General features: G+C 34.4%; 1 protein-coding gene across 3 annotated transcripts; it reads left to right on the top strand.

Annotated features, from left to right (window-relative positions):
* The first annotated feature begins 1,204 nt into the window (after window positions 1-1,204).
* Window positions 1,205-168,819, top strand: STXBP5 (syntaxin binding protein 5). 3 transcript variants are annotated; one of them, XM_081032573.1, is made up of 28 exons: window positions 1,205-1,507; window positions 2,787-2,884; window positions 29,606-29,687; window positions 32,750-32,850; window positions 51,125-51,259; window positions 52,781-52,844; window positions 57,932-58,015; window positions 67,059-67,182; window positions 82,216-82,294; window positions 96,734-96,888; window positions 98,078-98,150; window positions 100,715-100,862; window positions 101,077-101,144; window positions 101,400-101,440; window positions 102,336-102,556; window positions 103,060-103,238; window positions 113,209-113,334; window positions 115,442-115,593; window positions 122,564-122,629; window positions 127,316-127,375; window positions 127,478-127,525; window positions 138,200-138,250; window positions 145,943-146,182; window positions 149,385-149,754; window positions 150,043-150,208; window positions 158,658-158,769; window positions 166,273-166,493; window positions 168,193-168,819. In XM_081032573.1, the coding sequence occupies exons 1-28, from the start codon at window positions 1,355-1,357 to the stop codon at window positions 168,232-168,234; spliced, it is 3,459 nt and encodes a 1,152-aa protein (XP_080888699.1). In that variant the 5' UTR covers window positions 1,205-1,354; the 3' UTR covers window positions 168,235-168,819. The 3 variants fall into 3 exon arrangements, with proteins under 3 accessions (XP_080888699.1, XP_080888700.1, XP_080888701.1); XM_081032574.1 differs by lacking the exons at window positions 127,316-127,375; window positions 127,478-127,525; XM_081032575.1 differs by lacking the exons at window positions 127,316-127,375; window positions 127,478-127,525; window positions 138,200-138,250.
* The last annotated feature ends 39,876 nt before the right edge of the window (window positions 168,820-208,695 follow it).

Raw genomic sequence — 208,695 nt, 5'->3', positions numbered from 1 at the left:
GCAGACTGAATCCAGGAGTGGCGTGTCACTAGTCGGGGCAGACACCCAGCCCTGAAGCGGTTCCCCTTTGGCTGCCTATTCAATTCTAGCACCTGCCTGCCATGGCCACGCTTCAGTCCTACGTACCAACAGTTGCAGGAATGAATTCATTTTCCCCCCCTCTAAGTTCATCTCATTTCACCCAGTACCTTTCTAGGTCTGCTATCCTCTTGCCACAGGCATACTCGTTGTCTAGACGCTTTTTTCAAAAATCCAAATCCAAATCTATCAAAAACAAAGCACACCAATAAAGCAACAACAATAATATCGCAGCCAGCAGGCGGGAATGTGTTCCTCATTAAAGGGTAGGAAATAACCCCCCGCTGTAAAGACCGAATTTGAAAGGTTTCCTGCTGCTTGTCGGTCGTCAACATTTTTTACTATCCCAGCTGCACGAGAAGCAGCTGCACGCTCTAGTAGGGTGATTGGGGTGGGAGAGATTTAGCCATGGTCTGGGATTTTCGCAGGAGATAATTTAAAACCCAGCTCCACTCGGGCGAAGGAGGGGGGTGCGGTGCGCGTGCGCATGCTCAGCAGCCCCGCTCCGCGGAGGCCCAGATGCCGCCACCGCCGCGGCCGGCGCTGTAACCGCGGCTGTCGCTGCTGCTCCGGGCGGGCGTTGGTGCCGTGTGCCGAGGCGCCGTCAGGAGAGAGGGAGCGGCCGGGCGGGACCGCGGGCGGCGCCGGCGCCTCGGGAAGGCAGCGGGGCCTCTGAAGAAGCGAGGGCGGGCCGACCCACCGGCTGACGAGCGAGGCGGAGAGCGCGGGGACCCACCCCGGGCGCCCTGCGTGCGATGCCGGCCGGGCAGCGGCGCTGAGCGGCGGAGAAGCCGAGCGGCGGCGGCGGACGGAGAGCCCGCGACCCCGGAGAAGAGGAGCGGGAGGAAGCGCCGGGGGACTGCGGGGCCGGGGCGGGCGAGGAGCGGCGGGGCCGCGGGCCATGTCCGCGGCGGCAGCGGGGGCGAGCCGGGGCGGCGGCGCGGCGCACAGTCAGCCCGCGGCCAGGTGAGGCTGGGCAGAGCGGGCTCGGAGCGCCGCCGCCACTGCTGTGCCGCCGGGCCGCGGAGCGAGGCGGCGGCGGCGGCCTCGGAGGAAGAGGGGTCCCCGCCCGAGCTGCCGGTGGCCGCCGCTCTCCCGTCGTCGCAGTGTTTCCTGTGTGGATTATCTTCTGCTTCTCCCCGGCCGCCTCCTTGCCCTCATCCTCCCACTCGCTCCCGCTCCTCGGTGGACGCTGCCCTCGGCCCGGGCTCGTTCCCCCCGCCCGGGGACGCCGCCTGCCGCCCCTCCCGGGCTGCGGGGGAGCCCCGCCGAGACCATGAGGAAATTCAACATCAGGAAGGTGCTGGACGGCCTGACCGCGGGCTCGTCCTCGGCCTCGCAGCAGCAGCCGCCGCAGCAGCACCCGTGTGGGAACCGGGAGTCGGAGATCCAGGAGACGCTCCAGTCCGAGCACTTCCAGCTCTGCAAGGTGAGCGGAGCGCGCAGCCCGCGAAAACGGGGGTCATTGCAGGGGGCAGCTCGGGCTTGGCGGGGGCGTACGAGGGGAGAGCGCGCCAGTGATGAGCATCCCGCGACTAAAGGGCTCGCTCCTCCTCTAGCAAACATTGCTTGGTGGGTTATTTTGGAGATTGACATCATCTTACTCCTTTTCGTTGATTTTCTTTTTCCCTCCCCTTCGCATGCAGCTAGCCTTCCGGGTTGCTTCCAACGTATTACACTGCTCTTTAATTCGTCTGCTTAATAATCTTCACAGCTTTTATAGGAACGCGTTTTAATGTAATTCACCAACTTGGAAGTTTCCCTGGGAAAGTGTCTAATGAATATTGTTTATCAAAAAAGCCAGACCTGTTCAACTAGCTCTTGGCTCATCCCCTTTTCCTTAGGATGTGGTCGGAGGCTTGAAATATGAAATCACAGGGTCCTCTTATTATGTTTGCTTAAAAAAGTTAGTCCTGTGATTTTTTTTTTTTGCCTATTAATGGCGTGACAATTGCCATAGCGGTCTGTAATTCAGAAAGAATGATGCAGCGAATTAATTCACCAGCTGCTCAATGAGAAATGCAAACTTGTCTTGGTTATTAAAAACGACCTGCCTCATACATACCGTGCGTTCACAGGTTAGAGTTACTGAAAAGTGTGTACGTACACTTTGTTGTCCTAATGCCCTAAGCTCATTAAGGATTTGAAAGCAAAATGCAAAAATATATGCTGCACTCAATCTGTTACAATTGCAAAATATTGCGATAGATGTTTGAGAATTGCTTTGCCGAATCCTTGACTAGTTTATATGACAGCATGTCCTTAGACGTGCTTGCATTAGCATCCAAATAAAGTAATGGAAGTTATCACACTTGAAATAAAGCATGAATTGCATTTTTAAGTGAATTTACAGAATTTTTGACCACTGTGAACATAGTCATTTATTCTTAGACATGCTGGTCTAGCTAGAATATTGATAAGGAATTTTGTTTTATAGAATGCCAGTCTTATGGAAAAGCTGAATTTAAAGTGTAACAGTGGGATAGGTTTTGTTTTGTTTTGTTTTAGGTTCTATGTGACTAAGTTCTGTTAATAATGTAGATTTCATAGTTTTGTTGTTTGTTTGTTTGTTTTTAGGCAGTAAGTACATGTATATGTGTTTTGCATCAGTTATAATTGGTTCCAGATGCTAATGCCTTTATTGACTTTTCTGTTTTTAAATTTCGCTTGCTGCCTTGGTTGGTGTGATGTCACTTGCCCATCCCTAGACTGTTCGCCATGGATTTCCTTACCAACCCTCAGCCCTGGCCTTTGATCCTGTGCAGAAGATCCTGGCAGTGGGAACTCAGACTGGTGCTTTACGGCTGTATCCTTTCATTTAATTAATTATTTTTTTTAACCTTTGACTGTATTTCCTTAGTCCTGTGTTGCTGATTAGTTGCTCTTGTTTTAATTCCAAAAAAAATGGATGACCCGATAGATATGTGAAATCATGTGGTGTTGGCTTTTGTCTTGAGTATACATATGTTCATGTTATATATGGCTGTGATGTTTCTCAGATCTCAGTTTATAGTAGCTAAACATGTATCCACATAGAGTTGTAAAGTTTTGCTGTATGTAATAACTAATGTTTGCAAGGAGCTAGAAGTTTCTTAGGGAAATATATCTGCTTATACTAGTAGTCTATTGCGTGGAATATATCAAGGATGAGGTTTAAAGACAGTTGCATAGGGCACATTTTAATTGCTATTAAAAAATACTGTGCATGATTAATGTTGAACATATGACCTGTTTATTATTCTAATGAATTAGAGGTTGAATTTGAATTTGGCTGTGTCTGACTTGTCCGGCTAGAAAAATCATTAGAAGACAAGTGTCTTAATTTTATATAAGTAGTTATGAAAGGTTGCTATTTGTAGAAGTTTTAGAGCATTTTCTTAGCATAATGTAAGTGGATAAGTGTACTCTTCTTGATGTTTTCCCTTTTGTAGTCTGCGTTTGTTATGTACATTTAAAAACGGTTAGGTTAGCTGTACTCCGAAATATTAGTAGAGAATTATTCCTGGTTATGCATGAAGTATAGAAGTTTTGTCATAGCATATTTTTCAAATACCTACTCAGTCTTCAAGATAATTTTTTTTAGTGCGAACAATGCAGAATACTTCTCATTTACTCTTTTAAACTATTTAACTTAAAATTGTGTTTGTTTTTACTATGACATTTAATCATCTTAACCTAAACCCTTAATTTTAAACTTAAACGTAAGGTTTTTAAAATAAAATGCTTTATTTCGTTATCTGTAGGATATCTGCTTCCTGTATTATTGAAGTAATGTGTTCATAATAAATAGAAAAAAAATGACTAGATGATCATAATAGACATAACTATTGTAAAAAATAAATAAATATAAAACGGAGCAGGTGGGAATTTTAACCCTCACATTTTATATTTATCTGGCTTCTATCTGAGGGGAACCTGCATTTGAGTTAAACATGTGCCTTCCAAAATTTTTCCTTATGCTCTTTAAAAATCTTCATTCAAAGAAGGACTATATATAGTATCAAGATATGCCTCATTTCAGTTGATACTAGTGTGCAAGCTTCAAAATGATCATAAAAGTTTTTTCAGATGGGCCATTGAACTATGTTTCTAGGTGAAGTCTATCATTCAATAGTAAATAACAGTAGTGCACTCATACCTGTTAAAATGGTAAAAACTGACCAGCCTAGATCTGGGTCTGTGAATTTCTAAATTGTTTGTCTAAACGGCTCTTGCCCAAATAACTGGATAGTTGAGAATAGAATATTTTTGGCTGCAATTGTTTAGATATTTTTATTCCTAAACCTAATGATCAATACCTTCTAGTTTAGGGTTCCTATTTTAATCTTGTGAAGATAGGAATAAAGTTAATTTCTGTCAGTGTGGGTACTTAAGTGTTCAGTAAAACTCTGTAGTGACCAATGAATAGTATGTATTGTTAGGTCTAGATGGACTGTTTGGAACTGAAAGCAGATTTGTTGTTGTTCCCAACAAAAGAATTCATCACTAGACTAAAAGAAAAAAGAAGTTAATCAATCAGTTATTTTTAGATTATTTTGATTTTTTTTTTTAAATAGGTTGAATTTTTACTATTTTCCCAATGTAGTCTCAATTTTCTTATGGTAAGTAACTTTTATTTTTATTTTGATAGTCAATCTGCCTCTTTTATAATTTAATGTAATTATAAGTAAGTACCACTAGCAAGCCTGACTTTATGAAAAAACAAATATTTTTCTTAGACAAGACTTTTGCCCTTAATGTATTTGAGCAATTAGCAAGTTGACATAAAGGGAGGAGTAAAAATGTTAAGCCTGATGCTACTTGCCAAATAAAAGCAAGGATCAAGTGTCCAAAATTTTCACATGTATATGATTTTTGCTTATACATATTTAATAGTTAAATACTATATGAATGTAAGTAAATCTGTAACTATAGTTTGCAGTTATACTGTATTTTTTGTTTTGTTTTTTAGGACCTGTCTTACTGTGTTTAGAATGAAGTCAGGAAAACTATTTACCAAATATATTTCTACTTTTCCTTTTTTTGAGATTTATATGAACATTCCAGAGTGATGAATTGGTTTACCTACCAGTAATACCACTTAGTCATTCCTACTGTTAGGTTTAAGGAGCAGATCAGCTTGTGAGCTTTCATTATTATGGCTTTGATTTATAGAAAGTGCCTAAGACCTTTTTATTTTTATCAAATTTCCACATATGTGATGTAAGATGAATGTTTTTCTGTTCTTTATTTTCAAAGCTGGACAACTAAAATTACAGTTTCTAATTTTACAGTTCCATATTGATATAACATGCAGACTGTATTCCAAGTCAGTTCTGTTGCCCTTGCTATTTTAGATGTTTCATTATTGCAATTGTTTTGTTTTAGTCCTTTTTAAAAATTTTCTTCTCATGTTATACTCTGGTAGCCTATAGTACATTTGTCCTAAAAGGTTCCTTTAAAGCAGAAATATACTTCTAGATAAAGTCTTTTCTTTCTTTTAATTGTGGAGCAGAAAGTAGGAGATGTATTCAAAAGTAGAATTGGGCAATTGAAATTTGAAATGCATATCTGACTTGAATAATAGAAGGTCTTCCTAAATGTTGGAAGACTAAATTATATTAATCTACTCTGAGGTTAAAAAAAAAAAAGAAAACTAGATGAAGAGTTACATCTGATAGCTCTTATTTGTAGATACTAATTGGTGAAATTCTGAATCCTTAAGTAATATCTAATAATGAGACAAGATAATTTTAATGCATTTGCTGCATTAATATTATATATAGCATATGACTGATGATATCATTATAAACATGTTTTATGTTCAACCTTCTTGGCTTCTGGAGAGAATATGAGATTGGAATGTACTTATTGATAAGTAGGAAAGCATATTTTATATAACAGTCATATAGTAGCGATGTGATTTAATTATTCTCTTTTTGCCATGTAGAAGTAGTTTCAGTTTGATTCTCATGACTAATCTAGAGATCAAAACTATTGGGGTAATAGGTAATATTGTCAATAATATTGTAATAACTATATATGGGGTCAGGTTGGTACTAGATTTATCAGGTGATCACTTTGTAAGTAATATAAATGTCTAATCACTATGTTGTGCACCTCAAACTAATATAACACTGTATGTCAACTATAATTTAAATCTTTTGTTTTTAATTTAAGAAAACTATTGGGATAAATATTCTAGTTATTCCCATATGGATAAGTAAGCGGGGGAGAGTTTTAACTGAAGAATGAAGGCATTTCTAGTAATGCTGCCGTTGTCCTTATCTAGAATTCTGGTTCACTAGTATAATTCGAATTGCTTCCTACTCTTGTAACCAGGGGCTTACCCTGATCATCTTTTAAACGTATTTATGTCTAAACACAACGAGGTCATTTTATGTGTGACTTGTTCAAGGACTAAGCAGAAAAATAGAATTTCAAATTTACTGAATTTCTGTAAAAAATTATTAATTTTTTATAATTATCAAAATTATTATCAAAGAACCTGATTTATTGTCTTCTTGACCTGTAGAAAATACATTGTAGTAGTCAATCTCTATTTTGATAAGGCACAGACTATCTTTTAAAGTGTGGTGTAATGTTGCTGCATGCAGGCTTACAAAGCAATTTTGTACCTTGGAGTTCATTTAACAAGCATTTAGTAAGTGTTAATATTAGATTATAAATTGTGGCCTGAATTCTGGTTCTTGTCTTGCCACTAACGAATTATGTGTCCTCGAGTCAGTTTTTTTCTTTTAAAATGAAAGTGCTGTATTAGATGATTTCTCTCAAGAAACAATTCTGTGATTCCGAGTAGCTATACTATCTTGTTCTATGTGAGTATTCAAAAGAAATGAAAATATGATTTTTACCTTCAAAAAATGTCCAGTCCTACCTACAGAACTAGAACTAGATAAACATAATTGAAATTAAAGAAGTATTTAGGGGTCTACTGACATTGCACAGATTACAGGTAAATTCATTGCATTTGATGACATTTCTACACATTAGTAGATAAGGATTCTGAACGGCAGAGAAGAGGTGGGCAAATTATTCTAGGCCAACAATGTGGGCAAAAGTAGAGAAAAGGGAATCGTCATGGTAATTCAGAGTAATACTAAAGAGACTCCTAGGAATAGTGATGCTAATAGAGTTGGGTGGAGAAATAAGGACCCAGGTGGTAGAGAACCAAGAATGTTGGTCTGCATTATTTGGGATATTGTTCAGTGAGGAATCATTGTAGTTATATAAGGAGATGCTGACAGGAAGAGACTATGATTTTAGGATGATTAATGGGGCATTGGTATCATGGATGAAAAGAACAGTGAAACTTCAAATGTAAGTATTAATCCATGTAGGTAGTAAAGTGTGTCTAAAACTGGTATAGGAGAAGAATGGAGGGGTATAGAAGTAGAATGGGACTAGGAGAAGAACTTGATGACTCTTGTATAACATCTTAGAAGGAGTAACTAAAGACAATAGTTTTGCAAATATTGCACTGAGGCAATTACAAGACAGGAATGGAAAACTTGGTAAAAAAGTGGCAGGGTAATTTTGGGTTTGGAATTATGTCATCTTTTACTTTTGTCGTATTGCCATTTGAGAAGGTAGTCTAGAATACTTAGACTAGCATAAGAGTTTGATCCGCTTTTACACTTGATTTCCTTTTGAGTGGTCATTGGTTATTTCCTGGATTTTGTTACTGAATTGAACTACTTTAAAGTCACTGTTAGCTGCTTGGCTGTGTCCGTTTATCCTCAGTCAGCATCTCTCAATAATGATAGCATTTTGGGCTGGATAATTCTGTGGGTTTGTCCAGCACACTGAAGGCTATTTAATGTCACTGGCTCCCACCTGCTAAATGTCATGGTTGCCTCTGCTGTCAGTGTGGTGACCCCAATTCCCCAAAGTCTTCCAGGAGCTCCTGGTTGACAACCACTGCACTTAGCCCAAGTTCTTCATCATTATTCCTTAAAAAGGAATAATAAGCCTACCTAGCTCATGAAGTTAGCGTCAGGATTAAATGCAATAATGTGTGTGTATAGTTTTTAAGACCATGTAGGGGCTGTTTTGGTGAATATTTAATATATAGTATTATTACTAATAGGAACTTTTTCTGTGGTTTTAATTTTTAGGTCCTTCATTCGTTTCAGCAAATAATTAGTATTTAGACTAATCTTGGATAAGCCAACTAAAATCTCTGGGCATTAGTTGTAAAACGAGGAAATTGGGATGAGTGATTTCCAAGAGTTCTTCCAGCTCTAAGATCTTAGGATTTCTTTCTTTGTGAAGGACTTGGGAATACTTGGAACATCTCTGTCTACAGTGGTCTTCTGATTGGTTGTTCTGAGTACTTATTAAAGAGGATGAAGTACCATGTTTCCCCCAAAATAAGACCTAGCTGGACAATCAGCTCTAATGTGTCTTTTGGAGCAAAAATTAATATAAGACCCGGTCTTATTTTACTATAAGACCCGGTCTTCTATAATATATAATATAATGTAATATAATATAATATAATAATATAATATAATATAGGCTATGTTTTATATTAATTTTTGCTCCAAAAGACTCATTAGAGCTGATGGGTCTGGCTAGGTCTTATTTTCGGTGAAACAGTTATTGGTCTCCTTCCCACTGTGGGTCCCTCTACTCTGTATTCCTTGACTGCATTCATAATCCAAATCAGTAGATGCACAAATATAAACCTTTGTTTACAAAAGGGAACAGGAGAAAGCATGTGAAAAACACCTTTTCCGTTATTGAAACAGCTCACATTGAGTACTAAGGTGGTGGGTTGTTGTATTTTCTTAGTACAGTAGTCCACCCTTATCTCTGGGGAATACGTTCCAAGACTCCCAGTGGATGCCTGAAACCGCAGACCTTGTATATACTATGTTTTTTCCTATCCATACATACCTTTGATAATGTTTAATTTATAAATTAGATGCAGTAAGAGATTAACACTAATAACTAATAATAAAATAGAATAATTATAAAAATATGCTTTAATGTAAGATATGTGAATGTGGTCGCTCTCAAAATATCTGATTGTACTGTACTCACCCTTCTTGTGATGATGTGTGATGCTACAGTGCCTACATGATGGGATGAAGTGAGGAGAGTGATGTAGGCATGTGACCTAGCATTAGGTACCAGATTTTATCATGCACCTCAGAATAGTGCACTATTTAAAATTTATGAATTATTTCTAGAATTTTCCATTTAATATTGTCAGAGCACAATTCACCATGGGTAATTGAAACTGCGCTAAATGAAGCCATGGATCAGGGGGTACTACTATATAATAGGTGAGGTCTCATTATGACAGGAAACTTAAGACATTTTAAAATACTATGAAGTTTACTTTCCTTTCTTGGGGATTAATGGTCAGGATGTTAATTTAAAATAAAATTACTTAAAAACAATACGGGGTTCCTAATCACATGATTTTACTAATTTTTATGTAAGAGATTTAGTATAGAGACTGTCTTCCTTGAATTGCTGGTATGTAATTTGATTGCTAAATTTGGTAATTGTATAGTAACTTGGAATAGTAATAACTACTAATGTACATGTAAATAATTGGACTGTAAGAGTAATCACTAAATAAAAGATAAAGACAACCAAAGCTTAACCTCAAGATTTGGAAGTGACATGTTATTTACAAGAAGAGAATTAGTAATCAGAGTGTCAGTATTGATTTGTTTTGTAATGTTTACATGAGAATTTCCTGTCCTGATGTGGCGTATCATGAGAAGGTATACTCAGTATTTTTAGGGTTGGAGATTAATGAAATGTTTTTGGTTTGACCTAAACAGATGTACATCTGTTTAAGAATATAACACAATGATAAAGAGAAAAGAGCATTTTCTGTGTTCTACCTTTTATTAAAATAGGTTTTAAACATAATCTGGTACTTCAAAACTTCTTTGGAAGCAAAGCAAAGTGATTGTTGACTTGATTTTTATGAAATAAAGAGTTTATAAAACTATAATCATAAAGACTATTAAAAGGTACTTGATACATCTCTCTTCCCTTAATCACATGTGAAGTAAATCATTCTAAGTAGAAGAAATAGTAAGTACCTTCCAATTTATTTACTCAGACTTCTTTCTATAAAGATGTTCAGGCCTCTGTATAATTACTTGTATGTTAATTTGACCCCATTTTAAATATTTATTTGCAGCAATAAAGAAGAAAGTTAGTGACTTTCCATGTATCAATATTATTTTAACATTTTTGCAGAATTTTAATACCTAGCAGTCATCTATTTTCAGATTAGCAATCTCAATTGCTTTAACCTCTCATTTTCTTGTGTTTCATTTTAAAGAAATTTTGGACACTAGCTCTTCACTTTGTAACTTTTTTAAAATTTCTTTTTGTTTTGGGGCTGCGGATGGGAGGTAGACTGAGGCAGGAGGTAGGGCAAAGACTTGTTGACACAGTTTACTTCTCACTACTTGGCCATGTGTTTAGCAATTCCTTCCGTGTAGAATACTTTTTTCCCTGTTAAAATAATTCTTAATCTTTAAAGCCCAGTGCCTTTGTCTTTGATGCATTTTTATTTTAATTCCATCCCCACTTCTACCCACATAGCTATCTTTTCCTAGTTCAGCATTTAAAAATCTGCATTTCTACATTACCATTCTTTATAAGTAATATCATGTAGACATTAAATGTGGAAAATTAAACCTTTTAGAAATTGTAACTATAATATTGATTGGTATTTTAAGATAAACTATCAGTATACAACAAACATTACAGCATATGAGAAGATGCAGTAGGGTCCATAGCAGTGCAAATCAGAATCATCCAGTACTCTCTACCTTACCAAGAGCCATAAATTGGACTATAGTCAGTATACAATTAGAAAATAAAAACCGAAGGAGCATACAGATTCTTAAATGATCAACTCAGTATGCTCTCTACTAAAGATCATATAGAAGGGTGAGTGTTAGCATACATTTAAGGTAATGATCTAAATCTTTAGTGGGCAGCAACTTTTTTTGTAAAGGGCCAGATAGTAAACATTTTGGCTTTATGTTCTGACACAACTATGCCAATGTACCACAAAGGTAGCCATTGACTGCTTTTGTGAAGAAAGACATGTAGATGTTTCAACAAAACTTTATTTATAAAATCAGGCAGTGGGCTGGATTTGGCCCACAAACAAAAGTTTGCCAATCCCTGCTGTAGTTTCTCAGCCTGCCTAGTTTTTCAATTGTGTGTGGGAAGGAATACTCAGAAAGTAATTACTACTGATATTTTTATAGTTATTCCATAAATTACACTTACATAACAGTTTAACATTTAGTGATAAATAGAATATTTTAAGAAAGAATCAGTAATTCTTGATACACAGTACCACTGTACTAAGTTGTTATTTTCATAGGAATTTTTCGATCCTGTGAAAGGAATTTTTCTGGTGAATTGTAAAGATAATAAAGTTGCTTAACTAAGTATTCTTTGGGGACAGTTCAGTTATCAATTCTATTGAAATATTCAGCTTGTTTGAGACCTTTACATCCTAATTTTAATTAAAAATATATTTATATTTGTAGCTTCCCCCAATATTTTATTACTATTACATAGAGATATGTTGATACAGTCAGAAGCATTCCCTTTTTAAAAGTAAGCATTTTACTACAAATATTATGATTTCTTAGATGTCTGCAAATGGTGATAAAAATCATTTTTATTTGTGGAATAAAACAACCTGAAATAAAAAAATAATAATATAATAATAATAATCCACTCATAAAGCTCCTACAAGCAAATTCGGGTGCATGGTTACCTTCTTTAGGGTCAGATATATTGCATGCCACCTTTTGGAAAGAATGTACATGGCAGTTTAATTGCAAACTGAAATTATATCCACTATTTGAAAACAATTTATAGTTACTCATTGCATCATTTTCCAGTAGCAGTAAATATGGATATAATTGTATTCAGTAAATCAGGCTAATTTCTGCTTGATTCCATTTCGCTAACTGGAGTTAATCCTTTTGGAAGTTGTTATATAAGACAAATAAATGAAAGGTGACACGCTGAGCATGTCTCTTTATGTTTATTGTTATGATCTAAAAATAAGCATTGATTTACCAATAACTTAGATTCCCTTTAAATGGAAAGTAATGTAAAGATTTTTAACTAAAAATAGGTGATATTTTGTTTTCATAATCATCTTGACAACTAAGGTTTGCTTAACACGTTATTTGCAAAATATATAGTCTCAAATTATATTGTAGTTATTGTTAAATAAGGTTTTGTTTTTTAAATTTGAGATATTTTTATAATAGTTTTTGCTCGTGTTTTCCTTTCAGTAAGTGCTGTCTAGAACTTTGATGCTTTTCCTGGTGAGGTTGCCTGTTGAAGAGTGATTAATCCTACCCTGTCTTGAAAGTACATAATCTTTTCTTGTAATAGCAGTACCCCTGATTTTTCACAGCAGTACTCTGTGAAACGTGACTATAAATCTAGTGGCATCAGCTATTGCAGTACTTTCTGCTAAATTGCTTTCCTTTTGCGTACTTTTCCTTTTTATTTTTTGAAATGGAGAAAAAGTGTTGAAACAAATTTTTGCAAATATTCTATCTTTGTACTATATTTTTCATGAAGCGTTGTATTTTTCTTTTAAAATTCACTTTTTCATACTTGAGTGAAGAGCTTAGCCATTAAGCATCTGAGTAGGGATCCTAGGATAAAAAATTATTTTTTCGTGACACGTGAGAATGTATGTTTCGTCTTGTATCTTTAACCCAGACCACTGTTATTTATGACTATATTTCATAGTAGCTGAGCAGCTGGTTCATTTGAAAGTATATTTATATATCAAAAGCCAATCTAAAGAAATGCCTGCGATAATAAATATAATTCATTTTGATCCCTTTAGAGACAGTCCTAACTTCAAAACAGTAAATAATAATGGATATTTTTCAGTCACTCTAATTTGTTTATAAATAATAAAAAATTCTTATTCAAAATAATAGTGGAAGTAACTACAAGCTTATTTCAACCCAGTTAATATTATATATTAGTGTAAATGCTGCAGTTTTTTTGTTTTGATGTTCTTTTCATTGACATGAAAAGAAAGCAGTTGACTGTCATAATTTTTTAAATACCATTGAACATTTATTGTAAAATATTACAGTTGTGTTGAGAAAGTATTAAATGTTGACCTATGCATTCTTCAGAGTTAATTTTAACATTTTGTTAAATTTTTATTGCAGAAAAAGTGCAAGTTGTAGTTTTGCTTAAATAGCAAACTAGCAGAATGTTAGAATTGTGAGTCAGCAGTAAAAATTAAATATGTCCACCCTTATAATCATGAGGATGTGGCTAACTTTATTTCTTAATATATTAGTTTTTAATGGACTTTATTTTTTAGAGCAGTTTTGGGTTCATAGGAAAATTGAGTGGAAGCTACAGAAATTTCCTTTGTACCTCTGTCCCCATTTGGCACAGCATGCCCCCTCATCACCATCCCCACCAGAATGGTACATTTGTTATAATTGATGAACCTACAGTGCCCATCATAAGCATTTAAATCCCATAGTTTACATTAGGGCTCACTATTGGTGTACATTCTGTGGATTTTGACAAATGTATAATGACGTGTATCCACCATTGTAGTAGTATCATACAGAATACTTTCGCTGCTATTAAAATAACCTCTGTGTTCCACCTGTTTATTTGTTTCTCCTTCCTAACTGGTAGTAACCAGTGATCTTTTTACTGTCTCTATAATTTTGTCTTTTCTACCGTGTAATATAGTTGGAATGATAATAGGATATAGCCTTTCCAGATTGGTTTCTTTCACTTACATGTATTTAAGTTTCCTCTGTTTTTTCATGGCTGATAGCACATTTCTTTTTAGTGCTAAATAATATCCCATTGTTTGGATGTACTACCTACAGTTTTTTATCCACTCACCTGCTGAAGGACATCTGAGTTGCTTCCAAGTTTTGACAATTATGAAACATGCGGCTGTAACCATCCACACGTATGTTCCTGTGTAGATACGAGTTTTCATCTCCTTTGGGTAAATACAAGGAGTGTGATTACTAGCTCATATGGTGAGAGTATGTTTAGTTTTGTAAGAAACTGCTGAACTGTCTGCTAGAGTAACCGTATCATTTTGCATTCCCACCCGCAATGAATAGGAGTTTCTGTTGCCCCACAGATTCATGAGCATTTGGTGTTGCCAGTGTTCTGGATTTTGACTCTTCTAATAGGTTTGTACTGGTATCTCCTTGTTTTAATTTATGTTTTCCCAGTGCCATAGGATGTAGAGCATGTCTTCATGTGCGTATTTGACATCTGTACAGCTTCTTTGGTGAGGTGTCTGTTAAAGTCTGTGACCCATTTCTTTAACTGGGTTGCTCGTTTTCTTATTCAGTATTAAGAGTTCTTTGTACGAATACATTTTGGATAGCATTTGTTTATTAGGTGTGTCTTTTGCAAATATTTTCTCAAAGTCTGTGGCTTGTGTTCTCTTGACATTGTGTTTTGCAGAGCAGAAGTTTTTAACTTGAATGAAGTCCAGCTTATAAATTATTTCTTTCATGGATGGAGTGCCTTTGGTGTTTTAAAAGTCATTGCCATACACAAGGTCATCTAGATTTTCTTCTGCTATCTTCTAGTAGTTCTGTAGATTTGTGTTTTAAATTTAGTTCTATGAATCAATTTTGATTGAATTTTTTTCAAGGGTGTAAGGTCTGTGTCCAGATTAATTTTTGGTGTTAAGGTTTGGGGGGAGGGGAAGCATTCTGAAGTTTTGTGATTAGGTCTTATTCTTTTCACGAGCCTGTGCTAGAGTGGGTTGGAAGTGAGTATTTCCTTTCCCCCAGGTCAGTTAGGCTCTGATAAACCACCAGCAATTTAGGCTTTGGTTGGTTTCTCTAGAGGGCAGTCCGTGTTAAGCAGGCATTGATCCAGTGTATTTAAAAATGGTTCCTTTTCCCTTCCCTTTGATGGAAGCAGGAGGGAATTTTTCCCAGCTGTTCACTGAGAACCTGGAGATAAAACTCACGTAAGTGTGGGGGACCTCTTCCCCCATTACTGGGTCCATCTGGAGTTCCTAACTCTCAGACTTGTCTGTTTTAAGCCTATAGGGGCTCATCAATGTACGGTTTAGATTTTCCTACCCTGGCACTGATTCCTGTGGAGGTGTCTGCTGGCTGGTTTGTTTTGGTAAATTGTGATTCTCTGTATTGGCCTGCCTCTGCAGTTTTGGTGGGCAACGATTTGTCCTGTGACCTCACTTGTTATGGATCTAAGATGAGTTGTTGGTTTTTAGTTTATTCAGCTTTTTACTTATTGTTGGAACGGAATGACAACTTCCAAGTTTCTTATGTGCTGGTCCAGAAAGTTGAAGTCTATATTTTTATAGGTGAAAAAAATCTTCAGAAAGATCTTCAAAAACAGAATTTCAAATTAAAAAAAATAAAATATAATGACTAGTCCTCTGGAAAGAAAAAGAGATTTTAAAATTGATGATTGTCAAATAGGTGAAATGATAGAACAGGGGTACTCAGTGTAAATAATTGTTATTTGATAGAGGCTTTGCATTGCAAATACACTCATAGGTCATAAAATAAAAATGAAATGTTCTTCCCTATATTAAACTTTGGTAAAGACTTATTAAGTTATTGTTTTTAGCATATTTCTCTCAAGTTGATTAGAAACTAGTTCAGATAGAAGTAGCAGATTATTAGAAGTTTGAAAAATAAGATATAATGAGATATTAAGGAGATTAATGATTCCATTTGAAGAAAGGAAGTCTGAGAAATTATTTAATGAATCATTCATATATACATAAATTTTATGGAAGATAATGCTTAATTATTCTTATGCCACAAGGTTTTTCTGTTTTTAACAACTATGGCTATATGTTAGAATAATTCAGGGAGCTGGAAAAAAACACCAAATGAACAAACAGTGCCCAAACATATGCTTGGATTTCTTCTCTAGATATTCTGATTCAGTGAGTCTGGAATGGGGCTTGACATCTGTAGTTTCTTTTTTTTTCTTTTTTCTTTTTTTTTTTTTATCTTAAATCTCCATGGATACTTAATAATGTAAAACCAGAATTGAGAAATACTGGTTAAATGTTTGACAGGCAGGGTAGCAGTGTTCTTAGTGTGGCAGATGGTAGATAATAAACATGTTCAATACAGCGTCTATAGAGAGGATACTGTTCTAAGGTAATCAAAACATCTTGAGATTTGTGGTATAAGCATGAGGAAATAAACTGACACTTGGCTCTACCATTAAATTTGGGGTCAGGGCCGTGAAACTGTGATGTATGAAATGTACATGAAGATGGAAAAGAACTGGAGTTCAGGTTTGAGTTATGGTGTTTCCCCTTCCTAGCAGTGTGTGTACCACTGCACACGAGAACCAGCAGTAGAAAATGCCCTGTTGTAGTTGGTCTAATTATGAGGCTGAAAAGTTTAGTCTAAAACTTGCAGGTGATCTTCACAATGATCAGCTAGCTGACAGAGGCAGGCGAAGCATTTCACAGGTGATAAAACTATAGCACACGTCGTTACCCTAGTTATGACAGATATTTTACATATTTCTATTTTTGCCTGGTAATCTGCTACTTTACAGTTTTTTGTAACAGTTTGTGTTATCTTGAGTGGGATAAATGAATTGGTCTGATGCTAAATTTCATCCTCTATTCATTGTAACAATGCTTTCAATAGTATTCTTCTTTTTCCCATTACCTTTTTTAAAAAATTTAAGTGTAGTTTATATACAGTATTAGTTATATTAGTTTCAGGTGTACAGTATAGTGATTTGATATTTTTATGCCTTACATGCCATCACCCCACTAATTTGAAAAGACATACGCACCCCTATGTTTATTACAGCATTATTTGCAATAGCCAAGATGTGGGAGCAATGGAGATGTCCACTGATCCATGAGTGGGTAAGTTTGCATGGTGACACGTCAGTATTCTTTGACCACATTATGATACCATTTAGATTTTAACCTTGTTATTGCAAAAAAATCATCTTATGGTTAAATCTCTTCAAGACTTACACCATTAAAAATGAAAATCATCCAGTGACCTTTTATTCACAAGGCCGTAAGTCAGTTCAGCTTTGCAACACCTTGAAAACTAATTAGAATACTTAAAGAGATGTGTATTACCCTGTTTGCTGAAAGTATAAGACTGTACTGAAAGAAATGGTGACAAGAGTCTCAGGGTTTCTGGTGAATTAAAATTATGCTCTCTTGAGTTTGCTTGTTTTTTTTTTAATGCAGCAGGAAGGAACACTTTACTCTTAAAAGTTTTTTCTTGGTTTGTCATCAGAGTATCTGTTCAAAGAAAGTTACATTCATAGAATGTTACATAATTAAATGTATAATACTGTCAGATACTTTATTAGTCACTTAGCCCTATTCCCATCTTTAAACTTTGAAGGATATAAAAGTATTTTCAGAAATTGCACAGGATATCAACAAAGTTCTCTAGTTGTTTTCCATTATGTATTTACTCTATTTTTCCATTCCTAGGTTGGGAAATTTAATATGTAACTTCTGTAGAGATTGGAATAGTGTCAGTATTTTGCCTTTTTCCTCATTGACAGAAACTGATGAACAGTTTCTCTGAGAAGATATATAATCTTTAAAAATCTTAATTACTAAGTATCTACCAATCTTGATATTATCACATTCTTCATGAAAGTGGGATTGTCAAAATATGTGTGTAATATACAGTGGTAGTGACAGCAGTGAAAACGTGCCTGGGAGCTATACTTTCAGAACTTATTCCTGGCTAGGGTCCCATTGCCTGCTTCTTTTACTAATTTTTTTAATTCTACTTTGCTGACAATACAGTAGAAATCCCAGAAGAAAGAATAAGCAATAAGAGGAACTATTGCTATGATTGTAATACAGACCTAACACATGATTGGAAGGTAGAATGAACAGGCTGGAAATGTAGATTCATGGAATTTTAAGAGATGTACTGGATACTAGAGACACTCTAGACCCTTCCCCTTATCAAGACAGAACTAGGGCATCTTTCTACATCTTTCTACTACTTTTTATTGGCTTTCTGAAAATTGCACTAATTTTACCTAAGAAGATATGACTGGACATAAACATGTTTCTTAGATTTTAAAGTTCATTCGTTCATTGTTTCTCATTCATGAGTATTTATCGAGTGCCTATTCTGTGCCAAACAATGTACCAAGCTCTGACGGTGAAGAGAGAAGATTCCCTTCATCCTATTACCTGAGTCTAGGTAGCCTGTATGGAAAGCTTTCAAAAGGAATCACGAAATTCAGTAGCACATGATCCCTGTTGAAGGAAACGAGTATCTACAGAATCCAATATGACCATGTAATAAGGAATACAAAAGAACAGCATGACATAGAATAGGGTAAGACAGGCCAAAGCCCAAATGAACTGTGAAAATATGACGACTGTGAAAATAATTGGAAAGCTTTTTCTTTTCAAGCTAAGTTCTTACCTACAAAATGAACACTGTTTGGGGGTATCAGTGTACCTACCTGCTATATTGCTTTTATATTTCTATTTTTAGACTTGAAGACTTTTGAGGATTCAGACTGATTTATATCCCCAATGTCCATTCAAGTTCTCAACAATTAAATGAATGGGTTAAGCAAACAAGGTTGAGAAATAGTCTTTTGCTTGCTCTTTTTACCTTTTAGGAGCTACACGTTGGGAAAACACGGAGATAAAGTAGGATCTTTAGTAGAAGAAGCTCTGCTTTTTCTCCCCTTAATTTGCCCATTATTATTGCCACCCAAATCTGTAAAATAGTGAATGAACGAAGGTATAGTTGGAAAGAACCCGTGGTTATGGAAAAGCGAGATATATTCTGGGACGATAAACCACTTGCCTAATCTGAAAACAGGTTTCACCTACCTATGGTGTGGATCTAGCAAGAGGCTGTTGATTCAGTGTTTCTAGTAGTACTGAGACGTAAGTCAGTTAGATGAATATAGTAACAAGAAGTAAACCTGATGACAGTTTTCTAGTGGTCTGTCTAATTCTGTGCTGATACTCTTCTCTGCTTTAAAAATTCATTAAAAGTAACTAAATTTGTAAAGATACTTCCATGGTTTAAAGGTTAAATAGTCCAGAGAGGGTTATGATAAAAGTAACAGTATGTGCACTGCTGTGTCCTCCTTGCCTACCCTGCTCCCCAGAGGGAACCATTTAACTCTTTCTGGTCATGTTGCTGACTCTATAAATAACATGTTTCTTAATTTATCAACTTTAGAAATTATCTGTTGATTTCCTGTCTTGATAAATGAGTTTGTGATTCATATCTTTCCTCCCAATATAGTCATGTCACTATTTTGACTTTCTCTCTTGCTTGCCTTTGTAACTTTCACTAATTATTACAGTTAATTCCTTATTTCTTGCTCCATAAATTAACTATACATACTAGCTCTTGGCTCTCCACTTTGTAAAATAAAAATATTAACCCATCACTCTTCTTTCCTCCGTTCCTTTCCCTCCAGCTGTCGTCTCCATTAATAGAAACTTTTTGTTTGATTCTAAAATTTGAAAATGTATTAGGACATACTTCTTTTTTTCTATTATGACTCTTTCATTCCATAGCCAAGGATTATCCTATTTTGAGTACATTTCCTGTCTTGTACATCTGGCTTCCTCTGTCCACCTCTTCCCACCCGGACACATTGGCTGCTTTCATCCCCTGCTGAAATTCCTCAGGCTTCTCTAGGAGAGACACACATCTCTGAAGCCCTCTTGCTCTCATGTACCTGTCCTTCCTTGCATCCCCCGCTGTGCTTTTCCATTCTGGACCAGTGCTGTGTAGCTCCTTACATCAACCACATCCCTATTCTGGACTTTTTATTTCATCTCCTTTGGGTTGAATTCATTATTTCCTAGATCCCATGTCGTTGCTTTTTGTTTGTTTGTTTCCTCCTTTCATTTATTGGAGCACAGTCTTAATTGGCCTCCTAAGGAAGTGATAAGATGTCTGAGGCCTTGCAAATCTAAAGGTCCTTCTTCTATTAAACTCTGTTAGTGGTTTGATTGAATGTAGATTTCTAAGCTGAAAACTGCTGTGCTCCAGCTCTGAAGGCCTTGGTCGCTTCCTTGTCTTGTAGCTACTGGTGTTAGAAGTTTATCGGTTTGATTGTCTTTACTTTGCAAGTGACTTCTTGTTTGTTTTTTTCCTGATAGTCTGTAGCATTTTTTTTTGAAGTGTTCATTTGGTGAGATTTTAGAGTGGTATATTTAGGTGTGGGTCTTACTTCATTTTATCATTCTGGGTACTTCATCTGAAGACTCAGAGTCTTCAGAAACTAAGTAAAATACATGTTCTCTTATTTCTTTGATAACTTTTCTTATTTTTTCTCTTGTTAAATGTCAGCCTCTAAAACAATCCTTCATATGGTGTATTTTTTTTTTTTAATCTTTCGGCTGTATTTTTTAAAATAGGTCCTTGGAACAGAGTGACAGCAAACATACTTGTTCAGCTTACTGTCTGGAATCAAAACCTCTTTTCCCTCCTTTTCAATTGTTATAATTTGAAACGGGAATTTCCTGAATTTTCATCAGTATACTTTAAGGATTAATGTGTATTTTAAATTATTGGATGGAAATACAAATTTCTAAAAAAACCTGTATTTTCTTGAGATTTTTATGTATTTCTAAATTTTAAAAAAGCTATATTTTTCTTGAGATTTATGTATTTCTAAAACAATACTTTTTTAATATTATTGGTCTTATTTGTTTAATAGCGTACTGCATTTTCTTTGTTGTTTCTCATCTGTTAAATACTTTTGTGTTTAAATCTTGAATAAAGTAAAAATCTCTAAAAATTGAATACAGGGCAAAAGGAAATAAGGAACTTAATTGTGAAACTGCTCTACTGTAGTCTTATTCTTTTAGTATCTGTGTTTCATTTAGGATGCTAATTAAATTCATTCATTGCTTATGAAAAATATTCTAAAATCCCAGATAAAAGGGAGTAACTTAAGAATATAGCATGTTTAACTTGTTTCATTAATAATTGCCATCATTTTTTGCCTTAAATTCCGTCTTTTTATTTTTGCCTATTTATATGTTATTATTTATCGTTCATACAATCTGATTCTTTGTTTTTTACATGACAGCTTTACTGAGATGTTTACATACCATTAAATTTACTCTTTCAAAGTGTACAATTTGCTGCTTTTCATTAAGGTCAGAGTTATGCAATCATCGCCACTTTTTAATTTCAGAACTTTTTCATTATCTCAGTAAGAAATCCCATACTCCCTAGCAGTCACCCTCTCCACCCATCATAACCACTTAACTACTTTCTATTTCTATGGATTTGTCTATTCTGGACATTTCATATAAATGTAGTCACGTAATATGTGGCCTTTTATGACGATTTTTACGTAGCATGATGTTTTGAAGGTTCATCCATATCTTAGCATGTACTAGTAGTTTATTTTTATGGCCGAATACTCCACTGTATAAATACACTGCATAGTATTTATTCAGTCATCACTTGATTGATTTGGACTTTCCTCTTTTTTGGATATTATGCATAATGCTGCTATGAACATTTGCTGTTTTGTGTGTATATGTTATCATTCCTCTCCTTAATTCCTAGGAGTGGAATTGCTAAGTCATATGGTAACTCTCTTTACTAAAGAGAAATTGCCAATCTACTTTCCAAAGTCGTGGCACCATTTTACAGTTCTACCAACAATAATTGAGGGTTCTAATTTCTCTATATTGTCACCAACTGTTGTTATTGTCTGTCTTTTTTGTTACAGCTATACTAGAGGGTGTGAAGTGGTGTTTCATTGTGGTTTTGATTTGCATTTCTCTGATAGTAATGGTGTTGAGCATCTTTTCATTGATTTTTTTTTCTATTTGCATATCTTCTTTTGAGAAATGTCTATTCATACATACTTTCCCCATTTTTAAAATGGATTGTCTTTTTGTTTAGCTGTAAAAGCCCTTTACATATACTAAATATCAAATTTGTATCAGGTATATGATTCACAAGTATTTTCTCCCATTCCATGGATTGTCTTCACTTCCTTGATGATGGTATCCTTTGAAGCGCAAATGTTTTTAATTTTGATGAAGTCTAATTTATCTATTTTTTTCTTTTGTTGCTTATGCTTGTGGCATTTTATCTAAGAAACCATGGCCTTATCTGAGGTCAGGAAGACTTACTCTTATGTTTACTTCTAAGAGTTTTATAGTTTTAGCTCTTAGGTCTCTGCTACATTTTGAGCTAATATTTGTATAGAATGTGAGAAAGGGGTCTACATTTGTTCTTTTTCATGTGGATATCCAGTTGTTCCAGCACCATTTGTTGAAAAGACTATTCTTTCTCCATTGAATGGTCTTGGTAGCATTGTCAAAGTCAACTGATCATAAATGTTTACTTCTGACCTCTCAGTTCATTCCATTGATCTATATATGTCTATATAGATCAATACCACACTGTCTTGATTAAATTTTGAAATTGAGGAAGTTTGAGTCCTCCAACTTTGTTCTTGTTTGTCGACATTATTTTAGTTATTTTGGGTCACTTGCATTTCCATATGAATTTCAGCATCATTTTGTCAGTTTCTACAAACAGCTGGGATTCTGATAGAGATTACATTAATTTTATAGCTCAGTTTGGTGAATATTGCCACTCTTCACAATATTAAGTCTTATGTTTCATGAACATGGGATGTCTTTCCATTTACTTAGGTCTTCTTTCAACAGTGTTTTGTAGTTTTCAGTGTACAAGTCTTGCATTTCTTTGGATACATTTATCCTTAAGTATTTTATTTTTTGTGATGCTATTGTAAATTAAGTTGTTTTCTTAATTTCACTTTTCAGATTGTTTATTGCCAAGTAAAGAAGTACAATTGATTTTTATGTACTGATCTTGTGTTGTACAAACCTTGCTAAATTCATTTACTCATTCTAACAGTTTTTAAGTGGATTCCTTAGAATTTTCCATATATAAGATCATGTCATCTATGCATAGACGTAGTTTTGCTTCTTCCTTCTCAATCTGGACTCTTAGTATTTCCTTTTCTTGCCTGGTTTCCCTGGCTAGAACATCCTGTATAATGTTGAATAGAAATGGAGATAGTGTGTATCCTTTGTTTTTCCTGAGCTTGGCAGGAAAGCATTCAGTCTTTCAGCATTAAGTACTGTGTTTCCCCGAAAAAAGACCTAACCAGAAAATAAGCCCTAGCATGTTTTTTCAGGATGACATCCCCTGAACATAAGCCCTAATGCGTCTTTTGGAGCAAAAATTAATATAAGACCTGGTCTTATTTTCAGGGAAAGACGGTATGATGTTAGCTGTGGGTTTTCATAGATGCCCTTTGTAAGATTGAAGAAGTTCCCTTCTTGTTGAGTATTTATCATGAAAAGGTGTTAGATTTTTGTCAAAGACTGTTTTCTATGTCCATTGAGATGATCATATGGTTTTTATCCTTTATTCTAATGATATAGTATTTGATTCTGTGAGTTTTTAGAGGATAGGGTTATTTACTCATTTTAATAGATTATTTAACCTTGTTAAGAACTGTTCCTCTCCAATAGTGGTAGTCTCTAAAATGTTTATTGGCTGATTGTTTTACATATGGAGACATTTGTAATGATGCCATCTCAAAATTTCAACTAGAATTAGAATGCTTATGCTGCTAGGCCAAGGTGCTTCATTATTAAAATTAATAGGTATGTATTATCATGAACTAACATGAAAAATGAGTCTGGAAGAAAATTTTTTCCTTGGCATATTGTTTACGCCTAATTGGTTTCATGGTGTTTACTTGCTACTAAAGGTTACATTTGTCTAGTTTTATAATGTTAGACTAGTCTGACTTTATTATGTACTCAGGTGCAAAATATTGATTATAAATGTTTCCTCTATGTTCATTCTCCAGTTTTGAAATGACTTAAAATAAGTTAGGAAGTAACATTTACATGTGAAAATAGGCTTTTTCTCATTTTGTGTGTGTAGTAAGGCTTAGTGATACATGTTTTGGAGTTGGGCTGCCTGGGTTCGAACCTCATCTTCCTTTCTAATTAGCTGTACAACCTTGGGTAAGTTATTTAACCTCATTGTACCTGAGTTTCCTCATTTGTAAAAACAGAGTTTATAATAGAGGTACTCTTGTGATGTAATACATATATAGTGCTTGACACATATTATGTATTCAATAAATTTTAACTGCTATGATACACTTAAAGGCCACCTCATTCCTTCTTTTTCCCTCGCTTTCTAGCCCTCCTTTCCCCCCTCCCCCCCCAAAAAAAAAAGATAACTATAAGTGTACCTGTGCAGGAAGTACCTGGTAGGTGCCATGGGTCAGATAAATTAATTAGTTTGCTCCAGAGACAAAGATGACTAGTAGGATTAGGTAGGTATCATAGCTTTTGATAGGTAAGCAGTAGAAGAATTCAGAGTCAAGGTATCTACAATAGGAAGATCGCACCATTTTTGAAAAAATGTACTGGAGTTCAGAATTGGAAGATAAGATATACGGACATCAAGAAATATTCAGTGTACCCTTACAATTTTAGCTTTGCCTTATAATTGATTAATGTATGTATAAAAGCAGACACCAGAATAATAAATGAATATTTTTGCATTTAACAAAATTTTGGCAGAATTGTTCAATATGTAATCTTTTCTTTTGGGTTTTCTTCACTTTATTTTCAGATGTTTTGTTTTCTCATTTAATTGTGAAATAGCCACAATAAATGGGAAAAACTTACAAAGAAGATGTTTGTTATAGTGTTTGTTTATTGTCTAATAAAACGGTTGACTTAGTAATGACAATATTAGGAAGAACCATGTCTGCAAGAAGCAATAATCATTATAGGCATGAAAAGATATTAATATTTGCATCTGTGACAATCTGTTTTGTGAACTAATATATTCAAAATTGATTTTTCTTACATTATGATATATCCATTGTAAGGTAATTTTAGTTTTTGTTCAAGTAATGAATACATTGTGTTAAATAATGATAATACTCATCGTTGTTTAACGATAAATCCTTTGGTGAGTACACTATGTGATTTTAATTCTCACCACAGTTCTGCAAGCTAAACTAGATAGGTATCTGCATTTTATAAAGAAGAAAGTTGAGAGGTGTAATAATTCTCCCCAGGTCATAGTAAATAATGGCGGAGCTGACATATGAACTGACTGGAAAGTAGAGGTCTTAATTCTCTCTGCGCCTCAGATGTTCCTGTAGCACTTAAACAACAATAGCAAAATAAAAGATACCTACTCAGGCTTCTTCTCAGGTAATTTGGGCTTAGTAAATTTGCACTAGAACTGGAATTCTCATACACTGCCAGGATTGAGAACTACTTGCTCTGCAATTAGTGTTCTTTCCACACTAATATCTCTTGATTATAGATAAACAATATTCGTTCTTTAAAATTTAATTTTAAACTTTTTTTTATTGTGAAGTAATGATTTATTATGAAATGATTTTTTTCCCAATCCGTAGAGCTTCTTTAGTACTAAGACCGTTCAGGGCTGCTTACAGCATGTACTACCCTGTTCAAAGGAAAAGGGAAACAAATCAGTACTAACCTTGAAAATAATCACTTCTTTGAGCATCAGAATTATTACCTGTAAAATAAGGATGATAACTACTTTTCAGAATTACCTTGAGGATTAAGTCCAATTATGTATTTAAGACGCAGTGAATGAAACTTAGTAGATACTCAGTAAGTAGTTTTTACTCTTTTATTAAGAAAACATTTATCGTCTTAGCTGGAAATAAACTATTAATATTAATGTCATAAGAAAACTACAGATTGGTCTGGAATAATGCCATACATAGAGTAAGAATAAAACCTTTCTTGACCTCCACGTAACTGATTTCCTGGATTTACAGACACTTTTCATTTTATATGAATAAAATATTGATTGATGTCCACTGCATACTGAAGTTTCTAGACCAACAGGCTATTTCCCAAGAGGCCCAAATTAGGAGACCTGTCTGCTGATTCTTTTTTTAGCAAGAATCAGTTTAGTGTTTTCCAAAATCTGTTTGTGTCTGTTATATTTGATATTATAATCAAGGAATTCACTTTAATATTATATCAACTGATGAAATATAAATGCGTAAAGAAAGGTATTTTAATATGTAAAAATCTACGATGAATACTTTGGAAAAACTTCATGAAGGTTCATCACCTAAAATTTCCTATCTGATGCTATGTGGATAAGAGTAGACAATTGGAAAAAAAATAATAAGACTATATTGATGCTGCACTTAGACTTCTTGCCAGTATCTTTGACGTTCCATTTAAAAAATTAAAATCTCGTACCTGGGTAGTTATGGTTATGTTTTCAAGAGAAACTATCCTGAACCCTAGTTAATAGAGGCACATTTAAAGAAAATGTCTTTGGCTAATATCACAAGATTAGCAAAATTATGTTTTATGTAAAAATAATATGTAAGGTAGGTAAATTTTTTATAATTATTCACAATAGATCACATTTTTTATTAACTTAGTTATCAATCCTGATCTGGTCATATAAGAGAAGTTTTTACTCCGTTCATATAAAATGGGAACTGTAGAATATGATAATTGGTATCAGAAAGAATAATATATCTGGGAAATTTTGAATTAACTTACTTTTCCAGTTAACAGGGCAAGGTATTTGCTGTCATCTGAGAAAAGAAATGGATGAACAGAGATGTACACATTTCTTTCCTTGGCCGACCCTGTGTGAGTTGGCACAACCAAGTGCCAGTAGTACCAGTTTGAAATCTAGTGTCCTAAAGTTGCATTTGGGCAATTGGTGTAGCAAAAATACTACTGATGATAATAATAATGATAATAATAATAACAATAATAAAAAATTCAAGTTGTTTGAAGAGGAGAGTACTAACGGCTAAAAATTAGTCTTACTGTATAAAATAATAGAAGAGTTAATTGTTAGTAATAAAATGAAAAATATCTTGAATATAAATATCACCTAGAAATACTTCTACAAATCAAAAGGAAAAAGTGGACAGAAAATAGAAATTTAACCTTTGGTGCAATTATTTTTAATTAAGAGAAACCCTAGCACATGTGTTAATAGAATGTAGAAATAGTTTTTATACCTGAATGTGAATTTGTATACAAAGTGCTATAGTTTTATTAAATCCTATGAAATTTTACTTTTAGATTTTGCTTTGTATTTTCTATTACTGTTTATTAAGTAGTGAAGCATGTAGCTTAGTATAGCAGTGTGTTAAAATGTCTAACTTCTCATTTCAAGTTTAAGAAGGTAAAAGGCATATAACAGTGCCTGACATTAAGTTCTGTAAGTATTTGGGTTTTTTTCGTTTTGTTTTGTTTGTTCTTTACTCAGTATACTTTATTAATTAAGAGTAAACTCTGGAGCCAGAATATTTATTCAGATTTCATTCCTGCTACTTTCTAATTGTGTGACTTGGGGCAAGTTACTTAATTTATCTATGCTACAGTTTTCTTATTCTTTGTAGGTTATGAGGATTAAATGAGTAATATATAAAACATGTTTAAGGCCTAGCACAGAAAAATGCCATGTGTTTGCTGTGTAATTATATGCAAAATCATAGAAATTTGCATTCTAATCTGTATTTAAGCCTATTGTAAAAGATGGATACATTCATTAGTGACATAACATCATTCCACAATTAGAACCATAGTTATGTAGCTCTTCAATATATATGTTTTTTATTTCGGTATGTAAGAATAGTTGGTATACAGCCTTATACTGGTTATATTAGTTTAAGGTGTACAATCTAGCGATTTAGCATTTTTATACCTTACAATGTGGTCGGTCACCTCACTAATTCTAGTAATTACCTGTCACCATGCAAACTTAGCACAATATTATTGACTATATTGCCCGTCTCCTTTTCACCCATCTCCCTACCCCCTACCCTTTGATCTGTATCTGTGAGTCTGTTTTTTTTTGTTGTTTTGTCTTTAGATTCCATATACAAGTGAAACTATATGGTATTTGTCTTTCTTTGCCTGATTTATTTCACTTAGCATGCATAATACTGTCTAAATCCATCCGTGTTGTCACAAATGGCAAGCTTTTATTCTTTTTATTGCTGCATAATATTCCATTGTGTATGTGTATCTATGTGTATATATATGACACATATATACACACATGAATATACACACACGTGAATATATATCATCTTTATTCATTCATCTGTCAGTGGATACACAGGTTGCTTCCATATCTTGGCTATTGTTAATACTGCAGTGAACATACGGATACATCTATCTTTTCAAATTAGTGTTTTTGTTTTCTTTGGATAAATAATAATGGAGTAATGACTGTATCTTCAAGTGGTGTTGGGAAAACTGCATAGATACATGCAAAAAAAGTAAAGCATGGTGTTATACCATGTACCAAAGTAAACTCAAAATGGACTAAATGTAAGGCCTGGAACTGTAAAACTCCTAGAAGGAAACCATAGGAAGTGAACTATCTGATATATCTTTTTGGACATACTCCCTTGAGCAGGAGAAACAAAAGCAAAGATGAACACATGGAACCACATCAAACTAAAAAGCTTCTGCGCAGCAAAGGAAACCATTAACAAAACAAAAAGGCAACCCACTGAATGGAAGAATATATTTGTAAATGATGCATCCGAGATGGGGTTCACATCCAAAATATATAAGAAACACATACAACTCAATAACAAAAAAATAAATAAACAATCTGATTGAAAAATAGTCGGAGGACATGAAAAGACATTTCTCCAAAGAACACATGTCAGATATATGAAAAGATGCTCACCATCACTAACAATCAGGGAAATGCAGATCAAAACCACAGTGAGATAACCACTTCGTGAAACCTATCAGAATGGCTGTTACCAAAAAGTCAACAACATGTTGACAGGGATATGGAAAAAAGGGAACCCTTAGGCACTGTTGGTGGAATTGCGAATTGGTGCAGCTCCTATGGAAAATAATATGGAGGTTCCTCAAAAAACTAAAAATGGTTATACCATACAACTCAGCAGTTCTTCTTCATTATATATTCTTAGCCTAAACTGATTTAAAAATGAGACTACTGGAATGAAAAATGCCAGTAAAAAGATTATTGTTTCTAAAAGCAGTATTCAAAAATGGCATTTTTCTAGTTTTCACATTTGTTTGCCGACTTGGGCAAAATTGGATGCTCTGCCTTTTTTCCGTTTTTTATTTTAAGTGAAAGAAAAAAAACTTGGCCAGAGTAAAGTATATTAAATATATATTATCTTGATTATGAATATTGCTGTTTTTAATACTTTTTTTCCCTTAAAAGGAACAGTTTTCTTATTTCTTTTAGACCTCTAATCATTCAGTGTTCCAATTTTCAACAGAAACCAGCTGATTAGCTTGATGTCTAATAAACCTACCGAAATCTCGACCTCAAATAGTGTGTACTGAATATTATTAGGTCATTGGAATATTTATTAGTCTATTATATAATTTACAATTTCTATCAATAGCCTACACATACCATAAACTCCTTAATGAAATTAATGACAGCTTTGGTCGTCCAGGAGTAGAATGTTATTGCCAGCACGACAGTGGAGCTGCGATAATTCAGCTCCAGTTCCTGATTAACGAGGTTAGTGGATTGCTTTAATCTCTCAGACTTACGTACGAAATAGGGCCAAATCTTGTCTTTCAGATTTCTTTGATGCATTCACATTTAAATGTTTGAACAAAAACGAATTTCTTACAGATCAGCTATTATAGTAATTCACTTTAAGGCATCATCATGGACAGCTGCGTAAATAATGTAAGCTGTTTCTCAGAACGGTGTTGCAAATACAGGGGTGTAAGGTAAATATTTTTGGTACAGGGTGCTCTATGCTCTATTTAAATTTTATTTCAGGGATCTTCAAAGTTATTAACATATAAAAATTTATATTAAGATATTTTTTAAAGAGGAAACTTATAAATTATAAAATGTACTTTGATGAGTTTTGAAATACAACCAGGAAACCAAAATCCATTAGAAACTGGTTATTGTCCAAAGTTCTTGTTGTATCATTTATTTGTTGAAGTAATTGATGATGCCTTTCTTTTTGGAAAGAGCTCGAGAAGCCCCATTTTATCAGCACAATACACCGTGTGTTTGCGGGTTTTAAAAAAGTACAAGCAGCTCTGAGAATAGGTGTTTACTGCAAGTAGTGACAGGCAGGAAAAGCTGGTCATAGAAGGAAAAAAGAAGTCACTCCAGAAAAGGCTCTGCTGTCCTTAGATGTGAGGCTAGTTTGTGGACATTCTTTTTGCCCTTAAGCCCTTGGGTTCCATGGAGTAGATTCTTAAATGTGTGTGAGAGAAAAAAATGACTCAGTACCTCTGGCTTTTGATAAATGTTTTGTTCATGTCAGATTTAAGAGAGGCATCATGGGTGTAAAGAGCTAAAGATGATAATGGAAAACATTCAGCAAAAGTATGATCCCAATAATACATAATTATGTAGGTTTTTCAGGGTCAAAGGGAACATTTAAAAAAAAAAAAACTTCAGTGTTCTCTGTAGAACTGTTTAACAGGCATGTTTAAAAAATCAAAATATAGAAAGTTGTTGAACCCATATATGAGGACTCAAGATTATTTTTACCATTTTAATTTTTTTTTTAATTATGAAATAATTAGACTGGCAGTTAGTTTCAAAATAAAGAAGTCCTGGGTACCCATCCCTCCTCTTCCCCTGTAGTAACATTTTATGTAACAATAGTACAATGTCATACCAGGAGAATGACATAAGTACAGTACTATTAATTAGACTGCATACCTTATTTAGATTTCACCACCTGTTTCTACATTCATTCATTGTGCGTGTGCGTGTGTGTGTGTGTGTGTGTGTGTGTGTGTGTGTGTAGTTTCCTGCAATTTTATCACATGTATAGATTCATGTAGTGACCACCACTAACAAGATGCAGCTCAGTTACACCACTGGAAATGAATGTCCTCAGGCTACCCCTTTATAATTACACTCCCTGCTCTCAGTCCCTAATCCTTGGCAACCTCTAATCTAGTCTCTGTCTTTATTCTTGTGTTAAGATTATTTTTTAAAGGAGTACATGAGGCAGGGTAAATAACATTGCAAATTGATTACCTATATACCTAAATTTAGAAATCTTGTAGTTTATGCTGTCGTTATTCATATTATAGGACTCTTTTCTCATCAATAGGATTCATCACAGAGTTCTTTGAAATGACTATTTTACATGCTTGAGTCTTACATTTAAGTACTTAAAAATAATATTACTGTTTGAAAAAATTCTTAGTAAAATATGAATATTAAATGGGACAGCTATGGAAATCTGACAGTTGGAGGTAGCTGTTTGTGTTCAGTTTGGGAAATCTACGTATATATAGCTGAAGGCACCACCAGAGGAGGTCAGCAGTTACTGCCATTTTGGCTCTCCATCTTCTCTTCCTTGAGACTTTAAGATGAGGCAAACATCTTGAGAAAGAAGATGACGTGATTTGAAACTACAGTGGAAATAAGAATGAAGAGTACAAATCTTTGATAATCTAAATCCTTTGACTTTCTCTGCTTCAAAGTGATATAGATAAGAGTATGCTTTCTAGTGAACTTCACGTATTTCTGCTTTCATTAGTCACTTTGTAGGAATGAGAGTTATACAGCAGAGTAGACATCAGAATTTTGAAGGCAGAAAGGACTTGGAGAGATCATTTAATGTAAATTTTGCCTTCAGAGCAGTTTTAATTTTCTTGGATAAATGAAAAGCTCTCTTATTTTAAGAGGGAGATTTTAAGATTTCTTATAATAACCTAAACTGAAATTAATATAAATTCTCATATTGCATCTTTTGTCTTGTTCTCTCAGGGTAGAAGAATATCTCACTCTTTTGGGAAAAAACATTCATGTGTCTTAATAAGTTAACCTTAGTCTAGAGATTTTTAATTCTGTTCGCATATAAGAATTGCTTCTGGAAATTTTTAGAAATACACCTGCATAGGTTCTCGCTCTGAAAATTCTGATTTGTCAAGTTAGGGGTGTAGCTGAGCCCCCTGCATGAGTCTCACATACTGCTAGAGATTATCTTCTCCATACTTAATCGTATTTAATAATATCCGATGTTTTAACTTTGTAAATTAATCATATTAATCAACCCTTTGGACATTGAAGTTATAGTGTGCTGAATGCTGTCTTTATTTTCCATATATTCTAGTAGTAGAATTTTGATCTGGGCATAGTACACTCACAAGCATTTGTCTTAAGCCAAATAAAATGGGAAGGTTACTTCGTATCATATTTTGCTCTTTTAGTGCAAGTGAAGGAAGTACGTACAGTGTACAGTATGTACATGTACTATGTACGTGACCAAGTAACTTACAGTCTGACCTCTAATTTTACATTACAGTAATCAACCATAATATCCAACTGACCCTAGTATACTTTCAGTTTATAAGGTAATAAGTTATACTTTAAATTACTAAGAATTCAAAACATTTTTTTATACATGCATATGCATACAATACACTTTGATATCTACTGTTTAGAATTTGGGTTTGGTAAATGTTTCTCAGAACTAAATCTATTGGCATAAAGTTTCAAAATTTAGGAAGGACATTTTTTGGCAGGTCCTTACCAGCTTTAATGTTTGTAAACTATGTTCCGTATAAAATATATGACACTTTATTTTTAAGGGAGCTCTTGTGAGTGCCTTGGCTGATGACACCTTACATTTATGGAATTTACGTCAGAAGAGACCTGCCATACTACATTCACTTAAATTTTGCAGAGAAAGGTAAGAATCTCTTATTTATCATATGTGTGTGTGTGTATATATATGTGTATACATATATATATATATATGATATTTGCTATTCTGTTTTGAAATATTTTCTTTGAATTTTATTCTTTGATTTTATTTTTTTTTTGTAATGGACTTTATGCACAATCTAAAAAATAATTAAAAGGTTAAAGGATATCCAGTGAAAAACAAATTTCCTTCCTTTCCAGACATATCTTCAATTCCTTAGGCAACCACATAAATTTCTTTTGTGTCCTTTGAGTAATCCTTGCAGTCTGTGTACACAAGCAAAAATCTCCATATAGTTCCTTTTTTGTATTAAAGGGAAGGCATTGTATATTCTTTGTGTTGTTTAAATGGCTTTGGTTGAATCACAATTCTAGGAGAGGGGCAAAGGTGAAGAGGAGTTAATGGAAGGAGGGAGAGGTGAAAAAGGGGAGGAATAGGAAGCCAAAAGTCAAGGTTCAGTTATTTTCTACCTGCTGGGAATAGGGCCAGCCTCTCAACTTGCTGGGAGAGTTCCTCAGTGTACTTGCCAGTAGGATCTCAGGGGAAGCCCTGCATCAGCCTCAAATGCAAGTAGAGCAGGTGGAGATGGTGATGGGCATCTGAGGACCTGGACACATCCTCTTGTTGTCAGTCTCACACGCCTGCTGGAAATGTAAGTATAGGTGTCAACAGAGTAGTTTTCAACTTGGTTTGATCATGCGTGCCCCACCCCAGGGGGTGTTTGACAATGTCTGGAGACAGTTTTTGTTGTCACAGTTGGGTGTGAGGGGTAAGCAGTGCTCCTGGCATCTAGTGGATAAAGGCCAGGGATTCTGTGAACACGTTACAATGCAAAAGACAGTGCCCATAACAAAAAATTACTTGCTCTAAAATATCACGTGCCAAAGTTATGAAACCCTGGACTCTAGCACATCAAAATGATGTCATTTGGTCAGTGTAGTGGTATAGAAGTTCTCCTAAAATCACCACCCACTACAGAGATTCTGCCAGGAGGTAAAATTCCTGCAGAAGAATACCTCTGGTACTTTGTCTGTCTGTGGCATGTCCATATTCCTCACTGGGACACAGGAATGTGGCAGTATGTAGTCCAAACGTATAAACATACACTGCAGGTTATCATGGCAAATCTTCACAGAGAGAGGATCCTACCTCAAGGAGTTCCAGAGTCAGGAGCTGATGGTGGTCAGGTACAGAAGAAGTCGCATCTATGGTATCTCTAAGGATGGTCTCCAAGAAATCCTGGTAAAATAGTAAATCAGAGTGTTAGAATAAAGAAAAACAGTTTATTTCTGTGATTCACAGTTCTTTCATTTGATGATAGATATGTCTAGGTTTAGAGAATAAAAAAAGCATGCATGGATCCTATACTAATGATTAAGAAAATACAATTATCTCATGGGATACATTAATAATCAAAATTTCATACTAACAGTTATCAATGAAGCATTAATGTCCAAAGTCCTCTTAAGAAAAAAAACTGTGTGACAAATGAAGTAATTCATTCAGATACCAGCACAGCAGTGAGAGAACAGTTTTGTTGCCTGTAAGGTGCTTCAGGAACTAACTGCTTTCCTGGCATCATATTTTTTCAGTAGCATATATAAATTAATGTAGAAACAAATTTATTCCATTATATTCTTATTATAATATTATATAATTAGTGTGCGTTGCTTATAATTTGTTCAGTATGCACATGAATAGGACATAGCTGTAAGAGAGTATTTGGCTAGATGCCAGCACTCAAAAAATCTATACAGGTCTTCTTTTGAATTAATTCACTGTACATATTTAACAAGAAAAAAATTAATCATAATATTGAAATAACTCATAGACCTAGGATTACAGGGTTGTAGTAATTGCATCATATCAGCAAAATATTTTTCTTTGAAAGCAGCTTAATGAAAAGTGTATAAGCATTAGACATGAGAGCAATTTGGTGGGATGAATTTCAGGACTAGAACACAGAAATGGAATGATATCAGGCCGATTATGAAGACAGACAAAGGGATCTACTACTCTCACTTAATTCTCAATTACAAAGAGAACTGGTTGGTGATATGGAAATGATGAGTCACCTTGGAAATTCTAAGTATAGAGAACCATGTACTGAGACAAAATTTAAAAAGTAAAAGGAAAAAAAAAAGGTTCTGTATTTGAGGAAAGACTGTTGCAATTTGTTGACCTTCAGAGTGTAACAGGAAAGATGGTCAAGAAATGTTGGATAACTTTGTCGAATATAATTATCCATAATGACTGAGAAATTCCGGCAGGGAAATTGGGAGAGACATTCAAAGAAAGTGGTCTGGTTGCACAGAGACCTTAAAATGTACTCAGGTATAAAAGTTATGTGGAAGGAGGGATTACATAAACAAAGGTAACTGTAAGAGCAATTTAGCTGTACCAATGAGCAACATGGGCTAAGACTTGTGAAAAATAGTAAAGAAAAAATAATGAAAACACTATTTTTTATGCTTAGGGCCAGAAAGTTAAGTAGATTTATGGTAGGTAGAGTTAAGGCATATCTTATTCCTCTAACTGTATTAATGCAATACTGTTTCAGACAAATTATGTCTTAGACTGCTGAAAGTACTGGACCATTATTGGTTGGCCTAGGAGTGGGAGTAGTGCTTCAAATTTGGAAATGAAAAAAGCACATTTTAGAACGTACATTAAGTTTAGTTCACCAAACATTGGGTGCCTTCTGTGTGTCAGGAATTATGTGAAATGTTGAGATAACAAAGATGAATAAATTGCTTGAACAGCTTATGTTAAAGCAGAGACCCAGACGTATAATCATAGTACAGCATGGATGAATGACATTTTAGAAGTTTATGTTAAAAACACATGATAGAATAATTAATACAATCTTTTAAAACTTTTTTTGTTTGTTTTGTTTTTAATATTCTGACTTCCTTTAAAAGAAGACAAAAACTAGTAATCAGGAAAATGCAAACTAAACCCACAACCAGATACCATTTTACATCCATCAGCATGGCTGAAATATTGGCTTGAATGTAACACAGTTGTAACTTCTCATAATTTACTGGTGGGAGATTTAAATATTTAATCACTTAGGAAAAATTTTTGGTAGTAACCACATCCAGCATGACTCAATACTTCTTCCACTCCTACCCATATACCTGTGGTAGGCAGAATTCTACGATGGGTCCCAAAACTTCTCCCTGGTGTACACACATCTACTCCTAGTTATTCAAACACTCATCTAGGTGAAGACATTTTGTAGGTGTAATTGAGGTCAGATTTGTTGACTTTAAGATTAGGTTATCTTCAGTGGGCCTGACTTAATTAATTAAATGGGACTTTAAAAGGCAATGGACACTTCCTGACAAAAGGTTCGGAGCGTGAGAGGGATTCAGCAAAGGGACATTCAGTCCTACAATAATGAGAAGCCTGGATGAGTTTGAGAGCTGATTCGTCCCCCAGAGCCTCCTAAAAGGAATGCAGCAATGCAGCCTTGCTGATACCTGCAGTTCAGCCTTGTGAGACTGTGGGGAAAGAACCCAGCCATGCAGTGCCAGGACTTCTGACCTGCAGAAACAGAGAGAATAAGGGATATTGTCTTAAGCCATGACATTTGTAGTAATTTGTTACACAGCAATAAAAAACCAATACAGATTTTTGTACCTAGAAGTGGGATGCTGCTGTAATAAATACCTAAAAATGTGGAAATCTCTTTGCAACCAGGCTGTGGGTAGAGGTTGGAAGAATTTTGAGGAACATGATAGAAAAGCCTGAATTGCCTTGAACTTAGACAGTCGCCAGAGGCTCATAGGGATGTCTAAGAGAGGACTCAACCCGGAGCAGTGGTGACTGGGTTTTTGTCTCCACTCAAGAAAGAATTCAAGACCACAAGACGAGACAGATGCAGGAAAGGGAAAGTTATTTATTGAAAATGAAAGCATACACTTGAGAGAAGTGTGGGTGAACTCGAAGAATTGCCCCAAGGAAGTCACAATTGGGAGTATTTATCCCCCCAAGGGCAGGAATTGGTAATGTCCTATTGACCTGGTTCTTATCTCCTCCCCTGGACGGGAACCTCCCTTTCCTGCTTTTTCTTCCTTATTTGGTTCCTTCAGAGCTGTCATGGTGTCAGATGCATGATGTAAGTCATAGTAACTGCAATGCAAATGATAATATAATGACATTATAATTAGCTAAAGGTCAGGTCCAGGTCATAGGGATCAGCCTAGCTGCAAGAAACTGGTTCTTGTTTTTCTTCAGCTGCAGGTACTGGATACATTCACTTTGGCACTGGTGTAACCAGTGAAGCACCTCACCTTGTACCTTGGAGGGAGTTGTCAATTTCTCTAGACCACATATCCTCTATCCAATACTTGACTTAGAGATTGCTGCCAGTGAGAGCTTAGCAGGAAAGGTGAACGTGCTTTTGGAAACTGGAGAAAATGGTTCCTCATTTTGTAGTGGCAGAAAGCTTACCAGAAATGTCGCCTACACCATATATAAGTAATTAATTTGGGTCACTTGAAAAGCTGAGGAGATTTCCAAGGAAAGTGTTGAAGGTGCAACCTGACTTCTTGTGGCTTCATAGTAAAATGCAAGAAGAAAAAATTGGGGGAAGAATTATTAAAGGAGCCAGGACTTGATGATTTGGGAAATTCTCACCTTGATCCAGCTGGCAAAAAGGAGATTGCCTCTGAAAATGTGACAGAGAAAAACATGAGAGTGTGGCTGTATAGTGAGTGTTTTACTAAAAACCCAAAGACCAAAAGAGTATTTAAGTGGTACAAAGAGCTTTATTAAAAGGTCATGGGTGTGCCCCACAGATATTCTCAACCAAACCAGAGAGTTCTATGAAGCTAAAGAGTGGCAGCTCTCAGGCCTCTCAGTAGGAGTCAAGATGAGAAAGGATTACCCCAAAAAGATTTGTGGGTGTAGCTTTTGTCTAATAGACTAAAACCCAATGAAATTTATTTAAGACCCACAAGTTTCTTCAGAGAAGTGTACAGCAGGAACATTGCTAATGGGGATGAAAGAGCCAGAGAGAGTCCAAAATGAAAGGAGACTGATAAAAGTACTCTGCTGCAAACACGTGCTGCCTTTCATGAAAAAGGAAGGGTCATTAAAAGGGTGGAGCTTAGAGCCACAGAGGATTCCTAAGTCTTGAAACCTAATTAAGATAAAGGCACATTTGCCCAACTTGATTTCAAAACTGTTATGGACCAGTGACTCCATTTTACCTTTCACTTTTTCTCATTTTACAGGAATTTCTATGACTGTTACCCTATGCCTAGCCCACCACTCAATGCTCGGAGTGCTGGGGACAGATGATTTGTCTCTGGTTTTATAGATGGAGTCAAATTGTGCCCAACAGCTATACTTATGGGTTACACTCAGGACCCTCATTTGCAACAAACTTGGATGATGAGATTGGGGGTTTTTGAGCTGATGGCATTTTGATGAGATTTTGGACTTGAGTTGACTTAATTGGTTGAGTTTTGGGGGATGCTGGGATGGGTGAATGTATTTTGCATTTAGGAGGAATGTAAATCTTTAGAGGCTATAGGGCTAACCATTAGAGGCAGAATTGTAAGAATGGTCCTCAAGATTTCTGACCCCCCTATGGACACACCTCCTAATTATTCAATCAATTCTAATCAAGTTACTACTGTGAAGGGATTTTGCATATGTGTTTGAGATCCCAAAGCATTTGACCTTCATTTAGGGAGTTTTTCTGATTGGTTTTATGCTTGGATTAACTGACTCAAAATGGCAACAAGTGAGTGAAATATCCATGGTTGGTTTGGCTCAATCTCTGGGATTCAATTCGGTTTAAGCTTCTCCCAAAGTATATGGGTAACTTGAGGAAGATATGGGCACTCTAATGAACATCTGAGTAATGTTTGGAATGAGTGGACTTAGGAATGGATGATATGATGAACAACCAGTGTCTATTACACTTTTCAGTGCCTTCAAAATGAAGGAGAAACTCTTCAATATTTAGCATTCCCTAAAAGGTCTTGCAAAATCTGTGACTCAATTTCTTATCACTGTAATATCATTTGACTATATTTCTCCCTCTCTTTGTGCATTATAATCCAGCCACCCTGTCTTTTCAGTTTTTGAATGAACTATCCTCTCTGCTGCCTGTTTGTATTAGTTGATCTTCCTGCTCAGAAACACTTGTGATTCACTTTCCATGGCTAACTTCTGTTCATCTTTAAAGTCTCCTTGCCATTTCTTTTACAGGTTTTTTAATGAATTCCCAAGTCTGTGTTTTGTGCCTATTTTGTATTATCCCAGAGTATGATGGTCTTTTCCTAAAATAACACATACTATGCTTACTGTAATTGGCTTTGTTACTTTGATTGTGTTCTCAATTAGAATGTAAACTGTATGTCTTTTCTTTTATTATTTTATTCTCAGCAGCAGTCTTAGTGTCTGACATCTAGTAAAAAAATGTTTGCTAGATTGGTACATAACTGTCTTTGCAGAAACAAGAGAATCTGTCTTCTCTAGAAGAATCCCTCTATGGACTGTGTTGATTACCTTGGAGATCTGTTCTAAGAAGGAAAATCTTCAAACAGAAAAACATGAGAATATTTGCTTCAGGCTGATTTTATATATAATCTTTATTCCTCCCAATAATATAGCCCAAACTAGCTTAGTTGTCTGATTATCCTTGGAGTGCTATTTGGTCTTTGGTCCATAGTAAAGCTTTTAATTTTTTTCTAAAAAGAGTGAGATAGGAATAAAGAGCTTTGAGTGGTGGATTTTTTTTTATTTTAATTAAACTAACATGCCTGGGAGGTATGGCTGACTTCCGTCTGTAATAACTTGACAGTGATTTTTAAGATGAAGGTTAAGGTTTTATTTTTCTTCTTGTCTTACTGTATTAGCAAAAAATTCCAGGACAGTGTTGAATGATACTGCTGATGGCAAGTATCTTTCCCTTAGTTCCGATTTTAGAATTGCTTCTAGGGTTTAACTGTTAAGCATAATGTGGGATATTGGTTTAAGATAGATTTTTTTTTTCCCTTAAGAGTTGGTTGTTAAATTGAATGCCTTTTTAACATCTATTTAGATTATGTGATTTTTTTCACCTTTTTCCTATTTAATATATGACACTGATAGTTTTCCTAATTTTAAGCATTTTTATTTATCTGTGAAATTTTTTGAATAAAGTTGACAATTTTATTGTTAAATGTAAATGTTAATATATTGAGGCTCTTTACTGTGTTCATAAGTGAGATTAGACTGTAACTCTTTTATTCTGTTACTGTTAATTTTGGTAACAAGGCATGTTTTTTTATAATGAATTGAGTAACCTTTCTGTCTTTCTTTCTCTTTCTCCCCGCCTTCCTTCTCTCCCTCCCTCCCTTCACTTCTTCCTTCCTGTTCTAGGACAAATAGAGAAATTAGTAGAGGAATTATCTTTTTTCTGAATGTTTTCAGAATATACTTAAACTTTTTAAGACTAGAAATTTTTTTGTACATAATTCTTAAATATATTCAATTTTATTCATGTTTATTGATCTTTTAGGATTTCCTCTTGAGTAAATTTTATGATTCAGAATATCATCAATTTCATTAGATTACAAGCTTGTATCCCTCTGTATTATTGTATGTTTATATTTATTTTTATACTATCCAAATTTCCTTTTTCACTTTATTTTATTTACCATATTTCTTACCATATTAATGGTAGATTTCTTACCATATTAATATGATTTGTTAGAAGTTGGTCTATATAATTGTATTTTAAATGAAGTGGTTTGTGGATTTTACTCTTATCTATTTATCTAATTTATTAATATTGATGTTTATACTTTTCTCAGCTATTTTTGTTTTAACTTTTTGACTTATTAAAGTTAAATTTCATTTAATTTGCTTAAAAATAAAAACACTTTAGGGCAATAGAAAGAATATGATAAGACAGTGATAAGGTAAAGCCAGAGGGTGGAGATCTCAGCTTACTAATTATAGAGATTTTTTTGATGGAGAAGACAGGAGAAAATAAAGCAAAAGAAAGAGAAGTAGTGATCAAAGGCACAACTGAAGAAAATTTTGTGGAGCTAAAATATCTTAGATTGAAAGGGCTAACTAATACTCAAAGAACTTCTGATATAATTAATACAATTAAATGTAAGTTATATTCTGACATTATTAGTTGTGAAAGGTCTCAGAAAATATACCACTTATCTGACATTTGCTTGTACTTCAAATACTCATTCTTTCAGACATTTTTAGAAAGCTATTAAGTTAAATACATGTTTTAGAAGTGTAAAGATAACTATTAGAACGATAGGAAGATATGTACTATTAAAACCTTTAGAGGAGGAAAAGAAGAAATTGAGAAAATAAATAAAAGTCAGGAAAAGAGGTAAAATGATAGAAAAAGGGTGGCTAAATAAGATGGAAAAACCAAGTTTATCTATATCAGTAGTCCAAAGTATTATAAATACAATAAATTTACTAAAATTTTGACATTTTTCAATTTGAATTAAAAACAAAATACAACCATTGAACTGTTTATAAAAGATACACTAAAGCATAAATACACAGAGTTTGAAAGTAAATGAAAGGAAAAAGTGGAACAAAACATGCAATATAAGTTATAATGTTCCTAGAAATAACACTAACAAAATATTTAAGATCTGTATGGAGAAAATATTAAAACTTTATTGAAGGTATAAAAGAAGACTTAAACAAATGGAGTTCATTGGAAGGAATACTCTAGTTGTAAAATAATCTGTCTCCCTAAAGTCTCCCTAAAATAATCTATAAATTCAGTACTATTCCAATCAAAATTTTAACAGGATTGTTCATGGAACTGAATAAGCTGAACCTAAAATTTATATGGAAAAAAGAAAGGCCACGACAGTTTTGAAAAAGAAATATGAAATGGTGGGACATATTTTATTAGTTATCATAATTATTTACAAAGTTGTGGAAATTAGAATGGTGTAGTAATTACAAGGGGATAACAAATGGATAAAAAAAAAACAATAATTGGACTCCAGAAACATAAATATGAAGAGAAAGACATTTAATGTGACAAAGGTGACATTACATTACAAACAAAGTAACGCAGCAAGTAAAAGATGCTGTGACAACTCTTGTAAAAACGGGGAAAAGTGGTCCCTACCTCATAACTAAAATAAATTGCAAACCAGTTAAAGACTTAAATGTGAAAAGCCATGGAAAAATTAAAACTTAGAAAAAAGTGATATAGGTAGTATCTGTAAGACCTGGGTAATGTGTGCTTAAATAGCATACACAGAAAAGCCCAAGCTATGTAGAAAAGGAATAAAAGTTTTGTACAACACACCAAAGAGTTAAAAGACAAACCCCATCCACCAGGTACTGATGGGTAATAATACAAGATTCGGAATAATTTTTACAATATGTTTTTAAAAACAGTGACTCCCTTCCCACCCCAAATTCCTTATGTCTTATAGATGTATTTTATGAACATGAAGAAAAAATAATGGAAAAATATGTTGTTCCAGGCTTTTTGTATGACTTATGAAGAGAGTAAATTTTTGAGGAAAGACAAACGTAATAAAAAACTAATGAAAACATTGGAGATAGAAAATGTGCATAAATGTATAAATTATGTCATTTGTGTATGTATATATGTATCTGTGTGTGGGGTGTGTGTATATATATACACACCCACATGTGTGTATATATATACACACCCACACACAACACACCACTCACACACACACCTACACATATATGGGGAGAGAGATTAAAAGTTCTTAAATAATAAAAGAGACATAAGCCATAGACTGGAAGCTATTTAGAGTATACCTATTCAATAAAGTACAATAAATGACAATCTACTATAAAAATGGCAAAATGTAGTTAATAGTTGCTAATAAGTATCAGGTTACTTTTTTTTTTCCAGTATTTGTTATAGAAAAAATTCTGGCATCTTCATTACTCAAAGTAAGATCGTTAAAAACAGAACTTTAAGAAATCTCCCACACAACAGGGAACAGTTTTTTCAGATGTTATTATTTCTGTAGTTGATATTCCTATTTGATATTCACTATTTCACTTATTGATACTTAGTTGGTATTTAGTTTTTTTGATAGTCATTGATGTTATATTAAAGTCTTATTTCACAAGAAAGATGAACATGATTTATTTGGACACATTTCCAAACGTTTTTAAATGTTTTATACTAATTGAGTTGTAATTAATAAAAATATAGTAAATCAATACAAATCTAAAATGACCTTGAAAGATCTGTGAAGCTTATTTTTCGAAACATTTATTACATTTTACTGCTGGGTTATATTAATAGATATGATGAAGATTTTTCTAAAGTAGCTGTGACAGTTTATTAGAAAGAGATGTGGGACTACAAACAGGAATTCCTTTGAACAGATTTATAAATTGCTTTCATCTGACTGCTGTTAGTACCAAATAATATCTGCTTCATTTTCATTTTCTTGTGCATTAATTTGTTAGATAAATATTGATTGAGCTTCTGGTCCATGCAAATACTATGATAAATTCTGGAGAGACATGGAAATTATAATGGTCTAAGGGAAATGAAATGGCATCAGGGTTCTAAAGCATAAAAATAGAGGGTAAGCCCCAAGTGTGCAAGTGTTTTTCAAATCTATGCTTGTGACACAATGCTAATGTTTCATTGGCCAATGCAAATCACATGATCAATCCTAGAGTCAGTGTGGGGGAACTATACAAGGGTGGCTGCAGGGAAGAGAAGAGAACTGTTGGGGGTCATGACTGTAGTAATTTTCCACATGTGATATTTAGTTCATAGTTGAAGCTTTCTACTTATTTTCAATGTATTTTCACATCTGTTGATTGAACTCGATTTTGAAATATCGTTGTTGCAAAGCTCTTCAGTGTCGTTTGTTTCATGACTCCTTTTACTGCAAAATATTAGGGTTCTGTCATGGATCGCTTTCTTAGAGTCATTAAATAAATTTCTCTTCTCTCTGTCTACATATATATACACACATGTTTACATACACACAGATATATGTACGTACACATGGACACATATATATATACCGTGTTTCCCTGAAAATAAGACTTAGCCAGACAATCAGCTCTAATGCGTCTTTTGGAGCAAAAATTAATATAAGACCTAGTATTATATTATATTTATGTTATATTATATTTATTATATTATATTTTATTATATTTTATGTTACATTACATTACATTATATTATAATGAAATAAGACTGGGTCTTATATTAATTTTTGCTCCAGAAGACTCATTAAAACTGATTGTCCGGCTCGGTGTTATTTTTGGGGAAACACAGTATGTATACACATAATATATATGTATAGTTTTAAGTGCTCTAATTGAATTACTTCTTTTAAGTAATTAATATTACTTTTTCATCATTTATATAAAAAGGTATCATAGTTATTCTTTAATTATTTTATTCTTTAAACTTCCAGCAAAAAAGGCTAAGATTCTTGTTTTGTAAATGAGGCGATAAGGTCATGTTTATGTAACAAATTGAAAGAACACTGTTAAATACGAGGTCTCACAATTAATTTCGCAAACTTGCCACCGTGTGCTTACACTGGCAGCACTGTACAACCAGCTTGGTAAGGTTTCATAACCTTGGTATATCAGTGTCTCACAGCTGTGTTTGTGTCAACATTTGGTCGTGTCCTGCTGAGTGCCATTCATTATTGTTGTTGGGTGTTTTTGTGTGCCGTCTCAAAAATGAGCTTGAATTAGAGCAACAAGCAAACATTAAATTTCTTATTAAACTTGGCAAGAGTGGAAGGGAAATCAGGGACATGTTAGTCCAAATTTATGGGGATAATGCCAAAAAGAAAAGGGCAGTGTACAAATGGATTAAACGTTGTCAGGGGAGAGAACACGTTACTGATGAAGAGAGGTCAGGGCGGCCAGTAACAAGCAGAACTAATGAAAACATTGCAAAAATTTGTCAAATTGTGCATCAATATCATCGACTGACTGTGAGAAGCGTAGCAGACCAAGTAAACATCAATAGAAAAACAGGAAAATCTTAAAACTGAAAATCTTGGCGTGAGAAAGGTGTGTGCCAAAATGGTCCCAAAGGAGCTCAACGATGCACAAAAGCAAGGAGAGTCAGTTTGCCAAGACCATTTGGAAAGGCAAGACAATGTTTTGGGCCTTGTTATCACTGGTGATGGTTTGGGCTGTGTTATATGAAACATGGGTGTACAAATACAACCCTGAAACAAAGTGTCAAAGTGCACAATAGAAGTCAGCAAATTCTCCATGACCAAAACAGTTCTGTCAGTCCAAATCAAGAGTTAAATCGATGTTGCTAACCTTTTTTGATATCAGAGGGATTATTCATTATGAACTTGTACCAACTGGACAAACAGTTAACCAAGTTTACTATTTGGAAGTGCTGAAAAGGCTGCATAATTAGACAAAAACGTCCTGAACTTTTCGCCAACAATTCATGGCTTTTGCATCACAACAGTGCACTAGCTCACACCACACTATCTATAAGGGAGTTTTTAGCCAGTGAACAAATAACTGTATTGGAACTCCCTCCCTACTCACTGATCTGGCCCCCAATGACTTCTTTCTTTACCGAAAGATAAAGGAAATATTGAAAGGAAGACATTTTGATGACATTCAGGGATATGAAGGGTAATACAATGACAGCTCTGATGGCCATTCCAGAAAAAGAGTTCCAAAATTGCTTTGAAGGGTGGACTAGGTACTGGCGTTGGTGCATAGCTTCCTAAGGGGAGTACTTCGAAGGTGACCATAGTGATATTCAGCAATAAGGTATATAGTAACTTTTCTAGGATGAATTCGTGAACTTAAATGTCAGACCTCGTGTAATAAGTCCTGTTTGTCTCAATTATCAGTTTTATACTCGCTTTAGTTAGTTTCCTAGTAATATGTTTTGGGGAACTACAATTTCTTGTCCTTTCCTAAATCACTGGTATGGTGTTATTTTATTTGGTTGCGACATGGAATTTGTTTCATCACTATTCCTATTCCCATATGTTCAGAGCCATTAAAATTTGCTAGTTAAGGAATTATCAAGTTAATTGTGCTGCATAATGATGTGTTAGGGATTTTTAAACTTGGTGGTATATTGCACCAATACAGTCCTATGATTTGTAGTTTTTAAAGAAGTGTATAAGACTATTCTAGGGATAATATTAAAGTTATGGTATCAAAATAATTAAATGAATATTTTAAGTTCTTAAAATATTGTTCTCACTTATGAAAAATATAAAGATGCTTAAAATTTCTGAGCATGCTAGTTGGTTTTGTAGTTAGTTGACTGAGAGAAAATAATCATAGAATGGAGGCTAATGTTGAGAAAGTGAGGCTAGGGAAAAATTTTAGAAATTTTTCTGAACAGTGAAAATTTTATTTTTGCTCTGTTTCTTTAAATATTTGAGAAATAGTTGCCATATGCTGTTGCTGTGCTGGGACAGAAAATGTATGGTATATATCTAAAATTTCTGCCTTTAAGGAGTTAATTAAAAATTTTTTAAGCGTATCATTAAAATAATTTTGTTAGTATTGACATCCAAGAGGGGTCCTGCAATTATATTAAGCACATCAGTAGCTCCTGCTTTTATAGAGTGAAGAATAATGGAGAACTGCAAATAGCAGAACATAGTAGGAAGTTGGATATTTTTGGGTTTTGGGGATTTTTTTGGCTTATTTAGAAAAATTTTTTTCATTTTCAAAACTTATAGCAGTATTCAGATTTTAGTTTAAGGCACATTTGAAATGAAATACTTGCTTTTATTATATTTATTGCATTGTTTATTATATATTTGGTATGCTATTTCTCCTATTTTTGTATTTTAGATTCCACATATAAGCAAGAGATCATACAATAATTGTTTTTCTCTGCCTGACTTATTTATATTAGCATAATTCCCTCTAGATATAGCCATGTTGTTGCAAGTAAGATTTCATTCTTTTTTATGGCTCAGTAATACACATACCATATCTTCTTTATTTGTCCATCTATGGACACTTAGGTTGTTTCCACGTCTTGGCTATTGTAAGTAATGCTGCAATGAACATGGGGGTGCATATATCTTTTTGAGTCAGTGTTTTCATTTCCTTCGGATAATTACCCAGAAGTGGAATTGCTAGACCATATAGTAGATCTTTTTAAGTTTTTGAGGAACCTCCATACTGTTTTCCATTGTGGCTGCACCAGTTTATTAGGTTGGTGCAATAGTAATTGCGGTTTTTGCAATTTTTAACCTCTTAACCCGCAATTAATTTTGCACCAACCTAATATATTCCCACTAATAGGGCACAATTGTTCCCTTTTCTCTACTACTTTTATTTACTTCATGTAGTTTAAATTTGCTTATAATTTGTAATTAGTAGACTGTCACTTAGTTTTAATAATAATTAGCTAATATTTATTGAACACTTACCTATGTTAGCCCCATTTTTAAGCATCTACCGGGCTTTGTCTTATTTGATCCTTAGGTAAACACTGTGAGGTAGGTGTGTTTTTCTTCTTAGAAACTGAGCCTCTGAAAGATTGAGTGATTTAAGTAAAGTCATATGCCAATGAGTGACAGAGCTGGAAATTAAATCCAGGCAGTCTAACTCCAGAGTTTATTAGATTAATCTGTTTTCATAATTCCTAAATCCACAATTCTCTGAAGACAAAAAAATTTAAAAGTTTTATTGAGGCATAATTGACAAATAATAAACTGCATAAATTTAAATGTACAATTTGGTAAGTTTTAACACCTGTGAAACTGTCACCATAATCAAGATCAGGAACCCACCCGTCACCTCAAAATGTTTCCTTGTACTCCCTTCTGTCTCTGTTACTAGCTTCTGCACCCATAATTTCCAGGCAACCATTGATCTGCTTTCTGTTATAGTAGATTAGTTTGCCCTTTCTATTGTATATAAATTGTTTATAAATGGAATCATACTACCGTAGTTTCTGGCTCTGGCTCTGTGACCTTTGGGAAGTCTGTTAACATTTCTGAACTTCAGCATACTCATCTCTACATAGAGATAATAACTAAAGTACCTGGAAATTGTGATGTGCTACGTATACATATGTGATTATAGTAAATACAAATCTGGAAATGTTATTTAATTGGTAGGGTAGAACAGAAAGAATTTTAGATTAGAGTAGTATTCCCCAACCTATATTTCACAAATACTAATTTTTTAATGAGTTGTTTGGTGAAAAAGTATGTTATAGTCAAAGAAGTTTTAGGAATGCTGACTTAAAGTTGAACATTTTCTTCACTGCAAGACTTCTAAACCTTTAGTGTATATTATGGATTTCTAAGAGGAAGGAACACACAAACACACACACACACACACACACACACACACAAAGTGTCCTTTTTTTCTGCTTTCTTTTTGTAAGGATTTTAAGATTCATCAGTGTTGTTGAATGTTTCAGTAGTCTGTTTTTTTTTTTTTGTTTTTTTGTTTTTTTTTTTTTTTTACTTCTGAATAGTATTCTAAGTGTGTAACAATTTGTTCATCCATTTACTTGTTGATGGACATGGTCATGTGGATTGTTTCTGGTTTTTGGCTATTACAAAGCTGCTACCGACATTTGTGTACAAGTCTTTTTATAGGCATGTGCTTTTCTTTGGGTAAATACAAAGCAATGGAGTGGGTTGATCATACGGTGGGTATATGTTTAACTTTTTAAGAAATTATTAGTGACTGTAGTTAATAATACTGTGTTGTATATGTGAAAGTTGCTAAGAGAGTAAATCTTCAAAGTTCTCATCCCAAGAAAAAAATTTCTAACACGTGTGCTGATGGATGCTAACTAGACTTATTGTGGTGATCACTTCACCATATATACACATATGGGATTATTGTGTTCACTTAAAATTAATACAGTGTTATATAGCAATTATATCTGAATTTAAAAAATAAACTGCCAAAATTTATACCTCAAAAATAGTTTATGAAATGCTCCCCCCATATTAAGTAATATATAAAACATGAATTATGTACCTTTCTTAAATCTAGAAAATTCTGAATTCTGAAACCTCTATGGCCCTGAAGGTTTTTAGAAAAGTACTGTAAACTACTGCCTTATGAAATAATAAGATACTATAATTTTTTTTTTGATTCAGTAGACATTTCTGTGCTTTGTTAATTTTACATAAATCCTTTTGAAAGGTGACATGTTATCTTATAAAACATTCAACAGAAAATACAGACAGTGAATCTTAAGTAATTGTTTAAATGAACATTACTTCTAGGAAATAATGAGACTATGAGTTTCATGTGTATTTATTTAATAAATGTTTTCATTTTGAAAATTCTCTGTAATGAAATTGTGTATTGATGGGAATAGCAAATGTTCTGTATGCTATATCTTGCCTAATAACCAGTGTCAGTACTGACAGTTTAGCAGTGATTATCAGCAGTGTATTATTTGAAGTGGCATTCCACTGAAATTTAAATAGTCTATTTTGAGGAACACAATTGGAGTCTGTGAAAAAATGAACATTATATGGTTTCATAACATACTATCGTTTTTTCCCCTAAAAGTCACTGCTACTAAAAAGATAAGATAGGTTCCATTTTTTATCTCGAAATCAAATGAGCTGATATGAAATTGTTGGAATGATAATAAAATTTAATGCATGCATGTAAATTATAATTTCTCAATGAAGGCCTCTTGTATCATCAGGACGTAGGAGGAGATAGTTCAGTTATATTTCAGTAGGCCTGAAAGCAGAGGGTCTTTACCCTTCCAGAGGCTTACAAGTTAGTCAGAAGGGTAGATCCTAACCTCTTTAAAGGCCAAGCCTGATAGAGATACAGAAATAATTGGGATATCAATTTAATTTGAAGGTGGTATTTGAACTGAATCTTGAACAGAATATGAGTCGGAAGAGCATTTTGTCTGGAAGAAATAGTATGTACATGTACTGAAAAGTATTACTGTTTAATAACTCCTGAGAAGTACATTAGTATGTGGGGGTGATGTGGGTATTGGATTCCTAGTTTGTGGCTGAAAGGTTAAATTTATAATGTGCCCAAAGTAACACAGTTAGGGGATGACATGGTCAAATTTGAAACATTAGTTGGCCCTCTGTATCCATAGGTTGTGTGTCTGGGAGTTTCACATCTGCGGATTCACAATAGTAGATCGAACATACTTGGGGGGAAAAAATGGACCTACAATGGTTGTGTCAGGACTGAACATGTACAGACTTTTTTTCCATTGTTATTATTCCCTAAACAATACAAAGTAACAACTACCGTATTTTGCCAGGTATAATGCGCTTCCATGTATAATGCGCACCCTAGTTTTCAAACTTTCAGGGAAAAATCTTTCGTTTTAACTTTTTAATTCAAATTTTTATTTTTTTGCATTTAGGTACTTGTTTTTAATATTATAAAGAAATTTTAGCGTTTATTTTATTTAAAATATTATGGTACAAGAAATTTTACAAGAAGAGACACAAGATATAAGAAATTTTATGTATCGGTAATAAATTTACGATATATACGCATCATAGAAGAAGGTCAAGAACTCTTTGTGGTTGCAAGTTTGTCATAAGTTCAACAAAACTGATTATTGTATTCCAGGGTATCATTTTGCATATGGATATTGTTATTGGTTTATACAGTTACACTTGTAACTCATAGACATAAATAAAAGAATTAAAAACATTTATATAGATATGGAATTAGTGCTACCTGTGTATAATGCGCATCCTTATTTTTCCCTCACAAATTTGGGCAAAAAAGTGTGCATTATATACATGGCAAAGTACGGTATTTAGATAGCATTTACATTGTATTAGGTATCGTAAGTAATCTAGATATAATTTAAAATATGCAAGTGGATGTGTGAAGGTTATGTGCAAATACCACATGCCATATTATATAAGGGACTTGATGAACATCCATGGATTTTGGTATCCTTGGGGGATTAGTTCCAGGATCCGCCAAGGATCCTGCGAGACAACTGCACTAACTTCAAAACTCATCTTCTTTCTATCATGCCATGTTATTCACTATATATCCTTATGTAGAATAAGCATAAGTTGAATTAGCGTAATTTAATATTAATCACAATAAGTAGATAAATCTGGTGATTGCATATCATAATTAGCAGAATCAAATATTAATCCCAATAAGTAGGTAAATTTGATGGTTGTGTATTATTTTTCCATTTACTAAATTACACATATCTTGATTAACCCTCTAAAACAATAAAATTTACCAGGCATTTTTTCTAATTTTTTAAATATATTTTCTCTTGCAGGATTACATTTTGCCATCTGCCTTTCCAGAGTAAGTGGCTGTATGTGGGCACTGAACGAGGTAATATACATATTGTCAATGTGGAGTCCTTCTCACTCTCAGGCTACGTCATTATGTGGAATAAAGCCATTGAACTGTGAGTTTAAGCAAATATTCCATATCTGAAAGTATCATTACCATATATGACAATATCATTATACGAGTATAATAACTAGTCATTAAATCCATATTGAATTACATGTGTCAGGCATTCTTGATATTAAATATAGATTTATTAGTCTTTTGTGAGTATTATCCTATTGACAGTTCATGAATTTAAATGCTTCATATATGTATATAGATAGATACACAGGTATGCATATGTTCACATATGTATAAACTGTGGCACAACTTTAATGAAACAATTACTCTTATTAGGTGAAGAACACCCTTCTCTTTATCTTCTAATTATTTTTCTTTCAAATGCTTGTCATACCTCACTGAATTTCATGACCCAGTACTTGGAAAATGCGGATCTACACCACTACTTGATATGTTTTAATAATTAACAAATATAATGTAAATGTTTGCAGTGTAACATCACAAAATTAATTTGACAGTTACTTTTACTTAATTTTGATCAAGTTTTCATTTTACAGCAACAACAAAAACTGGGTTGAGCTATAGGGCCCTAAGTATCTTTAGCACTAACTTTTCACTCTGTCTGATCTTTGTATCCTACCTCTTTCTCTTAACTTTTTTTCTTATATAGACATAAAAGTAAAAATTTAAGGATATTGCAAGATTTATTTTCATCGTTTCCTTTTGTTTTTAAACAAATAGTTCTGTCTTGTTGCATTCCACAGATTTTGCATCACTTTGATATAATGATAAATTTGTGACATATTTCTTAAGTAATGTGTTGGTGCAGCTATAATCGTGTATTAAGCCTTTTTTTCCTTCCTGTGGCAAGGATGTTATTATTATATCTTAGTCCCTTGGTACAAAGTCTGGGTTTTCGTGGTCTGTTGTTGAGTTGATCAGAACATCTAGTGGGTAGGTAGGTCTGCTGTAGGTGTGTGTGTGGTTTCACAAATGGTTCTCATGAAGTGGGCTGGTCTCTCAAACCTTGGAGTTTATGAATAGGGAAGTGCTTATTTGTACTGTATGGCATCAGTTCAGCTACATTCTTATCTGCATGACTTCTTTTTCTCTGAGCAGGTGTAGGTGGCATTACTTTTGTTGTTTTTTTAAAAAAAAACAATGGAATATTCCTATTTTTGATGTGAACTGTGGAACTGGAGGAGATGTCCCAATTAGAGGCCAGAATTGGTAAAATGAGATAGGAATATTTTAGATGCTACTTTATCTAAAAATATTAACTCTGAGAATTCTACTGTGGGAATAAATTTTCTGTGCTAAAATAGTGAATTGAAGATTCCTATCAGAAAGTGTACTTCGTTGTAAATTTTGCTGACTTGTGTCAGTGCAAGAATCACTATTTTTCCTCTGATTCTTATTTGGATCCATATTAAGGACTATACATCTGTTATTGATTACTTACTGAAATGTTTGCATAAATCTTTATTTCCCATTCATTATTCTTACTGTAATGAATATGGAGTAGTATTGAAAATTTTACCTGAGAGAAAAATCTTACTAACTTTTTCTTTTCTAGGTCATCTAAATCTCATCCAGGACCTATTGTCCATATAAGTGATAATCCAATGGATGAAGGAAAGGTAGAATTTTTTCTGAAAAATATATTTGTTACCTGAATGTGGGAATTTTGATATTTTTTAAAACATGCAAACTATTCCAGAACCACACTTGAAAAGTTGAGATTACTCACAAAGGTTTTATGACTTGTTTATATATTATGAAAAACAAATGAAAGAATTAGAATCATTTACAATTTTAAAGAACAAAAGACCCTAAAACAAGTAAAGTTTAATAGAAACAACTAAAGGTTATTAATTTGTTGTTGGCTTATTCATAATATTTTCCTGGATTTTCTGATAATCCTAACAAAAACTTTTCTTTTTGTTTTGAATTCTTTTTAGCACTTTAGTTATATGATTTTTGTAGCAGTTATTTTAAAATGCCATCTGTTAGTTTTTTTTCTCTGTATCTCATCTCCCCTAAGTTTTTTCTTTGTAAATAGCTCAGATGAATAATGTAGAGATTTTTTTAAATGTTGCTTAATTTTTTATACTCTGAAACCAGTTTCATACAGCTATGGCTATTATTAATTTAGTTTTGTTAAATGCATTTAAAAATAATAAAATTTCCTTTTCCCTGAATTTCTATTTCCTAATCCAAACTAATTTTTCAGGTAGTTCTATTTAATGATATTTTTCTACATATGTAATTTTATGATGTTAGCCTATGTAAATACCAGGAAGTTTATCACTATCAGAAATCAGTGAAGGGAAACTTGTGAATATTGTGAACAAGTTTGCCCAGGGTTTTCCTGTCCTCACTTAGTGGGAGTGGTCAAGCCTTTATGTTGTTTAACTGTTCTATTATTTGCCACTGGGAAAACAAAAGGACAGCTGTACTGTTTGGAGTTAGCTTATAATTATACAATTGTGTGTTTTGAGAGAAATTTTACATGAAGCAAATTACAGTCACCTATATCTTCATTTTATTTTCTTTGGTACAGATATTTGTGTAAAAGTTATGTCTTTGGCATGGTAACAGCTATATACGATGTCAGAGGGATAGTAGATTGGGAGGGGGCATTATCCCTTTCTGAGGGGTGTAAATGTCTAACTATTACATTGCTTTGTACATCTGAAACTAAAAATAATAATAGTAATATGATGATAATAATAATAATAATAATAATAATAATAAAAAGTTAAGCCTTTGGGTGGGAAGGATGGTGGGAAAATTGAAAACTCTTCTTTCTTCTACCTTGAATCAGTCACTAAGGCATTTCAGTCCTTCCTTTGCAATGTCTCTTTTCTTTTCAATCTCATTACGACCACTGTAGTTCAAGGCATTGCAATCCATTCTTTCATCATTTCCAGATCGATCTACCTAGAGTGCCATTTTAATCTTATTGCTCTCCTGTTCAAAAGCTTTCAGTGATTATGGGGTATCTAACAAATAAAATAACGTTTCCTTAAAGGTAGCCCTAGGTTTCATTATCTTTTAAAACAAAGCATCTTTACCTGAATGCTATGCTGAAGCAAACAGTTGTTGTTTCCCAAATGTGAGCTGCTCTTTGCTGCCTCCCTGCCTTGTTTATGTGAGTTCCTCCTTTCCAACATTTTCTCTCCCTCCAATGAATTCCTGCCCACATTTTAAGATTAAATATGTATACGTATGTGTGTGTATGCATGTGTGTGTATATGTATATTCATAATATCTTTCCTGATAATTCAGATAGAAAATGCTTTCTCCCACTTCCAAATTCATTAGCATCTTACTTGTGTAAGTTTTATGGTATTTACCACATTGCATTGTATTAGAAATGTGTGCATATGTCAACTCCGATGAACTTGAAAAACTCCTTGAACACAGAGATAATATTTATGCAGGTTTACATTTCCCTTAACACCTGACATTCAGAGTAAATGGTAACTGCTCAATATATACTTAATTTATTGAATAAATACATCACATATAACTGTTTATGTTTATATCATCCTCATTTTTTGAAACCTGGCATTATATTACTCTTCTTAGTTCCCAGAGTTAATCTCATGCAAATATTTTTGAAATAGGATGCTAGAATAGATTATGTTGTCTAACCTTTAATTTTTAATAGAAAAGTCCACTTTAACTACATCAGTGATTCCTATTACCAAAGAGTTGTGTGACAAGAAACATGTAAGGTGATAGGACAAATTCCTCCAAAGCTGACCTCACGGCTGATGCCACCAAATTAAGCAACAGTATTAGCTAAGGACGGTTAGGCATTACTGTAAAATTACTTATGATAGTCATAGTACTAGCAACATTTATTGAATTCTACTTTGTCAGGTATTGTGCTGACCACTTTACATATACTATTTCATTTGATCCTCCCAACAAATTTAGATTAGATATTTTCCATATTTTACAGATGATGAGGCAGAGACTTGGTGGTATTATGTGGTCCAGAGGTACAAAGCTAGATATTGGTGGAGCTGAGATTTTGAACACTGATTTCTCTGATTTGAACCCCAGAGTACTCTTCATTATGGTACATTTCCTCTGTAAGGTATACGAAGTGTGATAAAAAAAATACAGTGAATGTTTAGATTTAAAAAATTTATTATAGTAAAAGACACATTGCCATTAATCCCCCTCACAATACTCACCCTTGCTTCAAATACACTTATCCCATCGTTCTTTCCACTTTCTGAAGCAGTTGTGGAAGTCCTCTTTCATGAGTGTCTTCAGTTGCACTGTCATGGCTGTCATGATGTCCTAAATCGATTCAAAACGTTTACTTTTCCTGATCATTTTAACTTTAGGGAAGAGCCAGAAGTCGCATGGTGCCAGATCCAGTGCATAAGGTGGATGAGGACACACCGTAATGTTTTTATTTGACAGAACTTGCTATACCAGAAGCGATGTGTGACACGGAGCATTGTCATGATGGAGGATGATTTACAGCACACTTTAAACACACACCGTCTCTCATCTATAGCTCATACCCAACTTACTGCACCGAACAAGTTGAAACTTGTCACACACTGTTCACACTGTTAATGAGGTTCGATATGCTTCTTCCCGTACTGAAGATCCCTGCCTTTCAGATCGATGTCATGTGCCAGCAGCTTCGCCATATTTTTTGATCACACCTCGTAGATCAGTTATTGATGTTTTAGAGAGCTGTATTCATATTCAGTGTACTCACTGCTGCTTTTTATGACAGGAAATTAAAAGGAAACTAGTCAACACTACATAAATAACTAGAGTTATGAAAGATTGTAGTAAGAATAGCATTGACAGAACCTTCAAAATTTAAGTACTATATCTTTAAGTTATTATAACTTCCATTTTTTAATATTTAGGAGATTATGGGGGTTAAAGTCTAACTTGTTGGCACAGATTTCTAACATTCTTAGGATGTTAGAGCTGGCCTGAAGTTTGCTATAACCCTTTTATGTTATTAAGATCTGGACGGGTAAAATTATTTCCTTAAAATTACATAGCTACTAAGTGGCAGATCTAAGACCAGAGCTTAGGTTACCTGTGTCCTGAGCAATCCAGTGCTGTTTATACTGTACATCAGTTCTTAAATTTTATCCTTTTTCATCTCTTTTTGTATTCCTGGAGTTCCTCTCTTACTTTCCCCATCAGAAAATAACATATCTACGATATTTGGAAGGACTAGGTAAAGGTGAAGGAAACGAATACCAGTTTTTCTCAGGATTATAGTTTATGTAAGAGTGCCTTGGAAAGAATAGTTTGGGTTAGGGAAGTTAACTATACGCCATGACAAGGTGGGAAAACCTATTTGTTAGCTTCAGTGACTGGCCCTCCAAATGCACAATAGTCTGAAATCCATTAAATTGCTATTGCATTGGAATTACTGGGTCTGCCCCTAACTTTGCTCCTATCACAGATTATATGAATGATTATTGACATTCAAATGAGTGACCCAGGTAGGAAGACAGCATGTGCAAAGGCTCAAAGATAAGAGAGAGCATGAACTGAAGTATATACTAGACTCTATTGGATACAAAGTGTGTGGTAAGGGGTGAAGCTGGAGAGGGAAGCAAAAGTCAGACAATGATGAACCTTGTAAGTCGTATTACTGAGTTTGGACTTTATCATGTAAATAATGGTAAGGTATCAAAAATTTTTAAACAACAGCATACATTACATGATGAGGTTTGCATTATAGAACTGTTACTCTAGCTACAATATGAAGGAATGTGTTAAAGGAGCAAGGCTTGGAATCATGGAGACTAGCAGACTAGAAAAGAGATCTTTGTCTTTTTTTTTCCAATTATAGTTGACATAATATTACATTAGTTTAGTTTCAGGTGTATAACATAGTGATTAGATGTGTATATACCTTATAAAGGGTTCATTCAAGAGAGCTTTTTGTCTTGAACCAAGAGCAAGGTACTGGTGGTGGAGGAAAATAAATTAGAGAGATAATAGAATGTAATTTTAAAATTAGTTGATGATTTTACCCAATGGGGGAGAAACTAGAATTAAGATGACCGATGGGGGAGAAACTAGAGTTAAGACCCCATGTTTTTGCCTGAGCAACTTAATCAGTGTTGAGATAAGGAATGGCGAGAGAGACATTGCAATAGAGAATCCCAGAGAAGGAGGGTAGAGAAGAAAATAATTCACTTTTATACGCATTTACTTTGAGGTCCTTGTGGAGTAGGTAATTGGAGATGTGGCCCCTGGAATTATGAGCCTGAATCTTATGAGAGGGATCTAGGCTGAATGTAATTTGGAACTAATCAATATGTAGATGAATAAATGAGGTTATCTGGTAATGTGTTGAATTAGACAAGTTTGTAAACTTTAAAGCACATACAAATGTGAATTTGTATTGGTAATTTATTATGTTGTATTAATAAAAATGTACACTCAGAACTTCAAAATGGTACTCTTTCCTTTTTCAAAAAACAGTTACATGTTGAGTCCCAATCATCAAAGGCATATAAATATGTAATGCAGTATTTTCATTTGTCATCCATGTGATTAGTAATTAGCATCACAAATATTTAATTGTATTATAATTTGTACTTGAACCATATTACTGATAACAGTTATCTTTATTTTTAGCAAATAAATGTTTCATATGATTAATATTATTCCTAGGTAATGAAATGAAAAAAATTATTATTTTTTTTAATTACAGCTTTTGGTTGGCTATGAATCTGGAACAGTAGTGTTATGGGACCTCAAATCAAAGAAAGCCGACTACCGATACACGTATGATGAGGTAATAACATTAATTTTTCTAATCAAAAGATGTTATTATTTCTCTAGTTCAGAGCAGCTTCTCTAAGAATTTAATTGGTTTTAGTTTAGGCAACCTTTGTAACTGCAATAAAACACACAATTTTTTTTCTCCTTTGTAACTGCAATAAAACACACAATTTTTTTTCTCCTATAATAGATAATATATAATACCTCAAAAGATACAAAATATCTTTTTCCCACCCAGGGATTAGGCCATCCAGTTCTCTTACCCCAGATACCATACCAGTGTTAGCAGTTTTTCATGTATTTGTCCAGAAATATTCTGTAGTTTTACAAGCAAATGAATAAATGTATTCTATCTTTTATACAAATGTTTTTAGTATACTGTAGACTTTTATAGTTTGCTTGCTTTAAAATCCAAAAATACATTGATTGTGATTGATTGGTAAATCTTTTAAGTCTCTTTTAATCTGAAGGCCTCTCCTTTCACTCTTTGTGCTTTCCTACCTTACCTTATTTTTTGCCATTTATTTGTTGAAGATAGAGTCTCCCAAAGAATCGATTTTTCTGGCTGCATCCCTATTGGGTTTAACATCTTTTTTTGCCCTTATATTTTGTATAATTTGGGTAGTTTACTGAGGCTTGATCAAATTCAGGTTCATATTTCATGTTCAGCAAGATTACTTTATAGGTGATGCTGATGCTCTTTTATCAGGTGGATGTTAGTGTCTGTAATATTAGCAGTCAGTGACGTTCATGGCCTAGACCAGTTAGTGCAGAGTGGTTGCAAAATGGGGATGTTCTAATTCTATTAATTCCTTCTCTATTTTTATTAGCTAGAACACTTTAGTAAAAAGAAAGATTCCCAATTATCTACTATTTGATTAACAGTAGTACAGTTCATATAGGAAAGGTAGGATAAATGCTTTATTCTTTCCTTTTAGTATTTAAAGAGGTTGTTTTGTAGTAATCTCAAAGGAGACCAATTTGTTCTTGTTTTTAGTTTTACTGTGTACTCAAAAATTTATACCTATGTGATGTGCTTCAATACATTGAAATTATCTTTATTGATTTTCAAATTGTTTCATCTTTGGTCAGTGAACGTCCTTTAGTTAGTTCCTGAGTCCTTTGGTGATAATAGTTTTGGATAGCTTCTTTACTACCTGTTATAACAAAGTATATCTATTAATGTTTTATATTTCTGTCCCAAACTTAGACTAAGATCTTTTCCTATGAAACTATGGCTTCTCTCAGTGTATAGTGGTATATGGTAACATACTTTGGATACAAAGAGTATTCATGATTCCCAGTTCAATAAAAAGAGCCAAGACATCTTGTAGCTTATAAGGCGAGGTACCAGACAGTAGAGGACTGCCTAGAGAAAGAGTTTTCATAGTCTGTAGGGAGCTCCCCACCCCTGTCTTCAGTTGAATACCGATTAGTACATGGGTGTGAGGCTTAGAAAAAACCTTCTGAAAAGGAGTAGGTAGGTGAAACAATTCCCATAGTACACACAGGGCTAAGAATAGTTCACATTCCCAACAGAGTGGAGAAAACTTGTAATGCACAGTGTGTCAGGAAAAGCATTCACAAAAGTATTGCCTCTGTAGTGGGCCCAAACTAGCCCTACAGTAAAGACTGGCCTATCAAGCCTAACAAAGCTAAAAAACAGGCCTTGAAAAGTGCAAACTATTTCCAATTAATATAACTAAATTCCAGAAAAAAGGTTCAAAAATATGTCAAAGAATGTAGTAATCCACCATAAATTTCACAATGGCTGGCATCCAAATAAAAATTTATGAGGCACGCACAGAAGCTAGAAAATATTCAAAATGAGGAGGAAATGTACTCAGTAGAAACAGACTCCGAAATGACACACATGATAGAATTAGTAAACAAGGATATTGAAACAAATACAGTCATGCATCACATAATGATGTTTTGGTCAATGAACGATAGCATATACAATTGTCGTATACCATATAGCCTAGGTATGTAGTAGGCTGTGCCATGTAGATTTGTATAAGGACACAGAACACCTTTACAGTACTGAAAGAAAAAATTTTCAACCTAGAATTTTATGTCTAGCAAAATATTTTCTTCAAAAACAAAGGCAAACTACTTTTACACACATAGTAAACTCAAAAAACTCATCACTTGCAGACCTTCACTACGAGACATGTTAAAAGAAGTCCTTTATACAGAAGGCAAATGATATCAGGTGGAAATTTAGATTTACTCAATGGAATGAAGAATGTCAAAAATGGTAGATGAGTAGATACATATAAAAGTTTTTTACATTTTTAATTCTCTTTAAGTGATAATTAAATTGTTCAAACCAAACATAATAAAATGCATTGTAGGATTTATGGCATGTAGAATTAAAATGTATACAATAATAGCACAACGGTCAGGAGAGAGAGATGTGGTTGTAAGGTTATTATATTGTCCCTGAAGTGGCATAATATTACTTGAAGGTGGAGTATAATAAGATAATGATGTATGTTATAAATCCTAAAGGAGACACCAAAACAACAATAGTATCCAAACTAGTTGAGACAATATGGAAATAAAATGAAATTTAAACAATATTCAATCCAAAAGGAGGCAGAAGAGAAAAAAAGGAACAAAGAATAGATGGGAGAAATAGGAAAAAAAATAATCAAGATTGTAATTTAAACCCTCTATGTCAGTAATCATATTAAATGTAAATGGTTTAAACACCCCAATTAAAAGGCAAAGATTGTAAAAACGGATTAAAAAGCAAGGTCCAACTATACGAGTATGCTATCTAAGAAATGCACTTTAAATAAAAGACACAGTTATGTTAGGAAAAAACAGGTGAGAAAAGAAAAAGTAATGTTAGCACTAATCAAAAAAAAAATAGCTGAAATGGCTTTATTAATATCAGCAAAGTAAATACCAGAGCACTCCACTTAACAGAATACACATCCTTTTCAAGTACACATGGAGCATGCACCAAGACAGACCATATATTGTGCCATAAAATCAATCTCAATAAGTTTTAAGAAATTGAAATCATAAAAAAAATTATAATAGAATTAAATTAAAAATCAATAAAATGATAGATGAAAAATCTATGAATATTTGAAAGTAAAACAACGTACTTTTAAATGACCCATGGGTCGAAGAAGAAATATAAGAAAAAGGAAGTATTTTGAATGGAAAAATAATATTAAAATATGACATATTGAAGTGTATGGAATGTTGTTGAAGCATTCATGATAGCTTTTAATGCTTATATTAGAAAACAAGAGATGTCTCAAATCAATGTGTTCAGCTTCCAGCGTGAGAAACAAGAAGAGCAAATTAAATCCAGAGTAAGCTTTGAAATAATAACAGAAATATGAAACAAATAGCAAAAACATTTGAAAAAGTTGGCAAAATTAAAAGCTTAACTTTGTGAAGTTTAATAAAATTGATAATCACATAACCAGAGTGATGCGAAAGAAAGATATAAATTACCCATATCAGTCATGGGAAATGAGATATCACTTCAATTTCTGCAGAAATACAAAGGGACTGATAAGGAAATATGTACTACTTAATGTCGGTAAATCCAACAACTTCAATGAAATGGAAAATTCTTTTGAAGATATTAAATTCCTTGAAAGAACCAAAGCTCACTCTAGAAGAAATAGTTAACCCGAGTAGCTGTATATTTACTAAAGTAATTGAATTTTTGATGAAAAAATTTCCCACAAAGAAAATTCCAGGCTCAGAGGGCTCACTGGTGAATTTTACCAAATAAAACCCATGTACCCAAACTCTTCCCAAAAATAGAAGGAGGGCATACTTCTCAACTCATCCTATGAGGCCAGTATTATCTTGATACCAACACCAGAAAAGAAATTATAGGACAACTATAGACTAATGAATAAAGATGCATCAGAGATGCAAAGTCAGAAAATGTATTCTTAGTAAATATTAATATGTGTAATGACTAGATATTATGTTTAATGGTGCTATAAATGTAAGATCTAACTTCTAAATTGACTTGTAAACTGAGTAAAAGTTTCTGGCTCTATTTCCATGAGTTCATGCTGTTTTATAATATCATGCTCTTGGTTTATATATAAATGTTTTATATTTGAATCTTAATGCAGATTTTACCAAGTGTACAGTTTTACACATTCAAGAAATTATTATAGGAATAATTCTCACTCAATAGTAAGAGTTTAAAAATTTAAGGCCTTTATAAAAGACTACTCCTGTTTCTCCAACTTCAATATTTACATTCTGTTCAGTGGTATATTACTGCAGTCAAATTCAGTTTTATTACACTTACACAAACATATTAAGTGGCATTATAATATCAGTTCAGAACATTTCTAATATAGTAAAAGTTCTGCTTGGTACAGCTTTAATTGTTCACTTGGTCTCTTGAGGGTGATTTGGATGGATGGGAGTAATGGGAACAAAAGTTCATCTTTACCCTTAAGCTTTTGTTGCTTTGTAACCAGAGTTAGTACTTCTTATTGAAAAACTTTTTTTCTCACTTTGTTATGTCTAAATGATAGCTTTTGAGTGTACTTGGGTAGTATTCCTAATTTTCTACAGATATTTTCTGCATATGCTATTTCAATCTACAAAAATTATGTTTTTTCAAAGGACAAAATTTCATTTAGGCTATAATCAGTATTAAAACATCAGTATTCTTTCAATAGTAACCAAAGTGTTGGCAGAAATGAAATACAGCATTATTGATGTTTTAAGACAAAAATTTAATACTTATGAACCTCTTTATTTTAATGGTTACTCTTTGAGATATGTCTGGACTTATTATCAGTGACTTTTGTATTTTGGTATCATGTTGGCTTTTCCTAGTAGACTGAGAAGCAACTGATGTAAATATATATAGTAAAATACAAAGAAATAATATTTGTGTATTGCTAGCTCAGTGAGAACATTTGTATCTCAGGACTCTCAGAAGTCTTTTTAAAAACTATTGACATGTTTGTAACTCAACATTCGAATCAGTATAACTTGAAAGAATTTATATTTTTACAGATATTACTTGAAACATTCGTTTTAGGTCTTTTTCTTCAGTGTTTAGACAGGTGTTTTTAAGATAGCTTATTTTCTGCTCTGTCTCTCTCTCTCTCTCTCTGTCTCTGTCTCTTACACACACACACACACTCAACAAAGATAAAATACTATGTAAAAGAGTAAATGATTTAGTCACATTTTTAAACATATCTAAGAAAGTTCTACTTGGGTTTCATTTTTAATGGAAATGATGGTGTTTTCAATTTGTGCCTGTTTAAATCTTTTAGAGAAATTAACTGTAAATCATTTAATGTCCAATCTGTAATAATTTTATCAACTGTTTTACAAACTGTATTTTGCAATAATTGTTTAATTCTACAGTATTACTCTGGTCTCCGTTCTCTGGTGGAACTAACATTGAAATGTTCACAAGTGAAGATACTAGGGCCAAGCTACACAATTTAATGGATTCATATGTACAAGAAATAATTCATTCATTGTGCTAAGCATTCAATACTTTATTGTTTGATTACATGAGAATAATAAAACATAGTATTTTCAATATTTCTTTTCCATGTATTTGCAAGATTATTGTTTAAAATCAAAGCCTACGTTATAAAATTATTTTTTTCTTTTATCATTTTGTTCACATTTTTTAAGGGTTTTAGCAACAGTATATAATTACACCAAGAATCAGCATTGCTTTTGAATAGAGTATTAAGATAAATCTTATTTTCTGGGAGAACAGAAATTTTTGGTGTAAGTTTTCTAAAAAATATTAATCAGTATATGTATAATGCAAGAGCACTTGACTAAGATATGTGTATGTATGTATGTATATATGTATGTATGTATGTATACCATATTTTGCCATGTATAATGCACACTGCTTTGCCCAAATTCATGAGGGAAAAATAAAGGTGCGCATTACACATGGGTAGTACTAAATCCATATCTATATAAGTGTTTTTAATTCTTTTATTTATGCTTATGAATTAAAAGTGTAACTCTAGAAATCAATGACAATATCCATATGCAAAATAATACCCGGGAATACATTAACCAGTTTTGTTGTACTTATGACGAACTAGCAACAATGAAGAGTTCTTGGCCTTCTATGATGTGTAAATGCTGTAAATTTGTTACTGGTACATAAAATTTCTTGTACCTTGTATCTGTTCTGGTTAATTATTTGTTACATAAAATTTATTGTACCATAATATGTTAAAAAATAAATGCTAAAATTCATTTATAATACAAAAACAAGTACCTAAATGTAAACAAATACAAATTTTGAAATACAAAGTTAAAACGAAAGATTTTTTTCCCTGAGCGTTTGGGCCAAATACGTGGGTGTGCATTATACACGGCAAAATATGGTATATACAACTTTTAGTGTTAAGTGATTCTAATAATATTGATTAATTTGCTAAACCAGCAAATGGGAAATTAATTTTGCCATTAGTTTGAGTTAGTGAGTGTAAAATTTGATAAATAGCTAGCATGTTCTCTTTCCAAAAAAATTATTCTTCAAGATGCCCTCTTGATTTGATAATAGCAGACAACATCACATGTACTACTTTTGTTAAAGCCTATTAATTAGATAATACTGTTTGTAAAAAATGTATCAGAGTAGACAGTGCTTTGCTGGTTTTAATTTTATCAAGGATAAAAATACTGTTAGACTCTTAATCCATTAACTGCCTCATGAGCTTTTTTATAGTAAGATTTTTTTGTCAGACACTGCATCTTTTGTTGTTGTTTTTTTTAAGATTTTTATTGGGGAAGGGGAACAGGACTTTATTGGGAACAGGACTTTATTGGGAAACAGTGTGTACTTCCAGGCCTTTTTTACAAGTCAAGTTGTTGTCCTTTCAATCTTAGTTGTGGAGGGCACAGCTCAGTTCCAGGTCCAGTTGCCGTTTTCTAGTTGCAGGGGGCACAGCCCACCATCCCTTGCGGGAGTCGAACCGGCAACCTTGTGGTTGAGAGGATGTGCTCCAACCAACTGGGCCATCCAGGTGGGTGTTCAGTGGCAGCTCAGCTCAAGGTGCTGTGTTCAATTTTAGTTGCAGGGAGCGCTGCCCATCATCCTTTGCGGAACTCGAGGAATTGAACTGGCAACCTTGTGGTTGAGAGCCTGCGCTCCAACCAACTGAGCCATCCGGGAGGCAGCTCAGCTCAAGGTGCCATGTTCACTCATAGTTGCAGAGGACACTGCCCACCATCCCTTGGGGGACTGGAGGAATTGAACTGGCAACCTTGTGGTTGAGAGCCCACTACTGGCCCATGTGGGAATCGAACCGGCAGCCTTCGGAGTTAGGAGCATGGAGCTCTAACCACCTGAGCCACTGGGCCGGCCCAGACCTGCATCTTTTAAAAGAACTTCTAGAATTGTATATACTGCTCCTTTGTGGCTTATGCCAGTTAACTATACCGTTTCTCCACTTCGCTGTCCACTTTTTTCCTCTGCCCAGAATTCATCTTCTTCACCACTTTTGTAAATCATTTATTATGTTCTTCTGCTTTCCATTTCTTCTACTCTTGAGCTCTCTCCTTATCTATTTCTCTAATTCATCTCTATGGTTTTCCTTTTTTTTTTTTTTTAACTCGGGTAAAAACAAGACAATTTACACATAAAATTCCTCAAACCCCGATTTATGCTTTCTACTTTGTATTTCATGTCTTCTCCCATGAATTATTCAGGTTTGCTCCTAACCCACCTTTTGATTTTGAGCATTTGACAGATTTGGTTACTGAGATTTCTTGTTTCCACTTTGTTTACATAAATTCTACTTAATTTTCCTGAGAGGACTAAAAAGAAAGTATAATTGTATGTTTTATGCATATATAATTTATAGGTGGCATATATCATACACATATACTTTGTGTATATATACATATAATACACTATATATGCTATATAAGCATATATAATAAATTCTTACACATGTACTATACTTATATAGGCTGTATGTACAGTCATATTTATGTAACGTAGTATTACATGTAATAGTATTAGAGAAGGACTTTTAGAAAAAAGGAGAACTTGTATCAAGTTGGATTGTATTTTGAAAATTGAAGAAATAGCAAAAATTTGTTGATCTTTATTGCATGTAAAAGTTCATTTCAGTTATTTCTTTAGTTGGGTGTCTTCTGTAATATTTTTCTTACTGTTATCCAGAACAATTGTGAATCACTGGTCCCTACAATTTGAATGTTTAATTAATATAATAAATAAAAGTTGTATACATTTTGAAATAAAGATCTATATTGTTTTCTTTAGCACAATATAAATATTTGTTTTCCATTTGTATATAATATACATGCATATGATAATAAATTTATATATATATAAGATTAGATATTTTATTTATAGGTTTCAGATAACACTGTAGACCATTCTTGTATAACCCTTATCACTTAAAAAATATATTTAAATAGCTTTGTGAATAACTTCTTATCACTATTCATATTTGCAGAAATAATTCATCTGTTAAGGCTACTAAGGGATTGCTTATTTAAGATGGAGTTTGTGGAATGTCATATGTATTTTGGAATAAGTTTGTTACCGTTTTAAGATTTTATTTACAATTTTGTTAGAGATACTTTGAACCTAAAACATTGTGTTAAATATTGGCATTTAGAAAAATTCTTACTGTCTCTATCCATCATCATTTAAATTTTAAAATCTGATTCATAATATTAAATTGTTTCATTTAACTTAAATTTGTAAGCCTATGAGGAAACCATATAAATGGACATTGAATGAAATAATAGTAATTGTTGACTTTGTACATACATGGAACTATTATATCTTATGCTGGCTTAGGGAGTAAATAAAGTAAAAAGAATTAAAATAGTGTCAATATTAAATTAAATCTCATTTGTATTGCAAAGGGGCTAAATTATGAGAATGTAGATAACATATTGTCTTGGGAAATAGAAAAAATTAAATAAAAATTAATTACAAAACCAATTATAAATAGCTTGGTGTTTAAATAAATAAATTTTTGTTTTAAAGAATGGAATTCTTTACCCCTCTTCTATAGGCTATCCACTCTGTGGCTTGGCATCATGAAGGAAAACAATTTATTTGCAGTCATTCAGATGGTACCTTGACCACATGGAACGTGAGATCCCCTGCTAAACCTGTACAGACAATCACCCCACATGGTAAGACTGGATCACTTTTAAACATTATCTAAATTGTGATGCATAGTCAACTGTTTTGAGTTTGCTTGTTAATTTGTTTCTCTGTTTGTTTTGAGGATGAGGATGGGTCTTTCATTTTGAGGGAATTAAAAATAATTACACATACAGACATAATAGGTAATAGATATGTAACCATGTAATAAAATCTCAAATTAACTATATTTACAGTTGAAATAGCAAAATGAACTTTGAGAAAATGTTAATTTCTGAATATTGTTTCACTAGTAGTCCAAAAAGTAAATAATTTTTCGAGTGATATAAGGACTTACTTTAAGCTTTTGTTATTTTAAAGGTATCAATTGCAAGTTGCTATTGTACATATAAATTTTATTGAAACACTCGGAGCTTTATAGAAGGTAATTTTATACATTAAAGTGTTGTGTTGAGGAATCCCAATATCACCCCTAGTTTGATGATTCACTAGAAACAGGACTCAGCAAAAGAATGCAAAGCAAAATCAGTAAATGGAAAAGGAACATGGGGTGAAGTCTGAGGGAACCAGGCTCAAGCTTCCAAGAGTCCGCTCCCAGTAGGATCACACAGGACATGCTTACTTCCCCTAGCCGTGAATTATTACCACATGTGTGAAATGTTTTCTATCAGAGACGCTCACCTGAGCCCAGTTGGCAGAGTTTTTATTGTAGTCATTTTGTAGGCATCTTCTGCTTTAGCACTTAGAAAATTTCAGACTCCCAGAGGGAAAGCAGGGGTTCATCATAAACCACAGTGTTTGTACAGACAGCCGAGGTACAGTGTGCCACCCTTATGAGTGTGGGAATAGTGGGAACCATCTCAAAAGCCAAGTTACCAGATTTAAACCTATAGCTAAGCTCTTAGAAGCTGACCTTTTTAGAGATAGCACCTCAGGCCTGCTATCCTTTCTGCACAACTAGTATGATACTTACAAAATGTAAAAGAATATTTTATTATGGGATTTATTAAAAACAGATTATGAAGACATTCTTTGAGTTTTGGATGGAGCCCAGGAAATTTGTATGTCTTTATTAATCTGCAGTCTCTACCCCTACCCTAAGAAATTCTTACCCAGCAAATTTAGGGAACTTACAGAATCTGTTCTTTAATATGGTAGTATATTGAAAAATATCCTTGTCGCTATTACTAATATTTCATTGATTGCTTTAAAATATGAATGCCTACTTTAAAAAAAATAATACATTCTGAAATATTGCAATGAGAAAATGAAAGAAACAGTAAAACTTAACATTTATTTTAGACTTAAGACTTAAGTCTATGGTAGAATGGGCTTTTAGCCTTGTCTGTTTTCTGGTAAAAATAACAATTCTTAAAGTCACACATTGTGGTATACTTTACCACTGCTGTGTGGTAGGTAGCAGGCAGTTTTCTGGAAAATCATTTATTTTAAATTTGCTACAGATCTATGTGTGCGTGTATCCAGAGGATAGCCCTATGACAGTAGGTTCCAGTGTTTCTTACTACATTTTCTGTCTTCCTTCTGTTATTAGTGCCTTGTTCACTAATCTTAGTAATGCTCCTGAGAATTCCCATAAATCTTAGGCTTTACCAACCCCATAGGAACCTAGGAATCCAGAAAAAACAAGAAAGTAGATGATTAGTTTAAGAACTTGTCAAATCCAGAAGACAATGAAACTAATATTGAAGATGGTAAAAATAAATATTAGTTTTTCACTTTTAAGTTTATTTAATTTTCGGTAAGAATAGTATAAAAATATTTTTTTGTTTTGAACCATTTAGAGTAAGTTGTCAAAATACTGCCCAATCACCCCCAAATATTCTAGTATCTATTTCTTACAAATAAGGATGTCCTCTTATATCACCAAGGTTTGCCTTTTATCAGAAGAATCTATATGTAAATTCCATTTAGTTGTCATGTTTCTTCAGTCTTTTCAATCTGGAACAGTTTTTGAGACTTTGCTTTCATAACTGACAAATTTTGAGTATTATAGGTCAGTTATTTTATAGAATGTACCTCAACTTGGTTTTGTCTGATGTTTTTCTTCGTGATTAGATTCAGGTTGCACATTTTCAGCAGGAATATCCCAGAAGGACTGATGTGTCCTTTTTTGTGTCCTCTCAAGTGGAACTTGTGTTTGACTTGTCCCATATTGGTGTGATCCCTTGATTAAGCTTCTGTCTGCTAGATCTCTTCATTATAAAATTATTGTTTATCCCTTTGAAATTAATAAGCACTTTTGTATTTGTAATCATAAATATATTGATTTGAAGGAGCATTTTGAGACTGTAAACATACTGTTCCTCATCAAACTTTACCCTCTGATTTTAGCGTCTGATGTTCCTGGCTAAATTGTTACTATGTTTGCCAAATGGTGATTTTCTGTTTAATCTTTATCCTATTTTTATACTAAAAACGTATGTCCTTGAAAGCAGGCTGTTAGAAGTGGCATAAGTAAGTCTCTGCAGTTTGTAGTGTCTTAGCAAAAGAGGGTCACTAGCTAAAATTATTTTTAAACAAAACAGAATATTTGATTGAATGTTTTTTGTTCTTTTTTTTCAAAATTAGAATCCAAACAAAATGTAAGTAAAGTAAAATTTTTCTGTGGCAGGTGTTACGAAGTAGGATGGCATGTGTTACATAGTATAGCAGTCTGAAATGTAGATGATCAGAAGTATTTTTTATAAAATACGAATTATTCATAAAATATGAATTATCTTTAGTAGTAGTATTTACTGCTTACTGCTAGTAGTAGGTAGCATACCAAAGTTAAATTTATGTTGATAGCTGAATTCAGTGGCAAAACAAAGTACATTTTTATACATTAAAATACAAAAATACATTTTTCATACCATAACAAGCTAGCATATATTCTACATGTGCCATATTTATCGTATATAATTTTCAGTACACGAAATGTCTGCTTTGATGAATTGAAATTTAGATTTTTTTCTTCATTACTATTGTCTGTTCTCTTGCTCTTACTTTCTAGCAAACACTTATGGTAAATTGTTTTAAATATACTAGATTTTTAAAATTTTCTTCCATTTGGGTTTTTTCATGTTTAAACCCATTTAATGATTAAGTATCTTATTCTTAAAGAAAAACATTCATAAGCATTATCTTCATAGCCAGAAACTGATTGTACTTTAAGACTCTTACCTGTACTTTACTGTGATATTTAGTGTTAAGAATAGCTTCAGATGTCCTGAAGAATCTTTTCAACAGACATAATATTACATCAGCCTAACATGGGGTTTTGAAGCCAGTAGATCTATGGTCAAACCTTGGTTCCATAGTTTCTGGCTCTGTGACTTTAGGAAGTCAGTTAACATTGCTGAACCTCTGCATTCTCATCTCTACATAGAGATAATAAGTGAAAGTACCTGGACATTGTGATATGCTATACGTAGGTAATTATAGTAAATATAAATCTGGATGTGTTATTTACTTGGTAGGATAGAACCAAAAGAATGTTAGATTAGTTATCCCCACAATACCAGGGGTGCCAAAAAAAATGTATACACATTACTTATATTCATCTTTTGTTACTGGCATATATCGAGTATTACAATTTTAATAGTTTTTTCCTTTCTTAAAATGTGTATACATTTTTTTGGACCTTTTGTGTATACATTTATTTATTGTTTATATTGGTTTATATACCGTATTTGCCGGCGTATAAGACGACTGGGCGTATAAGACGACCCCCTAACATTTCCACTCAAAATACAGAGTTTGTTATATACTCGCCGTATAAGACTACCCCCTCTTCCACACACCTTCCACACACCAAATAACTTTCAGTTTAAAATTTGCATCATACTTCTTTCTTTTGGCTGGTGCCATGATAGGGATGATAGGGGTTTGACTGGTCGACATTTTCTATGCTGTACTGTACAATGGTGCAGTATTGTGGTTGGCTGTTGGCTGTATACAAAGCCTGATTTGATTGGTCCCTGCTCCCTGTTTGCCCGCCCTGTCACTATAGCAGTCTGGTCCACCCTTGCATCAGCATCTCCCTGGGACCTCACTAGTGCGCAAGTGTGAGCTCTTCAACATTCTAACAGGCACCATGATAGCGCAAAATCGCGAATCTTCAATGCATATGTAAAGAAATATACGGTAACCCGAATTTACCACACTCGCAAAATCGCACACAGCCGACCATACACCCAGTATGGTATCGCGATTCGCGATTTTGCGCTATCATACTGGGTGTATGCTCGGCTGTGTGCGATTTTGCGAGTGTGGTAAAATCGCATAACAGCAAAATCGCATAACAGCCGAGCATACACCCAGCAGCGCTGCTGATGCCTGAACGGTATGTGGAATGAAGTGGGCGGGCATCGGGAGGCCACTATGGCACGGGGCAAGCACTATGGGCAGTCTATCTGAAGTGTACCTAGCGTATAAGACGACCCCCCCACTTGGAGGCATATTTTTCGGGGCCAAAAAATCGTTTTATACACCGGCAAATACGGTATTCATTTATTTTATGTGGCTTTTCCCAAACTTACTTGATTTTAACATCTTTTATTCACAGAACATCTTGTGGTTCTCATGTTCCATGAAGTACACTTTGAGAAATGATGGCCTAGTGCTGGAACTATAATTGGATAATAAGACAGTTCTCCAGATTTGCTAGTTATGTTCAGTCGTTAACCTCGGAGGGCATCTTTCGTTGCTAAAGTTGTTTGATAGTGGACTCTTATTCTGAGGGACATAGCAGTTGTGTAGATAGGATAAAATGGACAGCAAAGGAGAATAATTTAAATTCATTTAATAATTTTCTGATATAATACAGAATAATTTTACTATGTCTATCAAGATGGTTGATAGTAATAGTTTTTTCAGGAAGTCTTTAATATTCTGTGTGTCTGACATTATTCAACGTATGATTTTTGACTAAAACAGAGTGATAGTTCCATTTAATCTAGTTTTTATGACTATCAAAGAACATTTCCCTGGCAATCAGACAACCTGGAATGTAATTCTAGCTTTGTTTTATATGAAATACCTTGTGGAGATAATGACTGTTTTCTGGGACTTAGTTTCATCATATATAAAACAGCAGGTTAAATGATGTGTGAAATTTTGAGCATATGTGGAAATTAAGCCAGATTTGGTTCCATCTATTGACTCTGCAAAGTCATCTTGGTCGGCTCTAAATCTGTCACTCTCTTTTGGCCTCTCTCTCTCCTATGACAGATGGGCTTTCATTATTTAGTAGGGAAGAAATTTGATAGCCCTAGAATGGCTCACATACATACCCTGAAGTAGTCATCATGGCTAAGTGATTTGCTGGCCAAGGACCCCATGGGATCTCCAGGAATGTGCGTGTGCGTGTGTGCACGTGCGTGCAGAGTTGAGATTTTCTGTGATTGTTATCTTTACCAGAATCAGAAATGAAGATGCAGGATGGTCAAAATTGATAGGTGTCCACTATAAGTAGTGTCGTTTTTAAATTTAGTTTCTGGAGTTTATCATCAGTGCAATCAATCCACTTATCAAGGAATAAACCAAGATAGGTTTAGTCTATTGTATTAAGGGTCACTGAAGAAAAAATAAAATCAAAGTTCACATAAATAAAAGTCATTTTAATATTTCATGCATGTGACATACAAATAATTTTATTAATCTACTTTTAACATTCACCTAAAGCATAAAAATTCAATAAATAATAAAACCATACCTCAGTTCCTTATATAGCTCATTGCAGAGTTTACCTGTTTATATATTTGAAAGGCCTTACAAACTCCACAGAGCTTATTCAAATAAGGCTTTCGTTTCAAAGCAAAGGAGGTGGTGCAGGAGGAGAAAGAGCGGAGACAGGCATGCTGAGGGACGCCCCGTGTGCAGGCGTCCATGGGCAAGTATCTACGTAGGATTTTGCCAAGTTTCCTCACTCCAACCACCGAGATCTGACTTCTAGGAATGCGAAAAGAAACCCAAGAAGGCCCTGTAAATGATAAAGTTGCTCTTGCCAAACCTCTTAGGCAAATTGCCAACCTTCAGTGAACTACTACTCTGGGGTCACCAGGGGAGTTTGGGGAGTTTTGGACCTTGAACAAGTACATTATAAATCCCACTGCTTTTAGCTAAGAGTCAAAAACTAGGTATTTAGTTGTCTCCAGCCCACTCCAGCTATAAATTAATTCTAGTTGTACTCTCATTAAGGAAAGAATACCCTCCCCATTTTGGACTAGTATTATTAACAATGTAATTCTCCAGTTTGAATCATTCTATTTTCTAGAACATCACTAGAAATACAATTTTTAAATTATATGTGTAATTTTTAAATTTACTATCATGTTTTTCCCGAAAATAAGACTTAGGCAGACAATCAGCTCTAATGCATCTTTTGGAGCAAAAATTACTGAGACCCGGTCTTATTTTACTATAAGACCAGGTATAATGTAGAATACCGGGTTTTATATTAATATTTGCTCCAAAAGACCCATTAAAACTGATTGTCTGGCTAGGTCCTATTTTCCGGGAAACATGGTAGTAAACATGCTAATAATAGTAAAAAGAAACTGGTAAAATTAATTTTAATAATACATTTTATTTAACCCAGAATATACAAAATATTGTCATTTCAATAATGTAATAATCAACATACAAAATTGAGATATTTCATCATTTCTTTTTAACTCTTTGAAATCTAGTGTGTATTTCATACTTAAAACACACCTTAACTTGGAATAGCTATATTTGAAGTGCTTAATAGTCACATGTGAGTGACATGTGAGTACCACACTGGATAGCCAGCTCTAGCTTGAGAATATAACTGCTATTGTCATGAGCGGGACACAGCTATCAAAGGAACAGTTTCACACACATTTGTGTCTTTCCACAGTGTCAGACTTCATTAGAATAAAGCCATGGATCTAGTCCTACTGACTCAGTTTACCATCAGCATTAACCAAGGCTCCAGTCAGAGAATAGCCTGCAATAGTCAAGGCAGAGAGGTTTCACACAAGAAGGTAACACAGATTTGCAAGCAATAAGGTTGGCAAGGCGAACAGAGTCTTATAAAAGAAGGATGAGAGAGTCCAGTGTTCAGGGACAGTCCCTTTGGTCGGCGCCTCAGGCTGGTGAGACTGTCAGGAGGCAGGGCTTCAAGCACTCCGTCTGGGACAAGTTCAGGTGCGGCTGTCAGCTCATGAGGTGAGGCCTGAGTGATGGATGAGCCATCAGAGGGCTCTGATTTTATGCTTAAGACTGGGTGCAGTGCACCTATCTGCACTCCGATAAAGCCATCTAGATGGTCACACTCCACCCTGCGTCTGGAGTTACCTGGTTAGGGCATTCACTGGGTACGCCTTTCATGTGATGCTCTGGCATGACTGTTACTTTGTGACTGACATAGCTATCAAAATTACTGAGTCCATTTTGTGTTCATAATTAATGCTGTATACATGCTGTGTGACAGTTGTATCAGTTAGAAAATGTGTTCTGGATGCTAAATGCAAAATTAAAAATTTAGAAAGCACTTGTTTTTGTCCATGATTTTTACTCATTTTTTTACAGTTAACATTTATTTTTCAATTTTTAAAATTTTTATTACATTTATTGGGGTGACATTGGTTAGTAAAATTATATAGGTTTCAAGTGTACGTCTCTATAATACATCATCTATGTATTGCATTGTGTGTTCACCACCCAGAGTCAGTTCTTCTTTCATTACCACATAGTTGACCCCCTTATTCCTCTTTTACCACCCTCCTTCCCCTTTACCCTATGGTAACCATTAAACTGTTACCTGTGTCTATGATTTTTTTGTTTATTTGTTGCTTTCAATTTTATATCCCATATGTGAGTGAAGTCATAGGGTTTTTGACATTTTCTGTCTGACTTATTTCACTTGGCATGATAACCTCAGGATCCATCCATGCTGTCGTAAATGGCAGTATTTCGTCTTTTCTAATGGCCAAGTAATAGTCCATTGTGTATATGTACTACCATATTTTGCCGTGTATAATGTGCACTTTTTTGCCCAAATTTGTGAGGGAAAAATACGAATGTGCATTATACATGGGTAGTACTAATTCCATATATATAAATGTTTTTAATTCTTTTATTTGTGCTTACAAGTGTAACTCTAGAAATCAATATTGATATCCGTATGCAAAATAATACCCTGGAATACAATAATCAGTTTTGTTGAACTTGATGAACTTCCAACAGGAAGATTTCTTGGCCTTCTATGATGGGTAAATATCATAAATTTGTTACCGATACATAAAATTTCTTGTGCCTTGTATCCGTTCTTGTGTTTTGTAATTATTTGTTACATAAAATTTCTTGTACCATAATGTTAAAAAATAAATGTTAAAATTCCTTTATAATAGAAAAAACAACCACGTAAATGTAAACAAAAATTTTTTGAATTAAAAAATCAAAGCAAAAGACTTTTTTCTGAAAGTTTAGGCCCAAAATGTGGGTGCGCATTATACACTGGAGCGCATTATACATGGCAATATACGGTGCATGTTCTTTATTCAGTCATCTATTGGAGGACACTTTGGTTGTTTCCAGGTGTTGGCCATTGTGAATAATGCTGCAGTCAACATGGGGATATGTAGATATGTCTTTATGGATAAATGTTTTCAGATTTTCTTGAGACAGATACCCAGAAGAGGGATTGATGACTTGTATGGTAATTCTATTCTTATTTTTTTTGAAGACCCTTTGTACTGTTTTCCATAGTGGCTGTACCAATTTACATTCCCACCAACCGTGTATAAAGGTTCCTTTTTCTCTATGACCTTTTTAACACTTATTATTTGTCCTGTTGATGATAGCCATTGCAACAGGTGTGAGATGGGATCTCATTGTGGTTTTGGTTTGAATTTCCCTAATAGCTAGTGAAGTTCAGTATTTTTTCATATATCTGTTGGTCGTTTGTCTTCTTCTGAGATGTGTCTTCAGGCCTTCAGCTCAGTTTTTAATTAAATTGTTTTTTATTGTTGAGTTGTGTGAGTTCCTTATATATTTTGGATAATAGCCCCTTATCAGAGGTGTTGTTTACAAATATCTTCTTTCATTCATTTGGTTGCCTCTGTTTTGTTGGTTTCTTTTGCTGTGCAGAAGCTTTTTAGTTTGATATAGTTCCATTCCTTTATTTTATGCTTTTACTTCCATTGCCTTCGAGGTCAAGTTCATAAAATCCTCTCTGAACCCAAGATCCATTAGTTTAGTACCTATGCTTTCTTTTATGCAATTTATTGTTTCAGGTCTTATGTTTAGGTCTTTGATTCATTTTGAGTTGATTTTTGGTATGTGGTGATAGATTGCAATCTAGTTTCATTCTTTTACATGTGGTTTTCCAGTTTTCCCAGGACTAGTTATTGTAGAGGCCTTATTTTCTCCATTATCTGTTTTTGGCATCTTTGTTGAAAATCATCTGCCCATATATATGTGGGTTTTTTCCCCCTGGATTCTCAATTCTATTCCATTGGTCTCTCTGTTTTTCTTCTAATACCATGCTGTTTTGATTACTGTCACTTTATGGTATGAATTGAAGTCAGAGTGTGATGCCTTCAGTCTTGTTCTTCTTTGAATTAATTTGGCTATTCTGTGTCCTTGTGATTTCTATGAATCTTCACTCACTTTTAATGCCTCTTCATTCATTTACTCAACAGACATTTATTGATCACCTCCTATATACCAGAAATTAAGTACTGGAAATATATTGTCATTGACGAATTCATAGTCCAGTGAATGAAAATAATCTATAAACTGACAAATATAATACATTATGATAAGTGCTGATAAAAGCATACATAGTATGAGGTGGAAACAGAACTAGTATGTTTTTGGATAAAGGGCGTGGGAAGATTTCACAAATTCAAGTTATATGAGCTTGATCATAAATGGTGAATGGTGTGTTAAGAGATAACAAAAGTGCATAAAAGGTCATTTTAATGAGAAGGTACATAATCAAAAGCACAGTGTTCTTGTAAAACTGCAACTAGTTTAATGTGACCAGAGTTTAGAATTCCTATGGGCAAGTACAGTAAACAAAGACAGAAAAGCATGCAGAGACATGAGTGTACATCGTAGTACACTAAAGAGTTTGGACTTCATGATGGAGACCTGGTAAATGATTTTACCATGAGAAACATGACATTTACATTTTGGAAATACTGCTTTGATGGTAGTGTATTAGGTGAGCTGGGCGTAGAAGAGGGAGGCCAACTAGGGAGCCATTGCATTGTTAAACAATAAATCATGAAGATTTCAATTGTGACAGGAAACAGGAAGAAATGGATATACATTAATTAAATTCTGGAGTTGGACCAATTAATTCACTGCAGCCGGTTGTTTTATGGGAATGGGAAGCAGGCATATAAGAGAGAAGAAGAAATCAGATATGATGTGGAGGTTTATGTGATTAATCAAGTGAAGTTTTATGATTAACCAGATCTTTTCAACAACTTACTAAGGTAGTTCACAGATAGTTGAAACAAAAAACACAGATTTTTGCTACTTTGGCATAGCAAGTAAGAAGTAAAATGATACTCAGTGGTGAAATCTGGTGATTCTCTAAACATCCTTTCATTTGTATGGCTTTAGAAAATCTTAGCTAGTGCCTTATTACTTGATTTGATTTAGAAAATACTTAGTCTTGGATTACAGATGAATAAATTAACCTTTCTGGAATGTAAATAATAATTCGTGGTATAATTTTAAAAACCTGAGTTGAAAAAAATCAGAATATGCAGATGAAAAGGACTAATTTTCAAGCAAGATTAATGAAGAAAGATCACTATACAAACTGCAACACTTTTGATTTACAGAGATAGTGAAACTACACTGTTAGCATCCTTGCAGAGGTGGAAAAAGTGTACGTATAAATAAATAAAAATTAGACTGCTTTAAATTTTATTATAACTATAAATGCTAGACACAGACAGCAATTTAAAAAGACTATTGAGCAAGACAAAAAGTTAAGATTTTTGTACCTAGCCAGGTTTTATGGAAAAGGTTCAATAGCTATAACACCCAGTGCCCTTCTTTAAAAATAGTTTCAGCCACTGAAGGATTGCTGGTGAATATTGAAATAGGTTAAATTGAGTTGTATGTGAATTATTGTTTTACTTCATCAAAAAGTATGTACTACAATAATTTTTGAAAATAAATGTAAAATTCGGATCTACAATTCTAAATTCTGTCAGTTGGACACTTCCCTTAGAGCTTTGGGTAATAGAAGATAAAGACTTGAGGTTGGCTTTCTTCAGAGCCAACATTTGATTCTTTACTGAAAGGTCGTATGTCTCTGAATAGATTAAAATAGATGTTGAAATTCTGAACTTTGTTCCTTGTACTGCACGAGGGACTACTTTTCAGATTTAAACCTTCTTTTCCATGCCTTTTTTTTTTCCTTCCCTTAATTCCTTCTCCCACTTCAACAATCTAGTCTTCTCCCCCGGCAGTCCTTTCCAATCCCTTATTCTGTTACCTCTATAACTAATCACTTCTTGGTTGTTATACGGGGGGTGTCAAAAAAGTGTATACAAGTGGACACGTTAGTCAGTGTTGTTCAAGCAGTAGTTCGCTGTAATCAGAAGTGTCTGGACGCTGATGGTAACCACTTTGAGCACCTGTTGTAATTGCAGAAGTCAAACGTGACTTGTATTCATCTTTTGTTATTGGTACATATTGAATATTACAATTTTAATAGTTTTTCCTTTCTTAAAATCTGTATACATTTTTTGACACCCTCTGTATATTGGGATGGCAGAGGTTCAAGTTTCTACTACATCATCATTTCTGTATGAAGAGGTGAAGAAGTGATCCCCTAGGATCTTAGGTTAAGGCAGGGTTTGATGTTCCAATACCAGCTGATATGTGTGTATTCATAAAAATTTAATGTAACAAAGGTAGCATTTCTTATTAGTGGGAAAAGCTATGATGGTTCATTGTACACTTTAAATATGTGCACTTTATTCTCTGGCAGTTACAGCTCAAAAGCACTATAAAAGTTGCCCTGAAATAACTGATAATTTAATCATTATTAGAGAAAAAAATGCCTTCCCTATACCAAAATATATTTCAGAAAATAAATAAATGTAATAAATGAAACTATAAAGCAATTACCAGAAATGGGGAAAAAAATTTACGATTTTTGTGTAGAGAAGAACTTCCTAAGCATGAAACCAGAAAGAGGAAAGACAAAAAAAGACTGATAGTTTTTACACACACACACACACACACACACACACACACACACACACACCATCATTATACACAAATGGGATCATATCATACAAGTCCCTTCTCCCTCAACCTTCCACTAACATTAGCAGTCCAATCCCTTTTCCTGTTCCACCAGCTATGTCAAAAATCTTACAGGTGTTCTTCTAAAATATATATATTTCTATAATAATATATGTTAACACACACATATAAACACATGAGATTTGGTTTTGGTTATTGTTTTACGTAAAATAGAATTATATTAGCCTTTTTTGCATCTTGCTTTTCTCAATCCACTCTACTTTAGGAAAATCCCCCAGTGCCATGTCATCTGGCATAGCTCTAATTCCTTCATTTTACTGGCTGTGTAATAGCCAATTGTTTGTGTCACATTTTTTACAATTTATTCAGCCATCCCAAATTAATAAGCATTTCCTTTGTTTTCATTTCTTAATCACTACAAATTATGCTGCCATTACCATCCTGCACATGTTACATTGGAATTGGTTCTTTCGTACTTCTGTTTTTAGTAAATGTTCTCAAATTGCTTTCCAAGAAGACTGCCTTCTTCACATTTCTACCAACCATCTATGACCTCTTTTCCAATGTTCCTGCCAGCAGAAGGTTTTATAGCTCATTTTACTTTCTGCCATTTAATTCTTTTTCCCTCCGTTTCCTCAAGGTCTCAAAGTCAGCCAGAATGAGTGAATAGGACCTTGACTTTCATCTTTTCTAGGTCTTTCCTGGGCATGCACAGAGCCTTACATATGTATGCAGCCTTTTAGGTCCCCAGGAATATGTCTAGTTCTTCAGGATTTTCTTTTAAATTCCTGGTCAGGCTCTTGTCTCAGCTGAATGTTGCTAGCAGATTGCTGTTATTTCTATGATGTCCTAGAGGGTAGGGCCTTTTGTCTCCCCAAGGTGATGTCTGTGTCCATTGAATTGCTACAATACCTTGGGAATATAGTTTTCCAGGGAACTGCAAGTTGGGACAAAATATTGATTGTGCTCTAGGGAAGCTGCTTTTAATAGAACTTTGAGTCTTCTATATTGGCTGATAGTACTGTCTTTTCTTGTCTCTACCTGACCAGTGAGCTGGGGAGCAAGGGCTATGGGAATTTACCCTCCATCAAAATGTCACAGTCCACCTTGTCTTATTGAGGTGCAGTTCCTATTGGAGAGACAGTGTTCTCCTTGTTTTGTGGCTTTGGTTAATTTCCCTAGTTTTGAAGCTTTTAAATTTAGTTGTTTTGCTAGTATTTCAATTTTTGTGGGAAAGCCAGTTCACTGATGTTCTTATTCTGTCATTTTGGAAGTTAATCTCCTTTCATAGTTTCCTTAGCTATTTATAGGCATCGAGTCCAGTGTGAACTTTTAAGGTCATTTTGTCCCAATCCAAGAAAAGCTGTTGGATTACCTAAAATTTGTACATTAATTGAGGAAGAATTGACATTTTGGGATTTTAAATTTTCTTAACTGGAAACATGGTAAGACTGATAGAATTGATTATTTAAATGTATACTTCTGTGCATTTTTAAAAAATTTCTAAGAATTCAATCACAACTGACACTAGGGAAAATATTTGTAATGCATGAGATAGATACAGTGTTAATGACCTTTCAATATTAAATTTAATTTCAAATATAGAGATTACATACAAGCATGGGTAAAGGATATAAGCTATTTTTAAAAGAAGAAATATAGATGACCAGTAAGCCTAAGAATATTTAGTTAAGAATTAAAACAATACAAATTAAAATGAATTTCCACTTATCAAATCAGAAAATAAAATAGTATTGTTTGGGTAAAGTGTGTCATAATACTCATTTACACTGCTGATGGATATATAAATTGGTAAAATCTTTCTGGAATATAGTTCTACCCAGATATCCCTTTTGTAGGAATTAATCTTAAGGAAAAATGATTAATTTATTCACCCATTAAATAATTATTGAGTACCCTCTGTACTGTATGCCAAACAATGTTTGTCAGCAGGTGTATATATCAACAGAAAACACATACACACGTAAACATTTTGCTTTTATGGAAACTACATTCTTGTTGATGAGGCAAACAACAAATAAAACATAAAGTGTATTAGAATGAGCCAAGTACTGTGGGGTGGGGAAGCTGGGAAGGAAGATAAGTGTTGGGGTAAGGGTGTGTGTTTGGGATCTCTAAGAATAATACTGTTTAGAATGATTAATCTCCAAGAAATGGGAATAGATGTCTTGTTTACTTTATATTTTTCTAAGTTGTTTCTATAATGAATGTGTAGAATAACAAATCAACAGTTTTCAAAATAATCAAAATTATTTGACAATATGAGTCCCTGACATATAGAAGTTGGTGTATTTTAGCGGTCTTCTAGACATTATAATGGATGGATTTTACTTTAGGAAAATAAATATAAATGAATTTATTAGCATAGGGTTTAATTTTGTAGCCTGTCACATTTGGGTGGAAATCTGATTTACATTTATTTTTCTCAAATCTAGACGTTTTAAAACTTGAATTCATTTAGCAAATTGAAATTCTATTTTGCTTATTTGTAATTAAGAACATTGGGAAGACTATCAGTTTCTCTCACTAGAATTACTAGTGTATCACATAAAAGTTGTTACTAAGTTATCATTTTTATTTACTTTTCAGCACTGAATTTCAAAGTTAATCATTTGAAATATCTTATTTTGTATTCAGTACTTTTTTCAAAATCACTTTAAAATGTTTCATGGTGGATTTTATTATATTTCACTTTCATTTTATAAACTATCAATGTGAGAAATTAGAGTAACTTAGAATTTTAGAATTTAATGCAGGAAAATATATTTTAGGAAAACAGTTAAAGGATGGAAAGAAGCCAGAACCATGCAAACCTATCCTCAAGGTGGAATTCAAAACGACTAGATCTGGGTAAGATTTTACTTCATTGCCAATATTCACTGTATATAATTGCTCAAATAGCACTGAAGGCTAGTCTCTCATTATTTTTGAAGGCTTACTTTAGAATGGTCTAGCCTAGTCTTAAATTGTGTTTTCTTTACAAATTAACTAAAATTGCAAAATTTACAATAAAATCATTCTTTGTATTGTTCCTGTCTAGCAGTTTTACTATATATCTTGGAAAGTTTGAATTGCTTTTCTCATCAAACTTCATACATTCTGTTAGATTAGTCTTCAGTTAACATAGTGTTTATTCACTGGTGACAACTGTGGAATAGCAATGAAGAAAAAAAGGTTTAAAATTTAACTTATTTATACTAAATGTGTTAATTATAAAAGTTTATATGTATTCTTCAAAAATTAAATCTCAGGCATATTTGGCAATTATAAAAATAAATAGAGTTTAATATTAAAGGAAGTTAGTTGTATTTGAAGACATTGATTGCCACTATGTATGAATTAGATATGAGAATTATATGGTTTTTTACTATTTTACTTATATTTTTCATATGCATCAAATGTTATATTACACATGTAATTTAGGGAAAAATTTTTAATGTTTCTTTGAAAATTCCCCATCTCTTTAAACTCTAAAGTAGCTCTTTTATTTATATTCTAATCCCACACTGTGTGGTTTTGTTTACTAGAGCTACGTAAGAGTAAATTTCTGTAGTATATGTATATAGGCCCATGGTTCTCAAACTGTGGTTCCGGACCCAGCAGCATTAGCTGAGAACTTGTTAGAGATGTGAATTCTCAGACTCCACCCCAGACCTACTGAATCAGAAAGTCTGTGGACGGAACCCAGCAGTCTGTGTTTTAGCTAGACTCAACAAGACATTCAGATGCACACTAAACTTTAGAACAGCTGGTGTATTTCTTTGAATGAATCTCATTAAACTCAATCCTATTCACATTTAGGAAAAGACAGTAGGCTGAACAATCATAAGATTGCTGTTTTTTTCTCCTGATCCTGTTTAACCTTCCTCTTGGGATCCATCAGATAGACTGTGCTCAGACAATAGGTTGAATGAATTCTAAGAGGAATAGCATCGATTTAATGGACTATGGCATCCCTCACTAGGTGACCTTTGGCACAGAGTTATTTGACTTCTTTGTGTTTCAATTTCCTCATTGATGACCCAAATGTGATAATAGGTCAAAAGGTTGCGATGAATTGAGATGATTATGTATTCAAAACATTTCACAGAGTGCCTCATACATAATAAATTTTCTGTAAATGGTTACCCATATTTTTATTAGAAAACCTCCTACCACCAATTGTTTTGTGTGTGTGTGTGTGTGTGTGTGTTTTTCTTCAATTTGCTTTATTTGTCCTATGGCAAACAAATGTAATAAAAGCATGGCAGAAAATAAAGGAAAAAATGCAGGATGGGACAAAACCAAAAAACCCTATATTTATAATACAACAGAAAATAAATTGTGTAAACGTTTAAACTAACAATACTAATTGTCTTCTGAATTATCTATTCATTTTAACAAATATTGATGGTCAACAAAGGCAAAAGTCCAGGAAAAATTTTTTTCCCCTCTCTTTGCTCTACCTGTTCTCCTTTTCACTCCTGTATAAAAGTAATATTTATGAGATCCTGGTTTCTTCCAGGATGGCAGCAATACTTTTCCTTTGGTAGAATTAGAAATAAGAAGAAAACAAAAGTCTGGCTGTTTTATATGTATTTGTAGATACTATAAAATAGATCAATAGGATCACCTTCTTGTAACAGTCTTTTCTAGCTTTCCAGTTTCTTTTTTTTTTACCTTGGATAGGACATTCAGTAAATTAAACGGGTTTTTTTTTTCTCACTCCATGGCCTCTTTCCTTGAGATAGCTCCCCAGAATTCTAGTGTGTAGCCAAGGTGAGAACTACTGTGCTACCCCTCCCACCTAGAGCAGAGTCACCCTCAGTTAAGTAAGCTGGAACTCTTACCTTTTTCCTGCTCCCAAGTATCTTGGATGGATGCCACCAGAAGGTGTTCTATCAGTTCCTGTTGACAAATTGCCAAAGTTTATTAGAGGAGCCATCCTTCCCACCTCAGTGTCTTCTACATTTTCTTCTCTTTACCTAGAAATCATTCTAGGCAGAAGTAGTCCCTCTTGTCCTTTATAGCTCATCATAAATGTCACACTTTAAGGATGTCTTGGCCACACTGACTAGATTGGGTCTCCCCCAGTAGTATATTCCCAAAGTGCACTGTGTTTTTTTCCTTTGTAGAGCGTATACTTGTCATTAATAATGAAATTATTTATTTAATGCACATCTCCCCCGTTAAATATTGAGCTCAATGAAAGAAAGCATGGGACATAACTGTTTCACTTCTAATTGTCCTGCTCCTAGCCTAGTGTTGTTGATGTGAGGAAGAAAATGACAGGCTGGTATATAGAAAAGCATAGCCATAATGAGTTAGCTGTTATCTGTTAATGATAAAAGCATAGTTTAACTCTGAGACACAGGTAAACTCTGACAAAAAAAAGAAAGAAAATGGAATCAAGATGTTTTGTAACTTTTATTTTCAAATAAAATGAAGCATATAAAGATCAGATATAGGGAACAGTGACAGTATCATTAATATGGCATTTTAACAGCACTTTTATTAAAGATATGGCACTATTCTTTACATGGCCAGTTGTGTGTTTTTTTGAAAAATCACGTTAAAAGTTAAGTCAGTTCTGTTGAAGTTGTCTCTTTGAAAACCGAATGTGACCCAGGTGTGAAGTCCTGCAGCTTATGGTGCTGGACTGAAGTGATTAAGACTGACCTCCGGAGCCAGACCCCGGGTCTGCATCCTGCCTCAGCTCTTCACTCATTGTGCAACCTGGGCAAATCACCTCAGCTTCCTGTGCCTGTTTCTTCTGTCAGAGGAGGATCTTACTATCCACCTCAGAATTGAACAGATATACATGTAAAGCACTTGGAGCATATGCTTTAAACCAGTCTCTTGTATCAGTTGTCCCTAAGCAGTATTTGGTAATCTCTAACAAAACATCTAAAATGCAGTTATTTTATGATTTTGCTTTCACAAAGCAGGGGGACAAGTGGCATTGACCAGACTTTATAATAATTAAAGAATCTCACTAAAATTATTCCCTAGATTGAGAAACACTATGATTTAAGGCAGTTATTATTATTTTTTTTATTTAAGACATCAGGTAATGGTAATCTATTAGTGGGTTGGGAAAACAATTTTTTTGGTTGCGACCATTGATATTTTTAACTTACAGACTAGAGTAGGAAATAGCAGAACGCACTGCACATTTTAAAGGTAAGTATTGGTTCATGAAACTTTTGTTCAATTGTATGTATTTACATATCTTTATATTGTATCACGAAGTTAAATGAACTTCTGACGATAAGTCATAATCATAATATTTGAAAGTTTCTGATTTAGTGACTTTAAATAACTGAGGCTTTTGATTGCCAGATTTGGGTTCAACTCCCTGTTCTGCCACTTAACTGTATTATCTTCAACAGGTTGCTTAACCTTACTGACCCTCTCTCCTTACCTCAGTGACATAGGGATAGTAATTCCAACTTTATAAAATTATTGTGAATAACTGGAAGAAATAATGTGTTTGGCACATGATAAGTGTTTGATTAAATTCTAGTTTCTTTTCTGTACTTCTATACTTTTTTTCCACTAGTGGACTACATAAGAAGTTGTAGGCAGGGTCAATTTTTCTACAAGAAGCAACTCTGAATGGCTCAAGTTTTCAAACAGGTCACTCCATTGAACTCCTTAGAGTTCTGCACTACAAAGTATTAGAAGAGTTAGTTTCTCTTAAGAAATGGACCACCTTTCAAAGAATCACCAGTTTGGGGGGAAGCATTTCTGGTAGGGAACCTAAAAGTGAGTGTTATCAAAATTCAATTTGGCAATTTAGTCACATTTGGAGAGATTAATTTACCCCCTTTCATTATAACATACGCTGTTATAATGAAATCCAAATCTTTTCTGTTTAGAGCCAGAGAGTAGATATTTTCGGTGTTGTAGGACATACATGTCAGAGGTCAGTTGTAACTATTCAACTCTGCCACTGTAACCCAATAGCTACCATAGACAATTCATAAGTGAATGAACGCAGCTGAGTTCCAATAAAACTTCATTTATAAACACTGCAATTTGTAATTTTCATGTGTCATGAAATACTATTGTGTATTTTTTTCAACTTTTTAAAAAATGTAAAAATTATTCTTAGTTTGCAGGCCATACAGAAATGGACAGTACGCCATAGTCTGCCGAACCTTGATATTCACGCACTACAAACACGATATATTTAAGTTTATATTTAAGAAACAGTTGACACTGTTTTTATGTATTTAGGTTTATTTATCTTCCCCACCTCCTCTGATGCTGGAATGTATTTTAGAAGGAAAGGTGATTTCGTAAATTTTAATTTTATATGTGGGCCAAAAGCTGTAGGTGGATTACCTATATAAGAATATGAAAACACAGACTATAGCAAAAACTCAGGGCACATTTGTGATACTCTAGTTCTAAAAATATCTATACATGTTTTTCAGTCATACCCCTGCAGACTTGCTACCACCAAGTTTTCTCTACTGTTCCCAGGGCCTTGTTTCCAATGAAGGAATCCTAACTCTCCGAAGCCCCAAAGCAAACACCCTTCTTCACAAAGCTTGTTTCCCGAGAGCACGGGCTCACTCTCATTATTTTTTTCTCCTTCACTGTAGATGGTTCTTTAATATCCACATCTGTTAACACTCATGTTATGCTTTCAGACACTGTTCTAAGTGCTGTACACATATTAATTTATGTAACCTTAGCAACAACCCTACAAGACAGGTATTATTGTTATATTTGTCTTACAGGTGAGGAAACTAAAGCAGAAAGCTTAAGTAACTTGTCTTAGGTCATACAGCTCATAAGTGGCAGAGCCCAGATTTAATTAAGTCTTAACTACACTGCACTTCCTTTTTTAATGAAACCTACTCTCTGTTCACATTAAGCACCAATCCCCAAGGTCATACTCATACCCACAGATTCCCCCAGCAACAATTGCTCTGCTAAATTATCTGCTACAAAACTGCAGAGGAAGAAACTCCTTTAGCTCATTCACAGATATGTTGATCGTTGACAATGATGTTTTGGATTCACAGGTTTAGTAATAGTTTTTACATTAGTAAATATGTTTGTATTGCCTTCCTTTTATCATACACGGAGCCTCTGCTCTCCTCATTCTCTTACCACCAATGAATTAGAGTCAGAAAATGTTTCATATTCATTCTGTCTTCCATCCCAACTCTTGCTAAGCCATAACAACAAGAGGAGAAACTCATTTGAACAGCATGTCTGCTTTCAGAGACAAAAGCAGTTTCCTTTTGTATTGTTTTAGCAGTTTTCATACCCTTACTTGAGACAAAAATAGTATCTTATATCTTTACCTCAAAACCCTCACCTCAATAACTTGGCTTCCAAGTACCAAGAAGAAAACTATTACTATATTAAGTGAACATCCGTTATTCGCTTACCATATGCCATATATTCTCCTATGCAATTTGAAGGTGTTGACTTTCATAATTCTCATAGCAGCACTGTGGATTGGGGACTTTTATCGACTCCGTTTTGGGATATAGAGTCCTAGAAAGCTTAAATTAACTTGTCCCAAGAAGTCACAGAATTGGAATTGGAGCCCAGGTTGACTCTGGAGCTGGAGCTTGTAATCAGTACATGGAACATTGTCACGAGATAGCGTGGGCTAGGGCAGAATCGTCCTAATGATTTACAAGTCACTCAGTATGCCGAGAAGAGAACTCACTTTTAAGTTTCCTACTTATCAGATCACCTTAAATTTAACATTAAATCACACTCAATGCGAGTTATTCACTGATGTGAACTGCGATCTGTCTGTGCCTCTAACAGGGTGTCCACACAAGGCACCCCAGCTACTCAGACGACCAGAGAGCTTCACAGATCACTTCCAGGCTACAAACTCAATTCTGAATTCATTAAGTCCAGGTTAGATTTTATGATATCCCAAATTGGTCATAGTACTGGGTCTTACACCTGTTTAGGAAATATCCACGGGCAGATTTATGTTTTATTTCCCCTAATGGGTGCAGCCCTCTGAGTCCACGGACTTGTAAAATTTCAAATTCTTCATCACATAACCTTCCCTGTTTTCGTGCTATTTTTTATTATGTTGGATCAGAAACTTTCAGTCTTAAATTGGCTAATTCTCATTTTATGACTACCTTCAAAGAGAGTCTTTCTTAAGACTTACCTCAGATTTATCTTTATTATCTTCATTCTCTCAAAACTAGAACATTTTCTCCCAGTCTTATTCTTCAAACCTTTTACTTAACGAGGATAAGTTCTCATTCACTTTATTAATTTTAAGATAACATTTGACTTAACATGCCGTAACACTTTTATGGTATAATCCCATATATCTAGAAAACTAAGACTACTAGATTGAGAGCTCTGTCTTCTGACATTAGAATACCTCAGTTAATAGCTATATGAGTATATGCTATATATTGAGTTTTGTCTATGGTTTCTATCAATTTAAAGTGCTAAGATTCCTCTATTTCTAAGCTTTTACCTGTATTCATTTTTAATTTATTACTGCTAAATTAAAACTAATATCACATTTTTAAGTCTACTGATACAAAAATCCGTTTTAATATCATTTGCAAGTTTTACTTGTTAACTTTGAAAGTGAACATGTATTGAGCTCTTGAACTACATTCAACCAATGACAGTTGCTAAAATGGAGGTGATGTCGCTTCAATCTAAGAAAAAGGAGCACAAACAGAATGGTTCCCTGATAATTCAGAACGCTTTAGAGCCAAGACTCCCAGCACTGGTATTTTATCCTGAAAGAGACCAAAAATGAAGAAATAAAAAGCAGGACTAGTCGATTCTAAACAGTAGATTCTTTTCTAAAAAGGAAAAAAAATAGGAACACAGGATATCATGTCCTTGAAGTGTTTATAAGGAGAGAGTATGTTAAGTTTTGCTTGCTGCTCTAGAAAGATTGATTAGAATAATAAGAAAGATTTGGAGATTTATATTGTAGGAAGGATTAATTTGTAAGAGTACTTTATTAGCATAATTTCAAACATGAGCCAATGTAGGGACATTAAAAGAAGAAAAGAAATGGTGAATTCACAATAGAAAATACTGGTGTAGAACATGTATTCAGTGAATTCAGCAGTAGATATAAGTAGCAATTATGTGTCACAGGAAGAATAAGACACAGTTTTTTGTTTTTAAACAAACAAAGACCTCGTATGATTAATGGCAGAAAAGAATGAGCTGTTGGCATTGGAGACACTGAACATGAAAAGGGAATAATTTTGGAAGAAAGTTTTCGAGCAAATTTCTTATGATGAGTACAAAGTATAGATAGATAAGATAACTTTCTTTTTTAAATACTAACGGCATTATCATGTAATTATATGATCCAGATGCATTCTTTTAGAAATGTTTTTTGGACACAGAAACAAAAGTCTTAGGATTAAGATAAGTTTTGGGTCCTGAAATGAAACATTGAACTAGGTGAAGTAGATGACAAGAATAAAAAGTGCAATACAAGGGAATATGCTGGCTAAAGGATGGAGTGCGCGGGAGAATTAAATGATGGAAAAGGAGACTTCTTGGCCCCTGCTGCAATGAGCAGCACACATTAAGCACTTAGTAAATGCTTGTTGAGTGGATGAGTCATAAGAATATTCTGACTTAATTTGTATAGTTATTTTTGCGTAGCCTGGGAAGCAGAAAATTCTTCAGCATAAAGTACATTTTAGCAGTACTTGAATACAGAGTGTAGTGACAAATATGGTAATATCAGATTGGCAAACTGTTTTTATGGTATTTGAAAGGAAAAATTCTTTTAAAGATGTATATTTAATTAGTCCACAATTATATTAATCTCATTTTAACCACTGTGAACATCTTATTCTCTGAAGTGTTTTTAAAAAGTATCTAGATTTTTTTGTTTTTTAAGTTATAACATTTAATAAAATCCTCACAAGAGAAGTGTATTACCTGTAATTCCACCATTCTCAACTTTTTTTAATTTGTTCATTTTCCCTAAGTCTCTTTTCAGATATATATCCATTTTCACTTGATTCTTTTTTTTCATTTATTTTTATTTATTTATTTATTTTTTTAATTTATTAGTTTCAGGTGTACAAGACAAGGTAATACTTAGACGTTCATCATTTATATCCCCACACTGTGAACCCCCCTCCCTCACTTGATTCTTAGAGCATATTCAGTTTGGTATTTTTTTTTTAACATAACATGTTTAAAGTGTTACTAATTTTTATCAGTTTTTTAAATAGTCAAGGGCTGTGTAGTTTATTCATACATTCTTCCCTTTTGTTGAACATTTAGCTTTTTTGATATAGATAATCAGATTTTAAATATTACTGATAAAAATGTAAGAGTGCACATATCCTTATTTATATTATACATAGTACAATAGTAAAATCTGTTGAATTGTTTCTTTACAATTTCAAGTTGTGAAATTTTGAAGATGAAAGATTTTTATGAATCTTGACAAATTGGCACATTACTTTTTGAAAATATCTGTGTATACTTAAAACTGAGTATAAAATACAACAATTTCACTTGTCTTATGAATATGGGATTATTTTTGTTTTATTAATTCACTAACCTTAAACAATCAGCATTTTTTCTGTAAAATTATCTTAAATTCTGTAACCACATTGTGAACTCCTAAATGACTGCTGTTACTGGAAAGGCAACCTGCTGTGATAATAAGGGGTTGAAGTTAAATTTGTTTGTATCTGCATGCAAAGCAGCAGTGACTAATAGAAACTTTCCAATTTAATTTTTTGCACACTGTCATCCAGCTAAGCATTGATGTTTTGGAGGGACCAAAAATTACTTGTATGCTTGTCTGTGCCCCTCTATTTAGAAACTACCTTATGAGTTTAACAAGATTAATATGTTAGTGGTTGATACTTACTTGGTAACAATTCTTCCATTTTTAAATCCTAAAACAGAATTAAAAACCTTGTAGTTTTTTAGTGTGTATTATTTGTAAAAGGGCACAGTTTCATTTCAAATCTAATTGTTTTCAAAATTGTTACTTACTTGTTAAGGCTATTCAGGTTGCCCTTATGATACTGCCTCTAGTTTGTTCTTCCTATTTACGTACTACTAAAGTTCATTCTGAGCTTTCCTACAATTTCGTCTTTTAGAGCTATGCCTTATTCAGCATCTGAATTTGTTCTCCGGTGCCTCCTTAAAGCTTTATGTATTGTTAAGCTAATTTAAGGATAGATTTTTCATCATTATTCATTCTGGTTTACATTTTTTCCCATTCCTAAAGATGTTTTCACATAAGATCTTACATAAATTGAATGTCTTTGTTGTGGTTCACATATTGTTCTAGTACCTTTACTGGGATGCTTATAATATATATAGATATCAGCTTGTATGATTTAAATTATGTCTTTCTAGAGGATAGTGATCAAGTCCCTGGATTAGTAGACATTTGGTCATGTCCAAAACATCCACAGAGACATTTGGTCCACCCCAAAAGGTCGTTGATATTTGGTCATATTTCGTCCTGTCTAAAACATGCATTGGATATTTGGTCCATGATTCGTTAAGAAAGGTTATTATTGGCAGGACAGCCACAGCACAATTGATGGACCGATAGAACATGGTAGTATTTTTTATGTATTAATCCTATAAGCCAAAAGGATGAATAAACATTATGGACTGTTTGAACACAAGGACATTTTTTAAGTGTGGACATTTTTCACAGGACTAGATATCAAGGACCATTTGGCATGGACCACATATGCTGATGGATATTTCGATAGGACCAAAATTTCAGTGACCTCTTGGCATGTATCAGATGTCTCCATGGACATTTTTAACAGGACTAAAGTTCAGTGACCTTTTGTTTTGGGTATGGACCAAATGTCTCCGTGGATGTTTTAGACAGGACCAAATATCCTGCAAGGCCCTGTCTTCAGTAAACAGTTTGAAAACTATGCAACATTCTCTCATAGGTAAACTTTGAAATCATACTTGTATGCAGTCCGTTTAATCAAAAATTAATTCCACACGACAAAGAGTACATTAAATATTTTAGATTTCTTTTTGAAAAAATGTCTAATTGTTACATAAATTATCTTATTTGTATAGATGCTAGAGAGAACCCAAAGTAATGGACTAATATGAATTACTGTTGTGTCCTTATAAATCTCATGCATACTAAACAACCTGCATATTCACACTATAATACATCGAAATCCAAAAGCATAATTTTTGTGGAATTTTTATCATTAGGATAGGTCTACCTAACTCACTTTATCTTAAACACTGAGCCGTAGGTTTGTGGTATTTAAAATGTATATTTGACCAACACTTTTTGGGATACCTAGCTAAAGCAGGGGAGTACAGAGGTAAAATATACATTCTTTGTCATGAAGGAGCTCACAATACAAAGGGAATCTAAATAAACAAATGACAACTCAGTGTGGTAAATGTTGAAAAGAGGTACGCTAAGGGTGCTTAGGAACATAGGAAGGGCATCCACTCATTCGTGGTGGATGGGTCAGAAAAGGATTTTCTGAGGAGATGATGATTGGACTGAGTTTTATAGGAGAAATAGCAATTACCCAAACAAAATGAGGGGGAGTATATTTCAGGCAGTGAACAACTATACAGATGCTATTGTACTAATAAAAGCTGCAGGGTATTAGGGCCAGCACTAAAGTAATTGTGGAGATAAAATGGAGGAGACAGGTTCTTAGAGCAAACAGGAGGTGTCTACAAGATCTGGGGTTGTGTCATATATTACTGTGTATTACTTTATTCATTGTGTTGTAGCCACACTGGCCTTTTGAGGTCCTCAGATACACCAGACTCATTCCTGCCTTGAGGCCTTGGCAGGGGTTATTCCTGCTGCCTAGAAGGTACATCCTTCTCCTACTCCAGTATCTTTGAATGGCTGGCCCCTCTTCGTTCTGATCCCAGGTCATCTGTCATTACTCCAAGGGTCTTTCCGACCACTCTGTCTTACAGTTATCCCTCAAGTCCGCCCTCACACCCATCACTCTGTCTCATTTTATTTTCTTCAAAACACTATCATAACGTGTTTACTGTTTGTCTAGACGAAACATGAGAATACCGTTTTACTCATAGGTGCTCAAAAAATATTTGAGAGAAGGAAAGGGTAGTGTATGGAACCAAGTTGAACAAATTGGTTATACAAATGGCTTTTTGGGTAGAAGTAAAGCGTGCTTCTTATAGAAACACAACTTTAGCCAAATCTACCGTCAATGTCAAGCTAGGGAGGTTAGTCAGAAGCAGGAAGCATATATACTTCCCTGAAGCGTCTAGCCTCTTAAAAAGTCCAATCAAAATTATAAAATGTCCAAATTAGTACCTTTCTAACCTGGCTGTCTTAAAAATGAGGGTCTTGGGGAACATCCAACATCATTAAAAGGTATTCTGCTTAAAGTAATAGAATAAAAAGTATGTTATTTCTAGGCCTTTTTATAACTTAAAAAAAGGCTAACCTTTTATTTAAAAAAAATGGATTATCTACCTGTATAATTCACGTTACCTAGAAATAGTATAGATCCCTAGAACTTTTAATGTAATTCCAAATGCCAACAAAGACTTTGAATTTTATAATTTTACTGTCTAGTGTTAAAATATTTAATTTTACTTTATTATTTTATTTATGACTAATTTCTTCTTGTAAGATATTCATTTCATTAATATTTATTCATCAAGTTTGGGGCATTAAAGTGAAAAAATAAAACCTGTCGGGGTTCATAGGTCAGGTGATTTCCTGCCTGGCAAACATAGATGATTTTTTAAAAACAGTGCATAAAATAAGAAAAGTTAAAATATATGTGCATGCATTTATTGCTGGATTTAGGAAACTTATTTTTATGAAAAATAATGTTTCCTTGGTTTTCCTTTCAAACGATTTCTTACCCATATTTTTAATTGTATATTTTTTTTCTCCTAAGTTACAAGGCCAAGGAACACTTAGTTGCCTTTTGAAAATGAATCTACCTCATTGCCATGGTGTTATTTAATACCATGTTAACAGTTTATCTAATAACTGGTCATCTACCTGGCAATCCTTTCCCAGTATCTCCATGGAAATATTATTATGCAATGTTTAGCTCAGCATTTTCCTGTTCATGGTCCTTATATTAATAATACTTGTTTTTTTTAAGTTGAATATATGTAAAAACACACTTATCAGACTGTTCTTGAAATATTATATATAAAATACCAGGCCCTGGGTTCCCGCTCTGTAAAAGTTTAAGTTTGAACTCTTCACGCTTCTTCCTAGTCTGTTATATTTAGTTGTATGCTGTTATTTCAAAATACAGAAGAGAAGAGATATAGTCTATTTATTCATTATATGTGACAAAAAAGTGGAATAAAGTTAAATTTTCTTTCCTGACACAGTCATAATAATCACAGTATGCTAAGAGATTGAAACAAGGAATATATGGGCGTAGTTCTATTCAGGACAAAATTTTAAGCTATGGTTACTGTCACCTAGCTGAATTAGTTTGGTGGTAAAAAATCTAAATGATAGTAAGCTAGACAATGATTAGGGTAACATACATTACTATGAATTCATCCATTTACCTACTTCATGCTGCTTTGGATGCAGAAATAAACAAAATGGACAAAACCCCTTGCCCTTGTGGAGCTTACCTTTTCATGAGAAAAACACTAAGCAAAATAATTACATTAATTGTAGCAATAAATGCCATGAAAAAATAATGAAGCAAAGAGGGAAAAACTGGTATGCATAAGGGTGTAGTTTTAAACAAGAAAATACTATACACACAAACACACATATTTACATGTTATTTTATGTATTTTAAATGAGTAAAATGTTTATAAAAAATTGTGTTATTTGACCTCATATTGATATATTACATATAAATTACATACCAGTACTACTAGTAGTCTAAGTAAATTTCAATCGAGTTTATTGTTTTAGATAAGAATAAGTTTTCATTTAGAAGTTTTCATATTTTGCCCCAGAAGTCACAAGAAGGGAACCTTTTACAAGGGGTAATAGTGATTTTTTTTTTATATAATAACAATAATAGGTCATTCTTACTAAGGCTGTACTGTGCTTTGCGTAATTTGTGCTTTGCATATGTTAATTCAATAACTGTCTGAGGGTAGGTACTTGTCACTCGATCTCCATTTTATAGATGCAGAAGCTACGCACAGAGAGGTTACTACCTTGTCCAAGATCACACAGAAAGTAAAACCAGAACTGATATGAAAAATGCAGGCAGTGTAGTTCCAGAACTAGCACTTTTATCTATTGCATATTATTGCATACTGTTTGTACTAAATGTGAAGGAGGGAGGATAGATATACCGGCCATAGAGTAAACATTAAAAAAACTACCAAAAAATCATAAATGACGAGATTTAAGAAAACCATATATAGAACATTTTAAATCATCGGTATAATGTACCATAAAAAAACTTCCCCACCAACAAATGAGAAGATACATATGGCAGATCAAGAACTAATTTCCTTACAATGCAAAGAACTCTTACAAACCAATTAGAAAAGGATAACTAATCTAATAAAAACGTGGCAAAAAACATGAATGAGCAAGTCAATGATAAAGAAATACACACAGACCAAAACATGAAAAGATATTTGTTCTTTATCCTCTTTTGCTTACTTAGATATGCAGTTTAAAAAAGTGTGTCTAGATAAATCATTCAATTTGATGATGATTAATAGAGAGACAGAGTTGTAGGACTAATTAGAAGTGGCAGGCTGGCAACTGATAAATGTGCATGGTAGCTGTGGTGTGAGGCCATCCCAGCCAAGGTTCCAGGAGAAAATGAAGCACTACAAAAATGATTTAAGTGACTATTTTCTCACTTTTGTCAGGGGTGATATGTAGCTACTACATTTTTGATGCATCAGTGAGAAGTTAATTCATTAGGTACAATGACTGCCTTAAGCCATTAACATTTTCTCTTGGAACTTCTCTTGAGAAGGCCTGGTTTTTAGGGTTGAAAATAAAGGCAGTCCATTCAAGAGACTTCTCAGCAGAAACCCAGAGATAATTTTTTGACAACTGTGTAAAGAAGGTAAAGGGAAAAAATTAGGGACCAGCAGGAGGTGTGAGATTCAAATGTGGTCAGTGTCCATTCTTATTATAGGTTAATTTTCAGGAATTCACCTGGGTCTTACCTAATACAGTTTAAAAATCCACATGCAACCATTCAATTAAATAATGCATTAAAATGTTAGAATTTAAGATTTGATTATTTCACTAAATAAAAAAAATTATGACATAGCAAGAAAAAACTTAGTCTCCACCATGCTATTTATAATCCTAACTATGCATTTTATTTCCAGGGAACCTTTTATTATTTTATCAGGAGGTTTGTCATATGATACTGTAGGAAGAAGACCTTGTTTAACAGTTATGCATGGGAAAAGTACTGCTGTGCTTGAAATGGACTATTCGATTGTTGATTTTCTAACGCTATGTGAAACACCGTACCCCAATGGTAAGCTTTGCATCTTTGAAACTCACTCTCCATAAATATCTGTTATTCAGCTCAAAGACCTATATATTATCTAAGTAGTTTCCTTATCGTATTGTGCTCATTCTTCTGGGAAGAGATGCTGTCTTCATAACTTTGAAAATTTTATTTCAGAAGTTAATTTTGTTAATAAACTTTATCTGTTTAGTATTACATATTAGTAGTAAGTGCCTTTAAAGGATAAACGAAACAATCCACATTAAGAAACTTTTTAAAATTCTGTTATGTACTAGTGTATTAGTTCAAGTTCTCCAGAAAAACACAACCATTAAGAGATAGAAATAGAGATGGGGAGAATTTAAGGAATTGGTTCATGCAGTTGTGGAAGCTGATACGTATAAGATTTATAGAACAAGCCTGTAGGCTGAAAATTTAGGAGAGTAGATGTTGCATTCTTGGGTCCCAATTCTGAAGGCTGGAAACTCGGGCAGGTTTCTATGTTGCCACCTTGAGGCAGAATTGCTTCATTTTCAGAAAATTTGTTTTTGCTCTTCAGGCAATGATGAGTTGATTTGATGAGCCCCACCCACATTATCTAGGATAATCTGCTTTACTCAGTCTACTGATTTAAATGTTAATCGCATCTAAACCATTTAGACTAGTGTTTGACCAAACACCCAGGCACCATGCTGTAACCAAGTTGACATAAAATGAACCATCACAACTAGCATTTCAAGAGAAATTTAAATCTGGGTCTTTCTTCATATGAAGCTAATTGAGATGTAAAGATGCAATGCATTTTATAGGTAGCTGGCACATACAAAAATATCCAAGAGCTTATAATATAATAATAGTACTCCATTGAGTTCCTGTCAGATCCAATAATGAGAGTTGTTCTTATGCGTATTCAGATTTAAATTTTGTGTTTGTTGTACATGGCCTGCCTTGTAATTTGCAATACCATAGAAGTTACTGTGAGCTTCTTGTCTTACTCATCTTTACAAAACTGAAATAATTGTGTGCGGGTTATTATATAGACTTATCTCATTTGAAACATACTATCTTTAAATTATATGCAATACAAGATGAGAATGTTACATACTTGAAAGAATGGGGCAAAATAAAATGCAAACCAAGCAGAAACTGTTTATTATGTAATTTGCCGTCCTCGCATATTTAAAACTATTGTTCATGCATTGTTTTCCTATTCCAGATTTTCAGGAACCGTATGCTGTGGTTGTTCTTCTAGAAAAGGATTTAGTACTTATAGACCTAGCACAAAATGGGTAAGAAAAAAATTTGGTGAGCGTTTATTTTAGTATGTTGAGAAAAAATGTTCTTTTTAGCATAGGCTGGGCTGTTTCATTTCTTTGAAAACACTACATTTATATTCATAACCTTGACCTCTGTTTAGAGATTCAGGTGCACGTTTCTAATTACCTGCAAAATTCCTCTTATTATGTTGATGAAATAGAATTTCCATTCTTTAAGACAAAATTTGTTAAATTTCTGAAATTTTATGATTCAGCTAATACTTGGATACACAGGGGACACACAACATTACCATGTCCAAAGTTGATCCCATCACAGTTTACCTCCAGACTAAGCTCTTGCACCTGTATTCACTCTCTGGCAGTGTGTCATGAAAACTGTTAGGTTAATTTCACATGCAGCAACAATCTTGCTATTCTTCTCCTTAAACCACTATGGTTCTCTGTTGTTTTTTGATTTAAAAACACCTTCTCAGCCTGCTACTGTTCACAGTAGGAATTCAGGGTACCTGTTTTATCACTGCCTTCCTGCAGGTGCCTTATTCCCTAGAAAAACTGAACTGGGTGTTAAACAAAAATTACACTTCCGTATCCTTTCTTACATAGTTTCCATCAGCTCAAACACTCCAGTTGTTTCACTGCCGTCAAAAGTCCATTTTTCAAAGTCAGCTGCCTTTTCCTCTTTAAGTTTTTCCTATTTTTTCTTAACCATTTTCTCATTGCAAATTCCCACCATCACTCCTTTATAACTTTTTTTGGTATTTGCCATATTTGGCTTTTTCTAACATAGCTGATGCTATGTTTACTTATAAATTCTTTGAATGGAAGAACATTGTACTATTTGTATCTCTTGAGAGATAGTCATTAAATAGGGTTTTAAATGAGTTTATCCATTCAATATTTCAGTATTTCTCAACTGGGGGCAATTTTGCCCCCCAGGAGATATTTGGCATTGTCTGTGTAGACACTTTTATTGAGAAGAGGGTGTGCTACTGCCATCTAGTGGTGAAGAACAGGGATGCTACTAAACATCCCTGGACAGTCCGCCCATACGTTATCTAACCCAATACGTGAATAGTACTCAGATTGGAAAACCCTGAGGTATAAGTGACCAGTATTATTTCCCTATTTTAAGGCATTCCTGAATTCAAATCAACTTAGTACATGCTACCTGTAATAATCAATGGTTTTTTTAAAAAATAATAACAATACCATTGTGGAACAAAGGAATTTAAAACATTACTTCTAAATGACACCCCTAGAATAACATATTCTTAATATGATTATATATATTTTTACTTAGGTAAATTTTCAAATAGTGAGACTTTTCACATACAGTCTGTACTGAGATATATTTAAGTTAAAGAAACTACTGTGCAAGTAACTTATGACTAGGCATTTTATTTAGCAAAGGTATCAGTTAAATGTGTAGTAGTAGTAGAATAATTGAGCTAAGGATTATAAAGTGTGTTTATAAAGAGAAAAAGTTGCCTGCCATTTTTTTAATGCATGTTTTTGTTTGTTTTAAGTTTGACTTCTGTTTTCTTATGTATTGTTGAGGAGGGAACTATGGCAGTTGGGTTCATTTTGAAGTATAGAAAGGACTTTTCTGAAATTTTCTCCTATAACTTTTTAATTATTGTCAGTAGTAGGCTGATCAATATACATCTAATTTTTGCAGATTACCCACTCTGAATCTTTTAGACTTTTGAAGCCGGTTTCTGGTTTTACACATATTTTTCAGTAACCATTCTCAATTCCAAGGACTTTAAAACCAGAAAAGAAATACTGTATTTTTGGTTAGGATTTTAATTAATTTTATGAGTTTTGAAAGCATTTTTTGCTTTGTTTAACATAATTTCATATCTAAAAACCATTTAAGATAGAATTTTATTTAGATTATCACTAAAACAAGATAGCATTTCTAGGTTAAATATTGCACTAGGAATTACACTAATGGGGAAAAAGGAGAATTAAAAAGCTGTATTCACTCTACTGATACAAGAATGAGGTATCTATCTGTTACTTGAGAATCTTTTAGCTTAATGATTAAGAGCACAGTTTAATTTCTGCTTCTCCGTGCTAGCTGGCATGCCTTTGGAACATTACTCTCTCTGAGCTTTTGTTCTTCAGTAAAATGCATGTATCATAAGTTTGGTGCATGAAGTAAATAAGATATATGTATATAAAGCACTTAGTCCGGTGTGTGGCACATGGTATGTAGTCCCAACTGCAGCTTTTCTATTTACTCTTCTAATTGAGCAGCGGTCATTATATAAGATGTCATGTTTTTCATATTTGCATGAATTAAATCTATTAAATCTCTGGGGTGGAATGTTTGTAATTTCTAAAATTTCATAGAGCAGAACATACTATTCTAAAAGTTTTAAAATATAAATTCAGGTAGTATGTTAATATGTTATGTGGACCTTCAAAGGATGTTAACTTTAAAGTAGTCAAGCTTTAAATTATTTTTCCATTCCAAAACTATAAATATTTTTAAGAAGTTTTCATTGTTGTATTATCGTAGGTAATAATTTGTTAATTTAATAAATATTTTTCTATTCCTGTTGTTAAAGATATCCTATATTTGAAAATCCCTACCCTTTGAGTATACATGAATCTCCTGTTACATGTTGCGAATATTTTGCTGATTGTCCTGTGGATCTTATTCCTGCACTTTATTCAGTTGGAGCTAGACAGAAACGTCAAGGTTACAGCAAAAAGGTATTGAACACAAGTTTTAGTATTTAATTTTACATTAATACATTAGTATTTTATATTCATCACCTTGGAGTATTTCATAACATTGCATACCTTTTCTACAGAAAATATAGAGAAAATCCTCTTTGGAAGCAAAATGTATTGTTTACTGTTGTCATATGTATGAAGATGTGTGGAATGCCTGGAAGTTGCTTTATATAATAATCTTTTCTTATAGGAATGGCCCATCAATGGAGGTAATTGGGGCTTGGGTGCTCAGAGTTACCCAGAAATAATTATTACAGGGTAAGTAAAAGTCTATTTCCACCAAATAAATGAATAGTAGTTAAATATAATTAAGAATACATGAATTGGGCAAATACTGCTTTTCTTTATGCTATAACATAATAAGAAATAAGTTACTGCCTAGAAGCTGCGAATTTACCCTGAATTTTATCTTTTTCTCACTTTGGTGACTGTCTTTTTAAATAACAATATACTTCAAAGAATGAAAAACTATTTTTTTTTTCATCACATTCTTAACTCATTTGCTTTTGATAGGCATGCTGATGGGTCAGTTAAGTTCTGGGATGCTTCTGCAAGTAAGTATATTGAATATTATTTGTTACATGTTATATAGTATATTGAATATTATTGCATGTTATACAGTCATTGCTTTTATATAACCTTTATTGTAATAATTGCATAACCAACATTTAGTTTGAAATTTGGAGGCTATAAAATCAATACCTATTAATCATGTATAGGGGTTTAGGATTTTTAATAGATTGAAGATATTTTCAGGATATTAAGTAGTAAATCAAGAGTAGTTCTCAACAGAAGTCCTCAAATTCTTTCTTCAAAATTTCTTCAAATCTTCTCTTCTTCCTAAGTCAGAGGCAGGAGAAGTGGGAATGTGTTTCAAATCAACATAAATTTGTAGAATAATTTTAATGTGTGATTCTAAACTTACGTCACAAAATTTGTGTTGTCTTTTTTAAATATATGCAGTTATATAATAGCAAAAAAGGAAAAAATGCTTTGAATGGCTAATGTTTGCAAAACATGCATAGCAAGCCTGTAGAATCCAGTTAACTCAGGATAAATTATGTTTCGTCCTGGAGAAGTATTAGATAATATTGGTTCCTTTTGTAGATAAAATATTAGAAAATAATTTTAGAAAGCAAAATGTATTCTTTGTTATTTTTATTTTATACATTTTTTTCACAAAGTCTTTTTGTTACTCATTTGTTTTGGGTTATCCAAATTCATCATGATGGTGAATTTTTTTTAATGAGTACAGTGAGTGTACTTTTTTTGATCAGTGAGTACACTGAGTATGTTGTCTAAAAGTATAATAGAGAAATGTAGACCTAGGAATAAAATATGCTTCAAATAAATCTAGGTTATTTCTTTACATAATGTGACTGATTAAATGTTACCTTATATTTGTTCTTTTTGTATTAAATTATCTAACATGTATTATCTTTTTTCTAGTAACTCTACAAGTATTATATAAACTAAAGACAGCTAAAGTATTTGAAAAGTCAAGAAATAAAGAGGACAGGCCAAACACAGACATTGTAGATGAAGATCCGTATGCCATTCAGATCATCTCCTGGTGTCCAGAAAGTAGAATGCTGTGCATAGCCGGAGTTTCAGCTCATGTCATTATTTATAGATTTAGCAAACAAGAAGTGATTACAGAAGTCATTCCGGTAACAGTCTCTTAGTTATTTTCAATGTCAGATGTTGGTGTTTTAAAGTTTTTGACTTATTAGAAGATTATTTGCAGTCAGTTGTGTGTAGAATTTTTGAAGACACTTCAGTATTTATATTACCATGTATCTTTTGTGAAAAATAGCGTATATTTATGCATATCTTCTTACTGAACATTAAGTCCTTAAATACATCGTGTTTTTCATTTGAAGAAAGCTAATTTGAGTATGAGCATACCCTCATTTGGTGTTAACAGGGGTGCCATAAATTTAAAATCATAATGCGTGTGTGTGTGACTAGCACACATACGCATTATCATTTTTTAAAAAGCTGAGTCAGAAACAACATTCTTTGCTTTGCAAAATCTTTACTTTAGAAATCTTGCTGAATTTTTAACCTTTACAAATGTTCTTGCCACTGAAGCGTACGTGTATGTGTATAAACTGTAATAAAATGTCCAGTCATTATTGGGAGTAGGTAAGCTGTCTTACTTTTACGACAGATGCTTGAAGTTCGATTGTTATATGAGATAAATGACGTGGAATCCCCAGAGGGTGAACAGGCACCCCCTCTGCCAACACCAGTGGGGGGTGCCAATCCTCAGCCCATTCCTCCTCAGTCTCATCCTTCCACCAGTAGCAGTTCTTCCGATGGGCTTCGTGATAACGTCCCTTGTTTAAAGTAAGTTATAAAAAAAAAAATACACATGTTTTGGAAATTATCTTTTAATTTAGATAGGTTGTAAGCACTAGTAAAGCTACCGTAACATTTTTCTGTAATAGAGTAAAATGGCATAAGAGCATCTCTTTCTGTGTTTCACTGTGATTGATTCCACTTATTTTTCTGTGATGTCAAGAGGAATATGATTGTATTGCATGACTTTATTCTTAAAGTACTAAGATTTGGTCTTTAAACATACTACTTGGACCAGCGTGAGTCTTCCTCTGTATGTATAGCTCAGTTCTCTAAAGCCATTGATGTTTTTCAGTCTGAATTTATATATGGATGAAATGTATATTTAGACTGCTTTCTACCATTCTGAAAATTCTATTGTTTCAGTCTTCAGAGATTTACTTTTTTGTAATCATTTTCTTGTCTTTTTCTGAATCTTCTCTAGCACCACAGCATTATTATTTAAATACCTTTGCTGTCGTATTCTGGATCTGAATACATTTTGTTTTTATATGGGAATACATTGGATCAAGTTCTCTTTTCCTTTTTTCTGTCCAATTGTATTGTGTGGTTTAATTTTTCAAAGAGTGAGTCTTAAATATGGCACAGAAATAAAACAACGAGGAGAAAAAAGATCAAAATGGCGGCGTGAGGTGAGCCTCTGTAAAGCTCCCCTGGAATTTACAACTAATGGAACAACAATAACTCCACAAAGGACTCCCCGCACAGCAGACAGGCAAGACGAAGAGGCCCACTACTGAATTCACCTAAAGGTGGGCGAATCGCGCGAGCGGGGAATGAGGGAAGGGAGAAGTGCTGAGACGGAGCCGCTCAGGCGCAGGACACAAACCTAGCTCAATGCTCCAAGCTCACTGCATCCCAAAACTACCACAGCTGCTGGAGAGGGAAGAACTTATGGCCCACAGGGCTCAAAGGGCAGCATATAATGTGGCTGGACCCAACGCTCACGGCAGAGACCTCGGAGAAAAGACTGAGGGAAGAAGACTGAAAACAGTGGTTTAAGCCCTCACTGCTGAGCAGAGAACGGAAGCCTTAGGCACTGAGACTAGCCGCCCCCTCCCTACCCTCCCAGAGCTCCTCCCGCTCCCACTGGCACGGTACTAGAAGCGGAACAGTAGCAGTGTCAGATCAAAAGAACAGACTATTTGCTCTTCTGAGAACTGTGGACTGCAGACATACATTCACAGCCCAACTAGTTCCGGCAAAGGGGAGGGAGCTGTGGAAGCAGGTCTGGCTGTGGTGGTGGTCGCTGCCATTGTTCTGGGCCACCTCTCACAACTCACCCCACCCCTGGCCCCATCTATCAGGGCAGATCCCTGAAGAAGTAAACAGAACTGCTGAAACATACAGGCCCTGAATCTAGTGCAGGAAGAGCTTTGGACCTTCAAAAGCTCTCCGCATACACACACAGACACTGCGCTCTGTGACCCAGGTGAACTATTAACAGAGGAGAAGTCCATCTCCCAGGGAATGCCCCCATTGTGTGAGAAGCTGGAATAGTGCAAAGAGAACATATCACTACCATGTGAGAGAGAAAAAATAAGGCTGTAGTTGGAGAGAAAATAAAGCATTCTACCAACAAGTACTGGAAAACAAAAGAAAGACCTCTTCCTATCAACCTGTTGCAGAAGCCACTCCTGTAGATGTCTAGACAGAGAAATAATAAATCAGTAATTGCCATGAATACCAAGGCAACAAGACAGCTCAGAAAGAAAGTGAAGTCTCCAGAAAAGGAACTTAAAGATATGGAAATATGTGACTTAAATGACAGAATTCAAGATAGCAGTTCTGAAAAAACTCAACGAGATGCAAGAAAACACAGAAAGGAAGTTCAATGAATTCAGAAACACGAAGAAGAATATGAGCATTTTACGAAAGAGATTGAAATTTTAAAAAAGAAACAAATAGAATTTCTGCAGATTAAGAACTCAGTAGTAGAAATTAAGAATGAAATAACCAGCTTAGGTAGTAGAAATGACCAGATGGAGGAAAGAATCAGTGACATCGAAGATGGAAACTTGGAAATTACACAGACGGAAGAAGAAAGAGACTTGAGACTTAAAAGAAATGAAAGAACTCTACAAGAACTTGCTGACTCTATCAGAAAGAGCAATATAAGAAAAATGGGCATACCAGAAGGAGAAGAAAAAGAGAAGGGAACAGAGAATATATTCAAACAAATTGTTGATGACCACTTCCCAAACTTGTGGTCAGAACTGGATCCTCAAATCCAAGAAGCAAATAGAACTCCTAATTACCTCAGTCCCAACAGACCTTCTCCAAGGCACATTGTATTGAAGCTGTCTAAAATCAACGCCAAAGAAAGAATCCTCAAGGCAGCCGAGGAAAAGAAGACGGTAACCTACAAAGGAAAGCCCATTAGATTATCATCAGATTTTTCAGCAGAAACTCTACAAGCCAGGAGGGAGTGGAACCAAATATTCAAACTATTGAAAGAGAGAAACTATGAGCCAAGAATAATATATCCAGCAAAGATATCCTTTAGATATGAAGGAGGAATAAAGATCTGTCCAGACATACAGAAGCTGAGGGAATTTTCTACTACACGACCTGCACTACAAGAAATACTAAAGGAGGCTATTCGACCACCATCAACAGGGACAATTTGTGGCAACCAAAACATAAAAAGGGGGAGAGTAAAGGCCTGAACTGGAATATGGGAATGGAGAAAGTAAGCGTGCTGAAGAAAATGGAGTACTCTAAATATCAAACTTTCTTTTACATAAACTTAAGGGTAACCACTCAAAAAAAATCCAGAACTGAAATATATACTATAATAAAAGAAGAAACAGAGGGAAACATCATGGAATACCACCACACAGAAATAATAGACAACAACAAAAAGGCAAAGAAACAATGGAGACACAGCCTTACCCGAAAACTAAAGATAGAATGACAGGAAATCCTCACATATCAATAATCTCCCTAAATGTAAATGGACTGAACTCACCAATAAAAAGGAGTAGCAGATTGGATGAAAAAACTACACCCAACCATCTGCTGTCCACAAGAGACACATCTCAACTACAAGGACAAGCATAGACTCAAAGTGAAAGGGTGGAAATTGACACTCCAAGCAAATGGTACCCAGAGAAAATCAGGTGTAGCCATAATGATATCAGATGAAACAGACCTCAGGGTGAAAAAGGTAACAAGAGACAAAGATGGACATTTCATAATGGTAAAGGGGACTATGCAACAATAAGACATAACAGTCATCGATATTTATGCCCCCAATCAGGGAGCACCGAAATATACCAAGCAACTATTAACAGAACTAAAGGGAGAAATTGACCAAAACACAATTATACTAGGGGACTTAAATACATCATTGGCAGCTATGGCTAGATCATCCAAACAGAAAATAAATAACGAAATAGCAGCCCTAAATGAAACATTAGATGAAATGGATATAATTGACACATATAGAGCACTTCATCCTAAAACATTCTGGAACATTCTCAAAGATAGGCCACAATTTGGGACATAAAATCAGCCTCAGCAAATTTAAGACTGAAATCATACCAAGCCTATTCTCTGATCACAAGGCTTTGCAATTGGATATCAACTGCAAAAAGAAAGCAGGAAAAAACACAAATACATGGAGATTAAACAACATACTTTTAAAGAATGACTGGGTCAAAGAAGAAATTAGAGGAGAGATCAAAAGATACATAGAAACAAATGACAATGAAAATACATCCTACTAAAATTTTTGGGATGCAGCGAAAGCAGTTTTAAGAGGGAAATTTATATCATTACAGGCTTATCTCAAGAAACAAGAAAAATCCCAAATAAATAACCTCATGGTACACCTTAAAGAACTAGAAAAAGAACAACTGAAACCCAAGGTCAGCAGAAGAAAGGAAATAACAAAAATCACAGCAGAACTAAATGAAATAGAGAACAAAAGGACAATAGAAAAAATTAATGTGACAAAGAGCTGGTTCTTTGAAAAGATTAACAAAATTGACAAACCCTTGGCTAGACTCACTAAGATAAGAAGAGAGAAGACACTAATTAACAAAATCAGAAATGAAAAAGGGGAAGTTATCACGAACACCACAGAAATACAAAGGATCATGCAAGAATACTATGAAGGACTATATGCCACCAAATTCAATAACCTAAAAGAAATGGACAAGTTCTTAGAAACACATAGCCTTCCAAGGCTGAACCATGAAGAACTGGAAAATCTAAACAGATCGATCACCAATAATGAAATTGAATCAGTCATCCAAAACCTTCCTCAAAGCAAAAGTCTGGGACCAGATGGCTTCACTAGTGAATTCTACCAAACTTTCAAAGAGGATCTAATACCAATCCTGCTCAAACTTTTACAAAAACATTGAAGAGGCCAACATTACCCTGATACCAAAACCTGGTAAGGACAACACAAAAAAAGAAACTACAGACCTATATCTCTGATGAATACAGATGCTAAAATCCTAAACAAAATTCTAGCAAATCGAATACAACAATGCATTAAAAAGATTATTTGCCACGACCAAGTGGGGTTCATCCCCGGGGCACAAGGATGGTTCAATATGCGCAAATCCATCAATGTGATACATCACATAAAATAAAGGACAAAATCATGTGATTATATCAATTGATGCAGAAAAAGCATTTGACAAGATACAACATCCATTTATGATTAAAACACTTAAGAAAATAGGTATAGAAGGAAAATACCTTAACATAATAAAGGCCATCTATGACAAGCCCCTCAGCTAATCTCATAATTAATGGTGAAAAACTGAAGCCCAATGCTCTACATTCAGGAACACGACAGGGCTGTCTCCTATCACCTCTGCTTTTCAACATAGTGTTGGAAATCTTTGCCAGAGCAATCAGACAAGAGAAAGAAATAAAAGGCATCCAAATTGGGAATGGAAAAGTTAAATTATCACTCTTTGCAGATGACATGATGCTATATATAGAAAACCCTAAAGATTCCACTAAAAAGCTATTAGAAACAATCAACGAATACAGTAAAGTTGCTGGCTACAAAATCAACGTATAAAAGTCCATTGCATTCGTATATACTAACAATGAAATCTCATAAAAGCAAATACAAAAACAATTCCTTTTGCAATTGCAGCAAAAAGAATAAAATACCTAGGAATAAACTTAACCAAGGATGTGAAGGACCTCTATGCTGAAAACTATAAGACATTTTTGAAAGAAATTGAAGAAGACACAAAGAGGTGGAAAGACATTCCATGCTCATGGATTGGAAGAATCAACATAGTTAAAATGGCCATATTACCCAAAGCCATATACATATTTAATGCAATCCCCATGAAGAAGCCCAATGGCATTTTTAAAAGAAATAGAACAAAAAATCATCAGATTTAGAACCACAAAATACCCTGAATAGCCAAAGCAATCTTAAGAAAAAAGAACAATTCTGGAGGTATCACACTCCCTGCCTTAAGCTTGTACTACAGGGCTACAATAATCAAAACGGCATGGTATTGTCAGAAAAACAGACACATAGACCAATAGAATAGAATTGAGAACCCAGAAATAAAACCACATAAATATGGACAGATAATTTTTGACAAAGAAGCTAAAAACATACAATGGAGGAAAGCCTTTTCAATAAATGGTGCTGGGAGAATTGGATAGCCACGTGCAAAAGAATGAAACTGGACTGCCATCTGTCAGCATGTACCAAATTAATTCAAAATGGATCAAAGACTTAAGCATAAGACCTGACACAATAAATTGCATAGAAGAAAACATAGGTACTAAATTTATGGACCTTGGGTTCAAAGAGCATTTTATGAATTTGAATCCAAAGGCAAGGGAAGTAAAAGCTAAAATAAATGAATGGGACTATATGAAACTTAAATGCTTCTGCACAGCAAAATAAATCATCGACAAAATAAAGAGGCAACCAACTGAATGGGAGAAGGTTTTTGCAAACAGTGCCTCCTATAAGGGGCTAATATCCAAAATATACAAGGAACTCGTGAAACTTAACAAAAAAAACAAAACAACCCAATTGAAAAATGGGCAGAGGACCTCAAGAGACATTTCTCCAAAGAGGACATACTAATGGCAAATAGACATGAAAAAATGCTCAACATCACTAATCATCAGAGAAATGCAAATAAAAACCACAATGAGATATCACCTCACCCCAGTCAGAATGGCTGTCATCAAGAAGACAAATAGTAACAAGTGTTAGAGAGGCTGTGGAGAAAAAGGAACCCTCATATACTGTTGGTGGGAAGGCAGACTGGTGCAGCCGTTATGGAAGACAGTGTGGAGGTTCCTCAAAAAATTACGAATAGAATTAACATATGACTCAGCAATCTCTCTCCTGGGTATCTACCCAAAATTCTGCAAACATTTATCCATCAAGACACATGTGCTCCAATGTTCATTGCAGCTTTGTTTATGGTGGCTAAGACATGGAAACAACCAAAATGTCCTTCGATAGATGAATGGATAAAGAAGTTATGGTATATATACACAATGGAATATTATTTGGTGGTAAGAAAAGGTGATATAGGAACATTTGTGACAACATGGATGGATCTTGAGAGTTTGATGCTAAGCGAAATAAGTCAGACAGAAAAAGCAGAGAACCACATGATTTCACTGATATGTGGTATATAAACCAAAAACAATAAAAGAACAAGACAAATGAGAAACAAAAACTCATAGACACAGACAATAGTTTAGTAGTTACCAGAGGGTAAGAAGGTGGGAGGTAGGAGATGAGGGTAAGGGGTTCAAATATATGGTGATGGAAGGAGAACTGACTCTGGGTGGTGAACACACTATGGGATTTTTAGATGATGTAATACAGAATTGTATACCTGAAATCTATGTAATTTTACTAACAATTGTCAACCCAATAAATTAAATAAATAGATAGATAAATAAAACAACGAGGAAAGAGTTAAAAATCATTGAAGAATTTTATAAAGACTGTGATTAAAATTTTACATTTACAGAGAAGCCAATTAGGGTAATGATTGAAAAGTAATTGTGGAAAATGTCACAACGATTCAGTACAAGAGTGGGGGCCAAAAGCCAGACTGTAGTAGATTCAAGGTAGGAAGGGTGGTAGGAGAGATGGTGCATTTGCAGGCTTTGTACCGCTTTGCTTTAGAGCTGCTAGTAGAATCTCTTCTGTTGGTGAATAGTTCAGCAATTGCTGTGGCGACTGTCCGTGTATTCAAAAAAGTGTTTATCCCAAAGATAAGGCAGATTTTATTATATCAAAATTATTTAAAATGTGTAAATTAAAAAAAATCTTCTGTATATGTTCACATAAATTTGAGATGGTGTATTCTACGCCAGTGTTTGTCCATTGGGGATGATTTTGCTCCTCAGGGTGCATTTGGCAGTGTTTGGAGATACTATTAGTTATCACACTGGGGAAAATGGGGGGTACTCCTGGCGTCTAGTGCATTAGAGGCAAGGGATGAGGCTAAACATCCTGCAGTGCACAGGGCAATGCCCCACAACAAATAATGACCCAGCTCACAATGACGTTGGTGCCAAGGATGAGAGGCTCTGATCAGGTCTAAAAAATGTAAGCATCTGTGTTTCTCAGAAAGATCTCAGATTTCTCTCCTCCTTCTCTCTCTCTCTCTCTCTCTCTCTCTCTCTCTCTCTCTCGCTCTCGCTCTCTCTCGCTCTCTCTCGCTCTCTCTCGCTCTCTCGCTCTCTCTCTGTCTCTCCCCCCCCCCACCGTTTTTCTCTAGTTCTGGCACATGTTTAGCTAGAATGAAACTAATAAGGACAGAATTCTACATTCTTCTCTTTTGTTACTTACTCAGTACTACTATACTTTAAACTTAAATTTGTAAAAATTCCATGAATGCCCTTTCTTCTGATATTAATGTGTATTTCTCCAGCTTTTTGTTTAATTTTTATAAGCATATGAAGTACATTTTGTCTTTGAGGTATATTTTAGTAATATATTTTTATTAACAAGTTTTTGAGATTTTGGTCTAGAATGCACATACTTATATTCACTAGTGACTTTTATTAATAACAGGTAATTTGAGTTATACCTTACTTTTTTCCTTTTAATCTTCAGGTAAAGACAGTTATTTACTAACTTCACGTTATTTTACGCCTCAGTCTCAAAAGTCAATTGTTTTAAAGTAAGAAATATGACTGAATAAATTTTAAAAATAACTAATACTGAAATTCTTTTGTTTTTTATACAAAAAGCCTTGGTGCATAATTGTTTTTTTGAAAAAAACATTCTAAAAGCAACTATTTGGTTTACTCTTTTTACCAATAAAATTTTGTTTTTATTTAAATATGTTAATAGTGCTTTTGCAGGGTATGTCTAAATGGAGAATCCTTTTGAAACTGCAAAGCCTCCAAAGATTATTTTGACATTTAAAAACACATTTGTACACATTTCTATAAAGGTTCAACCTCGTCTTTAAAAAGTAAACAATTTGTTTTACATATAAAAAACATAAAAGTTAAAATGGTAACTTTTTTGTAACCATTGTAGACATAAAACATGAACCCACCCACTCCCCATTCTATATTTTTTAAATCTTAACATATTCTGTCATTTATTGATCTGGTTTCTAGTTTTTCAACAATTGGGGATTGTGCTGCACGTTTAGCTGGCTTATTTTTGTTTAAGAGCTTTTTTCTTTTCTTCATGCTGGGTAAGGTAAGAATTCCAGGAGTTCTGTGTCTTCGTCACTTAAGTACTTAAATGTGCCCACATATGCACTTCTTAAATTACCCCTGAATGGCTATTCCTTCTCTTGAGAATCGATTCTAATGTGCACCTTAAATATGCCAGAGGGAAGGTAGATACTTCCTTGAACTTCACCTAATTACTACAAGGAGCAAATGACACAGTAGACTCTTCGGCTTATGCTTATGTCCACAGAGACTGTCTCTGGTGGAGATGAAGTGCTATTCAGTCTTTGTTTCTAGCTGTTTAGATTGACAGCTGCAGCTGAATAGTGGGTATCTCCCTGAGAAAAATCAGAACTTCTGCCTTAGCCTATGTACAGTTCTGAGTGTATTGCCTTGCAGATTGCACAGGCAGAAGTGCCTGTAGCCTTGTTCATAATAGGGGTACCCTCATTGTTCATATTTTACCTGAAATTTGAACAACATACTGACCCTTTTATTACCTAGGGTGAGTCTACCAAATATCGCAGCAAAAGGTCAGCTGTCGCAGTCCTCTGCAGCATAAGGACCAACTAAAAGATGATTCAGAAAGGTTCTTACCTTTGAGTTTGATGTTAGGAGATTTAATACTGAGTAGTCTCCCTGCTATCCTTTCACACACTATCACTCCAAAGTAGAATCTTCAAGAATTGCTGAGGTAACCAAGCTTTGCGTGTTTCACAAGAGCAGTTACTGGAGAAAGAGTCTGCAATCAGAAATGTTCTCACCTTAAAGTCAAAGTAGATTTTTTTTATATTAATACTAAAAGTAGTCACACACAAAAATAAATGGCACACATTTTTTTACTTCATTCTTTAACTCGTTATGTTTTTGGCCAGTTTTCATTTAGTTAAACCATATTTTTAAATTTTAAGTCCACTTTTCTAACACACATTTTTTTTCTTCTTCTTAATTCCTGGGCAGCTTCTTTTCCTCATTGTTCTCCCCAACCCTTCCTGCCCTTCTTTCATCCCTCCCTTCCCTTCTTACCCACTTCTTCCTCCCCCCTTATTCCCTCTCCCTATTTTATATGTGGAACTTACATATGACTTTTTTTTTTAACTATATACATGTTTGATCTCCAACTAGATAAAATGCTCCTAGAGGACAGGATTCTGATTTTTACATTTTTAAATATCTAGTACAATTTCATATATAAAGTTATTTTTTGTATATATATTTATGTATGACTGTAATTACATTGGATAATGAGATACTGAAGATAGGTTAAACGGTAACATATTTTTCTTTGTTACAGAGTTAAAACTTCACCACTTAAACAGTCCCCAGGTTACCAGACAGAACTAGTTATTCAATTGGTATGGGTGGGTGGAGAACCACCACAGCAAATAACCAGCCTCGCAGTCAATTCTTCCTATGGATTGTAAGCATACCTGTGTTTCTCATTCTCTTCACGGTATTCCATACATGTTTTTATTTTTAAAAATGGAAAGGATTATCTTTATTATAGTATCACTTAAAAAGTTGTTGTATAACTTTAATTTCAGGCCAAATCCAGTGTTTATTTGGGACATAATTCTGTTCTGAATAATTTACTCTGGGTGTGCTTATACTGTTTCCTGATAAAAGTTAAATGACTCATGGACCAGTTAATTATTTGAGATAAAGGTTTAAAGTCACTAATATCCTCCCCTGGATATATTCTCAGGAATAATTTGTATAGTGGAGGTCTAACAACATTAATCCAGAAGACTGTGTTCTAAGCTAATTCTGTACATGATTCACCATCGCTATGTAATTTGTTCTTTCTACTCCCAAAGTTAACTTACATAAATTGTAAAGGCATGGTAATAGTTTCATAAAGCATTCCTCGGTACTACAGCTGCATTTATTAATTCATGCCTTCAAGAATATAGTGTTAATTATACATACTTTTAATTATAATATGATAGACTTCCAAATCATCTGTTTGTTTTTTTGAAAATCAGCATTGTGGAATAAGAGAAACCACATACTAACTGTTCAGTTCCAGGGCTATTTATCACATATAGGTCACTGTTTCTTTCCTTGATGCTAGCCTAGGGACTCATTTATCTTTCATCTTCCTCCTTGTAGCTACTACCATGTACTCTATCTTGCAGTTGTACACCCAGCTAAGACTGGCTATAGTCTGAGATAGTCTTCTTTGATGTCTTTTATTTGCTGCCCTACGATGTAAGAACACAGACCTCTTTTTTAATATTTTACTGTCCACGACTATAAAAGAAACAGATGGAATAAGATCACAGCCTCATTTGGCTCACAGTTGTATTTTGTTTAGCCAAAAGTATATTGAGTATTTTTAAAATTTGAATTAGTTGCCAAGATTATTTACTGTGGAAATCCATATTTAGAGTTTCAACTAAATAACTTGATTATCTGGACCATGTCTCCATTCCTGCTTGGCAATACTCAGCAAGAACCCAGTTGAAGTTTTTCCTCTTTAGATGAGTCATACATGATCCAATTATCCACCATCCTATCTGCCTGTTTTACTTTCTTACTGTATTTCGCCACATATAATGAGCACTTTTTTGCCCAAATTTGTGAGGGGAAAATAAGAATGCACATTATACATGGATAATATTAATTCCGTAGCTATATAAATGTTTTTAATTCTTTGATTTATGCTTATGAGTTAAAAGTGTAACTCTAGGAATCAGTAATGATATCTGTATACAAAATAATATGCTGGAATATGACAATTGGTTTTGTTGAACTTACGACAAACTTGCAACCATCAGGAGTTCTTGGTCTTCTATGATGTGTAAATATCATAAATTTGTTATTAATACATAAAATTTTTTGTACCTGTATCTGTTCTTGTGTTTTGTAATTATTTATTACATAAAATTTCTTGTACCATCGTATGTTGAAAAATAAATGCTAAAATTCCTTTGTAATTATAAAAAAACTACATAGTACCTAAATGTAAACAAATAAAAATTTGAATTAAAAAATTAAAACAAAAGATTTTTTTCCCTGAAGGATTGGGCCAAAAACGTGGGTGAGCATTATACATGGCAAAATACAGTATATATCCCCTCTATACATTTAGTTTTCAACTCTTGGCCTAACCGATCTTAAAGGAATAAAATTACTTTATTCGTACTTGATTACCAAACTTACCAAACTATAGTCTCCTGCTTCCCTAGGGGAAGAGAATGTCTTCCCTTGAGGGACTCAAAATTCCTCTGAGTCTGAAAGGTAGATGCACATTACCTAGCATGGGGATTTATGTCTCTAATCAAGTTGCAACTCCTGTGTTAAATTTTTTTTAATGGTATTGATTTGTAATCATGAATGTCTTCAGAAGATCTACACAGTTTCATAAGAAGACATACGTAACCTGTATTTTTGTGTCTGTGATAGTCTTGTTTCAAAGAAGAATTTTCTCTAAGACCAATCATGCTTCTTTTTTAGTCTTATAGACTACATTTTCTTGTAATTACTTATTTGTGCTAAAATGTTTGCTCTTTGCCTATTCCCAGGGTAGTTTTTGGCAATTGTAATGGCATTGCGATGGTTGACTATCTCCAGAAAGCAGTACTTCTTAACCTGGGCACTATTGAATTATATGGCTCCAATGATCCCTATCGGAGAGAACCCCGGTCTCCTCGTAAATCTCGACAACCTTCAGGAGGTAAAAAAGGAAAAAATCCTGAGCTTTAGGATTTCTTTAAATGCTGAGTTACTTCTGTGAATATAAGTACTTCAGTTAAATAAATAGCTTGCCTGATTTACTCTGTATATATAAACTGCCAAACTAGTGAAAGGTTTAACCCTCTATTTGTTTTGTGTTATTATTAGATTTGGCTTTTGTTCTTAATATTGTAGGATTTTATTTAACGTTGAGAAAGAACCACAGTATCATACTTCTTTAGCTAAGTTATAGTGACAAGAAAATGTGTCTTATTATCATAGGCAAAAGTTAATTTTAAAGTTTTGTCCCTTTTATTATTTGGTATCGTGAGACCAACAATTCATTGTTTCAGCTATTTAATTCAAAGGAATCATTTCCCATGTGAAAAAGTTGATGCAAAAGTGAATTTCAGTTGTATGAAAATAATATTGTTCTCAAATAACGTTGATTCAGTGCAAACCCAGATCCATTAAGAATTCTCTTTATATTTTTAAATGTTTTAATACTAATACTTCATAGAACACATGTATAGTTAACTGTCTTTACCAGTACACCTCACTTTTTTTTTTTAAACCTTATGGCACACACAGAAAATGGCATTGGATCTCTGGCACATAGGGGTATATAAATGAGGCCTCCAGTAGTAACTGCCTGCAGGCTTCTGTTTCCACAGCACCTGCCTTGCTGGACCTGGGATTAAGGGAATCCTGTCTTGAGCAGATTTACCACATTTGCAGAATGCCATTGTGAGTGGAACACTGGGAAAGTCTGGTTTATACTTCCTAACTCAATGCCTCAGAATTTAAATTCTCTCTGAGGTTAATTTCTCAATTGCTCTCATGAGATTATTGGCAAATACTACCTGTGTTACAATTCACGAAAGAAGAAAAAAAAAAAACACGGTGATGAGATAGACCTTATTATCACTTATGCTTGAGGCTTACGTTTTGTTTGTGTGTGATCGTTTTGTCATTTGTTGTCTTCAGCAGAAATTGTTCCAGCCATACCATTCTAGTATCTTTGTCTCCTTTTCTTTTTCCTTCTGCTTTTCATTGCTTCGCTAATGTATGCTGATTGTGACTTCTTACATGTGCGGCCTTTCTAGCTTATATTCTTCTTAAGTAAGTTATTTATTCCATGTTGATAAAGTCATGGCATGTTTGTTTTTTTCTGTAAAATCATTGGGGTTTTTTTCATTTATTTTTAAAAGACCTTATTAAAACACTGTGTCTAAAATAATATACTCATTACTTAATCTCATAATACGTATATGAAAACAGCTATTGAAATGTTTGTGTCCCTATCCAGTTTCTTTATAAAGCAAAGAAACTAGTATTTAGTGTTAGAAGTTTACAACATTATCATGATAGAGAAGAAAGTTTTGGGGGGAGACATACACTTTTAACAATTTTGCTACAAACCTGTAGTAAAAATTTTATTACTCCTAAAATTAGTTAATTTCTTTGATACTTGATACCCCATTATAATTTACATAAAATTTCTAGAAATTAAATACATAAATTTATCCAAGGATAAAGACCAATTTTACAATGTAATTTTAAAAGTTTTTCTTAAATTTCACTGCATCCTACTTTATTTTTTAATAAACCTTATATTATTCAATTATTATTTGTTTCATTTTTTATTGAGCAGTTAATTGTCCTGTGCCTAAACATTTCCTTTATCAGTTTAATATATTTACTTATTGTTATTATGCTCACTTTAATAATGCTTAGAATTATATTTTAAATTGAAATTTTTAAGAAGTTATTTGAAAATATACCTTATCAACTTGATATTTTTGCCTTAATTCTAAAACATAATTATTTATATTTCAAATGAAATTCAGTGTAGAATAATTGACACTAAAATTCTTTAATCACATTGCTGTAAAAATGATGTTCTTGCTAACGTGTATATTTTATAATGTATTCTTGACGTATAGCTCAAATACCATCAAATTGTTCTTTTGTCTTTTTTAATCAGTTTGAGTGGAGAATTTTTTCCTACCTATAGATGCTAATATATTTTCATAAAAAATAAGATGTCACTTATTAAATTATTTTATAAGGTAAAACATTACTACGTATTTAAGTTTAAATGTTTTATAGCTTATTAAAATACAGTTGAACTATTGAGTAAAATATGTAAAATGTTTTCATAGTAAAAATTATGAATATCATAGGGACAAGTAGTGATGAAGTAGTTCATTAACTTATATATCTGTTAAAAGTCTTAATTCTACTAAAAGTAAAACATATTTGTCTTGTTTTGCTGGCCATTTTTTCACTCAATGAAGGATATAAAAGGACAATTTCTATTCTGAGTGTAATTCTAAACCCCAAATAATATCTAACTAGTGATGTGAAAGTGATAAACACATGAAAAAGTACTTAATCTTGAAAGTTGATAATTATAAAGAAGGTAATTGAGGCACAAAGCTGTATCTAGACTTTAGGAAAGATATTTTCAGAAGTTATGGAGAGGAAGCTCTAAAAATGAAGTTTTTGACTATACAATTGCTAATACTTTCAAGTCTTCAGTATTTTCAGTAAGATAGAAGAAAAGAAATAGCTATGGAGTTCAGTAGTACTAGTTGAAATGTGTATGTATGTGTGTGTGTGTGTGTGTGTGTTACAGGAAAAAAAAGATACTATGTAGAAATAATCAGTACAATCAAGGTTGGATAAAAATGTTGATAGTTCAATAAGTACTCTTTTGAAGTAAGGCTGATTTCCAAAAAAATGTGAAATATGTATAGCAAAATGTTTGTTTACCATGAAAATATAGTTAAAAAAGCATTAGAACCTCACTTCGGGATGATTTGAAATGATAGTTAAAAAGAGAATGTAGAACTAAATAACTTTTGTTTCTCAATTCTCCATTAAGAAGAATGAGTTTTCTTTCTGGAAAATACGAAGTATAGTAGAGAAATTAAAGACTAAGCTACATTATGTAAGTTAGGCAGACCAAGCAGTGATAAAAAGAGAGCAAGGGAATTTATGAAGAGAATTTGTAAATGGCACCCCAATTTAATGAAGGTCAAATATTTTATAAGTCAATAAACTTGATGTACAAATCAGTCAAAATTCTAGGATGATTTGCTAAGTAGCTGATCCTTGTGTGCATATTGAAAATAGATATCAATAGGAGTCAACAGGCATTTACTAAAAGTAAGTTGTCAATTTACCAAAATTGACATTACTTTTTTAATCTGGTAATTACCTTGATGGCTCGTGGCAGCCTATTGACATGTGTTTCCTTAAGTTAATCAGTATTTGATAAAGAAATCCGTGATACCTTCATGACCCAAACAGGTGGAAGTGACCTAAATACTTAGCTCAGTTTGATGAAGTAAAGATTGATTTAAGCAGGAGTTAGCAAACTACTTTCCTTGGGCCAAATCTGGCTCGTTCCCTATTTTTGCAAATAAGTTTTATTAGAACAGCACCATGCTTATTTGCTTATGTTTTACCTATGGCTGCTTTTATGCTACAACATTAAAGGTGAGTAGTTGCTACAGATTGGCTCCAAAAAGCAGCCTGGACCTTCACAGAAAGTGTTTGCCAATCCTTGGATTAAGTCATAGGACCTAGTGGGGCAGCTCGGGGCCTGATACTAACTTTGATGTAATGTGCCTCAGTGAATGTGTTATGTTGAATAACATAATTGTGGTTTTTGGAACATTTTTAGCAGTAAATTAAGCCTTCTACTTACACATTTGAAAGAGAACGTATATATCTCTGACAATGACAATGAAGTTGACAGTCTCTAGAAGTAATGTGGTTTTATCACTGAGTAAGATACTTAAAACACTTAATGCCTTAGGTTCTCCTGCAAAATGAGTATAATAATGTCTGCCTCATTGACTGTGGTGAGAGTTAAATGAGTCACTCAGAACAGTATCTGACACATAAGAAGCACTTAGCGTATGTTGGTGATCACCAGCTAGCTAATTGGATTGGGATTCATTTGGGCAAAGCTGAGGTAATTGTATTGCTAGGAATGTTTGCAGAAGAAAATCTGGCAGTAACATAGGAGATAGGTTAGATGAGATGCTGTGAAATTCTTTCGCATATATTCATTCAGTTATTCAACACATATTTATGGGGCACCTACCATGTGCTATGCACTATTACGGGTAATAAAACAGACAAAAATCTCTGTCCTTGTAGAACTCACATTCTACTGGAAAAGACAGTTAAAAAATAAGTGATATATAATAAGTTGCATAATAATGCTAAAGGGGAAAAATAAATGAGGGGGGATGTGAAATATCTGTGACGGGTGTTAAATTTTAAATACAATATTCAGATAAAGATTTAAAGGAAGTGAGAGAACTGTTATTCATGAGGATATCTGTGGAAAGAACATTTTCAGCAGAGAAGAGCAAGTACAGTGACTCTGAAGGAGTATACCTGGCAAGTTCAAGGTACAATGAGGGAGTAATTGTGGCTGGAGTCGAAACAGTGAGGGAGTTGGGGAAGCAGGTGGAAGGAGAGCAGATATAGCCAGAGGTAATGGGATGTACTATAATCACATAGTATATGCCACAATCATACCATGGGGTCATATACATCAGCCAGTCATGGCCAATGGGACTCTGACTCTTACCCTGAATCAGAGGGAAGGCATTGAGTTGGGGTTTAGTTTACCCAGTAATTTAATACCTAAATTAGAGAGTCTATATCCTATTATTTAATTTGGCTTCCTAAATGGTTCTTTGTAGGCTATTTTAAGAATGAGAATTATATCACTTAGAACATTTCATAGTCTTTAATAGCAGTTGGCAAAATTCCAAAGGCTTAAATTTTCAAAATTGATTATTTTTATTCATTATTAGGCTCATTGTAATACTGGAGTGTATTATCACTACTATTTATTTTTTTATTGAGGTATAATGGACATAAAACATGAGTTTCAGGTATACAACAATGATTGGATATTTGTATACAAGTAAAATGATCACAGTAAGTGTAGTTCACATTACGTAGTTACAAAAAATTGTTTTTTTCTTTTCTTGTGATGAGAACTTTTAAGATCTCTCTTAGCAACTTTCAGATATTCAATACAGTATCATTAACTGTAGTCACCATGCTGTGCTTATATCCCCATGACTTATTTATTTTGTAACTGGAAGTTTGATCCCCTTCACCCATTTCTCCCATTTCCCCATCCCCTCGCCTCTGGCAACTACCAACCTGTTCTCTGTATCTATGAGTTTAGTTTTTTTTCTTTATTTTATTTTACTGTTATTATTTTTAGAGTCCACATGTGTATAAGTGAGATCATAAATTTGTCTTTCTCTGTTTGACTTAACTTGATGTAGCACAATGCCCTTGAGGTCTATCCACATACTTGAAAATGGCAACATTTCATTCTTTTTAATGAAAAGAATGTGTGCTAACACACACCCCATATTTTCTTTATCCAAACATCCATTGATGGATACTTAGGTTGTGACTATATATCACTACTGTTTAAAGATCCGCTGCCATTTATATATAAAAAAATTTGTCAAAGATTAAGTACATACCTAAAATTACATCTATCGTCTTAGAACTATAAAAACCATTTTTCCCCAGAATCACTAGTTTGATGAAAGTAAACAAGAAAATAAAACTACTAGTTGTCATTCAAAAATTTTCTATGCAGTAAAGACAAATAATACATAGTTCAAAATAGAAAACCCTTCTTATAAACCCAACTCAGTACTCAGTGTTCTTGGACAATATTCCTGCAAAAGCTTTCTTGATGACTGTCAAGATGGTGATACAATGTCTTTTACTAAAGGAATGGCAGAGCAGATACAGGTCATATATGTACATATGTTGACGTGATACATTACTTCTTTAAGAAACCCTGACATGCAGCCCCTTGTCTGTGGCCTAGCTTTTTCAAACTTTTAATGTGCATTTGTTTATTTGTAATTTATAAAAATTTTGCAGGAATTATTTTCAATCACCAAGCAGATTAATAGCCATACTAATTATTTACTTTGCACTTAACCATATCTTTTAGTTGTCTGCAGCATGAAGTACCTTGATGTTTTCTCCTGAAAATATAGCCCATCCTGTAAGATAGATTTATTGTATATCATTCATATATATCTGTAAAAACAAAGTATTTCTTTAGAGTTGTTTTTCTAATGTGATGGTATAGGTTTTAAGAGCTATAGCCCTACAAGATAAGTAATGTGCAGTATTTTAAAATTGCACATTTGGAAGTACAAAATACATTCTTAATTATTATTCAAAAATATTTAAGGGCAGTGTTTGAGGGGAAAACACTTTGAAATTTGTGTCAAGGGTTCCTATGATGTAAAAATCACCAAATTTGTTACCAGTATTTATTTTCCCTTAAAAGAAATCCAATAGGGGCGGCCGGATGGCTCAATTGGTTAAAGCCTGAGCTCTCAACAACAAGGTTGCTGGTTCAATTCCCACATGGGATGGTGGGCTGCGCCCCCTGCAGCTAAGATTGAAAACAGTGACTGGACTTGCAGTTGAGCTGCGCCCTCCACAACTAGGTTGAAGGACAACGACTTGGAGCTGATGGGCCCTGGAGAAACACACTGTTCCCCCATATTCCCCAATTAAAATTTATTAAAAAAAAAAGAAATCCAATAATAATTATATCATGTGCCCTTCAAATCACTAATTTTAAACATAGTCCTGCATTATGTTTAATGTCCTTGAATAGTAAATTATCTCTTAAAAATTTAGTTTTTTTATTTGTTTAACTGATGACCACTGTATTAATATTTTATATATTTTATAATATTAAATATATTTTAATATTAAAATTTTCCTATGTCTCACAACTAATGAGCGTAGTGTCAATGCCAGCAGTCTGTTAATATTCTGGGTATTTTTATATGGATAGTCATTAAATGTGTAGTCTAAATAGAAGATAAAACTGCACTTATATAAATTTGTGGTGTCATTTGGTTTTTGTTTTTGTTTTTTAGCAGGCCTGTGTGATATTAGTGAAGGGACTGTCATCCCAGAGGATCGCTGCAAATCTCCGACTTCAGGTATTTTGGTTTTTATTTCATTAATAATTATAATTCTACAGAAACCACTATAACATATCAATATTCCTTGTTATAGATAAGCATTTAAAATACACCTACAAAGACCTTTAGAATCACATATTCATTCTTAAAATCATAACTGTTTTTCTACGCGAAAAGAAATGCTCTAGATAAAAATCCACATCTGTTCTCTGTTAGGAGTCATATAACTGTTTGCTTAGCTTTCTCATATGTATACTTTCTTAGGGAAAATGTATTTTACTTTTTACCAGTGGTTTAGTTATCTCAGTCTTGTCTTTGCTCTAGGCATGCCTATCATCATCTGGTAGAGTGTACTCTAATCCTTGAATAATGTCCATTTAAATATGAAAAATTTTTAATACTTACACTCCAGTGGTGACTGTAGACAGTATAATTGTAGACTAGTTATATTCTTGTTTTTGATCAAAGTAATAGCTGATATAATTTTGTAGCTATATTAAAGAAGTTATCCTTTCTTATTTATATGTAGATCTTTATATAACCTATTTATACATTAATATCTTAGAGAGAGGAACATTAGTTTTAGTATCTTTTGAATCTCCTTAAGATTAAGAAGATCCTGAATTTATTATGTTTTTAGTGGATTGAAACTTTGCTAATGTTTAATAAGGTTGACTTCAGAATTTTAAGTACCATATTTATCAAATCATTCTGTCTGGGAATTTTCATCAACTTTCTGTTGGAAAGGTTTTTCTTATCATTAAGTAACATTGTTCTTAGACAGACTCTGATTCTTCCATAGCTGGATCTACTACATCAGGAAGAATTTTAAGAATGGGAAACATTGAGAAGTGCATTTTTACTTTACTCCCTGATATTTCAGTTTAGCATTTTCTTAGATTTAGGACTGTAAAAACTATTGTGATGTTTTTTTTAGTTGTATTTTTCTGATATCGTACAACTTAACAATTTCTTAAAATACATCCACCTTCTGGTTTTCTTAATCTTTAAATTTCGTATTTAAATTTACTCATTAAACTAATAAAACATATCGAGCCATAGGAATCGCTCACTTAATTAGCACCAAATATTAAGTTTGAACATTGGTAGAATAAAGTTTGAATGAATAATATGGAGCAAATAGCTGTATTTCCCATCTCATAGGACTAGAGTTATTTCTGATTTTGGAATTTAGAATTACAGTATCTTAATTATTGCTGTTCTTCCTGTGATTACATACAATACACTTCTGATTGTCTCACCTTCCCAAAAGCTATGTGTATGTGTTTGTCAATATGTTAAGGCTATAAGCCAAATTGAATAACATGCAACTTATTATCTTTTAATATATTAAATGACCATGAAAGGTATTTTAACAAGATTCAAGCCAAATAAATTAATACTCCTTTTTATCCTAAGCCAAACTTTGAATAGATATGTACATCTAGCAATTTGGAATAACCCAATAAGAGATAATTGTGTATATTTAAGTCTAAGTATATAAATACAAAAAGTACATAAAGGTAAAAACCTTCCAAATTCTCTCTTCTTTGTACCAGAGAAACTGAAACACCTTAAAAGTAAAAATTGTGACTTCAAAAATCATTGTTAAGTGTCAAATTCTTATCTTTAGATATAAAACTTAGTTTATTTAGTTTAGTCTTTGATTATGCTCTGAAAGACATAAGTGTTCTCTGGAGAATTATATCTGTTCCTGCGCATCAGGAAAGACTACTTTTACAAAAATAAATCAAACTTCAGTAGACACTGGTTGTGCCTGAAACGTTTCATATAGTAGGAGATAGATGTCAGTCACACATAAGTAGTAGGAAGTACAATAAAAACTAGACTAAAGTTCTGGAAAGCTATCCCTTTGACACAATATTGTTACAGCTTGTGTCACACTACTTGTGTATTTTTAAATAGTTCATAGTAATTTTTGCTACCTATCATGGGCTAGTTGTCTCTCTCTTTACACATTTGTAACCTTTTTGCCTTCATTCCTGTTAGCATTCTAATAAGGAAATAAAGGAACAACTTATTCTTCTCACCAACACATGCAAATTCTTCTAATTTAGGATGGTCAAAAAGAGAAAAATGGATGGGGTGAGTTGGAGGTGAATCTGAACAGGGGTAACATGTTATTAAAACCATGGAAAGTAGTAATTACATTACTAGCCTCAAATACTTTCTGCAGTGCCATGGGAAATAAGACAAAGACATATGACAAGTAAATAGTTAAATGATACAATATAGATTTTAAAACCAATATATTTCATAGAAAGCTGTATTAATGAGCAAGAGGAAATGGATAACTGGGTTGGAAATTGGAGTTCTTCGTAAATCCTAAGAGGAGGACCATTATTATAACGAGAAGAAGCCAGATGCCCTTTATCAAAATCAATGTGTTTACTCAAAAGAATACATACAAATGAAGAGACTTTTTTGGAAAGCTTTTAAATCTCAAAATCAAGATTTGTGATCTCAACAGTTGAGTCAGTATCAAAGCTCTACTAAAAAATAGTTTGCCTTTCCCACTTATTTTTAAATAAACCAACATAAAAATAGAAAAGTAATTCTGCCATACTGAATTAACATAGAAAATTATTTCTGCCATCTCTGTTTGATCTTTGTTTTGAAGAACTAAGATTGCTTCACTAAGCACTTTAGTAGAGTCGGAATTTTTTACTACTGCATCCAAAATGTGTGTGTGTGTATATGTGTGTGTGTGTGTGTATGTGTGTGTGTTAAAATGATAAAAAACATTTGTTAGGTTATTTCAAATTGAAGAAAACCCAGAGCCACACAGACCATGATATACATGGTACCTTCAGGAGTTGACATGTACCCTAGAAAAACAAAAAGCTGTAAATATTTTCTGTTTATTTAATCATAGTAATTTGGCAAATATGTTCAAATAGGATATGCTGGAAATATTTCTGGAACTTTTTCATGAGCTATCACAGAAGTATGACAACTTAGTGGTGGGCATATTCACTTAGGGGAAAATAAATCTATGACTGCTTGTATTTTCATTTACAGATTATGTTGCCTATTTTTAAGTTAGAAATACTAAACATTTTTATAATTTTATATTTATGTTTAGATATGTTCTCTTGCTATTGCTCTAATATCAAATATATCAAATAAAGCAAATATTAATAAATTTTGTACTTTCATGTAGCTAAGTATCAGAGATGACAATGATGTTTTAAAATATATATATAGCATCTTACTAGAACAATTACCTTCTTTAAATCTGAATTATGTTTATATGAAAAATAAGTATAGCTGTTTCCATTCCTGAAAATGTTACTGAAGTCAATGTTACTTATGTGATTTTTTAATAGGATTTATGAGGATCTATAAATGTTATTTATCAAAACTTAGATGGTTTTTAAAGAGTAATCTTTTAAGACTATTATAAAAGTAGTTGGATCTTGCCGATGTTGGCAGGTTTTACTTGATCTGAAGAGACCGTAAGGATATTTTCCACCTGGTCAAAGAAAGTACGATTTAGTTGCAAAAGGGGACGTCAAATTTGACCTTATTTATTAAGCTTCAGTACTTTCACTGGGATGAGAAAAAGAAAGAACACGGAGAAATCTTTTTATTTGATGCCAGTTATGTCCTAGGTATTTGCTTTAGCAGAAAAGTTTTATACATTTGGCAAATGTTTACTTAGAGATTTCTATAGGTGAAGTACTGCACTGAGTGGAGAGGGAATGCAATCAAATGGGGGCCCAGCTTTTCAGAAGTTCAGTCTAGTGGGAAAGGTCAGATGTGTGGAAACTTAAAATATCGGGTATTAAGTGACTAACATCATAAGATAAATATTCAGATAAAGTGTTAGGGAATTCAAGGGACAGGGAGTGATTTATTTACAGTTGAGGCGATTAAAACATTTAATGGATGAGATATTTTAACTATTATAAAGAATAAATACTTTAACTATAATAAAATTCAACTAGAATGCTACTTAGGATTGCATTTATGTAAAGGATATATGTTAGAAATTAAAGAAATACGGTGAAAAATTAGAAACCCCTTTTTAAAGGAAAATGGCAAAATCGTATAAAAATACTGGATAAACTTACTGGAAGTTATAGCTAAGATAAAATTAAATATTTAAATAAATATTTGAACATATCTATGATTATAAGTATTATCCTCAGTACTTTAAAAGTCTCTGTAGTAATGGTAGAATTTACATACTGTTTTGAAGTTTGTATCTAGAAAGCTAACTCTGAAATAAATTTTGCCAGTATAGTACTTGTACAGGATTCTTAGTTCTACTAGATAAACCTTATTCAGTTAACTAATTTCAAGACTTTTTACATTTTCTTTCAGAAACAGTTAATTAACCTCTACTCATATTTTTCTTCATCTATTCTCCAGCATATAATTTATACCAAGCTTTGGCCACATGGTTGTACCTTAATAGAAAAATTATTATATATTAGAGTTCATATTTATTTATTCTAAGGGATTGGTCTACCAGAAAGGATAATGCACTACCGACTGCTGTTCTTACTGTAATATTACAAGAATGTTAGTAACTATACCCATGACATTTCCTTGTGGCCAGTGGTATGGCAACTTGTAGAGGTTACCAGATTATTTTGTTTTGTACTTTTCCCTGTGACTTCTCAGTGTTTGTGACTGACCTTGTGCCTGTTCCTTCCATTGTCTTCATTTGTGTAGGTTCTTCATCACCACACAATTCAGATGATGAACAAAAAATGAATAATTTTATAGAAAAGGGTATAGTATCTTTATTTTAAAGTATTTAATTTTAATTTTGTTTAATTTATTTAGTGTTCTTTGAATAGATTTTGACATTTTATATCAAAATATTATTTTCAGTGAAGACCAAAAGCAGAAAGTTTTCCAAGATGGTAGCCAATGATATAGGTAGGAAATAGAAATTTCTATTTTGTTTCTAATCCTTGCTATATGCAATGCTAACTCAACACCAAAAAATGATCTAATGCATTGCATTTTGAATATATTAATTTATTTCTATATTTCTGTGCTAAACAATCTCTTGGGCTGTGTTTCTTCTAAACTCATTGGGGCAATAATATTAAAAATCAGTTAAATTGGGGTTGCAGTTCTTTCTCTGACTTTATGGTGTGAATTGTTCTATTAATTTTTATTTTTGCTTTAAATTAAAGCAGGGTTCAATTTATGCCATAAATAGTATGATTTTATACTCCCAAATTTTTTAATTTTTCTTTCCTTTAGAGTTTTATTTGTATTTTTTTCTACCTTTATTCCATCCTCCTCACATTTTCAAGACCCCAAATTTCAAGAAAATGTTTCTCTAAAAGATTGACTCTTTTAATCTATAATCTGCACTATCCTTGGGTGAAATGGGAGTTTTTTACAACTCACCCACCAAGTAAAAATGAGTGATGGAGAATATATTATTCCTTTTGATTGTTTTTATGAATATACTTGGAAATGAATTACTTAATCTAAGGTTTTCAAAGTTTTAAAATGTTGTATAAACTATATAACCAAGCTTTGGGGACATAATGAAACTAGGATTTTTTGGTCATAAAAATTTGTATATTCTCTAGAGATTTTTAAACGCTGGACAAACACCATTTTATAAAAAGAATAAATTTAATCTTTGATTTAAATCCAAAATTTTTAATATATTATTAGTATTTCCCCCAAAACTCCCACCACATATTTTTTGAATTGTATTAGATGAATGTCTAGGCAGGTAGACTAGATTTACTTTATTTCAATTGATAATTTTTAACATACAGTAAAATTAAATTTCAAAAATTCTTAAAAATAGTATCCATACTGTCTGCATGTTGTAAATTGAACCCTGTTTAGTCGTATTAACTTTGGCTGACTGTTAACACTTCTTGTCATTTTTTAAATGAGGCGGTTTATTCTTGGGCAAAGGGCTCTTCATTTATGGAGAATCAATTATTTACCTCTGTGTTTGTGGGGTTTTAGTTAATCAGTTGGTAATACTTAAGTCACTTTAATTATGTACTAGCACTATAGCATAATATTTTTCCAACAAATTTTCTTTGTAGTATATTCTAACTTAATAGTACATTCTATCTTAATAGTACTTTAGAGGTTATTTTACTGTTAAATAATATAAAAAAAATTAGAAGGGACTTTCCTACGTATAGTGTACTGAAGAACTTCTAGAACTTAGTTACCTAGGAATTTTACCTTGAAAGGGACTTTGTACATAATTAAATTTTTTGAATTTATGTCTGATTTTTGATCCTGGGGGTATAGTTCCTTTGTTAAATGTATTGACTAGTTTCCCATTTTTTCTGTGTTTTCAATAAAATACGTAGCTTGGAATATCTGAGCTTCAACATTTGAAAGACGTCAATTAACAAATTTCTTAAAAACTTGAGAAACTTGAGAGTTAGAGTGTAAAGTAATGTAAAGAATAGTTCTTTGACAACGTTCTTGCTTTTTATGTTATTGGCAAGTTTTCCTTTTTGTCATGCCAGTTTTTATAGTTACATTTATTGGGAAATATATTAACTTTGTTCAACTTTTGAAACTGTGTTAGTTACACAGTTGTACACAATTATTTTTCATCTTCAGAAACCACTGTTATATCTTCTATTTTATATATATATATATATATATATATATATATATATTTGCTTTTGTTTGGAGTCTTTCAGTGTGTTTTAGTCCCAAGATATGTCCCAAGGTATATAGAAGGAAAGTTCACTTCTAATTTTTTTTCTTCATTTAAATGGAGACTGCTGCATTTTAGACTGTAAAGCTTTTGCAGTTAACAAAAAAAAACCACACAGTTTATCTCCATGCATTAATGTTTAGTTTTGTAATAAGACTTAGCATAAAATATGCCATTGAAAAACATTAAATGACAATGCAATATTGGGGGGGGGGAAATTATAGGATTTCCTGAAGAGCTCTCATTGCAATGTATTTTCCATGTGAAGCTTATAGTGTCAAAAGCTTCCATATGAAGCTTATAGGAATCCTTGAGTATTCTGAACTCACTGTTTCCTATCATCCAATCCCATACTTGCTCTGAAGTATCCTGAACCTCATAAAGTTATTACTTCTATCTTCCTCAGTCTGCAAACATCTATAACTTCAACCTTAGGCAATTATGAAGTGGCCTAATTATGAAGTGGCCTAATATTAGTGGCCTAATTAAGTCTTGGCTCTGGTAAAAGTACCACCATGTGTGAAAGGCTGACAGAATGTCTTGGCCCTGAAACTTTGTCCCTTAGTTTCACCTACTCTTTGAAACTACCTGCCGTAGGTGTCATATTGGAGAGGGCAGGGAGAGGAAGAAGTGTGGGTTGCAGGATGCTGTTCTTACTTTAACAGCCTTAACCCATGCATGGAAACCAACAATACAGTTGAGCTAGCTGTAATGATAATGGTATTTTTTTAATATATAATTATATTTAATAATTATAATTTTCCTGGCAGTTTACCAGCCCTTTATAAATAGTTTTTCTTAATCCACTCAGTAACCTTAATGATCTACTTACTGTTGTTTCCCTGTATTACAGAAACTTGAGAGTTAGAGTGTAAAGTAATGTATCTATTGGTTACCAAGCTAGCAAATGACAGAGCCAGCATTTACCCAGGTAGCCTGACTCCACTCTTTGCCCACTTTAACACTGTACAATATTACCTCTTAAGACAATTTACTGAAGACTGTAAGGTCTCAAAAACAAATCCATTGTGTGATTTGTAACTAGATAATCTGGTTATGACCCTACTCTATCTGCATGGTAACCTGGAAAAAGATGGCTCGTAATTAAGTTCTGTCCTAACACCAGATCATGAATGCCATTTTGGTACCTGTCACCTAAACATAACATAGGGTGCCTAGAAGTCTACCTTGCTCAAAAGACCAGACTCCAGGGAAAGTAACTAGAGCAAACGGTAGAGTCCCCTAACCCACATCCTGCCTTCATTGTTTCCTGACTGGGATCTAACTCCGGTAAATGATATTGACAATGCCTGTCTTGTTTGTACATAAGAACAGCAGCCTAAAAAGACATACCTTTGGGGAGTTTAACAGCAAAAATATAGCAGAATATAATGCAATTGCAGCATCCCTAAAGAAAGGTACATGCACGTGATGCATGTATAATGATTTGTTTTGCTTATTCATACCTCATGATTAATTTTTGTTTATAAAATTTTAATGACCGATATTTCCAAAATCAATTACTTTCTTGTAGTGTTAGCGGTTTCTGTAAATCATTTAGAAAATAAGATTGGTTATCAATTTTTTTCTGCTCATTATTTATATTTTATAAAACTTTGGAAGTATAAAATTCTGTAAAACTTTTTATTGTTTAAATTTATGTAAAAATAGTCCTAAAACATATGTCTTTATGAAACTCAATCTAATTTTTATGATATCCTTATGAATAAAATATGGTCCAGATTCTAGCATTGTTGGGTAGATTTTTGTCACTACATGATTAACCTTTTCTAAAATGTATTCTATTTCATTGTGATTCTGTTTCCTTCAGAAAGTAGATTTCCAGCTGGATTCTATAGTCCACAACACTGCTCATGTCCAATTTTATTACTAATTTTCATGTAGAAGGAATGATTACAAAATTGATTACGTGACACTGTGAGAGAGAAATAATAATAGAGATTAAAGAATAAAGATTCAAAAGTACAGTGACAGTGAGTGTTGTGATAAAACAGAAATAATAGCTCCATTTAATCAATGCCTCCTAAGTTCTAGACACCTTACGAGATATTTGCATGGTAGTTGTTAATATAGGCAGTATTATACCTCCAAGACCCTCTGTATCTTTCAAAGCCCCAGTTTGCAGTTACTTGGGTAATGATTAATTATCTTTTTTAGCAAAAATTGAAGTAATTTTTAAAATCAGTTTAAAGATAATGTTCATTATTCCAAGTGCTGTTTTTAAGGAGTCCAAATGATTTCTTTTTAAAATTAAAATGTTCTGACACAACTTAAATCTTTTCTTAGTCATTGTATTCTGAGTCACTGTTTCATTAATACTACAGTTTTAAAGCAGCACAAGCCGCTTTATTTTTCAAGGGAATGAATTGAATGTCAAAGAAGTTAAGTGACATATCCAGAGCAATGTCCCGTGGTAATCACTTAGCACCAGAATCCAGGTCTCTTGACACTTGTTTTATTGTACCATGTCCCCATTTTCATGTTATGTGGTCTCTTTTTTTTGTGCTGTCTTCCCATTTCTTTTATGTTTACAAGTTGAAAAATAAATTCTTAGAAGCCCATTTCGAGTTTGCTATATGAACGAAAGGTATGTATCAAATGAAGTAAAATTTTAAGTTATAAAATTATTTCAATTCATTATAAAACTCAAATTAGTACTGATATTTTTACTTTATATTCTCCCACTATTCAACGCAAAATAAGGCTCTTATGTCTATAAAAGTTCATCTTTGTATTTAATTCACAAAATGGCATTAAAAATAGGAACTCATCTTGAAAGAGATGAGTCAAGTGTGCAGTAATGTCATTTTTACAGGTAACTAGTATTTTCTACTTTGAAATATTATTACTTACCTTTCATTGGTCAAGAATTAAATTTCACAGGCAGATATTTTAAAACCCATTACACAAACCTGAGTTCCTCTAATGAATTCTTCTTTTTCAGAATGACTAAAATCTGAAGAGTATGGCATATTTTGTATTCAAATTTTAATTATATTTTTGATGTATTTTCTATTAAGTTTTATAATAAAATCTCAGTAAAGTCTCTGTTTTGTATCCCTGTATTTAATTTTACATGCATTTATCTCTCTGTAGAATCATCCTTTTCTTACATTAGAAGAATGTACAATGATCTTTCTAAATATAACATGCTGTTTGTTCTCTAACATAAAATTCATCCAGATTAAAGTTACATGACTGAAATAATCTCTGTCAACTATTGTTTGAGCAGAACTATTAATGTGGTAATTTACGTTCTGCCATTGCTTATGGTATTAGCTACTGGGACTGTCATACCACATACGAGATGGCTTAGAAAAACAAATTTATTTTCTTTAGAACAGTTCTAGCGGCTAGAAGTCCAAGAAACCAACAGATTTGCTTTCTTCTGAGACCTCTCTCCTTGGTTTGATGATGGCTGCCTTCTCACTGTGTCTTCACATAGTCTTTCTTCTGTATACATGTACCTCTGGAGTTTGTGTGTGTCCAAATTTCCTCTTATAAGATTGAATTAGGGCCCACCCCTAATTGCCTTATTTCAACGTAATCAATCACCTTTTTAAAGTCCCCATCTCCAAATAAGGCTACATTCTGAAGTCCTGGCAATTAGGCATAAGAATTTTCAGGGAACAGTTGAGCCCATAACATTATGTTAAGTTGATGTAATACCTTTTATTCTGCAGAAAATGGACTTTGAGGTGTTGCAGAGTTTAATTATGGTGATATCCTAGACATTACATTTTATGAATTTATGGAAAGCAAAAAGAGACAGGCAAAATATTGAAGACAAAAGCTCTAGAAATTCAAGAATTAAAAGAACTTGTTACCGTCAAATCTTTACCAGACAGGTATTAGTATCTCTTTATAGGTTTTCCTTCATTTCAGGTAATAGATATGTTTTCTGTATTTCCAAACTCATCTTTTGATTAATAGGCCTGTATTTAATTTGCCCCCTTTTTCTCTTTATTTCACTTATGAAGAAATTTAGCTTTTTTCTATAGAAGTTCCAGTGACAGTTTTTGTTTATTTATTTATTCATTCATCATGTTTATTGAGCACATATTAAATGCTAGACACATACATAAATACCATATTATGCAACATAACTTCTATTCCCACACTCTTGGAATTTAGATGTTAAATTCAGTAATTGGAATGACTTTTGAAATGTGTGATAAATGATAGGAAAATTTCTATTTCTTGGTCCCACTTTCCCTCTTGGATTTTTACCATATCCTACAAGCTGATTTTTAGTCTTCTACTCTTCTGATGGTTTTATTTAATATCATACATTTCAACATTACCCCTGTAAAGAGTGGCATTGGATCTCTGCAGGTGGTGAAGGAAGTGATAAAGTGATTGTCACTTTAATTATTGAACATCTCTCAGTATAAACAAAGATCTTCATTGTTTTTTGCATCTTCTTCATACTGTCATAATAAGTCCTTTACCTTTTATTGTTGGTATGCCGTTTACTATGAAATTCATATTCTAAAAAGCTGAAGTTATAGTTCTTTGCTCCTTTCTTTTAAGAAACCTTCCTTAGAAAAATAAGATGTGGAATATAGAGGATAGAAAAAAGAAAATTACAAAGCATCTGTTTAATTTCAAAGAAGCAATATGAATCTCCATAATTGAGAAACTTTACAAAGATTTCTACAGTTGCAAAGAAATAAAAAGTACCAATAATGATGAAACTGTCATCTCTGGTGTAATGGTCCAAGCAGGCCTCTTTCCTTCAGATTTGCTTCTCTTGAACATCATGCATCTTTCCTTGGTATTGAAACTACCATTGCAAACATGATTGTTGTGATCAGGTATAACTTTATTATTCCTGCCAGGCAAGTGTAGCTCTTTACTGCTGACTCAGCCAGCCTGCTAGATATCCTCATTCAGGTTTATATAAGAAGAGAGAACAAAGACTCAAGTTAGCCTGCTGAGACAAATCTGTGATAACAGTTTTCCTCACATTGGAAAAACTTCTTTTCTGTTATTCCCATTGTTTCTCCTGTGGATAAAGGCATAGAAAAAGAGAGCAGTTTATTTTCTCTAGTGACAACGGATTTTAATGCAAGGAAGATACTGAATGTAAGGGACAAGAGTTGAAGAATACAGTCAAAGAGGAAAATACAGTTAAAGAATACAGTTAAAAAGTTGTCTTCTGAGAACTCATCCAAAGCACATGTTTTCAGTTTGAAAGCCTCAATGCAAGTTGAATAACTTCAAAGTATGAGCAGAAGTTTTACAAGTACAATGAAATCAGCTGACAAGGTCACTGAGTTGGCAAGTGCTTGTGATCCTCCTGAGAAGTAAATATATGAGCATCAGAAAATTGCTGGATAACATCTACAACCACTTCATCATAAAATTATACCAAAGTACGGAGTATAAGCCAGGACTGACGGGATGGACCTGCCCTCACGGAAGTTGACTAAACAGACTTGAAAACAAGTACATTCCCCAGAAGTAGTCACATAAAAATTCAAAAATACAAACAATGTAGCCTGAATTTCAGCTTTCGACCTTTGGTTTGTGACTTAGCCTCCCACTTTAAAAATAGTCAGAATATATAAGGCTCTTCTTTCCAGGCACGGAACAACATGCAGTCCATGACTATCATCCTTGAGAGAAAGGAAAAGCAGGTGAACCCAGCAGCCTCCCCAGCTTTCTGCCACAGAACGCTTTCCTGTTGCAGTTCAGGGTGAGGAGAATCCAAGTGGAGTTGCAGTCTCTTACACTAAGGAGACAGAGAGTGGACTTCTAGGCTGCTAAATGGACTGGAATTTGTGAGGCAGAGTGCTAGAGAGAAAGGAACTGCTCTGAGGGAAATTCCTAGATGTCTGTGGGGATTCAATGAAGGTCCTTGCCTCAGAGCTGGGCTGCACATGAGCTGAGCACCACAAAACCTAGCAGCACCCCCCTGCTGTGAGGCTGCAGACTGTGAACTCCTGGAGGGCAGGAAATGGCTGCCGCCTGGCAAATTGCTGTCATGTGCCCAATAAATAGTTAATAGATTAATAAGTTTCCCTCTACCCCTGTCCCCACCTATCATTGTTTCTCAGCTCATCAAAATTCTTCTCTATCTTTTTTTTTTTAATATTGATAGCTAGAATAAACACGAAATAACAAAGGGTAATCTTTTAACATTTGTCATTTCAAATCTATAATCTTCAAGGAGATTGCTTAAATTTATAACCAAATATAACAGCAGTGTGGCTTAAATACGACTGTTTTTTTATTAAACACTATGATTGAGTTGGTCGTGTTGTAAGTCTCCAATTGTAGTGTTTCAGGAGGAAATAATAGACTCCGTAATTAATTCATTTTGTGACATTTATTGTAAAGTTACTATATTCAGGAAATCTGCCTAGTCATTTTTGTGTGTGGTTTTAACCTCTGAATAAATGTCAAAATTAGACGAACTGAAAAATTATTTGAAAGCTGATTAGTTATAGTCCTTTTTTTCCCCACATGTTCAAGAAATTCAGTTAGTACTAGGCCAAAAATAAATAAATAAATATTTTATAAGAAGGATTAACTTAAATCTTTAAAACATTTGAAAAGTTAATATGAAAGTATTTCTAGTAGAACCCCTAAGGAAGATTAAAAGCATACACTTAGCTACTAGGAATTTTACCATAGAATTGAAGTGACGTTGGGTTGTTTATATGAATTGCTCATCTGTATAGCATTTTAAAGTTTATAAAAAAAATCATTTTATTTGCTTATTATTAAAAAATAATCACTAACGTTTATCAAATCCATACTGTGTATCAGGTAGTATGCTCAGTGCTTTGCTTGCGTCATCTTATGTAATCCTCACAACTGTGAAATTGGCCTTATTACTATCCTGATTTTACAGATGAGAAAATGTAAGGTTTAGAAAGGCAAAGTGATTGGCCTAAGGTCACACACACCTAGTAGTTGGTAGAAGTGGATTCAAACTCAGATTTGATCTGATTTCCAAATCCAGTCCCAATCACTGTACACTTCTTCCTTTTATACACTAGCTATTGAAACTTGTTCAAGAAATGTTTGTGGTGGACTTAATGTCTATACATACTGGTTTGATGAGTTAGTCTTAGCTCCTTTTGGGAAGGTGCTTTTAGTGGAGGGACCTTGCTGCTCTGAGTGTGGTCCATAGATCAACAGCATCAGCATCTTCTGGGAGCTTGTCGTAGAAGTGCAGAATCCCAAGCCCTCATCCAGGAGTACATACAGAATCTGATTTAACATTCCCAGGTAATTGATGTGCCCATTCAGTTTGATAAGCACTGGTCCTAAAGTCTTAGAATAACTTGACCAAGTCATAGTAGTGGAGTCAAGAGAGGCATCTGCATCATCAGATGCTAAAAGTATCTTGAGACTACCAGACTGATTTTTCTACTTTAAATAACAAGTACATTATACCTATGATATTTGGTGAAAATCTCTGGATTCTTTCAAAAGTGTTTTAAGATTGCATTTTACAAGACGGTATTGGAGGTATAATATCTTCTGATTTTAATGGAATTGGATATTAAATACAATAGCAACCATTTCTATGAGATCAAGTAACCATAGATTTCATTTGGCTATTTTAGTTTTGTATTACATTTAATCTTTTAACTGAGATTGATTAAGACTGGGTGAAAATGGGGAAAAAACTGATTTACATATTTGACCCATTGACCCACTAATTAGATTAATGAAGTTTAGAATTGATTTCCCCCCATCCCTTCCCAGTTTGCCTAATGCCTCTTTCCTAACACTGGATTTGTCATTTTTTTAGATGTGGAAGTTATGTACTATGACTGGATTTCTCTTTGTGTACATGGCGCCCTTATGGACTAGCAGGGTCTGTGCTTTAAGTATCTCCTAACAGTCCAAAATATAACCCAACATACACATTCATATATTAACAAATAAATGCTTTCTCAGAATTTCACATAGGAAGCACTATTCTGTTTTGCATGCACTGCCACTAACATAGCATAGTTAAACAACTCCTAACTTTAAATCATTTCCTAGATTACCACAATAACTGATTTTGAGGATGGAAAGTGAATTCCAGTAAATTTACATATAGGCTTTTTTCTTATTCTAATACCGTGTTTCCCCGAAAATAAGACCAGATTTTATATTAAGTTTTGCTCCAAAAGACGCATTAGGGCTTATGTTCAGGGGATGTCATCCTGAAAAATCATGCTAAGGCTTATTTTCTGGTTAGATCTTGTTTTTGGGGAAACACCGTACTACGTAGAGATCAAAATATCTGTAGCTTACAGTTTGTAAATACTGTAATTTTAGTTTGAGCATGGCTTTGGTTTTTTTGTTTGTTTTTCACTGAAATATAAAAAAGAGATGTTAACATTATCAAGAAATGGTTGAGCCAAATATTTTATAATGTAATCAAATAATTTGATTGTAGATGTAGGTTTGTCCTGTAGTCTAGAAATTAACTGAAAAATAATAAGTCCAGTAGCTATGAAGATGAAGAGCTAGAAAGATTTTATTATATCACTTACCCAAACTCAGTCTTATGCCTTTGTCTTTATTTGACACATCTTCCTTCTGAGAATTGACCTTCCTTCTCTTAGAAAAATCTAATCCTTTCCTGTGAACCTAAGAAATAATTAGAAGTTAGAATTTAAAAGATTTCCTTGTTGAAGTAAGGGCTTCAACCTCAGAAAAATATTACATCAAGTAAGTACAAACTTTTTAAAAAGTTGAAAATAAGATTTACTTTCCACCCGTAATATTATTAATCATTTTAATTATCTTAGCATCTAGATTTAGTAATAAACATATTCGCTTCTTACGAATGCCAGTTGGTATTAAGTATGAATCAAAGATTGTTCAGAACTTTAAAAATGCATTTTATTTTTCAGCAAAGATGTCAAGGAAGTTAAGCTTGCCTACTGACCTAAAGCCTGACATAGGTAAGTAAAAGAAAATAAAAATCCAGAGCAAACTCCCTTTAATGGGCAGACAAGGAAACCAGAAAATTTAACATTACCATAGACTTGATTTTCATCGGAAATCAAGTTTAAAATGACTAAGATGTTGAAGGATTAATACAGCTTTTAGAATGCCATGTGTAAATTATGAAAGATAATTATATTATATTTCTTCACCCTCCTCATTCTTTAGATCTAAACTAGCAAAGCAAAATAATATATTTCTTCACCCTCCTCATACTTTAGATCTAAACAAAATTTAGTATAACATTAAGATTTTTGCAATTTCAGATTAATTTCTATTAAATTGTTATCTCCCATTTAACCATCTCAAAACTTATTTTGAACTCTGCAGTTTATAAATTTATAAGAATTTAATATTTTCAAGATAAATTACTAGTTTTCTATACTACAGTAATTCTCGTATTAAGAATCATACTTTTTGTTGATAATAAGTTAGGAAATATTTCTTTTTCTATAGGACTTTATGCAGCTAGTCCATTAGGAAAGCACAGTGGATATATTCATACATTTCCTTTTGTTTTATAACCATCTCAAAAACACCTCCCTGATATCCCAGGATAGGGGAAAATGACATTTCAATAAAGATAAAAATAAAATTTCATGTAATGTAAAGTATGGTTTCTTTTTAAACTCGTTTTTTTTTTTTTAATTTATTTATTGGGGTGACAATTGTTAATGAAATTACATAATTTCAGGAGTACAATTCCGTATTACATCATCAATAAATCCCATTGTGTGTTCACCACCCAGAGTCAGTTCTCCTTCCATCACCATATATTTGATCCCCCTTACCCTCATCTCGCTCCCCCCACCTCCCTTACCCTCTGGTAACCACTAAACTATTGTCTGTGTCTATGAGTTCTTGTTTCTCATTTGTTTGTCTTGTTTTTGGTTTATATACCACATATCAGTGAAATCATAGGGTTCTCTGCTTTTTCTGTCTGACTTATTTCGCTTAGCATTATTCTCTCAAGATCCATCCATGTCGTCACAGATGTTCCTATATCATCTTTCCTTAACGCTGAACAACCATTGTGTATATATACCACAACTTCTTTATCCATTCATCTATTGAAGGACATTTTGGTTGTTTCCATGTCTTGGCCACCGTAAACAAAGCTGCAATGAACATTGGAGTACACGTGTCTCTATAGAGAAATGCTTTTATATTTTTGGGGTAGATACCCAGGAGAGCGATTGCTGGGTCATATGGTAATTCTATTCGTAATTTCTTGAGGAACCTCCACACTGCCTTCCATAGCGGCTGCACCAGTCTGCATTCCCACCAACAGTGTATGAGAGTTCCTTTTTCTCCACAGCCTCTCCAACACTTGTTGCTATTTGTCTTGTTGATGATAGCCATTCTGACTGGGGTGAGGTGATATCTCATTGTGGTTTTTATTTGCATTTCTCTGATGATTAGTGATGTTGAGCATTTTTTCGTATGTCTATTTGCCATTTGTAAGTCCTCTTTAGAGAAATGTCTCTTCAGGTCCTCTGCCCATTTTTCAATTGGGTTGTTTGTTTTTTTGTTGTTGAGTTTCATGAGTTCCTTGTATATTTTGGATATTAGACCCTTATCGGAGGCACTGTTTGCAAAAATCTTCTCCCATTCAGTCGGTTGCCTCTTTATTTTGTCGATGGTTTCTTTTGCTGTGCAGAAACTTTTAAGTTTCATATAGTCCCATTTGTTTATTTTAGCTTTTACTTCCATTGCCTTTGGAGTCAAATTCATAAAATGCTCTTTGAACCCAAGGTCCATAAGTTTAGTGCCTATGTTTTCTTCTATGCAGTTTATTGTGTCAGGTCTTATGCTTAAGTCTTTGATCCATTTTGAATTAATTTTAGTACATGGTGACAGATAACAGTCCAGTTTCATTCTTTTGCACATGGCTATCCAATTCTCCCAGCACCATTTGTTGAAGAGGCTGTCTTTTCTCCATTGTATGTTTTTAGCTTCTTTGTCAAAAATTATCTGTCCATATTTATGTGGTTTTATTTCTGGGTTCTCAATTCTATTCCATTGGTCTATGTATCTGTTTTTCCGCCAATACCATGCTGTTTTGATTATTGTAGCCCTGTAGTACAAGCTAAAGTCAGGCAGTGTGATACCTCCAGCACTGTTCTTTTTTCTTAAGATTGCTTTGGTTATTCGGGGTCTTTTGTGGTTCCAAACAAATCTGATGATTTTTTGTTCTATTTCTTTAAAAAATGCCATTGGGATTTTGATGGGGATTGCATTAAATCTGTATATTGCTTTGGGTAATATGGCCATTTTAACTATGTTGATTCTTCCAAGCCATGAGCACGGAATGTCTTTCCACCTCTTTGTGTCTTCTTCAGTTTCTTTCAAAAATGTCTTATAGTTTTCAGCATATAAATCCTTCACATCCTTGGTTAAATTTATTCCTAGGTATTTTATTCTTTTTGCTGCAATTGCAAAGGGAATTGTTTTTTGTATTTCTTTTTGTGAGATTTCATTGTTAGTATATACGAATGCAATGGACTTTTGTACGTTGATTTTGTAGCCAGTAACTTTACTGTATTCGTTGATTGTTTCTAACAGCTTTTTGGTGGAGTCTTTAGGGTTTTCTATATATAGTATCATGTCATCTGCAAAGAGTGATATTTTAACTTCTTCATTCCCAATTTGGACACCTTTTATTTCTTTCTCTTGCCTGATGGCTCTGGCAAGGACTTCCAACACTATGTTGAAAAGCAGAGGTGATAGGGGACAGCCCTGTCGTGTTCCTGAACGTAGAGCAAAGGGCTTCAGTTTTTCACCATTAATTATGAGATTAGCTGAGGGCTTCTCATAGATGGCCTTTATTATGTTAAGGTATTTTCCTTCTATACCTATTTTTGTTTTTTTTTTTTAATTCCAGAAATTTCTATTGCCTTTAATGGAAGAAGTCTAGCTGTGTAAGGATTATTTTACCCATCTTTGTCTTAGCTATAGCTATATTTTCTCCTTTGCATTTGCTCATCCACCTCATCTTCTCACTATTCTGTGTATTCCTTGACTATCTTTTTATACATATTGCAAACTTAGGTATTGGTTAATTTCACCATACTAATTTTAGCATTTCTAAGTCATATACTTGTATCAGTTGTACTGATAGAAAGCATGTGATTACAAGTAGGCATCTTCTGCTGGCATCAATAAAAGGTTACATTCCTGAACATAGGAACAATAATTTAGTAGAAACCTGTAGCATCACTGGTATCAAGGGAATAAGAATTAATCCTACAATGTAGGATAACATGTTTTGAAAAGGGCATAGTTCCTTTCACAATAAAAATGAAAGACATAATTTAAACCCCAGTGTATTTTTTTTTCCGAGAGGATCCAGAGTTTTCATCTTGACTCTCAAAGAGGCCCATGATTTCAATAGTATTAACTATGACTAGTTAAAATAGTTTTGTATCTTTTAGTGTCTTAAAAATCTGAGAAAATACATGTAGAAGTGCTTTTAAAATTAGTAGAAATATCATAATCACGTATTTTTTAGAAGAATAGTTATAAATTGTGTAATAATTTAATCAAAGTGTGTATTCCATGTTTTCATAGATCATCTTTAGTTTATGTTTTAGCTTGTGTGCTCATGTATTCCAGTGTCCTAAGCCAATTATAACTTTGATTGATATGTGCCTTGAAATAGTCTCCATGTTGCCTAAGTAATTTCTCTTCAAGTCATTGTGACGCTGAACTATTTTTTTGGTAAAGATTCTTTGCTGGTGTTTACATTGGCTGGGGAGACAATGGGGAAAAACAACTATATTGATAGGCTCACACTGCCAGATGTTGCTGAAGCAGCCGAGGTTGTAGGATTGTACTTGTGAGTAGAATTGACTTTTGCTTCTGAAGAAATTGTGCTACACTACACTTTGACTGTAGCCTCACCATTCCAAATTCCATGGTCCACAACTCAGGAACTGTAGGTGATGTTGTTAGACTTCTGATGTCACTTTTCAAGTGTCAACCACAGGAGGCAAAACATCTAACTGTTATATACCTTGATGGGAGTTAGTTTTTGTCCTTATTTTGCTCTGACCACATTCACCTCTTAGCATTTAGTTTTAATTGGGGGAATATAGAATTTTTGTGCATTAGACTCTGTGGGAAAGAGACAATGTTATACACAATGTTCTAGGAATCCAGAGAGTAACATGAGAGCAATGATTTTTTGACATGGTTGTATCAGCTAGAGATCGATGGAGGTATTAATGACAAATTTTATCTGAGTTTTAGATATACCAGAAGACCACATGTTCAAGGTTGTGTGTGTGTGAGTGTGTGTCTAAAGACTGAACTTCAGTATTCAATAATAATAAAAACCCTTCACTTGTATGATATGGGTGGTATGCCTAACCCCAGGTCTATCTGGAGTTGTCTAACAAAGTTTTCGACTTGGACATGGGCACAAATCCCAATTCTTCTATTAACCAGGTTTGTCATCCGGGGCAAGTCGTTTAACCTGTCTGAGCCTCTGTTTTATTATTTGTTAAATTGTGATGATAATAGTTTTCAGAGTTGTTATGTGGATCCACAGAATGATAATGGGAAGTGTTACAATAGTGAACAGCACATGATAGGCTTTGTTTAGTGGTAGCTATTTTCATTTCTGCTCTTGTACTAGAATTAAAATTAAAATTTTGATTCCATGTGTTTAACTTGACCAATTTCTAAAATTTAAGCCACAGACACCCACAACATCTAACTTAATAGCAGTCAGTGGAAGTTGTAGCTCATGAACTGCTGGAAATTCTAACTTGTTTCCAAACAGTTGTAGACAGATAATATAAGCAGTCTAAGTCAAAGTTCGAAGTTGGTTCTGATTCACTTTATTTTCCCATATTGATAAACTTTAGCAGTTTCTTTGGTAATCTAATTTTTATAAGAAGGCATATATTAAAAATGCAATTGTAGTTTATGAATTTTGTATAATTAAATTAGTCCATTAAATTAAAACACTTTATTTGGCTTGTAAATTAACATTTGAAGTATAGATGGTTGTGAATCACCTATTTTAATTTTAACAGATACCAGTACAAGTTTTTACACAGGTCAATTTACATTGAAGTTTATTTCGTAATATAAACTTACCAAACTTTCTTGCATCATTGAGTTTTATTTTTATTACTAGGGCACAATTGAAGATATATGTTCATTCATGTTGTATGTATATGTTTTATTAAAATACAAATTAAATATTTTTATCATTGGATAATAAATTTAAAATTTCTGTTACTTTATAAAAATAACTTTGGAAATTATAAAGAGTTAACATTTAACTCAGTATCCTGTGACAGACTTATCCAGTAATGAGCTATTATTGATGTAAAGTTGTTTAATTTACATATCCTTTTATACTGTGTCAGGAAGTGCAATCTCAGGGGGAAAAAAGAAGAAGAAAAAGAAAAACTCTTTATAGAGAAAAGAAAAACATATATGTATATGTATATATGTTTTTCTTTGTGTTTTATATATATATCTTTTTTTTGCGTTTTTGCCTGAGATTGCACTTCCTGACACAGTATAAATATATATGTATATATATTTATTTTTTAGAAACTGTAGTCAGAGATGACTTCATGCTATTGTCATAGCTAGTAGCTTAATTGTTTTCAGAGGCTAACTGTAATCAAAATTACATTGTATATAATTATTTGGGGGAATAATTTTTAATCTACAAATCTTAATTTGATTATATAAAGCTTTGGAGGGGTATGAGTAGGATCCAATTATACCTTTTTTTATTTAATGAAATACAACTTAAAAGGCTTTAACATGTTTTTTTTATTTTTCACATTGTGAAGTCATTTCTTTCATGATAGCATTGAAAGAAAGCATGTGATCGGAGGAATGATTTATTAGCTGTGAACAGTAGAAGCTACTAGAAATTTTAATATACCCCACTGGTATAGCAGAAACCCATTGATTTAGAATCTTTCAACTGTAGATGGCTCTTCAGCAAGTATTTGTTGCATGCTTTTTTATATGCAAGGCACTATGCTAAATTTGGCAGGGCATCAAAATGTCACAGCCCTTTGTTCTCAAGAAACTTATAGTCGCTTTGAAGTGAGGCCTAAGAAAGTCAGAAAGAACTACACAACAAATGTACTATTAGTGTCATGAGAGAGAGAGAGAGAAAAATATATCGAGATTCAAAAGAAAGAAAAACTGTATGGTTTTAGGAATCACGTTAAACTTCATGAAGATGATGTACCTGAGAATAAGCACAATCTTGATAGGTAGAGAAAAAGGTGAGGCAATGGCACTAATCAAAAATAAAACACAAGCAAAAGTCTAAATGTAGGTAAGGACAGAGTATGTTTGGAAGACATTGATGGCTCAGTTTTTCCCATGATGAACAGGGTAGCATTGGAAGACTGGGCCAGGAGAATAGGTTGGAGATATTTTGTGGAGAGTCTTAAATATTTAGCTAAGATTATAGGCATGATCAAATGAAGAGGAACCAGTGAGCATTTTTAAAATAGAAACAATAGAATTGTAACTGTACCTTATGTTATTTAATTGACTTGTGTTAGGACAGTGACAGACTGAAGGTGGGAAGATCACTTGGGAATTATGTAGTCATCTAGAGGAATGGTGGTGGAGATGTGAACTCAGGGTGCTGGGAGGTGATTGGAAATGGAAAGAAAAGAGCAACCCTGGAATAAGCATAGGCCATTGTGCCCCATCAGAAGTATAGGTAAAGTAAGGGGAAGAACCAAAACTGTGACTCATTTAGGGGAGAGGTGCGTCATTAATATAAATAGTATCATTAGAAAAATTTAGAGTTTTGGGGAAATAATGAGTTTTGATTTTGCCTAGTGAGACATAACAGGAAAATTTCCCATAATCATTTGGAAATGCAGTTCCAAGAGATAAGAGGCCAGGGCTTGAGACACACTTGAAATTGGCCACAAAGAAGGTAGCTGAAGACAAGAGAGAGTTTCTTAGTATAATGTATAAGTAGCTGTGTTATTACAGACAGAGCTGGGTAAAGGGAATATGCCTGGTATCAAGTCAAGTGTGAAGCAGATACCATTTATACAGTGTGATGAAAAATATCTTAGGTGAATGTGGATTACAGTTAAAATGGCATTCAAGAAAAGTGAAAGCTAAATTTTTATGGATTAAAGACTTTCATATAGACAGATTTGGTGTGGGGTGACATCCATCATACAGTAAATTTGAGGGTAGAATCACAGTACTTCTAAATGCATTTTTTTTAATGTAGAAAATTGAAATTACCCACACTTTTTAAATTCCACTATATCATAAAATTGTATTACCAAAGGAAGAAACAGCACCTCGAGAAAAGAAGGTGGTGTGAGGGCTAAGATTAGGAACACAGCCAGCATATCAACAGAGAGCTGCACTACAAACCATAAAGATCACACATCCAGAAATTTAGTGGGATGACCCAGCTCAGTTCTGACAAATATGGATTTGATCATTTGCATTTTATATGTAAGCAAAGGAAAAGTTATTAGCATACAAGTAAATTGTTTTTCTTTTCAATTAAGAGATTGAAATTAAATGTGCTGTATAGGTTTTTGTCTTTTTGCAGGTTAACTATTTGGCCAAATTTATACCAAACAAAAAAAGCTTGAACAATCTTACATTTTAAATCATTTCAGATGTAAAAGATAATTCCTTCAGCCGATCCCGGAGTTCAAGTGTAACCAGCATTGATAAAGAATCCCGCGAAGCGATCTCTGCTCTTCATTTCTGTGAAACTTTTACTCGAAAGGCAGACTCATCTCCTTCCCCGTGCTTGTGGGTTGGCACGACATTGGGAACGGTGCTTGTCATTGCACTGAACCTTCCCCCAGGAGGAGAGCAAAGACTTCTTCAGCCGGTAATCGTGTCTCCAAGTGGTATGTATGCTCTGGTACTCCACTTACAGTGAAGCTTTGATTTGCTGTAATGTAATAGAAGCCTTTGCTTTTCATTTTGGAATCAATCTAAGAATCCTAAAATGTAATCTAAATGGGGATAGTTATAGTCATATATTTTTAATAAAGGAATATATGGAATAAGATTCCAGAATATCATTTATTTATACAGCCATTCAGGTTTTACAATTTTTAAAGCTTTAGGATCGTGTCTAAAATGATTATTATGTAGGAAAATGGAAAAAAACTGTTATTTTAATGCATTCCAGGATACTTCAAAGTATTATGTTCTATACGCAAAGGATGGTACATATTTAAGAGAAAAACAGTATATTTTTATACATTATATACTTGCTATTTTCAATCTGTAAGTGTGAAGTCTTAAAATAGATTACTTTTCTTCTTTGAGGTATTAGGGAAAGGTAGCTTAATAGCAAATTTAAGAAGAAAAAATTATGGTCTTCATATATTGAAAATGAGATTGAATTTTATCACATATATGTGGAGTCTGATAGGTCTGGAAATAACTGAGAATTCTGGTTTCCATTACTATTTTATGCTGATCTAGATAGAAAAAAATGTGATTTTGCTCATTAATGTACCTCTTGTTTATATAATAGACTTGAACGATATTTGGAATTTAGAATTAAAATGTAATTACATATTAATGTTCATTTCTGAACTATCTTTACATGACATGAAAGGAACTTTGATTTATTCAGCAGCTCAATAAATATTTGTGTATATACTGCATGCCTAGTTGATAGAAAAGGTTATATAATGATGATATTCTTATGAATCTCATTTCTTACTAGTAAGCAGCAAATATTTGTATAGAAAAAAACTAGAAAGATGACAATCAAAATGTTAATACTGTGTTTCCCCGAAAATAAGACCTAGTCAGACCATCAGTTGTAATGCATCTTTTGGAGCAAAAATTAATATAAGACCCGGTCGTATATTATAGTAAAATAAGACCAGCTCTTATATGAATTTTTACTCCAAAAGACGCATTAGAGCTGATGGTCCGGCTAGGTCTTATTTTCAGGGAAACTACAGTAGTAATTATGACTGAGTAATGGGATTGTGGGTAATTTTTATTTTCTTTTTACTGATTTATAGTTTCAAAATGTTCTATAATACACCTGTATCAGTTTGTAATAAGAAAATAAATGTTTCCAGTAAATAAAAATGAGAGAATGATTAAATATAGATAATTTATTATCTACATAAAATATTCAAGATATTTTCCAACTTGCAATACAATCAAATTAGCTATAAATTTACTCTGATATAAACATAATTTTCATATGTAAAAGCAAACTTTTGAGTTCCTTCTCAGTGGTGGAACTTTTGAGATTTATTTTCTTAAATAAGGTACCTATTTTAAAATATCACAGTGACATTCATATCATGTTATCCATATTATAACTATGCGGAGGAGAAAGCTGTTTTTCAAGCAGATGGGTTTCTATGCTTACGAACCTGAAATGGTCTACTTTGTCCCCACTTTTTTTTTTTCCTTCAAGAGGAGAACCCAACAGTTAACCACTGCTCTGCTGGAAAACATACAAAAGCCTGGTAACTATAGGACAGGCATATATTTAAATATTATCTCCGTACATTTTTAGAAAATCCACTGTATCTCACATATGTTCATATGTATAGTTCTCAAATTAGCAAACTGTTTAAAATAAATTGTCTTGTTGCAAAACCTGGACTATAGACTAAGGTTACCAGATTTACCAAGTAGGATACAGGATGTTTAGTTAAATTCGAATTTCAGGTAGCAAATACTTTTTGATTTAAGTGTGTCCTGTGCAGTATGTGGAAAGCTAATGTAGTATTTGGGACATACTTATACTAAAAAAGTATTCATTATGTATCTGAAATTCAAATTTAACTGGGCGTCTTTTATTTTATCTGGCAACCCTGCCATAGACAAAATATATAAATGCAAAGAAGAAAGGAAACAATATTTTGTCTTCTAAGAAGAATTTCGAGAAGACATTAGGAACTCTTCCTCTTAGAAATAAAAGAAAATCACATATGGTAAAATTTTTGCAAACTATAAAATGTCATGTAAGTATAAAGCAATAAAATATGAAAAGTCTCTTAAAATAAGAACTGGAAGGCTAAATCAAATCTGTACTCTCCTTTTCATTGGTTTCCAAACCCTTAATATTAATACTGTCATTTAGCTTACTTAGAAATGAGCATAAAGCATATTTACATTTTCAAGGATGGGGGGGAAAGGAAGTCCCAAAGCAAGTCAAGAAATATCACCCCTAAATGAAGACTATAAGTTGACCAAAATAATACCTTGAATGTATTTGACATTTACTAGTAAATACCGTGTTTCCCTGAAAATAAGACCTAACCGGAAAATAAGCCCTAGCATGATTTTTTAGGATGACATCCCCTGAACATAAGCCCTAATGTGTCTTTTGGAGCAAAAATTAATATAAAACTCGGTCTTATTTTCAGGGAAACACGATCGTTTAAAGGGAAATCTTGATTTTCTGAAGTAATGTTTAGAAATATGTGGAAAATTTTTTTCTCATCAGCCCTGTAACTGACTACTGTCCATTCAAAATGCAATGTGAGCCACACATGGAATTTTCATTTTCTAACAGCCATATTAAAAAATTAAAAAACAAATTAATTTTAAAAGCATTTTATTTAGCCCCGTATATACAAAATACTTTCATTTTAGCATATAATCAGTATTTTCATTGAGATAATTTATTTTTAAATATTTTTTGTAATGAGTCTTCAAATCAGCATGTATTTTACTCTCGTAGCATGCCATAATTTGGACAAGTCACATTTCAAGTGCCATCTAGCCATACATGGCTAGTGGCTGCCATGTTGGACAGCACAGCCCTAGATGCCGTCTACTTGCTCTCATACTCGTTGGTAGTACACTTGCCAGGTATGAGAGAAGACATAATTCCGAAATGCCAGCATTTATCTGTTTGGTGGCCCTTATCTGTTTGGGGCATGTAATACTGATATATTTTTCCAGATTCAAATATCATCTGAAGTATGAATCCTGCCAGTAAGCCAGTGTACCATTTCAGTTTAAGATACATTTGATACATTTTTGAGTGTCAGAACTGGAATAAACATATTTACCGTGTGGATTAAAATATTTGTTATCTACTGAACTTACATATTTTAGGTACTATCTTGAGGTTGAAAGGAGCGATCCTGAGAATGGCATTCCTGGACACCACAGGCTGCTTAGTACCCCCTGCATATGAATCCTGGAGAGAACACAATGTTCCTGAAGAAAAAGATGAAAAGGAGAAACTGAAGAAAAGACGGCCAGTCTCTGTATCCCCTTCCTCTTCTCAGGAAATTAGTGAAAACCAGTATGCAGTGATATGTTCTGAAAAGCAAGCGAAAGTAATCTCACTGCCAACTCAGAACTGTGCTTACAAGCAAAATATTACAGAGACCTCATTTGTGCTTCGTGGTGATATTGTAGCTTTGAGTAACAGTATCTGCCTTGCCTGTTTCTGTGCCAACGGACACATTATGACTTTTAGGTAAGAATTTGATAGTTTTTAAAGCACAGATATAGCAAAACATAATATTACAGAATTATATTCAGTTTGAAAGATTAGCTTTTGTTTACAGTCTTATAAACAGAATTTAATTTCATTGAGTTAATAATGAACAAGTATATGAGGAATACAAATTATTTTTATCTCCCACTCGAGTGTACTAAATCCTAAGGTTTATAAGGTCCCTGTAGTTTTTACCTTCTATAATAGTTTGTTCAAGACTAAAACTACCTTTTTTATTATTAACAAGTTTTTAATTTTTTTCTCAAGTTTGCCAAGTTTAAGGCCTCTATTGGATGTGTATTACTTGCCCCTTACCAATATGCGGATAGCCAGAACATTCTGCTTCACCAACAATGGACAAGCATTGTATCTTGTTTCACCTACAGAAATCCAGAGACTCACTTACAGTCAAGAGACCTGTGAAAACCTTCAGGTAAATAACAAAAATATTACTATGGTTTCTTCAGAGGTAAAATATTCTCTGAAAAATATTCTGTAAAATATTCATCTAAGGGATGACATGTCCATCCTTTACACACAGGAGTGTACAAATGAGCACATGTGGGAAAAATCCAAACCCTTTATTGAGACTTTCAGAGTACATGCTTTGAGACTTAAGAATCTTCATTAAGACTCTTACTATAAAGGGACTTCATCTCATTGACCCATATTTTTTTCTCTCCAGTGATGGCAAAGATATATGAAATGGTACATACATTTCACGCCCACTGTCCACACTGAATCAATTCCCTGTGATCTCAAGGATGCATAGAAGGAAAACTAAGGTGTTATAGTTTTCTTCTATTTTTGTTGATCTCTTTGTGAGAGACTACAAACAAATTCTTTAAATATAAAACTGCCTTTTTCAGATATTTGAGTGTCTTATGTGCTTACTTATATATTAGAAACGATTATTTTAGCTTCAACAGTTAAAATTGCTCTGGAAATAGTGAGCTAAAATATTAATTGGATATTTGATGTTTGGAAGAAACCATGTTTAAGGGAACTTTTTCATGAAAGTTTTTGCAGTTAATTAGCCTTATTTCATTTGTTTGTAAATATGAATCGTGGCTTATTTTTAGAACACGAGCTTTAGAGTCAAGAACACTGAATCTAAATCCCAGCCTTTCTAATTACAGAATTATGAGCCCTTAGACAAGTTACTTACTTTAAAGATTTATCATCTTTAAAATTAGGAAAAAATAATATCTATGTCATAGCTTATGGTGTGGATTAGGGGAGACAATGCACATAAAGTGCTCAGCATAGCATGTGCTCCATGTCAGATGTTAGTAGTATTATTTCAGTAAGCTAGACTGTACTGGAAATGTACTCCTAATGATGTTATAAACATTGAGAGTGAAACAGAGTGACATAGGTGATATTTTAGATTGAAGTTCCCATTTACATTTGGGTGGAAGAGTTTTTCAAAGACTTCTAAGTTTTTTACTTAATACTTTGCTCATTATGGGGAAGGTAAAATTTTCCTTTAGTGTTCCTTCAATAGTAAAATGTTACTATATCAAGAAATTATAGTCAATTGACTATTTTTAATTCACTTCAATCCAAAACGTAGTCTTAATTCAACTATTCAAAATTTTAAACTTCATCACTTTTCTGAGCTCAATTAATTCTATCCTTTGATCAGTGTTTTCTCTTACTATTTTAATAAAAATCAAGCAGATGTAGTAAACTTTACCAATTTACATTTAAATGAAATGATCATTTAGTAGTACACTCAATTTATTTTAATTACTATCTGCTATGTACCTTCATGATATGAAGATAAATGAAAAATGGACTCTGTTCAAAGAGTTTGTGATAAAATGTTTTCTTTGGACAATATTGACATTTTATTTACCTCTATATTTTCGTTGCCTAAAAATAATGCCTTGCTAAAAGTCTGTTGAATAAAGAATACCATGAATTTTATTTATAAACAGTGTTCCTTGGTTCCCAGAGTACCCTGTTACATTGTGCATTCATTTAACTTTAACCAAAAAGAAAAAGTACGCATCTTCTTAGATGCCTACGAACATTAACGGAGTTTCCAGCCGAGGTGAAATAATAGGGACCAGATTAACCTCCCTGCCTGAAACAACCCAAAACACACAAAAACATGAAACAAGGGTTTTCAAGATCCTGGACGTCATGCAATGAAGGAAAGTAATCCCTGAGAGATAAGAAACAAAGGAGGTGCCTAGTTTTAATGCCTTGATAGAGTTTCCAGCATATGGCACACAAAGAAGGTACTGAGGCAAAGTATTGCCTACTTTCCAAGTTGAGGAGACAGAACCAAGAGTCTGGGAAGACCAAGTAAGGGAGAATTCTTAGAAAAGAGTAGCAGAGAAGAGATTGCTATACAGAGAGAGAACTCTGGAAATCTGCAGACGGTCCCCTAAGAGTGTTCACTAAAGTACTGTTCAACACATGCATGTAGATAAAATCTCTGGCCAGGGAAAGAAGCATCTGGAAGGAGTAGAGGGAATTGTGCTCTGGTGTCAGGGCCAGAAACAGTGCGTATTCCTAACAGCCAGACTGAAAAATATTAATGCTTATGATTCATGAGTGTATCCATTTCCTGAGGCTGATGTAACAGATAAACTATAAACTAAAACCATAACCTAATCATAAACTTAGTGGCCAAAACAATATCAATTTATTCTCTCAAACTTCTGAAAGCCAGAAGTGTGAAATAAGTTTCACTGAGCCAAAATCAAGGTGTTGGCAAGGTCACGCTCCCTCCAGAGGTACTAGAGGAGGATCTGTTGCTTGCCTCTTCCATCTTCTTGTAGCTGCCGGCATTCCTTGACTTGTGGCTGCATTACTTCAAGCTCTGTTTCCCTAGTCACATTGCCTCCTTCTCTTCTGCATGTGTCAAATCTTTCTGCCTCTCTCTTTTAAAAGGGAACTTGTAATTGGATTTAGTACTCGTTCATTCAAAATAATCCAGGATAATTTCCCCATGGCAAAATACTTAATCACATCTGCATAGACCATTTTTTCCTTGTAAGGTAATATTTGTAGGTTCCAGGAATTAGGACCTGATATCATCCTTAGATGGCCATTGTTCAGCCTACTTCAGTTGGGAATTGGGTGAAGTACTCAGCGGTCTTGGCTCTTGAGTGAGGAATAATTACCTTTAAACTGAACAGTGCTCCATACCTGCCTAACAAATCATGAAAGCAAGACCCAAAAGGATCGAAATGTTTTCTAGTATCCCAGAATAAAGCTAAAGACAACGTAGAGGAAGTCAAAAACATCCAGCAGCCAACAAATTAAAAATCACAATGTCTGGCATCCAGTGAGATTAGCAGGCATGCAAAAAGATAGGAAAACATGCTCATTACTGAGAAGAATAGTCAATAGAAACCAAATCAGAACTGACCCATACATTGGAATTAGCACAGAAGGACATTTAAAACAGATACAAATGTATTCCATATGTTCAAAAAGTTGAGTGAAGACATGGAAGATATGAAAGGCCAAAATTGAATATCTAGAGATGAAAAACAGTGTTTGAGATGAAGAATATACTGGGTAGGATTAACAACAGACTACAATGTAAAAGAAAAGATTATGTAACTTGAAAGTACAGCAAAAGGGAAAAAAACACTGCGTGTTTAAACTTGGCAAATTTATAGCACTAAAACACCTATATTAGAAAAGAAGTTTTCATCCAATCACTGATCTCAGCTTCGACCTTAAGAAATTAAAAAAGAAGAGCAAATTAAATCCAAAGGAAGCGGAAGAAAGAAAAATAATATTGAAGTGGAATCAATGAAATTTAAAACAGGGAAACAATAGGAAAACATTACTGAAACCAAAAGCTTGATCTCTGCAACCAATAAAATTGATCTCAAGCCAGACTCATTAGGAAGAGAAGTTACAAATTACCAGTATCAAGAATGAAAGAAGTGACATTACTATAGGTTCTACAAATGTTAAAATGGAAAAGGAGATATTATAAACAACTTTATGCCAAAAGATTAAAAAACTGGATTTTAAATGCAAATGGACAGATTCCTTCTGAGACACAAGTTACCAAAGCTCACTCAAGAAAAGATAGATAACCTGAAGAGCAATATATCAATTAACAGGGATCGAAATTGAGGTTAGGAACCTTGGACAAAGACGATTCCAGGCCCATATCACTGATGAATTCTATCAACACTCAGGAAAAAAATAATACCAGTTCTACACAAAACTTTTCCAAAAATTAATGCAGGAAATGCTTCCCAACTTACTCCATCAAATAACCATTAACATGATACCAAAACCAGACAAAGACATTAAAGAAAATTACATATAGACCAATATGCTTCAAAAATATAGGTTTAAAAATTCTAATCAAAATTTTAGTAAATTTAGCAAAGGATAGTTCTGGTCATGATACTTTATCATGACCAAGTGGGATTTATACCAGGAATGCAGGATTGACTTAACATTTTTTAATCAATATAATTCACATATTAATAAACTAAAAAAAATAGAGAAAACAGTTGACAAAGTCTAACATCCATTCCCGATTTTTAAAAAAATGTCTCAGCAAACAAGGGATAAAAGGTAAGTCAACGGACATCCGAGAAAAATATACCTAACAATACTTAATGATGACATACTGAATGATTTTTCCTTAAAATCAGCAGCTAGAAAGGAATGTTCACTCTCAACACCTCTTCTATTCAATGTTGTATTTAAGGTTTTAGCCACTTCTTTCAGGGAAGAAAAAGAAAGGAAAGGCTTGCTGATTAGAAAAGAAAAAAGAAACCTGTTATTGTTCACAGGCGACATGATCATCAATATAGAAAATACAATGAAATATACCCCAAAAGCTACTAGAAATAAGTGAGTTTGACAAGGTTGCAGGATATGAGATCGATATGTAGAAGAAAAAATTATTTCTATAATAGCAGTAGACATTTGGAAATCAAGATTTAAAGAACACTGTTTACAATAGCAACAAAAAATTGAAATATTTTGGGATAAATCTAACAAAAATATGAAAGACTTTTACAGTGAAAGCCACAAAATGTTGAAAGAAAATTTTAACCTGAATAAATTGAAATATGTACCTTGTTTATGGGTCAATAAACTCAGTGTTCTCTCAAAATTGATTTGTAGATTCAAGGCAAGCCCAAATGAAATCCCAGTGGGATTTTTTTGTATAGAAATTGACAAGTTTATTCTAAAATTCATTTGCAAATGCATGAGACCTAAAATAATAGGCAGAACAACTCTGGAAAAGAATTGAAGAGCTAACACTACCTGAGTTTAAGAGTTATTGTAAAGCTACACTGATTTAAAAAGAAATACACACACACACACACACACACACACACAAATGAAGTGGAACATTAGCCTAATAAAGAAGGAAATCCTTACATTTGTGAAAACATGAATGACCTGGGAGGATTATGCTAAAGGAAATAAGCTAGAAACAGAAAATCAAATACTGTATGATATCACTTAAGTGTGAAATCTAAAAAAGTTAAACTAATAGAAACAGTAGAAGGGTGGTTACCACGCTCGGGTCAGGAAATGAGTGAGGGAAATGCGGAGTTATTGGCCATACAGTATAAGCTTTCAGTTTTAAGACAAATGAGTTCCAGAGACTTAATGTACAACATGATGACTATAGTTAATAATAATGTATATTTGAAATTTTCTGAATGGATCTGAAGTATTCTTAACCACACACACAAAAAAGTAACTATATGAGGTGATGGATATATATATATTTTTGTTTTAGCTTGGTTGTGGTAATCATTTCACAATGTGTACACAATATCAGAACATCATGTTGCATATCTTAAATGTGTAGTTTTTATTTGTCAATTATAGCTCAATAAAAATGGAAAATAAAATATTGGGAATAAAAAAAAGTTAATGGACTTTTTATTATCAATGAGAGGTAGTTAGTCAAAAGTGTATGTCTGTGGATTGAAATACTTAAATTTCTTTCCACACCATTAGTCTAACCATATCTTGAGTAAAAACAAAGGAAAATTAACAAGTTATCTTTTCAAATTGATCTATTTTAATTTATTTTTGAACCTTAAAGCTATAATCATAAAGAGGTGGAACATACCAATTAATTAGTTTAAACAATTAAGTTAATACTGTTCTAACCACCTCAAGATTGTAATCTATAAACAAAACCCGAAGTACTCACTGTAAAAAGTTGATGATAGTTGAACTATTTAACTTCTTTTAAAATATTACACATTCAGTGTTGTAATTTTTTGCTGTGCTCATCTTAAAAGATATTTATTTGGACTATTCTTATAGGCTTTTCTTAATCAAAATTATTAAAATTGATCATTTTATGTATTAAAAAGAGTTTAGTAATAAAGCACATACATTGACCCATTCATGAAATTAGTCCTAAATTTTACCACGTAAGACTGGTAATACATACGACAAATGAGATCCAAGAATCTAACATCAGACAAGTATATTTGTTTCTGTGTATTTATATTTTGTTATAGTTTAAAAATCTCAGGTATTGTTTCAGACAGGTAGTTACTGATTGACTGTTACTGATATGTAGAGAGACATCACAGAAAATACAAATCTGTTTTAGATTCCACCAACATTTACTAATTGTTAAAATTAATCGTTCTAAATAGTAAATTTAATTATTGTTAAAGGCCTTATTTAAATATGGAAGGTGCCAAAAAAATGTGTACACATGTTAAGAAGGGAAAAAACTATTAAAATTACACTGGTGGTAACCATTCTGAGCACCTCTTGTGATTGCAGAAGTCAAACGTGACTTGTATTCATCTTTTATTATCGGTATATATTGAGTATTACAATTTTAATACAGTTTTCCTTTCTTAAAATGTGTATACATTTTTTGGCACCCTCTGTATATGTGAAAAATACCTATAGATACTATTTAATACTGTTGTAATACATTTTTAATATCAATGTTTCTCCCGAAATCCCAAGACTGTGGACATTGCAGACTCTGTAAAGAAACACTAAATTTTAAACTTCCATTAAAGATATCTGTTCATATTGTTAATCTATTGATAAATGACTTGCATATTTTCTAATTTGTTTTATCTCTAATTGTATGAACGGAGATTTTTCTATTTTAGTGTATACTTCATTGAGTGTCTACTCTTGGTGCTTTATATGTTTCATTATCTTTAACCCTGAAAACATTCCTGAGAGGTAGGTATTATCTCTTATTTTTAAAGTAGAGGAAACCAGTTCTCTGAGAGACTGATTTGCTTAAGATTCCTCCGCAAGTAAAAGGCAGAGGTGACAATCAAACCCAGGTCCATATAGTTCCCAAGTTTATACTCATTTCATTGCGCTATAGGGATGAATGGTGGATACTGTGATATCTGTGTTTTTTTTCTTTTTAAAATATCTCAACATTTGTAAAATTGTAAGCCCATTAAACACTAAATAAATTAATAGTTGTAAACCATAATTCTAAAGTGAGGTTAATTTTAAAATGCTTATCTTTATGCTATCACTGTTTATATGTCATACTACTCTTGTTTTAGCATAAAACACACTCAACTGGTAGCTGTTTGCCATTTTTGTTGTATCAATTTAACAGATATAGTTTAAATTAGAATCTGTGAAATACAATATAAAAAAGATTGGAAATATATCTAAAAATACCTTTGCTAAAGTCTAATATTAATTTGAATGAAATAAAGGTATCAGTATATTCTATGGTAGGTTTTAACAAGTTTGATTTATTATGTCAGGAAGTTTTTCATTCTAGTTTTACTCCACTTTATAGAAATCCAGAGGAAATAAAATTAAAATGTAAAGGCTTCAATCCCACTTCAACATTATAAATGAAACTATGTTGTATAGTGTTAATAATTCTCTCATTTATAATCTGGTTGGAGAGACAAAATTAATACAGATTTCTCGAAAAGTAAAATCTTTGGATATTGGATATTCTTAATAACTTTCTTAACCCAGCTCTCAGGAAGAAACCCTAAAAATAGTACAAACATTAGCTCCAACTATAATAATGTAATACCACAGTAAAGCAGAACTAATACCACTAGTATATTTATTTTTTGTGTAATAGCTACTTCTATTCATTGGGCAGAAATGCAATCCATAAGCCTCACTATGATTTTGTTTATTCTAAAGTTCCCAAAGCTGCCTTGTAAATAGTATTGTTACTCTCATTCTCCTTAGCGAAACTCCTCTCTTTATGTGTTATCTACAGTCAGTAACATGTCAGTAACCTTTCTTGTCTCCTGACTTACTTTTATCATTTCTGTGTTTGGAGGAATATTGACAGTAATTCTAAAAACTCGTTGATAATATAGGAAGAAGCCCTCCCATCTCCCTGCCAGATTTCTGAAATTCCAGGTTTATGCTGGCATAATTCTCTTCGTAGTATATAATTATGAAAAAATGAGTTGGTGTGTCTTTCTAAATTACTAATGTTTTGACTCAGTGAAGGTGCTAATTCCAAAACTGTATTTCATCATCATTACACTAGATTTTTCAACTTGCTAGTAGCTTTTCTTCTTTCTCATGTAGGAAGACCTAATTATTAATCCAGTTACCAATTCTTCATAATAAGAGTTATGTGAAAATTTTGTCAAAGATTGGAATCTCCTTCCAGCTTAAGCAGGAATATTATCTTGAAATGTAAGAAAAGTAATCAAGCTGTAACAAGCAGCAAGTTAGTCTTAGCCAATTAGTTTTAATAACTTACTCTGTGACTCAGTATGTCCTGGATCTGATCATTTGAAATGTACTCTGAATTGTGAATCTCAACAGATAATATTATAAGCTTAAATTAAAGAGTCTACAGTGATGGTTTTGCTAATTATAGTTTAGTTTCCCTGAAACGTTAGCAATTACAATATGTTTTGATTTTAAAGGAAATGTTGGGTGAACTCTTCACTCCTGTAGAAACACCTGAAGCACCAAACAGGGGATTCTTCAAAGGCTTATTTGGAGGCGGTGCACAATCTCTTGATAGAGAAGAACTATGTAAGTTGATTTATTTAATTTGGATAATACAAAACAGAAACATTCAAGCCATATAAATTTTTCCTACATGTATATATATATATATATGTTCACCTTTTTTCTTTGTCACCACAATTAATATACCCATGTTGTAACTAAATAAATGAAATTATTTTCTGTCACTCTAATCTAAATCGGGAATGTTTTACTCAGGGAACGAATATCAGAATAGCTTCAGGTAGGTAAAACGGAGTATTCACAACTTGAAATGAATAATTTAGAAAGTATTTGCAGTAAATGTGATCATTATTATTTTAATACTCTAATTGACTTTAATTGATGACCTTAATCTTGAAAACCTTTTTACTTAAACATTTATTTTATCTTACAAAATCTCCAAAACTATTCTCATTGCATTAGGTTATTTAAAATAGCAAATCTGAATCATGTACTACCTTCCAGAAATGGGAACTAATTAGAAATTTGTTATTGAATGAATTAATGTATCCATGAATGTTTGACCTGTCAAGTAGGAACTACTATCTATCCTTGATTTTTTTTTTCCTTTATTCTCTTTTTTCCTAAAATATTTCAGAATTTTCCTTTTGTGTTTGACTAATTAGAAAATCAGTAAGATTAAATACCAGTAAGTAGCAGTGCAGTGCAATTTCATTTTAGAAACTTACCCAGATGATTACCATCTGTGTAATGAGGATTGGTCAGTTTTAATTCATTTAAGAAAAATGAAGACTGTTCTTCAAGTCGTGGGGGACTGATAATTTGAAATAACGTTCTCACTGAGGATAATTACACAAAATTTAAGAATGTTTTATCTTAATTCTTAGAACCATGAAAGGGGTAACAATGTAGTAAAGACAATATCCTGGGGAAGGCTGGGAACCCAGCGTGGTAAGCATGGCAGCCTGAGGCCACTGTCACCCTGAAATACTTTGATTATCTGAAGCGGAAACTGAGACACTAAACTGTTAGGACTAGCAAGGTGGGATTCCAGAACTGACAAGGGGGAAGATGGTGATAAACAAACCCTCCTCTTTGCAAGGAGCTCAGAATCCTACAGCTGAAGAGTGAAGTTGAACTAGAAGTTAAACCTCACATACACACACACACACACACACACACACACACACACACACACACACACAGACTTGTCAGCTTCAAATTATCTGAGTGGCCAAAAAACTGTCGACCTTAATTAAGATTTTTGCAGACTGCTGAAGTCCCCAGCACCTGACAGAAGCAAATGAAAATGTTCTCCAAAGGAGGATGATATATTCCAAGTTATTCTCAAATTATTTCTAGAAATAATTTTTCAAATATGTATTCATAGACAACCAAGAACCCTAGGAATCAATACCATAAACAATAAAACAGAGAAAAACAGAAGCCAAATCACATGTACTTCAAATATTGAAATTCTCAGACACACATATAAAAGGATAATGCATATTATGTTCAAGAGGGTAAGTACCATGCCTGAACATTGTATAGGGTAACTGAAAACTGTAAAAATCAATACAGCAAATGTTTAAGAAACTAAAATGAAATTGGGGAACTTAAAGATTTAAAAACTAAAATTAAAAACTTAGATGAATTTAACCACAAATTAGACAAAACTGAAGAGAGAATTACAACATAAATTAGAGATAGGCCAAAATAAACCATCTAGAATGTAGCACAGAAAAACAAAAAGATATTAACAAAAAAAACAACAACATAGAAGATGAAATAGAAATGGCAATGAGGAGATCTAGCATGTTTGGACCTGCTCAAGAAGGAAACTTTTCAGAATTGATAAAAGGTATCAGTTCAAACATTAAAGAACCTTAATGAATTCCAAGAAGGATATTGTTTAAAAAATTCAAGGCTAGATGTGTCATAAGAAAATATACTGTATCAAAGACAAGGAAAACCTTTTAAGTGTGTGGGAGCAAATCATAGATACCTTTTACTAAGCTAGAGATTGACTTCTCAACAGCCAAACATAGTAGCATGATCTTCTGTACATTGACAGAAGATCGTACTTAATCTAGGGCTCTGTACTCAAAATATCCTTCAAGAATGAGACATTTTTAGACAAATGAACAAATAAATAAAATAAGGGTGACCACCACACTCAGGGGAATTCTAAAGAATGTACTTCAGATAGAGGAAAAAGAATCCTTGATGGACTGTCAGAGATGTAGGAAATAATGCTTTGGAAAATAAGTAATAAATATATACATAAGTGTAATTAATGTAATCTTTATAAACTAAAGCAAAGTCTTGTGTTATACACATACAAATGTAAATAAACAATATGACCCCAAAACTTGCATAAAATCAAAGGAGTTGGAAAGGGTAAGTGGATTTCAGATAATCTGAAATCCCTGCATTTTTTCAGAGACTTGTAAAAATTATCCATTAGCATTAATTAGTTCAGTATATGTTATGATTTGTAGTTTATAATTGTTATCATTTCTAAGGTGACCTTTATAACCTAGCAAAGTAGTAAATAACTTCCATATGCATAACAGGATAATCACAATCCTTCCAAAAAGGAGAGAAGAGAGGGGAGAAAGCACAAAACAGGTGGGATAAAATAGCAAGCACATAAATAATGGTAGATTAACTTAAATAACAATAGCAAATGTAGGTAGAATGAACATTTCAATTGAAAGACAAATGTGATCATATTGAATTTAAAAAGAAATGTACATTGTTTACAGAGGACACATCTAAAACATAAGGGCACAGAAAGCTTGAAATTTATAAGATAAAGCATGATACATAAATGAAGAATCAACTGGTATAGTCATATTAGTATCATGAAAGAGTAAACATTAAGGCATCGTTAATGCCTTAAGGTAGCAAAACAGCAGAATAAACCAAAGATAATAAGATAGTAATGAAATAGTAAATAAATACACAACAAAAAAAAAATTTGATTCTTTAAAAATCTAATAAAATTAATAAAGCTCTGGTGAACTGAGCAAGATGAAAAGAAGTCACAAGTAAACACTCAGGGATGAAAAACGGAGATGTCACTAAATGTACTGCTGCCAGTTAAAACAGTAAGAATATAATTTATAACTTCTTGGTAAATTTTTTCAAACTTTCGGTGAAATAAACAAATGCTAGAAAAGTACGATATATCAAAATGGACAAAAAGAGAAGTAAAATCTGAATAGTCCTGTAAGTATTAGATATTGAAGACATCATTTCAAACTTTTCCACAAGTACATTCCTGGCTTAAATAGGGCTTCACTAGAACATGCTACTAAATTTAAGGGGAAAAAATAATTTCACTCTGAGACAAATTCTTCAGAAAAAACAAAAAGAAGGTACACTCATCAGGTCATTTTGTAAACTTAATACAACCTTGATACTAAAAATGAACATAGTATGAGAAAGGAAAAATAAAGGCATATATCTATCACTGAAGATTATAGATACAAAATATAAAATGAAATATTAATATAGCATACCCAGCAATATGTAATAAAGATGATTTGCCTTGACCAAGTTTGTGTTGTTCTAGGAATTCAAAGCTGGTTTGTTATTTAAAAAAAAAATATATATATATATATATATGATAATAATAATAATAACAACAATAATAAATGAGTATTCACCACATTAACAGATTAAGGACAAAAATCATATGACCACCCCAACAGGTGCAAAAAAGACTTGTTAAATTCAATATCCGTTTCTGATAAAGATTCCTAGAAGGTAAGTTGATAAATTATAACTGCAAAATATTATACAATGTTTAACTAGCAAAATTCTACAGTAAATATAACAATGCAGAAACATTAAAAGTTATTAAAAACTTTACTTTTGAGACAAGGAATGACACAATGCCTAGTGTTATACACATACATTCAACATTGTATTGAAGTCCCTAAAGAGTATGGAAAGGGAAGGAAAAATAGAACAATAGGAAAGGGAGAACAAAATAATCATTTGTAATGATTGATACAATGACATATTCAGAAAACATAAAAGAATCTATGGCTAAGCCATTAGAAATAATAGAGTTTAGCAAACTTACTGGAAATAATCCACATACAAAAATAAAATTCAATTTATTCATACCATATTAACAACAGTGAAAAATGAAATTTTTAAAATCACTATTTGAATTAATTTTTTTCTTGCTGCTATAACAAATTATCACATAGTGACTGGAAACAATACAAACCTATTATCTTACAGTTCTGTAGCTTAAATATCAACACAGGTTTTATGGTGTTGTAGGGCTGTGTTCCTTGTTGGAGGGTTTAAGGGGGAGAATGGGTTTTTTGGGGTTTTTTTGCCTTTTTTCAGCTTCTGGAGGCCATCCACATCCTTTCTTAGAGGTGCCTTCCTCAGCCTTCAAAGCCAGCAACTTTCTGCATCTCTCTTGACTATTTTTCTGAAGCCAAATCTTTCTCTGGGAAAAGCTTTTAAATCCATGTGATTACATTGGGTTTAGGTGGGTAATCGCTCTATCTCTAGGTCCTTCACTTAATCACATCTGCAAGTCCTTTTTCCTATGTATGGTAACATATTTACAGGTTCCAGGAATAAGAGAGTGGTCATCTTTGGGTGGGTGGGTGGGAGTCTAATATTCTGCCTACCACAATGGTATTAAAAAATACCTAGAAATATTAATAAATCTTAACAGATGTTCAGGACCTCCATGGGGAAAATAGAAAATTATAAAACTGTGAAGAAGTGAAAGACCCAAATAAGTAGAGAGATAGATCATGCAGTAAAAGATTAAATAAAAGACATCAGTTATGCATATACACACATATTTGTACACACACACACCCCCAAAAAAATATGAATTATTCTAAACTTTATATAGAAATTCAAAAGATCTCAGCACTTCCATTTGACATTGTACTAGAGGCTTTAACCAGAGCAATTAGGCAAGAAAAGAAAAAAAAAGGCATGAAGATTGGAATGGAAGAAGTAAAACTACATTTGCAAATGACATCTTGAATATACAAGATCTTAAGGAACACACACACACACACACACACACACACCATTATAGTTAATAAACGAAATTGCAGGATACATATCAATAGAAATATAAATTGCGTTTATATACACTAGTAATGAACAAACTGAAAATTAAATTAAGAAAACAGTTCCATTTTTAATAGCATTAAAAGAAAATACTTATAAATGATTTAACAAGAGAAGTGCAAAATAATATAAACTTCAAAATTTTTAAAGAAATTAAAACATAAATGAATTGACATCCTATGTCCATGGATTGGAATATGTAATATTGCTAAGATGGCAGTATTCCCCAAGTTAATCTATACATTCAACACAATCCCTGTCAAAATCCCAGCTGGTTTTTTGAAGAAAGAAACAAGCTGTTCCTAAGATTCGTATGGAAATGAAAAGGATTCAAAATAGCCACACACACAAATCTTGAAAAAGAAGTAAAAAAATGGAGGACTAACACATTTCAATTTCCCAAGTTATTACAAATCTGTAATCATCAAGATAGTGTGCTACTGGCATAATGATAGATACTTAGACTAATGAAATAGATTTAAAAGTCCAGAAATAAGCTCTTACATGTATGGTCAATTGATTTCCTACAAGACTGCCAGGAAAATTCAATGGTCTTTTCAATAGATGGTGTTAGGGCTATTGGATACCCACACGACAGGAATAAAGTTGGACGCCGACCTCACACCATACAGAAAAATTAACTCAAGATGGATTAAAGACCTCCATAGAAAGAAACTAAAACTCCTGGAAGAAAACATAGGTATAAATCTTTGTGGCCTTAGATTAGGTGATAATTTCTCAAATATGACACCAAAATCACAAGCAACCAAAGAAAAAAAATAGAGTCTCCTCAATTAAAAGTCTAAGAACACTATCAAGAAAGTGAAAAGAAAACCCACAGAATGTGATATTTGTAAATTATATATCTGATATATCTGATAAAAGTCTAGTATCCAGAATACTAGATAAGGAACTCCTATCCAGAATAAGAAACTCTTATAAATCAACAATAAAAAGACACATATCCCAAATTATAAATGGGCAAAGGGTTTGAATAGATATTTCTCCAAATATATATATATATATATATATATATATATATATATATATATATACATATATATATATATATATATATATACTGATGGCCAATAAACACATGAAACGATGCTGAACATCATTTGTCATTAGGGAAATGCAAAACAAAACCACAATGAAGTACACGTACTAAGACGGCTGTAATCAAAAAGACATACAATAACAAATGTTTGCAAGAATGTGAAAAAATTGAAACCCTCACACATTGCCAGTGGAAATGTAAGATGCTGTAACCTATTTGGAAAATTCTGGCAGTTGCTCAAAAGTTAAACATAAAGTTATCATGACCCAACAATTACACTGCTAGGTATATACCCAAGAGAGCTAAGAACATGTCCACCCAAAAACTTGTACAAATGTTCGTAGCAGTGTTATTTATAAGTGAAAACAACTCAAAATGTCCATCATCTGATGAGTGGATAAAGGAAATGTCAGCTCTTCCGTAACACAATGGAATATTGTTCAGTCATTACAAAAGCTGAAAGTACTGATACATGGTTGAACCGTGACAACATTATTTTAGTGAAAGAAGACAGACACAAAAGGCCACCCATATATTGTATAAATCCATTTAAATGAAACATTAGGAATAGGCAAATTTATAGACACAAAGTGGATTATTGATTGCCAAGGGCTGAGAAGACGGGGAAATGGAAAATGGCTAATAAAATTGTTTGGGTTTTTTTGTGTTTTGTTTTTTGTAGCGATGAAAATGCTTGGGAATAGATAGTGATACTGGTTGCACAACCTTTTGAACAAACTAAAAATTACTGAATTGTTGAGGGGAAAATTTTATGGCATGTGAATTATATTTCTGAAGAAAAATATATGCTGAGGGATGAGGAAATATGACAGCAGATTGAACAGATTTAAGACATTTGCAGGAATCTAGATGTTAAGATAATCAGGGTCTGGATTACAAAGGGAAAGGAAGCAATGAATTCCTGAGATCTTTTGAAGGAAACAAATGTGATCTATTTGGTAAGTGACAACATAAATGGAGAGAAAAAAGGGAATAGAGCATATCTATAACTTTTGGAGTCTGAAATAGAATACTGAATAAATTCTTTATTTTTCTTTACTTCTAAGCCTGAGTATAGTATTTTAAGTAAGACAAAGTGTGGAATGAATAAACTAAATTAAATCTGTGTGTTTAAATTTAAATATTTGTATTTAAATATTTTTAAGTTACCGTATCTTCAGTATTTTGCACACTTTTTACTGTTATATAAACTGGTATCAGTTTATCCATTATTCATTACAACAAATAATTACCAGTCCCTTTTTTGCACAAGCCCCTCTATATATGAACTAAGAGAGCATACAGTATTTATCAATGTACATTGTGTAAGTGAACAACATAAATATTTCTAAGTTGCCCTTTTGTTTATCTCATTCGTGCAGTTGGGGAATCAGCCTCAGGAAAGGCTTCGAGAAGTCTTGCACAACATATCCCGGGTCCAGGTGGCATTGAAGGTGTGAAAGGAGCAGCGTCTGGTGTGGTCGGTGAATTAGCCCGCGCCAGGCTGGCCCTTGACGAACGTGGCCAGAAACTCGGAGACCTGGAGGAAAGAACCGCAGCCATGTTGTCCAGTGCAGATTCGTTTTCGAAACATGCTCATGAGGTACGTCTATCAAACAAGTACTTAAACAAAAAGCAAAACAACTTAGGTAAAACAAGTATGAAAATTACTGTATTTTTATAGCTATAGCATATCTACTCATGAATTTTCATGTATCCTCAGTACAGTTGCCAGACCCTGACTTGCCACCAGAGGGAACTATTACAAGAACATGTATCAGTAACATTTGGTCTTTTCCTGAAGTTTGTTTCCTGAGGGTTTTCTATAAACAAAGCTCTGCGGGCCGTTTCTTCGGAACGCAGTAACAAAGCTAACTTTCCGAAATGCCTCTGATTCTACTACTGGTCTCTCCTACAGAAGAAAATCATTTCCCTCCCTTGACTCCTTAGGGAGATCTGAATAACTAACACTGGCAAACACTTTTATTCAAATAAACAACATCAGATCTGTCTGAGCACCCCTTCATACAGAGGAGTAGCGGGATGCATTTTTGCAATGAATTCGTCTTGATCCAGGAAATCATGGTGGAGCTTAGAAACATTCTGTAAAGTAGGGCTCCCTGACTGGCCCTCATACAAACATGCTTTCTTGGCCAGCGTGATGTGCCCAAAACACTGAATGTAACAGCTTGTAGGTAGAATTCACGTTCTTCATTTTGATACACAGGTCTGCCACTCAGTGATGCTTTACACATGCCCTTGATGACATTTCAAATTTGTCATCTGAAAATACCATATTAAGGTTATTTTATGTTTGAGTATCCTATCTGCCAGCAATAGATCTTTACATTTTTCAGTCAAAAGTCATCTCTTCCTGGCTTAAGAATGCTGACACCAAGAATGCATAAAGGAGGTAACTTAACCTGGAAGAGATTTGTCCAGGGCTTCAAAGAGCTTTCGAGGTCACTTGCTAGCCCTTGTACCAGGTTGACACACACCTCAGATCAGGCTAGCAGCCTTCAGTCTAGGTCAAGAATTTTATTGGCATAACCCTGCACCTGACTGTGATCTCCAAGGCATATGACACTTCAGTCAATTTCAGAGTATATCCACACGCTAAATATTTAGCAAAGAGCTCAATCTCAAACTGGTAGCTTTTCCCTTCTACCAGATATTCTTGAGCCATATTTGTGAATCAAAGGAAGACAATACATTGAGGTATTTAAGATCATGGGTTCTTGAATCAGACTATGTGGGCTCAAATCCCAGTTTCACCCTTTTGTTACATTGGGTAATCCCCATAAGCTTCAGTTTCTCATTTATAAAATGAGGAGAATAATAATGGCTAACTCATAGAGTTGTTTTGAAGACCAAATGAATTCCTGTAGGGAAAGTGAGCCATACAGTGTTGGCTCAGAGAAAGTGCTCAGCAAATTTTACATAGCAGTAGTAGTAGTATTTCTACCCTTTCACACCCCAGGTTTTGTAAACATTATTTTTATTTCAAATTAGAAAACTGAAATTACCATATTTATAAGTTATTAGCTTAGGTCACCAAAGAATGCACTCACCCAAATTTAATTATGTTACACATCTTAATTATTAATCACTAGTCTTTTTCCCCACTAAATGGAACAATTCTTACTGCTTTCAATATGAATTGATTTGAAACAAGCAATATAGTAACACGATAGAATGTTTTAGAATCATACAGTGTTTTGAAAACCTAGAGAAATCAGTTGTAACTTACAAGTATTGTTCTGGCATGTTTAAAACATCTTTTTCATGTTTTCTCCCTTTAGATGATGTTGAAATACAAAGATAAGAAGTGGTACCAGTTCTGACAACCGGAAATCCAACTAAGTCCAACTTCAGCCAAAAGGAAAAAGAATTTTCCTTTTTTACTTCATTGATTTTACTTTAGGAAAGTTAACATTAAAGGGATGTTCATCACTGGATACTCTTCTTTCCTAAGTCATGCACTGTTTTACGTCAGTCACGTGGCTTTAACCGAGGACTGTTCACCCCCTCCAAGAGGCTCACATGCTGTGTGCCCACTAGGAGTTGACAGTGTGGGAACTGAGCAGGTCACACAATACAGATGAAGAAACAAAGGGGGATGTTGAGACATGGCAGGGACCATTCCTGGCTCATTCCTGCATTAAACTTTCATATGCCAAAAGATTTGTGCTGTTATCTGCCATCAGTGTTTGACCTCTGAGGGAGAGGCAATAAGTTCGAAGCTCTGAAGCTGAAATCGTTAACGTTTGTCTCATTGACTGAATTATAAAGAGCTGTCTTGGACCTTCCCTCCCTTAAACTGACTGGTCATCAGTATCATTAGTGAAAAAGCAACAAACTGTTTGTTACCATATCTTTAGACAGATAAGCTGAATGGTGGGCTTTCAATAATAAAAACATACACACGATTGACTTGTGTATGGGCTACTCTTGGATTCTTGTTATTGTATACTTGTGTTTAGTCCATATTTTGTCAAAAGCAAAACAAGGTGATACATCACTTTTCATTGAAAAGAAAAGTGTAGAGCATGACTGAACTGCTCATCATTCTGGGAGTTTCCATGTCGTGGCTATGCAGTGTGGAAAGTGAGAAAAACCTCCATTGTGGTGAGGAGAATACTTCAGTGTCCCTTGTCTTGTTCTCATTAATTCAGCTGAAGGTGGATTTGACCAAAATAGTTACGGGTTGAATTGGTAGAAATGTTGAAATTGGCTAAGTTTTTAATTTTGCTTGAATTTTTATAAAATGTTTAACCAAATGTACCTTTGCATTATTTAATTAAAATTGCTAAAAAAAATTGTTTCATTATTTCAGTAAAGTGCTCAGCTCCCTTTTTAAAATGCCCTTGATTTGCTAACAGTTCCAGTACACTCAGGTGATGAGCCAGTAAAATCTTAGTGCACATGCTGTCGCATGGAAAATTACAAGCATCTGTTGTCAATAATTATCTATATAAGAGTCTAGTCTGATGACCTACAAAATATTTTCTGTAGAAATATACTATAAATCTGTACATGCCCTTTCAAGGTTTCAAAAAGCCAAAAGGAAAGGAAAATATGTGCATTTTGGTAACTAAATTATTTCTGTATTGGAGTATAATGCAAATGAGACCATCCGTGTACAATAATAAATGATTGGTTCCTAAAGTAGCCTTGCAGACAGGAAAGAGATGGCTTGGTAGACCTTGGAAGTAAGTAAGCTTGGAATGCAGGCTCATCTGAGATTGTAGCGATTGTTATTAAAGCAACGGAGGAAGAGCAAAATAGAAGCATTACATTTAATAGTAATGAAATTGGAATATTTTCTTCTATAAAAAATTGTTTAAAACCATTTTCTTTTTGCATTGAGATAATCAGAGCACAAATTGATAGCAAAAATGGTGGTTTTTCTATTCCATATGATCATTAAAGGTATATGTAGAACACTTCAATTTCATGTAGTCTGTTAATGCATCCTTTCCTCTTTACTCTTTTTATTAAAAAAGCCTTTTGTTTACATTTTACAACATGCACTATGGGACACAAAGGTTTACATTACGATTTACTTTGACTATCATTAGAGAGGGACTAAATATATGCGGCAGAGATAATTGATCAAGCCAAAAGAAATATTTTAAAAATACAGTACCTTTCAAAAGTTTCTGAATTTGTAGAAAGTATCTATTAATACCATATTTCTGTTTAGTTAATGTCAGCTGTAGGATGATCATTCAGCAGTTTATAAATTGCTCAATCTGTATCATATATTATTTAATAAACCCATTGTTCCACGATATGTCGCAGAAAGTATTAGGCCATTTCTTAACAGTGTTGTGAATGTCATCTATAAAATCAACAGTTACGGATTGGAAGTTGAGAAGCACTAAATAAAGTAATATACTGGTTGATTAGCCATTCACGTGGAAGGACATATTGGCTCCAGGTGTTTAATTTGCTGTCTTATTTTGTTAATTGTCTATCAACTTCATTTTTACTGTCATTTTTCCTGTTGTATATAAAATAAACCAATCTTGTAATTATTTTCAAATAGAGAAGTAGATACGTCTGAGATGGCTTTTATAAAACAATCCGAATATTTTGGGTTATTTTATTTCATTTTTAAATTAATCTACAAATTATGCACAGCACACTAGAAACTTACTTAGGATTAGAAAGCTTGAAGTATTTTTGAAAATAGGGACTAAGCTTTTCAAAGTTATACTTGATTCAGTCTGTAGATAAGAGACAGTCTGCAGTAATGACTAACCCAGGGAATTTATTGTAATTTGAGAGATAACATCTCTATTTTTTTTTTCTTTTTAAATGCAGAAATAGTCACCAGCAAGCTAAGATTTCAGGAAAACAAATCAAAAAAAAAAAAAAAAGTCAAAATAGAAAATGTTAGAAAAATGAAAGATTTCATGTGCTTCCTCCACATCCTGAAACATTCTTCACTGCATTTGTCCTTGGCTCTAAAATCACTGAAGTATTCGTTGATTAGCAGTTGTCGACCGGAAGTGGCTTCCCGATGTGTAGCACATACCCAGTTCATTTCACTCTTCAGACTAAAGTCCATATGTATTTGCTTATAAAGTTATTTGGAATCTTATATTCTGACAAATTCTGTATATTATCTCCATTTGAAGTTTTGCATCATCTTAATCCCCTTGGTTTGCATTTCAACTGTACAGAGTGTTTCCAAAAAATGGCTATAGATATAACTGAGCTATTACTAAGTTAATTTGACTTTATGGATGTGAAAAAAAATGCTGCTACTTGTCTGTGTTGTGTGTAGTATATTGCGATTTAATTAAGTACAGCACTTTAAAGAAAGAAGCATTTCTTTTGCTTAGACCTTCTAAATTGTAGGTGCCTCTGAAGTTATTTCATGTAGATGTGTGAGTGTTTTCAACAAGTCTGAAAGTGTTACATACTTTTAGGTTACAGCGAGTGGTGGGGAAACAGCTGAGGAAAGGAAAAATATGTGGAAGCCAATGCGGAGTTAAAAGTTTTACCCTGAGTTCTATATTCCATATACATTTTGCTTAAGGCATTTTCTCATGTGACATTAGAAAAGCTGTATCCAAAGGTAAAATTTTTGTGGCAAAGATTTACTTTACATTTTAACTTTTGGGATTTTGGCTTTTTTTTTTTTTTTCAAAATAAAGAGCACTGAACTTTAAACTTGAATTTTTCTGCACTTTTTTAGGTAATGAAAACTTTTTATTATCATTTAATCCACATTTCTCAGTTCAAATTAAGTGGTACATATGTATAAAACACCAAAATCATGAATATGCTGTTAGCTACACCTTAAACAATTAAACTGATCATAATTTTAAAACCTTTAATAGGGTTTTATATAGTTTTCAAGGATAAAATACAGTAAAATCATTTGCTGTGTGTTTCAGTGTTCTAGGTCTTAAATTATTGCAACACTTTCAGATTTGTTTTAAGATCATACAGTAACGTGTTATATTTATACATACTGCTAGAGAATTAACTTTTAGTTTTAAAATGAAATTTTTATAAATGTACTCTTTAATTTTAAAAATGGTGAACTTGTTAAGTTTAAGTCAAAGTACTTAAAAAGTATGTATATTATCCATACAAAAAATTACGTTTTACGCTTATAATAAGAAATACTGATATCTCATATCGAGATACAATTAATTTTAAAGAATCATACATCATTCAAAAGTTTTCACACATGACAGGAAAGATATCATTACAATGGTTTTAAAAACCCTCTATTGAGCATTTTCAAATATTAATTTTATTTTGGGGACAATGCCCACAACAATAGTTGCAAGATCTTTCTCAATAGCTGCAGCTTGCTGTTGGACGCCTACCTTCACTATTGTTTTAAAAAATATATATATATATATATATATTTAAAATAGTTTTCCAGGTATTTTCTTCTACCTTTTTTAAAAATAAATTTCCAAAAATGAAAACAGAGTTTATGTATTTTTGTCAATGAAGGTTTTTATTTTGTAGTTTATAGAATTTGTTCCTTATCAGTTTGATACTTGATCAAATTCCTAGACTTTTTAATCCGTATTTAGTTTGAAAAAGAGCACTCTTCTATCTTAAGTGTCCTCCTTTTTTTTTTCTTTTCCCTTTCAGGCTGTTTGTTCTCTTGGGTTGAAATTTATGCCCATATTTTTTTTTTTCCTTTGAAAATGAATGTGAAGATACTGTTTACAGCTTTTGTTAATTACACTTTTCATCATTGATCAATTTCTTCTAAAGTGCTATGGGGATTATTTTTTCCAATGAATATTAATCTTACTACTGCCACAGAAGTTTTAAAGGCTCTGTGAGCAGAAAATAGTTGTGACAACAACACAAATTAAAGGGAAAACTTTAGCTTACCTTTCTCAGCTGAATTAAATGGTTTTAATAACTTCCCAATTATCAGGGTTATAACATTGCTTTCTTCAGTTAAGACTTAACACAGTCTTAAATTATTAGGCACAATTCATTTACAATTAAGTACAGTAGTCCAGTGCTACATATAATTGCTCTTTTTCTTACACTCTTTACATCAGAAAAATCATGAATGTCAGTTTTGCCAGTGTTTCACAATGAGACTCATAGTTCAAATTAAAGTTTTATAGTGTATGAGATGTAAATAAATCAGTATTCATTTATTGTAGGTTGTTTGGCTTAGGCGTTTAAAATGGATACAGACTAATGGCAAGGAATCCTATTTATTTGGAAGTTGCATTTTTTAAAATACTTTTGCTATGTATTTCATGTTGTATAAACTTTGCTTCCACTGAAGACAATGTAAGGAGACTGATGACAGACTCACCTCAACAGGAAGCAATGCAAAGAGGGTTAATCATGTTTTAAATTTTTATTTTTATTTTTTATTTTTTTGGTAAATAAATGGTACTGTGATGCTTTAGGTGTGACCTCTGCTTAACATGGTAGTTAGAACCAGAAAAAACGTTTTGCTTTCTAGTTATACTGTTGGTTCATTGTGAATGCATCACCAAAAACAATATTTAAAAGAGCAAGATGAAGTTTTTCTAAGATTCAGGGGCAAGCATGCTTGGTATAGAGCTCTAACTCGTGTACCTTAAACTACATGCAGGCAGTGTTCAGTTTCTGCAATTTATTTTATATCTTGCTCTGTCCAGTAACTATCTCAAAGGTAAATGCTGGAATATGCATTTTAAATACAGTAAAAACCCATCTCCGTGTACTGTTTCATTTAATACAAATCAAACAAACACTATTGCAAACACTAAAAATGTGTTAAACTTTGTAGTTATTTTGCATTCCTGTACTTTACAAACTGTCATCAGAGCAAAAGGTTTAAAACTAGGTAATGAAATATTTTTGTAAATAAATACTGTTAAGTTGGTATTTTAAAAAAATGTATTATAAATTAATGTTTCTGGAAAATGTTCATATATATGTATATGAATGTCTCTTTATGCTGAAGGGCTCTGATTGGGCAAAATAAAATAATCTCTCCTGAAGCTAAACAAGCCCTTTTCTATGGAAAATTTGTTGTAATTTTTTTTTCTCTGAATTGTGGAATTAACCCATTCGTTTAGCCTAAGCAAATACTAGATAAAATAGATTCCTACATTTACAAAAGGAAAGGTTAAGTTAATCGAGTAACTTAAGTAAGGCAAGCTACATTTTTCTTAACTATGTGGACTTTTAGGTAAAAATCACCTGCCCCTGCATTGGGCAGGGGATACAGTAGGTAATGAGAGTCAAAGATGGAGATGCTAGCTGCTAGAGCACTTCCCCGGCCTCTGGTGTGTACAGGTATCCCCTGGACATCTTGTTAAAATGCAGATTCGAATTCAGGGCGTCCAAGGTGGGCATCTAACTCTGCATCTCTAACAACCTCCCAGGTAATACCGTGGATCCTGCTGGTCTGGGGGAACATACTTTGAGTAGCAAGGTGGTAGATAATTGGCATTTTGCTAGTTAATACTGCTAGTATCAGTGTCCAACTACTTGTACCAAAAATGAACATCACATTAATGGGTCTAGAATAATGTAACTCAAAGCAGATCTAACAGCATTTATCATCATTTCCATTGCATTTCAGAATAAAGAATATGGTAATTATCTTACTAGGTTGAAGATTGTGTAAAGTATGTAAAATATACTATAAACAAGGTTCTCAGATTGAGGTTTGCAAAACAAGTTGTTTACTTCTTAGGTGATAACCAAACGTTGTTTTGGTGAACGTGTTTACCACTCAATTTTGTTATGCTCAGTTTCACACATAAACATGTTTACTTTCATGTATATGCTCTACATATAAACGTGTTTACTTTTACTTCACTCTCATCAGTCTCACACCTACTAGTAAACAACTTGTTTTGCAAAGCTCAATCCAACAACAACCTTGTTTATAGTATATTTTACATGCTCTGTACAAAGGTTTATTTGGTTTTGCAATCTATATAACATTACTGCCCACGCGGTGGCAGTCATGTCTCACGTTACTCTCTGAGCCTTTAACAAGAAGCGCTTCCAGCACCTGTAACAAGGGAACAACCACAGACTTTACAAAGGTTAATTTTTATAATAGCTACTTTTTATCTAGAAAGTTATTAAAGTCTTAGATATGGAACAAAATGTCTTCCTAAGTTATTTGTTATAAGGTGATGTAGATCATTTGTTACACTCATCTGGTTTATTAACCACAAGTTTTAGTATTTTTCCAGAAAATATAGGCAGAACGGGATAAAATTTTGAAAACTGAAAGATTGCTTTCATGCCTCTGTTCATGGCTTTTTAAAGAAACTTAATTAGAGTGTGTCCTGTGCAAATGGAACAGTGCCATCCACTTTTGCAGATAAAAATATACTTGTCATTGTAACTTCACGTTTATAGGAAAAAAATTATTTTCTTCCATTACTTAAAAAATGTATAATGAGTGCGATGTCATTATACATTTTTTTTTTCACTTTGTCAGTGGGATCTTTTAAAGAACAGACTTATTCTAAATCTTTTTTCTCAAATTTTATTTGTTTAACATCAATACTGTAGTGTATATTCTATTCACTCAAAACAATGGAACGATTCTAACCTTTCATTTTGGTCACATTGTCTAATTTTACACTATTTTAAAAAAACAAAACCTATCGTCTTTCTTAACTCCCTTTAAAAACAACATAAAAAGATACACATTTAATAAATAAAAACAAAGTGTCAGATAATACAGAATATGTTGTTACTAGCAAAAAAAACGAAGTCTGAGAGCTTAATTTTAATATCAAACTCAAGTTCTTAATTCGCTGCTTTGTTGCAAATTTGTCATCCGTGGAAGATCTAAAGTGCTGGCACTGTAGGGATATTCTGAGGAACAGTAAACCAATAGTAGTAGTATTTCAAACTGAGTGTGTGTGTGTCTATTCCCAAACAGGAGACCCATTTGTGCATCTCTCCTTGACTGAGTTTATCTCTGAATCTTTCTTCCTCACACTGTCTCTCGCACTTCCTCTGTTCTCCCCCCATTTCGGTTCTGTCTCTATTGCTGATGTCTCTCACCCCAAATTGCTATACTCTTTAATCATGTTTATTTTAACCAAGCTCATTTCTTTGCTGATTTAGTGGCAGGGAGAATACTATCATTATTAACGTTTCTCAGTGTACCCCCTAAATATTGGGTGGATTTCTAAATTTTATAAATTGAATAAATAAAAACAGTGTCAGATAATTCCATTCCTACTTGTAACCTCCACTCAAAATCTCAACAGATAAAGCAACACCAGTTTAGCACACAGAGGGCCTGTGCTGAGGCAGAGATTTTTAAAGTGTAAGCACTGATGTTTTAGAAAGTACTGTATTGGCGGCCCTCAGGCTCAGTCCTAGCCGCTTCACTATGTTGTTTAACCAGATGATGATTTCACTGGCGAGATCCAAGATTCCGAGAAATCATTAGCAGTGTATGGGTGTAAAGGAAGACCACGTTTCAGAAAAAGTAACCCTCCGTGCACCTTTAACAATAATATTACTGCAGGTATCACTAGTCTAAGCAGTGGGTCTCAAACTTGGGCACCGAATCCCCTGGAAAACTTGTTAAAACACACCCTGCTGGGCCAGCATTTCTTATTCAGTAAGTCTGGAGTGGGGCCCAAGAATCTGTTTTTATCAAGTTCCTGGGTAATCCACAAACCACATTTTGAGAACCCTGATCTAGAGCAATGCCCCAGACCAATTTCCCCTTTATATCACACATACTTTAGATGTTTTCTTTACTATCCTCTAATGAACTTCATAGGTAATATATTTTTCCATACATGCAATTTTTAAAACTGTATAATGTCTTAATGCACCAGAGTTCTGAAATGAATGTGATTTATAATTTTAAAAATTGGATTTCACTATGTAAATCTTAAGGTTATTCAGTAGAAGCTCAACAAAGAAAATCCCCACAAATTTCCAGAACACTCCCAATAGGGTGATCCCTCCCTCTGACGTTCCTCCCTTTCTAGCACTTACCTCCACCCTCTACCATGGGAACCAGTGGCCCAGACAGTAAGACCAGTAATAGGACATAATCCTTTTTCATATCTGTTCACATCCAAAAGGACTGTCAAAAATATGTTCATAAATGCCATGCCACGATGTGAGTAAGAAAGTAAGGAAAAGAAATCTAGACTGCTCAAATGCTAGTTTGGTTTTTTCAGTGTATTTGCATTAATTTATAAGTTCATGTTTTCTTTGTTTATTTAATCCATGCTTTCAAACCAGTCAGGGTGGATGAGATAGCCAGGACTTCTTTGTATATTTCTTCTGCCTTATGCTCATGAACCTTCTTCATACCTGATGTGGTTCTCCTAACAAATGTTCTTGATAAGACAGAGCAATGAATCCATTTATAAATTCTATTACATAACCTTACTAATGGTAAGTCTACTGGAAACTTTATTTACTACTTCTGATAACCAAAACTCAATGAATGACCACTGGTTAATTGTCAGGTAAGTGGATTTGCCATGCATTTTTAATGTCATTAAAAGTGGGCATTATGTGTTTGTGTGTAATACACACACACACACACACACACACACACACACACACGGTGCCAAAAAATGTATACACATTTTAAGCAAGGAAAAATACTGTATTAAAGTTATAATACTCAATATATACTGATAACAAAAGATGAGTACAAGTCATTGACTTCTGCAATTACAAGAGGTGCTCAAAGTGGTTACCATCAGCGTAATTTTAATAGTTTTTTACTTTCTTAAAATGTGTATACATTTTTTTAGCTATTTTTAAAATCTCCTTTCAAATGCCGAGCACGTTGGCCTGAGTGTGAAGGTCAGTAGGTCAATATCTCATCTCTAAATTTAGTGCGAGCTATGCCATGACCTTTTCCAAGCCACTCAACCTCTATTTGCCTTTTTCTTTATGCTTAAAACTAGGATCTAAATATTGGCCTTACTTACCTTACAGTGTTAGTAGGGATATAATAAAATAACCTCTGAAAGTCATTAGAAAACAAAATTAGCACACAAATACAAGGGTTTATGGTCTTAAAAATGTTAGTCTCTTAGAGGCTCTGTGAGTCAGAAATCGAATAGAGAACAAGTAGCAAATCTTGTATCATGATCAGCAAATCAGGTAATGGGAAGACTGCTAATATCAGGACAAAGGCCATTGATGCATTGTCTTTTGTAGAATAATTAATGGAAATCAATGAGTTAAAATGTGTTTGAATTTAACAAGCATCTTTGGTTTTGGTTTCAACTGAATTTCATCTTTGTGATGTATTACTCCAGGAAGCCAATTCCGGATGCATTTATTGCCAACTACCATCAAAATATAAGATCTTATTAAAATTAATAGGTAGTTACCTTTCAAAACACAATAACCAGAATCCCAGTGCCTGGCAATTGTTTTTAAATAAATACATTCAGATGTATAACTGTTAATGGTTTCTATCTGGTGAAAAGAGTCATAGTGTAGTTCATGTAGTTTTCACAGATCATTTATAAAATATCTCTATAAATAAATATAGAAATTGTCTGAATTTAGGATGTTGCTTTCCTGTTCTTTTACGGAGCAGCCGACCTCTCAAAGACTTTTGTTTTCTATTTAGACAGTAAAAGAGAGACTGGATCAGGCCAGGGTCCAAGTCCGTTTTTCCTGTTTACTATCAGTGTGACCTTAACCATTTTTAAACACTTCCGTCTTTCAAATATTAAATAAGAATAAAAGCAGTACCAATTATATTCGACTTTTTTAGGACTCCATGTAATAAGGTAAGTAACGAAACTCAACAGTGGGCCTCGCCATTAGGGCCCCCTCTGCTCTGCAACCTAAGAGATGGCGGTGTACAAGTGAGCTTGCTCTCTGAGGTGACACTCCTTTAAAGCTGAGCTCCATGATACGCATGGCTTCGAGCAGGTTATTAAACTTGTTGGTAAAATGGTAGTGATTATTACATCAATGACATGTAAAATGCTCAGGATAATAGCTGATGTGTACAGCATTTCCTTAAACTCGGAGGCTCCATTATCGGTATTACTAACAAAAATGCTGATAATTATATTTTTAAGACATCTCCTGATTTTCAACATGCAAACTATGTGAGAGTAGCTCTAGAATTCATGAGATGTGGTAGTAGCACTCGAATGTTTACCATTAGTAGGAGAACTTGGAAATGAGATTCCCTCCGCCTCCTGGTCATCACATATAGTCCTAGATTAACCACCTTGGGGTGCAGGAAAGAACTTCTAAAAATTCCTTTCCTCTGTGTTTTCCGAGGCATGGTTTCTATTATGAGAAGCTACTGAACATGTGACTCACACACCTGCATCTTAGGTAACGGGCTGCTTCAGGAAGCACCATACAACAGATGAAAAACAATTTTGCAGGAATGCTATTTTTTCTTCACTCTTTCAGAAGATGAGAAAATACTTCTCAGAGCCCTTGGCTTTTGAATGTTTCATTGCTGCAGACTCGAAAGACTTTCAGATGCCAGAACCTTCAATATGCTCTCTCCCTCTCTTTCCTCAGACTCTGGCTCCCAGATATGTGTTCAGAAGAATGATCTAACCCTCCCTGTCCCGAGTCTCAGGTAAGATACTGTCCTGCATCCCTCTGGTTTGCTGGACACTTGGGGAGCGCTCTTAGGCCCTCTGCCCAGTCATGCCACCTGGGCATTTCTGCTCTCATGCCATCACGGTGTAGAGAACCCTCTTGGACTGCAAAGGGAAATGAGGCCTCCCTCTCCCTACTCTAGGCCCTCACGCTCCTCAGTGAGTTCCATCATTCCTCTACCCTCCTGGGAGCTAATCCCTGAAGGGTGTCCGGCTCAGAGCCCTGGCAGCTTTCCCCACCCCAGCCTGTTAGATTATCATCTAGTCCGGACAGACAGGACAAAAATCATTTTGTCTGCTTCCTGTTTAGGCCAGAAACTCAGCAGCTCTCGATGTTTTAAACCTAAGCTGCCAATTTACTCAAAAACCTTCTCTTTTTTTCTTTTTCTTTTTTTTTTTTTACCTCAAAGCTATTGTCTATGTCATGAGCTCCAAAATTCTGTTTTGAAATGCAAATGTCAGCTTGTTTTTTATTCAACTGATCTTTACTGAACACCAGGATGTGTCAGATTCTGTTCTGAATATTGGAAATAGAAAAGTGAACAAGACAAGAAACGGCCCTGGAGTTTATATGCAGTGACTGTGACATTTGTCTTTCTGTCTGTTTCTTCACTAGTAACACTAACTTGAGGACAAGCAGAGTGAAGTGCCTTTGCTACCTGAGCAGGAGAGAGCAAGGGATTTTGTATGTGGGGTGAGGAAATACATCATTGAAAACATCACACCGTTTTCCCACCGTAGATATCTATGAAGCACCTGCTCTTCTCTCTTTCTTAATGCCCACATTTAATCCATCACCCATGCGTCCTTTTAACCTCACAAATGATTCTCAAATTTATCCTTTCTTTCTTTCCTGCTCAGTGGCTGCCTGTGCTTCACCATGTTATTACTGACTTTACTCTTAACCGTCTCTCATTTTTAGTCACCCCTTTTCCAGTATATTCTCTCCCAACTCCAATTAAGCTATTCTCTTTTTAAACTTTTCGAAGGCTCCTCCAATAACCTGGAGTGAAGTTCAGTGCTTTAATTTGGCAATATGGCTCTTTAACAATTGACCTTTTACGTTCCGTTATTCTGGTACCATACAGCATGCCAAACACGTTTCCCTCATTTCCCTGCTGCCCTAACAACACATGCTGTCAGTTCTCTGCTCTTGTTTATGTTTAGAATACCCTTCATTGCTTTCTCAGTCTGGGAAAATCCCCCTAATCCTTTCTGGCCAAACTGAAATGTCGTTTTCTCTTGAAAGCCTTCCACGCCTCCAGGAATGATTAATTGCTCTCCTTTCTTTGCTACAACTATTTCCTTATACCACTTCTTGGGTCCTTGTCACCGCGTGGGCCAGCTAGTTGTTCATCCGTGGATCCACTCTCTAGATTATGAACTTCCTGAGAAAAGAAACTTCTTATCCGTCCTTGTAACTCCAGCGTCTAGCATAATACCTGTCAAGTAGGAGTTGTCAATACCAGTATTTGTTGCTAAATTGATAAAACTCAAGATATATATATATATATATATATATATATATATATATATATATATATATATATATACACATAAAAGCTTATGCATACGTGTAAACATGTAATATATATTTTTGGATACATTTTGAAAAAGGGAGGCCAGTTTGGAGTATAATATATACATTACATATTTCCACATATGCCTAAGCTTTCATATATACCCACATGTATATATATATATATATTTAATATATTTCATATTTTGTCTAAATTTTAATATGTCTATATTTTGTCACAAATTTTCAGTAGCTGCTGATATTTCCTTTGGAATTTCTCTGTAAATATAAAATATGAAAGTGTCCTTTATTTTAAATGGACTAATATTTTATTTGAAGGCTTTTATAGTTCTGACAGTCCTGAAAACTCGACTGGTTTCTGAAAACTTATTAACTCTATAACATTTTATATTCTGTACTGTGTATCTATATTTGAAACTCTGTTTAATTTAAATAAGATTGCCTGGAGGTAAATAAGACATAAGTCAAATGTATGAATCAGAGGCAGGAATGGAAGCCATGCCAAGTTATATGCTGGTTTGAGGTAAGCAATCGGATTCTCATTGTATTTCATGATCACTACTTAATTACTCAGAGAAGAACATTGAAATTTAGCTTTTTAGATGAAAAAAGAGAATACTGTAATCCACAGATCATTTTAATCTTTTGTCTCTTATTGTCTTTTTTTTTCTCATTAACCTGTGAAATAGCTTCCCATGGAAAGACTTGAAATCCTCATTTGAAACTACAGTCTAAAGAAAGGTAGAAATTGCAGTTGAGTAAACTAATAAGAAGAAATGGGTACCGTGTGTGGGTTAAACACCTAAATACCTCTATCTCGTCTTTAACGAACCATAACTTCCCAAGGGACTAAACTCAGCTGTGTTTGTTGGGTTGGGGAGAAGGTTGGGGTCATAATGTAATGTAATGCTGGCTGACTAGAAGACTTTTCCATAGTCCTCGGTGTCTAAAAAGTCTAGGTAGGAAATCAGTTCCCTCAGCAAGTCCTGCTTTGATAACATGAGGAACTATCCAAAACCTGCTCCATAAGCCTCCCGCTGAGGCTAGAGCTGTGTGGTGATCTCTGATATTGGCCCAATGCTAGCATCACCCTGGATCTGTGCAGTGGTAGGGGCTCCTTCTTTTGCTGCCTCCATTGGTACTAGATGCTGAAATGGGGGCCAAATGCTGCTTGTGCCCCAGAGTCACAGAATTTGTGGTAATAAGGGCTCCTTTCCTTTCTTTGTGCAGCCCCAAAGTGTGGGTTCCAGCATAGTCCTTAGGGCCAGGATGAGTCAGTCTTTGACTTCGACATCACATTGGCCTCCCTTGCTTTCTTCTATCAACACACATGTCCCTTCTTCCACCGAAATCTTACTCTTTCCTCCCTTGTTATGCACTTCCCCAAGTGTTTCATGATCAACCATTTGACACGAGGCTTGGGCTTTATTTTGAAGCTGCCACTACATATGTGTAAAAGTTCTGATGCTTTCCTTGGGTTCTGAAGCCCAGGATGGGGAGGGGCGTGTCCTGGCAGTCTCCCACTGTGTGCAAGAGAAGGGAAGTGACATGTTATGTGGGCAGGTTAGCTATCTTTTCCTTAAAGTGATCCTTTTCCTAAAAGCACAAAACTACAGCATGCATCTTCTCACCAAGAATTCCCGACGGGTGTTCCCCACGGAGACCCCTGAGCTTACCCAGGGCCTTGAGGCCTGGTTCCTGAATTGGTCAGGTTCCCAGTTCCAGCAGTTATCCCCCAATAGCTGGTGACAACTGTCCTCCATCTGCTGGCACCTGCACTGCACAACCCCATGTGTTCTCAGATGCAGAGCCTGTGGTCACGACGCGCTGTGGGTCTGCTCTACTTCATGCTTTCCAAGGTGGGGTGGGAGCAAAGCCTCCACAAGGTGGGCTCTCCTCTTTTGAGCTCCCAAACTCTGACAACAGCATATCATGTAGTTATGACCGGGAAAATTCCAAGAGCAATAGTGATCAGGCTTTATCTCTCCTTGTTTTCCTTCAAGAGAAACTAGAAATACTGCTCCAATCCTAATATTCAGATCAGTTCCTAATACATTTAATTAGGTTTAGATGACACCGTAAATTCATTATAGCAATTCCGCTGGAACCCACTTAAAGCCCCCTTGCCTTTCTTTCATCTGACTGTGGAGTCACATATCTTCAAACACGTCTGGGAGTTCTGCTGTCAGCCTCCCTTCTAATTCTCCCCGCTTGCAAGGGTCACTCTGACTTTGAACTCAAGTGTCCGTCCTGATCAGCTCTCCTTTTCTCGCATGGGTCACTCCAGCCTTAATACCTTGTGTGGGCCCTGCTTCCATTTCACTCTCCCAAATGAATTGCCCTGGTTTGAAATAGATGTGTATGTTTAGCTTCCTCCGCACAATTACCTCTGCGATGCCTCTTCCTTCATGCTTCCCTGGGCCTATTACTCATCCTCCCACCTCTGTCCTGCCAGGGGCCCCGAGTGCTCCACTTTCAAACACATTTCAGAATATTTCAATGGCTTCTATTTTTTTTTTTAAGTTATTCCTGCTGCATGACCTGTTCCTGATTCCTTTCCTGTTTTGGGGAAATATTTCTTGAGATTTCCATGTTCAGAACAGAGAAGAAAAGCCAACTCATCTTTATTATGTGCCAGGAGCTTTCCAACGTCCTCATTTCACACTCTTGACTCTTTTACACAAGAGAAATTATGGAAAGGATGAGGAGGCTTGAAGTTTAAGGAAAGAGATTTAGTAACTTGTCCGGGATTGCATAGTTAGATTCTGTGTTTAGATTTAAACACAGAATCTGTATGATTCCACAACTCCTGTGATCTTTCCATCGTACAACTCTGCCTCCATAACATTTTCTTTTATAGTAACAAAATTGAATTTTGAGTAATAGGATCCCAAGACATGAATATGTTCAAATTCTATTGGTAAGCCCCCTAAAAGGCTCCATGCAACATTTCAAACTGCACATAGGTGATCCCTTAGCAAATGATTTTTAGAATCCGGCATTCTAGACATGGAAAGGACCTGAGAGGGCATTCAATCTCATTATAATTAGACACCCAGACATCCCAGGAAACGACCCTGGGAGGTCCAGGAGGCCACGCATCCTGAGAATTACAATCATTCTGGGCTCTGTGAGTGCCAGGGTGGCTGCTCCTCGGGGGGAGAATGTTGCTCGGTGGCCCCACACATGGAGTGGAGCTGAGCTGGTGGTCTCTCTTCCCAAGACACTCTCAAGGCGAATCTGTCTCCTTTTACCTCCATGACCACACAGTGACAGAGCTGAGGCTTCATCCTCACCAGGATTCTACTCCCACACTTCTTCCTCATTCCTTCCACATGCATCTTCCACCCCCTGCACACACTTCTTCCCAATCTCTTCCTCTGTGTCCCTAAAACTTACAATCATTAGCAAATGTTCCTACTCTTCAAAGGGTTCACACCCTTCACTTTGTTGCCCTAACTGCACCCTAATGACACTTCTCACTATAATCTTCTACTTTTTTCCCTGACGTTCCAAATCCCTAAGGCCCCAGGATGGAGTAGGCATCCTACTTGCTCTCCTTACTGCCTTGAAAATAAGAAACAACTAGATGAGAATTCCCTCATTGTCCCACCACCACATTGACCAGCCTTCCTGCATCTCAGACATATTCCCTGCCACCCCTCTATCATCTCAGTAGGAGTATTCAGGCTCTAACTGGGCCACCTCCCCGCTTGTGTGCCAGATTTTCTATTGCACCTCCTCAATGATTTGCCTCCAATGCTCCCCTCTCCCTCCTGCATCAATTTCTCTCTCCCTTCTGGATCATTATCAGTAGCACATAAACACTCTCTCGTATCTTCCATATTCAAAACACTCCTTTACCCCATGTCACACCTCCCCGGCTGTAGCTCCATTTTACAGCAACGTGATCAAACTGGTCTACACTCACAGTCTCCACACCTTATTTCTCTTTCACTCTCCCCAGTCAAGCATCTCTCATTTTCATTCCCCTAAACCGGCTCTTGTCAAGGTCACTGGTAACTTCCATGTTGTCATATCCAGGGGGCCTGCTCTGCTCTGAGCAGCAGTCAATGTACTTTCTTTTGAAACACTGCTTGCTCCTGGTTTTCTTCCTTCTACAGGGGATGCTTTTCCTCCATGTCCTTCATCAGTTCTTTCTCTCCCAGAAATAGGACACCTTCTGTATTTACATCCACTCCCTAAGTTATCCTATTTGGTCTCACGGCCCTGAATACCGTGACTCCAAATTTTATGTCTTCAGCCAAGGTCTCTCCATGAACAACAGGGTCACAGATGTCTGTTTGACATCACACCTTTTCAGAACGGAACTTTTATGTTTTGCACCTAGATAGAGGCCGTTGTACAACACTGTGGATGTACTAAATGTCACTAAATTTTTGACTTGAAAATGGTTAATTTTATGTATGTGAATTTAATCTCATTGTTTTAAAAATCTAGAAAGCCCATTTGATTTCCTTCTCCACCAAAACTTAGTCTTCCCCCAGGATTCCCCATCTCAATAAATTGTACAATTACCTTCCTCATCTTCCCACTTTCCCTTACATTCAAGTCATGACCAAGTGCTCTCACTTCTACTTTCCCACTTTCTCTGCCCTTGTCTACTTCTCTCCTTCTCCATGAAGGCCACCCTGGCCCAAGTCTCTTCCCTCCGTCCCCTACAACGCTGGTCGGTCTCCTTGCCTCCCATCACCTCTCCACAGTTTTTTCTCCATACAGCAGTTTATGTGATATTTATAAAAGGAAATCAAACTATTTTACTCCCTGAGTGAAGCATCTAAAGGATTCTTCTAATACTTAAAATAAGAGCCAAGCTCCATTCTGAGGCTCCCAAGGCTGTTCACAGTCTGACCACTGCCTACTACTTCTTTGCTGGAAGCTCTGACCCCTTTGTTCTTCACTCACTGTGATGGAGTTCCACTGGTCTTCTTTCCTTTCCTTGAAAATGCCAAGTTTATTCTGCTTCTTTTGTTAACTTGTTCACCTTTCTTTCTCCTGCTACTAGAAGGTAAGTATCTGAGCCCTCTGGGGCTGCTATGACAACACATTACAGACAGGGCGGCTTATAAACAGCAGACATTTATTTCTTATCGTTCTGGAGGCTAGGTTGGAGACTGCCTTTTCACCTTGAACTCACAGGGTGGAAGAGGGTAGGGAGCAATGTGGAGTCTCTTTTATGAAACCTTCATAGTGGCTTCACCCTCATGCCCTACGGCCCCATTTCCTAATATCGTCACACTGAGCATTAGGATTTCAACATGTGAATTTGAGGGGAGCACATTCAGATCATAGCAGTAAATTATAGAAGCAGGACTTTCATAGAAGAGATGTTTCAGGCGGCCAGTCACCATGTAAGAAGATGTTCATTGTGACCTGTACTCAACAGAAGTATAAAAGCAACAATGACTTGCCAATTTTTACTTGTCAAATCAACAAAACGTTTCAAGAGTGATAAGATCCAGGCTGAGAAAGATTCTGAGACAAGTACTATGTTCATTGCCATGAGATGTGTGGATGATTTGCACGCCCTGCTCTTCACTGGGCTAAACTTCAGTGAATTGCTTGACAAATAGAATAGGGAAGAAGTGATTGAAAGGGATCCCAAATGCTAGGTTATGAAGAACCTTGCAGTTTCCACCTGAGCCCTGAGACAATCATGTTGGAGGGACCTCTATTTGAGAGATGACATGGAGAGGCCCTGAGAATCTCTGGAAAAAGAGAGAGGTCTGGCTAGCCCTCAGTTGTTCAGACCTGAGAAATGGAAATCGTCTCAGCTATGATCCCAGACACATAGAGAATGAAAAACCAAATCATCCCCCCCACCGAATCCCACTCACACTTCAGATTCATTAATAAAGTCAGTGATTGGTGTTGGTTTTAGCCACTAAGACGTGGGATGGTTTGTTATGAAGTAATGAATAACAAGAACAGGAGTATACTGCTACTACCATTATGTAAAGTTACCTGATAACACTATTAAAATAAAAAATATAACACCCTTCAAACTAGAAACACCACTCCTTGGAATCTATCCCGGGGAAATAAAGGCACCAGTACACAGGGGAGATGAACAAGAATGTTTATTGCAGTATTTTTGTTGCAGGATTAAAAAGAAATACTAGGAGAAAGACAGAGGCCCATCACTGGAGGAATATGGAATCTATTATAAGACATATTTTAAAAGGATGATGGTTATGCCACTTTTCTTAAAGGGATTTCCACAAAGTAAAAGAGAAAGAAAAATGTAGAAAAGTATGTGAAAGATGATCTTGTTTTTTTTTGTGAAGTAGAGTGAGGAAAAGGTTCATATATATATATATATATATATGTATATGTATATATATATATTTGTCACATTTTATTAAATCTATGATTTAATTTAAGACATATTACAATTTCACAATTTTATTACAATTTCAGAGATGTTAAGTTGTGGGGGGGAAAGAATGTACCTCACATCTGATGTGATACCGTGTGTGTACATGGTACATGGACTGAATAAAAGCATAAAGTGACATGCCAGTTAACACAGCTTGGGGCCTTGTGTTTGGAGTAAAGGAGGAAAGGAATAGGGAGACAAGGAAAAAAGAAAAAAAAAGCTTCTCTTTAGAGACACACACACACACACACACACAAGATAATATTCTATTTATATAAAATATGTATTTACAAAGAAACTAGACTGAAAAAGAGATCTATATCTAAGATTAACTTGCAGGAATGACCATGGAAATTTTTCTAATAAAAAAAGCAAATTATAGAATGATGAACATAGCATTTTCTGTTTTGGCAAAAACAAACAAAACACACAAAACACCTGCCTATGCTCCTATCTTTATGAGCCTGGAGAAGGTTGTGGGTACTCCAGATTGGATATGGGTGTCATTATTCTTTACATTGTTCCACTTGTGACAAGCATTATTACTTTATGATTTTAAAATAGTCAATAAAATGAAAATGGAAAGATATCGGGGGGAAGTACATCATGATGCCACATTAGCTAAAAACAAATTTGGTACTTTCATTTATATTTCAAGCCTCTTTATCAACAACCATCATTAACATCTCTGGGTCATGAGAAATGAGCAGGTGATCTGCTGAGTCCTCCGTTATTGATTATAAAATTTAACCAGGCAGTTTGCATGCTTTGAGTACCTCAGTCTACTTTTAACATTTTGTCACCATTACTTAGTTCAAATATTTAAAAAACTACCATTGAGCATACGAAAAAATCAAAGGCTTTATTCATAGCTTAACACTGAAAAAAAATTAATGCATGTTACCATTAAGAAGAGATAAAGTAAAAGTAAATCTGTCCCCAACTGCAACTTAATTTTTTTCTTTCATTCTTGGCAGGTCACCAAAAGACCACGAGGGCTACAGTCAAGAGAACTGACTGAATCTTAGTTGAGTATCTTTCTAGCTGTGTGTACCCGTGAAAAAATTATTTCTCTCTCAGTTTTGCTCACTTATAAAAGGAGATTGAAAATCCTAACCACACCTGAATCTCAAGGATTGTTTTAAAGACTAAATGAAAATAATGTGTGTGAAAACATCTAGGTTATGTCTGCCACGTGAAAGTGCTTGCTAGATTCCAATGTTTTATTAAACAGTGGAAAGAGAAAAGAAGTGAGAATCAGAAACTAAGGGTTTTTTCTCAGTCACTGTCTAGCTGGGTGACTGACCTTTCAGGTCACCGCTCATGGACTCAATTTCTTCAGCTATCAGATAAGCTGATGATAAGGTCTGGTGATCTGTGCTAGGGCTTTATTTCTAATATTTATACAAAACATCCAATTCTCAAATCTCTACATTTAGAAAAACACTTTACAAATTTATCGATTTGTATTTCTTTGGGGGAAGAGAATGATTCTTGAATTCTTTATCCCCATAAAGCCACTGTCATTTTAACTCAGTGTACTTCACACACATTCAGGCACCAAGACGTTTTCTTTAGTATTAAATGATAATGAAAAGTATTTCACAAGGTCCAGATAACGAATGAAGACAAATGTTTCTATAATCCTCTTTCCATAAAAGTACACAATCTTCATTTATCTTCAGGGGTGACATCTGTTCCTTTAAAAATATTTCTTTTATTAGATGCATTTTAGTGTCTGACTGTGCCTCTTCACGATTCTTACATCTATTATAAACTGTCAAGCTCTCGAATCTCTCAACTGACACTCGGTTCTGCTGACTTCCTGCTTTCTTCCTGCTGATTGATGGGCCTCTTTCCAATGGAGCTGCCCAAAGAACAAACTGCACAAACTGTAGTTTGCTCCTATTATGAGCAGGGTCCAATAGAATTCTTGTCAAATACTATATTTCACTTCTGCCTCTGCTCAAAGAAATGCACGATTTTTATAATTAATAGAGTGTTTTTAAATTAATGTACATATACTTGCATTCAAACTAGCTTTTGAGTTTTTTGATTCGTTTTTAACTAACTCAACATCTTTCCTGACACAGGTTTCTATATATCACTCAGTTCCCTCAGGTCAGATACCTCTGTGAGGCTGAATTTTACTTGTGAATTTCCATGGTCCACCGGGAACCCAGATATTTGCTCAAACATTATTGTGGGTGAGTCTGTGAGGGTGTTTCTGGATGAGAGTAACACGTGAACGGGTAGGCTGAGTAAAGCAGATTGCTCTCCCCAGTGTGGATGGGCCTCATTTAGTCAATTGAAGACCTGAGCAGAACAAACAAAATGGCGGTGTAAGAGGAAACTTCAGTCGCCCGGCTGTGTGAGCCGGACATCAGTCTTCTCCTGCCCCAGACTAGAATTTAAACCATCAGCTGTCCTGGTTCTCAGGCTTTCAGACTAGGACTAGAACTTGCACCATCAACTCTCTTGGGTTTTGGGTCTTCTGATTTGAACTGAAATTGTATCACCAGCTCTCCTGAGTCTCCAGCTGCCAACTTCAAATCTCGGGACTTCTCAGCCTCCATAATCAATCATGTGAGCCAATTCTTTATAATATAATCTCTTTATATATGTTTATATATATATTTATATTTATATAAAAATATATCCTATTGGTTCTGTTGTTCTAGAGAACCCTGACTAAAACAACCCCCATCTAGCTTTCAAGGTCTGTCTCAATTTGACCCCACCCTAATGTCCAATCTCATTTCAAAAGAATATTATATTACTTTAGTAACTAACAGTCAGTATTACAGTATGCCAAGCACTGTGCTAGCAGCTTTATATACATTATTTCAATATTTATAACAATGCCTTGAGGTAGGCCTTGAGGTAGGCCTATTTTTATTTTTATTTTAGAGATAAGGACACTTAGATTCAGAGTAATTCTGGGAATTCAGCCCAAGTCTGTCTCCTAAATATGTATTCTTAGTCTGGGTCTATGCTATCTCCAGAACTTGCTAAATGAGCCCTTCTATAATCTGGCACGCTTTGCCATTCTTTTTGGCCTCATTGTCTTAGAAAGATGATGATTCTTAAACTTTGATGCATAACAGAATCACCTGATAAATATTTTTAAAATCTGAATTGCTCGACCCTAAACCTTCAGAGCTACAGATGCTCTGTGGTGTGGTTCAGGAATCTGCCTTCTAACGTTTCCAGGAGATTCTAGTAAGTCAAACTACAGACCAATATTTGGGAATAAGGGCCTTAGGCTGTGCCAGTGGTTCTCAAACTTTAGCACACATCAGAATCACCTGGAGGGCATGTTAAGACCCCGGCTGCTAGGCCCTATCCCCAGTGGTTCTAATTCAGTAGATTTGGGGTAGGGTCCAATAATCTGCATTTGGAACAAGTTCCCAGGTGATGCTTCTGCTGCTACTCTCAGTACCACACTTTGCAAACCACTGGGTTAAGCTGTTCTTATTGCTTTGCATATTCTCCTTGGTACCTTCCTCTAATCCAAATTTCTACTTATTCTTCAACGCCATCTTCTTCATAACACCTTCCTGCTTCAGCTCTTAACCTCCTTCCTCTTCTGTTTCCTATGTCATCCAAGCTTAGCAGATCCTGGCAGCTCTAAAAACACTGGGATAAGAAAAAAAGCATTCTTTGTCCGTTTCTGTCCTTTCTTGCAATTGTGGGACTTCTAACCTCCCTTTCAAAAAAGCCCAATAAATATGTTTAGGGTTCATCTAGAGTGTCCACCTGTGCACATGCTCTCTGCCACTGACCACACCCATTCCACCCCCTACTTCCCCCAGCCATTCATCTGCTGCAGTTCCCTTGGATGCCTGATGACACTTACTGATGGGCTTTCACTGTGAGGCTCTCCACGGAAGCTTAAGATGCTGGTGTGAAGTTATCAGAGGCCACTGGGCAGTGCCAGGACTTCCTCTCAGCTGGCCACATCTTATACTCAGCATTTCCCAGAAGTTTCCCTAAGACAGCCTTCGGTTGTCATTCCCATACTCTGACCAAGGCCCCTGGCCTTGAAGTAAATCCTATACACCTGAGGGACAGAAACTTGTGGACCCTGACCCTCGACCCCTAGTTTTTAGTCTGTGACTGATCATTCAGGATGAATTCATTCTTACAATGCACCTTGCGGTCCCTCTTGCTAATAGAATCCCTGACAGAAATACCCACCTCATCTTCCAAATACCTACCATATTTCCCCGAAAATAAGACCTAGCTAGATCATCAGCTGTAATGCATGTTTTGGAACAAAAATTAATATAAGACCCAGTCTTATTTTACTATAAGACCAGGTATAATATAATATAATATAATATAATATAATATAATATAATATAATATGTGGTATTATTTTACTATAAAGCCAGGTATAATATAATGTAATGTAATACCAGGTCTTATATTAATTTTTGTTCCAAAAAACGCATTAGAGCTGATGTTCTGGCTAGGTCTTATTTTCGGGGAAACACAGTAACTGTTCTGAAGCTGAGGATGAGACCACACATTTAATACTTAATGGTGAGTATTTTAAAAGAAAGAAGTCAAGGATTATTCCTTACAGTATAAACTTTTCGCTACTGATATTTAGCGCACAATGCCTAGAGTAGTACAAAATACATGTGGTCACCTCATAACGCATCCCCAATTTATCCCCCCAGCAACCTCCCCAACACCTCCCATCCAGGTCCCTCCTCCCTTCCCACAACACTTTTTGCACTTTTCCAGTCCTCCTCTTCCAAGGCCAATTCCAATGCCTTTTCTTTTTTGAACCCAGCTTGCCCATCCTTACCCTAGCCCCAGTAGGTTTCCTTGCTCCTTGGTTATAAGTTTCTCTTTCTTCCCATCAGGAAACACCAGAGGGGAATTTAAAGGCCTCTTCTAGTACTTGGATTTCCCCCACGCCCTGAAGCTCCATTTGGGAGCAGGCCTCTCCTGGGCAGTTGCCCCCATGCCCCTCACTCTGCGCCCAATTGAGGCTGCACTGGGCTGCCAGCTGGCTGGGGGAAAGCCCTTCCCCCCACTTCTCCTCCACCCACACCCCTCACCTTCCCACCCCCACCTAACACACACACACCACACACCTTGGGGATTGAGCCTGAAGCACAGAGACTCCAAGGTGCAGTCTGAACAGAAGCAGAGGAGACTCTCCACTCTTTCACTTTACCATTACCTCAGGAAATCTCTCGTTTTAAGTCTCTGTGTCCTTTAATGGCTAACACAACCCCATGGCTCAAAGCTGGGGGACAAGAGCATGGTTTACCTGTCTTGACTCAGCACCTCAGGAAATCTCTCGAGATCCCCTCCACACGTAGCCAGCCCCTGGAGACAGAACCTTCACACTGGATCAGATAGATATTTTGCCATCTATGCACCCTTCAGACCCTTCTTTTGTCCAATGACTATTGGGACTTTCATTTCTCTTGGGTCAGAATCCCCGATTCCCCAAAGTTCCACTCTGCCAGCTCTGTGCCCCTCACCACTGACTACAAAAACATTTCTATAATTTCCATTTTGTTTCATAATTCAAATAGTTTTGCACTAATCTTACCAACACAGTCCAATCCAGATTTTGTGTGTGTATACATACAATACATATAGATACATAAATGTATATGTATAGTCAACAGCCATATTAGCAGTAAATAGAATAAGGTCATTCTTTTTTTCAAATTGAATTGGATTTGCTTCACTTAACTTGTGAACTTCTTTCCTTTACCATTCTTCTCGACATACTATTGCTATTTTGTTTGGGGGCTAGTAATGGTATTTGGTCACTATATTTAAGTGTGTATTTTTCTGTTGTCTTTCCTGCTTTATTATCAAGATACTTTAGACCTCTATGTGTTTTGTAATTATTTTTAATTCAGAGTTCCATTATTTGCAATATGACTCAAAACTTAAAAAGCACTATAATGCTCAGGACTCTGAACGTGTACCCTAACACTTACCACCAAAGAAGACTTAAAACTTGCACATCCAAGACATTCTTTGTTTTTCTCTACCCTGATTTCACTTGACTGTATCCGAGATGGGATGAAGAATGACAGCAGGTCTCCCTCATAAAACAGGCTAGAAATTCACAGACTGTGAATTCTGGCTATGGCTTTAATGTTCGTATATTTATAACCCCAGGGAAATTATTTAAGCTTTTTCTCTGGTCTCTGACACACTTGTCAAATCATGTAGGATTTATGATCAATGTCATGTGTGATCCATGATAGATACTGAACACTAAACACAGGCTTGTCTGTTTAGCAAGATAGAATAATTAGTAAATTCATTTACAGGGGTTTCCAAGCCCTAAAGAGGAACAGACGGAATCACCTTTTGGACTTTTAAGAAATTCAGATACTTGGGTCCCACCCCAAACCTCCTGGCTGCATCTGATTTTTAAGTAGGTCTCCTGATACACGGCCAGGCTGGAGGATGGCTTAGGCAATGGGCTCTTACTATCCATCTTTCGGAGAAATTAGTTCAAACTTTTACCATCCTGCCTAATTTATCAGTAACTAATGAAAGGTGACCATGTTTGAATAATTGCAGACTGGCCAAATTTTGAACCCATGCTGTTCACAGCAAGATTTAGGCTGCCAGTATGCTCGTGCACATTTTTATGAACACAGACATGGGGATTTTACTTAAACCAATCAATAATTAGTCTCTATTTAAAACAAAACTCTGAATAAATGGAAAGAGGAATATGGAGTCAGTATTTTCTATTGTATTAGTTGTATATTTCAAGACTTCAAAAATGTTGGATAACGTGAAATGTAGCCAAATCATTGTACCTCCCACAAGAAAAATCTTTAAGGAAGAATATTCAGATGTGTAAGTGTGCCTCTGGGTATTAGGACATCATGAGGCTCCTCAACAAATTCACCATCTCTTAGATGACTCTGCTAGAAAACAAAGTCACACCCCAAAAACAAAATATCCCCCAACAGATGTGTTTTTAAAATTTTCTCCAGAAGGTGTGCCCCCGATCCTGACCTTTTGTATGCCTTTTTTCCTGCTGCTTCAAAATGACACTCTGAGTTAGTGGCATAAAGATCATGAGGAATTTCATTTCTTCTAATACAACAGAATTATGGGTTATAAAGCATACTTAAAATAGGCAAGTATAACTGAGTCAACCTCTCAGTCGTTCTAAGCCCCCTGCCCAAATCAAGGGTTTATCTTGCAGAAACTGTGTTTCTCTAATAACTATGTCAGTTAGGACTGGAACTCCAATTTATCTGTTGGCTTATAGGCAAAAGAGTTTCTTAAAGTTATAGGAATTTCAATTGCAGTGTTTCTTTGAGTTCGAATACTTCCTAAATATCCTTAGAATTCACCCTTCAGCTCCTTTCCCAAAGTGCCTGCTTTGCTTCAGACACCCCACCTGGCTTCTAACAGCAGCTTTCTAATATCTCACTGACTCTAGCCATCCTGTGGACAACAGCCTAAGTGATCTAGTGACATCCAAGCAAAACTAGCAGGGCTCATCTTTCCTTAAGACAATCTCAAAAAATGAACTCCCCAATAGCCACAACAAAGATTTTCAATAGGTTTTATGTCCCAACACGCCTAAGGGAATATCATGTATGCTTGCTAATCTCAGTAGCATATTTTCAGGGGTACTGATCAGACAGATGTGTCCCAAGTCCCTGCCTACCACGGCAAAGCATGTGGGGTTTGAACAGCTCCACCTCAAGATTTTGGAACAACAGGATGCTGTGTTTTCATCCTGTTTTATTTATCCGCTACTGTTCCCTGTAGTCTCATCCCCTCAACAATGGGTACTTACACATTCAGCATCTACTAGGAATTCCCTGGCAAAACGGAGGCCCACCCACACCTCTGTGCCTCTGATCCTGAAGGGTATTGTGTTCCATGGAACACCCCATGGGGCTCCGTGGTCAGTAGCGCAGGGCACAGTTTTCATGCTGTCACTGGACTGGCCCCATTCTCACAGCCCTCCTTTCCAGTTCTCTGTGGGACTGATTTAGCCACAGTTCTGCCAGATTTCAGGCTCTGGGGATGGGCTTGCTGCTCTAGGAATGGCCTCACAGAAACAGTACTTGGGTTGGAGGCTGGGAGTCTTTCCCATGGAGACTTCCTTAAGGTCAACAGAATAATTCTGGGGCTGGAAGATTTATTTTGGGATTCAGAAAGGAAGTTGGTGGAAGGGGAACCTAGAAGGAGGACAGAAGACTTTATTTGGGGATTGTTCCTTTTATATCAACGTGCCATTGAAATAAAGGATTTCAAAATAAGATGAAAATACTAAAATACATTAAATAAAATAGTTTACACATGAGTCTATATCTCAGATGATGCCGAGCATATCCTTAAGCTGATTAAAATAGCTTAAAGTTACTGATAACTGCTCTGAGGAATACCAAGTTGGGTCGATATTTTCCAGGGAGAGGTTGCTTAGTCTGGAAAGGGCGTGTTTCTTGTTCCCTTTGGTTTCTTATTTAGAGTCCCTGGGACAATCATTTACATTTGACTAGTACAGGCAGCTAGACCTGACTGGTTCTGAGCTAAGCAAACTACTCTGAGAGGATAAACTTGGACTCTCCCTTTTCCCAGCTCACCCAGACACATCTGGAAGTGAGGACCCAGTGCTTTCGGAAAGAATGGAAAGCAGGTCAGCAGCAGGCAGTGGAGAATCATTTTAACTTATTAAATTAAATGAGAGTAATTGAATCCAAACTTTAGCCTAAAACTGTGAGCCGTGGGGCTCGTTAAAAGTTGATGTCAATCATCCTTATTCTTTGCATTGATAAACTGAGAGCCTTTCTTTCTATATTGAAGCAAAAAGTGTAAAACCCTAAATAGATATGTGCTATGATCCTGATAGCTACATGCCACATTACTGTTAAAAAACAAGACAACGGGTTCAAAACGGTGACTCTTATGCTAAGCCCTATGTCACCAAACCGAGACTTAATTGCAGTTAACTGTACCTTAATTATAGTTTCGGCTCTCTCAAAAATGGAATCTGATTTTTTTATAAACTTTATAATTTTTATTTTTATTTTTCAACTGCAGATGACATACAATATTATATTAGTTTCAGGTATACAACATGGTAATTAGACATTTATATACTTTACGATGTGATCCCCTAGTAAGTCTAGTATCCATCTGACACCATTATTAGTTATAACAATATTATTGACTATATTCACTATGTTGTATTTTATACATCCCTATGACTATTATTCTATATATTATTATAGCTGGAAATTTGAAATGGAATCTTAAACCAATCAGCAATCACCTGATCAACACCAGTGAGGTCACCTGCCTGATGCCCTTGCTATCCCCTAAAGGGAAGTAGCCTTGCAATAACCAGCTGATTTTTTGCCTAGTGTAACTTCCTCGTTCCTGCTCCCGTCTGCCTATAAAAGGCTCATTTTCTATGGCTCCTCATTTCCTTTCTTTCTGCTAAATTGAATGCTGCCCAAGCCGTGACTCCTTGGATAAAACCAATAAGAACTTTAAAATGTACTCAGCTGAATTTTGTTTTTTAACATTACATATTCTCATCTAGTATTAATGCACTTAATGAAATTATTTCCCAATACAACCATTCATTGTTATCAGATTACAATCTTACAAACAGAAAAGCATAGCAAGGGCATTTCTGCTTTCATCCCCAAACCTGTGCAACAGCATTTCAAAACTGTAAACTTGGGGACTCTTTAGTTCAGAGATATACTTGTAGCATTACTCTGTTTGTGGAGACCAGAACAGTGCACCCAATGACACATCTCCTGCCAGAATCAAATTTAACATCTTAAGTCAAGAAATGACCCTATCCATTGAGACTTTCTTCCATAAAATCTTAAAAATCATAACTACATTTTGGAAATAAATTCTTCCCCACAACTCTCATGCTGAAAGTATTCACTAATGAGTCAGCAGAACCAAAAAAGGTTGCATTGATGGGAACTTGAGAAAAATTTTCTTTTGATCTGAAATGCAAGCATGGGTTGGTATTTAGTATGATGTTTTTGAAGGACTGGTGATTGTTAAAGAAAAAATTCCACAGCCTTTCCAACACTTCTTATTACTTTTCTTGTTGATGATAGGCATTCTAACAGGTGTGAGGTGGTATCTCTTTGTGGTTTTGATTTGCATTTCCCTAATAGCTAGTGAAGTTGAGCATCTTTTCATATATCTGTTGGTTATTTGTGAGTCTTGGAAGAAGTGTCTGTTCAGGTCCACTGCCCATTTTTTAATTGTTTTTTTGTTTGTTTTATTGTTGAGTTGAACAAGTTCTTTATGTATTTTTAATATTAGCCTCTTATTGGAGGTGTTGTTTGCAAATACCTTCTCCCATTTGGTTGGTTGCCTCTTTGTTTTGTTGATAGTTTCTTTTGCTGTGCAGAAGCTTTTTAGTTTGATAATCAAGAACCATATGACTTCACTCATTTGTGGGACATAAAACTGAAAGCAATGAATGAACAAGATAAAATAAACAAAGAAACAAAAACTCATAGCTACAGACAACAGTTTAGTGGTTATCAGAGGGTAAGGGGGTGGAAAAGTGGTAGGAGAGGGAAACAGGGGTCAAATATATGCTGATGGAAAGAGAACTGACTGGGTGGTGAACGCACAATGCAATATACAAGTGATGTATTACAGAAATGTACATTTGAAACCTATATAATTTTACTAACCAGTGTCACTCTAGTACGTTTTATAAATAAAAAAATAAACTTTGTCTTAAAATTGAAAAAACAAAATTCATGACAATTGTTAAAAATGGCAAAGAAGACTTTCTTCAATAAGGGACAACTGTAATGGGGTTTTGCAGCAGGGGAGAGACGGCACACGATCCGGGCTAAATTCCAAACAGAACAAGGACAAGTGCGGCTTTATAGCCAAGGAGCAGGGTGGGGTCAGTGGATGGAAAATTACTAAGAGGAAACATTAATGATAGGGGGATTCTGACTAAAACTTAGTAGGATTTTGTTTGTCTGGCTAAACAAACTCAGGCAGGCCAAGGTGATAAGACATGGAAGGTGGGAGATTTTCATTAAACTTGCCTGGCAGGATTCTTGCTGAGATTGGGTTAACAGTCCAAGGACAGAACCTGAGGTCAGGGCTAGTGAAGGCTCAGAGGAGCCTGACTTAAGTTGTGTCAAGGAGAAAGTCTTTTCATGGTTTACTAGGTACTTGTATGTAGCACAGGTGTGGGGCTGCTCTCAATGAGAATACCTAACTAGTCTCAGAAAAGGGGGCTTTATGGCCATCTGCTCCCTCCCCCTGCCCAGGGCAGCTAGAGGGAGCAGGATGAGCACAGGTCTGCATTGAGACTGCTACCGGGAGCCAATGAGGAATTCCAGGGCCGTCCTAGACCAGACTCAGAGAAACTCAGCTTCTTGAGCCCCACAGGCTCCTGAAAGGGCTCCAATGTCACCATTGTCAATGTGTGTCATGCCAGCCTGAGTGGTGAAAAATACAGCTTTCACTCCCCCGGTACCCCACCCCACTTAGGGAGGGTGGGAGACAGCCTTCAGGGTCATGTTGGCTTTGTGTGTGCCTTGTGAGTCAACCTTCTCACCGTAAAGGCCCATTATTTATGATTTAAATAAAAAAATGGTCTGTGCTTACTTCTGCTTTTGGAAGTAGAAAACGAATCTTTAATCAGACTGAAAATAAAGGTACAAGGTCTGATGCTATAGAGGCTTACTAACAACAATTATAAGTGAAGCGACATTTTCACTTAGAATTGGATTAATTAGACCAAAAGGTAAAAGAAAAATCTGAATCATCTGGGATCTGACAATGTTCTTCCACGCCCCAGAAAGGCCCCAGTTGGCCTGTATTTGTGTAATGACTTTCTTTTTGTTCCTCTCTTTCTCCCCAACTAATTACTTTAGTTCTTTTATTCTGCCCTTTATAATTTCAAGTAACCTTGATAGAGCCCAGTCCTTTGATATGTAAAATGGGATCTTCTGTAGAAAGTGAGGCCTGGTAGTGGAGAGAGGGCCAGAGACCGGAGGAGAAGACTAGGTAGATGCCTGGAGTTTTCCCGTTACAGCTTTCTGGTTAACATCATAAGGGACAGAGTTGGTCTGGGATTTAAAGAGAATACACACTCAAACGTTTTCCTTCTCTCTATGCACGTGTTCTGTTCCTCATCAAACTTTCACCTATTTTTAACATCCACTTATGCTTTTTACCCAAATCTGTTTTTTATTTACTGTGGTGGGTGTCAAATGGTGAGCCTCACTCCTCTCTACCACATTCACTGGAAAATTTATGGTTCTAAGAGAAAGAAAAGGGTGATCCAAGAATATGACATACAGTCAACTTGCCATAAAGCAAAAAGACAGTAGATGTTCCTTAATATGAAAGATGTCTGGAATTATGATATGAATGGGTTCTTTGTAAAAACAAAAAAGGAAAATAAAACAAACCAAAACCAAAAACCTGACCACATTCAACTTACTTATATTTTCATACTCCTGCTGTTAGGGGTTCCTGGGCTGTCTGTGCTGTCAGCGTGAATCCCCAGTGCTGCCCCCCTCTCCATGTATCCAGTACACAGTAGATGGGCCCCCAGGAGCAGAAGCTGCTCTAAAGCCCTGACACAGCCTTTTGGTTTCAGGATCATTAAGAAATCATTAGCGAGGAGGGATTGCTGGATTACATTAGAATGACACTGATAGACCTATAATTAGTGGAAATAAAAATGGTTAATTAAAGCTGTAGCTTATTTCCCCCTGGTGTGATCTCTATTTACCACTTGGTTTTAATAAAAAATCAAACCATCTGATAGAATCTGTCAACCCAAAACAAACATTAAAACAGTAGAAAAAAAATTTCAAAAGCCTCACTTTCTAAGGCTGACAAACTACCTCATTCAGAGCTTATGTTTAAATTAGATTGCAGGGTGTTGGTTTTTTAAAAACATACTCAAACTTTTTGTTGCCAATTTGTGCGGGCTGAATGGTGTTCACTAAAAATTCATGTTGAAATCCTAACCCTAATACTTCAGAAGTATAACTTGAGATAGGGTCTTTAAAGAGGTAATGTGAAATACGGTCATTTGGGTGGGCCTTTACCCAGTACAATCGGTGTCCTTATAAGAAGAGATTAGGACATAAACAAGCACAGAGAAAAGACCTCTTGAAGGCATAGAGAGAAGGTGGCCATCTATAAGCCAAAGAGAGAGGTCTGGCACAGTTCCTTCATGGCCCTCAGCAGGAAACAATCCTGACAACTTGATCTCGGACTTCCAGCTTCTAGAAATGTGAGAAAATACATTTCTGTTGTTTAAAGTAGCAGGTCTGTGACACTTTGGCAGCCCTAGCAAACAAATACACCCATCAATAAATAAGTAAATTTTAGAAACACTAATTTCTTTCCTTACTGAGTTAACCTTCAGAATTATCAGAACTCGATAATCCATAGATTAATTATGCCTGGGAAAAGTTGCTCTCTATTAGTATTTAACGTGAGTTAAGACAGACTATTGAACATGTTACCGTGTTTCCCCGAAATTAGATCGGGTCTTATATTAAGTTGTGCTTCAAAAGATGCATTAGGGCTTATGTTCAGGGGATGTCATCCTGAAAAATCTGCTAGGGCTTATTTTCCAGTTAGGTCTTATGTTTGGGGAAACACGGTAATAAACATGGAACATGTTACTTGTTGAAAATTTTTATTCATCAAATTATCATCTGTTGTTCTGATAGTGCATACATCTTATCATAAGTATCTTCCTCTTAAAAAAATAATTTGGAACGAACTCTTTTTGCTACAGTGAAAACATTGTAATGTGAATTACAACATTGGAAGGAAACCACTCACTACATGTGGTATGTTGTCCAAATAGTTCTTCAGGAGATTTGAAAGCTTTCACATATATTTTCAGTGCTTTAGATGTAAATTCACTGATGAAATGAACTGTCCGCTCTTCATGACTACAGATATAACTTTTGTACTATAAAGTTATTAATTGCCCTCCACCACCTCCTGGAATTTTGGAAGTTTTCCACAAATAAGTAGAGAATACAGTGAACCGTTGATGTCTACCATAGATACACCATATTTTCATAAGGGGAAAGTGCATAGCACTGACATACAGAACGTGATTTGGAACCACACCAGTTGGCTCCTGATATGTGTTGTGTACTGATGGCTGTGCCTACATAGATATACACCATGACTCATGTTGTCACAACCAAAAGACAAGCACAAGAGCACTTGTCACAGACCTAGGGAATGAGAAGACCATTGTGCACACGTCATATTCTGAAATGACCCAGGGTTGACTTGCCGTCTTGATGGAGAGGAAATTAATTGATTCACATAATTAGACATCCAGCGTTGGAGTATACTACAGAGGTCAAATTCACCCAGTGGTTCCAGCTCCATGTCTCCATAATTTCTTTGGCTTTCTCCAATTCCATGTATTGGTCATCTAGCTAGAAACCAGATGACTGTATCGTTTCCCAGGCTCATTTCTATTCACAAGCATACCCAGGGCCTTCGGTAGGCCTTCTCAAAAGAGTGAATTCTTCTCACCTCAGCCAACAGCTTTTTCATATCTCATTGGCTCATTCCTAGTCCTGAACTCAACACTTTAATGGGAGATGGATTGTTCTTAGACCAAGTAGGTCCATCCCAGTGGATGAAGTAAGCCTTCCTTAAGAAAACATTGTATGAGATAATTATGAAACATCCAAGACAAATTAGCTCTGTTAGGGAGAACGAAATAAAGGAGTGTTATAGGGTTAGCAAATAGCTTCTTTTACTACACTACCTCTCTTCTCCATAGAGGCAGCATAACGAGGTGGTTGAGGTACCCACCTTTGGAGCTATACTGGCTGGATTTAAATCTCAACTTCTCTACTTACTAGCTATTGACTATTGGCAAGTCACTTAAACTGTGTATAGCTAAGTTTTTTATTTAAAAAAAAAAACTGTGTATAGCTAAGTTTTTTATTTAAAAAAAAAAACTGTATATAGCTCAGTTTTTTACAAACAGAAGCAATACTGCCTATCTCATAGGATTGTTGAAGGACTGAATTAGTCAATGTACCTGAAATACTTAGAACACAACTTAGCACATCAGAAGCAATTGGTTTCTAGGATATAAAGTTCAAATGTAATCACGTTTTATTAAAAAACCAAACATATGAAAACTTTGTGTCATCCAGGGATCACCTAAATTTACTATTCAACTCATTTTTCTTGAAGAAGTACCTGAATCCAAGGAAACTCATTTCCCCATCCAGTCATTTTATGAGTCATTATGAATTAGAAAGGGACAATCACATCAGAAGAGCCCTAAAAGAGTTATTACAAAAATGATAAAATTACCAGGAATCTAATTATGACAGTCTCCAAAACAGAGAAGTACTGGAAAGATGACCTTAGTTGTAATTCAGTTATGACTTCTTAGGGACTATCTCTGATTGTGTCTAGTTGAAATTCTTACCAAACTAGGTAGTTAGAAGGGTAGGAGTTGTCAGGAAGATACCAAGTGTCTTCACCCCATGTAACAGAAGCATACTTAATTTGGGCAGTGGCAATTTTTTAAAAGCAGGGGAACACTTCGATTCTAATATAAAACCCTAAATAAAATACGCAGCACATAGAACAAATATGACTGAGGTTCTCTGGTAAAATGAGAAGTGGAAGATCATAGCACCCTTCTAAGCCCTCATCAGCCTACACGGGCTGGAGAAGTAGTTCTAAACTACTTACATAAAAAAACAAACAAACAAACAAAAAACACCCCATAACATCCTATTCCAGATGAGCAAATTATTTTAACCAAGGTTTGGAGATAAGCGCTAGGATAATTTTGCTATATAAGCCTTCTGACTTCCTGCTGAATGCTTTGAATGTGCATACTACTGAGAGTTGGTGTGGGTTCTTATGAAGATCTAACCTGTTATCAAGTTGCTTTGGGGCAGTGTTGAAGGCTTGTGTCATAAGAGCTAGAGACGCCCTTACAAGAGTCATACAGGGCCAGGCATCACGAGTGAAAGGACCACAGTGGACACATTCAGCACTTGCATTGATCATACCAGGAAAAGTAAACTCACAATTTCCATTTGACCTATCACTCAAATAAGCTATAATTTATTGCAATATTGAGGATGCTTCTGAGATTGAAAGGGGCTCAATTACTAATTAGGCCAGGAAACAGGTGTAACTTGAAATACCCTATCCATCACCACCCCCTGCTTCAAGCGCACCCTTATACACACCCACATCTGTTTATGACTCCCTTGATTTTTTTTCACTTGATATGAACATCTTTGCATCTTTTTATGTTGATATTGAAATTGGGCTCTGTACCACTAGAATGTTTATATATTTTGGTAGTTAATACTATGGGGAATTGTCAAGAGTTTACTCCATGAATCCCAAATCAAAATCCTTTACCTCAATGATAAAAATGGTGGTCAAACAATACATTCAATGCTAGCTATAAAAAGCTTCAGAAAATTAAGACATTCTGAAGTCAAACAGAAGCTGTGTTCTCCAGAATAAGCACTTGGAAATCTCTGTACTGAGATGCAGCCTTCCTGAGAAAGGTGGCTGGATGTTGGACCATTGAATAAATTCATTAAATTATACCCAAGCCTCTTTGGCTCAGTGGACTCTGGAAGCTTGGCTTTGTTTGATTGCTTTTCAGAAACTCTTGTCACTTAGTTGTATAATAAGTGTGATTTTTTTTTTTGGACTGCGTTTCATATTACTTCCGAGAGAAATTTTCAATTCTTTTCCCCAAACAACAACAAATATCCATTTCTTGAGAGTTCTCATTTTGCCTACTCTAATGTTTGCTGCCTAAAATCTCACGTTTCTGTGAAACAAAAGCCTTGTAATTTCTAGAACTTCTAATTTCAAGTTTCATTGTTCCTTTAGCCATGCTTATACAGAAATATCAATTATTTTATCTGGGGGTAAACTGCAAATTACTTTGTAAAAGTAATGATTCCCAAATTTTGATAAAGCTCAACTTTTACAATAAATTTTTACACATTACCTCGCTTAATTTTTTCAACAAATTCATAATATGAGTCACTATTATGGCATTTTAGGGCTGAGAAAAATGAAACTCAGACTTGAGCAGCTTGCCCCAGATTACTTATTCTGGAAATGTCAGAACTAGATGTGTGCCCAATGGTTTCGTATCCATTCTACTTCTCACATCACCATTGCCTCCTACCCTGTTTCCCTGAAAATAAGACCTAGCCGGACAATCAATTCTAATGCATCTTTTGGAGCAAAAGTTAATATAAGACCCAGTATTATATTATATTATATTATATTATATTATATTATATTATATTATATCATATTATATTATATTAATGTTAAGACCAGGTCTTATAGTAAAATAAAACCAGGTCTTATATCAATTTTTGCTCCAAAATACGCATTAGAGCTGATTGTCCGCCTAGGTCTTATTTTTAGGGAAACACGGTAACACTTCATCTTAAGATCAGTGACAGCTCTCCAGTTCAGAATGAACTGATCCACTGTGACTCACAGAATGGGAATTTTTTCTAATCTCTGAATAGGCTCAAATGACAACCCATCGTCTTTTGCTTAATTCCTTCTGTCTCATCTTTCCTTTGAATCATGTCATTTTTTACGGCATTTTCATGACTACCCCTACTTTTTTAGCTCATCTCCACTGCAATACAAGTGAATTACCTCTGTATCTCATCAAGTAGAGCAGTAGACATAATTTAGGAAATTTCACTGGGATGCATATTTTCTGGTTTGGGGAACATCTCACAAAAAGTTAAACAAGCTCAGGAAAATCTATTTCAACACCCTTTTCTCTACCTAACCCCTTCCTCTGAAACTCTTTTTGTAAAGGAATTTAACATACTCAAAGATTCTTGCATTAAGGTTTGTTTTTCTTCTTTGTTTGTTTGTTTCCAAAACAAAGGGCAAGGTGCAGTGATACAGTGGCTCTTCAGTAATATACATTAATAGTCAATTTGTGGTATTATTAAACTTGATAGTTTAGTGTATTTCAAATAGATCATCTGCCTCAGAATTACTTGGCATGGTTAACTGCAGTTCTTGGGCTCAATTCAAGACTTAGAGAATCAAAATATTCTCTGGAGAGGAGCTGTGGAATCTGAATTTTAAACACGGACCTGGTTGATTCTTTGTTAAAAGTCTAAGAACTGCTCTCCAAGGAGCCAAGTTCACCTGGGCACACTGTGCAGCCACCACAGAGTTCTTGTAGAGCTTGGAAGTCCTGTTACTGAGATTCAGACCTTCTGAGAAAGATGACTGAGATGTTAGACCATCCATGAAGCTCATTATAGCTACAGAGATCTCAGGCGGATTATAGTTCCAATCCAACAAGCAGATGAGGAAACAGGCCAGGGAACATAAGTAATTATGGAAAAGCCCTTTTTGATATTATTCACACTACCAAGCAAAATAGCAAATCATCTGTTTCTGCTGTTTTTCAATCTCTGTGGGCCCTACCTGCTCCTCCAAGCAGGTCTGCCCCACATTCATATTACATATTACTTGTGTCTTTACAAGTGTTGAGTTTAGATGCAGATGATTAGTTGACATAGTTTTATGTTCTACCAATATGTACCCAAACATTTGTTAACATTTATTAATTTGATTCAGCAATTGTCATTTAAAACATGAAATCTCTCTTTTTAAAATCACAAGCATTTCATGGTACACTAAAATGTTCATAGGCCTCAAACACTATGCTTATAGTGTTCAATGGATTAAAGAGCCCAGACATCTAGAGTGACCTTGCAGAACAATTATTTAGTACAATATAAATGGCTATCAGGCTATATCTTACAGACCAGTTCTCAAATTTTCAGTTTTAGAAATGGCTTGATTGGTTCACCCAAAAGTGATCAGGCAAACAGTACTGACAAGTGATGGAATGGTAAACTGAAAACATGATGGGATGATTCACAATGAAAAGCACAATAATCAATAATTTCCTATACTCATGTCATCACTGTGATAATCTCTGGGGGGCCAACGGCTCAACGAAATTAAGCTGGGAAGTCAGCCTCCAACTCATTCCTATACATCTGACACTGAAGCAGAGTCATGTCTTTGATTACTTTTCTTTACTAGAGAACAGCTGGCTGTTTGATTGCATATTTCTATTGTCTGTTGGTCAGCAGGGAAGTGCTTTCCAATATTTCACTTGACATGGCTGGGTTGTATAATAAGTGTATGTTGAACTGTCTAAAAACCTACTAAACTCTTTTCCAAAGTAGCTTAAAATTTTGCACTACTCTCAGCAATGGGAGAGTTCCAGTGGCTCCACATCCCTGTCAGCACTTCTATTGTCAGTTACCTTTGATTAGAGCCATTCTAGCAGGTGTGTGATGGTATCTCATTTTTATCTGAATGCACATGTCCCTAATCACTAATGAGGCTGGATCTTTTTAGGTGCTTATTTGCCATTTGCATCGTTTCTGCAATGAAGTCAAATCTTTTTGCCCATATCTTCCCAGTGTTTTGTGGTGTTCAGCTCACAGATTCTACAGAAAGTTTTCAGTACATTGCTGCTATATAGAAATATGATTCAATTGTGGGTGTTGACCTTGTATCCCATCCCGTGACGTGCTCATCTCCCATATTAATATTACAAGTGTATTTTTGGGATATTTTTTATGTAGACAATAATGCTTTCTGAAAATAAGGGCAGTTTTATTTCTTTACAACAAGTATCCATTCTGTCTGTCTGTCTGTCTGTCTGTCTGTCTGTCTGTCTATCTATCTATCTATCTATCTATCTATCTATCTATCTATCTATCTATCTTGCTTTATTGCACTGGCTAAGACTTCCCATACTATGGTCAATAGGAATTAGAAGAGTGGACATCTTTGCCTTCTTTCTGATCTTATTTATTGCAGTTTAAACTTTCTGCTTGGTTCTTTTTTATATCTTCTGCTTTTTTGCTGAGGCTTTCTATTTTTCCATTTGTTTCCAGAATGTTCACAATTGCTGGCTGGAATATTTGTATAGAAGCAGCTCAAGTCTTCATCAGATCCTTCCAACATCTGTGTCATTTCAGCATTGGCATGTGTTGATTTTCCTTTCCTGAGAAAGTTGAAATTGTCTTGGTTCTTCATTTTAGGTTGTATCCTGGACATTTTTGATATTATATCATGAGAATTTTGGTCTCACTTAGATCCAATGGAGAATGTTGACATTTTTGTTTTAGAAGGCAATTGACCTGGTTTGGTTCAGGGCACAGGTCCAACCTGCCCTCTGTGGAATGGGTTCCAGTGTCAGTTCTATTTTTAAAGACTTTGCAATTTTATGCACGTCAATCTCATGTGCATGCCACCTGATTGTCAGTTTGGGACATGAACATGATTGAATTAACTGAAGAAAAATAGGTATTGCTGCACTCCTGCTCCTCGAGACAGAATTAGAAGGCTTCTCCAGAAGCTTCTCTGTGGGATTCTTAGTTCCCAATCTGGGTTTCATGCCGCACTGCATTCAGAGTGGAAGACACCAGATGGAAAAAATGGTAAACTTACTACCAGTTTGGTAGTACCTTGAATTCTGATTTTCTTCTCCAATCTCCCTGGTACTATTTACTTTGGGTCCTCACATAGATTCTCTATGCATTTGTCCAGTTTTTTAGTTGTATTTAATTAGGGGGAGAGAGTGGCATGTGCTTACTCCATCTTGCCTGCACCTGAATCCTCTCTCTTTGAATTTTTTGGATCAATTTTTATTGATCTATAAGATGCATATCATGAAATTCACCCATTTAAAGTATCAGGTTCAATGGTTTTGTTGTTGTTGTTGTTGTTGTTGTTTTGTATATTCAGGGAGTTGTGCAACCAGCACCTACATACCACTCTAAATCTACTTTCTTATCGTTTTTGCTGTTCTTATTATTTGTACTTTTCTGCCAGCTCAACCACGCATTATAAAAAACTTAAAACAAAATTATACAGGAATTTTCCTTACTACTGAACATTAAGTCTGCAGTGTTGCCTGCAATGGGACCTAATTAACGTCTTTTTAAATTCCCCCCAGTTGAACTTAGAAAGTATGGAATTTGATTCTGGTTCTAGCAGCATGACCTTTAATGAATCTTGGATTCTTTCTGTGCCTCAGTAACTCCATCTGTGAAAAAATGAGATTGGACTAAACTATCTTTCAGCTGTAAATGCTCATGACTCTTAGATGCAATAATTCCTAATAACTTTGATAGTTATTAATCACATTCAGGGA

Source organism: Rhinolophus hipposideros, assembly GCF_964194185.1.
Source record: "Rhinolophus hipposideros genome assembly, chromosome: 3".
Taxonomy (NCBI): Eukaryota; Metazoa; Chordata; class Mammalia; order Chiroptera; family Rhinolophidae; genus Rhinolophus; species Rhinolophus hipposideros.
Note: the sequence above shows the minus strand (reverse complement) of the source record. Positions and strands in the feature narration are given on the sequence as shown.

What these genes read in the sequence shown, in the direction of transcription:
- STXBP5 (XM_081032573.1), top strand. Translation starts at nt 1,355, where the DNA reads ATGAGGAAATTCAACATCAGGAAGGTGCTGGACGGCCTGACCGCGGGC. An exon ending in ATAGACCTAGCACAAAATGG is followed by an intron (nt 98,151 to 100,714) that starts GTAAGAAAAAAA and finishes CTGTTGTTAAAG; the next exon opens with ATATCCTATATTTGAAAATC. An exon ending in AGACCTGTGAAAACCTTCAG is followed by an intron (nt 150,209 to 158,657) that starts GTAAATAACAAA and finishes TTGATTTTAAAG; the next exon opens with GAAATGTTGGGTGAACTCTT.